The 282,867-nt window shown below is 45.4% G+C and overlaps 3 protein-coding genes across 9 annotated transcripts; 2 read left to right on the forward strand and 1 right to left on the reverse strand.

The window, feature by feature from the left end:
* Positions 1-591: 591 nt before the first annotated feature.
* FAM126B (family with sequence similarity 126 member B) lies at positions 592-112,928 on the reverse strand. Of its 4 annotated transcripts, XM_038748835.1 has the most exons (14): positions 112,887-112,928; positions 106,189-106,228; positions 75,341-75,443; positions 58,250-58,325; positions 57,527-57,628; positions 43,044-43,223; positions 37,295-37,375; positions 32,049-32,164; positions 29,526-29,621; positions 21,474-21,590; positions 20,082-20,169; positions 8,048-8,207; positions 6,429-6,590; positions 592-1,207 (listed from the first exon to the last, which is right to left on the reverse strand). In XM_038748835.1, exons 4-14 carry the CDS (start codon positions 58,298-58,300, stop codon positions 600-602), a joined length of 1,761 nt encoding a protein of 586 aa, XP_038604763.1. In that variant the 5' UTR covers positions 58,301-58,325; positions 75,341-75,443; positions 106,189-106,228; positions 112,887-112,928; the 3' UTR covers positions 592-599. The 4 variants fall into 4 exon arrangements, with proteins under 4 accessions (XP_038604763.1, XP_038604765.1, XP_038604766.1 ...); XM_038748837.1 differs by lacking the exon at positions 37,295-37,375; XM_038748838.1 differs by lacking the exon at positions 6,429-6,590.
* Positions 112,929-113,326: 398 nt separating this feature from the next.
* Positions 113,327-128,005, forward strand: NDUFB3 (NADH:ubiquinone oxidoreductase subunit B3). Its single transcript, XM_038748839.1, has 3 exons — positions 113,327-113,389; positions 123,947-124,087; positions 127,757-128,005. Exons 2-3 carry the CDS (start codon positions 123,954-123,956, stop codon positions 127,911-127,913), a joined length of 291 nt encoding a protein of 96 aa, XP_038604767.1. The 5' UTR covers positions 113,327-113,389; positions 123,947-123,953; the 3' UTR covers positions 127,914-128,005.
* Positions 128,006-163,190: 35,185 nt separating this feature from the next.
* Positions 163,191-255,627, forward strand: CFLAR (CASP8 and FADD like apoptosis regulator). 4 transcript variants are annotated; one of them, XM_038749145.1, is made up of 10 exons: positions 163,191-163,321; positions 193,957-194,357; positions 212,067-212,172; positions 216,419-216,554; positions 218,529-218,623; positions 226,513-226,549; positions 228,646-228,695; positions 231,605-231,686; positions 248,065-248,569; positions 255,176-255,627. In XM_038749145.1, the coding sequence occupies exons 2-10, from the start codon at positions 194,062-194,064 to the stop codon at positions 255,312-255,314; spliced, it is 1,446 nt and encodes a 481-aa protein (XP_038605073.1). In that variant the 5' UTR covers positions 163,191-163,321; positions 193,957-194,061; the 3' UTR covers positions 255,315-255,627. The 4 variants fall into 4 exon arrangements, with proteins under 4 accessions (XP_038605073.1, XP_038605075.1, XP_038605074.1 ...); XM_038749147.1 differs by having other exon boundaries at positions 228,649-228,695; XM_038749146.1 differs by lacking the exon at positions 163,191-163,321 and adding an exon at positions 177,982-178,241.
* Positions 255,628-282,867: the final 27,240 nt, after the last annotated feature.

Genomic DNA, 282,867 nt, shown 5'->3' on the forward strand with positions numbered 1-282,867 from the left:
TCGGGGCAAAGGCGCAGCTGACGGCAGGGAGCAAGTCTGACCCCTTTCTTCCCTCCCCTCTTGCCCAGATTTTTCACTAAATAATTGCACAAGCTCAGGGAAGTCCACCGTCGTGGCATCTCTGAGGCACTCCCGGTTCCGAGAGGACAACCGACAAAGGAAAGATTCTGATCCAGTAGTCTTCTTAGGACTGTAGACAGAGAGAACAAACCCGTTTCCGTTTCAAAACAAAGCCAGAGAATCATCGCATAGGGATCACATACACCATTTCCTCGAACGCCTCCGCAGTCTCACAGTGTTGAAATGGGACCGATCAGCCTACGATGGATTGCACGTCACCCAGGGAGAAAGGAAGGCATGGGAAAGGCATACATCTGATACTGCTTCACGACCATGACGATGGGGGGTGGGGGGTGGGTCGGGGGGCGGGGAGGAGGGAAAACCAAGTCTTATTGCTGTTTCCGTACAAAGTACCGACCCCATCGCCACGGGCCGGGTTTTTCACACGGCGGGATCGAGTTTCTTCTCGCACAAAATGAAATGTGTGCTTAAAAATGGAAGCGGCGGGGGTGGGTGGGGGGGGCGGGGGAGGGCAAGCGCTACACCTGCGAGATCAGCTGCATATTGAAACTTGGGGATCGCGACTGCTTGGTCAAAGGGGCTCCGGGACCGAGCAGCTCTTTCCCCTCCCCGGGCTGACCGAGCCGGTCTTCTTGCAGGCTGATGGTGGAAAACCGATTGGCGTGGCTGGCGGCCAGACTGGCTCCCCCCTCGGCGGCCCCGCCGGGGCCCGCTCGGCCGCCGTTCACGTAGTCGAAAGACTGACCGGAGGAAGCGCTGGCGGTCCGGATCAGAGTCAAGCTGCTGGCTTTTGGCACCGCCTGGCCGGCCGGGAGGCTCAGGTGCTTCTTGGCCGGCGTCAGCTCCGTGGGATCGCCGCTCGGGTCGGCGGGCGGATGGACGGGCTGCTTCCGGCCACCGGCCTCCCGGGGGCTCTCGCTGGGTTTGGCGGCAGCGGCCGTCTCCTTCTCCTTGGCGGGCCGCCCGCCCGCCGCTCTCCGTAAGCTGCTCCTCTGGGAGGACGACGACGACGACGACGACGGTTTGGTCCCGACGGGCTGGCCGCTGAGGGACGCCCCCGACGAGAACCCTTCGTCTGCGTCCATCGGGTTCGCCGGGTCCTCTCCGCCGTTCGCCCCCTCGGCCCCTAAAAGACCAATCGGACACGGTCAGCCACCCCGGCCCGGTTCACGGAAGCGACGGCCGTGACCGGGCGTCGCGACGCGGGCTTCGACCGTTGGGACGGGCCCCGTGCCATTCCTTTCAGCTTTCAAGTCTCCTGCTACACTGGCATCGCTTTAGTCCACCGAGACAATTCCAACATGCTATCATGCTGCGGTTTCTGGCTCTCTCCTTATCTGATGTCTGCAGAAATATCGGGCCGGGGGCCCGTTGAGCTTTCATCTCCACCGTATGTGGCGTCCTCCGTAAAGACCACGATAATTTAAACGCTCTGGAGGAAATGAAGCAACCTGTGGCCGTTCCTTCTAGTAAAGCTTTTTACCCACATTTACATATACATCTTCAATTTAAGACGGCTGTATTTACAGTACTAAGGAGATGGTCATTTGGACTTACATCCCGTCTTACGGACTTTAAAAAATTTTTTTTGGCATTGGGTTTTGGACTACAAGAGTCACCAACTGAAGTAGAAAATACTGGCGCTCCTTCATTACTCTGCCCTTGATGCAAAACACTCCAAGGCAGAGCACTCAAAATAACACAGGGTCACATAATCCTGTTTAGACGTTTTGTTTTGTTGTCTGTCTCCCCCTTCTACACTGTGAGCCCGTCGTTGGGTAGGGACCATCTCTATATGTTGCCGACTTGTACTTCCCAAGCGCTTAGTACAGTGCTCTGCACTCAGTAAGCGCTCAATACGACAATGAATGAATGAATAATCCGTCCTAAGCTTTCAGTTCAAGTGCGTTGTACACGGTAAGAGCTCAATAAATACGACCGAGTGACGTTAGGGAGCACGGAATTGCAATTATCCTTTCTCTGGTCTCTCAATCAGATCATCATCAATCGTATTTATTGAGCGCTTACTATGTGCAGAGCAATCAGATGGATACAAATGGAAGAAACTCCAATTTTTTTGTACCACTGGGAGATCTGAAACGAACTTTTAGACAGAGCTCATTTGGAGATGGAACCTTTTAAACAGAGTTAGCTACACAGGTTTTTCGTCCTAGAGGGAAACCCAATTCCCAGGTTCTCTCTAAGGAGCAGATGATTATCTCTAAAGGGGTTCCACTGTCAAAAATTATATTTACTCCCTCACGTCTCAACCCTGAAGAACTGAAGGAATGGACTATCCTACACCTGCACCCTCAGAACTTTCAAAGTTCAAATTTTGAAGAGGGAAGTTCATCGTTCTCCCTTAAAGCGGACTCTAATTCACCTAGGGAATACCCAGAGGGCTCGTACCCCTAAACCAGTTCTTTATTAGGGGGCCATTCACCATTTTAAATCGACTTCCACAAAGGGCAAAACATTTTAACCTGAGTTGGTACTTAAAGAGCCAAGTTAAGCCATTTGAAATTCGCTTTCTAAATTAACACTGCTATGGGAATCATACATTTTACTTGAATGGTCAAAAGCATCCGAATATAAATAGTGACTCTACTGACTCCAATCTTGGGAAAAATAAAAGCATTCTGCTTTGCTCCGAGTTCAGCAAACGTATTCCCACATACGTAAAACATAACTTCTCCCCCCTGAAATGTTTGCTTTTCACATGTGGGGAGGAGGGGGTGAAGGGGAAAAACGATAACTCGGCTACCGTTGGAACATAAACATCCATGTCATCGAATTTGGCAACATTACAACTCCTCTAACGTTATCATGCAAAGCAGGATGGAAAAGCATTTGAATTAGAAAGCAGCAGCTGACACCTCCTCTCTCAACCCCTCCTTCAAACGGAGAGAAGGCGATGGGCGTGGAAATGAGAACTTAAAAAGATTCGTAGGCGTACTGTTCCTCTTCTGATTTCTAGGCTCGTTTTGGGCAGGGAACGTGTCCCCCAGCTCTGTACCAAGCGCTTAGTACAGTGCTCTGCACCCAGGCGGCGCTCGGTAAATGCCATTTATGACGATGACGATGATGATTTGTCTGTACAGCCACCGGACACTCGCCAGCCAAAGCGCACTCGGGAAAAACGGCGATGGGAGCTAAATAGGTAAAACTCCTTAACGGGCTAATATCAAAACACGAGGGGAGCAGAAGGCGTCACTGGATGGATCTATTCAATTAGGAGAAGAGACTGAGAGGCTCAGTGCTAGCTTTTGGATCCTGCTACATGCAGATGCTGAAGCAGCTCAGCAGCACGAGGGCTAAAGAGTTAGAGAAAAAGGAAAGAGACACCATGCAGGAAAGATCTTTTATAGAGTCTCACCACCCTCGGTTATTAATGATAAAAAAAACCCACTGTGATTCTATTCGAGCCCAAACCTCTTGATCGATTTAATTCTGTTTCAAAACTCTGCCCTTGGAGAACTTGGCTTGGATCCCCAAAAAGGATGGGGGTGGCGGGATGGGGAGAGGATTTCCTCCTTACCCAATGAACGCAATTCAAAGGAGGATTTAGAACAATTCAGTGACACACGGTTAAGGTTATCAAAGCTCAGTACCTAAAGACTGATTGGCGATTGTAATAAGGTAATGACTGTGGTATTTGTTAAGTGCTTACTAAGTGCCAAGCACTGTTCAAAGTGCTGGCGTAGACACAAGGTGGTTGTCCCACGTGGAGCTCACAGCCTTAACCCCATTTTAGAGATGAGGACCGGAGAAGGGACGTGACTTGCTCAAGGTCACGCAGCGGAAACACGGCAGAGCCGGGATAAGAACCCACATCGACGGACCCCCAGGCCCGTGGTCCTTCCATTAGGCTACGCTGCTTCCCTTGCACGGAAGGGGTTTGGTGATATTATCTCTTAGAATCATCAAGGATTTCTCTAGGTAGTGGGACTGTCTCATCGTTTCCCGTTGGCCGCGAGTGCCAACTAAATTACGCTCAGACAACTGTATTTTTGGCTCCTTTCTCCTTTGCTTTTCCTGGCAATAAACGTATGCCTTAAACGGCTTACGAAACTGGAAGACGCGCTCTAAGGAACAGCGCCCACAACTAGATTTTGAAATCATCCTGGAACTGCCTTTTCTCAATCATGCATTCTTTATATTATTTTCTTCCAAAACCCCCCTAGCCGGGGGTCATCTCATTTCAGGACAGTGTAACATAAAGGAGGATTTTTGTTTCTCCACGTACAAGGGACTCTGACTTTCCACAGTCCTCCAACTTATTCCGTCAAACGTCAGACTGTACCTTAGTTTCTTTTTCTGGGTGTTTTTCTTTTTCCCCACTTACGAGGACCAGAAAGCAAAGCCTCCGTTAATATACCCAGACACGTTGGACGGTTCTCAGCTTTACACAAACACATACCAGATACGATAAAATCGGCAAGTCTGGTGCTGACGGGAAACTCAAATTGGTCGCTCCCACCCTCCTCTGAACCCGGGTTAAGAGGCGGTATCGATCGGACGGAGGTCGCGTCCGACCTCTGTCATTTTTCTTATCTTCACTTGTTTAGGCAGGGTAAAGGGAGGCCTTAAGGAGGATCGCATCAAAAGACGCAGAGACAGCGGACGGGCAACGCTGCACATTTCACAAACATCTATGAAGAACCTCTACAAAGCGGCACTGATTTCTACACAACCTTCGGGAACATGCGCATGCAACGTGGTGTTAAATGAAGTGAGGCCCGGACGGAGGGTTAGAAGTTGAGCTCAGACTCTTCCTGATCATGCTCAGATTTCGGGTGCCCCAAGGAACAGGACTCCTCTCGGAAATGTACCTCGAGGCTTCATTCAGATTTGGCCCAGACCAACTTTCGCTATGGACGAGACTCTCGAAAATCCGTCCTTTATGCTTTTTTTTTTTTTAACTCTGTTCTGTTTCTGGAGTGACATTAACTTGCGGAACACTTAACCGCTGGAAGAAAGGAAATGGAAAACCGAAGAGGCTGCAATAAAGGGTATTTGAAACACCCAGGAAACACTTTCCCTCTCAAGAGTAGTTATAGTCTTCTTAAGGGGAACAAACACCTACATTCCAGAACAGGCTCTCGGGATTCTCTAGTCCTCTCTAAGAGCATATTTTCAAACAGAAAATACGTCTCAGAGAAGGGCACTGCCATTTGTAACAGCAGTACAGTGCCCCAAGAGCTTTTAGTACGGTGCTCGGCACCCAGTAGGCGCTCAATAAACGCCACTGATTGATTCTGATAAGAGGGGCCTTGAATCCAATTCACGGGATCCCGAGGGGAATGCGTTTTCCTGACAGGATGGGGGGCGTCTGTTGGGATGTGGTGGGCGTGAAGAAACTCAATCCGCTGATCCGCTCAAGACGGGGGCAGACTACCAAGCCCAGAAAATCCGGAGAGACCGGCAGCGCCGGGCTCGGGGTCAAACTCAGGGGCCACTAAGGCACCTCCAATTTCCATCCCCTGCTGTGTGACCTTGGGCAAGTCACTTTTAACTTCTCTGGGCCTCCGTTCCCTCATCTGTAAAATGGGGATTAATCAATCAATCGTATTTACTGAGTGCTTACTGTGTGCACTGTACTAAACGTTTGGGAGAGGACAAGGCAACAATAAACGGTGACATTCCCTGCCTCGAGTGAGCTTACAATCTAGAGGGGGAGACAGACATTAATATAAATAACATGTAATGATTAAGACTGGGAGCCCCACGTGGGACAACCTGGTCACCTTGTATCCCCCCCAGCGCTTGGCACATAGAACAGTGCTTTGCACATAGTAAGCGCTTAACAAATGCCATTATTATTATTATAGAAAGCACGGCACAAACCGTGAGCTCCTGGTGGCAGGGAATGCGCCTGTTCTATCGTCCTCTCCCAAGCGCTCAGTACAGTGCTTTCCACACAGTAAGCGCTCAATAAATACGATCAAATGACTGACTGAACGCCCAAGGACCATAACGATTATTATTGTTCAGCGAGTAGGAATGCCGGGGAAACTCGGGGGCCCCCCGGAACGGCCGGTAATGGTGACGAGGTCTCCTGTTTTTTGGGCGCATTTCGGCCTCCTCCCGTCGCGCATGCCCAGCGGGAAAGAAGGTTGCAAGCGCCCACGCGACTCGAGTTGGGGGGAGAAATCCGGGCTCCGGTCCGGTCACCGGCCATGCGAAGCTGGTCTCCGGCCGCACGGGGATGCGGGCTCCGGGCCGGAGCGTGCGAGGACGGCTAGTACGCCCCGGGAGAGGGGCAACCCCCGCTAGAATGGAAAGCTGGGCGGGCTCCTTCTCCGGCCACTGCCTCACTGCCTTCTGCCTCCTCATCTCTGTCCTACCCTCTGCGTCGGCCGCTGCCGAGGTGGGCTCCGGCGAGCCGGGCTCGGGGGTCCTGCGCGCCTCCCCCTCTCGCGCACGTTTGGTCCCCACGTCTGTGGAGCGCCGCTGGAGCGGGGAGCCGGGGGCGCTCCCGTCGGCCTCGTTTGAGAAGTCGAAGCCATCTGGGATTCAACATAGAACATTTTAGTGCTCTGGAGCTGTTCTACTTCTTCCTGAGCGGCTCCAGCCCGGCGGAGGAGAGAGAAGGTTCGGAGAGAGACGGCGTATGGACGGAAGCCCTCTGAGCAGACACGCGCGCGCGCGAGAGCCGATGAACTAGCGGCCGAGTCGGCAGAATGAACGGGGCAAAACGAGACCGTGGACGCTTAAAAATGACAACGATAAGCTCGAGGCGGCTCGGCTCTCCCAAGCGCCGGATGTCCGTGGGATGCACACGCACCTGACGCAACAGAGAGAAACAGTAAAAGCAGGAGATAACAATGTTTGAAGGACAAGGGGAGGTCCGAGTCTTCTTTGGGGGGAGGCTTTTCTTATCACTTGGTCGGCTCGCCCCCCTCCCTACCTTACCTCGCCGGGTTTCCTTCTGCGACCCAGCCCGTCCATCTCACTTGTGTAACACCACCTTCCTCCCTGTATGTCCAGCTCGCCGACATCACCCCCACTTCCCTGCCTCCATCCTCCCTCCGTCTTTACCATCGCTCGCCCCACCTTCAAAGCCTCATCCAAATAACACCTCTTCCAAGAGGCCTTCCCTAAACCCTCATTTTCCCGCCCTCCCCCGGGCTGTGAAGCCCTCAATCGCTAAGCAGCGGGGCTCAGTGGAAAGAGCCCGGGTTTTGGAGTCAGAGGTCAGGGGTTCAAATCCCGACTCCGCCACTTGTCAGCTGTGTGACTCTGGGCAAGTCACTTCACTTCTTTGGGCCTCAGTTCCCTCACCTGGAAAATGGGGATTAAGACTGTGAGCCCCCCGTGGGACAACCCGATCATCTTGTAACCTCCCCGGCAGCCCATTTCCTCATATTCGCCATTTCCCCTATCTGTAATTTATTGTCACGTCTGCCTCTCTGTCTAGAATGAAGTTCCTTGCGGACAGGGACCCTGTCTGTCGACTCTACTAAATTGTCCTCTCCCAAGTGTTTAACACAGTGCTCTGCACACGGAGAGCGCTCAATAACTACCAATGATTGACACTGTTTGCTCAGCCAGGGATTTAGCCTTACAATGACACTGCTGACAGATGTGCAAACAGAAAACGCTCCTCTGTGACCAAGATGTGGCCTCCCCGCCTCCATCCTTTGTGGCTTGAAAGTTCAAGTCAGTTATGAGAGAAAACAATATTTTTATGCTCACTTAATAGCAGCATCTATCCCTCTGGAATCCTTGATGAAAGAAATTTTGATCCACAAGGAAAAGCTCCGCTAAAAGGAACTTGGTGCAATTTTTTTTTTCCGTTTTTATCTATCCCTAACAGCGGAGCAGCTGGAAACGGCCCGGCCCATTTTTAGAGCAGTCGTCGAGTACACAGTCACGGGTGAAGATAAGAGGACACAGAGACGGTAAGCTCGTGGAGCTGGTGAAATGGAGAGGGCCGCTTCCCGCGTTCGGGAACCCCGCTCACCTTCCCTCCTCCAGCGGTGACGGCGGATCGAAGCTGTGGTAATCGCCGTCCGAGAGATCCGCGGCACCGTGGGAGTCACCTCGACTTTAAGCACTTTCTGGCCCTCTTGGGACGAATCGGGAGCGTCGAACGGCAAGGAATTCTTCATGGCGTTCGCGACCTACGGAAGACGGGTAAAATTCTAGGCATATTCATCAGCTCGAATAGGCCAGACTTCCCAGCTGCAAAGAGTGACGAGTCGAGGAGGGGAAAGAGGAAAAAAAAAAAAAAAAAGACCGACGGAAATAAAGCCCAGGATCCGGGTTTCCTGACTACATTCAAGGGAGCTGATGAGAGAAAGCAGCTTCTCGTGCCCGAAATTCATTTACTCTTCAATTTGTTTTGCTCCAAGTTCACGGCACAAAAGCATAAACTGGCAGTCCCTGGAAACTAACCTGGTAATAAAAACTCAGAGGGAATAAATGGTAGAGGGCAACCAATAGGTGTGGGCAAACTGTCTGGCCCAAAGTCATTTCGGGGGACCCTGATCACTAAATGCCATCCTTAACTACCCTGGATTACCTCAAAATGGCAGATTAAATAGGTGCGGAGATCTGACTTTCTCCATTGAAGGTGTTCATATTTACTTCTTCTGAATGGCTTCTTCAACAGACCTTCTATAGAGAGAAGTTGCAAGTGGGGTGAGGATAAGTTAAGCCTTGTATCAGGACTATAAAAGTACGGCCATTAACCCTGCCCCTTCATTCACATGACGGTCAGAGCAAGTCACTTGTTGGCGTGTGGATCCGCTTTCCGACGATAAAACAGAAGTCATTCTGCCGGTATTTAAACAACGATAATGCAGCTTATTTAACAGTTAGGTACTAAGTGCTGCGGTAGATTTCAGATAATCGCTTAGTACAGTGCTCTGCAAACAGTAAGCGCTCAATAAATACGACTGAATGAATGAATAATCAGATCACACATGGGCTCCGTCCCACACGAGGCTCACAGTTTAAGATGGGGAGAGAGCAAGCAATTCACCCCCAATTTACAGATGAGGGAACTGAAGCGCAGAGGTTCAAGTGACTTGCCCAAGGTCACACAGCCGGTCGGTGACCTCGACCTCAGGTCTCCCGACGGCCGAGCCGACGGCCTTCCCGCTAGGCCTCGCTGCCTTCAGCCTCCCCCATCGATGAGGGTAATACGCTTGCCAAATGTCCTAAATAAAGCGGCGGATTACCTCAGAAGGAGGATTTGGGAAAAAAAGATCAAACCACGGTGGCCCTAAAACTATTTTCATCAATAAAGACTGCAACTAAAATTTTCCTGCCGGGTTTTGAGTTTGCCCAATAATTCCGCTTGGGAATGGCCAGAAGCACATCACAGGACTAACATTAGTAAAAAACAGATCACGCAATAGTAAAGTGACAGAACTGAACAGAGCAGTCGTGTTGAACGTGGCGGATTTCCCTTTCCAAATGGGCAATCCGTTCATCGGTCCTTCTCTTTGAAGCCTCAAAAAACAACCCGCTCTGAAATCCGTCCCGGAAATTCGCATAAAAGAGATGGATCGTGGCGGGGGCTTCCCACCTCGCCTGCTCCCATTTCTTATTCGGGGCCTCGGAGTAAGTCCCCGGGATCCAGAGTTCAGCACGTCTACCTGACTGACCGACGGATGGTGAGAATTCTCTGGGGGTCTTTAGCAAAGTCCCCAGATCCAGGCTGCTGGCCGAGTAGGGGGCGGGCGGATACCCCAAGACAACAGCTGACCAGCAATCTCCCAAGCCGATCAGAAAGTTCCCAGGATGACTCAGTTTACACAGCTAACCCCACTGTCCCCCACACCCCGCCAAAAACCTCCTACAGAGCTTTAAAAGGCATTCAGCAGATGCACGGAAATTACGACTAATACATCTTACTTGAAAAACACTAGACCGGGAGTTTGTTGTGGGCAGGGATTGTCCCTATTGCTGTATTGTACTTTCCCAAGTGTTTAGTACAGTGCTCTGCATAGAGTAAGTGCTCAATAAATAAGACAGTGATTGAATGAATGTCTTGGCTGCATTTACGATGGTCAAAACTGCTCTCTTTTAAGCAAAGTTCCTGGTTCAAATTTTCCTAGGAGACCAACAATGCCTACATCCCTGCTCCTGACACCTGAATCATAGGCCAAAAATGGAATTCCTCCTATTTTCTCCTCCTCCTCCTCCACCGTGGCCATCCATATGACCGTGCCTATCCCTGATGCTCAGAACCTTGATGTCGCCTCAGATTCCTTGCTGTATTTTTGCTCCCACGTTCGGTCTGTCTCCAAATCTTGCTGGCTTTCTGCTCCGATACTTCCCAGCTCCACCCCTTCCCTTCCTCCCTTAGAGCCACGAACTTGGTTCAAATCACTGACCTTTTTGCCCAGCTCAATCTTTTATGCCTGGAATTGTGCCCCTGCCTCACTAATCTAGAGCAAAGCCAGGCAGTTCACTAGTCATTGAAAAAATGAAAACGAAGCTATTTACTTCACCTAATTTGAAGTCCCTAAAAGGCGGCCCAGGCTGAGATATAGTGTTTTCAACAGCAATGTCCATGCATCAGCACCCCAATTTCACTGCCAATTTCCACTTCCATGTGGGAAGATGTGGCTATAAAAAGTAAAAGGCTAGGTCACTCCAGGAATGGTCAAGCTTTCTTTATTTTGTTCCAAAACCATTTAAGGAACACACCGCGGTGGATATTTTGACCAATAATATCCTTCTGATCTTTATTTTGGAGTCAGAATTTGAGACCCGTAAAGACAAGGCCTCTCTTTGAGCTCGATAAGGGCATGGAATGTGTCTACCCACTATTGTACTTAATCTTACCTCCTTCCCTCCTTCCTTCCCCACAGCACCTGTATGTATGTATGCATGTTTGTACGTATTTATTACTCTATTTATTTATTTATTTTACCTGTACATATCTATTTTATTTATTTTATTTTGTTAGTATGTTTGGTTTTGTTCTCTGTCTCCCCCTTTTAGACTGTGAGCCCACTGTTGGGTAGGGACTGTCTCTAGATGTTGCCAACTTGGACTTCCCAAGAGCTCAGTACAGTGCTCTGCACACAGTCAGCGCTCAATAAATACGATTGATTGATTGTACTGTACTCTCCCAAACGTTTAGTACAGTGCTCAGCACATTGTAAGTGCTCAATAAATCCCATGGATTGATTGACTGAGCAGGATGATGACAGATAATAATAATAATGATGGCATTTGTTAAGCGCTTACTATGTGCAAAGCGCTGTTCTAAGCGCTGGGGAGGATACAAGGTGATCAGGTTGTCCCACGGGGGGCTCACGGCCTTCATCCCCATTTTACAGATGAGGTAACTGAGGCCCAGAGAAGTTAAGCGACTTGCCCAAGGTCACACAGCTGACAATTGGCGGAGCCTGGATTTGAACCCATGACCTCTGACTCCCAAGCCCGGGCTCTTTCCATTGAGCCACGCTGCTTCTCTAAAATGCAATGGAGCCTCACGCGGGACAGGGACTGTGTCCAATCTTACTGGCTTCATCTCCTCCAGTGCTTAGAATAGTGGCATGTAATAAAAACACTTAGATAAAGTAATAATAATAATAATAATGATGGCATTTGTTAAGCACTTACTATGTGCAGAGCACTGTTCTAAGCGCTGGGGGGGATACAAGGTGATCAAGTTGTCCCACATGGGGCTCACAGTCTTAATCCCCATTTTACAGATGAGGTAACTGAGGCTCAGAGAAGTTAAGCGGCTTGCCCAAGGTCACACAGCAGACATGTGGTAGAGCCAGGATTCGAACGCATGACCTCTGACTCCAAAGCCCGGGCTCTTCTGCACTGAGCCACGCTGCTCCTCTAAGTAACAATAATAATAGTAATAATCTGTTCGTGATTTCCTAGTATACTTGCTTTCCCCACTTCCCCCATCTGAGTGGCCAGAAAAGAGTTTAGTCAATCTGAGCGCTTCACTGGGAAGTGGTAGTTGAAAGAGCCTGGGCTTCACACCTGTTGCAAAGACTTTTCATTTATTCATTCATTCAATCACATTAATTAATTAATGATGGTATTTAAGCGCTATGTGTCAAGCACTGCTCTAAGCGCTGGATTGAGTGCTTACTGTCACAGCACCTGCATATATGTATATACATTTGTACATATTTATTACTTTATTTATTTATTTTACTTGTACATATCTAGTCTATTTTATTTTGTTGTATGTTTGGTTTTGTTCTCTGTCTCCCCCTTCTAGACTGTGAGCCCACTGTTGGGTAGGGACCGTCTCTATATGTTGCCAACTTGGACTTCCCAAGCGCTTAGTACAGTGCTCTGCACACAGTAAGCGCTCAATAAATACGATTGATTGATTGATTGATTCGGAGTCAGAGGATGTGGGTTCTAATCCCAGCTCCTCCGCTTGACTGCTGGGTGACCCTGGGCAAGCCACTTCACTTCTCTGGGCCTCAGTTACCTCATCTGTCAAATGGGGATGAAGACTATGAGCCCCACCTGGGACAACCTGATTACCTTGTCTCTACCCCATTGCTCAGAACAGTGATAGGCACAGAGTAAGCGCTCAACAAATACCATTATGTATATATTTTTATGTATGTATGTATGCATGCATGCAAGTATGTATGTTCAGTCATTCATTCAATCATATTTATTGAGCGCTTACTGTGTGCAGAGCACACAGTATGTATTTCGAAATACCCAGGACACAAATGCTTATAATAATAATGGCATTTAGTAAGCACTTACTATGTGCAAAGCACTGTTCTAAGCGCTGGGGAGGTTATAAGGTGATCAGGTTGTCCCTCGGGGGGCTCACAGTCTTCATCCCCATTTTACAGATGAGGGAACTGAAGCACAGAGCAGTGAAGTGACTTGCCCAAAGTCTCCCAGCTGACAATTGGCCGAGCTGGGATTTGAACCCATGACCTCTGACTCCAAAGCCCGGGCTCCTTCATCATCATCATCATCAATTTTATTTATTGAGTGCTTACTGTGTGCAGAGCACTGTACTAAGCGCTTGGGAAGTACAAATTGGCAACATATAGAGACAGTCCCTACCCAACAGTGGGCTCACAGTCTAAAAGGGGGAGACAGAGAACAAAACCAAACATATTAACAAAATAAAATAAATAGGATAGATATGTATAAGTAAAATAAATAGAGTAATAAATCTGTACAAACATATATACATATATACAGGTGCTGTGGGGAAGGGAAGGAGGTAAGATGAGGGAGACGAGGGGGAGAGGAAGGAAGGGGCTCAGTCTGGGAAGGCCTCCTGGAGGAGGTGAGCTCTCAGTAGGGCCTTGAAGGGAGGAAGAGAGCTAGCTTGGCGGAGGGGCAGAGGGATTGGGGGCATTCCAGGCCCGGGGGATGACGTGGGCCGGGGGTCGATGGCGGGACAGGCGAGAACGAGAATGGCTCTTTCCATTGAGCCACGCTGCTTCACCACGTTATCTACGTTCTCAGGAAAACAAAATCCAATATATGGATTCTTCCTCGTAGAAGATGGCATTTATGAAGGTATTATGAGCCAGCTGACAGGGCTGCAGAGCAATCACTTGAATTGCTTAATGAAATCAGCCGAACTTCACAGGAGAAGCCGCTTCCTCAGACTGCCCTGGTTTCCAATGATATTTTGGGGAGCAGATTTCTACCCAAGGAACTAAGTGTGGAGAATTCAACTGGCCGAATGGGTAGCGTGAGACGGGCTAAAAGTGAGAGGCAGGAGTGAGGCCTACTGGAAAGAGCACAGGACCGGGAGTCGGAAGACCTCAGCTCCCGTCTCGCTTTGCCACTCGTCTGCTGCGTGACCTTCACTTCTCTGGGCTCAATCTCCTCATCTGCAAAATGGGGATTCAATACCTGTTCTCCCTCCTACTTAGAATGTGAGCCCTGATGATCTTGCATCTACCCCACTGCTTAATACAGTACTCGGGACACAGTAAGACCTTAACAAATATCACAATTGTTATAAAGTTAGTATGAGTGACGCAGAAACACCCCCCCGCCCCCCCATCCTAATTCTAAAGCAATAACTGGAAAAAAAAAATCAAGCCTTCATTTTTCCTAAAGTATCCTTGTGGCTAAAAGAAAAATGATGGGAAAGTTGCAAAGGACTGGGAATCGAGAGACCGGAGAAAGGCCTGTTCAGAAAAAAAAAGTCTGAAGTGAAAGTTTGGGGGAGCTGGTAGCAAAAAGGGACGAGAGGAATTTTACAAACATAAATTCACAAAATCTCTTGGAATGAAGAGAAAAAAATTGAAGAGATTTTCGTGGTTGAAACGGACATCAACTTTCTTTTGTGTTAACATTCAGTTTAAATCAGGACAGAAAGTCATTATACCATGGATTTCAACTTCGAAGCTGTCACGATCCATTCCATTTAGTATTGAAGGCTCTAGTGAACTGGCCCATTTTTCAAGTTCAATATTTAAGTTTCTAGTATAACAGTGCAATGAATCCCCTTGTTAAGGAAATCACATTTTCAAGAGTATATGGAACAAAAAGTGTGCTCAAGAGGATTCACTTTGAGCATTCAATGAGAGGTTTTGGCTGGTATTAAAGTGAAAACAGGCAATTTCCAAAACTACTCGAATTGAGTTCAGAGGGTGATTTTTTTCTCCCCCATTATTGTCAAGAAAAAATGTCCATAACTGTTAAACTTCCACACTAAATTGCAAAAGATCAATTAAATCCAAGGCAGGAAAGGAATCTGTAGCAAACCGTGAGGCTAGTCAAAAAACAAGAACAATAAGGTTTGCACGCCACGTTGGATTTTTAGGGTCCCAATTCCTACGATGTAACTGATATCAAAAATTTTTGTCAGATCAAAGTTAACAGCAACACAGCTCTCCAGAACTCCTTCCCTAAATTGCTTTTCTTGGATATCCTCAAATATCACTAACCCCACTCTCTATTCTCTAACCCCACTGGACCATTTTTTTTTTTTTAAGGAGAATGTATTGCCAGGTTGGAATCATATAATCAATCAATCAATCAATTGTATTTATTGAGCACTTACTGTGTGCACAGCACTGTACTAAGCGCTTGGGAAGTACAAGCTGGTAACATATAGAGACAGTCCCTACCCAACAGTGGGCTCACAGTCTAGAAGGGGGAGACAGAGAACAAAACCAAACGTACTAACAAAATAAAATAAATAGAATAGATGGGTACAAGTAAAATAAATAAATATATAGAGTAAAAAATATGTACAAACATATATACATATATACAGGTGCTGTGGGGAAGGGAAGGAGGTAAAATGAGGGGGACAGAGAGGGGGACAAGGGGGAGAGGAAGGAAGGGGAATAATAATGATGGTACTTGTTAAGCGCTTACTCTGTGCAAAGCACTGTTCTAAGCGCTGGAGGGGATACAAGGTGATCAGGTTGTCCCACGTGGGGCTCACAGTCTTAATCCCCATTTTACAGATGAGGGAACTGAGGCACAGAGAAGTGAAGTGACTTGCCCAAAGTCACCCACCCTCACAACCCTTCTGTCCTTCTCCAGCCCAGCCTGCACCCTCCACTCCTCTGCCACCACTCACCTCCTCCCCGTTAGGCCTCGTTCTCGCCCGTCCCGCCGTCGACCCCCGACCCACGTCCTTCCCCGGGCCTGGAATGCCCCCAATCCCTCTGCCCATCCGCCAAGCTCGCTCTCTTCCTCCCTTCAAGGCCCTGCTGAGAGCTCACCTCCTCCAGGAGGCCTTCCCACCCTCAGCCCCCTTTTCCCTCTCCTCCAACCCCTCCCCACAGCACTTGTATATATTAGTGCAGATTTATTACTCTATTTTACTTGTACATATTTACTATTCTATTAATTTTGTTGATGATGTGCACATATCTATAATTCTATTTGTTCTGATGATTTTGACACCTGTCTATGTGTTTTGTTTTCTCGTCCGTCTCCCCCTTCTAGACTGTGAGCCCGCTGTTGGGTAGGGACCGTCTCTCTATGTTGACGACTTGTACTTCCCAAGCGCTTAGTACAGTGCTCTGCACGCAGTAAGCGCTCAATACGACTGAATGAATGAATATTGTTGTAACGATCAACAGACAGATTCCCTGCCCACAACGAGCTTAGAGTGGGGGGCAGGCAGCACTGATATAAATAAATAAATGCAGATATTTACGTGAGCGTTGGGAGGTTGGGAGGGGGGAAAAAACCAAGGCTGCAAGTCAGGGCGATGCAGAAGGGAGTGTGGGAGAAGATTAAAAAGGGGCATTGAGTCAGGGAAGGCCTCCTGGAGGAGGTGTGCCCTCAATAAGGCCTTGAAGGCGGGGAGAGACATTGAACATTACAATTCAAACCAGAACTAGAGGTCTACAGAGCTGCAGTTCTGCCCAGTCTTCTCTGCTGTTGTGAGACCTGCATTTTACCTGTACATATTTTATTTTACTTGTACATATTTATTCTATGTATTTTACTTGGTTTCTATGTTTGGTTTTGTTGTCTGTCTCCCCCTTCTAGACTGTGAGCCCGCTGTTGGGTAGGGACCGTCTCTAGATGTTGCCGACTTGTGCTTCCCAAGCGCTTAGAACAGTGCTCTGCACGCAGTAAGCGCTCAATAAATATGACTGAATGAATGAATCTCCTCCGGCCACCCACCTCGGCCGGCTCCCTGAACAACCGGACCGCTGGCCCCCGGGGTCAACAACCTGGCAGGATCACAAATGGCCAAGTCTTGCAAGAAAGTCAGCTTTCTAGGTTGTGGGCCTCCTCATCTTCAACACAGCGTAGGTGGAGGGGACACGTGAGGGGAATAATTATAATAATGGTGTTTGCTAAGCGCTTAACCATGGGCCAGGCACTGTGCTGAGCGCTGTGGTTGATACAAGCAAATCGGGTTGGACACAGTCCCTGTCCCATGTGGGGCTCGCAGTTTCAATCCCCATTTTACAGACGAGGAAACGGAGGCCCAGAGAAGTGAAGTGACTTGCCCAAGGTCACACGGCAGACAAGTGGCTAAGGCAGGATTAGAACCCATGACCTTCTGACTCCCAGCCCCGGGCTGTAGCAACTACGTCGTGCAGCAATGTTGGGTAGGGACTGTCTCTATACGTTGCCAATTTGTACTTCCCAAGCGCTTAGTACAGTGCTCTGCACATAGTAAGCGCTCAATAAATACGATTGATGATGATGATGATGCTATGCGGTGAGCTGCATTTGGGTCATTCATTCATTCAATCAATCAATCAATTGTATTTATTGAGCGCTTACTGTGTGCAAGGCACTGTACTAAGTGCTTGGGAGAGGACAATAAACAGTGACATTCCCTGCCCCGAGTGAGCTTACAATCTAGAGGGGGAGACAGACATTAATATAAATAACATGTAATTAATGTAGTTCATTCATTCAATCGTATTTATTAAGCGCTTACTGTGTGCAAGGCACTGTACTAAGTGCTTGGGAGAGGACAATAAACAGTGACATTCCCTGCCCCGAGTGAGCTTACAATCTAGAGGGGGAGACAGACATTAATATAAATAACATGTAATTAATGTAGTTCATTCATTCAATCGTATTTATTAAGCGCTTACTGTGTGCTGAGCACTGTACTAAGCGCTTACATGAATTAATGTAATGTAATTACAGGACAGTGAAAACAAGGGGGAACAGAAGAAACGCTTTCGAGGATGAGGTAAGAGAAGCAGCGTGGCTCAGTGGAAAGAGCCCAGCCTTGAGAGCTAGAGGTCATGGGTTCAAATCCCGGCTTTGCCGCTTGTCAGCTGTGTGACTTTGGGCGAGCCACTTAACTTCTCTAGGCCTCAGTGACTTCATCTGTAAAATGGAGGATTAAGACCGTGGGCCCCACGTGGGACAACCTGATCACCTTGTATCCCCCGTCGAGTCCTTAGAACCGTGCTGTGCACATAGTAAGAGCTTAACCTGTATATATGTATATATCATTGTACATATTTATTACTCTATTCATTTATTTATTTATTTTACTTGTACCTATCTATTCTATTTATTTTATTTTGTTAGTATGTTTGGTTTTGTTCTCTGTCTCCCCCTTCTAGACTGTGAGCCCACTGATGGGTAGGGACCGTCTCTATATGTTGCCAGCTTGTACTTCCCAAGCTCTTAGTCCAGTGCTCTGCACACAGTAAGCGCTCAATAAATACGATTGATTGATTGATTAACAAATGCCATTATTATTATTATTAAAGCAAAGCCTCAAATGATTCCGCCTCTCAGCCGAAAAGCCAACCAAGGCAGGTTGTGTGCTCACTGTGGGCAGGGAATGTGATGGTTTATTGTTGCACTGTCCTCTCCCGAGCGCTTAGTATTGTGCTCTGCACACAGTTAGCGCTCAATAAATATGACTGACCGACTGACAGGCCAGCCTGGAGCTTTGCAACTGAGAAAGGAGCTCTCAGTGAGTCCACGGACCGAGGCAGAAGCCAAAGCAGCGTCAAGGGCTCCGACGACAAGCACGGCAACAAAACAAAGCCCAGTCCTTTTGGGGTCGGCACTGCGGGCCCGGCCTTGATCCCCCAGCAGCTCTTTATTCATTCATTTTGTCGTATTTATTGAGCACTTACTGTGTGTATTGCACTGGACTAAGCGCTTGGGAGACTACGATACGGCAATAAACAGTCACGTTCCCCGCCCTCGACGGGATTACAGTCTAGAGGAGGGGAGACAGGCATCGATACAAATAAATGACACATCTGGACGTAAGTGCTGCGGGGCTGGAGTGGGGTGGGAGACTACGATACGGCAATAAACAGTCACGTTCCCCGCCCTCGACGGGATTACAGTCTAGAGGAGGGGAGACAGGCATCGATACCAATAAATGACGGATCTGGACGTAAGTGTTGAGGGGCTGGAGTGGGGCGGGAGACTACGATACGGCAATAAACAGTCACGTACCCCACCCTCGACGGGATTACAGTCTAGAGGAGGGTAGACAGACACCGATACAAATAAATGACAGATCTGGACGTAAGTGTTGTGGGGCTGGAGTGGGGTGGGAGACTACGATACGGCAATAAACAGTCACGTTCCCCGCCCTTGACGGGATTACAGTCTAGAGGAGGTGAGACAGACATCGATACAAACGATACATCTGGACGTAAGTGCTGCGGGGCTGGAGTCAGGTGGGAGACTACGATACGGTAATAAACAGTCACGTTCCCCACCCACGACGGGATTACAGTATAGAGGAGGGGAGACAGACATCGATACAAATAAATGACAGATCTGGACGTAAGTGTTGCGGGGCTGGAGTGGGGTGGGAGACTACGATACATTAATAAACAGTCACGTTCCCCTCCCTCGACGGGATTACAGTCTAGAGGAGGGGAGACAGGCATCGATACAAATAAATGACAGATCTGGACGTAAATGCTGCGGGGCTGGAGTGGGGTGGGAGACTACAATACAACAATAAAGTCACGTTCCCCGCCCTCGACGGGATTACAGTCTAGAGGAGGGGAGACAGACATTGATACAAATAAATGACAGATCTGGATGTAAGTGTTGTGGGGCTGGAGTCGGGTGGGAGACTACGATACGGCAATAGTCACGTTCCCCGCCCTCGATGGGATTACAGTCTAGAGGAGGGGAGACACACATCGATACAAATAAATGACAGATCTGGATGTAAGTGTTGCGGGGCTGGAGTCGGGTGGGAGACTACGATACGGCAATAAACAGTCACGTTCCCCGCCCTCGACGGGATTACAGTCTAGAGGAGGGGAGACAGGCATCGATACAAATAAATGACACATCTGGACGCAAATGCTGCGGGGCTGGAGTGGGTGGAGGGTAAAGGGAGCGAATCGGGGCGACGCAGAAGGGGGTGGGAGATGAGGAAAAGTGAGGCTTAGACTGGGAAGGCCTCTCACAGTGGAATCTTCCTCGACCATGAGGGAAAACTGTACCTACTGAGAAAGCTGTACTACTGAATGAGATCGGAAGTGAAATGATTTAAAGAAACGTTTGGGGAAAACCCATTCGGAAGTCGATTTCTCGAATAACCAAATGAAGCGAAGCAACGGCTACTTCCTTACCAGTAGTGGCTGAGAAAAGAGTTCCAACTGCGCTCTGTATATTATGTCATCCAGGACTTCCTGGCCAAGGGCCCACTGGCCATTGTATCTACAAAAGGAAAGAAAGCAAGCCTCAGACCGCCGCACTTTTTCAACTCCATCCCATTTTGCTCCGTTTTGTTTCAGGGTATTCGTTAAGCGCTGACGGGCCCCAGGCACCGCGCTGGGGTAGATACTAGCTCACCAGATTGGACGCGGGCCCCGTCCCGCCTGGGGCTCCCAATCGTAATCCCCACTGTGCGGACGAGGCACAGAAAAGTGACTTACCCAAGGTCACGCAGCAGACGGGTGGCAGAGCCGGGATTGGAACCCAGGTCCTTCTGACTCCCAGCACTGTGCTCTGACCACTGGCCCATACTGGCTCTAGATAGTACAGTCATTTCTGCCATAAGGTAGGGGTGGTGTTCCTGAAAACCCCAGCGTTCACAAAAACTCATACTGCTGTATTTACTCTTCGACAATCATGTGCAAAACTGCCCTTTCTGACACCATACTGCACTAATAATAACAATAATGGCATTTATTAAGCACTTACTATGTGCCAAGCACTTTTTTTTTAGCGCTGGGGAGGTTACAAGGTGATCAGGTTGTCCCACAGGGGACTCAGTCTTAATCCCCATTTGACAGATGAGGTAACTGAGGCCCAGAGAAGTGAAGTGACTTCCCCAAAGTCACCCAGCTGACAATTGGCAGAGCCGGGATTAGAATCCATGACCTCTGACTCCCAAGCCCGGGCTCTTTCCACGGAGCCACGCTGCTTCTCTACCCCTAGACAGCGTGAGTTGTAGGAAGAATGCTCCCTAGTTCCGCAACAGCATTACAACCAAAACGTGTAATAAAAACTTAAAAACATTCATTACGGCAGAAAGGACCAACCTTCAAAAATAATAATAACAATAATATTTTGTACTTACACCCCATTATTCCAAAATCGTTCCAGAAACTCGGTACTCTTAACTGAGCCATTAGTTATGGTCACAATCCAAAAAAGCCATCAAGGTTTCAAAGCTCCCAGCACTCTGGGAGAACGATATTCCATTATGAAATGCACCAACTGGCCCGATATTTATCGGAGAGGCGAGCCAGAGCATTTGACTTCAAACACCCTTTAAACCTGCCGCTCATTACGGTGGTTCCTTTTGGAGGCAATTCCTTCTTTCAGATATCTCATTCCGGCAATCTGTTGAATGGCTTTTACTGTTAAATCTGAGAGTACCGCCAAAACGGAACCGGTTAAAGTAACGAGTCGGTGACGCCAAGAAAAACAGAGCGACTGTCCCATCACGGGATAGCGGAGGTTTACGTTCATTTATCTAATAATATATCTAATAATGCAAAGACCGCTCTACTTACATAGCATAGTAAACACCCGTGAGAAGCTGCACCATAAAGTCGGGATCCAATACTACTCGTCCGCATTTTTCTTTCCAGTGTTTCTCGTGTTGGCGGGGAAACCCACTGACGCAAACCCTAGAAAAACAAACACTTTCCCACGTTAGGTCCCACGGGCCAGGAGGTAAAATGGACGGACACCCGGCTCAAAAATTGGGCCCATAACCCGAAAAACAGTATTAAGCTTCCTAATAGCTTAGTACAGTGCTCTGCACATAGTAAGCGCTCAATACGATTGATGATAATAGCATCGCGGCTCCTAGGAGTACTGGGCATCGCTAAATGAAAACCGGGGAGCGGTTGCTGGGAAATGCTAGCTGTGATTCCCCCCGAGCCAATTCTCGGAATCTTTTTAGAGTTCAAGGTACTAATCGAACCCAGCGGACTTGAATCGAGGAATATAAAACTGGTCTGCATTTCTTATATTTTTGAAATATATTAATTTCAAATACCTTAAACGCCGGCAGCCCTCCCTAATCAATCAATCAATCGTATTTATTGAGCGCTCACTAATTGGGAGGTTGGTTAGAACGGGGTACCACTTGGAGAACTGGAGGAAATACTGCCGCTTCCACTGAGGTCGGTTTGAACTCTCTCCGTCTGGTGTCTCTGGGCAGACTACGAACAGGAGTATTTTTAGCATCTTTTAGACTGTGTATCTAGACTGTGTATTAGACTTAGTATCTTTTAGACTGTGAGCCCACTGTTGGGTAGGGACTGTCTCTATGTGTTGCCAATTTGTACTTCCCAAGCGCTTAGTACAGTGCTCTGCACATAGTAAGCGCTCAATAAATACGATTGATTGATTGATTTTAGCACCCGAGGCCTTTAAAAGAAGGCCTTGGGAGAGGAATGGCAGGAGGATCCCACCCCTGGATGACAGTTGTCTGCGACTGGCGCATCTGGTTCATTCATTCATTCAATCGTATTTATTGAGCGCTTACAGTGTGCAGAGCACCGTACTAAGCGCTTGGAAAGTACAATTCAGCAGTAAAGAGAGACGATCCCTGCCCACACCGGGCTTACAGTCCAGAAGGGGGGAGGCAGACGTCGAAACAAGTAAACAGGCATCGATATAAATAAGTAGGATTATGATGATGACATTTATTAAGCGCTTACTATGTGCAAAGCACCGTTCTAAGCGCTGGGGAGGTTGCAAGGTGATCAGGTTGTCCCATGGAGGGCTCACAGTCTTAATCCCCATTTTACAGGTGAGGTAACTGAGGCACAGAGAAGTTAAGTGATTTGCCCAAAGTCACCCAGCTGACAAGTGCTGGAGTTGGGATTTGAACCCATGACCTCTTGACTCCTAAACCCATGCTTTTTCCACTGAGCCACGCCGCTTCCCATTATAGATATATGTATATATACAGAAGTGCTGTGGGGTGGGGGGAGAGCAGAGGGAGGGAGTCGGAGCGACGCGGAGGGGAGGAGGAGCGACGGGAAAGTGGGGGTTCAGTCTGGGAAGGCGTCCTGGAGGAGGTGAGCTCTCAGTAGGGCTTTAAAGGGAGGAAGAGAGCTAGTTTGGTGGATGTGTTTTTGTTAAAGGCTTACTACGTGCCAGGCACTGCACTAAACACTGGGGTAGATAAAAGCTAATCAGATTGGACACGGTTGTACATATTTATTACTCTATTTATTTATTTATTTATTTATTTTACTTGTACATCTCTATCCTATTTATTTTATTTTGTTGGTATGTTTGGTTTTGTTCTCTGTCTCCCCCTTTTAGACTGTGAGCCCACTGTTGGGTAGGGACTGTCTCTGTGTGTTGCCAATTTGTACTTCCCAAGCGCTTAGTACAGTGCTCTGCACATAGTAAGCGCTCAATAAATACGATTGATTGATTGATTGATTGGTTGACACAGTCCATGTCCCCACATGGGGCCGCACGGTCTTAATCCCCATTTTACAGATGAGGAACCAAGGCTTTGGAGGGAGGGCGTTCCAGGCCAGGGGTAGGACGTTCCAAGATGAACTTGGCAGAAGTCGCTTGGCCATTTTGCGGTGCCAGAGACTCCATTGTCGGTGGGTACCCTCTCATACGGCAATTTGGGGAAGGAGTCTGATGAATCATTAAAGCACTCTGAGGTCAGAGGGGACGATGCCGCTTCTCGGAGAGCGAAGAGAATCCATTGATCAGCTGGCTCCCCAGGAGGGCCGTGGTTCCTGTTCTGTCAGATCAGTACATCTGCAAGAGGTGTGTTTGTTGGGGTGGAGAAAAGTCACCTACTGAAGCGGTACGGCCTAATGGATAGAGCACGGGCCTCGGAATCATCATCATCATCATCAGTCGTATTTATTGAGCGCTTACTGTGTGCAGAGCACTGTACTAAGCGCTTGGGAAGTACAAGTTAGCAACCCCATCTTACCTCCTTCCCTTCCCCAAAGCACCCGTATATATGTATATATGTTTGTACATATTTATTACTCTATTTATTTATTTATTTTACTTGTCCATGTCTGCTGTGTGACCTTGGGCAAGTCACTTAACTTCTCTGCGCCTCAGTCACCTCATCTGTAAAATGGGGATTAGGACTGTGAGCCCCACGTGGGACAACTTGATCACCTTGCATCCCCCAGCGCTTAGAACAGTGCTCTGCACATAGTAAGCGCTTAATAAATGCCATTATTATTATTATTATTCTATTTATTTTATTTTGTTAGTATGTTTGGTTTTGTTCTCTGTCTCCCCCTTCTAGACTGTGAGCCCACTGTTGGGTAGGGACCGTCTCTATATGTTGCCAACTTGGACTTCCCAAGAGCTTAGTACAGTGCTCTGCACATAGTAAGCGCTCAATAAATACGATTGATGATGATGATGATATAGAGACGGTCCCTACCCAACAGTGGGCTCACAGTCTAAAAGGGGGAGACAGAACAAAACCAAACATACTACGGAATCAGGACTTTGTTTTGTTTTGTTGTCTGTCTCCCCCTTCTAGACTGCAAGCCCACTGCTGGGCACGGATTGTCTCTATCTGTTGCCGAATTGGACTTTCCAAGCGCTTAGTACAGTGCTCTGCACAGAGTAAGCGCTCAACAAATACGTTTGATTGAATGAATGAATGAATGAATGAAAAAGACCTGGGGAAGCAGCGTGGCTCAGTGGAAAGAGCCCGGGCTTGGGAGTCAGAGGTCATGGGTTCAAATCCCAGCTCGGCCGCTTGTCAGCTGTGTGACTTTGGGCAAGTTCACTTAATAATAATGATGGCATTTGTTAAGCGCTTACTGTGTGCAAAGCACTGTTCTAAGAGCTCTGCGCCTCAGTTCCCTCATCTGTAAAATGGGGACTAAGACTGTGAGCCGCACATGGGACAACCTGATCACCTTGTATCCTTCCCAGTGCTTAGAACAGTGCTTGGCACACAGTAAGCGCTTAACAAATGCCATCATTATTAATCCCGGCTCCGCCCACCTCTCTGCTGTGCGACCGTGGCCAAGTCACTTCATTTCTCTGGGCCTTGGTTCCTCATCTGTAAAATGGGGATTAAGACCATGCAGCCCCATGTGGGGACATGGACTGTGTCCAATCTGATTAGCTTTCATCTACCCCAGTGTTTAGTGCAGTGCCTGGCACATAGTAAGCCTTTAACAAATACCCTTAAAAAAGAAAAAAGACTACAATGCTGACGTGGGGGTGTTCTATCCTGGGAACCTGACGATTTTTGACACCTGTCTACGTGTTTTGTTTTGCCGTCTGTCTCCCCCTTCTAGGCTGTGAGCCCGCTGTTGGGTATGGACCGTCTCTATCTGTTGCCGACTCGTTCTTCCCAAGTGCTTAGTCCATGCGGTAAGCGCTCAATAAATTCAACTAAATGAATGAACGTCCTCAGGCCCCAGTCTAGGTGGCCTGATTACATTTCTGGTATTATCCTGCTGACCTCAATAGGTAGTTCTGTTGTACCATACTCTCCCCAGTGCTTAGTACAGTGCTCTGATCTCCCTTCCTCCTGTCTCTCCCCACTTCAGTCTATACTTCACGCTGCTGCCCGGATCATCTTTGTGCAGAAACGCTGTGGGCATGTTACTCCCCTCCTCAAAATTCTCCAGGGGCTGCCTGTCAACCTATGCATCAAGCAAAAACTCCTCTCTCTCGGCTTCAAGGCCGTCCATCACCTAAAATCCCCTCCTCCCTCACCTCCCTTCTCCCCTTCTCCATCGCAGCCCGCACCCTCTGCTCCTCTGCCGCCGCTCACCTCCTCCCCGGGCCTCCTTCTCACCCGTCCCGCCGTCGACCCCCGGCCCACGGCCTCCCCCTGGCCCGGAATGCCCTCCCTCCACACATCCGCCGAACTAGCTTTCTTCCTCCCTTCAAAGCTCACCTCCTCCAAGAGGTCTTCCGAGACTGAGTCCCCCTTTTCCTCTCCTCCTCCCCTTCCCCCTCGCCCTACCTCCTTCCCCTCCCCACAGCACCTGTATATATGTTTGTACAGATCTACTACTCTATTTATTTTACTTGTACATATTTACTATTCTATTTATTTTGTTAATGATGTGCACTTCGCTTTAATTCTATTTGTTCTGATGACGTGACACCTGTCCATATGTTTTGTTGTCTGCCTCCCCCTTCTAGACTGTGAGCCCGTTGTTGGGTAGGGACCGTCTCTATATGTTGCCAACTTGTCCTTCCCAAGCGCTTAGTCCAGTGCTCTGCACACAGTAAGCGCTCAATAAATATGACTGAATGAATGAACAGTAACTGCTCGGTAAATACCACTGATTGATTCAATCGGTTGGCCCTGTTATCAACTGTAATCTGAGGCATAGGGAAATAAAAATAATAATGATGGCATTTATTAAGCGCTTACTATGTGCAGAGCACTGTTCATTCATTCATTCAATCGTATTTATTGAGCACTGTTCTAAGCGCTGGGGGGGATACAAGGTGATCGAGTTGTCCCACATGGGGCTCACAGTCTTAATCCCCATTTTACAGATGAGGCAACTGAGTCTCAGAGAAGTTAAGTGACTTGCCCACGATCACACAGCAGACATGTGGCGGTGGCGGGATTCGAACCCATGACCTCTGACTCCAACGCCCAGGCTCTTTCCACTGAGCCGCGCTGCTTCTCGGGGCGGGGCAGGGGAAACCTTTGCACTAGGTTATAAACTTCTGGAAGCTTCGATCCAGTCAACCCCATCAGGCCTCTCAGTGCAGCCCTCAGCATCCTACTGGCACTCAAAAAAGATTGGATTTTAATGATATGAGTTCCTAGCACGGGGCAGGCACTGTAAGTAGGCCAAAATAATTCTGCAAGCCTGTAATTTAAAAATTAGGCAGTTATTGATAACGGATCTATCGGGAAAGAACTGCGTGAGCTTCCTAAGGCGCAAGAACATGAAAGACAACTTGGCGGGGTCTGCCTAGCCCATTTTGGAGTTTGCTTTGGGGAAAAACATTTTACTTGGTACTGGAATCCACCCACTTCAATTTCCAAATGAACAAAAGCAACGATGGTGCCAGGCTAAAGAGAGCCACAATTGTGTAGCCATGAACTCTTCACCTGTTGTCCAGCACAGACGCCCTAACATAAGCAATCGGTGGTATTTGCTGGGCGCTTACTGTGCGCAGAACATTGCACAAAGATCTTGGGGGAGTACAAAATAATCGAGTTGGTAAACACGTTCCCTGCCTACAAGCAGCGGGCTTAGTGGATAGAGTACAGGCCTCTGAGTCAGAAAGTCAAGGGTTTTAATCCCGGCTCCACCACCTCTGCTGTGTGACCTCAGGCAAGTCATTTCACTTCTCTGGGCCTCACTTATCTCATCTGTAAAATGGGGACTAAGATGTTGAGCCTCATGTGGGGCGGGGACTGTGTCCAACCCCGATGGCCGGTATCTACCCCGCGCTTGGAATGCAGTAAGCACATAACAAGTACCATAATACTACTACTACTACTACTACTACTACTACTACTACTACTAATATTATACTTAATATACTTCAGTATAATTAATTAATATTATATTAATATATTATTATTATTATTATTATTATTATTATTATTATTATTATTATTATTAAGGGGCCTGCAGTCTAGAAGGGGAAGGACATTAACCGGATCGGCTGACAAACCCAGACTGTCCCACCAGTTCAGCTGATCTCATGGGCTTGGAGAGTCTGAGTCGAGGACTCAGGACTCTTATGTTGCCAACGTACTTCCCAAGCGCTTAGTACAGTGCTCTGCACACAGTAAGCACTCAATAAATACGATTGATGATGATAAGGAGGACCGTCAGCCAAGCCCCCACCTGAGTGGGTAAAGATGAGTTATGGCCCCGGGACGGGACCAGAGCCTGATAGGAACCCTCCGTTTAACAGGGTGAGGCCTAAAAAACTGAAGAGGAATGGTCAGAGAGGTAGGAAGAGGGCCAGGAGAGAATTCATCCACATAATCAATCAATCAATCAATCGTATTTATTGAGCGCTTACTATGTGCAGAGCACTGTACTAAGCGCTTGGGAAGTACAAATTGGCAACACATAGAGACAGTCCCTACCCAACAGTGGGCTCACAGTCTAAAAGGGGGAGACAGAGAACAGAACCAAACATACCAACAAAATAAAATAAATAGGATAGAAATGTACAAGTAAGAATAAATAACATAACCGAGGTCAGAGAGAGCGGTTAGGAGGAAGATGGGATGGTCTATTTGTTCCTAACTGCTTTATTCACCTGGGGTCTTTTACATCGATTCTCATTTCACTCTTAATTTTAAAGCACTCAATCACCTGGAGGTGGATGGGGTGGCCCATCTGTTCATATCTGATTTATTCACTTGGGTCTTTTATATCTATACTCATTTCACTCTTAACTTTAAAGCACTCAATTACTTTGCCCCCTCCTACCTTATCTTACCGCTCACCCACTATAATTCAGCTCACACACTTCACTCTTCATAATGCCAACCTCTTCACTGTAGCTCCATCTCGTCTATCTCGCCGCCGACCTCTCGCCCACATCGTAACCGGCAGATGATTACTCTCTCCCCGTCAAAACCTTATTGAAGAAACATCTACTCCAAGAAGCCTTCCCTGATTAAGCCCCCATTTCCTCCTCTCCCATTCCCTTCTGTGTCGCTCTTCCCTCTTGGTTTCGCTCCCTTTTTGCACCTCCTCCAGAGCCCCATAGCACTTACATACATATCCGTATTTATTTATATCAATGTCCGTCTCTTCCTCTAGACTCTAAGCTCGCTGGGGACAGGGAACATGTCTACCAATTCCATTGTATTGTCCTCTCCCAAGCGCTCAGTACAGTGTTCTGCACACGGTAAGCGCTCAATAAATTCAACTGACTGGCTGATATATTTGTCACTTGATGTCGATCAGCTCATCCGATACATGGCGTTGGGTATTCTGTCTTTTGTACGTTCCCCAATCATCCATGACAATGAACTGCACTCAAAAAAGCTCAACAAATGAGATCGATACTGCTACTTCAGGGAGAACAATAGCCAACAATTGGAAGGATTTTCTATAATGCCGAAATGCAATTAAAATGCTATGGAAATTCCCCTACTGTAAATGATTAATAAGCCGGACAACTTAAGGCCATTAAGTTACAGGCAGAGCCGTGAGACTGCTTTTCAGCCTGGCTAAAAGCTCGTCTTTGGCACAAACGGCCGTTCCTCTTATTAAAATTACAAAGTAAAACAAGTCGGAGACCGAGACGGGAGGCTTCTGAGTTTAGGGAAACTGAAAAAGTGGAAAAGATCAGGTTACCCAAGGCTCTGCCCACGTGCAGGACTTTTACCCCCAAATCCCGCGCACCTATCCGTGGAATAATTAGAAATGTCACTAAATGACTAACAGGTGGGATCAGGTTGTTGATTTCTCTGACTCTTAAGCCTGTGGCCAGCTCCGCGACTTGGCTTCTAATGCCGAGATGATAAAATGGAAGCGATCACGCGCTGAAACCTGAAAGGAATTAGAGGGGTCGGCGGTTCTACCGTCACTTTCGTATCGACTTTCATCGCGTCGGAGGAGAAGCAACGGTCCCCGTCTCACCTGGAGCCCATCCGGCAGAGTGACTGATATGAGGAGGCAGGCATGTAGACGATGGCGGAGTTGTAGCACAGCATCAGAAAACTCAGGACTTCAAATCTGGAAGGATCACAAGCACACCGAGGGAAAAGGAGTCAAGAGGGGAGCTTATTAATGGGTTTAATCGCGGGCCGGATTGTCGATAGGACTATAAACCCCAATGATGGGCCTCCTTTTCCTATCGTCCCTGCTCTCCCAAGTTAAAGTTCGTACATTTTTTTTTTTTTTGATGGCATTTATTAAGCGCTTACTATGTGCAAAGCACTGTTCTAAGCTCTGGGGTAGATACAAGGTAATCAAGTTGTCCCACGTGGGGCTCACAGACTTAATCCCCATTTTCCAGATGAGGTAACTGAGGCACAGAGAAGTGAAGTGACTTGCCCAAAGTCACACAGCTGACAAGTGGCGGAGCCGGGATTAGAACCCACGACCTCTGACTCCAAAACCCAGGCTCTTTCCACTGAGCCATGCTGCTTCTCTATTGGACATTTGGTCTTATGATTGTGTTAGGATAAACATTCTCATTCTCTTCAGCGTCCTTGGATCCTGGGATGCAAATGATTATTAGCACCAACATAAAATCAATCAATCAATCAATCGTATTTATTGAGCGCTTACTGTGTGCAGAGCACTGGACTAAGCGCTTGGAAAGTCCAAGTTGGCAACATATAGAGACAGTCCCTACCCAACAGTGGGCACACAGTCTAAAAGGGGGAGACAGAGAACAAAATCAAACATACTAACAAAATAAAATAAATAGAATAGATATGTACAAGTAAAATAAATAAATAGAGTAATAAATATGTACAAGCATATATACATATATATGACCACTATGCAAGTGAGGACAACCACGGTGCTGCATTTTTCAACTCACACATCAACAGCAATTTTCTCTTTGACGGTCAGACTTCAGGCCAGAATCACCAAACAAGAATGTAGCATTTATACGCCACCACTCTCATGTTTCTAGACTGTGAGCCCGCCGTTGGGTAAGGAACGTCTCTATACGTGGCCGACTTGTACTTCCCAAGCGCTTAGTCCAGTGCTCTGCACACAGTAAGCGCTCAATAAATACGATTGAATGAACGAATGCTCCGTTTTTTTTAGGTCCTCTTTCTGACCCATTTAAAGGTTTTCATCCTGGGAATCACAGGTCTAATAGTTTACAACTCCAATGGTGCTGACGAAGGCCTCCTTCCAGCCCACCACCCATCATGTACGTCGGAAGACGGCGTGACCCAGTGGAAAAGAGCACGGTGGGGTAGAGGAGGGTTCTGGGATTTAAAGGATCTGAGTTCTAATCCCAGCTCCGCCACCTGTTTGCTGTGCGTGCAACCTTGGGCAAGTCTCTTTGGCTTCTCAGTTACCTCATCTATAAAATGGGGATTAAGACTGTGAGTCCTATAATAATAATGATAATGATGGTATTTGTTAAGCGCTTACTATGTGCCAAGCACTGTTCTAAGCACTGGGGGGATACAAGGTGATCAGGTTGTCCCACGGAGGGCTCACAGTCTTCATCCCCATTTTACAGCTGAGGGAACTGAGGCCCAGAGAAGTTCAGTGACTTGCCCAAAGTCACACAGCTGATGGGATTTGAACCCATGACCTGACTCCAAAGCCCGGGCTCTTTCCACTGAGCCACGCTGCTATAATAATTAAGGTATTTGTTAAGCGCTTGCCACATGCCAGCTACTGATCGGGTCGGACAGCGCTTAGAGCTGTGCTTTGCACATAGTAAGCGCTTAATAAATGCCATCATTATGATGTCCCTGTTCCACATGGGGCTCACAGTCTTAATGAAGTGACTTGCCCAGGGTCATACAGCAAGACAAAGTGGCAGACTGGGACTGGAACCCATGACCTTTTGACTCTCAGGCCTGGGCTCAGCCACTACTCCATGACAGGGACTAGGGGTCCAACCTGATTATCTTGTATCGACCCCAGAGCTTAGTAAAGAGCCTAGCAGACAGTAAACACTTAACAAAGACCACTATTATTATTATTATTATTAGAGCCTCAATTCAGAGCCCTTGTGCTTGAGAACCTCCACAAAGGATTTGGTGCTGGTGGTTTGTGCAGTGCCCCGCACGTTCTCCCAGCCTTTTTTTTTTTTTTAATGGTATTTGTTAAGCATTTAGTATGCAGTCGGGCACTGTTCTAAGCACCGGGGTAGATCCAAGATAACAAGGTCGTCCCACGTCGGGCTCGCGGTCCTACTCCCCATTTTACAGATGAGGGAACTGAGGCGAAGAGAAGTGACTTGCCCGAAGTCCCACAGCAAACAAGTGGCAGAGCCGGGATTAGAACCCATGACCGTCTGACGCCCAGGGCCGTGCTCTACCCACTGAGCCATGATGCTCTTCACAGAAGCCAGGCCTCCGGTCTCCCAGGGCCACGGTCTTTCCCCGGGACCAACGGCGGAGTAAATTCCCCCCGTTGAGCGGTTAGAAATGTGCCACTCTCTGCAGCCTGCCCTGTCACCTGTTCTGGGCTGTGAAGGTTTCCCGCTGAGGATGAAGGTCACTATAAACTACCCTGATGAGATCGTGCTGACACAGTGCTCCTTCTGTCAAGGCCATCGACCCAATCGTGGAGGGCTAAAAAGAGACAGAAAAGATTCATTTAGAGATGAGAAACATTCAACGCGCTGCCACAAGACTAATAATCATCATCAAAATAACTGCGGTGTAATGATGATAATAATGATTTTTTTAAGCGCTTACTATCAATCAATCAATCACATTTATTGAGCGCTTACTGTGTGCAGAGCACTGGACTAAGCGCTTGGGAAGTCCAAGTTGGCAACATATAGAGACAGTCCCTACCCAACAGTGGGCTCACAGTCTAAGAGGGGGAGACGGAGAACAAAACCAAACATACTAACAAAATAAAATAAATAGAATAGATATGTACAAGTAAAATAAATAGAGTAATAAATACGTACAAACATATATGCAGGTGCTATGTGCCAAGCACTATTCTAAGCACTGGGGTAGAGAGAGGTCATCAGGTTGTCCCACGTGGGGCTCACAGTCTTCATCCCCATTTTCCAGCTGAGGTAACTGAGGCGCAGGGAAGTTAAGTGACTTGCCCAAGGTCACACAGCAGACAAGTGGTGGAGCGGGGATTAGAACCCACGACCCGACTCCCAAGCCTGGGCTTTTCCCACTAGGCCACGCTGCTTCTCATCTGTATTTGTTAAGCACTTACTATGTGCCAGGCACTGTACTACGTGCCAGGGTGGATATCAGCAAGTCAGGTTGGACACGGTCCCTGTCCCACGTGGGGCTCACAGTCTCAACCCCCTTTTTCCAGATGAGGTAAATGAGGCACAGAGGAGGGAGGTGACTTGCCCAGGGTCGCCCAGCAGGCACGTGGCGGAGTCGGGATTAGAACCCATGACCTTCTGACCCTAAGGCCCGGGCTCTAGCCACTATGTTACTCCATATCGGTCAGTGGTACTTATTGTGGTGTTTACTGAATGCACAGCCCTGGACTAAGTGCTGGGAAAAGTCCAATGCAACAGAGAGGGTAGACACAATCCTTGCTCACAAGGAGATCTCAGGCTACGGGGGAGACGGACATGAAAATACATTACAGATAAGTGGTTTAATAAAATAAACCCAAACCTCACACAATCCACTAGCTTTTTCATAATAATAATAATAATAACGATGGCATTTGTTAAGTGCTTACTATGTGCAGAGCACTGTTCTAAGCACTGGGGAGGATACAAGACGATCAGGTTGTCCCAAGGGGGGGCTCACAGTCTTAATCCCCATTTTACTGATGAGGGAACTGTGATGAGGGAACATAGATGCCCAAAACAGGACTCATCTTCCCACCCAAACCCTACCTCCCTGAGTTTCCTCTCACCGGAGCCAACACTACCATCCTCTCTGTCTCACAACCCTGTAACCCTGGCATTATTCACCTCAACTTGCACATTCAATCTGTCACAAAATCCTGCGGGGGCTACCTTTGAAACAGCTCTAGAATCCACCCTTTCCTCTCCATCCCAACTGCTACTATGCCAATCCAAGCACCTTTCTGCACTTTCGCCATCAACCCCCTTCCTCCTGGCTCTCCCCACTCCAGTTCATACTTCACTCTGCTGCCTGGATCATTCTGCAGAAAAACCATTCAGGCCACACCTCCCCACTCCTCAAGACCTTCCGGCGTCGCCCATCCACCTCCGCGTCGAAAAGAAACTCCTTACTGTTGGCTTTAAAGAATCCAACCGGCTCTCCCCCTCCTACCTTACCTGGCTGATTTCCCACCACCAGTCAGCCCGTATTCTTCGCTCCTCTAATGCCAATCATCATCATCATCATCATCAATCGTATTTATTGAGCGCTTACTATGTGCAGAGCACTGTACTAAGCGCTTGGGAAGTACAAATTGGCAACAGATACAGACAGTCCCTACCCAACAGTGGGCTCACAGTCTAAAAGGGGGAGACAGAGAACAAAACCAAACATACTAACAAAATAAAATAAATAGAATAGATATGTACAAATAAAATAAATAGAGTAAAAAATCTGTACAAACATATATACATATATACAGGTGCTGTGGGGAAGGGAAGGAGGTAAGATGGGGGGGATGGAGAGGGGGATGAGGGGGAGAGGAAGGAGGGGGCTGAGTGTGGGAAGGCCTCCTGGAGGAGGTGAGCTCTCAGCAGGGCCTTGAAGGGAGGAAGAGAGCCAGCTTGGCGGAGGGGCAGAGGGATTGGGGGCATTCCAGGCCCGGGGGAGGACGTGGGCCAGGGGTCGACGGCGGGACAGGCAAGAGCGAGGTACGGTGAGGAGATCAGCGGTGGAGGAGCGGAGGGTGCGGGCTGGGCTGGAGAAGGACAGAAGGGAGGTGAGGTAGGAGGGGGCGAGGGGATGAAGAGCCTTGAAGCCCAGGGTGAGGAGTTTCTGCCTGATGCGCAGATTGATTGGTAGCCACTGGAGATTTTTGAGGAGGGGAGTGATATGCCCAGAGCGTTTCTGGACAAAGATAATCCGGGCAGCAGCATGAACGTATTCACTGTACCCACTTCTCGTTTATCTCGCCCCTGATCCCTTGCCCACACTTTCCCTCAGGCCTGGAACTCTGTCCCTCTCATCTATATTTATTTTATTTATTTTACTTGTACATATCTATTCTATTTATTTTATTTTGTTAGTACGTTTGGTTTTGTTCTCTGTCTCCCCCTTTTAGACTGTGAGCCCACTGTTGGGTAGGGACTGTCTCTAGATGTTGCCAATTTGTACTTCCCCAGTGCTCTGCACATAGTAAGCGCTCAATAAATACGACTGATGATGATGATGATCTGACAGACGAACACTCTCCCCGCCTTCCAAGTTCTCCTAAAATCGCATCTCCTCAAAGATGTCCACCCTGATGAAGCCCTCGCCTTCCCTATTCCCCCTCAATCAATCAATCGTATTTATTGAGCGCTTACTATGTGCAGAGCACTGTACTAAGCGCTTATAATAATGGTATTTGTTAAGCGCGTACTATGTGCAAAGCACTGTTAAGCGCTGGGGAGGTTACAAGGTGATCCAGTTGTCCCACGGGGGGCTCACAGTTTTAATCCCCATTTTACAGATGAGGTAACTGAGGCCCAGAGAAGTGAAGTGACTTGCCCAAAGTCACACAGCTGACAATTGGCGGAGCCGGGATTTGAACCCATGACCTCTGACTCCAAAACCCGTGCTCTCTCCACTGAGCCACGCTGCTTTCTCTTTCTTTCCATCTTTCTTTTTTTCTTTCTCTTTCTCTTTCCCCTCCCTCTTGCACGGCCTATGCACTTGGATCTGTAGCCCATAAGTACTTGATATTCCCCCCAATCCTCTAACCACCTGAGAGTCACCCCACCTTCAGTACAACAGCCTTTACGTAAACTGCCATTTTCCCCATCTGTAATTTATTTTAATGTCTACTTCCCCGCTAGCCTACAAGCTCCTTGCGGGTAGGAATCTTGTCGACCCACCTGTCATATTGTCCTCTCTCAACCAAATACCACGGATCGCTTGGTTCCTGTAAATTCTACAATTGAATCCTCCGATTGGAAAAAAAAAAAAAAAATCAAACAGCCCCGTAAAGACCCCCAAATTTGGGAAGATGTAGGAAAAGGATTCACTCATTCAATCGTATTTGTTGAGCGCTTACTGTGTGCACAGCACTGTACTAAGCGCTTGGGAAGTACGAGGATTTGATCCTTATGGGAAAAAAGGGAAAACGAATGATTGAAGTTTGCTGGCTTGATTTTGCAATCTTTGAATTTGCAGGGACGGCTGCTTAAAACCCCCAAACACACAAAAAATGGCAAGTGAACTAAGCGCTTGGGAAGTACAAGGATTTGATCCTTATGAAAAAAAAAGGAAAACAAATGATTGAAGTTTGCTGGCTTGATTTTGCAATCTCTGAATCTGCAGGGACGGCTGCTTAAAACCCCAGAACACACAAAAACTGGCAAGTGTTTCGGGGATTGTGTAATACAAAAAAAACCAGCCACTAGAGGAAGACGAAGCCCACCAAATTACTTCCTACATTCATTCAAGGCAGAGTTAACTTCATTCCCTGGTGCGAAAGAACGGCGTATTAATTTCCCGGCTCAGTAGTAGCCTCTCTCTGGTTGAAATACTGACGCCTAATTCAAGAGGATCCATTACTCAGAAATTGAGCCCGTTGTTGGGTAGGGGCCGTCTCTGTATGTCGCCAACTTGTACTTCCCAAGCGCTTAGTCCAGTGCTCTGCACACAGTAAACGCTCAATAAATACGATTGACTGACTGACTGACTGAATGAAATAATTTACCCAGAAAGTGTTCTGGGTAAATAGGAGAGACCTCCACCTTCAGCCATAAACCAAAGTCGAAGGAAAATAGTAATTCAAGAAGTAATTAAGTAGGTGCCGAGAGCCATTTGGTACAATCTCCTTTAGCTATAATCCAATGGTTTTGTAAAACCCTCGTGTCACGACTGGCTCACACGGTCCCATGGAGAAATGGAATACAACTGAGGAATGGTTGGTTTTCAAAGGATGAGTCTCCTGTCCAACCATCAGCTTGATTCATAATGCAACAATCATCTTACTGCTCCGTCAAACAAAGGAAAGGAAGAAAAGCTGAGGAATAAAAATAGCCAGTTACGCACATCTTTTTAATAGTACGTCTTTTCTTATCAACCACCTAAAGGTAAAATGACAACTCAGCACCAGTCTCCTCGTTCCACTGATCTCTCCCAAGCGCTTAGTCTAATGTCCTGCACTCAGTAAGCACTTACTGGTTGGCTGAATTTTTACTTGAACAACGGCAGTTTCATGTTGCAAATTGTTTTTCTAAGTAGCTTGGTTTTCTTAGGACCATCTTAAAAGGTTCACGGCTTCCAAGTGCAACAATAAGATTATTGGAATGAATTGATTTGAAAAAGAAAAATAACCTACAAGTCATTATGCGTGCGAATCTGTGGGTGGGGAGAGGGGAGGGAGAATGGAAAGGGGTACACAACGGGAGCAGGGGTGAGAAGCCCCTAATTGGAGGAGTCGGAGAGAATGTAAAAAAACCAAAATAATGTGATTGAAAACTTCCACTCTCCAGTTTCGGAACTTCCACCTCCCACTCTATAGGTAATAAGTTAGAATTATAAATTATAAACCGCAACCTTGAAAAATTCAACTCCATGGTTCAGATGATGATTTCCTATCGCACCCGATTCATTTCCACTCTGACGTACCTCATGATATATCGAAGGCTTGGATAAGGAGGGGATAGTGAAAGATAAAACTTTGTTGTTTCCATCTTTATCAGCAATCTCCTATGGTTTAAAAACACTTCAATCATAAAACATAACCGAGAACACGAATGAAAAGAAATTCTAGTCACTCCTTTCTTCACGTGCGGGACTCCAGGTACATTCAGGGGCAGGATTAAAGAAACAAAATGATAAAAGTTTTCTGATATCAGTATATTTGTATAACCGATCAGTAGAACTATGCATGGCATATTTCAAGTAGACGTGTATTTACCCATTGGCGTGGTATTAAATACAAAACAGAATACAACCATTTACTAAAAAGGGATGATATATAAAGGCTATTGGGATAATCTGACAACTGGCCATTACTGCTTAATTCTAGATTGGATATAAAGTGATAAAGAGTAAACGGATGACAATTCCAGCCTCAGTTTGGCAAAGCCCAGAAAGAATGGGTCGAGAGATTTACGTTTGGAAAAACATATGCTATCACCCAGAGAGTCTCGATTCTTTTTAAGTGAACCTGTTAAAAATCACCCCAAAGCACAAAATATCCATCTACTGTACTTCATTTCAAATTTTTTTATACAGTGAGTCCTTATCACTACATGGAAAAAAAAATCGGTGCCTTCATATTAAGTCCTTTAGTGATACACGAAAGATTTATCCGTGTGCAGGGACTAAAATCGTTGGCATTTATACAGCCGACATCAGTCTATGACAGGCCCTTTTCTTACTTTAACAAAAGGCAGCCACAGATAAATGATCGCTAAGAAATAATAAATTCAGAAATTTTAAAATGGAGAACGCCATTATCTCCTTTGCGTTACTCCAGCCTTTTTTTGAATTCATTAATTGTACATCAACCTACAGAAAACCACACCTGCAATTTATTTGTTTATATTAAGGTCAGTCTCCCGGCCCCGAGACTGTAAGATCGTTGTGGACAGGGAAGTGTCTTGTTTATTATGGTACTGTACTTTCCCAAGTGCTTAGTACAGTGCTCTGCACATAGTAAGCACTCAACTGAATGAATATTCTTGGCCTCTGTCTATGCTGCTTCTTTTGCGGCTTAGATGCCAGCATATTTGAGCGGGGAGGGGCAGATTACCCTCAAGAGATGGCGAGAATAATAACGGATGAGATAAACTGCTCAGTGTAGCCAGTTAAGACAACTTCAAAAGCAACACTGTCATCAAAAGAAATCCCTCAAACGGATTCCCGAGCTCAAAACGTGCCATAATTTACCACGTGAATGGTTTTCCTTTGGGTCACATCTAGAAAATTAAGCTTTTAGAACCATTAAAATGGATTTTTAAAAATTCTGCCAAGGGATTAACTTGGTGACAACTTACTTTCTGGTCATTATGAGCCATTTCTCAAAGACACAAAGCTTTTATAACGGATATCACCCGCAAAAATACCCAATTGTAAGCCTGCAGGCGGCATTTTAAAAATGATCACTCATGTATTTTTGAGGGCCCCAGGGTATAGAGCACATATAATAATGGTATTTGTTCAGCGCTTACTATGTGTCAAGCATTGTTCTAAGTGCTGGGGTAGATAAAAGACAATCGGGTTTGACACAGTCCCTGTCCCACACAGAGCTCACAGTCTTAATCACAGATGAGGCAGAGAAGTGAAGTGACTCACCCAAGGTCACACAGCAGAGAAGTGGCGGAGCCGGGATTAGAACTCATGACCTTCTGACTGCCAGGCCGATCCTCTATTCACTAGGCCACCCTGCTTCAATTTATAAACATCTAATGGGCCCATTTCATAGGACTTAAGCACTAGCAGCGGTATTTATTGAGTGTCCACTGTATTACGCATTGGGAAGTACAGAATAATGAAGTGAAATGCCCCAAAAGAGCTTACACTCTCACAGGGGAGCCCAAAATAAAAACATATACGGCCAGAGAGGCCAAAAAGAAATGAAATGGACATATATAAGTGCTTAATACAGTGTGCTGCACATAGTAAGTGTTGAATAAATATAACAGATTGAGAGGCCTTGCGGAAAGCGTCGGGGTTTGGGAGTCAGAAGGGCCTGGGTTCTAATTTCGGCTCCGCCACGTACCTGCTGTGTGAGTTCCAATTGCCAGCTGTGTGCCTTTGGGCAAGTCACTTTACTTCTCTGTGCCTCAGTTACCTCATCTGTAAAACGGGGATTAAGACTGTGAGCCCCAGGTGGGACAACCTGATCACCCTGTAACCTCCCCAGCGCTTAGAACAGTGCTTCGCACACAGTAAGCGCTTAATAAATGCCATTATTATTATTATTATTACTTCTTTGGGCCTCAATTCCCTCGTCTGCAAAATGGGGATTTAATACCGTTCTCCCACCTACTTAGACTGTCAGCCCCACGTGGGACCTGAAAACCTGTATCTACCCTAGCGCTTAGGACATGCTTGGAACTTAGTAAGCACTTAAATACCACAATTATTATTATTTGGGATTTTCAGAGGGGTATTCTTTGGGATTTTCAGAGGGGTATTCTTTGGGATTTTCAGAGGGATATTCTTTGGGATTTTCAGAGGGATATGAATGTGGGGAGAGCTGCGGTCTGTCTGAAGTGGGGAGGGAGGGCATTCCAAGCCTGGGGAGGAGTGTCAGTGAGGGGACGGATGGAAAAAAGAGGAAAATGTTGCTTGGGAGGAACAAAGATGGCAAGCTGGAGAACAGCACGCGGGTGAGGAGAGCAGAGGGATAAGCTGGAACCGGATGGTGAAGCACCTTAATGTCAATTAGCCCCTAAGCTTGTTCATTCACTCATTCAATCGTATTTACTGAGCGCTTACTGTGTGCAGAGCACTGCACTAAGCGCTTGGGAAGTACAGGTTGGCAACATATAGAGACGGTCACTACCCAACAACGGGCTCACAGTTGTGGGCAGCAAACATGTCTGCTAATTCTGTAGCATTGTAGTAATACTGATAAAGGTACTTGTGAAGCGCTTACTACGTGCCAAGCACTATTTTAAGCGCTGGGGTAGATATAGGATAATGGGGTTGGACACAATCCCTGTCCCACATAGGGATCACAGTCTCCATCCTCATTTTACAGATGAGGTGACTAAGGTACAGAAGTGTAGTAGTAGTAATAATAATAATAATGCTGGTATTTGTTAAGCGCTTACTATGTGCCAAGCACTGTTCTAAGCGCTGGAGGAGACACAAGGTCATCAGGTTGTCCCACGTGGGGCTCACAGTCTTAATCCCCATTTTACAGGTGAGGCAAGCGAGGTACACAGAAGTGAAGCGACTTGCCCAAAGTCACACAGCAGACAAGTGGCGGAGGTGGGATTAGAACCCACGACCTCTGACTCCCAAGCCCGGGCTCTTTCCACTAAGCCACGCTTGATTCTCAGGATAATTCATTCATTCATTCATTCAGTCGTATTTATTGAGCGCTTACTGTGTGCAGAGCACTGGACTAAGCGCTTGGAAAGTACAAGTCGGCAGCATATAGAGACGGTCCCTACCCAACAGTGGGCTCACAGTCTAGAAGGGGGAGAATGGTGTTGGACAAAAATCCACGTGGGGCCCACAGTCTTCATCCCCATTTTACAGATGAGGCAACTGAGGCACAGAAGTGAAGCCTTCTTCAGGGACTGTGTCAAACCCAAATAAATATTACTCTATTTCTTTATTTATTTTACTTGTACATATCTATTCTATTTATTTTATTTTGTTAGTATGTTTGGTTTTGTTCTCTGTCTCCCCCTTTTAGACTGTGAGCCCACTGTTGGGTAGGGACTGTCTCTATATGTTGCCAACTTGGACTTCCCAAGCGCTTAGTCCAGTGCTGTGCACACAGTAAGCGCTCAATAAATACGACTGATTGATTGATTGATTTAGGCCCATTGGCCATCTTTTAGACTGTGAGCCCACTGTTGGGTAGGGACTGTCTCTATATGTTGCCAACTTGTACTTCCCAAGCGCTTAGTACAGTGCTCTGCACACAGTAAGTGCTCAATAAATACGATTGATGATGATGATGATGATGATGATGATGATGAAGCGACTTGCCCCACGTCACACAGCAGACCAGCGGCAGAGCCGGGACGAGAAGCCAGGTCCTCCTGATTCCCGGGCCCGGGCTCTTTCCACTAGGCCGTGCTTTGTACGGCGCTCTGCACGTACCAAGCACTCGATAAGTGCTCTGCACATAGTAAGCGCTCAATAAATACGATTGATGATGATAAATACTGTGGATCGACTGCCCGAGTCAGTGGAGCATTGCTTCTGGAAGACGATCTGTGCAACAGATCGTGTGACTCTGGGCAAGTCACTTCGCTTCTCTGTACCTCACTTGCATCACCTGTAAAATGGGGATTAAGACTGGGAGCCCCATGTGGGACAACCTGATCACCTTGTGTCTCCTCCAGCGCTTAGACCAGTGCTTGGCACATAGTAAGCGCTTAACAAATACCCTGCCCTACAACGGATTGGAAAGGAGAGCCCGGAGACGGGGAGGCCAACGTGAAGGTCAGTTCAGTGGCCTGGCCATGATGGCAAGGCCAGAGTTGGGTCCGCAGCGAGAGCGGTTTGGGTGGAGGGGAAGAGGCGGAACCCAGAAAAAGTGGTGGGATTTGGCAGAGGACAAAATGCGGGCGTTGCGTGGCAGGGAAGAGCTGAGGATGACGGTGAGGTGGCAGGCTGCTGGGGTGGGAAGGTGACAGGGGAAGGGAGAAGGAGATTGAGGGGAAAAAATGACGGGTTTGATATCCGATGGGGAAGGGGAAGCAGGACAGCCAGTGGAGGCTGAGGGAGATCACTTTGGGAGTCGTCCACATACAGGCGGTCGCCGAAGACCCGTGAGCGGCGAGCTTTCTTCATGGTCACCACCTTTTAGCCATCACGGTGAAGCCTGAGGGCACGGCTTTGTAGTAGAAGAATTCTAACATATAACAGCAGTAGGAGACATCATCCCTGCCCTCAAGGAGCTTACATCGAATGGAGGACTTCACGACCAAAAAACCCCCCTCCCCTCGAAGGCTTACTAACTAGAAGCTTTAAATAGATCACGCCTACAGCTGAGAATGCAGGGATGACTCGAGACTGTCCGGTGATATAGAACAGGGCAGAGGAAACCGCTAAACATCTTCACTCCTTAATGCCTATTGGCAAAATAGAATTCATTTGTCATTTTTAAAAGCCCCAAACCCCCATCCTCAAGGGGCTCATCGTCAACTACTACATACCATGAAGACAAATGTTATGACATCTATACGGCACTTTGAGTTCCTTGAAAGAAAATGGCTCGACAGCGCATACGCTATTACGGGACTGTCAGGAATCAAATTTAAAATTAAGCAGAAACATCTCTCCGTGAATTTGGAGGAGAATCAGGTTCTTTAGGAGAAGTGGCAGCCCGAGATTTGTAACTATAGCTTTCAGAACGTTTCCTGGGCAGAAGGATACTTCAACGTGAACTGTGCCCATAAAGTTACGATGCATTTTTGTTCTCTGACGCGGAGAATGCCGAATATGAATGGAAAACACACTTTCCAGCCATTTGAATTACTGTGGCTCAATAACCTTAACTGATTTTTACCATGAGCATAGAAAAATGAGTGAATTTTGGGTCTACCGCTCCAACAAGATTTTGCTGCCTTCATACGGCTTTTAAAAAGCCGTATGTTTTCTCTAGAATCTCTGTTTTACGTTTCTGCGGACTCGAAAATACAACGATCCCTGCCCAAACGCTCCTTCGTTTCCTTACCAAATTGTAGATCCCCAGCAGGAGGGCTTCGATGCAGCCATTACTCTGCCGGTCCCGGCTGACCGTGAGCCGTAAATAAACCCATATCAATTCCGGCAAGAACTGCAGCGTGAATCTCTTAAGACGAACTTCGGAGCTCCGGTAGAGCTCAAAGAGCTGATGGCAAACGGGCTCCAGGAGCTAAAGGAAAAACGAATACCCCAATTACCACCATTCCCAGTTTCGCGGGGTGTATGTGCAGAGACGGAACACGCACAAAGTTAGCCTAAGATTTTGATTCTGTTCGCAGAAAAAAAAGGGCAATATCAAACTCCCTACAACTTGATACCATCCTCGCAAAAATAACAAAGATGATACTGTCGATCAAGTCCTTAACCCTTACGCGAGGCCCCGCAAGAACGTATAAGCCGGCAGATTTTCTATCTTACTGGATTTGTAAACACAAGGTTGCAACCTCCAGGAGTCTACAACGCTTTTCTCTAGCATTACACGCCTTCCTTTTTCCTCACTTTCAAAAGCCTTTAATTAGAAAGAACAACCTCCTCTAGGAGATCATCAAACTGAAGCGGTTCTGCTCGTTTTTGCATTACATCCATTTATCAGGACCTAATTCAAATAATTATATTGTGAGCGAGGAATGTGCTTACCAACTCTGTTACACTGTACTCTCCTAAACGCTTAGTAATAATAATAATAATAATGTTGGTATTTGTTAAGCGCTTACTATGTGCCAAGCACTGTCCTAAGCGCTGGGGGAGATACGAGGTAATCAGGCTGTCCCGCGTGGGGCTCACAGTCTTCATCCCCATTTTACAGATGTGGTAACTGAGGCACGGAGAAGTGAAGTGACTTGCCCAAGATCAAACACAGACAAGTGGCAGAGTCGGAATTAGAACCCACAGCCTCTGGCTCCCAAGCCTGGGCTCTTTCCATTAAGCCACGCTGCTTAGTATAATGCTCTGTACACAGTAAGAGCTCAATAAACACCACCAGATGGATTGATTTCACCCTGACTCTTTAGGGAAACAAAGATGTTTTAAGGAATGAAGAGGGAAGTAATTGATTTTGTGAATTAAGACCGCAAATGAGATGGGAATACAGCAATTCCCATCCTTCCAGTACTTCCAGTACTTCAATTCCCATCCTTCCAGTACTTAGCTGGTCAGGTTTCACTAGTTGCCTGATTTGGAGATTATTCCAAGATTTCATGCACTTGAAAACAAAAGATGTGCAATGCTGGATAAGACCAGGATCAAACTAGTTTCTCACATTATGGGCTGGGAACGTTATCTGCTAATTCTGTTGTACTACACTCTCCTAAACGCTTAGTACGGTTCTCTACACATAGTAAGCGCTCAATAAATACGACTGAATGAATGCTGAATAAATACCACTGATTGACTGATTGTTTAACGCATTACTGAGGGGCGATGCTTTTCCTATTGTAACTGCTGACAGTACCAAACTGTATAATGCAAGACTAAATGATGACTAAATGATAGAGAAGCATCGTGGCTCAGTGGAAAGAGCCCGGGCTTTGGAGTCCAGAGGCCATGGGTTCAAATCCCACCTCTGCCAATTATCAGCTGTGTGGCTTTGGGCAAGCCCCCTCACTTCTCTGTGCCTCAGCTCCCTCACCTGTGAAATGAGGATGAAGACTGTGAGCCCTCCGTGGGACAACCTGATCACCTTGTAACCTCCCCAGCGCTTAGAACAGTGCTTTGCGCATAGTAAGTGCTTAAAAAATGCCATCATTATTATTCTTCTAGACTGTGAGCCCGCTGTTGGGTAGGGACTGTCTCTATGTGTTGCCGACTTGTACTTCCCAAGCGCTTAGTATAGTGCTCTGCACACAGTAAACGCTCAATAAATACGGTTGATTGATTGATTGATGACTACGAACGTAGCAGTACATTTCTCTTCACGCTAGAATTCAGATACAAGTCTCTAAAGAGCAAAGATCAAAAGGCAATCTCTACCAATTGAATCCCTTTATCCCTGGGGGTCCAAGCACCTTTCCGGCATTCTAACGATTTTTGGTAAATTTTCCACAGGGTAATCACCTCCAGGGTATATATTCTTCTGTTTTCTGAGTGATTCTGAGGTTGGATTTGAATTCAAAAGATGAGACTTCTACAGCTGAATGAAAATATTAACCTGACTATTTCCTGAAGAGCAACGTTGACAAGTGAAAATAAAATGCATTACAATATTCAATCGCATTTATTGAGCGCTTACTGTGTGCAGAGCACCGTACTAAGCGCTTGGGAAGTACAAGTTGGCAACACATAGAGACGGTCCCTACCCAATAGCGGGCTCACAGTCCAGAAGACTACAATATATCACCAAAGCAAAGAGACATATTTTAGGTAACACCTCTAGGGTTTCACTGAGAAAAGATACATGAAACGAACCTTCATTTCAATTTCCAAGAACATTATTGTTCTTAAGCTGCTAGAAGCTTTTATAGTTTTATCATGTACTAAATAGAACGTTAGCAACTCACTGCTGCATATGAATTGAACATGATAATAATAATAATGATGCTGGTATTTGTTAAGTGCTTACTATGTGCCAAGCACTGTCTGAAGCGCTGGGGGAGATACAAGGTAATTAGGTTGTCCCATGCCGGGCTCACGGTCTTAATCCCCATTTTAAAGGTGAGGTAAGTGAGGCACAGAGAAGTGAAGTGACTTGCCCAAAGTCACACAGCTGATAAGTAGCGAAGCCGGGATTAGAACCCACGATCTCTGACTCCCAATCCCGGGCTCTTTCCACTAAGCCACGCTCGATTCTCAGGATAATGGTGTTGGACACCATTCATTCATTCATTCAATCGTATTTATTGAGCGCTTACTGTGTGCGGAGCACTGTACTAAGTGCTTGATCTTGTCCCACATTAGTTAGGTAAGATACACAGTTTAGTCACACAGAAGAAACAATATAACTGGTCCGGGGCTCACAAATAGGAAAATTGAAAACAGCCAGATATCAATCAATCAATCAATCAATCGTATTTATTGAGCGCTTACTGTGTGTAGAGCACTGTACTAAGTGCTTGGGAAGTACAAGTTGGCAACATATAGAGACAGTCCCTACCCAACAGTGGCTATATCAATGACAAAAAAGGAGGGGAATTTTGAAGTACATTCACGCTGAGAAGCAGCATGACTTGGTGGAAAGAGCGCGGGCTTAGGCATCAGAGGACATGGGTTCTAAACCCGGATCCTCCACTTGTCTGCTGTGTGACCTTTGGCAAGCCACTTAACTTCTCTGTGCCTCAGTTCCCTCATCTGTAAAATTGGGATTAAGACTGTGAGCACCATGTGGGATAACCTGATTACCTTGTATTTAACTCAGCGCTTACAAAAGTGCTTGGCACAAGGCAAGCACTTAACAAATATTATTACTATTATTATTGTTATTATTACAGGAAAGGTTTAATTCCATTCATAATAAAGCCGCCTCTTTCAGCTCAGACTTTTTGTAACATTAGAAACCACCCAACTCTGGGATAAGAGTTTAGCTGTTTGAGCAGTGCCCAGCGCTTAGAACAGTTCTTGGCACATAGGAAGCACTTAACAAATACCAACATTATTATTATTATTATAAGAAATAATTTTTCATGACAGTTATACCTTGCACCCTTAAACGAGTCCATGTAATATTAGAAAAATAAATTACATGAAGGAAAAAAAAATGGTGTCGGGCAAACGCGAGCATTTTATTAGAACAGTTTGAGGGTATTTTGGGTTTTCACTAATTGAAGAAAATGGCAAGCACTTAACAAATATTATTATTATTATTATTACTACAGGAAAGCTTTAATTCCATTCATAATAAAGCCGCCTCTTTCAGCTCAGACTTTTTGTAACATTAGAAACCACCCAACTCTGGGATAAGAGTTTAGCTCTTTGAGCAGTGCCCAGCACTTAGAACAGTTCTTGGCACATAGTAAGCACTTAACAAATACCAACATTATTATTATTATTATAAGAAATAATTTTTCATGACAGTTATACCTTGCACCCTTAAACGAGTCCATGTAATATTAGAAAAATAAATTACATGAAGGAAAAACAAATGGTGTCGGGCGCACGCGAGCATTTTATTAGAACAGTTTGAGGGTCTTTTGTGTTTTCACTAATTGAAGACAATGGCTTCCCACACAGAGTTGGAAAGGAATGCAGCTCAGAAGAAAAAAAAATCAGAAAGCTTAGAGAATGACGTAAAACCAGAGATATAATGGAGGACGTGAGAATGTTATAAAAATGCAATGTGTACAACCTAAGCTCTGAATGAGAAGCGACAGAACCAGCCCTTTCAGCTATCCATCCCATCAGTTAACGCTAGGCGAAGATCAGGTCAGGTAAGAGCTTGTCAGTCAACAAATCTGATGAAATGCTACTGAAGGCCTCATTAGCTTTCCAAAATACGAAGAGTGAAATTTCAGAATACTTGGATTAACAAGTGAATGTGATGTTGCCGATTCCCTTTCCACTTCAGCAGCGAGCTAGTTTCCCAAGGACCTGCTTTCAAAGACTTCTGCTACTGATGGGTGCGACGTTAAGAAATTACTTGTACTAGCTGCTACATTTACCCTTTCGAAGAGGCGTGGTTACTAAAAACAGGATGCTTTGTGCACGTTCAACCCAAGGTAATAGTGACCTGGCTGGCATATTCCATAAATCCTGGAATGAGGGTGACACATGGACTCCTTCGTGCCCAAGGGCTGGGAGCTGCTGGAATCTGGGCAGCTTTCCGGGGGTTTGGTTACCTTGCTTCAAGCTTGCCAGGGGTCTGTTTTTGGTGCATTGGGAGAATCAGCACAAAGGTCTTAGTTCCGAGAGCTCTCTGCTCCCCTTGTCCTTCACAGAGTTTCCCTTGACCTACTCTTCTCTCTGCCTCTGTTTTCTTGAAAAGTGACAAAAAACCAACAAACAAAAAAAATACGTAGCCTGAAATCTGGGGAGCAATTCGAGACCTCGGAATCAGGCAACGCTTCAGAGTGAGTTATTACGAACTGCCTTGTTTCTGTACCAGAGGAGAAGCAGCGTGGCTCAATCAATCAATCAATCAATCAATCATATTTATTGAGCGCTTACTGTGTGCAGAGCACTGTACTAAGCGCTTGGGAAGTACAAGTTGGCAACATATAGAGACGGTCCCTACCCAACAGTGGGCTCACAGTCTAGAAGGGGGAGACAGAGAACAAAACCAAACATATTAACAAAATATGTTAGAGCCCGGGTTTTGGAGTCAGATGTCAGAGGTTCAAATCCCGGCTCCACCAATTGTCAGCTGCGTGACTTTAGGCAAGCACTTCACTTCTCTGTGCCTCAGTCACCTCATCTGTAAAATGGGGATAATAATAATAATAATAATAATGATAGCATTTATTAATGCTTAATAATGCTTATTTATTAAGCTCTTACTGTGTGCAAAGCACTGTTCTAAGCGCTGGGGAGGTTACGAGGTGATCAGGTTGTCCCACGGGGGGCTCCCAGTCTTCATCCCCATTTTACAGATGAGGGAACTGAGGCCCAGATGAAGACTGTGAGCCCCCCGTGGGACAACCTAATAATAATAATAATGATGATGGCATTTATTAAGCGCTTACTATGTGCAGAGCACTGTTCTAAGCGCTGGAGAGGTTACAAGGCAATCAGGTTGTCCCACGGGGGGCTCACAGTCTTAATCCCCATTTTACAGATGAGGAAACTGAGGCCCAGAGAAGTGAAGTGACTTGCCCAAAGTCACACAGCTGACCTCCCCAGCGCTTAGAACAGTGCTTTGCACATAGTAAGCGCTTAATAAATGCCACTATTAGTATTAAATGTTTCCACGTTTTCGCGGCAGGATTGTGTCTTTACAGAGGAAACTCCCCTTTCCTCCCCTTGTGTAAAAATGGATCAATATGTGCGCACACACACACAAACACATCTTTCCCTCCCAACTCCGACCCATTTATGAGGCAGAGAGAAGAGTAGGTCGAGGGAAACTCTGTGAAGAACAAGGGGAACAGAGAGCTCCCGGAACTAAGACCTTTGTGCTGATTCTCCCAATGCACCAAAAGCAGACCCCTGGCAAGCTTGAAGCAAGGTAACCAAACCCCCGGAAAGCTGCCCAGATTCCAGCAGCTCCCAGTCCTTGGGCACGATGGAGTCCATGTGTCACCCTCATTCCAGGATTTATGGAATATGCCAGCCAGGTCACTATTACCTTGGGTTGAACGTGCACAAAGCATCCTTTTTTTAATAATCACGCCCCATCAAAAGGGTAAATGAAGCAGCTAGTACAAGTTATTTCTTAACATTCCTGCAAAGGGAGACGGCTGGGCCTCGCCTGGCCTTTGGGGGGGTAAAAAAATAAAGGACAGGTCATGCCAAAATGAAATCATCCCGTCTCCTCCCCAAAAGTCAAGAGGGTGGGAACCTTTTCTGAGGAGAAAGAGACTGGATAGAGGTATACAGGGAAAACGGAGGAAAAAAATAAAAGAATTGGGAGAAGTGTGAAAAGGAGGGAGAGGGAAAATATTGGGAAGACGGGGCAATGCCACCTGAAACTCTGCCATCACTGTTCACAGCTCTGCTCTAGAGACATGAGGAATTACATAGTGGAATATGTGACTACTACAGATGCCCCCCCAAACGATTTACAATTTCCTGGGGACAATGGGACAAATAAATATACAGACATATCATTAGAGAAGCATGGGAAGCTGCTAAACCATTTACGGCCAAACACGTTAAAATCTTTCCAATTGGCATTTTGGGGAGGCAGGCATAACAATTACGCGTCCGTGAATTATATGAATTAGGCAGTCTTACATAAAGGCTGGGGCAGCCAGGACCGGTTGGCTTGACCAAAACCCTGTTTTGTTTAGGAAGGCAATAGGCTGGAGGATTTTAAGAAGCGTTTGAAGGAGTGATGGGTCAGGGATTGGTGTTACTCCCCTCCTCAAAAATCCCCAGGGGCTGCCAATCAATTTACGCATCAAGCAAAAACTCCTCACTCTGGGCTTCAAGGCTGTCCATCCTCTCGCCCCCTCCTCCCTCCTCCTCCTCCCAAGCGCTTGGTCCAGTGCTCTGCACACAGTAAGCGCTCAATAAATACGATTGAATGAATGAATGAAGGGGGTGTGGGACTATAAAAATAATAATAATGATCATCATCATCATCATCAATCGTATTTATTGAGCGCTTACTGTGTGCAGAGCATTGTACTAAGTGCTTGGGAAGTACAAATTGGCAACATATAGAGACAGTCCCTACCCAACAGTGGGCTCACAGACTAAAAGGGGGAGACAGAGAACAAAACCAAACATACTAACAAAATAAAATAAATAGAATAGATATGTACAAGTAAAATAAATAAATAGAGTAATAAATATGTACAAACATATATACATATATACAGGTGCTGTGGGGAAGGGAAGGAGGTAAGATGGCATTTATTAAGCACTTATTTTGTGCAAAGCACTTTTCTAAGCGCTGGACTAGGTAAGGGACAGTTGAAGCAGGGGAAAAAAATGGCAGAGGCAATGGCTTGGAGGTGAATACGCTGCGCACAGGGAAGAGTGTGCAGGTCTGCGGGGGCGCGGGGGAGAGAGGAGAAAGGAGGGGGAACAAGTATAGTGGAGGATAATTAGCTGTGGACGAACCAGTTGGGTGAGAGATTTGATCCCGAAGGTCAAGGCTTTTATCACTTGAATAGGAACATCATCATCATCAATCGTATTTATGGAGCGCTTACTATGTGCAGAGCACTGTACTAAGCGCTTGGGAAGTACAAGTTGGCAACATATAGAGACAGTCCCTAACCAACAGTGGGCTCACAGTCTAAAAGGGGGAGACAGAGAACAAAACCAAACATACTAACAAAATAAAATAAATAGAATAGATATGTACAAGTAAAATCAATAGAGTAATAAATCTGTACAAACATATATACATATATACAGGTGCTGTGGGGAAGGGAAGGAGGTAAGATGGGGGGGATAGAGAGGGGGGCAAGGGGGAGAGGAAGGAAGGGGCTCAGTCTGGGAAGGCCTCCTGGAGGAGGTGAGCTCTCAGCAGGGCCTTGAAGGGAGGAAGAAAGCGAGCTTGGCGGAGGGGCAGAGGGATTGGGGGCATTCCAGGCCCGGGGGAGGACGTGGGCCGGGGGTCAATGGCGGGACGGGCGAGAATGAGGTACGGGGAGGAGATTAGCGGCGGAGGAGCGGAGGGTGCGGGCTGGGCTGGACAAGGAGAGAAGGGAGTGTAGAAGGAGAGAAGGGAACAGCCACGATGAAGCCAATTTAGCTTTTGAGGAAGCGGTCAGAGAGGAGGTCGCCAACTGGAATTGGGGCTCCGGCCTCCAGGTTCTGCTTTAGCTTGTCACTTGACATCTTGGAATGTGTGAGAACTCATTCGCTCCCACGGCTTCAACTCTCATCCCTAAGCGGATGATTCCCAAGTCTCTGGCTCCAGCCCTGATCTTTCTTCCTACCTTTATGACATCTCTACAGGGATGTCCCGCCACCGCCTTAAACGTGTCAAAAACAGAATTCATCATTCATTCATTCATTCAATCATATTTATTGAGCGCTTACTGGGTGCAGAGCACTGTACTAAGCGCTTGATCTTCCCACTCAAACCTTAATTATGGTACTTGTTAAGCGCTTACTATGTACCGAGCACCGTTCTAAGCGCTGGGGTAGATACTAGGTAATCAGGTTGTCCCACGTGGGGGCATTTTACAGATGAGGTAACAGGCACAGAGAAGTTAAGCGACTTGCCGAAAGTCACACAGCTGACTAGTGTGACGAGCTTAACAAATACCACAATGATTATTATTACCCACACTATTTCAAGGTCAGAAATGTTGCCATTCAATGCAACCCAACCCCTTTCTTGGGGGCAGAGGGTAATCAGGCCCTACAATCCTTAATGGTCCATGGAGAAAGTGAAGCGAGGGCTGTTGGTCCTCTCCGCTCGGTCCCTGGATGCTTTTCCGCCAGGCAGGACAGTTTCTTTGGCTCTTCCATCATCATCATCATCATCAATCGTATTTATTGAGCGCTTACTGTGTGCAGAGCACTGTACTAAGCGCTTGGGAAGTACAAGTTGGCAACATGTAGAGACAGTCCCTACCCAACAGTGGGCTCACGGTCTAAAAGGGGGAGACAGAGAACAAAACCAAACTGGAGTCTCAACTATAACCACACCTGGAGCTGAAATTATACTGGACCCCTGTCTGAGCTTTACGTGACGTTAGCATTCTTTAAGTTGGACTTTTTCAGAATTTAATTCTCATCTAAAGAGTAAAAATAGTTCATGAGATGGCTTCTGAATAAAATGAAGAAAAAAAAAAAGGTGGGGAGTAGGGCCCATTAGATAATGCAACACAGGTCTCTCCCTAACAAACTTCCTTGAATTTGGGGCTCCTTCCGTGATTTTTTTTTAATGGCATTTGTTAAGTGCTTACTACGTGACAAGCACTGGGGTGACACAAGCTAATCATATTGGACACAGTCCATATAATAATAAATAATAATAGTAAATAATGGTGGTATATATACCTGTATATATGTATATATGTTTGTGCATATTTATTACTCTGTTTATTTATTTATTTATTTTACATGTACATATCTATTCTATTTATTTTATTTTGTTAGTATGTTTGGTTTTGTTCTCTGTCTCCCCCTTTTAGACTGGGAGCCCACTGTTGGGTAGGGACTGTCTCTATATTTTGCCAACTTGTGCTTCCCAAGCGCTTAGTACAGTGCTCTGCACACAGTAAGCACTAAATAAATACGATTGATTGATTGATTGGTATTTGTTAAGTGCTTACTATGTGCGAAGCACCCCACCCGGGGTTTACAGTCCTACTCTCCGTTTTACAAATTCATTCATTCAATCGTATTTATTGAGCACTTACTGTCTGCAGAGCACTGTACTAAGCGCTTGGGAAGTACAAGTTGGCAACATCTAGAAATGGTCCCTACCCAACAGCGGGCTCACATGAGGTAGCTGAGTTGCAGAGAAGTGACAAGCACTTAGTACAGTGCTCTGCCCACAGTACGCGCTCAATAAATACGACTGGCTTACCCAAGGTCACACAGCAGACAAGTGGCGGAACTGGGATTAAAACCCAGGTCCTCTGATGCCCAGAACTGGGCTCTTTCCAATAGAAAGAGCCTTATCTTCCCACCCAAGTCCTATTTTCCCTGTGTTTCCCATCACTGTAGACGGCACCACCATCCTTCCCGTCTCACAAGCCCGGAACCTTGGCATTATCCTAGATTCCTCTCTCTCACTCAACCCACATATTCAATCCGTCACTAAATCCTATCGGTCCCACCATCACAACATCGCTAAAATCTGCCCTTTCCTCTCCATCCAAACTAATACTTTTAGACTGTGAGCCCACTGTTGGGTAGGGACTGTTTCTATATGTTGCCAACTTGTACTTCCCAAGCGCTTAGTCCAGTGCTCTGCACACAGTAAGCGCTCAATAAATACGATTGATTGATTGATTGATTGATTGATTAATACGATCACTCTCCCTATCCTGCCTGGATTACTTCATCAGCCTCCTTGCTGACCACCCAGCCTCCTTTCATTCACTCATTCAATTGTATTCTATTTATTTTATTTTATCTTATTTTGTTAATATGTTTTGTTTTGTCATCTGTCTCCCCCTTCTAGACTGTGAGCCCGCTGTTGGGTAGGGACCGTCTCTATACGTTGCCAACTTGTACTTCCCAAGCGCTTAGTCCAGTGCTCTGCACACAGTAAGTGCTCAATAAATACGATTGAATGAATGAATGAATGTCAGTGTGCATTGAGAAGCAGTGTGGCTCAGTGGAAAAAAGCCTGGGCTTTGGAGTCAGAGGTCATGGGTTCAAATCCCGGCTCCGTCACTTGTCAGCTGTGAGACTTTGGACAAAGTCACTTCACTTCTCTGGGCCTAAGTTCCCTCATCTGTAAAATGGGGATTAAGACTGTGAGCCCCATGTGGGGCACCCTGATCACCTTGTAACCTCCCCAGCGCTTAGAACAGTGCTCTGCACACAGTAAGCGCTCAATAAATACGATTGATTGATTGATTGATTAGAAGGGGGAGACAGACAACAAAACATGTAGACAGGTGTCAAAATCGTCAGAACAAATAGAATTACAGCTAAATGCACATCATTAACAAAATAAATAGAATAGTGAATATGTACGAGTAAAATAAATAGAGTGATAAATCTGTCTCTCCCTCACTCCAGTCCACACTCCACTCCGCTGCCCGGATCATTGTTCTACAAAGACGTTCAGGATATGTCAGCCCGCTCCTCAGAAAACTCCAGTGGTTGCCCATCGACCTCCGCATGAAACAAAACGCCTCACCGTTGGCTTTAAAAGCTGCCCACAACCTTGCCCCCTCCTACGTCGCCTCACAACTCTCTTTCTACAACCCGGCCCACAGACTTCGCTCCTCAAGTGCTAACCTTCTCACTGGACCTCGATCTCACCGCCGACCCCTAGCCCAAGTCCTGCCTCTGGTCTGGAACGCCCTCCTTCCTCAAATCTGCCAGACAATTACTTTCCCCCGCTTCAAATCGTTACTGAAGGCACATCTCCTCCAAGCACTTAGTACATTGCTCTGCACACAGTAAGCGCTCAATAAATACGATTGAATGAAAAGAGGCCTTTGCAGACTAAACCCCCCGGCCTTCCCCACGTCCCACTCCCTTCTGAGTTGCCTTGACTTGCTCCCTTTGTTCTTCTCCCCTCCCAGCCCCACAACACTCACGTACATGTCTGTCATTTATTTCTCTGTATTGATGTTTGTCTCCCCACCTCCAGACTGTAAACTGGTTATGGATAGGGAATGTGTCATTTATTTATCTGTACTGATGTTTGTCTCCCCATCTCCAGACCGTAAACTCGTTATGGGTAGGGAATGTGTCCATTTACTGTAGCATTGTACTGTCCCAAGCGCTGAGTTCAGTGCTCTGAATTTCTCACTCTTGGCTTCAAGGCTCTCCATCCTTCCATCATTCATTCATTCATTCAATCGTATTTATTGAGCGCTTACTGTGTGCAGAGCACTGGACTAAGCGCTTGGGAACTCCAAGTTGGCAACATAGAGAGACGGTCCCTACCCGACAGCAGGCTCACAGTCTAGAAGGGGGAGACAGACAACAAAACAAAACATAATAAAATAAAATAAATGGAATAAATGTGTACAAGTAAAATAAATAGAGTAATAAATCTGTACAAACATATATACAGGTGCTGTGGAGAGGGGAAGGAGGTAAGGCGGGGGGATGGGGAGGGGGAGGAGGGGGCTAGGAAGGAGGGGGCTGAGTGTGGGAAGGCCTCCTAGAGGAGGTGAGCTCCCAGTAGGGCTTTGAAGGGAGGAAGAGAGCAAGGCTCTCCTTCAAGGCTCGCCCCCTTCTCCCTCCCTTCCCTTCTGTCCTTCTCCATCGCAGCCCGCACCCTCCACTCCTCTGTCACCGCTCATCTCCTCACTGGGCCTCCTTCGCACCGGTCCCGCCGTCAACCCCCAGTCCACGTCCTTCCTCTGGCCTGGAATGCCCCCAATCCCTCCACACATCCACCAAGCTAGCTCTCTTCCTCCCTTCAAAGCCCCACTGAGAGCTCACCTCCTCCAGGAGGCCTTCCCACACTGAGCCCCCTTTTTCCTCTTCTCCTCCCCACCCCCCCGGCCCTACCTCCTTGCCTTCCCCTCCCCACAGCACCCGTATATATGTTTGTACAGATTTATTACTCTATTTATTTTACTTGTACATATTTACTATTCTATTTATTTTGTTAATGATGTGCATCTAGCTTTAATTCTATTTGTTCTGATGATTTTGACACCCGTCTACATGTTTTGTTTTGTTGTCTGTCTCCCCCTTCTACACTCTGAGCCCGTTGTTGGGTAGGAACCATCTCTATGTTGCCAACTTGTACTTCCCAAGCGCTTAGTACAGTGCTCTGCACACAGTAAGCGCTCATTAAATACGACTGAATGAATGAATAAGCCACAATGCATCTGAGACTCCGGCACTACTTTTACCCCACACTTTCTACTCTGAAGTGATGTCTTCTTTTATGAAATACCACCCCCCTCCCCATTGGCTGTTTTTTAAATGTCCCTATTTCCCCATTTGGCTGTTTTACTGACTTCTCACCAGTTCAACCATTTTAAAAATAATTATATCACGTACGTTACTTTAGAATAGGAGAGTTATGAAGAATATATAAGCAACAGCTCCTGCCCTTCAAGGAGCGTCCAATCTAAGGGAGACCTTGACGAACAACCTTTTTACAACAAACAGGCTTTAAACATTAAAACAGGATGAACAGACCGAGAAATAGCCTTGCTCAAAATGTGGTCCCTTAGTAACCTTTTGAACCAGAGCAGTATAAGTTCACTTATACGGTAGCAACATATCCACCATCCGGAGGATAAAATGGAGAATTCCAGGGTTCAAAGCAAGAGAACTACAAGTGAATGAGTACTCCTGCATCTGCTGTTAAAAATTCATTAACAGTTGCAAGACCAGTCCCAAGCCCCCCCTGCAAGCCAAACGTAGGTGAGAGGGCGGAAAAGTGTCAATGAGCAAGCTTTTAGTTACACGAGGAAAATGAAGAAGCACTTTAAGCTGCCGGTTAGGAGGCAATTACCTGAACTTCTTCAAACCCAGGCCCATAAGCTGCAGAGGCACTCTTGGAGGCTGTATCTGGGAAGATAAGAAGCTACTTTCCTGTGTGTTCCTCTCATTTTTAGTTTCAAGTATACACAAAACGAGTGGTGATAAAGAGTTCGGATTTTTTTTTTATAGCATACTTTGTAGATTCGACTTGCGGTGAGGGTTTTGTTTAAAGCTGCCTTCAGTAAATTCTCTTTTTCCCCCTCTTGCAACCTTTTGGAGTGTAATAAAGTGAACTCTTGAGATGGAACGCTGTGTCCTTGTATTTTTGGAGTTTTGTGATGTCTATCAAGTCATGAATGTATTTTTACCACTGGTGATAGGGTTGATAATCTACTCGATTAATTACTGTAAACCCATGGAATTTCATTAACAAATCTTCGGGGAACGTCAATAAATCCCGGCGTCCGTATTTCTCCCTCAAATATGGTCAAAAATTGGCCTCCGTAAAAAGGAAAACTCACCCAGCAACATTCCAATTTTAAAAATTTACAGTGACAATGGCCACCAGAGCCAAGAGGCAAACTAAAGGGCAAACAGACAGCTCTCAAAACCAAGAAAAAGCTAATCAGAAACAGGTTTTTATTTTAAATGCGAAGGGGAAAGGCAAAAGCGACTATCAGAATGAAAAAAGGGGAAAGAAGGTTTTCCAGTCCCACAAGTAGAGGGTGGTCAATTAAAAAAAAAACCCCAAAACACAAACCTCAAGAAAACAGGTGTGTAGATACAGACACACGTGTTCCTGAAAAAACTCATTCTAATTCTTCTTTGGAATTCTCTTACCTCACTGTTCGAGTCCTGAATGACTCTGTACAGAGCTGGTACCAATGTTTTTTTCCGGTGCAGAGTTGCCGCATAGTTAGTGATCTGAGTTTCAGGTAATGCCTAAAGGTGAACATCAAAGAAGAAATATTCTGATTAATTCACGGGAAGAGCTTTCAGGGCCCCTCCGGTTTAGGGAGAATTCCCCCATCTTGTAAGTGAAATGGGAAATGTGAACGTGACGAATAATTTGTGAGGGAGGGTCACAGACAAAAAAACCTCGTGAAGAAATAACTCTTAAATCAATTTCCAAACGTTTGGTTCACAGTATCTGAAATCTACCTATTTTGCAGGGACTTATGACTGTGAGTCTTCAATAAACCTGTCCGAGGCTCGCCTGCTCTGACCCGAAAGCGCTTAGTACAGTGCTCTGCACATAGTAAGCGTTCAATAAATACGATTGATGATATCTTTGTTCTTTCAATTCTGAATTGAACCTTTAGAATTCAGAATTGAATTCTGAATTCAATTCAATTCTGCCATTTAAAACTCAGCAGGCTGGTTTCAAGATAGTACCGCTTGGTGCTCATCTTTCATCACAATCTAGAGCACGTGGCTATTTTTTTTATTTATCAATACGGGGAAATTTTATTTTCAACTCCGCGGTGGAACTACTGAGCGTGAAAATCCCAAGCGACCCAAACTCACTTGAATTTTCTATTCCTCTTCCCCACCCCAATTTACCTTGAATTCGGATAACCATTCTTCCACCACACCACGTTCAGATCCCAGCATCTTCTTCGACCTTCTCCTTTCTTACCTTCAGAACAAAAAAATACTTTTTTCAAAGATCAGATACAATTCTGGCTCTAGGTGCTATCGAGTCTAAGAGAGGATGGTCTCTTCGCTCAGCGGAAAAATTTTCAAAAGTAGGTTTAAAGTAGGAGGTTTAGTTTTAAAAACGGCGTACGAAGTCCTACTTTCTGGGTCCACTTTTTAAATCTGCCCTCTTGGTGCTTCTCGCCGTTCTTGTACTGAGAGGCAGAGAATACTCACTGCTTCAGGCCAAACAGTACATTATCTAAGACGAATGCACGATCCGTGCCCTGGGCTCTAACCAAATATAGTATGAAAAAAAAAGGACACTGGAAAAAACTAAACATCATGGAACAAACCATGTGACAGGTTATAAATGATCACTCTGGACGAGACACAAATAAAGAGTCATAAATCGCCACTGAACAGAACAGAGACGTGTATGTATATAAAATAACGTCTTCCCATCAGCAGGAAGAGAAGCCTATTTTTAGGAGGCGGTCCAATTCCGTTTCTTATGAAACGGTAGAGATTTCTATTTGAAAAACACCGTTGCCGTTTTGGTTTTTTTTTTCCCCCTTCACAAGAATGAGAAACACTTTTACTGCAGATCAAAAACCAACTTCAAAACCTCGAAGCGTTTTAAAAATTGCCTTTTATAGGAAAGTGGAAATCCGATTCCAAGAAGAAACTGATTTGGATGGATACTTTCGGTTCACTCGCGGTAAAAAGGTCGGATTAAATGACCTGGCGTGTTATCTTTGGAACACAGTCACTCACATAATAGAAAATTCTGAAAATATAACAGACCAGGTCTGGGGTCCGAAGGACACCGTGTCCTTTGGACGTGACAACTCCTTGCATGTTCCCAAATGGTGACCATGGCAGTTTGGCCAGATCCCCAGCAGACAACTGTCCCAAAGTAGGGGCGATAAATGGGGGTGAAAAGGAAAATCCAGTGTTTCTTGCCTCTGGGGGTACCTGGCTTTGGGGTGAAAAATTTCTGATTTTATTGAAGCAAATACTTCTACACTGTAAGCTGGTTGTGGGCAGGGAATGTGTCTGTTTATTGTTGGACTGTTCTCTCCCCAGCACTTAATACGGCGCTCCGCACATAGTAAAAGCCCAAGAAATATGATTGACTGCTTCTCTCTGCCTCGACTTCCAACGACAGAAAGAAGGAGGTAATTGCATTCGCAAATGAAGAATTTTCAGAGTTGCAGTCATAATAATAATGGCATTTATTGAGCGCTTACTATGTGCAAAGCACTTTATTTTAGAACATACCCTTAATGAGTGCCCAAATCTCCACATATTTTTCATTTTACAGGTGCTCTTCAGGGTGAATTCTTTTACGGTGAAATCAGAACACAAACATGTACATGCATATTTCAGCAAGAGCTGGCACAAATGCATCCTCAATGGTCTGTGCTTGTCGTGTTCCAAATCACTCTTCTCCTTCCTGACAGCACTTGAAAGACCAAGTATGAAGCCCTTTGGGAAAGCTATTAGCTCAGATCAAAGCGGGGGGTCCGAACAAATAAAAATACAATTGAGTGAATGAAATAAGTACAGGTTTACAGTCCTTAACGCAAGGATCCGATCTTACACTTGACTGGCATGTTTCCCAAGCGATTGGGACGATGCTTACCACTCAGCAGTTATTATTATTATTATTACTACTTCCAAATCACTCTTTACCTTCCTGACAACACTTGAAAGGCCAAGTATGAAGCTCTTTGGGAAAGCTATTAGCTCAGATCAAAGGGGGGGCGAACAAATAAAAATACAATTGAATGAATAAGTACAGGTTGTACAGTCCTTAGCGCAGGGATCCGATCTTACACTTGGCCGGCATGTCTCCCGAGTGATTGGGACGATGGTCACCACTCAGCAGTTATTATTATTACTACTACTACTAATAATAATAGTTCTTGTTAAGTGCTTACTATGTGCCAAGCACTGTTCTAAGCCCTGGGGTAGAGACAAGTTCATTCATTCATTCATTCAATCGTATTTATTGAGCGCTTGCTGTGTGCAGAGCACTGTACTAAGCGCTTGGCAACAGATAGAGACGGTCCCCACCCAACAGCTCCTATCCCGTCTCATCCTATCCCGTCTGGACTACTGCATCAGCCTCCTCTCTGATCTCCCATCCTCGCGTCTCTCTCCACTTCAATCCATACTTCATGCTGCTGCCCGGATTGTCTTTGTCCAGAAACGCTCTGGGCGTGTTACCCCCCTCCTCAAAAATCTCCAGTGGCTCCCAATCAATCTGCGCATCAGGCAGAAACTCCTCACCCTGGGCTTCAAGGCTGTCCATCCATCCCCTCGCCCCCTCCTACCTCACCTCCCTTCTCTCCTTCTACAGCCCAGTCCGCACCCTCCGCTCCTCCACCGCTAACCTCCTCACCGTACCTCGTTCTCGCCTGTCCCGCCATCAACCCCCGGCCCACGTCCTCCCCCGGGCCTGGAACGCCCTCCCTCCCTCTACCCATCCGCCAAGCTCGCTCTCTTCCTCCCTTCAAGGCCCTGCTGAGATCTCACCTCCTCCAGGAGGCCTTCCCAGACTGAGCCCCTTCCTTCCTCTCCCCCTCGTCCCCCTCTCCATCCCCCCCATCTTACCTCCTTCCCTTCCCCACAGCACCTGTATATATGGATATATGTTTGTACATATTTATTACTCTATTTATTTTATTTGTACATATCTATTCTATTTATTTTATTTTGTTAGTATGTTTGGTTTTGTCATCTGTCTCCCCCTTCTAGACTGTGAGCCCATCGCTGGGTAGGGACTGTCTCTATATGTTGCCAATTTGTACTTCCCAAGTGCTTAGTACAGTGCTCTGCACATAGTAAGCGCTCAATAAATACAATTGATGATGATGATGAACAGCGGGCTCACAGTCTAGAAGGGGGAGACAGACAACAAAACAAAGCATATTAACAAAATAAAATAAATGGAATAGTAAATATGCACAAGTAAAATAAATAAAGAGTAATAAATATTCATTCATTCATTCGATAGTATTTATTGAGCGCTTACTGTGTGCAGAGCACTGCACTAAGCGCTTGGGAAGTCCAAGTTGGCAACACATAGAGATGGTCCCTACCCAACAGTGGGCTCACAGTCTAGAAGGGGGAGACAGACAACAAAACAAAACATATTAACAAAGTAAAATAAATGGAATAGTAAATATGTACAAGTAAAATAAATAAAGAGTAATAAATATTCATTCATTCATTCAATCGCATTCACTGAGCACCTACACAGTCCCTGTCCCACATGGGGCTCACACTACCATCCCCATTTTACAGATGAGGGAACTGAGGCCCAGAGAAGTGAAGTGACTTGCCCACGGTCACACCACAGACATGCAGGGGAGCCAGGATTAGAATCCAGGGCTTTTCTGACCCCCAGGCACGGGCTCTATCCACTAAAGCTGCTCAGTAGTTGCTGTGAGCCCCACGTGGGACAACTTAATCACCTTGTATCCATTCCCAGCGCTTCGAACAGTGCTCTGCACATACTAAGCGCTTAACAAATGTCATTTTTATTATTATTAATGATGTTGTCGATGATGACACATAGTAAGTGCTTAATAAATGCTATCATTATTATTATGAGCTATATCGACGCATTCCATGTGGTCACGGGGCCGCAGATTTTAGGAATCAAGACACCCAAACTCAAAATCTCAAATACAGATTTGGTTACACCCGAGAGGAATAAGAGAAAATCATTCCAGCTACAAAATTTGGCATTACTGAAAGCAAAAGTCTTTTAAAAGCCCAAGAGGATGCGATTTTCTATATTGGGTGGACAAGTGTGACTGAAAGGCTGATTGAAGTGTGACTGGTAATCCCTTGCAAAGAACAGTCCCTGCAGCTCTGATATTTATTAGACTGTAAACTCCTTGAGAGCAGGGGGGTCACGTCTACTTATTTTATTTTATGCTCCCAAGTACTTCAAACTGCGTCGTTCGTATTTATTGGGCGCTTACTGTGTGCAAAGCACTGTACTGGCACTTGGGAGAGTACAATATAACAGACGCATTCAATGCCCACAATAAGCTTACAGTCCAGACAGGGGAGACACACATTCATATAAATAACTAAATGACAGATATGGAGATGTGATAATAATAATAATAATAATAATAATGGCATTTATTAAGTGCTTACTATGTGCAAAGCACTGTTCTAAGCACTGAGGAGGTTACAAGGTGATCAGGTTGTCCCACGGCGGGGCTCACAGTCTTCATCCCCATTTTACAGATGAGGTAACTGAGGCGCAGAGAAGTGAAGTGACTTGCCCAAAGTTACCCAGTTGACAGTTGGCGGAGCCGGGATTCGAACCCATGACCTCTGACTCCAAAGCCCGGGCTCTTTCCACTGAGCCACGCTGCTTTGTGAGCCTGAGAGGAGGAATGAATAAAGGGAGCGAGTCAGGGCGACGCAGGAGAGAGTGGGGGAAGAGGAAAGGAGGGCGCAGGCAGGGAAGGCCGCATGGCTCAGTGGAAAGAGCCCGGGCTTTAGAGTCAGAGGTCGTGGGTTCAAATCCCGACTCAGCCAGTTGTCAGCAGGGTGACTTTGGGCAAGTCACTTCACTTCTCTGTGCCTCAGTTACCTCATCTGTAAAATGGGGATTAAAACTGTGAGTCCCCCCTGGGACAGCCTGATCACCTTGTAACCTCCCCAGCGCTTAGAACAGTGCCTTGCACATAGTAAGTGCTTAATAAATGCTATTATTATTATTATAAGAGATGGGCCTTCGATAAGGCTTTGAAGTTGGGGGAGAGTAACTGTCCGTCAGGTACTGTCAGACTGTCTGTCAGTCAGACAGACAGATATAAAGTTACTACTACTACTAATAATAATAATGGCATTTATTAAGCGCTTACTATGTGCAAAGCACTGTTCTAAGCGTTGGGGAGGTTAGAAGGTGATCAGATTGTCCCACGGGGGGCTCACAGTCTTTATCCCCATTTTACAGATGAGGTAACTGAGGCCCAGAGAAGTGAAGTGACTTGCCCAAAGTCACACAGCTGACAATTGGCGGAGCCGGGATTTGAGCCCACGAACTCTGACTCCAAAGCCCGGGCTCTATCCACCGAACCATGCTGCTGATATGACAGTTATATGTTGCCAACTTGTACTTCCCAAGCGCTTCGTACAGTGATCTGCACACAGTAAGCGCTCAATAAATACGATTGATGATGATGATGCCTGTCAGATAGAAAGAAGGAGGGCGTTCCAGACCAAAGGCAGGACACGGACGAGATGCCAGCGGCGAGATAGGCGGGATCAAGGTACGGTGAGTTGTTTGGGGGAAAAAATGGGCAGGGGGGGTTGTGGTACGGGCCGGGTGAGGTAAGAGGGGCAAGGTGATTGAGGGCTTCTGCTTGATGCAAGGCAAGGAGCTTCTGTTTGATGAAGAGGAGGACGGGCAGCCACTGGAGCCCTTTCCCCACTTTCTTTCATTCAATCGTATTTATTGAGCGCTTACTGTGTGCGGAGCACTGTACTAAGCACTTGGGAAGTCCAAGTCGGCAACATACAGAGACGGTCCCTACCTGACAGCTGGCTCACAGTCTTGAAGGGGGAGACAGACAACAAAACAAATTAACAAAACAAAATGAACAGAATAAATATGTAAAAATAAAATAAGTAAATAGAGTAATAAATCCGTACAAACATACTGGGGAAGCAGCGCGGCTCTCTGGAAAGAGCACGGGCTTTGGAGTCAGAGGTCGTGAGGTCAAATCCCGGCTCTGCCTACTGTCAGCGGTGTGACTTTGGGCAAGTCACTTAACTTCTCTGGGCCTCAGTTACCTCATCTGTAAAATGGGGATTAAGACTGTGAGCCCTCTGTGGGACGACCTCATCACTTTGTAACCTCCCCAGTGCTTAGAACAGTGCTTTGCACGTAGTAAGTGCTTAATAAATGCCATTATTATTATATACATATTTACAGGTGCTGCAGGGAGGGGAAGGAGGAAAGGTGGGGGGGATGGGGAGGGGGACGAGGGGGAGAGGAAGGAGGGGGCTCAGTTTGGGAGGGCCTCCTGGGGGAGGTGAGCTCTCAGCAGGGCCTTGAAGGGAGGAAGAGAGCGAGCTTGGCGGATGGGCAGAGGGATTGGGGGCGTTCCAGGCCCGGGGGATGTCGTGGGCCGGGGGTCGATGGCGGGACAGGAGAGAACGAGGTACGGGGAGGAGATTAGCGGCGGAGGAGCGGAGGGTGCGGGCTGCGATGGAGGAGGACAGAAGGGAGGTGAGGTAGGAGGGGGCCAGGGGATGGATGGATGGATGGACAGCCTGGAAGCCCAGGGTGAGGAGTTTCTGCCTGATGCATAGGTTGATTGGTAGCCACTGGAGATTTTTGAGGAAGGGAGTAACATGCCCACAGCGTTTCTGCACAAAGACGATCCAGGCAGCGGCGTGAAGCAGGGATTGAAGTGGGGAGAGACAGGAGGATGGGAGATCGGAGAGGAGGCTGATGCAGTAATCCAGTAAATGTGGCCTGAACATTTGTGTAGAAAAATGATCCGGGCAGCAGAGTGACGTATGGACTGGAGTACTTAGAAGCTGCTGAGCTCTGGGGTAGATGTAAAATAAATAGATCAATCAGTCGATGGTATTTATTGGGTGTTTACCGTGTGCAGAGCACTATTCTAAGCGGTTGGGAGAGGGCAATTTAACAGTATACGTTCGGACCCGATCCGTGGCCTTCGCCAGGCTCCCGGTCTTTAAGAGGGGAGAACAGGTGTTTCATCTCCCTTTTCCCAGATGAGCAAACTGAGATTATGACCACGGTCACACCGGCAAGCAGTTAAGCCAGAAGTCGAACCCGGGTCTCCTGAGTCCCAGGCTCATGAGCTGCCTTCCAGTTAATTGTATTTTATTTCAAGTCAGCAGCTCCCACGGTAGTTACTTGGCTGCTAGGCTGCTTACTGTTAAAATTCACGTATCTTTGTGGTAAAAATTCACGTGTCTTTTTGGAAACCTGTCCCTGGAGACAAGCATGACAAAATTCGGTCTTAAGGCACATGAATGCCTTGGGGATTCACTCCAGGTGTTTTTTGTCTTTTTTTTCCCCCCGATTGTTGCTCTTACTTTCACGTTGCCTTGTTAAGTATGATTTATGTGGCATTATTATGTTTTGAAAGGGCTTTATAGGCATTGTCAGGGCTTGAAACTCGGGACTGCCAGGAGGCATCTGGTTCCCCCCGAGTTTTTCCCTGGAGCCCAAGTGTTGATGATGATGGCATTTATTAAGCACTTACTATGTGCAAAGCACTGTTCTAAGCACAGAGGAGGCTACAAGGTGATCAGGTTGTCCCACGGGGGGCTCACAGTCTTCAGCCCCATTTTACAGATGAGGTAACTGAGGCCCAGAGAAGTTAAGTGATTTGCCCAGAGTCACACAGCTGACAAGTGGCGGGGTCAGGATTTGAACACATGACCTCTGACTCCAAAGCCCGGGCTCTTTCCCCTGAGCCACGCTGCTTCTCATACTGTTGTACTGTACTTTCCCAAGCGCTTAGTACAGTGCTCTGAACACAGTAAGCACGTAATAAATACAACTGAATGAATGAGCCCCCTCCTTCCTCTCCCCCTCCTCATCCCCCTCCCCGCCTTACCTCCTTCCCCTCCCCACAGCACCTGTATATATGTATATATGTTTGTACGGATTTATCACTCTATTTATTTTATTTGTACATATTTATTCTAGTCATTCTATTTTGTTAATATGTTTTGTTTTGTTGTCTGTCTCCCCCTTCTAGACTGTGAGCCCGCTGTTGGGTAGGGACCGTCTCTATAATGTTGCCAACTTGGACTTCCCAAGCGCTTAGTACAGTGTTCTGCACACAGTAAGTGCTCAATAAATACGATTGAATGAATGAGTAGGGAGAGATGGGCGGCAGGGAGGTCCGCAAGGAGGCTGATACAGTAAACAAAGCAGGATAGAAGTGTCCAAGCACTTAGTACAGTGCTCTGCACACAGTAAGCGCTCAATAAATACGATTGATTGATTGGATTAACCTGGATGGAGAGGAAAGGGCGGATTTTAGCGATGTTGTGAAGGTCAAAACGACGGGAATTAGTGATGGACTGACTATATGGGTTGAACGGGAGAGAGGAGTCAAGGATCAACACGGACACGGGCTTGGAAGAGAGGACGGACAGTGGTGCCGTCTACAGTGATGGGAAAGTCAGGGGAAGGACAGGGTTTGAGTGGGAAGGTTAGGAGTTCTGTTTTAGCCACGTTACGTTTGAGGTGACGGCAGGACTTCCAAATAGAGATGTCTTGAAGGCAGGAGGAAATGCATTCATTCATTCAATCATATTTATTGAGCGCTTACTGTGTGCAGAGCACTGTACTAAGCGCTTGGGAAGTACAAGTTGGGATATGCAAGACCTCAGAGAGGTAGAGAGATCAGGGCTGGAGGTGGAGATTTGGGTATCAATCGCATAGAGTCGATAGATGAAGCCATGAGAGCGAATCATCAATCGTATTTATTGAGAGCTTACTGTGTGCAGAGCACTGTACTAAGCGCTTGGGAAGTACAAGTTGGCAACATATAGAGACAGTCCCTACCCAACAGTGGGCTCACAGTCTAAAAGTCTAAAAGCGAACGAGTTCTCCAAGGGAGTGGGCGGAGATGGAAAATCGAAGGGGACCCAGATCTGAACCTGGAGGGATCCCCACAGTTAAAGGGTGGGAGGCAGGAGAGGAGCCCACGAGAGGCCCAGAGAACAATAATAATAATAATGGCATTTACTAAGTGCTTACTATGTGCAAAGCACCATTCTCAGCACTGGGGAGGTTACAAGGTGATCAGGTTGTCCCCTGTGGGGGGCTCACAGTCTTCATCCCCATTTTCCAGATGGGGTAACTGAGGCACAGAGAATTTAACTGACTTGCCCAGAGTCACACAGCTGACAAGCGGCAGAGCCGGGATTTGAACCCATGACCTCTGACTCCAAAGCCCGGGCTCTTTCTACTGAGCCACGCTGACTGGCCGGCTACCACCTCTGTTCTATTTTACCCTCCCAAGTGCTTAGCACTGAGATGCAGCGTGGCTCAGTGGAAAGAGCCCAGGCTTAAAACTCAGAGGTCATGGGTTCTAATCCCGGGTCCGCCACTAGTCGCTTAACTTCTCTTTGCCTCAGTTCCCTCATCTGTAAAATGGGGATTAAGACTGTGAGCCCCACATGAGACAACCTGATGACCTCGTATCTACCCCAGGGCTTGGCACATAGTAAGCGCTTAAATTCTATCATTATATTATTCTACTCTGCACACAGGGAATGCTGAGTAAATACAACTGATTGCTTGCCAAATCCAACTGCCTCTACTCCATCCTAATCTTCCTCAACCTCAGCTGCCTCCGCCACTGTGGACCACCTTCTCGTCCCGAAAACATCATCTACCCTTTAATTTTGCATTGTCCCCTCGCGGTTCCCCCCCCCCCCATCTCCCTGGCCGCTCATTCCCGGCCTCTTTTCCGGGTCTTTCCTAACTGCGGGAGTCTCTCAGAGCTCAGTTCTGGGTCCCCTCTTATTCTTCCATGGAGGACTCATTCATCATCATCATCAATCGGATTTATTGAGCGGTTACTATGTGCAGAGCACTGTACTAAGCGCTTGGGAAGTACAAATTGGCAACATATAGAGACGGTCCCTACCCAACAGTGGGCTCACAGTCGAAAAGGGGGAGACAGAGAACAAAACCAAACATACTAACAAAATAAAATCAATAGAATAGATATGTACAAGTAAAATAAATAGAGTAATAAATATGTACAAACACGGACAACAAAACCAAACATATTGACAAAATAAAAGAAATAGAATAGATCAATCAATCAATCGTATTTATTGAGCGCTTACTATGTGCAGAGCACTGTACTAAGCGCTTGGGAAGTACAAATTGGCAACACATAGAGGCAGTCCCTACCCAACAGTGGGCTCACAGTCTAAAAGGGGGAGACAGAGAACAGAACCAAACATACCAACAAAATAAAATAAATAGGATAGAAATGTACAAGTAAAATAAATAAATAGAGTAATAAATATGTACAACCATATATCCATATATACAGGTGCTGTGGGGAAGGGAAGGAGGTAAGATGGGGGGATGGAGAGGGGGACGAGGGGGAGAGGAGGGAAGGGGCTCAGTCTGGGAAGGCCTCCTGGAGGAGGTGAGCTCTCAGCAGGGCCTTGAAGGGAGGAAGAGAGCGAGCTTGGCGGATGGGCAGAGGGATTGGGGGCGTTCCAGGCCAGGGGGATGACGTGGGCCGGGGGTCGACGGTGGGACAGGCGAGAACGAGGTACAGTGAGGAGGTGAGCGGTGGAGGAGTGGAGGGTGCGGGCTGGGCTGGAGAAGGACAGAAGGGAGGTGAGGTAGGAGGGGGCGAGGGGATGGATGGACAGCCTGGAAGCCCAGGGGGAGGAGTTTCTGCCTGATGCGCAGATTGATTGGTAGCCACTGGAGATTTTTGAGGAGGGGAGTAACATGCCCAGAGCGTTTCTGGACAAAGATAATCCGGGCAGCAGCATGAAGTATGGACTGAAGTGGAGAGAGACACGAGGATGGGAGATCAGAGAGAAGGCTGGTGCAGTAGTCCAGACGGGATAGGATGAGAGCTTGAATGAGCAGATATGTACAAGTAAAATAAATAGAGTAATAAATCTGTACAAACATATATACATATATACAGGTGCTGTGGGGAAGGGAAGGAGGTAAGATGGGGGGGACTCAATTGCTCCCAACGCTTCATCCACCATCTCTATGAGGACGATTCCCAAATCTCAGTCTCCAGCCCTGATCCTTCTCCTTCTCCGCAGGCTCCTATTTCCTCCTGCCTTCAGGATAGTTCTGCCTGGATGACCACATCCCATCATTCTTCCTCCAGACCTTTCGTCCAAACAGCCACAAACCCCGGCCCAGGGATTTCATCCATTCAATGGTATTTATTGAGCATTTACTGCGTGCAGAGCACTGTACTGATACGGCTTGACTGACGCACCAACATCTGGGCTGAACTCCTTTAGGGGAAGCAGCCGTGGCTCAGTAGAAAGAGCCCGGGCTTGGGAGTCAGAGGGCATGGGTTCAAATCCCGGCTCCGCCAATTGTCAGCTGTGTGACTCTGGGCAAGTCACTTCACTTCTCTGCGCCCCAGTTCCCTCATCTGTAAAATGGGGATTAAGACCGTGAGCCCCACGAGGGACAACCTGATTACCCTGTAACCTCCCCAGTGCTTAGAACAGTGCTTTGCACATAGTAAGCGCTTAATAAATGCTATTATTATTATTATTACATTATCTACTCTCTTCAGGCCACAGTTCACTCTGTTGCCCCGATCATTTAATAATAATAATGGCATTTATTAAGTGCTTACTATGTACAAGGCACTGTTCTAAGTGCTGGAGAAGTTACACGGTGATCAGGTTGTCCCACGGGGGGGCTCACAGTCTTAATCCCCATTTGACAGATGAGGTAACTGAGGCCCAGAGAAGTGAAGTGACTTGCCCACGGTCACACAGCTGACAATTGGAGGGGCCGGCATTTGAACCCATGACCTCTCTCCAAAGCCCGTGATCTTTTCACTGAGCCACGCTGCTTCTCTAAAATGTCATTCTGCACACATCTTCCCACTCCTCTAAACCCTGCAACGGCTGCCCATCTGTCTTCTTATCAAGCAAGCTCGCAACTGTTGGCTTTGAGGGAATGCCCCCAATCCCTCTGCCCCTCCGCCAAGCTAGCTCTCTTCCTCCCTTCAAGGCCCTACTGAGAGCTCACCTCCTCCAGGAGGCCTTCCCAGACTGAGCCCCTTCCTTCCTCTCCCCCTCGTCCCCCTCTCCATCCCCCCATCTTACCTCCTTCCCTTCCCCACAGCACCTGTATATATGGATATATGTTTGTACATATTTATTACTCTATTTATTTTAATTGTACATATCTATTCTATTTTATTTTGTTAGTATGTTTGGTTTTGTTCTCTGTCTTCCCCTTTTAGACTGCGAGCCCACTGTTGGGTAGGGACTGTCTCTATATGTTGCCAACTTGGACTTCCCAAGCGCTTAGTCCAGTGCTCTGCACACAGTAAGCGCTCAATAAATACGACTGATTGATTATTCAGTCAGCTTTCTCCCTCACGATCCGCTCTTCTCCCGCTAGCCACCGGCATAGATGCTTAGTTTCTCTCAAGCTAATCAATGGTGTTTCTTGAAAGCATAGTGTGTGCAGAGCACTGTACTAAGCGCATGGGAGAGAACGGGAAAGGACACATGATATAGTAGCTAACCAACTCGCTGTGCCTCATTTTTCCTCTCTCCCACTGAAGACCTCTGGCTCACACTTGGCCCAATTTCTTGAGGGGCCATCCTCCCTCCCATCCGGACAGACCACAGCTCTTCCCACCTTCAGACCCCTTCTAATATCACATCTCTTTTACTCCTCTCATTAGGAACCCCAGCAAAAGCAAGGTTGTTGTGGGGCGGGGGTTTCCCTAAATCGAATATAAGGCTGTTTTGCTGTAAACATTTATAAACTAGGATCAATCCCAGCCAGTCTGCATTTGTATGGATTGAGGAAAAACGTCCATGAACTTGGAAATTCCGCCCAGCACTCCGTTAGCAAAGTCACATTGGCCTTTGTGATTAAGGAGGATTTCGCCGCTCCCGCAAATAGGCTGGAGAGACAAACGGGATTCAATTCAGGACAGGCTGAGAAGGATGCCAGTGTGGAAATTCAAAGATTCAAAAATTCAAATCCACAAACCAAGAGTTTTGCCGGGAAAACTCCAAAGGAATCATCGTTCCCGCTTCTCTGGACTATCTTCCGTCCCACCGGCTTAATCATGGGGTGGTTTACCTCTGTGAAGCCAGCTCTCAAGAGGTTTCTGACATCTCTCAGTTACCTCATCTGTCAAATGGGGATTAAGACTGTAAGCCCCATGAGAGACAGCCTGATCACCTAGTATCCCCCCCCCCACCAGCGCTTTGAACAGTGCTTTGCACATAGTAAGCGCTTAACAAATGCCATCATCATCATGATGTGTGAGTGCCGCCCTACAAGCCTGGGGCATCTCTGAAAATAAACAGCTGGGCGATTCCAGTCATTCACTCGTTCATTCAATTGTATTTATTAAGCGCTTACTGTGTGCAGAACACTGTACTAAGCGCTTGGGAAAGTACAGTACAACACTCGGGCTCCAGGGAGAAACTCGGGGGGAGCCAGCTGCCTCCTGGCAATCCCGAGTTTCAAGCCCCGACAATGCCTATAAAGCCCTTTCAAAACATAATAATGCCATATAAATCATACTTAACATTCATTCAATCGTATTTATTGAGCGCTTACTGTGTGCAGAGCACTGTACTAAGCGCTGGGGAAGTACAAGTCGGCAACATACAGAGGCGGTCCCTACCCAACAGCGGGCTCACAGTCTAGAAGGGGGAGACAGACAACAAAACAAAACATGCAGACAGGTGTCAAAACCATTGGAATAAATAGAATTACACCTATATGCACATCATTAACAAATAGAGTAGTAAATATGTACAAGTAAAATAAATAGAGTAATAAATCTGTACAAATATATACAAGTGCTGTGGGTAGGGACCGTCTCTATATGCTTCCAACTTGTACTTCCCAAGCGCTTAGTACAGTGCTCTGCACACAGTAAGCGCTCAATAAATACGATTGAATGAATGAATGAATGAGGAGAAGGGGATAGGGTGGGGGTGGAGGAGAAGAAAAAGGGGGTTCAGTCTGGGAAGGCCTCCTGGAGGAGGTGAGCTCTCAGTATGGTACAGAGATGGTGTCCAATAAGCTTATACTGAATCTACCCCAGCTTTTAATGATAATAATGGCATTTGTTAAGTGCTTACTATGTGCGAAACACCGTTCTAAGCGCCGCGTGGGATACAAAGTAAAACATGAAAGTAAGAGCAACAATCAGAGAGGGAAAAAAAAGACTAAAAACACCTGGAGTGAATCCCCAAGGCATTAATGTGCCTTAAGACTGAATTTTGTCATGCTTTTGTCTCCAGGGACAGGTTTCCAAAAAGACACGTGAATTTTTACCACAAAGATACGTGAATTTTAACAGTAAGCAGCCTAGCAGCCAAGTATCTACCGTGGGAGCTGCTGACTTGAAATAAAATATAATTAACTGGAAGGCAGCGCATGAGCCTGGGACTCAGGAGACCTGGGTTCGACTTCTGGCTTAACTGCTTGCCGGTGTGACCGCGGTCATAATCTCAGTTTGCTCATCCGGGAAAAGGGAGATAAAACACCTGCTCTCCCCTCTTAAAAACCGGGAGCCCGGCGAAGGCCAGGGATCGGGTCCGATGGTATACTGTTACATTTCCCTCTCCCAACCGCTTAGGATAGTGCTCTGCACACTGTAAGCACTCAATAAATACCATCGGCTGATTGATCTATTTATTTTACATCTACCCCAGAGCTCAGCAGCTTCTAAGTACCTATTAGAGAAGCAGCGTGGCTCAGTGGAAAGAGCCCGGGCTTTGGAGTCAGAGGTCATGGGTTCAAATCCTGGCTCCGCCGATTGTCAGCTGGGTGACTTTGGGCAAGTCACTTCACTTCTCTGGGCCTCAGTTACCTCATCTGTAAAACGGGGATGAAGACTGTGAGCCCCCTGTGGGACAACCTGATCACCTTGTAACCTCCCCAGTGCTTAGAATAGGGCTTTGCACATAGTAAGCGCTTAATAAATGCCATTATTATTATTCCTAATAAGGAGTTAGAGAAACCACATGGCCTAGTGGAAAAAGCACGGGCCTGGGAGACAGAAGCACCCGAGTCCTAATCCTGGCTCCGCCGCTCACCCTCTGTGTGACCCTCGGCAAGTCACTTTGCTTTTCTGGGCCTCAGTTTCCTCATCTCTAAAATGGGGATTAAGACCGTGAGCCCCCTGTGGGACACCCTGATCACCTTGCAACCTCCCCAGCGCTTAGAACAGTGCTTTGAACATAGTAGTAGTAGTAATAATAATAATAATAATAACAATAATGGCATTTGTTAAGTGCTTACTATGTACAAAGCACTGTTCTAAGCGCTGGGGCGAATACAGGGTGATCAGGTTGTCCCATGTGGGGTTCACGGTCTTCATCCCCATTTTACAGATGAGGGAACTGAGGTGCAGAGAATAATAATAATGATGGCATTTATTAAGCGCTTACTATGTGCAAAGCACTGTTCTAAGCGCTGGGGGGGAATACAAGGTGATCAGGTTGTCCCATGTGGGGCTCACAGTCTTAATCCCCATTTTACAGATAAGGTAACTGAGGCTCAGAGAAGTGAAGTGACTTGCCCAAGGTCACAAAGAAGACATGTGCCGGAGCCAGGATTAGAACCCATGACCTCTGACTCCCAAGCCCGGGCTCTTTCCACTGAGCCACGCTGCTGCTGCTTCTCTAATAAGCACTTAATAAATGCCATCATTACTATTATTATTATGTGGGACAGGGACTGGGTCCAACTTGATTATCTTAGAGTTACCCCAGCGCTCAGTACACTGCCTGGCACAAAGTAAGCACTGAGCCCCTTCCTTCCTCTCCCCCTCGCTCCCCTCTCCATCCCCCCATCTTACCTCCTTCCCTTCCCCACAGCACCTGGATATATGTATATATGTTTGTACATATTTATTACTCTATTTATTTATTTTAATTGTACATATCTATTCTATTTATTTTATTTTGTTAGTATGTTTGGTTTGGTTCTCTGTCTCCCCCTTTTAGACTGTGAGCCCACTGTTGGGTAGGGACTGTCTCTATATGTTGCCAACTTGGACTTCCCAAGCGCTTAGTCCAGTGCTCTGCACACAGTAAGCGCTCAATAAATACGATTGATGATGACGATGATAAATACCATAAAAAAGTACTTGGCAATTAGCACCATTAAAAATACGGTGCCTTGACCTTAAAGTTGGGCAACAGAATGATTAATGAAATATAACCATTCAAAGACATGCAAGCTTCTCTGAGCTTCAGTTACCTCATCTGTAAAATGGGGCTTAAGAATGCGAGCTTTATATGGGCGGGGATTGTGTCCAATCTGATGAGCTTGTATCTACCCCAGCGCTTAGAACAGTGCCTGGCACATAGTAAGCGCTTAACAAATACCACACACAAAAAATATCATTTAATTAGTTGTTAATAATAATGGCATTTTTAAAGCACTTACTATTAAGTAATAATAATAGTAATGATGGCATTTACTAAGTGCTTATTAGAGAAGCAGCAGCAGCGTGGCTCAGTGGAAAGAGCCCGGGCTTGGGAGTCAGAGGTCACGGGTTCTAATCCTGCCTCCGGCACGTGTCTGCTTTGTGACCTCGGGCAACTCACTTCACTTCTCCGGGCCTCAGTTACCTTATCTGTAAAATGGGGATTAAGACTGTGAGCCCCACATGGGACAACCTGATCACCTTGTATCCCCCCCCCAGCGCTTAGAACAGTGCTTTGCACATAGTAAGCGCTTAATAAATGCCATCATCATTATTGTTATTCTCTGCGCCTCAGTTCCCTCATCTGTAAAATGGGGATGAAGACCGTGAGCCCCACGTGGGACAACCTGATCAGCCTGTATTCCCCCCAGCGCTTAGAACAGTGCTTGTATAATAACGGCCATATAATGGCACATTTGCTTTATGAACATCTGTGATTTCCAAGATTCCCGATTTTAATTAGCCTAATTGAAGAGAGCAGTTCCTTAAACTGATTAAGTTCCTTAACTGCTCTATAACTTGATTTTCCTTCAAGTGACTAATAGGTGACAGGAACCGGGCCTATTTCTTACCCATGTATTTTTCCCAGCACTTATTACAGTGCTTTGCCCACGATAAATAAATAAATGAATAAATAAATAAATACGATTGATGATAAATACTCTAGAAGTTTAACACCTATCAATGACTAACTCGGATTGATCTGCTTCTTCAAGTCGAAATACTGCTTCCTCTTCATCTGACCTCCGGAATGCAACTTTACCTCTGATTTAAGAAGTCAGTTCTTTAAAGGAGGCGGCGTCCAAGGAATACAGCAGGGTTCGAGTCTGGAATGCATTTGTTGAGCCTTAAAATAATCTCCAGGTCTGGGAAAACGAAAATGAGCAGAATCAATGCAAGCGGACATCGCCAGAGAAGTCACCCAGAAAAACTGCGATAAGGTTCTCTGCAATACTACCAAATTTAATTTCGAACCGTTTAAAAGGTTCAGAAGGACTGGTTTAGAAAGCAATTCCCAAATGAAGAGTATATGTGATAGATAATGAGGCGGTATATGACTGGGCAGTGACCACTAAAGTATGAACTCTATTATTATTATTATTATTATTATTATTATTATTATTATTATTATTATTATTATTATCTCTCTAAAGCACATTTGGGAGATTTTGAATACAGCCCATGTGGAAGTTTCGGTTCCAATCATTCGCATGGTCTACCAGTTTTACTCTTCCATATTATTAGACTCGGAGACTCTCCTTCTAGTGACTAATAGATAACAGGAACCGGGCCTATTTCTCATTCAGGTATTTTTCCCAGCACTTACTACAGTGCTTTGCACACGCTAAGTAATAATAACAATAATAATAATGATGGCATTTATTAAGCGCTTACTATGTGCAAAGCACTGTTCTAAGCGCTGGGGAGGTTACAAGGTGATCAGGTTGTCCCCCGTGGGGCTCACAGCCTTAATCCCCATTTTCCAGATGAGGTGACTGAGGCCCAGAGAAGTGAAGTGACTTGCCCAAAGTCACACAGCTGACAATTGGCGGAGCCGGGATTTGAACCCATGACCTCTGACTCCAAAGCTCGTCCTCTTTCCTACTGAGCCACGCTGCAAGAAGTTTCATTTCTCCGCTTCTCTGAGTCAAAATATTGCTGTTTCTTCATTTGGACGACTGAAGCCGAATTACGTGACGCCCCCATCACATTCCCGGCTTGGCAAGAATTAAGCAGCGTGGCTCAGTGGAAAGAGCCCGGGCTTTGGAGTCAGAGGTCATGGGTTCAAATCCCGGCTCTGCTAATTGTCAGCTGTGTGACTTTGGGCAAGTCACTGAACTTCTCTGGGCCTCAGTTCCCTCATCTAGAAAATGGGGATTAAGACTGTGAGCCCTCCGTGGGACAACCTGATCACCTTGTTAACTCCCCAGCGCTTAGACCAGTGCTTTGCACATAGTAAGCGCTTAATAAATGCCATTATTATTACTAGAAAGACCTTGGGCCTGAGAGTCAGGGGATCTGGTTTCTAATAATAATAATAATGGCACCTATTAAGCTATCTATCTATCTGTCTATCTATCTAGCTATTTATTTATTAAGGTTCTAATCCCAGCTTCGCCGACTGCCCGTCGGTGACCTTGGGCAAGTCACAACTCCTGTGTGCCTCAGTTTCCTCTTATTTAGCCTGTGAGCCCCATGTGATATCGGGACTGTGACCGCCCTGATTAACTCGGATCTCCTCCAGTGCTCAGAACGGTGCCTGACGCATACTAAGCCCTTAAACATCACAATCATTATTAATATTAAAAACCAAAGAGGGGGGATCCAGAACAGAACCTTGTAGGAGCCCCACACTAAAAGGATGCGGCAGAAGAAGTCATTTAACTTCTCTGTGCCTCAGTTTCCTCAACTGCAAAATGGGGTTTCTTTCATTCAGTTCATTCAATCGTATTTATTGAGCGCTTACTGTGGGCAGAGCACTGGACTAAGCGCTTGGGAGAGGACAATATAATAAACAAACACACTCACCTGTTCTCCCTCCTTCTTAACCCGCGAGCCCCATAATAAATAATAATAATAATGATGGTATTTGTTAAGCGCTTACTATGTGCCTGTGTGCTTAGAGAAGCGGCGTGGCTCAGTGGAAAGAGCCCGGGCTTGGGAGTCGGAGGTCATGGGTTCTAATCCCATTTCCGCCACTGGTCAGCTGTGTGGCTTTGGGCAAGTCACTTCACTTCTCTGGGCCTCAGTTCCCTCATCTGTAAAATGGGGATGAAGACTGCGAGCCCCACGGGGGACAACCCGATTACCTTGTATCTATCCCAGCGCTTAGAACAGTGCTTGGCACGTAGTAAGCACTTAAATGCCATCATTATTATTGTGTGCCGAGCACTGTTCTAAGCGCTGGGACAGATACAAGGTAATCAGGTTGTCCCCCATGGGGCTCACAGTCTTAATCCCTTAAGACTATTTAATTCTCTTAATTAAGAGAAGCAGCGTGGCTTAATGGCAAGAGGACCCGGGTTCTAATCCCAGCTCTGCCACTTGTCTGCTGTGTGGCCCGGGGCAAGCCACTTCACTTCTCTGTGCCTCAGTTACCTCATCTGGAAAATGGGGATTGAGACTGTGAGCCCCACGGGGGTCAACCTGTTTACCTTGTATCTACCCGGTGCTCAGAACAGTGCTTGGCACATAGTAAGCGCTTAACGAATACCATAACTATTATTAATTCCCATTCTTACAGATGAGGTAACTGAGGCACAGAGAAGTTAGGTAGCTTGCCCAGAGTCACACAGCTGGTAAGTGGCAGGGCCAGGATTAGAACACACGACCTCTGATTCCCAAACCTGGGCTCTTCCCACTAAGCCACGCTGTTTCTCTCATGTGGGACAGGGTCTGTATCCAACCTAATTAACAAGGAGTTTAGAACAGTGTCTGATACGTAGTAAGCGCTTAACAAATACCACAAAAAGAAAAAGCGCTTAGTACAGTGCTTAGTACAAAGCACTTAATACAGTGCTCTGCACATAGTAAGCGCTCAATAAATACCATTGATGAAAAAGAAGGGCGCGCTTAACAAATACCATAAAAAGAAAAAGAAGGACCAGCAAGTGAAATGAAAATAAGAACGGGTCAGACAGGTGGAAAGAGAGGATATGGGAGAAGTTAATAATAATAATAATAATAATAATAATAATAGCATTTGCTAAACACTTACTGTGTGCCAGGCAACAAACTAAGCACTGGGGCGGATCCAAGCAAGTTAGGTTTTTTTTTTGATAGCATTTATTAAGCATTTACTATGTGCAAAGCACTGTTCTAAGCGCCGGGGAGGTTACAAGGTGATCAGGTTGTCCCACGGGGTGGAGGGGGGCTCACAGTCTCAACCCCCATTTTACAGATGAGGGGTAACTGAGGCCCAGAGAAGTGAAGTGACTTACCCAAGGTCTCACAGCAGACAAGCGGCAGAGCCGGGAAATCTGCTGGCTCTCTTCCTCCCTTCAAGGCCTTACTGAGAGCTCACCTCCTCCAGGAGGCCTTCCCAGACTGCGCCCCTTCCTTCCTCTCCCCCTTGTCCCGCTCTCCACCCCCCGCATCTTACCTCCTTCCCTTCCCCACAGCACCTGTATATATGTTTGTACATATTTATCACTCTATTTATTTATTTTACTTGTAAATATCTATTCTATTTATTTGATTTGGTTAGTATGTTTGGTTTTGTTCTCTGTCTCCCCCTTCTAGACTGTGAGCCCACTGGTGGGTAGGGACTGTCTCTAGATGTTGCCAGCTTGTACTTCCCAAGCGCTTAGTCCAGTGCTCTGCACACGGTAAGCGCTCAATAAATACGATTGATTGATTGATTGGCTCACATGGGCAAAGGCCACGAGGTTTACCAATCAATCAATCAGTGGTGTTTACTGAGTGCTTACCATGTGCAGAGCACTGTTCTAAGGGGTTGGAAGAAGACAACAGGCAACTGGGCTGCCAGGCCGGTGCAGCACGGCACCGCACCGGCCCTACGCTCCAGTCGCTGGGGCTGCGAATGGATCCGGCAAATTGAAATCCTTGGCGTGTGCTTTGCCGTGGGCCACCCCGTCGCCCATTTGGCCACTGTTGCGCTCTCTGGGCTCCCAGGGGGACCGGGCCTGGAAAGGCCAAGACCGTCAGCTGGACCGTGAGCTCGCTGTGGGCAGGGACGGTCTCTCTTGACTGCTGTACTGTACTTCCCCAAGTGCTCAGTACAATAATAATAGTAATGATGACGGCATTTGTTAAGCGCTTACTATGTGCCAAGCATTGCTATTACTATGCATTTACTATGCATTATTACTATTATTACTATGCATTTATTACTATGCATTATAAGCATTGCTGTTACTATGCATATACTATGCATTACTACTATTATTATTATGCACTTATTACTATGCATTATAAGCATTGCTATTACTATGCATTTACTATGCATTATGGTCTCTCAATAGTAATAATGACGGCATTTGTTAAGCGCTTACTATGTGCCAAGCATTGCTATTACTATGCATTTACTATGCATTATTACTATTATTATGCATTTATTACTATGCACTATAAGCATTGCTGTTACTATGCATTTACTATGCATTATTACTATTATTATTATGCATTTATTACTATGCATTATAAGTATTGTTGTTACTATGCATTTACTATGCATTATGGTCTCTCTTAATAGTAATAATGACGGCATTTGTTAAGCACTTACTATAACCCAAGCATTGCTATTACTATGCATTATTACTATTATTATTATGCATTTATTACTACGCATTATAAGCATTGCTGTTACTATGCATTTACTATGCATTATTACTATTATTATTATGCACTTATTACTATGCATTATAAGCATTGCTATTACTATGCATTTACTATGCATTATGGTCTCTCTTAATAGTAATAATGACAGCATTTGTTAAGCGCTTACTATGTGCCAAGCATTGCTATTACTATGCATTTACTATGCATTATTACAATTATTATTATGCATTTATTACTATCAATCAATCATATTTATTGAGCGCTTACTGTGTGCAGAGCACTGTACTAAGTGCTTGGGAAGTACAAGTTGGCAATGTATAGAGGCAGTCAATCAATCAATCAATCGTATTTATTGAGCGCTTACTGTGTGCAGAGCACTGTACTAAGTGCTTGGGAAGTACAAGTTGGCAACATCTAGAGACAGTCATCATCATCATCATCAATCATATTTACTGAGCGCTTACTGTGTGCAGAGCACTGTACTAAGCGCTTGGGAAGTACAAGTTGGCAACATATAGAGACAGTCGCTACCCAACAGTGGGCTCACAGTCTAAAGGGGGGAGACAGAGAAAAAAACCAAACATACTAACAAAATAAAATCAATAGAATAGATATGTACAAGCAAAATAAATAAATAGAGTAATAAATCTGTACAAACATATATCCATATATCCAGGTGCTGTGGGGAAGGGAAGGAGGTAAGATGAGGGGGATGGAGAGGGGGACAAGGGGGAGAGGAAGGAAGGGGCTCAGTCTGGGAAGGCCTTCTGGAGGAGGTGAGCTCTCATGCATTACTATGTGCTTTGCACATAGTAAGCGCTTAATAAATGCCATTATTATTATTATTATTATTATTATTATTATTATTATTAAGCATTGTTCTGAGCGCTGGGGTAGATACGAGGTCATCAGGTTGTCCCACGTGGGGCTCCCAGTCTCAGTCCTCATTTGAGAGATGAGGTCACCGAGGCCCCGAGAAGTGACTTGCCCAGAGTCACACAGGTGATAAGCGGCGGAGCCAGGATTAGAACCCACGACCTCTGACTCCCAAGCTCGGGTTCTTTCAACTAAGCCATGCTAGTAGAGTGCTCTGCATACAGTAAGCGCTCAATAAATACAACTGAATGAAGGAATGACAGTGTGGGGAGTACCATGCAAGCCACTAGCACCGGAATCAATCACCCAATTGCTAGAATTTATGGAGCGCTTACTGGGGTGGTGTCAGTCAATCGTATTTATTAATAATAATAATAATGATAATGGGTTCAAATCCCGGCTCTGCCACTTGTCAGCTGTGTGACTTTGGGCAAGTCACTTCACTTCTCTGGGCCTCAGTTATCTCATCTGTAAAATGAGGATTAAGACTGTGAGCCCCCGTGGGACAATCTGATCACCTTGTAACCTCCCCAGCGCCTAGAACAGTGCTTTGCACATAGTAAGCGCTTAATAAATACCATTATTATTATTATTATTATTCTCTGGGCCTCAGTTATCTCATCTGTAAAATGGGGATTAAGACTGTGAGCTCCATATGGGACAACGTGATCACCTTGTAACCTCCCCAGTGCTCAGAACAGTGCTTTGAACATAGTAAGCGCTTAATAAATGCCATTATTATTATTATTATTTTCTGGGCCTCAGTTACCTCATCTGTAAAATGGGGATTAAGCTTGTGAGCCCCATGTGGGACAACCTGATCACCTTGTAACCTCCCCAGCGCTTAGAACAGTTCTTTGCACATAGTAACCGCTTAATAATCAATCAATCATATTTATTGAGCGCTTACTGTGTGCAGAGCACTGTACTAAGCGCTTGGGAAGTACAAGTTGGCAACATATAGAGACAGTCCCTACCCTACAGTGGGCTCACAGTCTATTATTATTATTATTATTATTCTCTGGGCCTCAATTACCTCATCTGTAAAATGGGGATTAAGACTGTGAGCCCCATGTGGGACAACCTGATCACCTTGTAACCTCCCCAGTGCTTAGAACAGTGTTTTGCACATAGTAAGCGCTTAATAAATACCATTATTATTATTTATTAAGCCCTTACTATGTGCAAAGCACTGTTCTTAGCGCTGGAGAGGTTACAAGGTGATCAGGTTCATTCACTCAATCGTATTTATTGAGCACTTACTGTGTGCAGAGCACTGTACTAAGCGCTTGGGTAGTACAAATTGGCAACATATAGAGACGGTCCCTACCCAACAGCGGGCTCACAGTCTTCATCCCCATTTGACAGATGAGGGAACTGAGGCCCAGAGAAGTGAAGTGACTTGTCCAAAGTCACATAGCTGACAAGTGGCGGAGCCGGGATTTGAACCCATGACCTCGGACTCCAAAGCCCGGGCTCTTCCCACTGAGCCACGCTGCTTCTGCTTGGGCGCTTACTGTGTGCAGAGGCCTCGGGAGAGTCCAACGGAACTATATAACAGACGTTCCCTGCCTACAATGAGCTTACAGTCTACGGCACTGTTCTAAGGGCTATGTTGCCAATTTGTACTTCCCAAGCGCTCAGTACAGTGCTCTGCACATAGTAAGCGCTCAATAAATAAGATTGATTGATTGATTAAGGGCTGGGGAAAATACAGTCCCTCCAAGGAAATTTCCAGTCTTAGAGCCTCAGGACTGAGGCTCACCCGTCATTCCCAACAGGAGACTCCTTATTAAGCAATCAATCAATTAATCACCGGCATTAATTGGGCACGTACTCTGTGCAAAGAGTACAGTGCTCTGCACACAGTAAGCGCTCAATAAATACGATTGATGACTGATGATGATGCAAACACTGTACCAAGTGCTTGGGAAGGCAACTGTAGTTATTATTACGGTCAACTGGAAATAAAGGCTGCATCGCAACAACGACATCTTAAAAATATAAATTGTAGCCGGGACTATAATTGGTATTCTTAAAGAACAAAGCAGGGGCGAGCTTCCTTTAGACAAGCGAGCCGCCTCTGAAATGGAAGCAAATGTCAGTCGGTTGACATTTCTACCAAAATGCTTTCTCCTGACAGCTTTCAAATGGTAATTTCCCCGAATTAAAACACTCTTTAAGACTTTTATACCAACGTCGTCTTCGCGCTACGTTCAGGAAGGCGTTAGTTCTGGCAAAACACTTAATCTGTCATTCCCGGTAAACGGAAAGCGGGGCTCCTTCTGAAAACCGCTGCATAAAATAGCAATATTTTAAGTAAAATGCCCGTGGAGCCTCTGAATCCTCACAACGCAGGCAGAAATGGCCGTTCAGATGGACAAGCCCATCAATCAATCAATCATATTTATTGAGCGCTTACTATGTGCAGAGCACTGTACTAAGCGCTTGGGAAGTACAAACTGGCAACATATAGAGACAGTCCCTACCCAACAGTGGGCTCACAGTCTAAAAGGGGGAGACAGAGGGAAAAAAAAACCAAACATACTAACAAAATAAAATAAATAGAATAGATATGTACAAGTAAAATAAATAAATAAATAGAGTAATAAACATGTACAAACATATATACATCTCATCTTGTTTCTCGAAGCGGCCACTGGTCTCTTCAACCTAACTCTGGAACTCATAACAACTCTGCGATGACCCTGCCTAAGGTTCGTGGACATCGCATAGCTCAGAGGAAAGAGCCCGGGCTTTGGAGTCAGAGGTCATGGGTTCGAATCCCGACTCCACCACGTCTGCTGTGTGATCTTGGGCAAGTCACTTAACTTCTCTGGGCCTCAGTTACCTCATCTGTAAAATGGGGATTAAGACTGTGAGCCCCCCATGGGACAACCTGATCACCCCGTATCCTCCCCAGCACTTAGAACAGTGCTTTGCACATAGTAAGCGCTTGACAAATGCCAATTATTATTATTATTATTATTATTATTATTATTATTATTATTATTATTATTACCCTGTCTGTAATGACTCTCCCAGTCTAGTCTGTAAGTTCCTTGTGGGCAGGAATCGGTGACTTTCAACTCTATTGTAGGGGACTCTCCCAAGCAATTAATACAGTGCTCTGCATAAAGTAAATGCTCAATAAACACCTTAGATTAACAACATTCATTGCTTTTCCTACTCCTCATGCTTGAACCCTTTGATTCCTCACATTTATTTCAATCAATCAATCAATCATATTTATTGAGCGCTTACTCTGTGCATCAATCAATCAATCAATCGCATTTATTGAGCGCTTACGGTATGCAGAGCACTGGACTAAGCGCTTGGGAAGTCCAAGTTGGCAACATATAGGGACGGTCCCTACCCAACAGTGGGCTCACAGTCTAGTGTTTGCATCTTTCAGACTGAGCCCCTTTCTTCCTCTCCCCCTCGTCCCCCTCCCCATCCCCCCCATCTTACCTCCTTCCCTTCCCCACAGCACCTGTATATATGGATATATGTTTGTACTTATTTATTACTCTATTTATTTATTTATTTATTTTACTTGTACATATCTATCCTATTTATTTTATTTTGTTAGTATGTTTGGTTTTGTTCTCTGTCTCCCCCTTTTAGACTGTGAGCCCACTGTATATATGTATATATGTTTGTACATATTTATTACTCTATTTATTTATTCATTTTATTTGTACATATCTATTCTATTTAATTTGGTTAGTATGTTTGGTTTTGTTCTCTGTCTCCCCCTCTTAGACTGTGAGCCCACTGTTGGGTAGGGACTGTCTCTATATGTTGCCAATTTGTACTTCCCAAGCGCTTAGTACAGTGCTCTGCACATAGTAAGCACTCAATAAATACGATTGATGATGATGATGTTGGGTAGGGACCGTCTCTATATGTTGCCAATTTGTACTTCCCAAGCGCTTAGTACAGTGCTCTGCACATAGTAAGCTCAATAAATACGATTGATGATGATCTTTCACCCTAAATCCTGCATTTATCCTTCCCCGGTATTTCCCGGATGCGCCCATTCTTCTCTCACGGTATTACCCCGGCACAGGCCGTCGACATCTTTTCCACGCTGACTAATGTAGCCGGTCTCTCCCGACTTTCAGTCCCTCCTACGCATTGTAGCGGGAATAAGTTTTCCAAGTCACCCTTCGGGGTCTCATCACTCCCCAGCTCAAATGTCTCTCCGATGCAGGCTACATCCCCCCGAGCTACTGGCCACACTTTCTGTTTTTTTAATGATATTTCTTAAGCGCTTACTATGTGCCAGGTACTGTACTAAACAGCTGGGGGTAGATACAAGTTAATCAGGTTGGAGACAGTTCCTGTGCCAAAGAGGGCTCACAGTCATCATCCCCACTGTAGAGATGAAGTCACTGAGGCACAGAGATGTTAAGTGACTTGCCCAAGGAACAGTGCCGGGCACATAGTAAGCGCTTAACAAACACCATCATTATTATAGCATCATCATCATCATTGATCGCATTTATTGAGTGCTTACTGTGTGCAGAGCACTGGACTAAGCGCTTGGGAAGTACAAATTGGCAACATCTAGAGACAGTCCCTACCCACCAGTGGGCTCACAGTCTAAAAGGGGGAGACAGAGAACAAAATCAAACATACTAACAAAATAAAATAAATAGAATAGATAGGTACAAGTAAAATAAATAGAGTAATAAATCTGTACAAACATATATCCATATATACAGGTGCTGTGGGGAAGGGAAGGAGGTAAGATGGGGGGATGGAGAGGGGGACGAGGGGGAGAGGAAGGAAGGGGCTCAGTCTGGGAAGGCCTCCTGGAGGAGGAGTGGCGAGGTTGGGTTTAGGGCCCAAGTCCTTCTGACTCCCAAGCTCTCCACCCACGGACCCGACTAAACAACCCTCAAATGAGAAGCAGCGTGGCTCGGTGGAAAAAGCCCCGGCTTTGGAGTCAGAGGTCATGGGTTCAAATCCCAGCTCCACCACTTGTCGGCTGTGGGACTGTGGGCAAGTCGCTTCACTTCTCTGGGCCTCAGTTCCCTCATCTGGAAAATGGGGATGAAGACTGTGAGCCCCACGTGGGACAACCTGATCACCTTGTAAAATTCCCCAGTGCTTAGAACAGTGCTCTGCACATAGTAGAAGCAGCGTGGCTCAGTGGAAAGAGCACGGGCTTTGGAGTCAGGGGTCATGGGTTCGAATCCCGGCTCCGCCACGTCTGCTGTGTGACCTTGAGTAAGTCACTTAACTTCTCTGAGCCTCAGTTACCTCATCTGTAAAATGGGGATTAAGACTGTGAGCCCCAAGTGGGACAACCTGATCACTTTGTATCCCCCCAAGCACTTAGAACAGTGCTTTGCACATAGTAAGCACTTAACAAATGCCAACATTATTATTATTATTATTATTATTATAGTAAGCGCTTAATATTAAATGACTCCTCTACCCCCCGACCACCCCAATTACTCAGCAGCATGGTTGAGTAGCAGCGTGGGTTACTGGAAAGAGCCGGGGCTTGGGAGTCAGAGGATGTGGGTTCTAATCCCGCCTCTGCCACTTGTCTGTGGTGTGACCTCGGGCAAGCCACTTGAACTTCTCTGTGCCTCAGTGACCTCCCCTGTAAAATGGGGATTAAGACTGTGAGCCCCACGCTGGACAACCTGCTTATCTTGTATCTACCCCGGTGCTTAGAACAGTGCTTGGCACATAGTAAGTGCTTCGCAAATACCATTATGATTATCATTGTTATTATTCACATCCTCCCCTCCCCTCCCACAAATCCCCATTCAAAACCCACTTAATTCACAGATTCTGCCCTGGTCTTACCAATCAATCAATCAATCGTATTTATTGAGCGCTTACTGTGTGCAGAGCACTGTACTAAGCGCTTGGGAAGTACAAGTTGGCAACTTATCTTCCATTCAGAGTTTCCTCATTCAACAGTAATGATAATACTCTCCATCTCCATCCCCCCATCCTACCTCCTTCCCTTCCCCACAGCAGCTGTATATATGTATATATTTTTGTACATATTTATTACTCTATTTATTTATTCATTTATTTTACTTGTACATATCTATTCTATTTATTTTATTTTGTTAGTATGTTTGTTTTGTTCTCTGTCTCCCCCTTTTAGACTGCGAGCCCACTGTTGGGTAGGGACTGTCTCTATTATGTTGCCAATTTGTACTTCCCAAGTGCTTAGTACAGTGCTCTGCACATAGTAAGCGCTCAATAAATATGATTGATGATGATGATGGTAATAATAACAATAATGATATATGTTAAGCACTTCTATATGCCAAACACTGGACTAAGCACTGGGGCAGATACACTATAAACACTATACATTATAAACAGACTGGACACAATTCAATCAATCAATGGTATTTACTGAGCAGGTATTTTGTGCAGAGCACTGTTCTAAGCGCTTGGGGTAGCTACATGAGAAGCAGCGTGGCTCAGTGGAAAGAGCACGGACTTTGGGGTCAGAGGTCAGGGGTTCGAATCCCAGCTCGACCAATTGTCAGCTGTGTTCATTCATTCATTCAACCGTATTTATTGAGCGCTTACTGAGTGCAGAGCACTGTACTAAGCGCTTGGGAAGTACAAGTCGGCAACATCTAGAGACGGTCCCTACCCAACAACGGGTTCACAGTCTTTGGGCAAGTCACTTCACTTCTCTGGGCCTCCGTTCCCTCATCTGTAAAATGGGGATTAAGACTATGAGCCCCCTGTGGGAAAACCTGATCGCCTTATAACCTCCCCAGTGCTTAGAACAGTGCTTTGCACATAGTAAGCGCTTTATAAATGCCATCATCATCATTATTTTTTCATTATTATACAAGCAAATCGGCTTTGACACAGTCCCCGGCCCACACGGGGCTCACGGTCTCAATCCCCATTTTACGGATGAGGAAACTGAAGCGCAGAGAAGTGAAGTGACTTACCCAAGGTCACACGGGAGGCAAGTGGTAGAGCCGAAGTTAGAAGCCTTGACCTTCTGACTCTCGGGCCTGTGCTTCATCCACTATTCCATGCTGTAGGTTTACAATTAGATTTTGGGTTGTATTAGCCACTCTCTCCCTCTAAATGCTCTATAGAGTCTAGTACAGTGCACTGCAAAGAGCACTGAGAACCTTCCAAGCGCCTAGTACAGTGCTCTGCACACAGTAAGCGCTCAATAAATATGACTGAATGAATGAATGAACTACAGCTAAGTTTCCAAAATTAGATGGAAGTTACCCAGGAGACCTGAATCTCATGATTCCTCAGAGAGATTCCGCAGAGAGTTTTGTTTCTTTTTTTTAAATGTGCTTCCAACACTCTGCTTACATACGGAGATCAGCCATAAGAAAAACAAGGAATTAAAAAAAGGGAAACAAGTGGAAATCGTCTTAGGTTTTACCTCCTCTAATTATTTTTGGATGTTCCCCAACATGAATGGAAATAAGAGGAAAAAATGAGTCGCCCACATCCCATCAGTTTATTTTTCTCCTAGCACTTTCCCCGGTCATAAATTAAGGCTGATGTTGCCGAAGTGTACTTTCTAACCGCTCAGAACAGTGCTCTGCACACAGTAAGTGCTCAATAAATATGATTGAATGAACGAATGAATGAATGACCGGCCTTAAGAGTCTCCATTCTTTGGGAACATATTTTACAACTCAATTTCCATAACATATTTTAAAATCTTCACTCTTCTAAAGATTAGAGAAGCAGCGTGGTCTAGTGGATGGAGCACTGGCAGAAGGATCTGTGTTCTAATTCCGGCTCTGCCACTTGTATGCTGTGTGACCGCGGGCAAGTCATTTAACTTCTCTGGGCCTCAGTCACCTCATCTGTAAAATGGGGATTACGACTGTGAGTTCCACGTGGGACAGGGACTGTGTCCAACCTCAGTAGCTTGTATCTTCCCAAGCACTTAGTAAAGTGTCTGGCATATAGTACATGCTTAAAACCATAAATCAATCAATAGTATTTACCGAGAGCTTAGTATTCGCAGAACACTGTACTAAGCACTTGGAAGAGGTCAGTACAACAAAACTAGCAGACATGTTCCCTGCCCATACCGAGTTTACAAAAAAAACCCAAATAACTCAGAGCAAAATAATAATAAATAATGTTGGCATTTGTTAAGCGCTTACTATGTGCCAAGCACTGTTCTAAGCGCCGGTGGGGGTGGGGTACAAAATAATCAAGGTTGTCCCACGTGGGGCTCCCAGTCTTAATCCCCATTTTACAGATGAGGGAACTGAGGCCCAGAGAAGTTAAGTGACTGGCCCAAAGTCACACATCAAGAAAGTGTAATTTGATAAAATTCCCGGTTCCATCAACAGTCAATCATTCACTTATTCATGACCATTTTTCTTGAGCTCTCTAATGATCAAAGGTTAAATAACCACATCAATTATTCAGAATAATCACACTATGGATTGTACAGATTCATCACCATGAATATGAATTAACCTCCCCCTCAACTGGTTCATTTAAACCAGCTCTTGAAAGAAAAAAAAGCACCCCAAGTTGTTGTTTTTTTAATAATAATAATGATGGTTTTTGTTAAGCATTTACTAGGTACCAAGCACTGTTCTAAGTGCTGGGGGGGAATACAAGGTAATCAGGTTGTCCCTCGTGGGGCTCACAGTCTTAATCCCCATTTTACAGATGAGGGAACAGAGGCGCAGAGAAGTGAAGTGACCTGCCCAAAATCACAGAGCTGACACCAAATAAAGGATAACAAGATAAAGGATAACAAATAAAGGATATGTCCCACCAAATAAAGGATAACAAGAACATGAGCAGTTGCAAGCAATCCCCTCAATTACTTTATGGGCTAAGTATCATTCATTCATTCCTTCATTCAATCGTATTTATTGAGCGCTTACTGTGTGCAGAGCACTGTACTAAGCGCTTGGGAAGTGCAAGTTGGCAACATATAGAGACAGTCCCTACCCAACAATGGGCTCACAGCCTAGAAATATCAAAAAAAGGGGAAATTTCAGTCCACACCCAATCACTTCTTTTCCTTCTGCTCTCTCTCTCTCCTGGTCATTTCATTTCTTTTAGTTTTTCCACCAGATCGATGGAGGCAAGGGAAAACGGGGGAAGTCAGCTATAAATAATAGCTCAGGGGAGGTTTGAGAGGAGAGGAGGCTGAAAGGCCTAAAACAGGATTAACGCACCCTAGAAATCTGAATTACTTTAGTTATTCCTATCAGTACTATAGACCCTATGGACAGTTGAGAACTGTCACAGTGGCACAGTGAGTTCAACCTCTACAAGTACCTGCTTTCCCGGGGATTATCAAACAAATATTACTCTATTTACTTATTATTACTCTATTTATTTATCTTATTTGTACATATTTATTCTATTTATTTTATTTTGTGAATATGTTTTGTTTTGTTCTCGGTCTCCCCCTTCTAGACTGTGAGCCCAGTGTCGGGTAGGGACCGTCTCTAGATGTTGCCAACTTGGATTTCCCAAGCGCTTAGTTCAGTGCTCTGCACACAGTAAGCGCTCAATAAATACGACTGAATGAATGAATGAATGGAAATAGGAATGTCGTTCTATTTCTTTGAAAGTTTAATTATTTCCTCTTCAACTGCAAGAGTTTAAAGCTGATTCAGGAAAAGCTTGTTAAATATGTGGGTATTACCATGGTCTGCAATTATTTTTAAGATCTCCAGGGAAGCAAAGACTGGTCGCACCATCTCCTTGATGAGAAAATAAGGCGGCCTATCCTTCCCGAGTCTTTTTCGGGAGAGCCCCGCGGGCTCACGTGAGAACGAAGTGAAGGACGGGGATTAAACGGTTCGAGTTTTCCCTGGTCAGAATTACTTTTAGCCCAGGCTCACTGCCAAATAGCTATTCACAAAGGAAATCTTTCAGGGCTCAGAAAACCTCCAGTTAGGATTCTCCAGTTAATTAAGCCGAAAGACTGCATCTCATCGGCTTCCGACGCTCACTAACGTATTCAAGCCAAATTCCTTAGTCCTATTAGGTCTACATCAATTGGCTTATTATTTACGAAGAGACGTTCCCTCCCATCTGGCTTCTGCCCCCTTCCTTCACTGAGCAGAGTGGCTCGGTGGCAAGAGCCCGGGCTTGGGAGTCAGAGGTCGTGGGTTCTAATCCCAGCTCCGCTACTTGTCAGCTGTGTGACTTTGGGCAAGTCACTTCACTCCTCTGGGCCTCAGTTCCCTCATCTGTAAAATGGGGATGAAGACTGTGAGCCCCCTGTGGGACAACCTGATCACCTTGTAACCTCTCCGGCGCTTAGAACAGTGCTTTGCACATAGTAAGCGCTTAATAAATGCCATCATCATTATTATTATTATTATTATTCCCTAGGAACCACCCTCTCAAGGTCACTAATGACCTTCTTCTGGCCCAATCCAACGGCCTCTACTCCATCCTAACCCTCCTCGCCCTCTCCGCTGTGGACCGCCCCCTCCTCTGGGAAACATTAGCCCACCTCGGCTTCACTGACGCTGTCCTCTCCTGGTTTTCTCTGGCTGCCCACTCTCCGTCTCTTTCGCGGGCTCCTTCTTCACTTCCCACCCTCTATCTTCGTGACATTTTAACTTCAGGATGCCTTCGGGACATCTCTATTTGGATGTTCCGCCGATATCTCGAACCAAACGGGTCCAAAGAAGAATTCATCTTCCGCTCCAAACCCCATCCTTCCTACCTTTCCCTTTGGTGCAGGCAACTCCATAATCCTCCCTGCCTCAAAAGCCCATAACCTCGGCAACTTCCTTGACTCACCTCTCATTCCACCCACATATTCAATCTGGCTTAGCGGTAAAAGAGCCGGGGTTTGGGAATCAAAGAACATGGGTTCTAATCCCGGCTCTGCCACTCGTCAGCTGTATGATCCTGGGCAAGCCACTTAACTTCTCCGTCCCTCAGTGACCTCAGCTGTAAAATGGGGATTAAGATTGTGAGCCCCACGTGGGACAACCTGATTACCTTGTATCTACCCCAGCATTTAGAATAGTGCATAGCACGTAGTAAGTGCTTAAAAATACTATAATTATCATTATTATTCAAATCCCATCTGGTTTACCTTTACAACATTGCTAAAAGTCACCTTTGCCTCTCCATTCAAACTGTTATTACTTTGGTCCAAGCCTCCTCGCTAGCTATAATTCTATTTATCCTAACAGCTTTGACACCTGTAACCATTTTTTTTTGTTTTGTTGTCTTTCTCCCCCTTCTCGACTGTGAGCCCGTTGTTGGGTAGGGACCGTCTCTATCAGAGCTTAGAACAGTGCTTTGCACATAATAAGTGCTCAATAAATGCCATTATTATCATTATTATTATGATTATCTGTTGCTGACTTGTTTTTCCCAAGCACTTAGACCAGTGCTCTGCACACAGTAAGCGCTCAATAAATACGATTGAACGAATGACCTCCTTGCCTCCTGTCTCTCCCCAACTCCTGTCCACAATTCAGGCTGCGGCTCGGAGCACTTTTCAAACAAACCATTGATTCATTCGAATGTATTTATCGCGCTTACTGTGTGCAGAGCACTGGACTAAGCGCTTGGGAAGTACAACTCAGCAACAGATAGAGACGGTCCCTACCCAAAAACAGGTTCATGGTGTAGAAAGGGGGAGGCAGATCAAAACACGTAAACAGGCATCAATACAAAGAAATAGAATTATAGATATATGCACATCAAAACAAGTAAAGATGCATTAATTATAAATAAATAGAATTATAGATATGTACATATATACCCAAGTGCTGTGGAGCGAGGAGGTGGGGTAGAGCAAAGGGAGCGAGTTGGGGCGATGGGGAGAGGAGGGGGAGCTGAGGAAAAAAGTGGGGTGAACCTTCAGTAGGGCTTTGAAGGGGAAAGTGTGACTGGTGGATTCAGTCCTTGTCTCATCATCATCAATCGTATTTATTGAGCGCTTACTGTGTGCAGAGCACTGGACTAAACGCTTGGGAAGTACAAGTTGGCAACATATAGAGACAGTCCCTACCCAACAGTGGGCTCACAGTCTAAAAGGGGGAGACAGAGAACAAAACCAAACATACAATGAAATAAAATAAATAGAATAGATATGTCTCCCCACTCCTCAAGAATAATAATAATAATAATGATGATGGCATTTGTTAAGCGCTTACTATGTGCAAAGCACTGTTCTAAGCACTGCGGGGGATACAAGGTGATCACGTTGTCCCATGTGGGGCTCACGGTCTTCATCCCCATTTTACAAGATGAGGTCACTGAGGCTCAGAGAAGTGAAGTGACTTGCCTAAGGTCATACAGCAGACGTGGGGGAGCCGGGATTAGAACCCATGACCTCTGACTCCCAAGCCCGGGCTCTTTCCACTGAGCCATGCTACTATGGGAACTCCTCACCCCTGGCTTTAAAGCACTCAATCAGCTCACCCCCTCCGACCTTATCTTGCTGATTTGGGACCGTCTCTATATGTTGCCAACTTGGACTTCCTAACCGCTTAGTACAGTGCTCTGCACACAGTAAGCGCTCAATAAATACGACTGACTGAATGAATGAATGAATTGACAACTGAAACCAAGTCCACACACGCCCTTTGGGAAGTGGCATGGCCTAGGGAGCCTAGGGATCATGGGCCTGGGAGCCAAAGGACCTGAGTTTTAATTCTGACTTGCCACTTGCCTGCTTTGTGACTACGGGCCAGTCATAATACGGAAGCAGCATGGCTTAGTGGAAAGATCTGGCCCAGGAGCCAGAAAGATCTGGGTTCTAATCCAGGCTCCTCCTCCTGTCTGCTTGTGACTTTGGACAAGTCACTTCACTTCTCTGTGCCTCAGTTCCCTCACCTATAAAATGGGGGCTAAAGACTCCTCACCCCTGGCTTTAAGGCACTCAATCAGCTCACCCCCTCCTACCTTACCTCGCTGATTTCCAACTAAAATGAAGCCCACACATGCCCTTTCTCAACAGCCCCCTTATGCGCTGTACCTCGATCGCGTCTATCGCATTACCAACTCCTCATCTCTTCCTCCCTTCAAAGCCCTACTGAGAGCTCACCTCCTCCAAGAGGCCTTCCCAGACCGAGCCCCCTCCTTCCTCTCCCCCTCCTCATCCCCCCCTGCCTTACCTCCTTCCCCTCCTCACAGCACCTGTATATATGTTTGTACAGATTTATTACTCTATTTTACTTGTACATAGTTACTATTCTATTTATTTTATTCTGTTAATATGTTTTGCCTTGTTGTCTGTCTCCCCCTTCTAGACTGTGAGCCCGCTGTTGGGTAGGGACCGTCTCTATATGTTGCCAACTTGGACTTCCCAAGTGCCTAGTACAGTGCTCTGCACACAGTAAGCGCTCAATACGATTGAACGAATGAACCTTCCCTCTCCCTTCGTCTGTGAAAGCTCACCACTCGCCCCGCGCTCAAAGACTTATTAAAAATCCCACCTCCTCCAAGAGGCCTTTCTCAACGAAGCTCCTGACCTCCTGCTTCGCCCTTGCTCATGGATCTGTTCCCTTTTAGACATGATATTCATGTCATCCTCAGCCTCATATCACTTATGTACCTATTTTAATATCTACCTCCACTTCAGACTGTAGTAATAATAATAATAATAATAATGATAGCATTTGTTAAGCACTTACTATGTGCAAAGCACTGTTCTAAGCGCTGGGGAGGTTACAAGGTGATCAGGTTGGGGGGCTCACAGTCTTCATCCCCATTTTACAGATGAGGGAACTGATTTTACTTATTTTACTTGTACATACCTATTCTATTTATTTTATTTTGTTAGTATGTTTGGTTTGGTTGTCTGTCTCCCCCTTTTAGACTGTGAGCCCACTGTTGGGTAGGGACTGTCTCTATATGTTGCCAACTTGTACTTCCCAAGCACTTAGTACAGTGCTCTGCACACAGTAAGCGCTCAATAAATACGATTGATTGATTGAGGCCCAGAGAAGTAAAGCGACTTGCCCAAAGTCATACAGCTGACAATTGGTGGAGCCGGGATTTGAATCCATGACCTCTGACTCCAAAGCCCGTGCTCTTGTCCACTGAGCCACGCTGCTTCTCTGTACTCTCTCAAGAGCTTAGGACAGGACTCTGCACGCAAGAAGTGTTCAATAAACACTACCGATTTTCATTCATTCATTCAATCATATTTATTGAGCGCTTACTGTGTGCAGAGCACTGTACTAAGCGCTTGGGAAGTACAAGTCGGCAACATATAGAGACGGTCCCTACCCAACACTGGGCTCACAGTCTAAAAGGGGAGACAGAGAACAAAACAAAACATTAACAGAATAAAATAAATAGAGTAATAAATACGTACAAACATATATACATATATACCAATTGATCGATCAATGTCAAGAAAGTTCTCGTGGGATATGTCATTTGAAAAAATCCAAAGATTTTGAATGGAATTGGAAAAAAAAAAGGCAGATGCCATCTGTCATTAACTTCAGACACAAGACTTCGTTCAATGGTGCATCTAATGAGAACGATTTCAGTGAGAGCTAGTGAATAAGACATGATGAATACTAAATGAAGACACAAAAGAGGGAGTTCAACTCCTTTTCTTCCTCATAAGTAAGGCACATTTTTGGACACTCTGGTCAATTCCTGTTTCTCAAACGGAAAACTGAAAGGTTGTCCTTGAGCACAGCAGGTTAGACACCCAAGCCAGCTGGCTAAAGGACACATCAAGGCTAATTACAGCCCTAGGAATCTGCCCTCAGGATAATAATAATAATGATGTCATTTATACATTCATTCAATCGCATTTATTGAGCGCTTACTGTGTGCAGAGCACTGTACTATTAAGCACTTACTACGTGCAAAGCACTGTTCTAAGCTCTGGGGAGGTTACAGGGTGATCAGGTCCCACGGGGGGCTCACGGTCTTAATCCCCATTTTACAGACGAGCGAACTGAGGCCCAGAGAAGTGAAGTGACTTGCCCCAAGTCACCCAGCTGACAAGTGGTGGAGCCGGGATTTGAACCCATGACCGCTGACTCCAAAGCCCGGGCTCTTTCCACTGAGCCACGCCGCCCGAAAGATAATGACACTTGTAATAAAGAAAGCTGTCACAACCTGGGGATCAATCTGCTTCTCATTCTTGTTTTGTCCTTGGCACTTTAAGGGCAGTTAGGGCAGTAAGAGAAGCAGTGTGGCTTAGAGGAAAGAGCCGGGACTTGGGAGTCAGAGGTCATGGGTTCTAATCCTGACTCCACCACTTGCAGCCGTGTGACTTTGGGCAAGTGTCCAATCCATCAATCAATCAATCAAGGGTACTGAGTGCTTATTATATGCAGAACACTGTACTAAGCCCTGGGGAGAGGACAATATATCACAATTAGGAGAAAGGTTCCCTGCCCATTACAAGCTTCCGATCTAGAGAGGAAGACAGACACTAATAAAAGTAGTTTATAATCCACCATTTAAAGATATTTATGATTAACTGCTGTGGGGTTGAGAGTGGGGCAAATCTCAAATGCCCAAAGGTTACGGATCCCAGCGCATAAGCTGTGCAGAAGGAAGAGGAAGCCAGGGAAAAAGCGGGTTTACTTAGGGAAGGCCTCTTGAAGGACACATGATCCTAATAATGCTATCAATCAATCAATCGTATTTATTGAGCACTTACTGTGTGCAGAGCACTGTACTAAGCGCTTGGGAAGTACAAGTTGGCAACATATAGAGACGGTCCCTACCCAACCCTCCCGCTCCTTTCTGCGTCATCCCAACTCGCTCTCTTCTTTCATTTCCCCGCCCAGCCCCACACCACTTACGTCCATATTTGCCATTGATTTATTTACATTAATGTCCGTCTTGCCCTTTAGACTGTAGGCTCGTTGTGGGCAGGGAATGCGTCTGTTATACTGTACTCTCCGAAGTGCTTAATACGGTGCTCTGCACAGAGAAATCGCTCAACAAATATGACTGACTGACTCAGAGTAACCCCAGTACTTAGAACTGTGCTTGGTACATAGTAAGTGCTTAATGAATAATAATAATAATGATGATGGGGGAGACAGAGATCAAAACAAAACATATTAACAAAATAAAATAAATAGAATTATTGGGAAGCAGCGTGGTTCAGCGGAAAGAGCACGGGCTTTGGAGTCAGAGGTCATGGGTTCGAATCCCAGCCCCGCCACATGTTTGCCGTGTGACCTTGGGCAAGTCTCAACTTCTCTGAGCCTCAGTTACCTCATCTGTAAAATGGGGATTAAGACTGTGAGCCCCACATGGGACAACTTGATCACACTGTATCCTCCCCAGCGCTTAGAACAGTGCTTTGAACATAGTAAGCGCTTAACAAATGCCATCATCATTATTATTATGATGATGAAGGTAGGGAGAGTCTGTGCTCTGCTGACCACTAATTTTTCAGGTTAGTTGATTGCCTCATATAATTATCCCATAGCCTTGTCTCTAATGCCAATCTTCTCACTGTACCTCAATCTCATCTATCTTGCCAACCATCCCTCGCCCACTTCCTTCCTCCGGCCCGGGTCGCCCTCCCTCCTCCTCTCAAGGCCTCAGCTCCCTAATCTGTAAAATGGGGATGAAGACTGTGAGGCACACGTGGAACAAGGGACTGTGTCCAACCTGATTAACTTCTATGTACCCCGGCGCTTAGAACAGTGCTTGGCACAAAGTGCTTAACAAGTACCATAATTATTATTATATTCTACAATTACTCTCCCCCACCTTCAAACTGTCTCCTCCAAGAGGCCTTCCCTGACTTAAGCCCTCTTCTCCCGCTCCTTTCTGCATCATCCCAACTCGCTCTCTTCTTTCATTTCCCCTCCCAGCCCCACACCACTTACATCCATATTTGCCATTGATTTATTTACATTAATGTCTGTCTTGCCCTTTAGACTGTAAGCTCGCTGTGGGCAGGGAAGGCGTCTGTTATACTGTACTCTCCAAAGTGCTTAATACGGTGCTCTGTACTCAGAAATCGCTCAACAAATATGACTGACTGACTCAGAGTAACCCCAGCACTTAGAACTGTGCTTGGTACATAATAAGCGCTTAATGAATACCACAATTATCACATTTTTTGAGTACCCCCAGACAGCTTGTATTGTGTTATGCCAAATCAAGGAATATGTAAATCGTGAAACTTCTATTAGCTATTTAAATAGCTTTGGTTCAGTGGCTCCTGTGCGTTTGTCTAGGCTTATTCTGCGATACTTGTCTCCAATCAATCAACCAATCAATCAATCAAGGGTATTGAGCGCTTGCTATATGCAGAACACTGTACTAAGCCCTGGGAAGAGGACAATATATCCCAATAAGGAGACCTGTTCCCTGCCCATTACAAGCTTCCAGTCTAGAGAGGGAGACAGACGCTAATAGAAATAAGTAGTCTCTATAGTAAAATAGTAGCATACCACCATAACCACCGTGTCCAAATACTCTGTACAGATAAATATTCCAATAATCGAAGCCAATAGGTTGAGGTCACTGATCAAAAAACACCACTGGTCAGCTGTGTGACTTCGGGCAAGTCACTTAACTTCTCTGGGCCTCCGTTACCTCATCTGTAAAATGGGGATTAAGACTGGGAGCCCCCCGTGGGACAACTTGATCACCTTGTAACTTCCCCAGCGTTCAGAACAGTGCTTTGCACATAGGAAGCGCTTAATAAATGCCATTATTATTATTATGGGTTCAAATTTTCCAGTTTTATTATTGGGAGGGTTCTGAGGCACGGGATATAGTGTAAAACTTTTCCCGACCACTTCAACATCAACAGAAGCAGCGTGGCCTAGTGGAGAGACCACGGGCCTCGGAGTCAGAGGACCTGGGTTCTAATCCTGGCCCTGCGACCTTGGTCAAGTCGCTTAACTTCTCTGTGTCTCAGTTTCCCCAACTGTCAAATGGGGATTCAATCCTACCCGCCCTTACACACAGTGTGTGCCTCTTGTGGGGCAGGGACTGTGAACAGCCTAAAAAAACTTGTATCTTCTCCAGCTCTTAGAACAGTGTTTGACACATAGTAATCACTTAACAAAGACCATAATACAACAGAATTAAAGCAGATAATAATAATAATAATAATAATGGCATTTATTAAGCGCTTACTATGTGCCAGATCCTACTGAAAGCCAGAAACTATGGTCTTTGACCTAGAAAAGTGTCCCTAATTCACATCAGCGCTTAATACATTGCTCTCCACACACAGTAAGGGTTTACTGAATAGTACTACCGCTCCTATCAGTATAATCCTAGAAGCAGAAAACTGCTGAATTAACACTGAGACGTTTATTGAGGATGAGGAAAAACAAAGTAGCAAAGGCCCACACCCTTAAAGAAGTTAGGTTATCATAAAATAAACCAGTTGGCAAGAGCCACTTCAGATGAATGCAATTAGAAGCCACACTTCTTCGCTCCTCTAGTGCTAACCTTCAAACTGAACCTTCATCTTGCCCATCTGGCCCACATCCCGCATCCGGCCTGGAATGCCCTCCCTCCTCGGATCCAACCGACAATTCTTCCCTGCCCCCCTTCAAAGCCCTATTATTGAAGGCCCATCTCCTCCCAGAGGCCTTCCCTGACTGCGCCCTCCTTTCCCCTTCTCCCACTCCTTTCTGCATCACCCTGACTTGTTCCCTTTATTCATCCCCTAAATGTGAGCCTGCTGTTGGTTAGGGACCGTCTCTATATGTTGCCAACTTGTACTTCCCAAGCGCTTAGTACAATGCTCTGCACACAGTAAGCGCTCAATAAATACGACTGAATGAATGAATGAATCCCCCCTCTCAGCCCCATAGCACTTATGTCCCTATCTGTCATTTATTTATATTAATATCTGTCTCCCTTCTCTAAACTGCAAGCAGAATATGCGTCTGTTCTATTGTTCTATTACCCTCTCCCAAGCGCTTAGTACAGTGCTCTGAACACTGTAAATGCCTCCATAAATACGGTTGACCGACGGACGAAAATTTGAGAAGCAGCGTGGCTCAGTGGAAAGAGCCCGGGCTCTGGAGTCAGAGGTCAGGGGTTCAAATCCCGGCTCCGCCAATTGTCAGCTGTGAGACTTTGGGCAAGTCACTGAACTTCTCTGGGCCTCAGTGACCTCATCTGCAAAATGGGGATTAAGACTGTGAGCCCCCCATGGGACAACCTGATCACCTTGTAACCTCCCCAGCAGTTAGAACAGTGCTTTGCACACAGAAAGCGCTTAATAAATGCCATTATTATTATTATTATTATGTTTGTACATACTTATTACTCTATTTATCTTACTTGTACATATCTATTCTATTTATTTTATTTTGTTAGTATGCTTGGTTTTGTTCTCTGTCTCCCCCTTTTAGACTGTGAGCCCACTGTTGGGTAGGGACTGTCTCTATATGTTGCCAACTTGGACTTCCCAAGCGCTTAGTACAGTGCTCTGCACACAGTAAGCGCTCAATAAATACGATTGATGATGATGATGATGACTATTATTATTGAGGGGCAGTTTTTTCCACCTGAAATTGACCAATCAATGGTATTTATCAAGCACTTACTGTGAGCAGAGCACTGTACTAAGCTCCTGGGGGAGTACAATGCAACAGAGATAACAGACACATTCCCTGCCCATGGTGACCTTAGAGTCGAAACGGGGAGACAAACGTTAATAGGAATACAAAATTTAGAGTACGGGAGTTGAAAAATTTCCTGGACCTCTAGAAGCCAGGAGTCCTCCTGGAGCTCCGTGATAATAATAATGGCATTTATTAAGCGCTTACTATGTGCAAAGCACTGTTTTAAGCGCTGGGGGGGGGATACAAGGTGATCAGGTTGTCCCACGTGGGGCTCACAGTTTTAATCCCCATTGTAACTGAGGCCCAGAGAAGTGAAGTGACTCGCCCAAAGTCACACAGCTGACAAGTGGCGGAGCCGGAATTAGAACCCATGACCTCTGGCTCCCAAGTCCGCGCTCTTTCCACTGAGCCACGCTGCTTGATGACTCTGACCTTACCATCCCCAGGGTGGGTCGGATGAACCAAGTAGCCGAATCTGGAACGGGGGTAAGCTGTGTTATTAGTCGCCAGCAGAGAAGATACTGTTTTAACGGGAAATGCTCTCAGCAGGCTGCTAAACCCAGCGGGTGACCCGCCACCTTCACAGAATGGTTAATGGCAGCCCCAAATCAAGACTATATTAGCAAAATCAAGTTCGCAGATAATAACAGTGGTGTTTGGGTAAACGCTTACTATGTGCTAAGCACCGTTCCAAGCGCTGGGGTAGATAAAGCGTAAGCAGGGTGTCCCACTTGGGGCTCACACTTTTAATCCCCATTTTACAGACGAGGCCACTGAGGCACAGAGAAGTTACGAGACTTGCCCAAGGTCACACAGCAGACAAGTGGCGGAGGAGGGATTGGAACCCATATCCTCTGACTCACTAGCCTGTGCTCTTTCCACTAAGCCACCTTGCTTCTCTTAATAATAGTATTTGTGAAGCGCTTACTATGTGCCAAGCACGGGGGTAGACACAAGGTAAGCAGGTTGTCCCAGGTGGGGCTCACAGTCTTCAACCCCATTTTACATATGAGGTAACTGAGGCCCGGAGAAGTTAAGCGACTTGCCCGAAGTCACACAACTGACAGGTGGCAGAGCAGGGATTCGAACCCACGACCTCTGACTCACAAGCTTGTTCCACTAAGTCACTAACTGAATCTAGAATCACTGAATCACTAACTGAATTCAGAGATGACAAATAATAATAATAATGATGGCATTTGTTAAACGCTTACTATGTGCAAAGCACTGTTCTAAGCGCTGGGGAGGTAACAAGGTGATCAGGTTGCCCTACAGGGGGCTCACAGTCTTAATTTCCATTTTACAGATGAGGTAACAGGCACAGAGAAGTGAAGTAACTTGTCCAAAGTCACACAGCTGACAATTGGCGGAGTGGGATTTGAACCCATGACCTCTGACTCCAAAGCCCGGGCTCTTTCCACTGGGCCACGCTGCTTCTCAATGCGCAGGCTACTGACTTGAAGCAAAGGATACAGGGCAGTAGCTGTCTGAATGGAGGAAAAGGGGATTTCTGGCCACGGGAGTACAAGATCTGGGGATCCGAAAACAATTAAAATCAGGGTATTTGAAACTCTTCCTCTCAACAGTTTCCTTAGAAGCCTTCTGCTAATCTTCTATCTTAAAAAGAAAATTAACCTATCCCTTTATTAAAAAGGATCAAACGGTGAACCGTAAAACCCAAGATAAATATTTGTAATAATTTAGTTAAGAACCAGAATTCACACACCAAAGTTTGGGATTAAATAAGAGGCAAACCGTTACGGCACTAAGATACTTTAGAGGGTTGTTTCACAGGGTATACTTTCCTGGATCGTTTCAAATTTCCTGTCAAGTTCGCCATTGCAGAAATATGCTACAAAATTCCCAACTCAATCAATCGGATTTATTGAGCGCTTACTGTTTTCAGAGCACTGTAGTAAGCGCTTGGGAAAAAATGCTGTAACAATAAATGGACACATTCCCTGCCCACAGTGAGTTTACAGTCTTGGGGGTGGGGGGAGACAGACATTAATAATAATAATAATGGCGCTTGTCATCTGTGTGACTTTGGGCAAGTCACTTAACTTCTCTGAGCCTCAGTTCCCTCATCTGTAAAATGGGGATTAAGAATGTGAGCCCCACGCGGGACAATCTGATCACCTTGAATTCAACCCAGCACTTAGAACAGTGGCTTGGCACATAGTAAGCGCCTAACAAATGCAGTATTATTATTACTTGCTTACTATCAATCACTCGTATTTATTGAGCGCTTATTGTGTGCAGAGCATTTTACTAAGCGTTTGGGAAGTCCAAGTTGGCAACATATAGAGACGGTCCCTACCCAACAGCGGCTCACAGTCTAGTTACTACTATGTGCCAAGCACTGTTCTAAGTGTGGAATTCATCTAAATAAAAAAAATTACAGATATGGACATAATGGCTGAGGGGCTGAGAGGGGAGATAAGTAAGTCTAAGTCTTTTAGACCGTGAGCCCACTGTTGGGTAGGGACTGTCTCTATATTAATCAATCAATCGTATTTATTGAGCGCCTACTGTGTGCAGAGCACTGTACTAAGCGCTTGGGAAGTCCAAGTTGGCAACGTATAGAGACGGTCCCTAAACAACAGCGGACTCACAGTCTAGTTATTACTATGTGCCAAGCACTGTTCTAAGCGTGGAATTCATCTAAATAAAAAAAATTACAGATATGGGCATCATAGCTGAGGGGCTGAGAGGGGAGATAAGTAAGTCTAAGTCTTTTAGACCGTGAGCCCACTGTTGGGTAGGGACTGTCTCTCTATGTTGCCAACTTGGACTTCCCAAGCGCTTAGTCCAGTGCTCTGCACACAGTAAGCGCTCAATAAATACGATTGATTGATTAAAAGGAGAAAGTCGGGGTGACACAGAAGGAAGTGGTAGAAAAGGAAAAGAAAGTTTAGTATCTTGGAGCTGTGCCTTCAGTAAGGCTTTGAAGGAGGGGAAGAGTCACTGTCTTTCTCACTCAGGCCGCCGAGACGGTTCTAGTGCGCAAACTAGACTTCTGTCGCTCTCTCCGATAGCTTATTCTTTAAGCAAATGAACGGGGAATGAGAAAAGAGGGAGTGAGGGTGGGGACGAGGGGAAAAAACGCTTCCCACAATGTTCAGGCTTTGGTCGCGGTGATGCCTGCTGGCCGTTTCCCAAAGCGTGCGGGTCTCCAAAATCGTCGGGCAGAGGCAAGTTATGTAACGAAAGCAAATACCATCTGTCCGGGCAAGGATAGATGGCACTCGGGAATCTCGGCATATTGTGATTATTACTCGATCCCCGTGAACTGACGCCGAGGCTACTCTCAAAGGCAGGGCCGAGGCGTTTCTATGGACTTGGGTGGTGTGACACTCTGAGGGATTCTTCTAGACTGGGAGCCCGCTGTTGGGTGGGGACCGTCTCCATATGTTGCCAACTTGGACTTCCCAAGCGCTTAGTACAGTGCTCCGCACACAGTAAGCGCTCAATAAATACGACTGAAGGAATGAGGGAGGCGGCCGAAAGCAGAGAGGAGAAATAATAATAATGATAGCATTTATTAAGGGCTTACTATGTGCCAAGCACTGTTCTAAGAACTGGGAACGTTACCAGGTGATGAGGTTGACTCACATAGAGCTCGCAGTCTTAATCCCCATTTTACAGACGAGGGAACTGGGGCCCAGAGAAGTGAAGTGACTTGCCCAAAGTCACACAGCTGACAAGTGGTGGAGCCAGGATTTGAACCCATGACCTCTGACTCCAAAGCCCGGGCTCTTTTCACTGAGGCACGCTGCTTCATATAATAATAATAATGGTCTTTGTTAAGCGCTTACTACGTGCCAAGCACTGCTCTAAACGCTGGGGGGATACAAGGTGATCAGGTTGTCCCACGTGGGGCTCACAATCTTCACCCCCATTTTCCAGATGAGGTCACCGAGGCCCAGAGAAGTGACGTGACTTGCCCAAAGTCACCCAGCCGATAAGTGGCGGAGCCGGGATTGGAACCCATGACCTCTGACTCCCAAGCCCGGGCTCTTTCACCATCATCATCAATCGTATTTATTGAGCGCTTACTGTGTGCAGAGCACTGTACTAAGCGCTTGGGAAGTACAAGTTGGCAACATATAGAGACAGTCCCTACCCAACAGTGGGCTCACAGTCTAAAAGGGGGAGACAGAAAACAAAACCAAACATACTAACAAAATAAAATAAATAGAATAGATATGTACAAGTAAAATAAATAAATAATTTCCACTGAGCCACGCTGCTTCTCTAATGGGGCTTGTTTTTTAATTACTGCAAAATTAGACGGGTGTGGCGTTTCTTCAAGATTCGATCTCTTAATATTATAACTGGCTCAAACGCGACCTCTGACTTCATTCATTCATTCAACCGTATTTATTGAGCGCTTACTGTGTGCAGAGCACTGTACTAAGCGACTTCCTGATCCCTTTTAAATTCCCACTCTCTGCAAGCTGCTCGAGTCGTCCCACCCGCCATCAAGTGCTCTCGCGTTCGGAGAAAGAAGGCAATTCAAACTCGGGTCACGGGCCTTATTGGAAAAACAAAAATCAAAAGCGGCAAAGCAGAATGACATTCTCTTATAATATTCAGCATTTATGAAGCGTTTACTAGGTGCTAAGCACTGGGGTAGATAGAATATAATGAGATCGGACAGCCTCCTGTTCTACAAAGGGTTTGCGATCTAAAGGGAAAGGGAGGACAGATATTTAGCCCCCGTTTCACAGATGGATAAACTGAGGCACAAAGAAGCCAAATCACTTGCCCAAGGTCACACAGCCAGCAAGCGGCAGAGGCAGGATTGGAACCCAGGTCTTCTGATAACCTCTCCCCCCTCTCCCCCTCCACCTTACCTCCTTCCCCTCCCCACAGCACCTGTATATTTGTATATATGTTTGTACGGATTTATTACTCTATTTATTTATTTCATTTGTACATATTTATTCTATTTATTTTATTTTGTTAATAAGTTTTGTTCTCTGTCTCCCCCTTCTAGACTGTGAGCCCACTGTTGGGTAGGGACCTATTCTATTTATTTTATTTTGTTAATAAGTTTCGTTCTCTGTCTCCCCCTTCTAGACTGCGAGCCCACTGTTGGGTAGGGACCGTCTCTATATGTTGCCAACTTGTACTTCCCAAGCGCTTAGTACAGTGCTCTGCACACAGTAAGCGCTCAATAAATACGACTGAATGAGTGAATGAATGAAGTCTGGGCTCTTCCCACTAGGTCCCGCTGCTTCTCAAACTTTGCGTGTCCTTATTTGACCACCTAAAATGAAATCAGGCCTTCAAACACCATAAATTTTAGCATTTCAAGTAAGGCTCTTCAAAACGATGGTCCTCCTGGGGGCTGTAAGGCCCGGTTTTTAGCCATTCAGAAGTTGGTGTTGGGCCATTAAAAAGAAAAAAAAAAATTCACGGGAGCTGAATTCTATCGATCAATCCATTAAAAAAAAAAATCGCAGGCGCTGCATTTGTCAGCATCCATTATTCATTTCAGATGTCAGGATTTGCAAATATTTGAGCACGGGAAGATACTAATTACCTAACTATTGTCTGCATAAAGTTTCCACAGAGAACTTAAAAGAAACTCAAAACCAGGAAGTTTACAGCAATATCGATCCATTATCCATCGGTCCGTCACGTACTGCATGATTTACTGCCAGGAATACCCCGAACTGCTTTTGACTGTGGTTGCTAAAAATCTAGCATCTCTGTATATGTCCAACTACGACGGGATGCTTCGGGTTTTTGTTTTGGTTTTTTTTTCCACTTAAGATTCTCCCTCCCCTCCACAAGTCCCAAAGTACAAAATCTCGGTAAATGCATGGGTTAGTTTGGTTTTTTGGCGTATTTTTTTTTTTCCACCTTGCTTAAGAGAGCAACTTTTACCTACCTCCTACTGCGGATTCCCGAAGCTTCGTGTCTCCACTTTCCTGAGGGGAACAAAAACATGTAACTTTCAGTTTGACGATAAGCCTTTATATCTATATCTTCATCATCATCAATCGTATTTATTGAGCGCTTACTGTGTGCAGAGCACTGTACTAAGCGCTTGGGAAGTACAAATTGGCAACATATAGAGACAGTCCCTACCCAACAGTGGGCTCACAGTCTTTATATCTTTGGAGAAGCAGTGTGGCTCAGTGGAAAGAGTACAGGGTTTGGAGTCCGAGTTCATGGGTTCAAATCCCGGCTCCGCCAACTGTCAGCTGTGTGACTCTGGGCAAGTCACTTAACTTCTCTGTGTCTCAGTTCCCTCATCTGTAAAATGGGGATGAAGACTGTGAGCCCCCCGTGGGACAACCTCATCACCTTGTAATCTCCCCAGGGCTTAGAACAGTGCCTGTATATATGTTTGTACATATTCATTACTCTATTTATTTATTCATTTATTCTACTTGTCCATATCTATTCTATTTTATTTTGTTAATATGTTTGGTTTTGTTCTCTGTCACCCCCTTCTAGACTGTGAGCCCACTGTTGGGTAGGGGCCGTCTCTATATGTTGCCAACTTGGACTTCCCAAGCGCTTAGTCCAGTGCTCTGCACACAGTAAGCGCTCAATAAATACGATTGATTGATTGATTGATTGCTTTGCACATGGTAAGCGCTTAATAAATGCCATCATTATTATTATTATTACCTAACAACCACCACTCTCAGAACTTCAGCTGAACGGGCCCAATTAAAAATCACCTCAAATCTCTTAACCTCTGGCCCGCCTTTGAGAGGCTTCTAGACTGTGAGCCCATTGTTGGGTAGGGAGGCAATCCAAAATAGAGAAATAGAATGATAGCTATAGACACATCATTAATAAAATAGAGTGGTAAATGTGTACAAATATAGAAACCAGTGCTATGGGGAAGGGAAAGGCGATCCAAAATAGAGAAACAGAATGACAGCTATAGACACAGCATTCATAAAATAAACAGAATAATAAATATGTACTAATCAGAGTAATAAATGTGTACATATATACACAAGTGCTGTGGGGAGGGGAAATAGGGAGGGCAGAGGGAAGGGGGGTGGGGGGGCGCGATCCAAAATAGAGAAATAGAATGACAGCTATAGCCACATCATTAATAAAATAGAGTGGTAAATGTGCACAAATAAAATGAATAAAGCAAAAAATGTGTACAGACATAGGCACCAGTGCTGTGGGGAGGGGAAGGGTGATCCAAAATAGAGAAACAGAATGATAGCTGTAGACACAGAATTCATAAAATTAACAGAATAATAAATATGTGCAAATCAAACAGAGTAATAAATGTGTACAAATAGCCAGAAGTGCTGTGGGGAGGGGAAGGGGGGAGGACAGAGGGGAGGGGCGATCCAAAATAGGGAAACAGAATGACAGCTATAGACACAGCATTCATAAAATAAACAGAATAATAAATATGTACAAATCAAACAGAGTAATAAATGTGTACAAATGGCCAGAAGTGCTGTGGGGAGGGGAAAGGGGGGAGGGCAGAGGGGAGGGGCGATCCAAAATAGAGAAATAGAATGATACCTATAGTCACAGTGTTCATAAAATAAACAGAATAATAAATATGTACAAATCAGAGTAATAAATGTGTACAAATATAGACACCAGTCCTGTGGTGAGGGGAAGGGCGATCCAAAATAGAGAAAATAGAATGACAGCTATAGACACAGCATTCATAAAATAAACAGAATAATATGTACAAATCAGAGTAATAAATGTGTACAAATAGCCAGAAGTGCTGTGGGGAGGGGAAAGGGGGGAGGGCAAAGGGGAGGGGCCATCCAAAATAGAGAAATAGAATGATAGCTATAGACACAGCATTCATAAAATAAACAGAATAATAAATATGTACAAATCAAACAGAGTAATACATGTGTACAAATAGCCAGAAGTGCTGTGGAGAGGGGAAAGGGGAGAGGGGCAATCCAAAATAGAGAAGTAGGATGATACCTATAGTCACAGCATTCATAAAATAAACAGAATAATAAATATGTACAAACACAGTAATAAATGTGTGCAAATAGACACAAGTGCTGTGGGGAGGGGAAAGGGGGGAGGGCAGAGGGGAGGGCCGATCCAAAATAGAGAAATAGAATGATACCTATAGTCACAGCATCCATAAAATAAACAGAATAATAAATATGTACAAATCAGAGTAATAAATGTGTACAAATAGACACCAGTGCTGTGGGGAGGGGAAAGGGGGGATCCAAAATAGAGAAATAGAATGATACCTATAGTCACAGCACTCATAAACAGAATAATGAATATGTACAAATCAAACAGAGTAATAAATGTGTGCAAATCCAGACACCAGTGCTGTGGGGAGGGGAAGGGCGATCCAAAATAGAGAAAACAGAATGATAGCTATAGACCCAGCGTTCATAAAATAAACAGAATAATAGATATGTACAAATCAAACAGAGTAATAAATGTGTATAAAAAGCCAGAAGTGCTGTGGGGAGGGGAAAGGGGGGAGAGGCGATCCAAAATAGAGAAACAGAATAATAGCTATAGACACAGCATTAACAAAATCTGTACGAGTAAAATAAATAGAGTAATAAATCTGTACAAACATATAGACAGGTGCTGTGGGGAGGGGAAGGAGGTAGGGCGGAGGGGATGGGGAGGAAGAGAGGAAAAAGGGGAAGGCTTCTTGGAGGAGGTGAGCTCTCAGGAGGGCTTTAATAATAATAATGATGATGGCATTTATTAAGTGCTTACTATGTGCAAAGCACTGTTCTAAGCGCTGGGCACTGTGGCTCTGAAGGGAGGAAGGGGTGCGGGAGGTCAGTCCGGCCCGGACCCAGGTACGCGGAGCATTATTATTATTATTATTATTAGAACAGTGCTTGGCACATAATAAAGGATTAACGAACGCCGTCACTATTATTATTATAATTATTATGTGCCAAGCCCTGTTGCAAGCGCTGGGTTCGAATCCTGCCCCTGCCAACCGTCAGCTGTGTGACTTTGGGCAAGTCACTTAACTTCTCTGGGTCTCAGTTCCCTCATCTGGAAAATTCATTCAATCGTATCTACTGAGCTCTTACTATGTGCAAAGCACTGTTCTAAGCGCTGGGGGGGATACAAGGGGATCAGGTGGTCTCACGTGGGGCTCGCGGTCTTAATCCCCATTTTCCAGATGAGGGAACTGAGGCCCAGAGAAGTGAAGTGACTTGCCCAAAGTCACAAGGCTGACAATTGGCAGACCCGGGATTCGAACCCATGACCTCGGACTCCAAAGCCCGGGCTCTTCCCACTGAGCCACGCCGCTTCTCTGAAAATGGGGACGAAGACTACGAGCCCCCTGTGGGACAACCTGATCACCTCCACATAGTAGACGCTTAATAAAAGCCATCATTATTATTATTATTCTTAGACCAGTGCTCGGCACATAGTAGGCGCTTAACAAATGCCATCACTATTATTATTAGAACAGTGCTTGGCACCTAGTAAGCGCTTAACAAATGCCATTATTATTATAATTATTACGATTATTATTAGAACAGTGCTTGGCACATAGTAAACGTTTAAAAATGCAATTATTATTATTATTATTAGAACAGTGCTTAGCACATAGTAAGCACTTAACAAATGCCATCATTATTGTTATTATTATTAGAACAGTGCTTGGCACATAGTAAGCACTTAACAAATGCCATCACTATTATTATTAGAACAGTGCTTGGCACACAGTAAGCGCTTAACAAATGCCATGATTATTATTATTATTATTATTAGAACAGTGCTCAGCACATAAAAGGTGCTTAACAACTGCCATCACTATTATTATTAGAACAGTGCTTGGCACATAGTGAGCGCTTAACAAATGCCATCACTATTCTTCTTCTTATTATTATTATTAGAACAGTGCTCGGCACATAAAAGGCGCTTAACAAATGCCATCACTATTATTATTAGAACAGTGCTTGGCACATAGTAAGCGCTTAACAAATATCAATATTATTATTATTATTATTATTATTATTAGAACAGTGCTCGGCACATAGTAGGCGCTTAAATGTCATCACTATTATTATTAGAACAGTACTTGGCACATAGTAAGCGCTTAACAAATGCCATTATTATTATTATTATCATTAGAACAGTGCTCGGCACATAAAAGGCGCTTAACAAATACCATCATCATCATTAGAACAGTGCTTGGCACATAGTAAGCGCTTAGCAAATGTCATTATTATTATTATTAGAACAGTGCTCGGCACATAGTAGGAGCTTAACAAATGCCATCACTACTATTATTAGAACAGTGCTTGGCACATAGTAAGCGCTTAGCAAATGCCATTATTATTATTATTAGAACAGTGCTCGGCACATAAAAGGCGCTTAACAAATGTCATCACTATTATTATTAGAACAGTGCTTGGCACATAGTGAGCGCTTAACAAATGTCATTATTATTATTATTATTAGAACAGTGCTCGGCACATAGTAGGCGCTTAACAAATGTCATCACTATTATTATTAGAACAGTGCCCGGCACATAGTAAGCGCTTAACAAATGTCATTATTATTATTATTATTATTATTATCATTAGAACAGTGCTCGGCACATAAAAGGCGCTTAACAAATGCCATCATCATTATTATTAGAACAGTGCTTGGCACATAGTAAGCGCTTAGCAAATGCCATCATTACTATTATTATTATTAGAACAGTGCTTGGCACATAGTAAGCGTTTAGCAAATGCCATCACTATTCATCTTCTTCTGATTATTATTAGAACAGTGCTCGGCACATAAAAGGCGCTTAACAAATGCCATCTACTATTATTATTAGAACAGTGCTTGGCACCTAGTAAGTGCTTAACAAATGCCATTATTATTATTATTATTAGAACAGTGCTGGGCACATAGTAGGCGCTTAACAAATGCCATCACTATTATTATTAGAACAGTGCTTGGCACATACTAGGCGCTTAACAAATGCCATTATTATTATTATTATTATTATTAGAACAGTGCTCGGCACATAGTAAGCACTTAACAAATATGCCATCATTATTACTATTATTATTATTAGAACAGTGCTTGACACATAGTAAGCGCTTAACAAATGCTATTATTATTATTATTATTATTATTATTAGAACAGTGCTCGGCACATAGTAAGCACTTAACAAATATGCCATCATTATTACTATTATTATTATTAGAACAGTGCTTGACACATAGTAAGCGCTTAACAAATGCTATTATCATTATTATTATTATTATTATTAGAACAGTGCTTGGCACGTAGTGAGTGCTTAGCAAATGCCATTATTATTATTATTATTATTAGAACAGTACTCGGCACATAGTAAGCGTTTAGCAAATGCCATCACTATTCTTCTTCTTATTATTATTATTAGAACAGTGCTCGGCACATAAAAGGCGCTTAACAAATGCCATCTACTATTATTATTAGAACAGTGCTTGGCACCTAGTAAGCGCTTAACAAATGCCATTATTATTATTATTATTATTATTAGAACAGTGCTGGGCACATAGTAGGCGCTTAACAAATGCCATCACTATTATTATTAGAACAGTGCTTGGCACATACTAGGCGCTTAACAAATGCCATTATTATTATTATTATTATTATTATTATTATTATTAGAACAGTGCTCGGCACATAGTAAGCGCTTAACAAATATGCCATCATTATTACTATTATTATTATTAGAACAGTGCTTGACACATAGTAAGCGCTTAACAAATGCTATTATTATTATTATTAGAACAGTGCTTGGCACGTAGTGAGTGCTTAGCAAATGCCATTATTATTATTATTAGAACAGTACTCGGCACATAGTAAGCGTTTAGCAAATGCCATCACTATTCTTCTTCTTATTATTATTATTAGAACAGTGCTCGGCACATAATAGGCGCTTAACAAATGCCATCTACTATTATTATTAGAACAGTGCTTGGCACCTAGTAAGCGCTTAACAAATGCCATTATTATTATTAATAATAATAATTAGCGTGGCTCAGTGGAAAAAGCCCGGGCTTTGGAGTCAGAGGTCATGGGTTCAAATCCCGGCTCCGCCACTTGTCAGCTGTGTGACTTTGGGCCAGTCACTTGACTTCTCTGGGCCTCAGTTCCCTCATCTGTAAAATGGGGATGAAGACTGGGAGCCCCACGTGGGACAACCTGATCACCTTGTAAATTCCCCAGCGCTTAGAACAGTGCTGTGCACATAGTAAGCGCTTAATAAATGCCATTATTATTATTATTATTATTAGAACAGTGCTGGGCACATAGTAGGCGCTTAACAAATGCCATCACTATTATTATTAGAACAGTGCTTGGCACATACTAGGCGCTTAGCAAATGCCATTATTATTATTATTATTATTATTACTATTATTAGAACAGTGCTCGGCACATAGCAGGCGCTTAGCAAATACCATTATTATTATTATTATTAGAACAGTGCTCGGCACATAAAAGGCGCTTAACAAATGCCATCATTATTATTATTATTATTATTGTTATTAGAACAATGCTTGGCACATAGTAAGCACTTAACAAATGCCATAATAATAATAATAATAATAATAATTAAAACGGCCACCTCGTCATCCTACCTGTCCTCCGCCTCCTCCTCCTCTGCCGTCTCCTCAGCCGCCCGCCTCCTCCTCCTCCTCCCGCCGGCCGCCCGCAGCCCAACAACGCGCTCGCCCATTGGCCGGCTCCACCCCCCAACACCGCGCGCCCCCATTGGCCGTCTCCACCCCCCAACAACGCGCCCCCCCATTGGCCGTCCCCCCAGCAACGCGCGCCCCCATTGGCCGCCCCGCTGTGCCACCCGCAAAACGCTCCGCCCCCGCCCGGTTTCCCCCTCAACCGTCCCTCCGGAGCCCGGACCCGCCGGCGCCAGGGAAGGTGCTGTCATCGCGATCCGTTATGGCCCCGTCGGGGGTCGCGGGGAGGAAGGGGAAGGGGGGAAGAGGGGGAGGGAAGGCAGACGCCCTCGGAACGGAAGTGAGCGGGCCGTGTTTCCAGCCGGACCGCGCGCGGGGGCGGGGAGGGGTTTCCGCTTCCGGTTGGGTGGAGAGGCCGGACGGAGGTCAGGCCGGACCGGCCTCAGGTAGGCTGAGGCCCTCCCTGGGCCTCAGAATAATAATAATAATAATAATAATGATCATAATCATAATAATCATAATCATAATAATGATGACGGCTGGCACATAATAATAATAATGATGATGATGACGGCATTTGTTAAGCCCTTACTATGTGCCAAGCACTGTTATAATAATGATAATGATGACACTTGTTAAGCGCCTACTATAATAATAATAATAATGGCATTTGTTAAGCGCCTACTATAATAATAACAATAATGATGGCATTTATTAAGCGCCTACTATGATAATAATAATAATAATAATGGCATTACTATGTGCAAAGCACTGTTCAAATAATAGTAATGGCATTTGTTAAGCGCCTACTATAGTAATAATAATAATGATGGCATTTATTAAGCGCCTACTATAATAATAATGGCATTACTGTGTGCAAAGCACTGTTCAAATAATAATGGCATTTGTTAAGCGCCTACTATAGTAATAATAATGGTGGCATTTATTAAGCGCCTACTATAATAATATGGCAATACTATGTGCAAAGCACTGTTCAAATAATAATGGCATTTGTTAAGTGGCTACTATAGTAATAATAATAACGATGGCATTTATTAAGCGCCTGCTATAATAATAGTGATGGCGTTACTATGTGCAAAGCACTGTTCAAATAATAATAATGGCATTTGATAAGCGCCTACTATAGTGATAGTAATAATGATGGCATTTATTAAGCACCTACTATAATAATAATAATGGCATTACTATGTGCAAAGCACTGTTCAAATAATAATAATGGCATTTGCTAAGCGCCTACTATAGTAATAATAATAATGATGGCATTTATTATTGTTATTAATAATAATAATAATAATAATGGCATTACTATGTGCAAAGCACTGTTCAAATAATAATGGCATTTGTTAAGCGCCTACTATAGTAATAGTAATAATGATGGCATTTATTAAGCGCCTACTATAATAATAATGGCATTACTATGTGCAAAGCACTGTTCAAATAATAATGGCATTTGTTAAGCGGCTACTATAGTAATAATAATAATGACGGCATTTATTAAGCGCCTCCTATAATAATAATAATGCGATACTATGTGCAAAGCACTGTTCAAATAATAGTAATGGCATTTGCTAAGCGCCTACTGTAGTAATGATAATGATGATGGCATTTATTAAGCGCCTACTATAGTAATAATAATAATAATGGCATTACTGTGTGCAAAGCACTGTTCAAATAATAATAATGGCATTTGTTAAGCGCCTACTATAGTAGTAATAATAATGATGGCATTTATTAAGCGCCTACTATAATAATAATAATAATGGCATTACTATGTGCAAAGCACTGTTCAAATAATAATGGTATTTGTTAAGTGCCTACTATAGTAATAATAATAATGATGGCATTTATTAAGCGCCTACTATAGTAATAATAATAATAATGGCATTACTATGTGCAAAGCACTGTTCTAATATTAATAATGGCATTTGTTAAGCGCCTACTATAGTAGTAATAATAATGATGGCATTTATTAAGCGCCTACTATAATAATAATAATAATAATGGCATTACTATGTGCAAAGCACTGTTCAAATAATAATAATGGCATTTGTTAAGCGCCTACTATAGTAATAATAATAATAATGATGGCATTTATTAAGCGCCTACTATAATAATAGTAATAATGGCATTACTATGTGCAAAGCACTGCTCAAATAATAATAATGGCATTTGTTAAGCGCCTACTATAGTAATAATAATAATAATGATGATGGCATTTATTAAGCGCCTACTATAATAATAATAATAATAATGGCATTACTATGTGCAAAGCACTGCTCAAATAATAATAATGGCATTTGTTAAGCGCCTACTATAGTAATAATAACAATGATGGCATTTATTAAGCTACTATAATAATAATAATGGCATTGTTATGTGCAAAGCACTGTTCAAATAATAGTAATGGCATTTGCTAAGCGCCTACTATAGTAATAATAATAATGATGGCATTTATTAAAAGCCTACTATAGTAATAATAATAATAATGGCATTACTTTGTGCAAAGCACTGTTCAAATAATGATAATGGCATTTGCTAAGCACCTACTATAATAATAATAATCATGGTACTTATTAAGCACCTACTATAATAATAATAATGATGGCATTTATTATTATGTGCAAAGCACTGTTCAAATAATGATAATGGCATTTCTTAAGCGCCTACTATAGTAATAATAATAATGATGTCATTTATTAAGCATCTACTATTACAATAATAATAATTATGGCATTTATTAGGCACCTACTATGTGCAAAGCACTGTTCTAATAATAATAGTAATGGTATTTGTTAAGCGTCTACAATGATAATGACGGCATTTATTAAGCACCTACAATAATAATAATTTATTACTATGTGCAAAGCACTCTTCTAATGATAATGGCATTTGTTATGCATCTACTGTAATAATGATAATAATAACAATGGCATTTATTAAGCACCTACTATGTGCCAAGCCCGTTCTAATAATAATGACATTTGTTAAGTGCCTACTATAATGATAATAATAATGATGGCATTTATTAAGTGCTTACTATGTGCAAAGCACTATAATAATAATAATAATAATAATGGCATATATTAAGTGCTTACTATGTGCCAAGCCCCGTTCTAATAATGATAGTCATTTGTTAAGCGCCTACTATAATAATAATAGTGGCATTTATTAAGGGCTTACTATGTGCAAAGCACTGTTCTAATAATAATAATAATGGCATTTGTTAAGCACCCACTATAATAGTAATAATAATGATGGCATTTATTATGCACCTACTATGTGGCAAGCCTTGTTCTAATAATAATAATAATGGCATTTGTTAAGTGCCTACTATAATAATAATAATGATGATGGCATTTATTAAGGGCCTACTATGTACCATGCCCCGTTCTAATAATAATAATAATAGTAATAATAATGGTATTTGTTAAGTGCTTACTATAATAATAATAATGATGATGATGGCATTTATTAAGCGCTTACTATGTGCAAAGCACTGCTTTAATAATAATAATAACATCTGTTAAGTGTCTACTATAATAATAATAGTTATGGTGGCATGTATTAAGCGCTTACTATGTTCCAAGCACTGTTCTAATAATAATAATAATGGTGGCATTTGTTCATTCATTCATTCAATCGTATTGAGCACTTACTGTGTGCAGAGCACTGTACTAAGCGCTTGGGAAGTCCAAGTCGGCAACATCTAGAGACGGTCCCGACCCAACAGCGGGCTCACAGTCTAGAAGGGGGAGACAGAGAACAAAACAAAACATATTAACAAAATAAATAGAATAAATGTGTACAAATAAAATAAATAGGGTAAAACATATATACATATATACAGGTGCTGTGGGGAGGGGAAGGAGGTAAGGCGGGGGGGTTGGGGAGGAGGGGGAGAATAATAATAATAATAATGGCATTTGCCAAGCACTGTTCTAAGCATTGGGGGGAAACAAGGTGATCAGGTTGTCCCACATGGGGCTCACAGTCTTCATCCCCATTTTACAGATGAGGTGACTGATTTATTCATTCACTCGTTCAGTCGTATTTATTGAGCGCTGACTGTGTGCAGAGCACTGCCCTAAGCGCTTGGGAAGTCCAAGTTGGCAACATCTAGAGACGGTCCCGACCCAACGGCGGGCTCACAGTCTAGAAGGGGGAGGCGGACAACAAAACAAAACATATTAACACAATAAAATAAATAGAATAAATATGGACTAATAAAACAAATAGAGTAATAAATCACGCGAACTTATTACTCTATTTATTTATTTTATTTGTCCATCCGTGCAAACATATATACAGGTGCTGTGGGGAGGGGAAGGAGGTAAGGCGGGAGGGATGGGGAGGGGAAGGAGGGGGCTGAGTGTGGGAAGGCCTCCTGGAGGAGGTGAGCTCTCAGTAGGGCTTTAAAGGGAGGAAGAGAGGTTTCTTAAATAGCCCGGCCTCAGTCCAAAAAAGCTACCCCATTGCCTCAATTGGATTGTTTTTCTTCACGTAAGCTCGCTGTGGGCAAGGAAAGTCTGCTTACTGTTATAGTGTGCTTTTTCAAATGCTTAGTACAGTGCTTTGCACACAGTAAGTGCTCAATAAATGCGATTGACTATTAAAATCGCACATAGAACTCTGATCTCTGAGCATTTTTACCTTAAATATCACAGTGCTTTGCACACAGTAAGCGCTCAATAAATACAATTGGATGAATAATTAAAATCACACGTAGAACGCAGGTCTCTGAGCATGTGCCTTTAATTCCACAGTGCTTTGCACACAGTAAGCGCTCAATAAATACGATCGGATGAATAATTCAAATCGCACGTAGAACTCAGTTCTCTGAGCATTTACCTTAAATTCCACAGTGCTTTGCACACAGTAAGCGCTCAATACGATTGGATGAATAATTAAAGTCACACGTAGCATTTACCTTAAATTCCACAGTGCTTTGCACACAGTAAGCGCTCAATAAGTACGATTGGATGAATAATTAAAATCACACGTAGCATTTACCTTAAATTCCACAGTGCTTTGCACACAGTAAGCGCTCAATAAATACAATTGGATGAATAATTCAAATCACACGTAGAACTCAGTTCTCTGAGCGTTTACCTTAAATTCCACAGTGCTTGGCACACAGTAAGCGCTCAATAAATACGATTGGATGAATAATTCAAATCACACGTAGAATTCAGTTCTCTGAGCATTTACCTTAAATTCCACAGTGCTCTGCACACAGTAAGCGCTCAATAAATACGATTGGATGAATAATTAAAATCGCACATAGAACTCAGTTCTCTGAGCATTTACCTTAAATTCCACACAGTAAGCGCTCAATAAATACGATTGGATGAATAATTCAAAACACATGTCGAACTCAGTTCTGTGAGCATTTACCTTAAATTCCACAGGGCTTTGCACACAGTAAGCCCTCAATAAATACGATTAGATGAATAATTCAAATCACAAGTAGAACTCAGTTCTCTGAGCATTTACCTTAAATTCCTCAGTGCTTTGCACACAGTAAGCGCTCAATAAATACGATTGGATGAATAATTCAAATCACAAGTAGAACTCAGTTCTCTGAGCATTTACCTTAAATTCCGCAGTGCTTTGCACACAGTAAGCGCTCAATAAATACGATTGGATGAATAATTCAAATCACACGTAGAATTCAGTTCTCTGAGCATTTACCTTAAATTCCTCAGTGCTTTGCACAGAGCAAGCGCTCAGTAAATACGATTGGATGAATAATTAAAGTCACACGAAGAACTCAGTTCTCTGAGCATTTGCCTTAAATTCCACAGTGCTTTGCACACAGTAAGCGCTCAATAAATACAATTGAATGAATAATTAAAATCACACGTAGAACTCAGTTCTCTGAGCATTTACCTTAAATTCCACAGTGCTTTGCACACAGTAAGCGCTCAATACGATTGGATGAATAATTAAAATCACACGTAGCATTTACCTTAAATTCCACTGTGCTTTGCACACAGTAAGCGCTCAATACGATTGGATGAATAATTAAAATCACACGTAGCATTTACCTTAAATTCCACAGTGCTTTGCACGCAGTAAGCGCTCAGTAAATACGATTGGATGAATAATTCAAATCACACGTAGAACTCAGTTCTCTGAGCATTTTTACCTTAAATTCCTCAGTGCTTTGCACACAGTAAGCGCTCAATTAATACAATTGGATGAGTAATTAAAATCACACGTAGAACTCAGTTCTCTGAGCATTTACCTTAAATTCCACAGTGCTTTGCACACAGTAAGCGCTCAATAAATACGATTGGATGAATAATTAAAATCACACGTAGCATTTACCTTAAATTCCACAGTGCTTTGCACACAGTAAGCGCTCAATAAATACGATTGGATGAATAATTAAAATCACACGTAGCATTTACCTTAAATTCCACAGTGCTTTGCACACAGTAAGCGCTCAATAAATACAATTGGATGAATAATTCAAATCACACGTAGAACTCAGTTCTGTGAGCATTTACCTTAAATTCCACAGTGCTTGGCACACAGTAAGCGCTCAATAAATACGATTGGATGAATAATTCAAATCACACGTAGAACTCAGTTCTCTGAGCATTTACCTTAAATTCCACAGTGCTCTGCACACAGTAAGCGCTCAATAAATACGATTGGATGAATAATTAAAATCGCACGTAGAACTCAGTTCTCTGAGCATTTACCTTAAATTCCACACAGTAAGCGCTCAATAAATGCGATTGGATGAATAATTAAAATTGCACGTAGAACTCAGTTCCCTGAGCATTTACCTTAAATGCCACAGTGGTTTGCACACAGCAAGTGCTCAATAAATACGATTGGATGAATAATTCAAATCACATGTAGCATTTACCTTCAATTCCACAGTGCTTTGCACACAGTAAGCGCTCAATAAATGCGATTGGATGAATAATTCAAATCACACATAGAACTCAGTTCTCTGAGCATTTACCTTAAATTCCACAGTGCTCTGCACACAGTAAGCGCTCAATAAATACGATTGGATGAATAATTCAAATCACAAGTAGAACTCAGTTCTCTGAGCATTTACCTTAAATTCCACAGTGCTTGGCACACAGTAAGCGCTCAATAAATACGATTGGATGAATAATTCAAATCACATGTAGAACTCAGTTCTCTGAGCATTTACCTTAAATTCCACAGTGCTTTGCACACAGTAAGCGCTCAGTAAATACGATTGGATGAATAATTAAAATCACACGTAGAACTCAGTTCTCTGAGCATTTACCTTAAATTCCACAGTGCTTCGCACACAGTAAGCGCTCAATAAATACGATTGGATGAATAATTAAAATCACACATAGAACTCAGTTCTCTGAGCATTTACCTTAAATTCCACAGTGCTTGGCACACAGTAAGCCCTCAATAAATACGATTGGATGAATAACTAAAATCACACGTAGAACTCAGTTCTCTGAGCATTTACCTTAAATTCCTCAGTGCTTGGCACACAGTAAGCGCTCAATAAATACGATTGGATGAATAATTAAAATCACACGTAGAACTCAGTTCTCTGAGCATTTACCTTAAATTCCACAGTGCTCTGCACACAGTAAGCGCTCAATAAATACAATTGGATGAATAATTCAAATCACACGTAGAATTCAGTTCTCTGAGTATTTACCTTAAATTCCACATTGCTTTGCACACAGTAAGCGCTCAATAAATACAATTGGATGAATAATTCAAATCACACATAGAACTCAGTTCTCTGAGCATTTACCTTAAATTCCACAGTGCTTTGCACACAGTAAGCGCTCAATACGATTGGATGAATAATTCAAATCACACGTAGCATTAACCTTAAATTCCACAGTGCTTTGCACACAGTAAGCGCTCAATAAGTACGATTGGATGAATAATTAAAGTCACACGTAGCATTTACCTTAAATTCCACAGTGCTTTGCACACAGTAAGCGCTCAATAAATACGATTGGATGAATAATTGAAATCACACGTAGAACTCAGTTCTCTGAGTATTTACCTTAAATTCCACAGTGCTTTTCACACAGTAAGCGCTCAATAAATACGATTGGATGAATAATTAAAATCACACGTAGAACTCAGTTCTCTGAGCATTTACCTTAAACTCCACCTTTGGATAATATCAACGCATGACCCAAAAGACTTGGGGAGAGGACGGTAGCCGCGTCTTGGAAAAAGAAAAAAAAAATCGCTTTCTGGAAAATTAAATGTTGTTTTGAAACGAACTGGCAGTTAACGTCCACAGACAAATAAAGGAAATGGTTTGGCAGCCTTAGAAGGGATTGCCGTCGCCTTTCGAAATGTGCCTAAGAAAGCCGCCCTTGCTGTTAAAACTCTTACTCGTAACCATTCAGACAGGATTAATATCAGTATGTATTTTGAGTTCTGGGTTTGGAGATAATAATAGTAATAATGATGGGATTTGTTAAGCGCTTACTATGTGCAGAGCACTGTTCTAAGCGCTGGGGAGGATACAAGGTGATGAGGTTGTCCCACGTGGTGCTCACGGTCTTCATCCCCATTTTACGGACGAGGGAACTGAGGCCCAGAGAAGTGACGTGACTTGCCCCAAGTCCCACAGCTGACAAGTGGCCGAGCCGGGATTTGAACCCATGACTAATTTGACTAGATGACTCATTTTAAGCTTGTCAACTGTGTGACCTAGGGCAAGTCATTTCACTTCTCTGGGCCTCAGTTCCCTCTTCTGGAAAATGGGGATGAAGACTGTGATACCCCTGTGGGACAACCTAATCACCCTGTAACCTCCCCAGCGCTTAGAACAGTGCTTGGCACATAGTAAGCGCTTAATACATGCCCTTATTATTATTATTATTATACTGGGGAAGCAGCATGGCTCGGTGGAAAGAGCCCAGGCTTTGGAGTCAGAGGTCAGGAGTTCAAATCCCGGCTCCCCCACAGGTCTGCTGTGTGACCTTGGGCAAGTCACTTAACTTCTCTGGGCCTCAGTTACCTCATCTGTAAATGGGGATGAAGACTGTGAGCCCCCCGTGGGGCAACCTGATCACCTGGTAACCTCCCCAGCGCTTAGAACAGTGCTTGGCACATAGTAAGCGCTTAACAAATGCCATTATTATTATTATTATTACGTCATAGAGTAGCAGCGTGGCTCAGTGGAAAGAGCCCGGGCTTTGGAGTCAGAGGTCATGGGTTCAAATCCCAGCTCCGCCACATGTCAGCTGTGTGACTTTGGACAAGTCACTTCGCTTCTCTGTGCCTCAGTTACCTCATCTGTAAAATGGGGATTAAGACTGTGAGCGAGCCCCCCGTGGGACAACCTGATTAGCTTGTAACCTCCCCAGCACTTAGAACAGTGCTTTGCACATAGTAAGCACTTAATAAATGCCATTATTATTATTATTATTATAATCTATAAAATGGGGATGAAGACTGTGAGCCCCCCGTGGGACAACCTGATCACCTGGTAACCTCCCCAGCTCTTAGAACAGTGTTTGGCACATAGTAAGTGCTTAACAAATGCGATTATTATTATTGCCTCATCTGTAAAATGGGGATGAAGACTGTGAGCCCCACGTGGGACAACCTGATTACCTTGTATCTACTCCGAGGCTTAGAACAGTGCTTGGCACATCCTACTGAGAGCTCACCTCCTCCAGGAGGCCTTCCCAGACTGAGCCCCCTTTTTCCTCTCCTCCTCCCCATCCCCCCCACCCTACCTCCTTCCCCTCCCCACAGCACCCGTATATATATTTCTACAGATTTATTACTCTATTATTACCTGTACGTATTTAGTATTTATTTTGTTAATGATGTGCCTATAGCTTTAATTCAATTTGTCCTGACGACTTTGACACCTGTCTACATGTTTGGTTTTGTTGTCTGTCTCCCCCTTCTAGACTGTGAACTTGTCGTTGAGTAGCGACCGTCTCTATATGTTACCAATTTGTACTTCCCAAGCGCTTAGTACGGTGCTCTGCACACTGTAAGCGCTCAATAAATACGATTGCATGAATGAATGAATAGTAAGCACTTAACATGCCATCATTATTATTATCATTATTATTTAAGATACTGACCTTCAGCTGCCTGAGTCTCATCCCTCCCAAGTGCTAGTGGAGAAGCAGCGTGGCTCAGTGGAAAGAGCCCGGGCTTTGGAGTCAGAGGTCATGGGTTCCAATCCCGGCTCCATCACTATTCTATTTATTTTATTTTGTTAATATGTTTGGTTTTGTTCTCCGTCTCCCCCTTCTAGACTGGGAGCCCACTGTTGGGTAGGGACCGTCTCTATACGTCACCAACTTGTACTTCCCAAGAGCTTAGTACAGTGCTCTTCACACAGTAAGCGCTCAATAAATACGATTGATTGATTAATTGTCAGCTGTGTGACTTTGGGCAAGTCACTTCACTTCTCTGGGCCTCAGTTCCCTCATCTGTCAAATGGGGATGAAGACTGGGAGCCCCCCATGGGGCAACCTGATCACCTTGTAACCTCCCTAGCGCTTAGAACAGTGCTTTGCCCATAGTAAGCACTTAATGAATGCTGTCATTCATTAGAGAAGCAGCGTGGCTCAGTGGAAAGAGCCCGGGCTTTGGAGTCAGAGCTCGTGGGTTCGAATCCTGGCCCCGCCACAGGTCTGCGGTGTGACCTTGGGCAAGTTACTTAACTTCTCTGAGCCTCAGTTCCCTCATCTGTCAAATGGGGATTAAGACTGTGAGCCCCACGTGGGACAACCTGATTACTTTGTATCCCCCCCCAGTGCTGAGAACAGTGCTTTGCACATAGTAAGCGCTTAACAAATGCCAACATTATTATTTATTATTAGTAGTACAACCCTCCACCCCCAGTAAGCACTCAGTAACCTTCAATTTGAGTATTGTGCTAAATGTTTTACTTCATCCTTTTTTTTTTCCTTCCTTGCCATTCCCTTAGTTCATCATGCAAATCCCACCCTTTTTTGGGTATATTTCAGGTAGAAAATGGGACACGGTCATGACCACGGCCCCGAGAAGCTGGAGCTTCCCGATTACAGACAGTGGAAAATAGAAGGAACACCGTTACAGGACATCCAAGACAAGCTGGCTAAGAAAGGCCTCAGGGACCCATGGGGCCGGTAAGAGGAGCGAAGCCTCTCGACGCGACCATCCTATTCATTCTTTCATTCATTGTCTTATTGAGCGCTTACTATGTGCAGAGCACTGTACTAAGCACTTGGGAAGTAAAAGTTCATTCATTCATTCATTCAATCGTATTTATTGAGCGCTTACTGTGTGCAGAGCACTGGACTACCTCCTTCCCTTCCCCACAGCACCTGTATATATGTATATATGTTTGTACATATTAATTAATTAATTAATTTTACTTGTACATATCTATTCTATTTATTTTATTTTGTTAGTATGTTTGCTTTTGTTCTCCGTCTCCCCCTTTTAGACTGTGAGCCCACTGTTGGGTAGGGACTGTCTCTAGATGTGGCCAACTTGGACGTCCCAAGCGCTTAGTATAGCGCTCTGCACACAGTAAGCACTCAATAAATACAATTGATTGATTGATTGATTGACTAAGCGCTTGGGAAGTCCAAGTTGGCAACAGATAGAGCCGGTCCCTACCCAACAGCGGGCTCCCAGTCTAGAAGGCGGGGGACGGACAGCAAAACAGAACATGTGGACAGGTGTCAGGTCATCAGAATAAATAGAAGTAAAGCTAGATGTGCGTCACCGACAAAAGAAATGGAATAGTAAATATGTACAAGTAAAACGGAGTAATAAATCTGTACAAACATATAGACAGGTGCTGTGGGGAGGGGAAGGAGGTAGGGCGGGGGGGATGGGGAGGGGGAGAGGAAAAAGGGGGCTCAGTCTGGGAGTCCTACAACTCCCCTGGACCCTCAGCGGCCCCCCAAAATTAGAAAAGACCCAACATCGGGTCTCTTTGGTAGGGTAGCAACTCTTCAAGGGAGAAATAGAGGCCGTGAGCAGGTGGGCTATGCCCTATTTTTATAGGCCACAGTTGGCTGCCTATAAAAGTTGCTCTGTGTAATAATAATAATAATAATAATGGCATTTATTAAGCGCTTACTATGCGCAAAGCACTGTTCTAAGCGCTGGGGAGGTTACAAGGAGATCAGGTTGTCCCACAGGGGGGCTCACAGTCTTCATCCCCATTTTGCAGATGAGGGAACTCAGGCCCAGAGAAGTGAAGTGACTTGCCCAAAGCCACACAGCTGACAAGTGGTGGAGCCGGGATTTGAACCCATGACCTCTGACTCCAAAGCCCGGGCTCTTTCCACTGAGCCACGCTACTTCTCTACTTATTCTATGCTACTTCTTCTCTGTGTGTGTCCAAGACCCTTTGGTCTCTGTTTCCCCCCCACCCTACCTCCTTCCCCTCCCCACAGCACCTGTATATATGTCTGTACAGATTTATTACTCTATTTATTTTACCTGTACCTATTAACTATTCTATTTATTGTATTAATGATGTGCCTATAGCTTTACTTCTATTTATTCTGATGACTTGACACCTGTCCACATGTTTTGTCTTGTTGTCTGTCTCCCCCTTATAGACTGGGAGCCCGTCGTTGGGTAGGGACCGTGTCTGTATGTTGCTGACTTGTACTTCCCAAGCGCTTATTCATTCATTCATTCATTCAGTCGTATTTACTGAGCGCTTACCGTGTGAGGAGCACTGTACTAAGCACTTGGGAAGTCCAAGTTGGCAACATCTAGAGACGGTCCCTACCCGACAGCGGGCTCACAGTCTAGAAGGGGGAGGCAGACAACAAAACAAAACATATTAACACAATAAAATAAATAGAATAAATATGTACAAGTAAAATAAATAAATAAATAGAGTAATAAATATGTACAAACATATATACAGGTGCTGTAACGGTTCTTTCTAACGGTTCTTCCGTTACGGTTGCCACGGTCTCTATCCATCTAGCTGCCGCTCTGCCTCTTCCACCTTTTTTCTGGATTTTTCCTAGCATTAGTGTCTTCTCCAGAGAGTCCTCCTGATGATGTGTCCAAAATATGCTCATCCAAGTCCAGTCATTAGGCCTTCCAAAGACTGTTTTGGCTTAATTCGCTCCAGAATCCATTTGTTTGGTCTTTGGGCAGTCCATGGTATTCGCAAAAGCCTTCTCAGTACCACATTTCAAAAGAATCGTTGTTCTTTCTATCCTGTATTTTCACTGTCCAGCTTTCAGATCTATACATTGTCACCATAAAATTGACAATTTTTGCCTGATTACCAGAATACAGACCGTGAGCTCCACTTGGGACAGGGACTGTGCCCAACCCGATTTGCTTGTATCCACCCGAGCACCTTAGTTCAGTGCCTGGCACGTAGTAAGCGCCCAAGTACCACAGATTATAATTATCATTATTATGGAGAGCAATGCCATTACTGGGAAGAGCAGTTCATCCGGCTCCTTAGACTGTCTTTCGTAGTCCTGTAGACGGTCAGCTCGTTGCAGGCGGAGAACATGTCTACCAATGAGAAGCAGCGTGGCTCAGTGGAAAGAGCCCGGGCTTTGGAGTCAAAGGTCATGGGTTCAAATCCCAGCTCCGCCAGTTCTCAGCTGTGTGACTTTGGGGCAAGTCACTTCACTTCTGTGTGCCTCAGTGACCTCATCTGTAAAATGGGGATGAAGACTGTGAGCCCCAAGTGGGACAACCTGATCACCTTGTAGTAATACTAATAATAATGATGGCATTTTATTAAGCGCTTACTATGTGCCAAGCACTGTTCTAAGCACTGGGGAGGTTAGAAGTTGGCAACATATAGAGACGGTCCCTACCCAGCAAGGGGCTCCTAGTCTAGAATCAATCAATCAATCAGTCGTATTTATTGAGTGCTTACTGTGTGCAGAGCACTGTACTAAGCGCTTGGGAAGTACAAGTTGGCAACATGTAGAGACAGTCCGTACCCAACAGTGGGCTAACAGTCTAAAAGGGGGAGACAGAGAACAAAACCAAACATACTAACAAAATAAAATAAATAGAATAGATATGCACAAATAAAATAAATAAATAAATAGAGTAATAAATATGTACAAAGATATATCCAGGTGCTGTGGGGAAGGGAAGGAGGTAAGATGGGGAGGATGGAGAGGGGGACGAGGAGGAGAGGAAGGACGGGGCTCAGTCTGGGAAGGCCTCCTGGAGGAGGTGAGCGCTCAGTAGGGCCTTGAAGGGAGGAAGAGAGCGAGCTTCGCGGATGGGCAGAGGGAAGCAAAGCGCTGGGGAGGTTACAAGGTGATTGGGTTGTCCCACGTGGGGCTCCCAGTCTTAATCCTCATTTTCCAGATGAGGGAACTGAGGCCCAGAGAAGTGAAGTGACTTGCCCAAACTCACACAGCTGATGTGGCGGAGCTGGGATTTGAACCCATGACCTCTGACTCCAAAGCCCCAGCTCTTGCCACTGAGCCACGCTGCTTCTCCCTTCACTTCACTTCTCTGGGCCTCAGTTCCCTCATCTGTAAATTGGGGATTAAGACTGTGAACCCCCCGTGGGACAACCTGATCACCTTGTAACCTCCCCAGCGCTTAGAACAGTACTTTGCTCATAGTAAATGCTTAATAAATGATATTATTATTATCATCATCATCAATCATATTTATTGAGCGCTTACTGTGTGCAGAGCACTGTACTAAGTGCTTGGGAAGTACAAGTTGGGAACATAATTATTGTTAATGGAAAAATGAAGATCTGTCATCCAGTTATAATCCCTGACTGTCTCTTGGGTTTTGTTTTGTCTTCCCCTATTTCTTTCCAGGAATGAAGCTTGGAGATACTCGGGTCAGTACGCAAAAAGCCCCACTTTCATAGGCGCCATAGCCAGAGGATTCAAATGGGGGTTCGCCGCCTTCGTGGTAGCTGCGGGAGTTGAATATTTCCTGGCCGCCGGCCAGGAAACCAAGGGACACCACTGACTGGAGAACGTCACCGGTCCACTCTCGACTGGACTCTGGTTGCTTGTCATTGTTCACCTTTAAAGATCGCTAGTAAAGTTTACCCGATAGTGTGCCTGCCTGATTTTATTATCTAAACCCTCCCCGCCCCCCCAAAATTTCCAAATTCATGTGAAATGGATAAAGCGGACCCGTCGGAGGGCCAAGCCCAAAATATACACTCTCAGATTTTTGTCTGGACGATCGTCTTGATTGGGCTCCTCTCTCTCAGCAAGACAGGATGTCTAATCAATCAATCAATTGTATTTATTGAGCACTTACTGTGTGCAGAGCACTGTACTAGGCGCTTGGGAAGTACAAGTTGGCAACACTACCCAACAGTGGGCTCACAGTCTAAAAGTCTTACGGGCTCTGAATTTTAAGAGCTCTCAAATTTTCAGTCACCCAAGTCAATCTCCCTTGGAACACATGTTGTACTCCCACGATTAGCCTTCATTTTCCTCTCCACAGTCGCCCGCTCTTCCAGAATTAGAGCTTTAGCTTTCCCTTTCGCGTTCCCGAAGGTTCCTTTTTCCTCCCACCTTTGTCTCCCTTTGACTGCAACAAACTGAGAAGGAAAAAAATCACGCTTGAGGCCATAAACAAAGTGGAGACTGAGATTTTTGAAAAATGGGTTTTCGTTTCCGCAAGCACAAATAGGACGGTAAGGTGAAGCTTCTGAGATGTATATCCGGAGAAGCAGCGTGGCTCAATGGAAAGAGCACGGGCTTGGGAGTCAGAGGTCCTGGGTTCAAATCCCGGCTCCGCCAGTTGTCAGCTGTGTGACTCTGGGCAAGTCACTTCACTTCTCTGGGCCTCAGTTCCCTCGTCTGTAAAATGGGGATTAAGACTGTGAGCCCCACGTGGGACAACCTGATCACCTTGTATCCTCCCCAGCGCTTAGAACAGTGCTTTGCACATAGTAAGCGCTTAACAAATGCCATTATTATTATTATATATATATCAAACATCGAATTTCTGAATCCTCCCTACGTTCTTAGGTAAAGAAAAACCAAGATAGGAAACGTACTTGGTTGAATAATACCAAACTTGAGTGGTATAATAATAATAATGGAATTTATTAAGCGCTTACTATGTGCAAACCACTGTTCTAAGCGCTGTGGAGGTTACAAGGTGATCAGGTTGTCCCATGTGCGGCTCACAGTCTTAATCCCCGTTTTACAGATGAGGTAACTGAGGCACAGAAAAGTCAAGTGGCTTGCCCAAAGTCACACAGCTGACAAGCGGCGGAGTCGGGATTTGAACCCATGACCTCTGACTCCAAAGCCCGGGTTCTTTCCACTGAGCCACGCTGGTATCTTTGCTTCTCCTCCATTAGAAAAGATAACTAATCTTTTCTGAAGTCACCTTTCCTTCAATCGTTAAGCTGAAAATCGTTGCTTGGATTCCCCCGGGAGCTGCAGGAAATATGATTTGCTGTCACTTTCGCTGTATTTTCTGCTTAGATCAAGATCAATTCAACTTATTTTTCTGTGGAAGCTTTTTTAAACGAGGCTGTTCTCCATGCTAGGGCATTTTCTGTGCCTGTCGTTTAGTAGTGAATGACAAAGGGAGAAGAGGAAATTGCTCAACTGATTCATTTCCAGCTTCCTTTTTAAACACTGAATCGTTAGGAATAGATAGCTCCTTTCTTATTTTTTTTAACAGAGATGAATAAAACATTTCATGCCAGTTGACAGTTTCTAAAAGTTCCCTCTGAAGTCCCCTTTACCAATTGTCAGCTGTGTGACTTTGTGCAAGTCACTTCACTTCTCTGGGCCTCAGTTACCTCATCTGTAAAATGGGGATTAAGACTGTGAGCCCCCCCCCAGGCAATCTGATCACCTTGTAATCTCCCCAGCGCTTAGAACAGTGCTTTGTACATAGTGAGCGCTTAATAAATGCCATTATTATTATTATAAAGCTACCTTTCTTACACCCCGTAAAATAAATGACATTTGAGGACTTAATCATGGGTCACTTTGGGAAAACGTTTAAAGCAATTTCAATCGTCTCCATAATTGCAAATAAAGATTGTAGGCTGAATTTGCACAGTTCACTGACGCCTCCATATCCTATATAAAAAGTCAGCAGGGATGATAATAATAATAATGCTGGTATTTGTTAAGCGCTTACTATGTGCCAAGCACTGTTCTAAGCGCTAGAACAGATACAAGGTAATCAGGTTGCCCCACATGGGGCTCACAGTCTTAATCCCCCTTTTGCAGATGAGGTAACTGAGGCCCAGAGAATAATAATGATAATAATGTTGGTATTTGTTAAGCGCTTACTATGTGCAAAGCACTGTTCTAAGCGCTGGGGTAGAGACAAGGTAATCAGGTTGTCCCACGTGGGGCTCACAGTCTTCATCCCCATTTTACAGATGAGGGAACTGAGGCCCAGAGAAGTGAAGTGACTTGCCCAAAGTCACACAGCTGACAAGTGGAGCTGGGATTAGAACCCCCAGCCTCTGACTCCCAACACCGGAGTTAATCGGTTGTCTTTATTAAGTGCTTCCTGTATGCAGAGCACTGTACTAAGCGCTTGGGAGAGTACAGTTAGAGAAGCAGCGTGGCTCAGTGGAAATCAATCAATCAATCGTATTTATTGAGCGCTTACTGTGTGCAGAGCACTGGACTAAGCGCTTGGGAAGTACAAGTTGGCAACATATAGAGACGGTCCCTACCCGACGGTGGGCTCACAGTCTAGAGGGGGGAGACAGAGAACAAAACTTTGGAGTCAGAGGTCATGGGTTCGAATCCCAGCTCCGCCGCACGTCTGCCGTGTGACCTTGGGCAAGTCACTTAACTTCTCTGAGCTTCAGTGACCTCATCTGTAAAATGGGGATTAAGCCTGGGAGCCCCCCGTGGGACAACCTGATCACCTTGTATCCCCCCCAGTGCTTAGAACAGTGCTTTGCATATAGTAAGCGCTTAACAAATGCCATTATTATTATTATTATTATTATGACAATATAATAGAATTGTTAGACAAGTTCCCTGCCCATAATGAGCTCACAGCATCCGTCCCTCAGCATCAGAAGGGATCAAGTATCAATCAGTAGTATTGACTGAGCGCTTAGCATGTGCGCAGCACTGTAGTAAGCGCTTAGGAGAGTTGGTAGGTGTGTTTCCTGCCACGTGGGGCTACTGATGCTGAGCACCTGAGCCCTTAGTTACTCTAGCTTCTCCGATAGCATCGACACCCATATCATACAGTAAGCGCTCAATAAATACGATTGAATGAATGAATGAATGAATGAAAGGGAGTCAGAGGACGTGGGTTCTAATCCCGGCTCCGCCACTTGGGCAAGTTACCGCTCTGTGCCTCAGTTCCCTCATCTGTAAAATGGGGATGAAGACTGTGAGCCCCAGGTGGGACAACCTGATCAGCTTGTATCTACCCCAGCGTTTAGAACAGTGCTTGGCACATAGTAAATGCTTAACAAATGCCATCATTATTAGTACCCTAGCCATAATTTATTTTAGTCTTTGTCTCCCCCACTAGACTGTGAGCTCTCTGAACATAGATATCGCATCTACTGACCTTGTATTCTTCCAAGTGCCCAGTACAGCGCTTTGTAATTCAGTAAATAAGATCGGGGGACTGATTAGACTGTAGACTATAAGCTCATTGTGGGCAGGGAATGTGTCAATTTTCTTTTATTTATTTTTTATGGCATTAATTAAGTGCTTAATAATCAATCATATTTATTGAGCGCTTACTGTGTGCAGAGCACTGTACTAAGCGCTTGGGAAGTACAAGTTGGCAACATATAGAGGCAGGCCCTACCCAACAGTTGGCTCACAGTCTAAAAGGGGGAGACAGAGAACAAAACCAAACATACTAACAAAATAAAATAAATAGAATAGATATGTACAAGTAAAATAAACAAATAAATAAATAGAGTAATAAATATGTACAAACATATACATATATACAGGTGCTGTGGGGAAGGGAAGGAGGTAAGATGGGGGAATGGAGAGGGGGATGAGGGGGAGAGGAAGGAAGGGGCTCAGTCTGGGAAGGCCTCCTGGAGGAGGTGAGCTCTCAGTAGGGCCTAAAAAAGAGAAATTAATATGTACAAAGCACTCTTCTAAGCGTTGGGGTAGATACAAGGTAATCAAGTTGTCCCACGTGGGACTCACAGACTTAATCCCTATTTTACAGATGAGGTAACTGAGGCCCAGAGAAGTGAAGTGACTTGCCCAAAGTCTCCCAGCTGACAGGTGGCAGAGCCGGGATTCGAACCCATGACCTCTGACTCCAAAGCCCGGGCTCTTTCCACTGAGCCACGCTGCTTCTCATGTTTTGTTTTGTCGTCCGTCTCCCCCTTCTAGACCGCGAGCCCATGTATTGTTATGTTGTACTCTCCCAAGTGCTCACAATTGACTGATTATTGAACTAGCTATAATAATAATTATGGTGTTTGTTAAGGGCTTACTATGTGCCAAGCACTGTTTTTTTATGGCATTTATTAAGCGCTTACTATGTGCAGAGCACTGTTCTAAGCGCTGTTCTAAACCCTGGGAACAGTGCTCTCTAACCCCCGCCTCTCTCAAATTCCCCAGGCTACGGACCCGTGTAGTTCTTCTTCGGCCTGTCTGCTCCAATCCTCATGATAATAATTGTGGTATTTGTTAAGCACTTACTATGTGCCAGGCACTGTACTAAGCACTGGAGTGGATACAAGTAGATTCCCCTCCAGACTGTAAGCTCATTGTGGGCAGCCAATGTGTCCGTTTATGGTTGTATTGTACTTTCCCAAGCGCTTCGTACAGTGCTCTGCACCCAGTTAGTCACTTTAAGTCCCTTCTAGACTGTGAGCCCGCTGTTGGGTAGGGACTGTCTCTATGTGTTGCCGACTTGTCATTCCCAAGCGCTTAGTGCAGTGCTCTGCACACAGTAAGCGCTCAATAAATACGATTGATTGATTGATTGATTGATTAAGGCTCTCCTCTAGACCGTAAGGTCGTTATGGGCAGGAAATGTGCCTGCTAATTCTGTTGGAGTACACTCTCCCAAGTGCTTAGTACAGTGCTCTGCACGGAGCAAGCGCCCAATAAATACCACTGATTGACATGGCTCATCGCACTGGTCTGGTTGGGGCCGTCAGTCAATCGTGTTTATTGGGCGCTTGCTGCGTGCAGAGCACTGTACTGAGCACTTGGGAGAGCACAATAGCTACAAGCTCGCTCTCTTCCTCCCTTCAAAGCCCTCCTGAGAGCTCACCTCCTCCAGGAGGCCTTCCCACCCTGACCCCCTTTTTCCCTCTCCTCCTCCCCATCCCCCCGGCCCTACCTCCTTCCCCTCTGCACAACACCTGTATATGTTTGTACAGATTTATTACTCTATTTATTTTACTGATACATATTTACTATTCTATTGATTTTGTTAATGATGTGCATCTAGCTTTAATTCTGTTTGTTCTGACGACACCTGTCCACAAATTTTGTTTTGTCGTCTGTCTCCCCCTTCTCGACTGGGAGCCCGCTGTTGGGTCGGGACCGTCTCTATATGTTGCCAACTTGGACTTCCCAAGCGCTTAGTACGGTGCTCTGCACACAGTAAGCGCTCAATAAATAGGATTGAATGAATGAATGAAAGTTAGTGCTCAATAAATACGATTGAGTGAATGAATGAATACAAGCAAATTGGGTTGGACACAGTCCCTGTCCCATGTGAGGCTCGCAGTCTCAATCTCCATTTTACAGATGAGGGAACAGACCCAGAGAAGGGAAGTGACTTGACCAAGGTCACCCAGCAGACAAGTGGTGGAGTCAGGATTAGAACCCGTGTCCTTCTGACTCCGAGGCCCTTATCCTATCTACTATACCATGCTGCTTCCCCTGGCTCCTGCTGCCAACACATTCCTACCCTCTCTTTCCTCCATCATAATAAAAAAAAATAATGATGGCATTTGTTAAGCGCTTACTCTGTGCTAAGCACTGGGGGGGGGGGATACAAGGTAATGAGATTGTCCCACATGAGGCCCACAGTCTTCATCCCCATTTTACAGATGAGGTCACTGAGGCCGAGAGAAATTAAGTAACTTGTCCAGAGTCACACGGCAGACAAGTGGCAGAGTCGGGATTAGAACCCATGACCTCTGACTCCCAAGCCCGGGCTCTTTCCATTTATTGGGCACTTAATGCGTGCAGAGCACTACTAAATGCTTGGGAGAGTACAATATAACAATCTAACGGACAGATTCCTGGTACAGTGCCCTGCACACAGTAAGTGCTCAATAAATATGATTGAATCAATCAATCAATCGTATTTATTGAGCGCTTACTGTGTGCAGAGCACTGTACTAAGCGCTTGGGAAGTACAAGTTGGCAACATATAGAGACAGTCCCTACCCAACAATGGGTTCACAGTCTAAAAATATGAATATGAATATTCCCTGCCCACAATGAGCTTACAGTCTAGAGGACAAGGTCATTCACTAGTTTCAGGGGAAATACAAACAAAAACACTGTATAGCAGTTTACTGATCTATTTACAGTCCATCAAGCAGTAGTACTATAATGAGCGCCTATTGGGCGCAGAGCACTGTACTAAGCACTTGGAAGAATCCGATAGAGGTAGAAGACAATCCCTGCTGTCAAATTTATAAGCTGATGGGGGAATAGAGTAAATAATTTGCAAGTAGATTTCAGGGGACCCTCGAATTAATGGGTTCATACCTTACTGTAATGACACAGTTTCTTATCATTTCATTCATTCATTCAATCGTATTTATTGAGCGCTTACCGTGTGCAGAGCACTGTACTAAGTACTTGGGAAGTACAAGTTATTTCACTGGCTAAGGCTGTATATATGTTTGTACATATTTATTACTCTATTTATTTTACTTGTACATATCTATTCTATTTATTTTATTTTGTTAGTATGTTTGGTTTTGTTCTCCGTCTCCCCGTTTTAGACTGTGAGCCCACTGTTGGGTAGGGACTGTCTCTATATTTTGCCAACTTAGACTTCCCAAGCGCTTAGTACAGTGCTCTGCACACAGTAAGCGCTCAATAAATACGATTGATTGATTGATTAAAAGCTCAAAATACTTAGCACTTGGGAAGTCCAAGTTATTTCACTGGCTAAGGCTATATTTAAAAGCTCAAAATCGAAGCGGACCAGTCGCTGCCAACGTTTATTGAACGCTCGTTGCTCTTCTTGAGGTCCTAAAGAGGCTCTGAACCACCTCTCCAGCTCCCCCAACTCTACCAGAAAAGGGAACTAGACATATCTTGTGATTCTGTTATATTTAGAATTTCAAAAGCAGAGGAATTCGTTTTTGTTTTGTTGTTTTTTTTTTCCAGAAAATGATGACACTACGCGATGGCGACATCCACGGCACGGTTTTCACAGAGAAATGAGAAGTGACTCTCTGGGAGGATTTGAAACCCAAAGGGAGGTGGAGGAGGCGGTTTAATTTCAGTAGTTTTTATTCCCACTTTTGTTATTCTTGTATGTAAGTGCTCACCCGAGCGCTGGGGTCTTATGCCGTCGAGTCGTCTTCGAAATGTAGCGACAGCATGGATAAAGGCCCCGCTCTCCATCTTGCTAAGAGAAGCAGCGTGGCTCAGTGGAAAAGAGCCCAGGCTTTGGAGTCAGAGGTCCTGAGTTCAAGTCCCGGCTCTGCCAACTTTCAGCTGTGTGACTTTGGGCAAGTCACTTCACTTCTCTGGGCCTCAGTGACCTCATCTGTCAAATGGGGATTAAGACTGAGCGAGCCCCCCGTGGGACAACCTGATCACCTTGTAACCTCCCCAGCGCTTAGAACAGTGCTTTGCACATAGTAAGCGCTTGGCTCAGTGGAAAGAGCATGGGCTTTGGTGTCAGAGGTCATGGGTTCTAATCCTGGCTCCGCCACTTGTCAGCTGTGTGACTTTGGGCAAGTCACTTCACTTTTCTGGGCCTCAGTTACCTCATCTACAAAATGGGGATTGACTGTGAGCCCCACGTGGGTCAACCTGATCACCTTGTAAACTCCCCAGCGCTTAGAACAGGGCTTTGCACATAGTAAGCGCTTGGCTCAGTGGAAAGAGCATGGGCTTTGGTGTCAGAGGTCATGGGTTCTAATCCCGGCTCCGCCACTTGTCAGCTGTGTGACTTTGGGCAAGTCACTTCACTTTTCTGGGCCTCAGTTACCTCATCTACAAAATGGGGATGAAGACTGTGAGCCCCACGTGGGTCAACCTCATCACCTTGTAAACTCCCCAGCGCTTAGTACAGTGCTTTGCACATAGTAAGTGCTTAATAAATGCCATTATTATTATTATTATTATTACTATTGTTATTATCTTGCCATCGTTCCGGTAGTGGATCCACAGAGTTTTCTTGGTAAAAATCCGGAAGCGGTTGACCATTTCCTCCTTACACGCAGGAAACTCGAGTCTCCACCCTCATCAATCGTATTTATCGAGCGCTTACTATGTGCAGAGCACTGTACTAAGCGCTCGAATCTCTCCCCTGCTGCTGTTGCCCAGCACACAGGTGAGTTTTGACCTGATGGCCTGCCCCTCGCTAGCCACTGGCCAAGCTAGGAATGAAATAATAATCATAATGACAACATTTATTAAGCGCTTACTATGTGCAAAGCACTGTTCTAAGCTCTGGGGGGGATACAAGGTCATGATGTTGTCCCACGTGGGGCTCACAGTCTTCATCCCCATTTTCCAGAGGAGGGAACTGAGGCCCGGAGAAGTGAAGTGACTTGCCCAAAGTCACACAGCTGACAAGTGGCGGAGTCAGGATTTGAATCCATGACCTCTGACTCCAAAGCCCGGGCTCTTTTCCACTCAGCCGCGCTGCTTCGGGTAGGCCTCTGCTTCATTCTCCCTCCCCCAGTCAAGACTGGGAGAGGACTGGAAATTTTTCAGGTGTGACCCTGACAGGGAAGCTCTGCACACAGTAAGCGCTCAATAAATACGATTGATTGATTGATTGATTGATTGGGGTAGTTACAAGGTAATTGGGTTGGACACAGTCCCTGTCCCTATTACTCTATTTATTTATTTATTTTACTTGTACCTATCTATTCTATTTATTTTATTTTGTTAGTATGTTTGGTTTTGTTCTCTGTCTCCCCCTTCTAGCCTGTGAGCCCGCTGTTGGGTAGGGACCGTCTCTATATGTTGCCAGCTTGTACTTCCCAAGCGCTTAGTCCAGTGCTCTGCACACAGTAAGCGCTCAATAAATACGATTGATTGATTGATTGTCCCAAGTGGGGCTCACAGTCTCAATCCCCGTTTTACAGAGGAGGGAACTGAGGCACAGAAGTGTCGCCTGGTATAGTTCGGTAAAGAAAAAGTCTCACCACATACGGTCAGGGCTCACTAAAGATGGCAAGCAAGTGAGGCAGTTGCCTCATTCATTCAATCGTATTTATTGAGCGCTTACTGTGTGCAGAGCACTGGACTAAGCGCTTGGGAAGTCCAAGTTGGCAACATCTAGAGACGGTCCCTACCCAACAGTGGGCTCACAGTCTAGAAGGGGGAGACAGACAACAAAACAAAACATATTAACAGAATAAAATAAATAGAATAAATATGTACAAGTAAAATAAATGAACAAATAGAGTAATAAATCCGTACAAACATATATACATATATACAGGTGCTGTGGGGAAGGGAAGGAGGTAAGGTGGGGTGGAGGGGATGGAGAGGGGGACGAGGGGGAGAGGAAGGAGGGGGCTCACTTCTCTGGACCTCAGTTCCCTCATCTGTAAAATGGAGATTAAGACTGTGAGCCCCCCGTGGGACAACATGATCACCTTGTAACCTCCCCAGCGCTCAGAACAGTGCTTTGCACATAGTAAGCGCTTAATAAATGCCATTATTATTAATTATTCACTTATTTCTCTGCCTCGGTTACCTCATCTGTAAAATGGGGATTAAAACTGTGAGCCCTACGTGGGACAACCTGATAGCCTTTTATCTACCCCAGTGCTTAGAACAGTGCTTGGCACATAGTAAACGCTTAACAAATACCATAATTTATAGAGAAGCAGCCTGGCTTAGTGGAAATAGCCTGGCCTTGGGAGTCAGAGGTCATGGGTTCTAATCCAGGCTCTGCCACTTGTTAGCTGTGTGACTTTGGGCAATTCACTTACCTTCTCTGTGCCTCAGTTCCCTCATCTGTAAAATGGGGATTAAGACTGTGAGCCCCACATGGGACAACCTGATTACCTCGTATCTCCCCCAGTGCTTAGAACAGTGCTTGGCACATAGTAAGCGCTTAACAAATGCCATCATTGTTATTATTATTATTAGAAGCAGTGTGGCTTAGTGGAAAGAGCCTGGGCTTGGGGGTCAGAGGTCATGGGTTCTAATCCCGGCTCTGCCACTTGTTAGCTGCATGACTTTGGACAAGTCACTTAGCTTCTCTGTGCCTCAGTTCCCTCATCTGTAAAATTGGGATGAAGACTGTGAGCCCCACGTGGGACAATCTGATTAATTTATATCTACCCCAGTGCTTAGAACGGTGCTAGGCACATATTAAGCGCTTAACAGATACCATCATCATCATCATCATCATCAGAAGCAACATGGCCTAGTGGATACAGCCCGAAAGTCAAAAGGACCTGGGTTCTAATTCCGGCTCCTCTACTTGCCTCTTGTGTGACCTGGGCAAGTCACTTCACTTCTGTGCCTCAGTTCCCTCATCTGTAAAATGTGGATAAAGACTGTGAGCCCCATGTGAGACACAGACTGTGCCCAACTTGATTAGGTTGTATCAGCGCTTAGAATGGCACTTGACACATAGTAAGCACTTAACAAATACCGTCATTATCATCGGTATTATTAGAACAGTGCTTTGCACAGAGTAAGCGCTTAACAAATGCCATCATTATTAGTATTATTATTATTATTATTAAGAAGTGCCGTCGAGTGGTTTCCGATTCACAGCGACTCCGCGGATATAATTTATCCAGAAGGTCCTGCCCTCTGCCATAATCCGCAATCTTTCTAACGGTTCTTCTGTTATCGTCGTTACGGTCGCGTCGTTATGGTCTCTATTCATCTAGCTGCCGCTCTGCCTCTGCCATGTTTTCATTGGATTTTTCCTAGCATTAGTGTCTTCTTCAGAGAATTCGTCTTTCCGACTAAATGTCCAAAATATGCTCGAGTCAAGTCATTTGGCCTTCCAAAGACCACTTTGGCTTAATTTGCTTTAAAATCCATTTGTTTGTTTTTCAGGCAGTCCACGATATTCGCAAAAGCCTTCTCCAACACCACATTTCAAAGGAATCGATGTTCTTTCTATCCCGTTTTTTCACTGTCCATCTTTCGGATCCATCCATTGTCACTGGAAACACCCTAGAGTTGACCATTTGTATTTCTGTGGCAATTGTTACATCAGCACGTTTCATGACTTTTTCCAGGCTCTTCAAAGCAAGTCTTCCTAACATTAATCTTCAGTGTATTTTCTTGGCTACTAGTTCCTTTATTATGGATTATCGATCCCAGGAGGGAAAAACGGTAGACATTCAGTATTGATTGACTGCAGGTTAAAAGGCTCCCTACCCCCTCGTGGATTGTTATAGCTTTGTTTTAAAATCAAATTTAGAGGCAAAAAAGGAAGTTTCCTTTTTAAAAATTTGGCCCAAATTTCCAAACTAATTGAAAAGCTTTTGATGATTTCAAGTGATTTGTTCTTCTGTAAAATGGGGATTAGGACTGTGAGCCTCACGTGGGACAACCTGATCACCTTGTAAATTCCCCAGCGCTTAGAACAGTGCTTTGCACATAGTGAGCGCTTAATAAATGCCATTATTATTATTATTATTATTATTACTATTCTGGCAACATGTAGCTAACAAAGGACATTCTGTGCTTTCAAGAGAAAGACAGGAGGAGGGACCCTATTCTGCAAAGTCTAATCTTCTTTCTTTTTGTTCATTTTCAGTATTCAAATTCAAGGAAGGATAAGGAATCTTGCACTGAACTCTCCAGGTTTCTCAAGCGAACAATAATTTAGGTCCAGAACTTTGCATTCCATTTATATCTACCTGACTTCCTTTAAATCATTAACAGAAATTCCAGGAGTGAAACATTGATTATCCCCTGCAAAGATTCCCCCTCACCAGCCCCTGAAGTTGATTTCATTCCTATTTTGGAGATGGTCACAGAATGCACGGATCCACATTTCTGCTGCTTAGTCCAAAGATGTTGGGGGCAGAAAGATGGTATTTTCTAAGGCCCATTTTTATGGTATTGGTACAGTTGCCAGAAATTTTAACCTGCTGTCGTGGTGGGGAAAATGGGATATTATTACTTGAAGAAGAAGAAGAAGAACTATGGTATTTGTTAAGTGCTTTTTATGTGCCGGGCCACTATTCTAAGCGCTGGCGTAATCAGGTGGGACACAGTCCCAAATGGGGCTCACTGTCTTAATCCCCATTTTACAGATGAGGTAATTGAGGCACAGAGAAGGTAAGGTCACACACTAGACAAGTGGCAGAGCCGGGATTAGAACCATGTCCTCTGACTCCCAAGCCCGTGATCTTTATATCATATGGATTGATTTCCAGATGATCAGGAAACAGCAGGGCCTAGTGGATAGAGCCCGGGCCTGGGAGTAGAAGGACCAGGGCTCTAATCCTAGCCCTTCACCTGTCTGCTGTGTGACCTTGGGCAAGTCATTTAACTTCTCATTTAACTTAAGCGCTTAGTACAGTGCTCTGCACACAGAAAGCGCTCAATAAATACGATTGATTGATTGATTCTCTGGGCCTCAGTTACTTCATCTATAAAATGAGAATTAGGATCGTGAGCCCCATGTGGGACAGGGACTTCATCCAACCTGATTAGCTTGTATCTACCTCAGTGCTTAGAATAGTGCTTGACATTCATTCAGTCACTCATTCAGTCGTATTTATTGAGCGTTTACTGTGTGCAGAGCACCGTACTAAGCACTTGACGCATAGTAAGTGCTTAACAAATGCCCTTATTATTATTATTACTGCACGGTAAATTCTTAAAATAGTTTTCATCCTCAAAAATGAACGCTTCTCTCCTCCTTCCCTCCAATCTGTAAATTACTTTAGGGTCCCTCTCCCCAACTAGAATGTAAGCTTCTTGAGGGCAAGAACTATGGCAAGAAGCAGCCGTGGCCTAGTGGCTAGAGCACAGGCCTGGGAATCAGAAGAACCTTCTCAACCACTTAAACCCTGGGTGGCCCTGGGCAAGTCTTTTCTCTGTGCCTCAGTTACCTCATCTCTAAAATGGGGATTAAGACTCTGAGTCCCACGTGGAACATGGACTGTGTCCAACCTGATTATCTTCTATCTACCTCAGGGCTTAGTATAATAATAATAATAATAATAATAATAATAATGATGGCATTCGTTAAGCGCTTACTATGTGCAAAGCACTGTTCTAAGCGCTGGAGAGGATACAAGGTGATCAGGTGGGGCTCACGGTCTTAATCCCCATTTTACAGATGAGGTAACTGAGGCACAGAGCAGTGACGTGACCTGCCCAAGGTCACACAGCTGACAATTGGCGGAGCCAGGATTTGAACCCATGACCTCTGAATCCCAAGCCCGTGTTCTTTCCAATGAGCCACGTTGCTTCTCTGTAACGAAGGTATTTGTTAAGCACTTACTATGTGCCAAGCACTGTCCTAAGCGCTGGGGTAGATACAAGGTAATCAGGTTGTCCCACGTGGAGCTCACAGACTTAATCCTCATTTTGCAGGTGAGGGAACTGAGGCACAGGGAGGTGAAGTGACTTGCCCAAAGTCTCACAGCTGACAAGTGGCAGAGCCGGGATTAGAACTCTCTTCCTCCCTTCAAGGCCCTGCTGAGAGCTCACCTCCTCCAGGAGGCCTTCCCAGACTGAGCCCCTTCCTTCCTCTCCCCCTCGTCCCCCTCTCCATCCCCCCATCTTCCCTCCTTCCCTTCCCCACAGCACCTGTATATATGGATATATGTTTGTACAGATTTTTTTACTCTATTTATTTATTTATTTATTTATTTTATTTGTACATATCTATTCTATTTATTTTATTTTGTTAGTATGTTTGGTTTTGTTCTCTGTCTCCCCCTTTTAGACTGTGAGCCCACTGTTGGGTAGGGACCGTCTCTATATGTTGCCAATTTGTACTTCCCAAGCGCTTAGTACAGTGCTCTGCACATAGTAAGCGCTCAATAAATACGATTGATGATGATGATTAGAACCCACGACCCCTGACTCCCAAGCCCGGGTTCTTTCCACTAAGCCATGCTGCTTCCCTGGAACATGTATAGTGCCTGGAGCATAGTAAGTGTTCAAAAAATACCATGAAAAGGTCTACAAGATATTGTACTCATTCAATCGCTTAGTACAGTCCTCTGCACAGACTAGGTGCTCAATAAATACTCTCAGTAAAGTCTCTCTAGTGCAATCAGCTAGCGCGTCCAACTGCTAACCGAAAGTCTGGTGGTCGAGCCCCCCCAGGGATAAATTGCTTTATATTGTATTTTGAAAGCACTGTGGCCTAGTGGAAAGAGCACAGGCCTGGGGGTCAGAGGACCTGGGTTCTAATCCCACCTCTTCCAAGTGTCAGCTGCGCAACTTCAGGCAAGTCACTGAATTTCTCTGGGCCTCAGTTAACTCGTCCGTAAAATGGGGATTAAAGCCTACACCCTCCTACTTAGGCTGTGAGCCCCATGTGGGGCAGTGTATCCAACCTGATGAATTTGTAATAATAATAATGATGATGATGATGATGGCATTGTCCCCCTCGTCCCCCTCTCCATCCCCCCATCTTACTTCCTTCCCTTCCCCACAGCACCTGTATATATGTATATACGTCTGTACATATTTATTACTCTATTTATTTTACTTGTACATATCTATTCTATTTATCTTATTTTGTTAATATGTTTGGTTTTGTTCTCTGTCTCCCCCTTTTAGACTGTGAGCCCACTGGTGGGTAGGGACTGTCTCTATATGTTGCCAACTTGTACTTCCCAAGCGCTTAGTACAGTGCTCTGCACACAGTAAGCGCTCAATAAATACGATTAATGATGATGACTGTCTCTATTTGTTGCAATCTTGTACTTCCCAAGCACTTCATACAGTGCTCTGCACAAAGTAAGCGCTCAATAAATACGATTGATTGATTGATTGGTTAAGCGCTTACTATGTGCCAGACACTGTACTAAGTGCTGGGATGGATACGAGCAAATCAGGTTGAACACAGTCCCTGTCCCGCATGGGGCTCACAAGTCTTAATCGCCATTTTACAGGTGAGGTCACCGAGGCAGCGAGAAGTGAAGTGACTTCCCCAAGGTCACACAGCAGACAAGTGGCAGAGCCGGGATTAGAACCCATGACCTTCTGATTCCCAGGTTCATGCTCTTATCCACTATGCCATCCTACCCCAGCGCTTATTACAGTGCTTGGTATATTTATTCATTTAATTATATTAAGCACTTACTGTGTGCAGAGCATTTTACTAAATGCTTGGGAAAGTACAATATAACACTAAACAGTGGCAATCCCAGTCCACAATGAGCTCACAATCTAGATGGGGGAAGACATCATCATCATCATCATCAATCGTATTTATTGAGCGCTTACTGTGTTCAGAGCACTGTACTAAGCGCTTGGGAAGTCCAAGTTGGCAACATAGAGAGACAGTCCCTACCCAACAGTGGGCTCACAGTCTAAAAGGGGGAGACAGAGAACAAAACCAAACAGACTAACAACATAAAATAAATAGAATAGATATGGACAAGTAAAATAAATAAATAAATACATCAATACTAATAAATACAATTATACAGGAGTGCTGTGGGGTTGCGGGGGGCGGGGGATGGAGAGCAAAGGGAGCAAGTTAGGGTGATGAAGAAGGGAGTGGGAGATGAGGAAAAGCAGGACAGTCTGGGAAGGCCTCTTGGAGGAGATCATCATCATCATCAATCGTATTTATTGAGCGCTTACTGTGTGCAGAGCACTGTACTAAGCGCTTGGGAAGTACAAATTGGCATCACATAGAGACAGTCCCTACCCAACAGTGGGCTCACAGTCTAAAAGGGGGAGACAGAGAACAAAACCAAACATACTAACAAAATAAAATAGAATAGATAGGTACAAGTAAAATAAATAAATAAATACATCAATACTAATAAATACAATTATACAGGAGTGCTGTGGGGTTGCGGGGGGCGGGGGATGGAGAGCAAAGGGAGCAAGTTAGGGTGATGAAGAAGGGAGTGGGAGATGAGGAAAAGCAGGACTTAGTCTGGGAAGGCCTCTTGGAGGAGATCATCATCATCATCAATCGTATTTATTGAGCGCTTACTGTGTGCAGAGCACTGTACTAAGCGCTTGGGAAGTCCAAGTTGGCAACATATAGGGACAGTCCCTACCCAACAGTAGGCTCACGGTCTAAAAGGGGGAGACAGAGAACAAAACCAAACAGACTAACAACATAAAATAAATAGAATAGATATGGACAAGTAAAATAAATAAAAAAATCATCAGAAGGAGATGGGCCTTCCATAAGGCTCTGAAGGGATGGAGAGTCATTGTCTGGCGGATTTAGGAGGGAGGGCATTCCAGGCCAGAGGTAGGACGTGGGCCGGAGGTCGACGGCGGGACGGGCGAGAGGGAGGCCCGGTGAGAAGGTGAGCGGCTGCAGAGGAGCGGGCTGCGCTGGAGAATCAATCAATCAATCGCATTTATTGAGCGCTTACTGTGTGCAGAGCACTGTACTAAGCGCTTGGGAAGTACACGTTGGCAACATATGGAGACAGTCCCTACCCAACAGTGGGAGAAGGACAGAAGGGACGTGATGTAGGAGGGGGCGAGGGGATGGACAGCTTTAAAGCCAACGATGAGGGGTTTTTTTGATGTGGAGGTAGATAGGCAACCGCTGGAGATCGTTGTAAGCGCTTAACCAGTACTACTATTATTATTATTATTATTACAGTTGTGCTTCTGTGTGCAGTTCAGGACGTAGTATGTGTTTGTTTCACATTTATTCATCTGTTTCTAATTTTATGTACCGTTTTAGACTGTGAGCCCACTGTTGGGTAGGGACTGTCTCTATATGTTGCCAACTTGGACTTCCCAAGTGCTTAGTACAGTGCTCTGCACACAGTAAGCGCTTAATAAATACGATTGATGATGATTGATGATGATGACTGTCTCTATATGTTGCCAACTTGGACTTCCCAAGCGCTTAGTACAGTGCTCTGCACACAGTAAGCGCTCAATAAATACGATTGATGATGAGTACTCCCTTTTGGAAGACGGGGTATCAAGGGCCCGTGCTACAGTGCATCATAACCACAGGAACGACTGATAAAAATCTACGAGGCAAGATCACACGGGATCACTTTATTGAGCAAGAATCAGGTTCCAGGCTGAGGGCAAAGATATCACCGGGCTTTAGGAAGCTCATGCGATGGGAAAATAATACAATAACATGAATTTTTGTTACAAAGTCCTGGTGTTTAGTAATTGTGATTTATTAAATGCTGACTACGCGCAGAGCAGTGCGCTCTACTAAGCGCTCAGCACTTCACTGCAGTCCTGGCTAGTGGATATAGCACGGGCCTGGGTGACAGAAGGTCACGGGTTCTAATCCCGGCTCCGCCACTTGTCCGTTGGGTGACCTCGGACAAGTCACCTCACTTCACCGTGCCTCAGTTCCCTCATCTGTAAAATGGAGATTAAGACCGTGAGCCCCACGTGGGACAGGAACTGCATCTAACTCGATTAGGACAGTGCCTGGCACACAGTAAGCGCTTAACAAATATTATTATTATTATTATTATTAAGCAGAAGCAAGGGACTTAAAAATAGACTTGGTGTTCAATCAATCAATCAATCAATCGTATTTATTGAGCACTTACTGTGTGCAAAGCACTGTACTAAGCGCTTGGGAAGTCCAAGTTGGCAACATATAGAGACAGTCTCTACCCAACAGTGGGCTCACAGTCTAAAAGCTCACAGTCTAAAAGTTCAATGCTCTGTTCCTTGGAAAATTCAGACAGAAAGCCGATTCCCACTCATTAGGAAAATGAGCTAAGACTACCATTTGATCTCCTCTGTTCTACATCTCCTGAGCCCCATAGCACATATGTTCATATCTGTGATTTATTTATATTTATGTCTGCCTCCCCCTGAGACTGCAAGCTCCCTGTGGGCAGGGAACGTGGATACTCACTCTGTTCTATCGTCCTCTCCCAAGCTCTTAGAATGCTGCTCTGTGCATAGGAAGCCCTCAATAAATAATAATAATGATGGTATTTGTTAAGCGCTTACTATGTGCAAAGCACTGTTCTAAGCGCCCGGGGGATACAAGGCGATCAGGTTGTCCCACATGGGGCTCACAGTTTTAATCCCCATTTTACAGATGAGGGAACTGAGGCACAGAGAAGTGAAGTGACTTGCCCAAAGTCACCCAGCTGACAACCGGTGGAGCCAGGATTTGAACCCGTGACCTCTGACTCCAAACCCCGGGCTCTTTCCACGGAGCCACGCTGCTTCCCACTGATTGATTGATTTCAAAGAATGTAATTTCACTCCCAATATTAATCCTTTCATTCATCTATTCTTACAGTGGTTTCCTGTTTGTGATTGGAGTACGTCAGCTGATTATAATTCTAGGATAACATTAGTCATATGGCATCTGGCATCATTGTTTCTCTAGTTTAGAGGATGTTTATGATTTCAATTTATTATTTACTATCGAAGGACAAAGTATCTTACTCATCAGATTGGGATTTTTGAATCTCAACATGCTGGATGCTATCACATTTTGTTGGTGGCTCCTTTTTACAATTAGTGTGATCATGAAACATTGGTAACAACCCACAATATATTTGCCGTATTTTGTGTCCCTTTCCTCAGGCTTCTTGCTGTGAGACTTTTAGACTGTGAGCCCACTGTTGGGTAGGGACTGTCTCTATATGTTGCCAATTTGTACTTCCCAAGCGCTTAGTACAGTGCTCTGCAAACAGTAAGCACTCAATAAATACGATTGATTGATTGATTGATTGATTGATTGCTGTGTCTTTTAAGCTCTGTCTTTACCGCTCCATTTTTATCTCTCTGTTTGCTTCTCTATCTGGCTATCCCAGTGAGGTTAAATCACATTTAATGAGGATTCATACCAATATGCATTTTCATTTTTATATTCTCTGAGGGGTTTCATCCTGATACATCTGCACTGCTTTATTTTTAATGATGGCATTTTGTTAAGTGCTTACTATGTGCAAAGCACTGTTCTAAGCGCTGGGGGGGTTACAGGGTGATCAGGTTGTCCCATGTGGGGCTCACAGTCTTATTCCCCATTTTATAGATAATAATAATAATAATCATAATGATGGTATTTGTTAAGCACTTACTATGTGCAAAGCACTGTTCTAAGCGCTGGGGGGGATACAAGGTGATCAGATTGTCCCACGTGGGGCTCACAGTCTTAATCCCCATTTTACAGATAATAATAATAATAATAATAATAATAATAATATTTGTTAAGCGCTTACTATGTGCAAAGCACTGTTCTAAGCACTGGGGGGATACAAGGTGATCAGGTTGTCCCACGTGGGGCTTACAGTCTTCATCCCCATTTTCCAGATGAGGGAACTGAGGCCCAGAGAAGTTAAGTGACTTGCCCAAAGTCACACAGCTGACAATTGGCAGAGCCACTGAGACTCAGAGAAGTGAAATGAATTGCCCAAGGTCACACAGCAGACATGTGGCAGAGCCGGAATTCGAACCCATGACCTCTGACTCCCAAGCCTGGGCTCTTTCCACTGAGCCACGCTGCTTCAATGTTATTTGTTATGTGCTTATTATGTGTCAGGCACTGTTCTAAGCGCTGGGGCAGATACAAATCATCATCATCATCATCAATCGTATTTATTGAGCGCTTACTGTGTGCAGAGCACTGTACTAAGTGCTTGGGAAGTACAAGCTGGCAACATATAGAGACGGTTCCTACCCAACAGTGGGCTCACAGTCTAAAAGGGGAGACAGAGAACAAAACCAAACATACTAACAAAATTAAATAAATAGAATAGATATGGACAAGTAAAATAAATAAATAAATGAATAAATAACAACAAATGAATCTTGTTGACACAGTCTATGTCCCACATGGGGTTTACAGTTTTAATCCTCAATTTACAGATGAGAGAACTGAGGCACAGAGAAGTTGAATGACCTGCCCACGATCACACAGCAGACAAGTGGCGGCGCCGGGATTAGAATCCAGGTCCTTCTGAATTCCAGTCTCTTTCCACTACTTCCCGTAATATTTTTGCTCTTCCTTCAGCTTTCACTGCTTATAAATAATTTTGGCCTTCCTGTCCACACCATTAATCAATCAATCAATCATATTTATTGAGCGCTTACTGTGTGCAGAGCACTGTACTAAGCGCTTGGGAAGTACAAGCTGGCAACATATAGAGACAGTCCTTACCCGACAGTGGGCTCACAGTCTAGTAGGTGGAGACAGAGAACAAAACCAAAAATACTAACAAAATAAAATAAATAGAATAGACACGTACAAGTAAAATAAATAAATAGATATGAGCTCCATTATCCAGCTTAATCACTGCCTCAGCTGGCTCAGATGCCCAGAAAAAAAAAAGATAACAAAAAAATGGAAAAAAATAATGGATTGAAACCACCCAAATCAGTAATATTGGTAATTTCAAATGGATTGAAGCCAAGTTTAGGTTCCACCCAAATCAGTAATATTTGGAGCTTAATTCTTTGGGAACACAATTTTGCTGGTATAGTTTATGGATTAATTTTAAAATTCAGTTCAACTCAATTGTATTTATTGAGCACTTACTGTGTGCAGAGCACTGTACTAAGCGCTTGGGAGAGTACAATAGAGCAGCAAATATTCCTCCTCACAACAAGCTCACAGTCTAGAAGGGGAGGAAGATATTAATATAAATGAATAAATGGGTAGATAAATAAATTACAGCTTTATATAGCTTTACACATATGTGCTGTGGGGATGGGAAGGAGGATGAATGAAGAAGCAAGAAAGAGTGATGCAGTATTCATTCAATCGTATTTGTTGAGTGCTTACTGTGTGCAGAGCACTGTACTAAGCGCTTATGCAAGCAAATATTCAGGTTGACCTTTTCTGCTCTGCCACTTTTCTGCTGGGTGGCCTTGAGCAAGTCACATAACTTCTGTGGGTTTCAGTTTCCTCATCTATAAAATGGGAATTCAAACCCTGTTCTCCCTCCTCCTTAGACTGAAAGCCCCATGTGGGGCAGGGACTGTGTCTGAGCAAGTTAAATTGTACCTATCTCGGTGCTTAGTATGGTGCTTATTCATTCATTCAATCAATCGTATTTATTGAGCTCTTACTGTCTGCAGAGCACTGTACTAAGCGCTTGGGAAGTACAAGTTGGCAACATATATAGACGGTCCTTACCCAACAGCGGGCTCACAGTCTAGAAGGGGGAGACAGACAACAAAACAAGTGGACAGGCATCATTCATTCATTCATTCAATCGTATTTATTGAGCGCTTAGTGTGTGCAGAGCACTGGACTAAGCGCTTGGGAAGTCCAAGTTGGCAACATATAGAGACGGTCCCTACCCAACAGCGGGCTCACAGTCTAGAAGGGGGAGACAAACAACAAAACAAAACATATTAACAAAATAAAATAAATAGAATAAATATGTATAAGTGAAATGCTTAATACAGTGCCCCTCTAGACTGTAAGCTCGATGTGGGCAGGGAAGGTGTCTGTTACATTGTTATATTATACTCTCCCAGGCGTTTAGCACAGTGCTCTGCACACAGTAAGCACTCAATAAATACGATTGACTGATTGAATGCTTGGCACATTGAGAAGCAGTGTGGCTAGAGAGAAGAAATGTGGCTTAATGGACATTCCCCTTCCTTCCTCTCTCCCTCGTCCCCCTCTCCATCCCCCCTGTCTTACCTCCTTCCCTTCCCCACAGCACCTGTATATATGGATATATGTTTGTACAGATTTATTACTCTATTTATTTATTTATTTTACTTGTCCATATCTATTCTATTTATTTTATTTTGTTAGTATGTTTGGTTTTGTTCTCTGTCTCCCCCTTCTAGACTGTGAGCCCACTGTTGGGTAGGGACTGTCTCTAGATGTTGCCAACTTGGACTTCCCAAGCACTTAGTCCAGTGCTCTGCACACAGTAAGCGCTCAATAAATACGATTGATGATGATGATGATGATGTCTCCCCCTTTTAGACTGTGAGCCCACCGTTGGGTAGGGACTGTCTCTATATGTTGCCAACTTGTACTTCCCAAGCACTTAGTACAGTGCTCTGCACACAGTAAGCGCTCAATAAATACAATTGATTGATTGATTGATTGATTGACAGGGACTCTGTCCAACCTGACTAACTTATATAATAGTAATAATAATAATGGCATTAGTTAAGCGCTTCCTACATGCAAAGCACTGTTCTAAGCGCTGGTGGGGGGGAGGGTTACAAGGTGATCAGGTTGTCCCACGTGGGGCTCACAGTCTTAATCCCCATTTTACAGATGAGGTAATTGAGGCGCAGAGAAGTGAAGTGACTTGCCCAAAGTCACACAGCTAAGTGGAGGAGGCAGGATTTGAACCCATGACCTCTGACTCACAAGCCTTTCCACTGAGCCACAGGCATGTTCTCCACCCCAGGGCTTAGAATAGGGCTTGGCACATAGCAAATTCGTAACTGAGAGCTCCCCTCCTCCAGGAGGCCTTCCCAGCCTGAGCCCCCTTTTTCCTCTCCTCCTCCCCATCCCCCCCCCCCACCTCCTTCCCCTCCCCGCAGCACCTGGATAGATGTTTGTGCAGATTTATTACTCTATTTTACTTGTACATATTTGCTATTCTATTTATTTTGTTAATGATGTGCATCTAGCTTTAATTCTATTTATTCTGACGACTTGACACCTGTCCACATGTTTTGTTTTGTCGTCTGTCTCCCCCTTCTCAATCAATCAATCAATCGTATTTATTGAGCACTTACTGTGTGCAGAGCACTGTACTAAGCGCTTGGGAAGTACAAGTTGGCAACAAGTTCTCGATTGTGAGCCCGCTACTGGGTAGGGACCGTCTCTATCTGTTGCCAACTTGTACTTCCCAAGCGCTTAGTACAGTGCTCTGCACACAGTGAGCGCTCAATAAATACGATTGAATGAATGTTGACGACTTGTACTTCCCAAGCGCTTAGTCCACCGCTCTGCACACAGTGAGCGCTCAATAAATACAATTGAATGAATGTTGCCGACTTGTACTTCCCAAACGCTTAGTCCAGTGCTCTGCACGCAGTGAGCGCTCAATAAATACGATTGAATGAATGTTGCCGACTTGTACTTCCCAAGCGCTTAGTCCACTGCTCTGCACACAGTGAGCGCTCAATAAATACGATTGAATGAATGTTGCCGACTTGTATTTCCCAGGCGCTTAGTCCACTGCTCTGCACACAGTGAGCGCTCAATAAATATGATTGAATGAATGTTGCCGACTTGTACTTCCCAAGTGCTTAGTCCAGTGCTCTGCACGCAGTGAGCGCTCAATAAACACGATTGAATGAATGTTGCCGACTTGTACTTCCCAAGCGCTTAGTCCACTGCTCTGCATACAGTGAGTGCTCAAGAAATACGATTGAATGAATGTTGCCGACTTGTACTTCCCAAGTGCTTAGTCCACTGCTCTGCACACAGTGAGCACTCAATAAATACAATTGAATGAATGTTGCCGACTTGTACTTCCCAGGCGCTTAGTCCAGTGCTCTGCACACAGAGAGCGCTCAATAAATACGATTGAATAAATGTTACTGACTTGTACTTCCCAAGCACTTAGTCCAATGCTCTGCACACAGTGAGCACTCAATAAATATGATTGAATGAATGTTGCCGACGTGTACTTCCCAAGCGCTTAGTCCAGTGCTCTGCACACAGTGAGCGCTCAATAAATATGATTGAATGAATGAACAGGTGCTGGTATTATTATTATTATAGTAAGTGCTTAACAAATTCCACCATTATTATTATTATTGTAAATAATTATTTTGATTTTGTTCCATACCCGTCCGGCATCCCAGGAAGTCAGTTGTCCGTCCCACGTGTCACTGCCGTAGAATCCTACTGGGATTTTTGGTGCCTAATCAATCATCATCATCATCATCAATCGTATTTATTGAGCGCTTACTGTGTGCAGAGCACTGTACTAAGCGCTTGGGAAGTACAAGTCGGCAACATCTAGAGACGGTCCCTACCCAACAGTGGGCTCACAGTCGAAAAGGGGGAGACAGAGAACAAAACCAAACATACTAACAAAATAAAATAAATAGAATAGATATGGACAAGTAAAATAAATAAATAAATAAATAGAGTAATAAATCTGTACAAACATATATACATATATACAGGTGCTGTGGGGAAGGGAAGGAGGTAAGATGGGGGGGATGGAGAGGGGGAGGAGGGGGAGAGGAAGGAAGGGGCTGAGTGTGGGAAGGCCTCCTGGAGGAGGTGAGCTCTCAGCAGGGCCTCGAAGGGAGGAAGAGAGCGAGCTTGGCGGATGGGCAGAGGGATTGGGGGCATTCCAGGCCAGGGGGATGACGTGGGCCGGGGGTCGATGGCGGGACAGGCGAGAACGAGGTACGGTGAGGAGATTAGCGGTAGAGGAATCAATCAATCGTATTTATTGAGTGCTTACTGAGTGCAGAGCACTGTACTAAGCGCTTGAATCACACCTCCCCCTCTCAGGGTGGCACCTGGAGAATTTCCAGGCCTCAAACAGTCTTGGTGATGGGAGGAAGAGTGAAGCAGAAGCCTACCCATTCCCGTCCTAGCTTGGCCAGTGGCTAGCGAGTGTCAGACCATCCGCTACACGTCAAAACTCCCCCGTGCTGAGCAACAGCAGCAAAGGGGAAAGAGTCGAGGGCGGAAACTCAAGTTTACCGTGTGGAGGGAAGCGATGGTAAACCAATTCCGGATTTTTTACTAAGAAAACTCTCTGGATCCACTGCCAGAACGATGGCAGATGGAAGTGGAAGTCTTTTAGACTGTGAGCCCACTGTTGGACAGGGACTGTCTCTATATGTTGCCAACTTGGACTTCCCAAGCACTTAGTACAGTGCTCTGCACACAGGAAGCGCTCAATAAATACGATTGATTGATTGATTGAAGTGGGGAGTTCCGGGAGAGATGTGTCCGTGGCGTCGCTATGGATCGGAGACGATCCGACGGCTTAAGACGAGGCAATCACACCTCAATCCCTTGGGTGAGTCATAGATGCGATGCTGGGAAGTGAGGGCAGGGCCAAATTGTGTGTAAGCAGCAGGAAACCTGGGAATTGTGATTTTTTTTAAGCGCTTACTATGTGCCAGGCACTGTTCTAAGCACTGGGGTAGATAATAGGGACTGTCTCTATATGTTGCCAACTTGTACTTCCCAAGCGCCTAGTACAGCGCTCTGCACACAGTAAGCGCTCAATAAATACGATTGATTGATTGATAATAATAATGATGGTATTTGATAAACGCTTACTATGTGCCAAGCACTATTCTAAGCACTTGGGTAGATACAAGGTAAGCAGGTTGTCCCACATGGGGCTCACAGACTTAATCCCCATGTTACAGATGAGGGAACTGAGGCCCATCATCATCATCATCATCAATCGTATTTATTGAGTGCTTACTATGTGCAGAGCACTGTACTAAGCGCCCAGAGAAGTGAAGTGACTTGCCCAAAGTCACACAGCTGACAAGTGGCGGAAGCAGGATTAGAACCCATGACCTTCTGATTCCCGGGCCCTGCCGACTACCCCTTGCAGCTTCAGTCAGTCGTATTAATTTTTTTAATGGCATATATTAAGTGCTTACTATGCGCCAAGCACTGTTCTAAGCACTGGGGAGGTTACAAGGTGATCAGGTTGTCCCACGGGGGGCTCACAGGCTTCACCCCCATTTTACAGATGAGGGAACTGAGGCACAGAGAAATGAAGTGACTTGCCTAAAGTCACACAGCTGACAATTGGTGGAGCCAGGATTTGAACCCACGACCTCTGACTCCAAACCCCGGGCTCTTTCCACTGAGCCACGCTGCTTCTCTATTTCTAGACTGTGAGCCTGCTGTTGGGTAGGGACCGTCTCTATATGTTGCCAACTTGTACTTCCCAAGCGCTTAGTTCAGTGCTCTGCACACAGTAAGCGCTCAATAAATACGATTGAATGAATGAATGAATGAAATTGAGTTCTTACTGTGTGAAGTGCTCTGTGTTAAGTGCTTGGGGGAGCACAGCATAACAGAGTTGGTAGAAACATTCTTTGCCCACAACAAGGGTAGAGTCGTGAGGTGGACACACATTAATTAATTCATTCATTCAATCGTATTTATTGAGCGCTTACTGTGTGCAGAGCACTGTACTAAGTGCTTGGGAAGTCCAAGTTGGCAACATCTAGAGACAGTCCCTACCCAACAGTGGGCTCACAGTCTAGAAGGGGGAGACAGAGACCAAAACAAAACGTGTGGACAGGTGTCAAGTCATCAGAATAAATAGGAATAAAGCCAGATGCACATCATTAACAAAATAAATAGAATAGTAAATATGTACAGGTAAAATAAATAGAGTAATAAATGTGTACAAACATACATACAGGTGCTGTGGTGGGGGGGGAAGGAGGTAGGGCAGGGGGGATGGGGAGGAGGAGAGGAAAAAGGGGCTCATTAATAGAAATGAATAAATGATGGATACGTACGTAATCAATCAATCAATCAATCGTATTTATTGAGCGCATACGGTGTGCAGAGCACTGTATTAAGCGCTTGGGAAGTACGTAAGTGCTGTGGGACTGAGGTGGGGGGGATAAAGGGGATAAATCCAAGTGTAATGATGCTTCTAGACTGTGAGCCCACTGTTGGGTAGAGACTGTATCTATATGTTGCCAACTTGTACTTCCCAAGCGCTTAGTCCAGTGCTCTGCACACAGTAAGCGCTCAATAAATACAATTGATTGATTTATTGACGCAGAAGGGAGAGGGAGAAGAGGAAATCAGGGAAGGCCTCTTGGAGGAGATGGGCCTTCACTAAAGCTCTGAAGAGGGGGGGAGAGTCATTATCTGTTGGCTATAATAATAATGATGTCATTTATTAAGCGCTTACTATGTGCAAAGCATTCTAAGCGCTGGGGAGGTTACAAGGTGATCAGGTTGTCCCACGTGGGGCTCCCAGTCTTAATAACAATAATAATGATGGCATTTATTAAGCACTTACTATGTGCAAAGCACTGTTCTAAGCGCTGGGGAGGTTACAAGGTGATTAGGTTGTCCCATGGGGGGCTCACAGTTTTAATCCCCATTTTCCAGATGAGGTAACTGAGGCCCAGAGAAGTGAAGTGACTTGCCCAAAGTCACCCAGCTGAAAACTGGTGGAGTCAGGATTCGAACCCCTGACCTCTGACTCCAAAGCTCGGGCTCTTTCCACTGAGCCACGCTGCTTCTCTAAGAGGCTATGAAGAGGGAGGGCATTCCAGGCCAGAGGCAGGACAAAGGTGAGCGGTCAGAGGTGAAATAGAAGCAGCACGGCTCAGTGGAAAGAGAAGTCAGAGGTCATGGGTTCAAATCCCAACTCCACCAATTGTCAGCTGTGCGACTTTGGGCAAGTCACTTCACTTCTCTGCACCTCAGTTACCTCATCTGTAAAATGGGGATTAAGACTGTGAGCCCCACGTGGGATGACTTTCATTCATTCATTCATTCATTCAATCGTATTTATTGAGCACTTACTGTGTGTAGAGCACTGTACTAAGTGCTTGGGAAGGACAAGTTAGCAACATATAGAGACAGTCCCTACCAGACTTGATTACCTCCCCCTCCCCATCCCCCCCCGCCTTACCTCCTTCCCCTCCCCACAGCACCTGTATATATGTATATATGTTTGTACGGATTTATTACTCTATTTATTTATTTATTTTATTTGTACATATTTATTCTACTTATTTTATTTTGTTAATGAGTTTTGTTTTGTTCTCTGTCTCCCCCTTCTAGACTGTGAGCCCACTGTCGGGTAGGGACCGTCTCCATATGTTGCCAACTTGGACTTCCCAAGCACTTAGGACAGTGCTCTGCACACAGTAAGCGCTCAATAAATACAATTGAATGAATGAATGAATGAATTACCTTGTATCTACCCCAGCGCTTAGAACAGTGCTTGGCACTTAGTAAGCGCTTAGCAAATACCATCATCATTATTATTATTATTACTAGTCTGTGAGTCCCATGCGGGTCAGGGACCTTGTCCCACGTTATTATCTTTTATCTACCCCAGATCTTAGTAAACGCTTAACAAATACCACAATAATAATAATAATAATGATGGCATTTGTTAAGCACTTACTATGTGCAAATCACTGTTCTAAGTGCTGGGGAGGATACACGGTGATCAGGTATGATTGTCTTGTCACAAGATTACCTCACCTGACCCTGGTTGAAAGAAATATGTTTCCAGGAGTTCTTTAGAAAGTCTTCACATCATCATCATCATCATCAATCGTATTTATTGAGCGCTTACAATGTGCAGAGCACTGTACTAAGCGCTTGGGAAGTACAAATTGGCAACATATAGAGACAGTCCCTACCCAACAGTGGGCTCACAGTCTAAAAGGGGGAGACAGAGAACAAAACCAAACATACTAACAAAATAAAATAAATAGAATAGATATGTACAAATAAAATAAATAAATAAATAGAGTAAAAAAATATGTACAAACATATATCCATATATACAGGTGCTGTGGGGAAGGGAAGGAGGTAAGATGGGGGGGATGGAGAGGGGGACGAGGGGTAGAGGAAGGAAGGGGCTCCGTCTGGGAAGGCCTCCTGGAGGAGGTGAGCTCTCAGCAGGGCCTTGAAGGGAGGAAGAGAGCGAGCTTGGCGGATGGGTAGAGGGATTGGGGGCATTCCAGGCCAGGGGGATGACGTGGGCCGGGGGTCGATGGCGGGACAGGCAAGAGCGAGGTACAGTGAGGAGGTGAGCGGTGGAGGAACGGAGGGTGCGGACTGGGTTGTAGAAGGAGAGAAGGGAGGTGAGGTAGGAGGGGGCCAGGGGATGGACAGCCTGGAAGCCCAGGGTGAGGAGTTTCTGCCTGATGCGCAGATTGATTGGTAGCCACTGGAGATTTTTGAGGAGGGGAGTAACATGCCCAGAGCGTTTCTGGACAAAGATAATCCCTTACTCTCGTATCCATAATTTATTTAATAATAATAATAATAATAATGGCATTTATTAAGTGCTTACTATGTGCAAAGCACTGTTCTAAGCGCTGGGGAGGTTACAAGGTGATCAGGTTGTCCCACAGGGGGCTCACAGTCTTAATCCCCATTTTCCAGATGAGGTAACTGAGGCCCAAAGAAGTGAAGTGACTTGCCCAACGTCACACAGCTGACAATTGGCGGAGCCAGGATTTGAACCCATGACCTCTGACTCCAAAGCCCAGGCTCTTTCCACTGAGCCACGCTGCTTCTCACAAGCATTTCTATAAATGCCTGTCTCCCCCTCTAGACTGTAAGCTCGTTGTGGGTAGAGGATGTGCCTAACAATTCTATTATACTCTCTCAAGTGCTTAGTACAGTGCTTAGAGAAGCAGCCTGGCTCGGTGGAAAGAACCCGGGCTTTGGAGTCAAAGGTCATGGGTTCAAATCCCAGCTCCGCCACTTGTCAGCTGTGTGACTTTGGGCAAGTCACTTAATCAATCAATCAATCAATCGTATTTATTTAGCACTTACTGTGTGCAGAGCACTGTACTAAGCGCTTGGGAAGTACAAGTTGGCAACATATAGAGACAGTCAATCAATCAATCAATCGTATTTATTGAGCGCTTACTGTGTGCAGAGCACTGTACTAAGCACTTGGGAAGTACAAGTTGGCAACATATAGAGACAGTCCCTACCCAACAGTGGGCTCACAGTCTAGAAGACTTCTTAACTTCTCTGTGCCTCGGTTACCTCATCTGTAAAATGGGGATGAAGACTGTGAGCCCTCCGTGGGACAACCTGATCACCTTGTAACCTCCCCAGTGCTTAGAACAGTGCTTTGCACATAGTAAGTGCTTAATAAATGCCATCATTATTATTACAGTGCTGGGCACACAGTAACTGTGATTGATTGATGGCAAAGCACTATGTGCTTTGAAGCAGGGAGGGGGGAGAGTCATATGTTGCCAACTTGGACTTCCCAAGCGCTTAGTACAGTGCTCTGCACACAGTAAGCACTCAATAAATACGTTTGAATGAATAAATTGTCTGTTGGATTTGAGGAGGGTGGGCATTTTAGTATAGTGCTTAGTATTTAGTAAGTGCTTAATCAAGACCACAAAAACGAAAAAAGAATAAGACAGAGGCCTCAGATGCAGTGTCTGGCACAGAGAAAAAGGCCTCAAATCCAGTGTCCGGCACATAGAAAAAGTCCTCTCAGATCCAGTGTTTGGCACAGTGTGTGGCACATAGAAAAGACCTCAGATCACTGGATGTCTGGCATAGAGAAAAAAGGCCTCTCAGATCCAGTGTTTGGCACATAGAAAAATTCCTCTCAGATCCAGTGGTATTTGGCACATAGAAAAATTCCTCTCAGATCCAGTGTGTGGTACAGAGAAAAAGGCCTCACGTCCAGTGTCTGGCATAGAGAAAAATTCCTCTCTGGCACATAGAAAAATCCCTCTCAGATCCAGTGTATGGCAGAGAGAAAAAGGTCTCAGATCCAGTATCCGGCACATAGAAAAATTCCTCTCAGGACCAGTGTTTGGCACATAGATAAATTCCTCTCAGATCCAGGGGTGTTTGACACATAGAGAAATTCCTCTCAGATCCAGTGTTTGGCACAGTGTGTGGCACATAGAAAAGGCCTCAGATCACTGGATGTCTGGCATAGAGAAAAAAAGCCTCTCAGATCCAGTGTTTGGCACATAGAAAAATTCCTCTCAGATCCAGTGGTATTTGGCACATAGAGAAATTCCTCTCAGATCCAGTGTGTGGCACAGAGAAAAAGGCCTCATGTCCTGTGTCTGGCATAGAGAAAAATTCCTCTCTGGCACACAGAAAAATCCCTCTCAGATCCAGTGTATGGCAGAGAGAAAAAGGCCTCAGATCCAGTGTCCGGCACATATAAAAATTCCTCTCAGGTCCAGTGTTTAGCACACAGAAAAATTCCTCTCAGATCCAGGGGTGTTTGACACATAGAAAAATTCCTCTCAGATCCAGTGTCTGGCACAAAGAAAAAGGCCTCAGATCCAGTGGTGTTTGGCACATAGAAAAAGTCCTCTCAGATCCATTCATTCAGTCATTCATTCATTCAATTGTGTGCTTACTGTGTGCAGAGCACTGTACTAAGCGCTTGGGAAGCACAAGTTGGCAACATATAGAAACGGTCCCTACCCAACAACGGGCTCACAGTCTAGAAGGGGGAGACAGACAACAAAGCAAAACATGCGGAGAGGTGTCAATTCATTAGAATAAATAGTAGTAAAGCTAGATGCACATCATTAACAAAATAAATAGAATAGTAAATATGTACAAGTAAAATAAATAGAGTAACAAATCTATTTATTAGATTTATAATAAATTTATAAATTCCTACAAAGTATATATTTATATTAAATATAATTATATAAATATAAATAAATATACAATTTAAATAAATTATATATTTATAAATAATAAATTTATGAATAATTAGTAGATTTATTAGATTTATAAATAAATAGATCCAGTGTCCGGCACAAAGAAAAATTCCTCACAGATCCAGTGTTTGGCACAAAGAAAAAGGCCTCTCGGATCCAGTGCCTGGCATAGAGAAAAAGGCCTCAGATCCAGTGTGTGGCACAGAGAAAAAGGCCTCAGATCTGTTGTCTGGCATAGAGAAAAAGGCATCTCAGATCCAGTGTTTGGGACATAGGAAAATTCCTCTCAGATCCAGTGTGCAGCACAGAGAAAAAGGCCTCTCAGATCCAGTGTCCGGCACATAGAAAAATTCCTCTCAGATCCAGTGTTTGGCACATAGAAAAATTCCTCTCAGATCCAGTGTGTGGCACAGAGAAAAAGGCCTCAGATCCAGTGTCTGGCATAGAGAAAAAGGCATCTCAGATCCAGTGTGTGGCACAGAGAAAAAGGCCTCAGATCCAGTGTCTGGCATAGGGAAAAAGGCATTTCAGATCCAGTGTTTGGGACATAGGAAAATTCCTCTCAGATCCAGTGTGTAGCACAGAGAAAAAGGCCTCAGATCCAGTGTCCGGCACATAGAAAAATTCCTCTGAGATCCAGTGTTTGGCACATAGAAAAATTCCTCTCAGGTCCAGTGGTGTTTGGCACAGAGAAAAATTCCGCTCAGCTCCAGTGTTTGGCACATAGAAAAATTCCTCTCAGGTCCAGTGGTGTTTGGCACAGAGAAAAATTCCGCTCAGCTCCAGTGTTTGGCACATGGAAAAAGTCCTCAGATCCAGTGTGTGGCAGAGAGAAAAAGGCCTCATAGATCCAGTGTCCGGCACGTAGAAAAATTCCTCTCAGATCCAGGGGTGTTTGGCACATAGAAAAATTCCTCTCAGATCCAGGGGTGTTTGGCACATAGAAAAATTCCTCTCAGATCCAGTGTTTTGGACAGAGAAAAAGGCCTCAAATCCAGCGTCGGGCACATAATAAGCACTTGACTAAGGTCTACTTTTCCTCATCTTGTGCTCCCTTCTGGGTGGCCCTGACTTGCTCCCTCTGCTCTTCCCCACTCCCCAACCCTACTGTGCTTTTATCTATCTATCTATCTATCTATCTATCTATCTATCTATCTATCTATCTATCTATCTATATCTATCTATCTATCTATCTATCTATCCATCCATTCACTCATTCAATTGTATTTATTGTGCACTTACTGTGTGCAGAGCACTGTACTAAGCGCTTGGGAAGTACAAGTTGGCAACATATTGAGACGGCCCCTACCCAACAACGGGCTCCCAGTCTAGAAGGGGGAGAGGGAAGACAGACAACAAAACAAAACATGCGGACAGCGGTCAAGTCGTCAGAATAAATAAAAATAAAGCTAGATGCACAGCATTAACAAAATAAATAGAATAGTAAATATCCATCCATCCATCCATCTATAAACAAATCTGTCATTTTATTTATTTGTGTCTTTGTGTGTCTCCCCCTCTCTAAACTGTGAGCTGGTTGTAGGCAGGCCTGGCTCCCATTCGGCGCTGTACTGTCATTCATTCATTCATTCAATCATATTTACTGAGCACTTACTGTGTGCAGAGCACTGTACTAAGCGCTTGGGAAGTACAAGTTGGCAACATATAGAGATGGCCCCTACCCAACAGCGGGCTCCCAGTCTAGAAGGGGGAGACAGACAACAAAACAAAACATGTGGACGGGTGTCAAGTCGTCAGAATAAATAGAAATAAAGCTAGATGCACATCATTAACAAAATAAATAGAATAGTAAATATCCATCCATCCATCCATCCATCCACCCATCCATCCATCCATCTATAAACAGATCTGTCATTTTATTTATTTCTGTCTTTGTGTGTCTCCCCCCGCCCTCTAAACTGTGAGCTGGTTGTGGGCAGGCCTGGTGCCCGTTCGGCGTTGCACTATCATTCTTTCAATCGTATTTATTGAGCGCTTACTGTGTGCAGAGGACTGTACTAAGCGCTTGGGAAGTACAAGTTGGCAACATCTAGAGACGGCCCCTACCCAACAGCGGGCTCACAGTCTAGAAGGGGGAGATGGACAACAAAACAAAACATATTAACAAAATAAAATAAAATATAGAAGAGTAAATATATACAAGTAAAATAAATCCTCTCTCAACTGCTTAGTACGGTGCTCTGCACATGCTGAACGCTCAAGAAATAGGCCTGACCGACCAAGCGGACACCCTGAATATCATCATCATTATTATACAGCCCTACTGAGAGCTCACCTCCTCCAGGAGGCCTTCCCACACTGAGCCCCTTGTTTCCTCTCCTCCTCCCCATCCCCCTGCCTTACCTCCTTCCCCTCCCCACAGCACCTGTATATATGTATTTATGTTTGTACAGATTTATTACTCTATTTATTTATCTATTTTACTTGTACATATTTATTCTATTCATTTTATTTTGTCAGTATGTTTTGTTTTGTTGTCTGTCTCCCCCTTCTAGACTGTAAGCCTGCACCTGTATATAGGTATATATGTTTGTATATATTTATTGCTCTATTTATTTATCTATTTTACTTGTACATACTTATTCTATTTATTTTATTTTGTCCATATGTTTTGTTTTGTCCTCTGTCTCCCTCTTCTAGACTGTGAGCCCACACCTGTATATAGGTATATATGTATATATGCTTGTACATATTTATTGCTCTATTTACTTATCTATTTTACTTGTACATATTTATTCTATTTATTTTATTCTGTCAATATGTTTTGTTTTGTCGTCTGTCTCTCCCTTCTAGACTGTGAGCCCGCACCTGTATATAGGTATATATGTTTGTACATATTTATTGCTCTATTTATTTTTCTTTTTTACTTGTACATATTTATTCTATTTATCTTATTTTGTTAATATGTTTTGTTTTGCTGTCTGTCTCCCCCTTCTAGACTGTGAGCCCGCACCTGTATATAGGCATATAATAATAATAATAATAATAATAATGGCATTTATTAAGCGCTTACTATGTGCAAAGCACTTTTCTAAGCGCTGGGGAGGTTACAAGGTGATCAGGTTGTCCCATGTGAGGCTCAGTCTTCATCCAACTTGTTGCCAACTTGTACTTCCCAAGCGCTTAGTACAGTGCTCTGCACACAGTAAGCGCTTAATAAATACGATTGATTGATTGATTCATCCCCATTTTCCAGATGAGGTAACTGAGGCTCAGAGAAGTGAAGTGACTTGCCCAAAGTCACACAGCTGACAATTGTATAGGCATATATGTTTGTACGTATTTATTGCTCTATTTATTTATCTATTTTACTTGTACATATTTATTCTATTTATTTTATTTTGTTAATATGTTTTGTTCGCTGTCTCCCCCTTCCAGACTGTGAGCCTGCTGTTGGGTAGGGACTGTCTCTCTATGTTGCCAACTTGGACTTCCCAAGCGCTTAGTACAGTGCCCTGCACACAGTAAGCGCTCAATAAGTACGATGGAATGAATGAATATAGGAGGAGGAGGAAGGAGGAGGGCGTTGGCGGCGGTGGCTTTGGTTTGACCAAATCGAAAGTGGCTGCGAAAGGGGCCGGGCAGGGCGGACAAAGGGAAGCGTAGTAGCCTCCTCCTCCCCGAGGACAGGCCGGCCTGGGGGGGAGGGTGTGGGCCCGGGGGCCCTGTCCGCCGGCGGAGCGTGTCGCAGAGGGGGAGTGTGCAGCGGGTGGACATGCAGGGCGCCGCCAGGTAATAATAATAATAATAGTTTTTGTTAAGCGCTTACTATGTGCCAAGCACTGTTCTAAGCGATGGGGTAGATAGTGTGTGTGTGTGTCTGTGTGTGTGTGTGTGTGTGTGTGTGTGTGTGTGTGTGTGTGGCCCCGGGGGCCACCCCCACTTTCCCAGACCGGGACTTTGGGGGGATTTTGGGGGGTTTGTTTTGGCCCTGGGCTGGGGAGGGGCGGGGGGCTGCCTGCCTGCCTGTCTGCTTGTCTGTCTGTCTGTCTGGGCCTGTGTCTGGGGAGGGGGCAGGGGGCTGCCTGTCTGTCTGTCTGTCTCTGTGTCTGGGGAGGGGGCGGGGGGCTGCCTGCCTGTCTGTCTGGGCCTGTGTCTGGGGAGGGGTCGGGGGGCTGCCTGCCTGCCTGCTTGTCTGTCTGTCTGTCTGGGCCTGTGTCTGGGGAGGGGGCAGGGGGCTGCCTGTCTGTCTGTCTGTCTCTGTGTTTGGGGAGGGGGCAGGGGGCTGCCTGTCTGTCTGTCTGGGCCTGTGTCTGGGGAGGGGGCGGGGGACTGCCTGCCTGTCTACTTGTCTGTCTGTCTGTCTGGGCCTGTGTCTGGGGAGGGGGCAGGGGGCTGCCTGCTTGTCTGCTTGTCTGTCTGGGCCTGTGTTTGGGGAGGGGGCAGGGGGCTGTCTGCCTGTCTGCTTGTCTGTCTGTCTGGGCCTGTGTTTGGGGCGGGGGCAGGGGACTGCCTGCCTGTCTGCTTGTCTGTCTGTCTGTCTGTCTGAGCCTGTGTCTGGGGAGGGGGCGGGGGGCTGTCTTCCTGTCTGCCTGTCTGTCTGTCTGAGCCTGTGTTTGGGGAGGGGGCAGGGGGCTGCCTGTCTGTCTGCTTGTCTGTCTGTCTGGGCCTGTGTTTGGAGAGGGGGCGGGGGGGCTGCCTGCCTGTCTGTCTGTCTGAGCCTATGTTTGGGGAGGGGGCAGGGGGCTGCCTGCCTGTCTGTCTGTCTTTCTGGGCCTGTGTTTGGGGAGGGGGGCTGTCTGTCTGTCTTTCTGGGTCTGTGCTTGGGGAGGGGGCAGGGAGCTGCCTGCCTGCCTGCCTCTCTGGGCCTGTGTTTGGGGAGGGGGCAAGGGGCTGCCCGTCTGCCTCTCTGTCTGTCTGGGCCGGTGTTTGGGGAGGGGGCGGGGGCCGGCCTGCCTGCCTGCCTGCCTGGCTGGCTGTCTGGGCCTGTGTTTGGGGAGTTGCGGGGGGGCTGCCTGCCTGTCTGCTTGTCCGTCTGTCTGTCTGAGCCTGTGTCTGGGGAGGGGGCAGGGGGCTGCCTGCCTGTCTGCTTGTCCGTCTGTCTGTCTGAGCCTGTGTCTGGGGAGGGGGCAGGGGGCTGCCTGCCTGTCTGCTTGTCTGTCTGAGCCTGTGTCTGGGGAGGGGGCAGGGGGCTGCCTGCTGTCTGTTTGTCTGTCTGTCTGGGCCTGTGTTTGGGGAGGGGGCAAGGGGCTACCTGCCTGCCTGTCTGGGCCTGTGTTTGGGGAGGGGGTGGGGGGCTGCCTGCCTGCCTGTCTGTCTGTCTTTTTGGGCCCGTGTTTGGGGAGGGGGTGGGGGACTGGGGGGCTGCCTGTCTTTCTGTCTTTTTGGGCCCGTGTTTGGGGAGGGGGTGGGGGACCTGGGGGGCTGCCTGTCTGTCTGTCTTTCTGGGTCTGTGCTTGGGGAGGGGGCGGGGAGCTGCCTGCCTGCCTGTCTGTCTGGGCCCGTGTTTGGGGAGGGGGTGTGGGGCTGCCTGCCTGCCTGTCTGTCTGCCTGTCTGTCTCTGTGTTTGGGGAGGGGTCAGGGGGCTGCCTGTCCGCCTCTCTGTCAGCCTGTCTGGGCCTGTGTTTGGGGAGGGGGCGGGGGGCTGTCTGTCTGTCTGTCTGTCTGTCTGGGTCTGTGCTTGGGGAGGCGAGGGGCTGCCTGCCTGTCTCTCTGTCTGGGCCTGCCGGTCTCAGCTGCGCAACATTACCAAGCTCCGCCCTTTCCTCTCCATCCAAACCGCTCCCCTGCTCGTTCAAGCTCTCACCCTATCCCGTCTGGACTACTGCATCAGCCTTCTCTCTGATCTCCCATCCTCTTGTCTCTCCCCACTTCAATCCATACTTCAGGCCACTGCCCGGATTGTCTTTGTCCAGAAACGCTCTGGGCATGCTACTCCCCTCCTCAAAAATCTCCAGTGGCTACCAATCAATCTGCGCATCAGGCAGAAACTCCTCACCCTGGGCTTCAAGGCTGTCCATCCGTCACCTCGCCCATCCGTCACCTCAGTCCCTCCTCCCTCACCTCCCTTCTGCCCTTGTCCAGCCCAGCCCGCACCCTCCGCTCCTCTGCCACCGCTGATCTCCTCCCCGTTAGGCCTCGTCCTCGCCTGTCCCGCCGTTGACCTCCGGCCCACGTCCTCCCCCTGTCCCGGAATGCCCCCATTCCCTATGCCCATCCTCCAAGCTCGCTCTCTTCCTCCCTCCAAGGCCCTGCTGAGAGCTCACCTCCTCCAGGAGGCCTTCCCACACTGAGCCCCTTCCTTCCTCTCCCCCTCCTCCCCCTCTCCATCCCCCCGCCTTACCTCCTTCCCTTCCCCACAGCACCTGTGTATATGTATATATGTTTGTACGGATTTATTACTCTATTTTACTTGTACATATTTTTCTACTTACTTTATTTTGTTAATATGTTTTGTTTTGTTCTCTGTCTCCCCCTTCTAGACTGTGAGCCCACTGTTCGGTAGGGACCGTCTCTATATGTTGCCAACTTGTACTTCCAAAGCGCTTAGTCCAGTGCTCTGCACACAGTAACTGCTCAATAAATACGATTGAATGAACAAATGAATGGGCCTGGGTTTGGGGAGGGGGCATGGGGCTGCCTGTCTGGCTGGGTCTGTGTTTGGGGAGGGGGCAGGGGGCTGCCAGCCTGTCTGTCTGTCTGCCTGTCTGTTTGGGCCTGTCTTTGGGGAGGGGGCGGGGGGCTGCCTGCCTGTCTCTGTCTGCCTGGGCCTGTGTGTGGGAAGGGGATGGCAGAAGTCAGCATCCTCGGGACCCCTCCTCCAGGGACCCTGCGACCCCAGACGGCCTCCCCAGGGTCCCTCCCTCCATTCATTCATTCATTCATATTTACTGAGCACTTACTGTGTGCAGAGCACTGGACTAAGCGCAACATATAGATACGGGGCCCTCCAACCAGGGCCCTGCAACTGAAGACTCCTCCCAGGACCCTCCCCCTACCCCCAGAATTGTCCCCCACCCAATAAGTACCAAGGGGAGACCCCCATCCTGGGCCAGTGGGCCAGAGGGCCCATCCCAGGGGACAGGCCTCCTCCCCGGCGGCCAGGGGCTGACCCCTTTGGACGCCCACCTGGGCTCCGGCCAGAGCTGGGCCGATGGCAGGGCGGTGGGTGGGGGGCTCAAGTCTCCCAGGGAGGGCACAGGCCACAAGAACGGGGCAGCGGGCAGCGGGCAGAGACCCCCGCCCGGCCTTCCTACATCCTCCACAATCTAAGCTCCGGGAGGGCAGGTCACCCACCCACTACCAACTCTGCTCTAGTGTATCCACCCCAGCCCTCAGTACAGTGCTTGGAACATAGTAAGCAATTAACAAATAGCACAGTTATTATGATCATTATTACTATTATTCATTCAGTCAGTCATTTATTGAGCACTTACTGTGTGCAGAGCACCGGACTGAGCGCTTCGGAAGTCCAAGTCGGCAACATATAGAGACGGTCCCTACCCAACAGTGGGCTCACAGTCTAGAAGGGGGAGACAGACAACAAAACATATTAACAGAAGAAAATAAATAGAATAAATATGTACAAATAAAATAAATAGAGTAATAATATTAGTGGACTCACCCAAGCCCTTTGAATGCGGAGGCCCTGTCTACCGACTCTGGTGTATTGGACTCTCCCAAGGTCCTTAAGGGCGGGTGTTGTACCTACCCTGGGAAGCAGCATGGCACAGTGGCTAGAGCCTGGGCCTGGGGGCCACAAGGTCACGGGTTCTAATCCCGGCTGCCCCCCTTGTCTGCTGTGTGACCTCGGGCAAGTCACTTCCTTTCCTCTGTGCCTCAGTGACCTCATCTGGAAAATGGGGATTGAGCCAGTGAGCCCCACGGGGGACAGGGACCGTATCCAACCGAATTTGCTTGCTTCCACCCCAGCGCTTAGTACGGTGCCTGGCACATAGTAAGCACTTAACAAATACCAGAGTTACTGTTATTATTATTATTACCAACTCTGGTAATAATATGTATATATTATTATATGTGTATAATATATACATGTATATATTATATATGTCCTGTATATATGTATATATGTCCTGTATATATGTATATATGTTTGTATGTATTTATTACTCTATTTTATTTGTACATATTCTATTTATTTTATTTTGTTAATATGTTTTGTTCTCTGTCTCCCCCTTCTAGACTGTGAGCCCACTGTTGGGTAGGGACCGTCTGTATATGTTGCCAACTTGTACTTCCCAAGCGCTTAGTCCAGTGCTCTGCACACAGTAAGCGCTCAATAAATACGATTGAATGAATGAATGAATGGTGTACTGGACTCTTCCAGGCTCCTTGTGGACAGGCATTGTGTTTTTCCAACCCTGTGTTTACCGAGCTCCTCCAGAGCAGGGACTGTGTCTACCGACTCTTTTGAATTGAGTTATCAGTCGATCATATTAATTTTGCGCTTCCTGTGTGAAGAGCACTGTACTAAGTGTGTCAGAGAGTACAGTCTTACAGAGTTGGTAGACATGTTTCCTTGCCTTCAACAAGTTTATGGTCTAGAGGGGAGGCGGACATTAATATAAATTGATGGATATTTGTTTTTTCCCCCTGTGATATTTCTTAAAAGCTTACCGCATGCCAGGCACTGTTCTAAGCGCTGGGATAGACTGTGAGCCCGCTGTTGGGTAGGGACCGTCTCTATATGTTACCAACTTGTACTTCCCAAGCGCTTAGTACAGTGCTCTGCACACAGTAAGCGCTCAATAAATACGATTGAATGAATGATAGAAACAAGCTAACCAGGTTGAGCACAGTCCCTGTCCCCCGTGGGGCTCCCAGTCTTCATCCCCATTTTCCAGATGAGGGAACCAAGGCCCAGAGGAGGGAAGTGACTTGCCCAAAGTCACGCAGCAGACAAGTGGCGGAGCAGGGATTAGAACCCATGTCCTTCTGATTCCCAGGCTCGTGCGCTAACCTTTAGGCCACGCTGCTTCTCTACTTGATTACTCTCCCAAGTTCCTGGAGAGCAGGGATTGTGCCTGGTGACCCTGTTGTATTGTACTGATTCATTCAATCGTATTTATTGAGCGCTCACTGTGTGCAGAGCACTGTACTAAGCGCTTGGGAAGTACAAGTTGGCAATATATAGAGACGGTCCCTTCCCAACAGCGGGCTCACAGTATAGAAGACTGCTAATGACCCCATAAACGGGTTTCTCCTCCCCTTCACCTAGTTTTCCCAAGAAACATGAGTGGTTCCCCAATGGAAACGATTTGATTTTTTCTCATGAAGATTGGCTTCCTGCAAGGATTTCCAGATGTTCTTCCCATGGGATTCATCCAGGGAAGAACGTAGGCTCCCAAAACCCATTTCAAATCCTAGATTCCCCAGATTCTCCCGCGTACTCCATACAGTGCTCTGTACAAAGCAGGCCTTCAAGAAATACCACTGATTTAACAACACATCCTTGCAGTCATTTCGGGCTAGGCCTTCAGCTCATCCTCTGAACCCTGCAGAGAGTTACAAGCCAGCCCACAAACTTCGCTCCTCGAGTACTAACCTCCTCGCCGCACCTCAGTCTCGTCTATCTCATCGCCGACCCCTCGCCCACGTCCTGCCTCTGGCTTGGAACGTCCTCCCTCCTCACATCTGACAGCTACTCTCCCTCCCCGCTCCACTTCAATCAATCAATCAATCAATCGTATTTATTGAGCGCTTACTGTGTGCACAGCACTGGACTAAGCGCTTGGGAAGTCCAAGTTGGCAACATATAGAGACAGTCCCTACCCAACAGTGGGCTCACAGTCTGGAAGGGGGAGACAGAGAACAAAACCAAACGTATTAACAAAAGAAAATAAATAGAATAGATATGTACAAGTAAAATAAATAAATAAATAGAGTAATAAATATGTACAATCAATCAATCAATCGTATTTATTGAGCGCTTACTGTGTGCAGAGCACTGTACTAAGCGCTTGGGAAGTACAAGTTGGCCACATATAGAGACAGTCCCTACCCAACAGTGGGCTCACAGTCTAGAAGGGGAGACAGAGAACAAAACCAAACATATTAACAAAATAAAATAAATAGAATAGATATGTACAAGTAAAATAAATAAAGAGTAATAAATATGTACAATCAATCAATCAATCGTATTTATTGAGCGCTTACTGTGTGCAGAGCACTGTACTAAGTGCTTGGGAAGTACAAGTTGGCCACATATAGAGACGGTCCCTACCCAACAGTGGGCTCACAGTCTAGAAGAGGGAGACAGAGAACAAAACCAAACATATTAACAAAATAAAATAAATAGAATAGATATGTACAAGTAAAATAAATAAATAGAGTAATAAATATGTACAATCATATACATATATACAGGTGCTGTGGGGAAGGGAAGGAGGCAAGACAGGGGGATGGAGAGGGGACGAGGGGGAGAGGAAGGAGGGGGCTCAGTCTGGGAAGGCCTCCTGGAGGAGGTGAGCTCTCAGTAGGGCCTTGAAGTCTTGCTCTGCACACAGTAAGAGCTCAATAAATACGATTGAATGAATGAACGTATAGAATGGTGTTCAAGAAGGGAGAGGGGGTCGATTTTTCATTTTGAGGGGGTGGGGTTTTGAGGTGCATATCTCTAGGGAGGCAGGGAGAAGAGAGACAGACAGACAGACCCCCCCAACTGCTGGTGTTCAGTAAGGGGGCCCCTATCTGTCCCACAGAGCCCACCAGGACCATCAGTCAATCAGTGGTATTGATTGATCAATCAATTAATCATATCTATTGAGCGCTTACTGTGTGCAGAGCACTTTACTAAGCGCTTGGGAAGTACAAGTTGGCAACCTATAGAGACAGTCCCTACCCAACAGCGGGCTCACAGTCCAGAAGGGGGAGACAGAGAACAAAACCAAACATATTAACAAAATAAAATAGATAGACTAGATAGGTACAAGTAAAATAAATAAATAAATAAATAGAGTAATAAATCTGTACAAACGTATACATATATACAGGTGCTGTGGGGAAGGGAAGGAGGTAAGACGGGGGATTGATCCTGGTTTGTTCCCAGAACTCCCTACCAGAAGCTAAAGGAATTCCCTTCCTATCCCCAAATCTTCCTGGGGTGAGAATCAATCAGTCAATCAATCAATCGTATTTATTGAGCACTTACTGTGTGCAGAGCACTTTACTAAGCGCTTGGGAAGTACAAGTTGGCAACACATAGAGACAGTCCCTACCCAATAGTGGGCTCACAGTCTAGAAGGGGGAGACAGAGAACAAAACCAAACATATTAACAAAATAAAATAAACAGAATAGATGTGTACAAGTAAAATAAATAAATAAATAAATAGAGTAATAAATGTGTACAAACATATATACATATATACAGGTGCTGTGGGGAAGGGATGGAGGTAAGATGAGGGATTGATCCTGGTTTGTTCCCAGAACTCCCTACCAGAAGCTAAAGGAATTCCCTTCCTATTCCCAAATCTTCCAGGGGTGAGAATCAATCAATCAATCAATCAATCATATTTATTGAGCATTTACTGTGTGCAGAGCACTGTACTAAGCACTTGGGAAGTACAAGTTGGCAGCACATAGAGACAGTCCCTACCAACAGTGGGCTCACAGTCTAGAAGGGGGACACAGAGAACAAAACCAAACATATTAACAAAATAAAATAGATAGAATAGATATGTACAAGTAAAATAAATAAATAAATAGTGTAATAATTCTGTACAAACATATATACATATATGCAGGTGCTGTGGGGAAGGGAAGGAGGTAAGACGGGGGATTGATCCTGGTTTGTTCCCAGAACTCCCTACCAGAAGCTAAAGGAATTCCCTTCCTATTCCCAAATCTTCCTGGGGTGAGAAGAGGCCCTGGCGTCAAAGCAGTCTCACACGCTCCTCTAGACTGTAAGCTCACTGTGGACGGGGAACGTGTGGATGGGGAACGTGTCTACCACCTCTGTTATAGTGTTCTCTCGCTTTTACAGTGCTCTGCACACAGTAAGCGCTTACTTACTGTGCTTACTATGTGCAAGGCACTGTTCTAATAATCATAATAATAATGGCATTTATTAAGCGCTTACTATGTGCAAAGCACTGTTCTAATAGTAATAATAATGATGCCATTTATTAAGCACTTACTATGTGCAAAGCACTGTTCTAAGCGCTGGGGAGAGAAGCAGCGTGGCTCAGTGGAAAGAGCCCGGGCTTGGGAGTCAGAGGTCGTGGGTCCTAATCCCTCCTCCGCCACTTGTCAGCTGTGTGACCGTGGACAAGTCACTTCACTTCTCGGTGCTTCAGTTACCTTTTCATTCATTCATTCATTCAATCGTATTTATTGAGCGCTTACTGTGTGCAGAGCACTGGACTAAGCGCTTGGGAAGTCCAAGTTGACAACATATAGAGACGGTCACTACCCAGCAGCGGGCTCACAGTCTAGAAGGGGGAGACAGACAACAAAACAAAACATATTAACAAAATAAAATAAATAGAATAAATATGTACAAGTAAAATAGAGTAATAAATGTGCACAAACATATATACAGGTGCTGTGGGGAGAGGAAGGAGGTAAGGCGGGGGGGATGAGGGGGGAAGAGGGAGAGAGGCATCTCTTAAATGTCTGATAAATTGTAACCCAATCAATCAATGGTATTTACTGAATGCTTACTAAAAGCAGAGCACTGGACTGAGCGTTTGGGAGAGTACAATAGAACACTGAACATTAAGCGCTTAGTACAGTGCTCTGCACACAGTAAGCGCTCAATAAATACGATTGATGATGAACAGACACATTCCCTGCCCAAACCTAAAACAACTTCAGGGATAATGATCAACCCAGGACTACCGTTTTCACAGATTAGATCCCGCTTCTGGGAAAACCAAAATGGAATACCGGATGCTCCAAGAATTTCAGGGACATTTTCAAACTCTTGGATTTTATTTGTTTTGGCAACCTAAGTGACTTTCCCTAATCGGGAACCAACAGAAATGTGCACATTGAAGTTACAGTTGGTTACAAGAAGGGTTTGTGGTGAGAAGCAGCAGGGCATAGTGGATAGAGCATGGGCCTGGGAATCAGAAGGTCATGGGTTCTAATCCCGGTTCCACCACTTGTGGGTTGTGACACCTTGGGCAAGCCACTTCACTTCTCCGTGTCTCAGTTACCTCATCTATAAAATGGGGACTGAGACTGTGAGCCCCATATGGGACAGGGACCGTGTCCAACCTGATTTGCTTATATCCACCCCAGTGCTTAGAACAGTACCTTGCACATAGTAAGCGCTTAACAAATACAATAACAATAATAATAGTAATTATAATTATTATTTTAGTGGAAGCTGACAGTTGCCTTGCAGTTCAGAATTCGATCATTCAATTCTCTGGGGGCCGATGGTAGGGTTACAGAATTTGTTATATAACAGCGAGGTGCGGAGGCAGTTTCACTGAGTTTAAATTGAAAAAAAAAACAAACTGGAGAAATTAATGGGTGAGATACTATTCCTCCTAAGCACCCTTGTGTGCCACCATAATTGGGCTGAATCTGTGTAAATAACTTATAGATGTATGTTTTTATGTATTTAATACTCTATTTTACTTGTACATATTCTATTTTATTTTGTTAATACGTTTTGTTTTGTTCTCTGTCTCCCCCTTCTAGACTGTGAGCCCACTGTTGGGTAGGGACCGTCTCTATATGGTGCCAACTTGTACTTCCCAAGCGGTAGGGACGGTCTCTATATGGTGCCAACTTGTACTTCCCAAGCGCTTAGTCCAGTGCTCTGCATACAGTAAGCGCTCAATAAATACGATTGAATGAATGAATGAAGGAAGGATTGGGTTCATTTTCAGTTTTTAGTCTTTAATTTTTCTCAGGCGTTTATTAGAATTTCCTACCCCAACCCAAACAAGGTAAAGAATGGGTGGAAAATGTGAGAGTGCAATTTTGGGGTAAATATGAGAATTTGGTTTTGGTCAGAAGTGGAGACAAGTGCCCCACTGTCACCAGCAACTCCAGCTTTGGAGCCGATCAAAAGTCACCCAGAGCAAATCTGGTTTTTCTTGGCAGAACCAAAGACTCCTGCGAATCCCCCTGAACCCTCTGCTTCCCTTCTGTTGGGTAGGGACCGTCTCTATATGTTGCCAACTTGTACTTCCCAAGCGCTTAGTCCAGTGCTCTGCACACAGTAAGCGCTCAATAAATACGATTGATTTGCCCAAAGTCACACAGCTGACAGTTGGTGGAGTCGGGATTTGAACCCATGACCTCTGACTCCAAAGCCCGGGCTCTTTCCACTGAGCCACGCTGCTTCTCTGCTGGGATGGAGAGGGTTAGGGTCGTGGCAAGGCCCCCTCCCCACCCCTTCCCACCGCGGAGCTGGCCTTCTTGTCCTTGAGGACAAATCCCAGAGCCTGGCTCCGTGGGACTGTTTCATTCCTCTCGGTAGCTTTCAGCGGTAATGTGGACTCCGACATCTTTGTGATCAACGAAATAAGAGTTCTTGAAGTAAAATAGTCTTCAGTCTAACCTGTTAGGCTCACCGGTATTTTCCAAACACAAGCCTGTACCTGAACGTTTCTATAACACATGACCTAAATGAGATGTCTAATTACAGTGTGGTATGCAGGCATCTCAGCTTCAAAAAATGCTTCAAAATGATGTTGAAAGGCAGAGGTAGATATTCCCATCATCATTAGTTTGGGTGGTAGCACTTTGTAGTTCAAACCTAGACTGTTCCAGGTAAAAATAGTTGTGGCATAAGAAAAGAGTAGGCCATGAGAAGGAGCATGGCCTTGTGGATAGAGCTTTATTGCTGAATTGTACTTTCCAAGCGCTTAGTAAAGTGCTCTACACACAGTAAGTGCTCAGTAAATACGATTAAATTGAATAGAGCCCGGGCCTGGCAGTCAGAAGGTCATGGGTTGTAGTCCCGGCTCCACCACTTGTCCTCTGTGGGACCTTGGGCAAGTCACTTTACTTCTCTGGACCTCAGTTTCCTCATCTGTAAAATGGGGATTAAGGCTGTTTGCTCCATGTGGGACAGGGACTGTGTCCAAAACGGATTATCTTGTATCTACCCCAGCACTTAGAACAGTGCCTGGAACATAGCATGAACATATGAACATGTGTATATATGTTTGTACATATTTATTACTCTATTTATTTATTTATCTTGTACATATCTATTCTATTTATTTTATTTTGTTAATATGTTTGGTTTTGTTCTCTGTCTCTCCCTTCTAGACTGTGAGCCCGCTGTTGGGTAGGGACTGTCTCTATGTGTTGCCGACTTGTACTTCCCAAGTGCTTAGTACAGTGCTCTGCACACAGTAAGCGCTCAATAAATACGACTGATGGATTGATTGATTGGAACATAGTAATAAATACTGTTATTATTATTATAAGAGAAAGGAATTTGTGACATTCTCCATAGTTCAGGATGTTCATCAGTCTTATTTATTTAGCGCTTACCTTGTGCGAGCACTGTTTTACGCACTTGGGAGCACTGTACTAAGTGCTTGGAATAGCGTTGTGAATTGTTCCCTGAAACTATAACTTTTCTGAACATTTTCTTTTTCACCTCCATCTTCTCTAAGATCAGAAAACCACATTCTCATTCTTTAGTAGTAGGGTGCAAACTTTTTAGGTTCTCACGCAATTTCTCCCCCAGCACCGTTTTCAAAAATTAATTAAATCCTCAAAACCCTCTTAAACTTCAATTTTTAAAAAACTTCAAGTTCTTCCTATGTTATTGTAGTTATTTGTGATGGTAGTTGTTCAGTGCTTACTATATGCCAAGCATTGTGCTAAGTGCCAGGGTAGATACAAAGGTGTGAAACTCAAAGTAGCTAACCTTTTTACTTCCCTTCATCTGCTTTGTCCAGCGTCTTCTTCCCCTACCTCTCTCTTAGTGTTTTCATGGCTTTAATAGACTTGTCACTTTACAAATCTATCTCAGTTCTCTCACAGTTAACTTTGGTTTAGTTCATTTGTATGATGAAATGGCAGTGTTTCTCTCCTCTGTCATCAAATAATCAACATGAATTTTGAAATGTGTTACTTGGAAAGTTTGGTCATTTCTGGGAAATTTCCCTTCCCTCCCACTCTTTTTTTTTGTGTGTGTGTGTGTGTGTGGTATTTGTTAAGCACTTACTATGTGGCAGGCCCTGTTCTAAGCCCTGGGGTAGGTACAAAGTAATCAGGTTGAACCAGATGGGGCTTACAACCATAATCCCCATTTTCCAGATGAAGGAACTGAGGCCTAGATAAGTGAAGTGAGTTGTCCAGGGTCACACAGCAGCAAGTGGCAGAGCTGGGATTAGAACCCAGGGCCTTCACTCATTCAATCGTATTTATTGAGCGCTTACTGTGTGCAGAGCGCTGTACTAAGCGCTTGGGAAGTACAAGTTGGTAACATGTAGAGACGGTCCCTACCCAACAGTGGGCTCACAGTCTGACTGCCAAGCCACTAGGCCATGCTGTTTCTTGGGTAACTTGGGTCTAAGGTCAGTTTTTGTTGCCCTGTCAAATGTTCTCAATCAATCAATCAATCGTATTTATTGAGCACTTACTATGTGCAGAGCACTGTACTAAGCGCTTGGGAAGTACAAATTGGCAACACATAGAGACAGTCCCTACCCAACAGTGGGCTCACAGTCTAAAAGGGGGAGACCTGATCACCTTGTAAGTGAGGCTGTTAACTGTTGCTAGCTGTGAAATTGAACTTCTGTGTAGTCATTTACATCATTTGCAAATGCCAGAAAGGAGTAAATATTGCCGGGCAGATGTTGGGTGTGAATCATAATGAAAGCTAAATGGAAACCACATTAAACTTGATTTTCCGCAAATTAAAAACACCTGATTACCCCAAATTATATATATTTTTAACCACCACCCCCGTCCCCTGGGAAATCCATAACCAACTTATAACTGTTTCATGGCTCTGAACTTGCCCCAGAGCCTAGCACAGTGCTTGCACTTGGTAAGTGCTTCATAAATACCCTCATTATCGTTATTATTAAGATAGTCTCAGCTCCATTTCCTTTGAACAACTGAGACCTTATTATTTCTATTTACCACTTGAAAGCAACGCCACCATTCACTGGAATAGAAAGAAACCTCTCAAGAATGTTGGCTTTTAAAACACAGACACTATTTGAATTATTTACTTTTCAACAATGATTAGTAATAATTCCCTTAAACTTCTACCAACAAAAGTGCGTGATGATTCCACCGTTTAAAGTTATAGCCTAATAAAAATATTAATACATTTGAAGGGTCAAAAGTCTGGCAGACATTTGTAGATCGTGAATACCACAAAGAGCCAGAGGACCTGGGTTCTAATCCTAGCTCCACCACTTATCTGCTGTGTGACCTTGGGCAAGTTTATTCACTTTTCTGTACCTCGGTTTCCTCACTTGTCCTCAGATCCGACAGACAATTACTCTCCCCACCTTCAAAGGCTTATTGAAGGTTTATCCAAGAGGCCTTCCCAGACTAAACCCCACTTTTCCTCATCTCCCACTCCCTTCTGCGTTACCCTGACTTGCTCCCTTTGCTATCCCCCGCCCCCAGCCAGCCCCACGGCATTTATGTAATTATCTGTCATTTTATTTATTTATATGGATGTCTGTCACCCCTCCCTGTAGACTGTGAGCTTGTTGTGGGCAGGGACTGTCCCTGTTTCTTGTTGTATTGTACTTTCCCAAGCACTTAGTACAGTGCTCTGCACACAGTAAGCGCTTAATAACTGCGATTAGATAACTACTAATAACTAGAGAAGCAGCGTGGCTCAGTGGAAAGAGCATGGGCTTTGGAGGCAGTGGTCATGGGTTCAAATCCCGGCTCCGCCAGTTGTCAGCTGGGTGACTTTGGGCAAGTCACTTAACTTCTCTGTGCCTCAGTTACCTCATCTGGAAAACGGGGATTGACTGTGAGCCCCCCGTGGGACAACCTGATCACCTTGTAGCCTCCCCAGCGCTTAGAACAGTGTTTTGCGCATATTAAGCGCTTAACAAATGCCATTACTATTATTATTATTATGATTGAATGAATGAATGGATACATGCATCTGTAAAATGGGGATAAAAATCCTGATCTCGCTCCTAATTGGACCCACGAGTGACAGGGACTGTGTCCGATCCTCTTAGATCGAATCAACCCCAAGGCTTGGCATAGAGTAAGTGCTTACCAGATTTTATGATTATTATTTATTGTCGTCAGGGAAACACCAGTTGAATTCTCAGGGTGAGATTTCCAGTTTGGGACATCAAACCAGGCGTATTGCTCTGCTTTCTTCCCTGCCCATTCTTCAGAATTCTCCTGAATCACGAGAACTTCCCCCAGACCGCCGAAGCCGAACAACTGCAGGGATTGTGAAACTTGAAGCAGCCAATCCCTTTGCTACGCTCCATTCCTGCTTTATTTAGCTTGGCCCCTTAACTTTTGCCTAGTTCCTTCTTCCCCAACTCTCCCCAGTGGGCCGAGAAGAAATGAAACCGGGGTCGTTGACTGACTCTTCCCTGTTAGTCTCCCATGATCCAAAACTCTTCTGAATGGCAGCAAGACTGGGAATGGTCTAAGCTTCCACGAATCAGATGTTGGAGGGTACGAGCGATGTTGATTTGGAGCGGTGAGCCAGGTGGTGGTGATGGTAGACGCACAGCGAAAGGGAATTCCGGAAAATTTGGGAGTTACCAGGTTTGGCCAGCTTCTTCTGGGTGGGGAAATAACTGTGGTAGTTACTCTGGTATCAATCGTATTTATTGTCAGACTTTCAGGTCGTCCTCTAGACTGTAAGCTCCCCGTGGGCAGGGAATACTACCATTCATTCATTCATTCAATCGTATTTATTGAGCACTTACTGTGTGCAGAGCACTGGACTAAGCGCTTGGGAAGTACAAGTCAGCAACATGTAGAGACGGTCCCCTGCCCAAAAACAGGCTCACAGTCTAGAAGGGGGAGACAGAGAACAAAACGAAACATGTGGGGGAGACAGACAACAAAACGAAACATGTGGACAGGTGTCAGGTCATCAGAATAAATAGAAATAAAGCTAAATGCACATCATTAACAAAATAAATAGAATAGTAAATATGTGCTCGTAAAATAAATAGAGTGATAAATCTGTACAAACATATATACGGGTGCTGTGGGGAGGGGAAGGAGGTAGGACGGGGCGATGGGGAGGAGGAGAGGAAAAAGGGGGCTCAGTCTGGGAAGGCCTCCTGGAGGAAGTGAGCTCTCAGTAGGGCTTTGAAGGGAGGAAGAGAGCTAGCTTGGTGGATGGGCAGAGGGAGGGCATTCTGGGCCAGGAGGAGGACGTGGGCCGGGGGTCGACGGCGGGATGGGCGAGAACGAGGCCCAATGAGGAGGTGAACGGCGGCAGAGGAGAGGAGGGTGCGGGCTGCGATGGAGAAGTAAAGAAGGGAGGGGAGGTAGGAGGGGGCAAGGTGATGGACAGCCTTGAAGCCGAGAGTGAGGAGTTTTTGGTCGATGCCTAGGTTGACTGGCAGCCACTGGAGATTTTTGAGGAGGGGAGTAACATGCCCACAGCGTTTCTGCACAAAGATGATCCAGGCAGCAGCGTGAAGTATAGACTGAAGTGGGGAGAGACAGGAGGATGGGAGATCAGAGAGGAGGCTGATACATTAGCCTACTACTACTACTACTACTACTACTAATGGTATTTGTTAAGTGCTTACTATGTGCTAGGCACTTACTATGTGCTAAGTGCTGGAGTGGGAACAAGAAAATTGGGGCAGATGCAGTCTCTACCCCCCGTGGGACTCACAGTCTTAATCCCTATTTTCCAGATGAGGTAACTGAGGTACAGAAAAGTAAAGTGACTTGCCCGGGGTCACACAGCAGACTTGTGACGGAGCCAGGATTAGAACTCACGTCCTCTGACTCCAAAGCCTGGGCTCTTTCCACTAGGCCATGCTGCTTCCCTGTTAATGTGTCTGTTTATTGTTATATTATACTCTCCCAAGTGCTTAGTACAGTGCTCTACACACAGTAAGCCATCAATAAATATGATTGGTTGAATGAATGAATGAAGCGCTGCTCTAAGTGCTGGGATTGAGGCAAGATATTCAGGCTGGACAGAAGCAGCGTGGCTCAGTGGAAAGAGCCCGGGCTTGGGAGTCAGAGGTCATGGGTTCAAATCCCAGCTCCGCCACTTGTCAGCTGTGTGACTTTGGGCAAGTCACTTAACTTCTCTGGGCCTCAGTTCCCTCATCTGGAAAATGGGGATTAAGACTGTGAGCCCCCCGTGGGACACCCTGATCACCTTGTAACCTCCCCAGCGCTTAGAACAGTGCTTTGCACATAGTAAGTGCTTAATAAATGCACTTTTTTAGACTGTGAGCCCACTTTTTAGACTGTGAGCCCACTGTTGGGTAGGGACTGTTTCTATATGTTGCCAATTTGTACTTCCCAAGTGCTTAGTACAGTGCTCTGCACATAGTAAGCGCTCAATAAATACGATTGATGATGATGATGATGATAAATGCCATCATCATCATCACTCGCTGCCCCAAATGGGGTTCAAGGTTTAAGTAAGAGGGAGAACAGGTAATAATTGGGGATTTTTCCTCATTTAACAGATGAGGAAACTGAGGCACAGAGAAGTTAAGCGAGGCGCGCAGTGTCACACAGCAGGTAAGGGATGGGGCTTGGACTTGAACCCAGGTCTTCCATCTTCCAGGCCCGTGTTCTTACCGCAAGGCCACGCCGCTTCTCGTGAGGCGAACGGCACCAGAGTTGGGGTGTGGGTCCTCACTGATGAGTTTTTATCTGTCACGAGGGGATTGGATAAGGTGGAATTTAATGGGAGAGAACTCTGGGGAGGGAAGAATCAGCCGTAGAGTCTAGGTTGGCAAGAGCTCAGCCAGTCAATCAATCAATCAATCAATCCATCAATGGTTTTTCTGCGTGCAGAATGTTGTACTAAGTGTGAGAGAGGGTTCAATACAATCGAGTTGGTAGAAATGATCCCTGCCCTTAAGGAGCTTGAAGTCTGTGGCGGAGTAAATAGAGCATGGGCCTGGATATCAGAAGGTCGTGGTTCATTCCTTCATTCATTCAGTCGTATTTTTTAGACTGTGAGCCCGTCGTTGTGTAGGGACCGTCTCTATATGTTGCCAACTTGTACTTCCCAGGCGCTTAGTACAGTGCTCTGCACACAGAAAGCGCTCAATAAATACGATTGATTGATTTACAGAGAAGCAGTGTGGCTCTGTGGAAAGAGCATGGGCTTGGGAGTCCGAGGTCATGAGTTCAAATCCCAGCTCCGCCAATTGTCAGCTGGGTGACTTTGGGCAAGTCACTTAACTTCTCTGGGCCTCAGTTCCCTCATCTGTAAGATGGGGAATAAGGCTGTGAGCCCCACGTGAGACAACCTGATCGCCTTGTATCCTCCCCAGTGCTTAGAACAGTGCATTGCACATAGTAAGCATTTAACAAATACCATCGTTATTATTAGGGAGAAGCAGCGTGGCTAGGGAGAAGCAGCGTGGCTCAGTGGAAAGAGCCTGGGCTTTGGAGTCAGAGGTTATGGGTTCAAATCCCAGCTCCGTCAACTGTCAGCTGTGTGACTTTGGGCAAGTCACTTCACTTCTCTGTGCCTCAGTTACTTCATCTGTAAAATGGGGATTAAGACTGTGAACCCCCCGTGGGACAACCTCATCACCTTGTAACTTCCCCAGCGCTTAGAACGGTGCTTTGCATATAGTAAACGCTTAATAAATGCAATTAAAAAAAAGTAAGCACTTAACAAATACCATCATTATTATTATTATTATTTACTAAGCATTTACTGTGGGCAGAGCACTGTGCAATACAACAATAAACAGTGACAATCCCATCCCACAACAAGCTCACAGTCTAGAGGGAGGGAGACGGATATCAATACAATTTAAGCAGACATCAATACAGATAAGTAAAACGACAGGTATATACATATGTGAGGCTGGGCTGGTTGGGAAGAGCCAAGGGAGCAAGTCAGGGTGATGTGGAAGGGACTGGGAAATGAGGAAAAATGGGGCTTTGTCTGGGAAGTTTTCCTGGAGGAGGTGGGCCTTCAATAAGGGTGTGAAGGAGGAGAGAGTCAACGTCTGATGGATTTGAGGAGGCCAGGCCAGGCCAGAGGTAGGACGTAGGCCATGGTGAGACAGGCGAGGTGGAGGCACAGTGCGAAAGTTAGCAACACCCAGAGGAGCGAAACCTGTGGGCTGGATTGTAGAAGGAGAGAAGCGAGGTGAGGTAGGAGGGGGCGAGGTGATGGACTGCTTTAAAGCCAATGGTGAGGAGTCTTTGTTCAATATGGAAGTCGATAGGCAACCATTGGAGATTTTTGAGGAGGGGATGTCACATGTCTTGAGCATTTCTGTAGAAAGGTGATCCGCGCGGTGAAGTGAGAACCGGAGTTAGGAGAGGCAGAAGGCTGAGAGGTCAGCAGGAAGGCTGATGCAGTAATCTAGGTGGGATAGCCTGAGCGATTGGATTAACGTGGTAGCAGTTTGGATGGAGAGGATTGAGCAGATTTTACTGATGCTGTGAAGGTGGGACCGACAGGATTTGGTAGGGGGTTAGAGCCAGAGTTCTAATCCTGGCTCTCCCACTTGTCTGCTCTGTGACCTTGAGCAACTCACTTCACTTCCCTGGGCCTCAGTTACCTCATCCATAAAATGGGGATTGAGACTGTGAGCCCCGTGTGGGACAGGGACTGTGTCCAACCTGATTTGCTTGTATCCAGCACTTAGAACTGTTCCTGGTACATAGTCAGCGCTTAACAAATACCTTTATTATTATTAGAAGAGTCTTGATTGGTGGATAGGTCACTGGGCTTTCATAATCCTAATATTGCATCCACTTGTTTCATAACACTGGAGTTCTCGTTCTTGCCGAGCCCCACGTTCAAGAAAACCCACACTGACGTACTCACCCTGCCTGAGGCCGTCGGCACACGGATTGTCTGACCCAACGTGATGCCCTGTGGCACGCGGACAGGCTTGGGTTTCCCGACGAATTCTCCCTGAGCGACGGGCAGCGGGATGGCAGGACTGAGGGGTCATTTGGGAAGTGGGCTTTCACCGGAGTCGGTATTCCTTTTCACCGTGATGACCTGCGGATATCCAATAATAACACTAATAATAATAGCAGTAATAATAATAATAACAGTGCTCTGCACACAGTAAGCGCTCAACAAATATGATTGAATGAGTAATAGTAATGATGAGGGTATTTGTTAAGCAGGATAGAAAGAACATCAATTCTTTTGAAAAGTGGTGTTGGAGAAGGCTTTTGAGAATACCATGAAAGACAAACAAATGGATTTTAGAGCAAGTTAAACCAAAGTGGTCTTTGGAAGGCCAAATGACTTAGATGAGCTTATTTTGGATACATCATCAGGAGGACTGATTCTCTGGAGAAAACACTAATGCTAGGAAAAGTCCCAGGAAAACGTGGAAGTGGCAGACGGGCAGCAAGATGGATAGAGACCATAACCACGATAACGGAAGAACAGTTAGAAAGGTTGCGGATTATGGCAGAGGACAGGACGTCCTGGAGAAAGTATACCCGTGGAGTAGCTGTGAATTGGAAATGCCTCGATGGCACTAAATAATAATTTGTTAAGCACTTCATTCATTCAATCGTATTTATTGAGCGCTTACTGTGTGCAGAGCACTGTACTAAGCGCTTGGAAAGTACAAGTTGGCAACATATAGAGACGGTCCCTACCCAACAGTGGGCTCACGGTCTAGAAGGGGGAGATAGAGAACAAAACAAAACATATTAACAAAATAAAATAAATAGAATAAATATGTACAAATTTATTCTATTTATTTTATTTATTCTATTTATTCTATCTATTTATATGTACAAATAAAACAGAGTAATAAATACATACAGACATATATACAGGACATATATACATATATACAGGACATATATAATATATACATGTATATATTATACACATATAATAACATATACATATTATTACCAGAGTTGGTAATAATAATAATAAAAGTAACTCTGGTATTGTCAAGCACTGTTCTAAGCGCTGGGGTAGATACAACCTAATGAAGTTGGACACAGTCCCTGTCCCACCTGGGGTCACAGTCTTAATCCCCATTTTACAGATGAGGTAACTGAGGCCTAGAGAAATGAAGTGACTTGCCCAGGGTCACGCAGCAAAAAAAAGTGGAGCGAGGATAAGAACCCAGGTCTTTTTGTCTCCCATTCATTCATTCAATCGTATTTATTGAGTGCTTATTGTGTGCAGAGCACTGTACTAAGCACTTGGGAAGTACAAGTTGGCAACATATAGAGACGGTCCCTACCCAACAATTCATTCATTCATTCAATCGTATTTATTGAGCGCTTACTGTGTGCAGAGCACTGTACTAAGCGCTTGGGAAGTACAAGTCGGCAACATATACAGTCCCTACCCAACAATTCATTCATTCATTCAATTGTATTTATTGAGTGCTTACTGTGTGCAGAGCACTGTACTAAGCGCTTGGGAAGTACAAGTCGGCAGCATATAGAGACGGTCCCTACCCAACAGTGGGCTTACAGTCTAGAAGAGGGAGACAGACAACAAAACATGTAGACAGGTGTCAAAATGGTCAGAATAAATAGAATTATAGCTATATACACATCAGTGACAAAATAAATAAGCCCGGGCTCTAGCCATTAGGCCGTGCTGCTTCCCATAGGCCGTGTCACTTCTGCCGAGTAGTAGCAGGGGAGGACTGTGCTGTTAAGATGCTACTGTGAGAAGCAGCGTGGCTCACTGGAAAAGAGCCCGGGCTTTGGAGTCAGAGGTCATGGGTTCAAACCCCGGCTCCGTCAATTGTCAGCTGTGTGAATTTGGGCAAGCCACTTCACTTCTCTGGGCCTCAGTTCCCTCATCTGGAAAATGGGGATTAAGACCGTGAGCCCACCGAGGGACATCCTGATCACCTTGTAACCTCCCCAGCACTTAGAACAGTGCTTTGCACATAGTAAGCGCTTAATAAATGCCATCATTATTATTATTATTACTGTGTTTGATCCATGTGTGCCTTGGCGTTTGGTTGCCAGAAAATGGCCCGGTGAGCTCACAGAGAAAAATTGTGGGAAGCCAAAACGATTCTGTTGATTCAATACGATTGAATAAATGAATGAGTTGGGATTTGAACCCTTGACCTCTGACTCCAAAGCCCTGTCTCTTTCCACTGAGCCACGCTGCTTCTCTAAGTGCTTACTATGTGCCAGACTCTGCTCTAAGCGCTGGGGATAATCAGGTTGGACGCAGTCCCTATCCCCCGTGGGGCTCACAGCCTTAATCCCCATTTTACAGATGAGTTAACTGAGGCTCAAAGAAGGGAAGTGACTTACCTAAGATCATACAGCGGACAAGTAGAGGAGCCGGGATTAGAACCCAGGAACTTCTGACTCCAGGCCTGTTCTCTAGCCGCTAGGCCATATGTTTGTACGTATTTATTACTCTATTTATTTATTTATTTTATTTGTACATATTTATTCTATTTATTTTATTTTGTTAATATGTTTTGTTTTGGTGTCTGTCTCCCGCTTCTAGTCTGTGAGCCTGCTGTTGGTTAGGGACTGCCTCTCTATGTTGCCAACTTGTACTTCCCAAGTGCTTAGTACAGTGCTCTGCACACAGTAAGCGCTCAATAAATACGATTGATTGATTGATTGATTGTTGGGTAGGGACCGCCTCTCTATGTTGCCAACTTGTACTTCCCAAGCGCTTAGTACAGTGCTCTGCACACAGTAAGCGCTCAATAAATATGATTAATTGAATGAATGAATGAATGAATGATAACTGGAGGGAGACATGCGGTCAAGGGAGGATTTTTTTAGAATAGGGGAGACGTGAGTATGTTTGAAAGCGATGGGGAAGAAACCATCAGAGAGCGAACAGTTGGCGATGGTGGTCATGGAGGGAAGAATCAATCAATCAATCGTATTTATTGAGCGCTTACTGTGTGCAGAGCACTGTACTAAGCGCTTGGCACTGTACTAAAGGGAAGGGGGCAAGTGTTTTAATAAGGTTTGAGGGGATGAGGTCAGAGGTGCAGGTGGAAGGGGTAGATTTTGACTGGAAGTGTGAGATGTCTTCTTGTGACTCTGACAACTTGTACTTCCCAAGCGCTTAGTACAGTGCTCTGCACACAGTAAGCGCTCAATAAATACGATTGAATGAATGAATGAATAAATGAATGATAACTGGAGGGAGCCATGGGGTCAAGGGAGGATTTTTTTAGGATAGGGGAGACTTGAGTATGTTTGAAAGCGATGGGGAAGAAACCATCGGAGAGCGAACAGTTGGCGATGGTGGTCAGGGAGGGAAGAATCAATCAATCAATCGTATTTATTGAGCGCTTACTGTGTGCAGAGCACTGTACTAAGCGCTTGGCACTGTACTAAAGGGAAGGGGGCAAGTGTTTTAATAAGGTTTGAGGGGATGAGGTCAGAGGTGCAGGTGGAAGGGGTAGATTTTGACTGGAAGTGTGAGATGTCTTCTTGTGACTCTGACAACTTGTACTTCCCAAGCGCTTAGTACAGTGCTCTGCACACAGCAAGCGCTCAATAAATACGATTGATTGATTGATTGATTGATTGATTGTGACTCTGCAGGGAGAGTCAAACTGGGTGGAGGAGGAGGAGGAGGAGGAGACTGGAGAGAAGCAGGAGAGTTTAGGGAGATCCCATACTAAGTAAACTCCGACCACTCTTCTTCACTCAGCTGTTAAAGAAAGAAAGCTTTCATCACATGTTCTCTGGTTTTCACGCAAAAAACCAAAAATAAATCTCAGCGTGGTTGGGGAAACTGGGAATTCCACATTCTGCCAGTATATGGTTATGTCAGGGCTGAAAATGGTAGTTATACTGAAACCTGGTAGTGAATTTATTAAAATGACATTGGTCATCTGGTGGAAATTTTCCTGTGACAAAGATCAGGCAATGTCTAAAAACATCAGTTTCCACCTCCACGGACCCTTTATTTTTTCCTTCTTCTTCTTTTCACTTCACTAAATCGTAATTCCAGAATTCTCGCCAAAGAGCTGGTGGTTTCAGTCCATATTTTAGTGGAGGTTTACAGGTAATGGGGACACTGAGAATCGTGCATGCATTGGCATTCATTCATTCATTCAATCGTATTCATTGAGCGCTTACTGTGTGCAGAGCACTGGACTAAGCGCTTGGGAAGTACAAGTTGGAAGACACAGTAGAAGTGCTAAAACTATCACTGGTATTATTTACGGAGCACCTATCTTGTGCAAAACCGTTATTACTAAGCGCTTGGGGAGTACAAGGCTCAGTGGAAAGAGCCCCGGTTTGGGAGTCAGAGGTTGTGGATTCTAATCCCGGCTCCAGCACTTGTCTTTTGGGGGACCTTGGGCAAGCCACTTCACTTCTCTGTGCCTCGGTTACCTCAACTGTTAAATGGGGATTAAGACTGTGAGCCCCACGTGGGACAAACACATTACCTTGTATCTACCCCAGCGCTTAGTGCTTGGCATATAGTAAGCGCTTAACAAATGTCATCAATATTATTGTTATTATTATTATCCCATCTTCAAGGGGCTTACAATTTAATGGGGGGCACAGGCACAGAACAACAAAATTTCAGTTAAGCTCTTTACTAGGACATTTAAGTGCTCGGCAGGGTGTTCTAAGGAAGGGACCTTTCACATCCAGCGCTTAGAACAGTGCTTTGCACATAGTAAGTGCTTAGCTTACCATCACCATTATTATTATAAAGCTGAATTCTCTCCTGAATCAACAGCATGTGACCTTGAATGGCAATAGAGGTAATACGCACCTCTCTCCCACCCGCCTCCTCTATTCCATCTTAAAATCAGGCTTGGGTTAACTTCCTGGGAGCTAGTGGCAAAAGTGCCGTTTCTCTGGTCGCTTCAAGCAGACTTACGGGAATCTGTCCTTGGGTCAATCAATCAATCAATCAATTGTATTATTGAGCGCTTACTGTGTGCAGAGCACTGTACTAAGCGCTTGGGAAGTCCAAGTCGGCAACACATAGAGACAGTCCCTACCCAACAGCGGGCTCACAGTCTAGTGTACGTGGGTCGTGTGTCTTGGGGCTTCTTTCATTGGAGGCAGAGGAGCCTAGTGGAAAGCGACTGGGACCCACTGTTGGGTAGGGACCGTCTCTATATGTTGCCAAATTGTACTTCCCAAGCGCTTAGTACAGTGCTCTGCACACAGTAAGCGCTCAATAAATACGATTGAATAAATGAATGAATGAATGAATGACTGGAAATCAGGAGACCCGAGTTCCAATCTCAGGAAAGTCTGACACTGGCCCGGGCCTGACCTTGGACAAATCACTTAACGTCTCTGGGCCTCGATTTCCTCCTCTGTAAAATGGGGATCATCATCATCATCATCATCAATCGTATTTATTGAGCGCTTACTGTGTGCAGAGCACTGTACTAAGCGCTTGGGAAGTCCAAGTTGGCAACATATAGAGCCCTACCCAACAGTGGGCTCACAGTCTAAAAGGGGGAGACAGAGAACAAAACCAAACTTACTAACAAAGTAAAATAAATAGAATAGATATGTACAAGTAAAATAAATAGAGTAATAAATATGTACAAACATATATACATATACACAGGTGCTGTGGGGAAGGGATCTCAGGCCTGGGAGTCAGTAGGTCATGGGTTCTAATCCCCACTCCACCATGTGTCTGCTGTTTGACCTTGGGGAAGTCACTTCACTTCTCTGGGCCTCAGTTACCTCATTTGTAAAATGGGAATTGAGACTGTGAGCCCCATGTGGGACAGGTACTGTGACAACCTGATTTGCTTGTATCCACCCTAGCGTTTAGTACAGTGTCTGGCACATAGTAAGCACTTAACAAATGCCGTAATAATAATAATTATTATTTTTAGGTTTGGGAGTCCCATGATGATGATCATATTGGCGAAGGTATTTGTTAGGTGCTTACTATGTGTCAAGCACTGTCCTAAGTGCTGGGGTAGTTGCAAGATAATCAGGTTGGATTGTAACATTCCCCACACACAATGAGCGTACAGTCTTGAGGGGCTCCCCCTTAGTATCGCTCCCACATCTTCAACTATCATCTCTACACTGATGACACCCAAATCTCCATCTCTGCCCCTGCTCTCTCTCCCTCCCTCCAGGCTCGCACCTCCTCCTGCCTTCAGAACATCTCCATCTGGATGTCTGCCCGCCACCTAAAACTCAACATGTCCAAGACTGAGCTCCTTGTCTTCCCTCCCAAACCCTGCCCTCTCCCTGACTCTCCCATCACTGTTGACGGCACGACCATCCTTCCCGTCTCACAAGCCCATGACCTTGGTGTCATCCTCGACTCCGCTCTCTCGTTCACCCCTCACATCCAAGCCATCACCAAAACCTGCCGGTCTCAGCTCCACAACATTGCCAAGATCTGCCCTTTCCTCTCCATCCAAACCGCTACGCTGCTCGTTCAAGCTCTCATCCTATCCCGTCTGGATTACTGTATCGGCCTCCTCTCCGATCTCACATCCTCCCATCTCTCCCCACTTCAATCCATACTTCGCGTCGCTGCCCGGATTGTCTTTGTCCAGAAACGCTCTGGGCATGCTACTCCCCTCCTCAGAAATCTCCAGTGGCTACCAATCAAGCTACGCATCAGGCAGAAACTCCTCACCCTCGGCTTCCAGGCTGTCCATCCATCCATCCCCTCGCCCCCTCCTACCTCCCCTCCCTCCTGTCCTTCTCCATCGCAGCCCGCACCCTCCGCTCCTCCGCCGCTAATCTCCTCCCCGTACCTCGTTCTCGCCTGTCCCGCCATCGACCCCCGGCCCACGTCATCCCCCTGGCCCGGAATGCCCCCAATCCCTCTGCCCATCCGCCAAGCTAGCTCTCTTCCTCCCTTCAAGGCCCTGCTGAGAGCTCACCTCCTCCAGGAGGCCTTCCCACACTGAGCCCCCTCCTTCCTCTCCCCCTCCTCTCCCTCCCCATCCCCCCCACCTTACCTCCTTCCCCTCCCCACAGCACCTGTATATATGTATATATGTTTGTATGGATTTATTACTCTATTTATTTATTTTCCTTGTACATATTTATTCCATTTATTTTATTCTGTTAATATGTTTTGTTTTGTTCTCTGTCTCCCCCTCCTAGATTGTGAGCCCGCTGTTGGGTCGGGACCGTCTCTATATTTTGCCAACTTGTACTTCCCAAGTGCTTAGTACAGTGCTCTGCACACAGTAAGCGCTCAATAAATATGATTGATTGAATGAATGAATGAATGAATGAATTGACACTTGCCCCACGTTCAAAGACTTATTAAAAATCCCACCCCGTCCAAAAAGGTTTCCTCAATTAAGCCCCTGATCTTCTGCTTCACCGTTGCCCTTGGATCTGTAAGACTTGATATTCATGCCATCCTCAGCCTCATATCACTTATGTACCTATTTTAGAATCTATCTCCACCCCAAGGAGCTTACAGTCTAGAGTATAAGCTCCTTGGCGTGGGGAACAAATCTACCGACTCTGTTGTACCGTACTCTCTCAAGAGCCTAGGACAGCGCTCTGTACACAGTAAGCGCTCAATAAATACCACTGATTGATAGAGCGATCAATGGCAAGAAAGTTCTGGTGGGAAATATTTTTTAAAACTCAAAGATTTTGTATGGACTTGGGAAAAAAAAGGCAGATTCCAGCTGTCATTATCATCAGATACAAGACTTTGTTAAATGATGCATCTAATGATTTCAGTAGAAAATTAGTGAATAAGACATGATGAATATTAATCGACGCTGCCCCAGCATTTGGCATATAGTAAGCATTGAATAAATGCCACAATATAATAATAATAATAATAATAATAATAATAATAATAATTCAGTATCCACTGGAAGTTGAGAGCTGCTGCTCACCTCAACCCAGTCCATGCCATAAAGACACCAAGTCCTTTTCCGTTTTGCTATTTAGCCAGGGGCATCAAGTCCAGTTGAAGGACAGGATATTCCCCGTGCAGTGGCTAGGAAAATAACTTCTCCCTCCCACCTCCCCCGGCATAGTAATAATAATGATGATGGTATTTGTTAAGCACCTACTATGTGCCAAGCACTGTTCTAAGCACTGGAGTAGATACAAGGTAATCAGGTTGTCCCACGTGGGGCTCCCAGTCTTCATCCCCATTTTACAGATGAGGTAACTGAGGCACAGAGAAATCAAGTGGCTAACCCAAGGTCACACAGCAGACAAGTGGCTGAGCGGGGATTAGAACCCACATCTTCTGACTCCGAAGCCCGGGCTCTTTCCACTAAGCCACGCTGCTTCTTCTTCCCATCCCCTTTCCACTAGGCTACTGTGTGATTTGCAGAGGAGAAAAGGGGATTACCAGGAACAAATAATTATGCTGTTTCTTTGTTGAGCACTTACTGTGTGTCAAGCACTGTTCTAAGCACTGGGGTAATAATAATAATGATAATAATGGCATTTATTAAGCGCTTACTATGTGCAAAGCACTGTTCTAAGCACTGGGGAGGTTGTCCCACACGGGGCTCACAGTCTTAATCCCCATTTTACAGATGAGGTAACTGAGGCACAGAGAAGTTAAGTGACTTGCCCAAAGTCACACAGCTGGCAATTGGTGGAGGCAGAATTTGAACCCATCATCTCTGACTCCAAAGCCCGGGCTGTTTCCACTGAGCCATGCTGCTTCTCGATAGATACAAATAGTAGATAGATACAAATCCAGTAGGTAGATACAAATCCATCAGATGGACATAATCCTTATCGCACATCGGGCTCACAAGTAGAAGGGAGATCAGGTGTTGAATCCCCATTTTACAGAAGAGGGAACTGAGGCACGGAACAGTGAAGTAAACACAAGGAAGGTCATGACCTTTGTGTTTATGGTAGCCTGATTTCTCCTCGAATGGGGTCAGGGAGAGAGAGATCTGAACTCAATGTAGTAATGATAATAAGAAGAAGCACTTCCTAAGTCTTAAGTGCCGGGGAAGATACTAGGTTATGAGATTGACGCAATACCTGTCCCACATCAGACTCGCCATTCAGTTTATCCCCATTCTACAGATGAGGAAAGTGAGGCCCGGAGAGGTTAAGTTCATTCATTCACTTGTATTTATTGAGCGCTTACTGTGTGCAGAGCACTGTACCGAGCGCTTGGAAAGTACAATTCGGTAACAAATGGAGACGATCCCTACCCAACAGTGGGCTCACAGTCTAGAAATGGGGAGACAGACAACTAAAGAAAACAAAACAAGTAGACGGGCATCAATAGCGTCAATATAAATAGAATTATAGATATATACCCATCATTAATAAAATAAATAGAATAATAAATATGTACATATTTACAGTGCTGTGGGGTAGGGAGGGGGGCAGAGCAGAAGAAGGGAGTCAGGGCAATGGAGAGGGGAGGAGGAGCAGAGGAAAAGGAGGGCTCAGTCTGGGAAAGCCTCCTGGTGGAGGTGAGCTTTCAGTAGGGACTTGCCCAAGGTCACACAGCAGGTCTGTGGCGGAGATGGAATTCAAACCTCTCTCTCCGTGACCCCATTCAAGGAGAAATCAGGGTCCCATAAACACAAGGGTCATGATCTTCCTTGGGTTTACTTCAATTCTCTGTGCCTCAGTTTCCTCTTCTCTGAAATGGGGAGGATTGTTTTCTCCCTCCTAGTCTCGTCCCCCTTCCACCAGGCTACTGTGGGGTTTGCAGAGGAGAAAAGGGGATTCCCAGGTACAAAGTGCCAAAAATTGCTGGCACCATTTGGCTCAATCAGTCAATCAGTGGTATTTATTGAGCGCTTACTATGTGCAGTGAGATACACCCTCTGCCTATAACACGCTTCCAGTCTCGAGGGAAACAAGAGAGAAGCTGGGAATGCTGGAAAAGTTTTGCTTCCAACAGTTCGGGCTTCAATCCCTCTGTGGGGTGACAGCAATCGGTGGCTTCTCAAGTTAACGTGGCAAGTCACGACCTGAGCTCTTGATTTCCCGACCAGCTGCTTGCGTCATTAGCAGCTTGTGTTCCCAGCTTATAATGTCTCATCTAAAAAAAGTCTCATCTTGTACTTCCCAAGCGCTTAGTACAGTGCTCTGCACACAGTAAGCGCTCAATAAATACGATTGATGATGATGATGATGATTAAAAAAAACCCCCAATCATGTCAAAGAAGATCATTAGCCCTCTCCGTCCCCCTAGATTGTAGGCTTCTTGGAGGCAGGAAACGTGCCTACCAACTCTGTTAGGTTGGACTGTCCCGGGTGCTCAGTAAGCTCGCAATAATAATGATGGTATTTGTTCATCATCATCATCAATCGTATTTATTGAGCGCTTACTGTGTGCAGAGCACTGTACTAAGCGCTTGGGAAGTCCAAGTTGGCAACATATAGAGACAGTCCCTACCCAACAGTGGGCTCACAGTCTAAAAGGGGGAGACAGAAAACGAAACCAAACATACTAACAAAATAAAATAAATAGAATAGATATGCACAAGTAAAATAAATAAATAAAAAGTAAAATAAATAAATAAAAAGTAAAATAAATAAATAAATAGTAAAATAAATAAATAAATAGTAAAATAAATACGTAAATAGTAAAATAAATAAATAAATAGTAAAATAAATACGTAAATAGTAAAATAAATAAATAAATAAGTAAAATAAATAAATAGTAAAATAAATAAATAAGTAAAATAAATAAATAAATAGTAAAACAAACAAATAAAATAAATAAATAAATAAGTGAAATAAATAAATAAATATTTGTTCAGTGCTTTACTACGTGTCAGGCACTGTACTAAGCGCTGGGGTGGAAACAAGCAAATTGGGTTGGACACAGCCCCTATCCCAAGAGGGGATCACAGTCACAAGCCCCACTTTACAGATGAGGGAACTGAGGCACAGAGAAACGAAGTGACTTGCCCAAGGTCCCACAGCAGACAAGCGGTGGAGCCGGGATTAGACCCCGAGACCTTCTGATGCCCAGCCCCGTGCTCTATCCAGTACACGAATATAATTGGTCGGCCCTTGTGATTTTGATCACGAGTTGAAGAGATTTGCCTCTGAAGCCTAATTAAATCTTACAAGCTATGAAGCATTTGTATCGTCGTGAAGGGTTGTTTTTTTTTCTCGGTGTCATCTGTGGTTTCACTTCCTAAAAATGACGACATTTTTCTGAATGACTATTAGGGTATTTCGCTTTACGTTCTGTGTTGTGGGCGGCTGGGTTGTCGCTTGGGTTTTACATCAAGCGTCCTTTAAGACGAGGTCTCGGCTCAAACGGAGCATGTAAAATGTGAGCCGGAGCAAGGCTTATACTGTAACCTATCCTCTCTCCCTTGCCAAGAGGTTTTTTTTTATCCTTTCCCGTGTCCTCTGCCCACAGGACGTCGGGTCTAAAAGGAGTAAGACAAGGCGTCCACGATGAACGTGGTCAACGTGGCTTCATCGTGAGCGGGCCAGAGTGTCTCTCCACCCCGAGAGCCTTGGCATGAGTGTGTCCAGGGTGGCGGCTGCGGTCATCCAGCAGGTCGAAGAGGAGCTGGATGAAGAGGAGAAGGAGACTCTCGTGTTCCTGTGCCGGGATCTGGCCCCCGACTTGCCCTCCGCGGACGTCAGGGAGCTCCTCAGAGCCTTGAATGACAGAGACCAGCTGACCCTGGCCACTCTGTCCGAGTTGCTCTACCGCGTGAAGAGGTTCGACCTGCTCAAAAGGATCCTGAAGACCGAGAGAGCCACCGTGGAGGCCAACCTCATCAGCAATCCCCGGCTCGTCTCCGATTATAGGTAACTTTTTGTTTTTTTACGGTGTTTGTTAAGCGCTTACTTTGTTCCAGGCACTGTACTAAGCGTTAAGCGCTTACTACGTGCCGGTCACTGTACTAAGTGCTGGGGTAGATACAAGTTAATCATCATCATCATCATCAATCGTATTTATTGAGCGCTTACTATGGGCAGAGCACTGTACTAAGCGCTTGGGAAGTACAGATTGGCAACATCTAGAGACAGTCCCTACCCAACAGTGGGCTCACAGTCTAAAAGGGGGAGACAGAGAACAAAACCAAACATACTAACAAAATAAAATAAATAGAATAGATATGTGCAAAGAAAATAAATAAATAAATAAATAGAGTAAAAAATGTGCACAAACATATATACATATATACAGTTAATCAAGTTGGACGCAGTCCCTGTCCCACATGGAGCTCACGCTCTTATCCCCGTTTTACAGAGAAGTAAAGTGACTCGCTCGGGTCAAACAGCGGACAAGAGGCGGAGCTGGGATTAGACCCCAGGTCCTTCTGACTCTCAGGGCTGTGCTCTAGACGCTAGGCCACACTGCTTCTCTCATCCCCATTTGACTCTTCAGGAGGCTGGGGCATCAGAGATGGCAGAGGGAGAGGTTCCTGTATGATGGCTCGCCCAGGGTATTGAGGCAGGAAGGAAAGATTTCCCTGCACCATCAGCGGTAGTGTCTATTGAACGCCTGAGGTAATAATCATAATAATAATGATGGTATGTGTTAAGCGCTTTCTATGTGCAAAACACTGTTCTAAGTGCTGGGGAGGTTACAAGGTGATCAGGTTGTCCCGCGGGGGACTCACAGTCTTCATCCCCATTTTCCAGATGAGGGAACTGAGGCCCAGAGAAGTGACTTGCCCAACGTCACACAGCTGACAATTGGCAGAGCTGGGATTTGAACCCATGACCTCTGACTCCAAAGCCTGGGCTCTTTCCACTGAGCCATGCTGCTTCTCTAGCAGAATAGCAATAGCACAGCACATAGCATAGCAATCTATCAATGATATTTATTGAGCACTTATTATGTGCTGAACACTGTATTCAGTGCTTGGGAGAGTACAATACCGCAGAATTTTGCCAGTGATCAACTTAGAGAGTTGATCTCCTGAAAGGTGGAGTGAAAGAAACTGTAATGAAAATGGAAGAAATCAATTCATTCATTTATTCAATCATATTTATTCATCAATCGTATTTATTGAGCGCTTACTATGTGCAGAGCACTGTACTAAGCTCTTGGGAAGTACAAATTGGCAACATATAGAGACAGTCCCTACCCAACAGTGGGCTCACAGTCTAAAAGGGGGAGACAGAGAACAAAACCAAACATACTAACAAAATAAAATAAATAGGATGGATATGTACAAGTAAAATAAATAAATAAATAAATAGAGTAATAAATATGTACAACCATATATACATACATACAGGTGCTGTGGGGAAGGGAAGGAGGTAAGACGAGGGGGATGGAGAGGGGGACGAGGGGGAGAGGAAGGAAGGGGCTCAGTCTGGGAAGGCCTCCTGGAGGAGGTGAGCTATCAATTCATTCATTTATTCAATCATATTTATTGAGCATTTACTGTGTGTAGAGCACTGTACTAAGCAGCACTGAAAAGCAGTGTGGCTTAGTGGAAAGAGCACGGGCTTGGGAGTCAAAGGAAGTGCGTTCTAATCTCAGCTCCTCCACTTGTTTGCCGTATGACCTTGGGTAAGTCACTTAACTTCTCTTGGCCTCAATTCCCTCATCTGTAAAATGGGGATTAAGAAGCAGCATGGCTCGGTGGAAAGAGCCTGGGCTTTGGAGTCAGAGGTCATGGGTTCAAATCCCAGCTCTGCCACTTGTCAGCTGTTGTGATTTTGGGCAAGGCACTTCACTCCTCTGGGCCTCAGTTCCCTCATCTGTCAAATGGGGATGAAGACTGTGAGGCCCCCGTGGGACAACCTGATCACCTTGTTACCTCCCCAGTGCTTAGAACAGTGCTTTGCACATAGTAAGCGCTTAATAAATGCCATCATTATTATTATTATTAAGACTGGGAGCCCCACGTGGGACAACCTGATTACCTCGTATCTACCCCAGCGCTTAGAACAGTGCTTGGCACAGAGTAAGGGCTTAACAAATACCATCATTGTTATTATTACAATTATTATTGTAAGGCACTTCACTTCTCTGTGCCTCAGTTATTATTATTACAATTCAGCAACAAAGAGAGACAATCCTTGCCCACAGTGAGCTCAAAGTCTAGAGTGGGGGCCAATGGTCTGGTCTCCATGGTTCAGGCAGAGAAGTGGGTGGGTGAGGGCTGGCAGCAACTCTCAGATTCAGACTGGCATCCAATGCCAGAGAAAAAACTGATCCATAAATAAGGTTTCCTCAGACACTCTAGAAGTGCAGCTTTGAAACCTCGGACTCTAGAGCCTTAGCCTGGTTCTCTGAATTCATTCCTTCCCACTTCCTAAAAACTGTTTTAAAACTAGTTGGGTTTTCCAGCTGTCTGACCCAACAAACCCTCGAATCGTCATTTTCCCCGCCATCGCTCATTCATTCATTCATTCAATCGTATTTATTGAGTGCTTACTGTGTGGAGAGCACTGGACTAAGCGCTTGGGAAGTACAAGTCGGCAGCATATAGAGATGGTCCCTACCCAACAACGGGCTCGCAGTCTAGAAGGGGGAGACAGACAACAAAACAAAACATGTGGACAGGTGTCAAGTCATTCATTCATTTCATTCAGTCAGTTGTATTTATTGAGCGCTTACTGTGTGCAGAGCGCTGTACTAAGCGCTTGGAAAGTACAAGTTGGCCATATAGAGACGGTCCCTACCCAACAGTGGGCTCAAAGTCTAGAAGACAAATAGAATTAAAGCTAAATGCACATCATTAACAAAATGAATAGAATAGTAAATATGTACAAGTAAAATAAATCGAGTAATAAATCTGTACAAACGTATATACAGGTGCTGTGGGGAAGGGAAGGAGGTTGGGCAGGAAGGATGGGGAGGAGGAGAGGAAAAAGGGGGCTCAGTGTGGGAAGGCTTCCTGGAGGAGGTGAGCTCTCAGTAGGGCTTTGAAGGGAGGAAGAGAGCTAGCTTGGCGGATGTGCGGAGGGAGGGCATTCCGGGACAGGGGGAGGACGTGGGCCGGGGGTCGAAGGCGGGACGGGCGAGAACGAGGCACGGTGAGGAGGTGAGCAGTGGCAGAGGAGCGGAGGGTGCGGGCTGCGATGGAGAAGGACAGAAGGGAGGTGAGGGAGGAGGGGGCGAGGGGATGGATGGAAAGCCTTGAAGCTGAGGGTGAGGAGTTTTTGCTTGATTCTCGGCCCCCTTGCGCTGAGGAGCGTGGCCGAGGGGATAGGCCCCTGGACGAGGAGACTGGAGACCTAAGTTCTAATCCTGCCTCCGTCACTTCCGTTAATCATTCAGCCCGTATTTAATGAGCACATGCTGCGTGCAGAGCACTGTGCTAAACTTTTGGGAGAGTTCAGTACAATTGTGTTGGAAGACATGATCCTCTAGATCTTCTAAGCTGTAAGCTCAATGAGGGCAGGGAACCTATTTCCCAACTGTTATATTGTACTCTCCCAAGCACGTAGTACAGCTCTCTGTACACTGTAAGTGCTCAATAAATACTATTGCTGTGGGTAGATATTTGCCTGCTGTGTTGCATTTGCCACTCTGTACCTCAGTTTCCTCATTTAATCAATCCTATTTACTGAGTCCTTACTGTGTGCAGAGCACTGTACTAAGCGCTTGGGAGAGTACACTATAACAGAGTTGGTAAGCTCAATCCCTGCCCACAAGGAGCTTCCTGAACTCTCTCCCAATTAAGTATTTAACAAATACCACAGTTATCATTATTAACCTCTAAAACTCCAAAGAGAATCTAGTCTAAGTGGGTAGGGACTGTCTCTATATGTTGCCAATTTGTACTTCCCAAGCGCTTAGTACAGTGCTCTGCACATAGTAAGCGCTCAATAAATACGATTGATGATGAAGTAAATGCAAGGACTTCTTCACAGCTTCATTTGCCTGACTGCTTTTCACTCATCTCGGCATTCCTGCCTCCGTGTATCAAAAACTCAAATACCCAGGCTTTCACGGTTCTGAGGATAATCTAGATAAGCAGTGTTTTTTTTAAAATCCAAATTCAGTTATGTTGTGTCACGAGTAACTAAGGTAACATACTAGATGAAAGATTTACTGATCTTTTCCTTTCCTGCTGTGACCTTCTCTGAGTACCTACTGGGTGTTTTTAATCACCATTTCCATTATCAAGTTGATCTGGTACGTTTCTCAGAGAAAGGACTGTCTCCTCTCGCTTCAGTATCTCGTGTTACAGTTTAGTCTCGTTTCCTTGCGTTTTGCTAATGGCGATGGTGGAAAATCATCCAGCAGCCTGTTCTAAGAGCCCGTCATGTGTTTAAAGTATGTCCTTATCGTAGTTCGTATAATAATATTAATAACGATGGTATTTGTTAAGCCCTTACTATGTGCCAAGCACTGTTCTAAGCACTGGGGGAGATACAAGGTAATCAGGTTGTCCCACGTAGGGCTCACAGTCTTAATCCCCATTTTACAGATGAGGTAACTGAGGCACAGAGAAGTGAAGTAACTTGCCCAAAGTCACACAGCTGATAAGTGGCGGAGCTAGGATTAGAACCCAAGACCTCTGACTCCCAAGCCCGGGCTCTTTCCACTAAGCCACACTGCTTCTCCACATCACATCACTCCCCATAGACTTTCCTTCTAGGTTGTGTTTTCTCAACCTTTAATCATCTCTGGGACTCTTACCTGTTGCGTGACCTTGGCCAAGTCACTTGACTTCTCTGGGCCTGACTTTGCTCAGCTGTATTATGACCTGTATTATGAGAAGCAGCGTGGCTCAGTGGAAAGAGCCCAGGCTTTGGAGTCAGAGGTCATGGGTTCAAATCCTGGCTCCGCCACTTGTCAGCTGTGTGACTTTGGGCAAGTCACTTCACTTCTCTGGGCCTCAGTTCCCTCATCTGTAAAATGGGGATGAAGACTGTGAGCCCCCCAGGGGACAACCTGATCACCTTGTAACCTCCCCAGTGCTTAGAACAGTGCTTTGCACATAGTAAGTGCTTAATAAATGCCATTATTATTATTTTATTATTATTATTATTGGGATGAGATTCCTGCTCTTCTCGCCCACCCCTGATTTTGAGTCACCTATGGGACTGTCTAATTTCCTGATTATCTATCCCAATTCTTAAAACAGTGCTTTAGCCGTGGGAAATGCTTAATAAATACAGCGAATGAATAGATGTACATACAATAAATGCCATTATTATTATTACATTATTATTATTGTTATTGGGATAAGATTCCTGCTCTTCTTGCCCACCCCTGATTTTGAGTCACCTATGGGACTGCGTCTAATTTCCTGATTATCTATCCCAATTCTTAAAACAGTGCTTTAGCCGTATGAAATGCTTAATAAACACAGCGAATGAATAGATGTACATACAATAAATGTCATTATTATTATTATATTATTATTATTATGGGGATAAGATTCCTGCTCTTCTCGCCCACCCCTGATTTTGAGTCACCTATGGGACTGCGTCTAATTTCCTGATTATCTATCCCAATTCTTAAAACAGTGCTTTAGCCGTAGGAAATGCTTAATAAACACAGCGAATGAATAGATGTACATACAATAAACGCCATTATTATTATTGTATTATTATTATTACTGGGATAAGATTCCTGCTCTTCTCGCCCACCCCTGATTTTGAGTCACCTATGGGACTGTGTCTAATTTCCTGATTATCTATCCCAATTCTTAAAACAGTGCTTTAGCCGTAGGAAATGCTTAATAAATACAGCGAATGAATAGATGTACCTACAGTTGTCCTTCCTTTCCATTTTGCAGTAGATGGTGTCTGTTGAGAGCTTACTGTGTGCAGAACTCTGTACTAAGCACCCGGGAGAGTACAGTAGAGTTGGTAGATACAGTCTCTGCGTACAAGGAGCTTTCCAGTCTAGTCGGGGACGCAGCCATTAAAGTAAATTTGGCGATTTGTGCCACGTGGCTAAGATTGGGGTTAATATAAGGGCTTCAAGGCTACAGATTCACATGCGAAGATGACGCAGAAGGGAGAGGGAGTAGGGGAAAATGAGGGCTTATTTGGGGAAGTCCTCTCGGAGGAGATGTGGTATTAGTAGATCTCTGAAGATCATGAGAGTGGGAGGGAGCTGCAGGCCAGAAGGAGGATGTGGGCAAGGGGTTGGCGGTGAGATAGATGAGATCGAGGTACGGTAAATTAGATTTAGAGGAGTGGAGTATGCGGACTGGGTCGTAATAGGAAATCAGGAGTAATAATAATAATAATAATGGCATTTGTTAAGTGCTTACTATGTGCAGAGCACTGTTCTAAGCGCTGGGGAGCATACAAGATGATCAGTTGTCGCACGTGGGACTCACAGTCTTAATCCCTATTTTGCAGTTGAGCTCACTGAGGCACTGAGAAGTCACGTGACTTGCCCAAAGTCACCCAGCTGACAATTGGTGGAGCCGGGATTTGAACCCGTGATCATAATAATGATGGTATTTGTCAAGCGCTGACTATGTGCCAAGCACTGTTCTAAGCGCTGGACGAGCAGGTGGGAGGGGGAGAGCTGGTGGTGAGGGAATTAAAGCTGATGGTAAGGGGTTTCTGTTTGATGCAGGGGTAGATGGGCAACGGCTGGAGGTTCTTGAAGAGTGGAGAGAAATGGACTGAATGGGTTTTTTTAGAAAAATAATCTGGGCAGCAGAGTGAATCATAGATTGGAGTGGGGAGAGACAGGAGGCAGGGAGATCAGTGAGGAGGTAAGAGGTGCCACCTGCGGACTGTCTCTATATGTTGCCAACCTGTACTTCCCAAGCGCCTAGTACAGTGCTCTGCACACAGTAAGCGCTCAATAAATACGATTGATTGATTTATATCCAACAGATGATCCCTCTCCCCGCCTTCAAAATCACATCTCCACCAAGAGGCCTTCTCCAACTCAGCCCTCATTTCCTCTTCTCCCACTCCGTTCTCTAATAACAATAATAATAATAATGATGGCATTTATTAAGTGCTTACTATGTGCAAAGTACTGTTCTAAGTGCTGGGGAGGTTACAAGGTGATCAGGTTGTCCCACGGGGGGCTCCTAGTCTTAATCCCCATTTGACAGATGAGGGAACTGAGGTCCAGAGAAGTGAAGTGACTTGTCCAAAGTCACACAGCTGACAATTGGTGGAGCCGGGATTTGAACCCATGACCTCTGACTCCAAAGCCCGGGCTGTTTCCACTGAGCCACACTGCTTCTCTTCTGCATCACCCTTGCACTTGGATTTGCTCCCATTATTCACCCCTCCCTCAGCCCCACAGCACTTATGTCCCATATCTTTTAGACTGTGAGCCCACTGTTGGGTAGGGACCATCTCTATATGTTGCCAACTTGTACTTCCCAAGCGCTTAGTACAGTGCTCTGCACACAGTAAGCGCTCAATAAATACGATTGATTGATTGATATCTGTAATGCATTTATTTATATTACTGTCAGTCTCCCCCTCTATCCTGAAACTCACTGTGAGCAGGGAACATGTCTCTATCAACTCTGTTCTGTTGTACTCTCCGAAGCACTTAGTAGTGCCCTGCACACATTAAGCGCTCCATAAATTCATTCATTCATTCAGTCGTATTTATTGAGTGCTTACTGTGTGCAGAGCACTGTACTTAGTCAAGGTGGGATATCGGTGCTTGGATCAGTATGGTAGCAGTTTGGATGGAGAGGAAAGGGTGGATTTTAGCAATGCTTGGAAGGTAGAACCAACGGGATTTGGTGACAGATGGAACACTTGGGTTGAGTGAGGGAGGATTTGAGAATGACACGGTTATGGGCTTATGAGACAGTGAGGATGGTGGTGGTGTCTTCAGTGATGGGAAAGATGGGAAGCGGGATTTGGTGAACAATTTTTCTGGGCTCACTCTATCTCGGTCCTTCAAGATGATGCTCACCCAAGATGACTCCTCACCCTGGGCTTCAAGGCTGGCCATCTCCTTGCCCCCTCCTACCTCACCTCCCTTCTCTCCTTCTCCAGCCCAGCCCGCACCCTCCGCTCCTCTGCCGCTAATCTCCTGAACGTACATCGTTCTCGCCTGTCCCACCATCGACCCCCGGCCCACGTCATCCCCCAGGCCTGGAATGCCCCCAATCCCTCTGCCCATCCGCCAAGCTCGCTCTCTTCCTCCCTTCAAGGCCCTACTGAGAGCTCACCTCCTCCAGGAGGCCTTCCCACACTGAGCCCCTTCCTTCCTCTCCCCCTCGTCCCCCTCTCCATCCCCCCCCATCTTACCTCCTTCCCTTCCCCACAGCACCTATATATATGTATATATGTTTGTACATATTTATTTCTCTATTTATTTATTTATTTTACTTGTACATATCTATTCTATTTATTTTATTTTCTTGGTATGTTTGGTTTTGCTCTCTGTCTCCCCCTTTTAGACTGTGAGCCCACTATTGGGTAGGGACTGTCTCTATATGTTGCCAACTTGTACTTCCCAAGCGCTTAGTACAGTGCTCTGCACACAGTAAGAGCTCAATAAATATGATTGATGATAATGATGATGATGATGATGATGATGCCATCTCCAATCCCATCCCCTTTTGGAGATCCTCCTTCAGAGAAGCAGCGAGGCCTAAGTGGACGGAACACAGTCCTGGGAATAGGGGACCATGGTTCTGATCCCTACTCTGCCCTGCAATGTTCTGTGACTTTCATCAAGTCACCTAGTGGATAGAGCCTGGGCCTGAGAGTTATTGTGTGCTGTGTTTCCTTGGGCAAGTCAGTTCACTTCTCTGTTGCCTCAGTGGCATCAACTGTAAAATGGGAACTAAAGCTGTGAGCCCCAGGTGGGACAGGGACTGTCTCCAACCTGATTAGCTTGTATCATATTTATTACTCTATTTCTTTCTTTATTTATTTTACTTGTACATATCTATTCTATTTATTTTATTTTGTTAGTATGTTTGATTTTGTTCTCTGTCTCCCCCTTTTAGACTGTGAGCCCACTGTTGGGTAGGGACTGTCTCTATATGTTGCCAACTTGGACTTCCCAAGCGCTTAGTACAGTGCTCTGCACACAGTAAGCGCTCAATAAATACGATTGATTGATTGATCTACCCCAGCACTTAGAATAATGCTTGACACATTGTCAGTGCGTAACAGATACCATCGTTCATTATTCATTCTTTCATTCAGTAGTATTTATTGAGCGCTTACTGTGTGCAGAGCACTGTCCTAAGCGCTTGGGAAGTACAAGTTGGCAACATAGAGACGGTCATTCATTCATTCAATTGTATTTATTGAGCGCTTACTGTGTGCAGAGCACTGTCCTAAGTGCTTGGGAAGTCCAAGTCGGCAACATATAGAGCCGGTCCCTACCCAACAGCGGGCTCACAGTCTAGAAGGGGGAGACAAACAAAACAAAACATATTAGCAAAATAAAATAAATAGAATAAATATGTACAAATAAAATAGAGTAATAAATGCATACAAACATACATACATCTATACAGGTGCTGTGGGGAGGGGAAGGAGGTGAGGCAGGGGGGATGGGGAGGGGGAGAGGAAGGAGGGGGCTCAGTCTGGGATTAATTATTAATTATTCATTAATTCTCCAGGCCTCAGTTTCCTTATCTGTGAAATAGGGATCGATTCCTACCTGTTCTCCCTTAGAGTGCAAGCCCTGTATGGGGCAGAGACTGTGTCTGTCCTGATTATCTCATGTCTTCCTCGATGCTGAAAGTACAGGGCTTGGAACGTAGTAGGTACTTAACAAATACCGCAATTATTATTACTCTTATGTTTATTAGACTGACCCGTCCTAATGCTTTCAGTTTATTCTCAAAGGAGAGCAGTTCCGTCCCCCTGACTCTCAGGGTTCCTTGAGGCTCGACGGGCTCCCACTGTTAGGGGGTGGGCGGCGGTAGAGGAGCCCGCCAAAGAAGGAGCAGACAAAGAGATATGAAGAGAATCAGGAGAAGGGAGCGTCAGTGAAATGGATAATGTTTCCAGGAGAAGGGGGTGGTCTGAAGTACCGAAGAAAAAGGTGAGAAGTCGAGGAGGATTAGGAGAGAAGCAGCGTGGCTCAGTGGATAGAGCCCGGGCTTTGGAGTCAGAGGTCATGGCTTCAAATCCCGGCTCCGCCACTTCTCAGCTGTGTGACTTTGGGCAAGTCACTTCACTTCTCTGGGCCTCAGTTCCCTCATCTGGAAAATGGGGATTAATCAATCAATCAATCGCATTTATTGAGCACTTATTGTGTGCAGAGCACTGTACTAAGCGCTTGGGAAGTCCGAGTTGGCAACATGTAGAGACAGTCCCTACCCAACAGTGGGCTCACAGTCTAAAAGGGGGAGACAGAGAACAAAACCAGACATACTAACAAAATAAAATAAATAGAATAGATATGTACAAGTAAAATAAATAAATAAATAGAGTAATAAATATGTACAAACATATATACATATATACAGGTGCTGTGGGGAAGGGAAGGAGGTAAGATGAGGGGGATGGAGAGGGGGACGAGGAGTAGACTCGTGACTCGTGACTTAAGACTGTGAGCTCCCCGTGGGACAACCTCATCACCCTGTAACCTCCCCAACGCTTAGAACAGTGCTTTGCACATAGTAAGCACTTAATAAATGCTATCATTATTATTATTAGGATGGAGTTCATTCTCACCTCCTATGGTAGCATCTAGAACTTCAAGCACAGGCATGCCTTTTTTTTTTCCTCCTCAGTCACTGCTGATGACATGTTAGGTCTCAGGTGTGTGTGTCTAAATCATCATCATCATCATCATCATCATCATCAATTGTATTTATTGAGCGCTTACTATGTGCCGAGCACTGTACTAAGCGCTTGGGAAGTACAAATTGGCAACATATAGATCATATTTGTGTTTCTGTCAAATGTGCTCTTCAATCTCTTTAGTGTGCTTTTATTCATTCATTCATTCAATCGTATTTATTGAGCACTTACTGTGTGCAGAGCACTGGACTAAGCGCTTGGGAAGTACAAGTTGACAACGTATAGAGACGGCCCCTACCCAACAGTGGGCTCACAGTCTAGAAGGGGGAGACAGAGAACAAAACAAAACATATTAACAAAATAAAATAAATAGAATAAATATGCACAAATAAAATAAATAGAATAATAAATTCGTACAAACATATATACATATATACAGGTGCTGTGGGGAGGGGAAGGAGGTAAGGCGGGGGGGATGGGGAGGGGCAGAAGGGGGAGAGGAAAGAGGGGACTCAGTGTGGGAAGGCCTCCTGGAGGAGGTGAGCTCTCAGTAGGGCCTTGAAGGGAGGAAGAGAGCTAGCTTGGCAGATGTGCAGAGGGATTGGGGGCATTCCAGGCCAGGATCACTGGTGTTTGATGTTTATGAGGTCCTTGTGTTTTATGCTCTGACTGTCCAAATGAGAAGCTACTCATGAACAGAAATTTATTATAATTCCTTGTACCGTGCTGGGCTCACAGTGGTCAGTGATGTCTGCTGTTGGCTGACCTGGTGACTCCCTGAGAACAGGGTATTATAGTTCTGTGACCTCACTGTCGACAACTTACCCACTTCCTCCCTCTGACCTGGAACTCCCCCTTTTTCCAAATAGGACAGACCACTCCCTCTTCCCAATTTCGAAGTCCTAAAATTACATCTCCTCCAAGAGGCCTTTCCCAACTAAGTTCTCATTTTCCCTATTCTGTGTCACCCTTGCACTTGGAACTCCGGCCTTTAAGTGATTGTTATTCAGCCCACTGTCAGTCCCACAGCACTTAAGTGCTATTATTGTGGTATCTATTAAGTGCTTACTATAATAATAATAATGGCATTTGTTAAGCGCTTACTATGTGCAAAGCACTGTTCTAAGCGCTGGGGGGGATACAAGGTGATCAGGTTGTTCCACATGGGGCTCACAGTCTTAATCCCCATTTTACAGATGAGGGAACTGAGCCTCAGAGAAGTTAAGTGACTTGCCCAAGATCAGACAGCAGAGATGTGGGGGAGCCGGGATTAGAACCCATGACTTCCCAAGCCCGTGCTCTTTCCACCGAGCCACGCTGCTTGTCTATGAAAAGCACTGTTCTAAGCGATAAGGTCGATATGATTCAATCAGGTTGGACACAGTCCAAGTCCCTCAAAGGACTCACAGGAGGTAGAATAGATATTTAATCTCCATTTTGCATTTGAGGAAACTGGGGCACAGAGACATTAAGTGACTTGCCCAAGGTCACACAGCAAGCAGTTGGCAGGGCCAGGATTAGAACACAGGTTCTCTGACTCTCAAGACTATGCTCTTGCCACTAGGCCACGATGCGTCTCCAGCGCTTAGAACAGTGCTTTGCACATAGTAAGCGCTTAATAAATGCCATTATTATTATTATTATTATTATTATTACGAATGAATCGATTTTTTTAAATTAATGCCCATCTCCCCCTCTATACTGTAAGCTCCTTGGGAGCAGGTAATGATAATAATAATAATAATAATGGTATTTATTAAGCGCTTACTATGTGCAAAGCACTGTTCTAAGCGCTGAGCACTGTTCTAAGCACTGAATGTGTCTATCACCTCTGTTATACTGTACTCTCTCAAGCACTTTGTACAGTGTTAATAATAATAATTGTGGTACTTGTCAAGCGCTTACTATGTGCCAGGCACTGTACTAAGCGCTGGGGTTAGACTGTGAGCCCACTGTTGGGTAGGGACCATCTCTATATGTTGCCAACTTGTACTTCCCAAGCGCTTAGTACAGTGATCTGCACACAGTAAGTGCTCAATAAACGCGATTGATTGATTGATTGATTGGGGTGGATACTAGCAAATCAGGGTGGACACAAATCCCTGTTTCATCTGGGGCTCACAGTCCCAATCCCCATTTTACAGACGAGGTAACTGAGGCCCAGAAAAGTGAAGTGACTTGCCCCAGGTCACATGGCAGACAAGCGGCGGAGCCGGGATTAGAACCACGACCTTCTGACTGTTAAGCCCAGCCTCTATCCACCATGCTTGAGAGAAGCAGCGTGGCTCAGTGGAAAGAGCACGGGCTTTGGAGTCAGAGGTCATGGGTTCGAATCCCGGCTCTGCCACTTGTCAGCTGTGGGGCCTTGGGCAAGCCACTTAACTTCTCTGTGCCTCAGTTACCTCATCTGTAAAATGGGATTGAGACCGTGAGCCCCACGTGGGACAACTGATCACCTTGTATCCCCCAGCGCTTAGAACAGTGCTTTGCACATAGTAAGTGCTTAATAAAAATGTCATTATTATTATTATGCCATGCTGCTTCTGCACACAGGAAGCGTTCAGTAAATACTGTCGATTGAAATACCAATGTGTGATTTTTCCATGCTCCTCTTAGAGAGTCCGGACCTACATCCAGGACTCTCTTTAACCCTTAAGTGAAATTGAATAACTACCTCCTACCTACCTGCAATTTTCCTACTTAAGCATCTCCTCTATCTAACTGGCTTTGTCTTACGTCTTATCCTCTTTTTACGGTATTTGTTAAGTGCTTTCTATGTTCCAGGCGCTGCGATAGATACAAGCTAATCAGGTCAGACACAGTCCTTGTCATTCATTCATTCATTTATTCAATCGCATTTATTGAGCCCTTACTGTGTACTAAGTATTAATCTCTTGGAAAGTGTGATTCAGCAACAAAGGGAGACAGTCCCTGCCCACAGTGGGCTTACAGTCTAGAAGGGGGGAGGCAGATATCAAAGCAAGTAAACAGGCATCGATAGCATCAATAGAAATAAATAGAATTATAGATATATATGGACATCAAAACAAGTAAAAAAGGCATTAATATAAATAAATAGAATTATAGATATGTACATATATACACAGGTGCCGTGAGGCGGGACATGTTGAGCTGGCCCCCGTGGGGCTTACAGTCTTAATTCCCATTTTACAGAAGGGGTAACTGAGAACCAGAGAAGTGAAGTGACCAGCCCGAGGTCACACAGCAGACAAGTGGCAGAGCAGGGATTAAAACATAGGTCCTTCTGATTCCCGGGCCTGGACTGGTATCTACTAGGCCACTCTTCTTTTGAGTTCCCAAAGGTATCACCTTGCACTGAATCCTTTTGAACCGCGTTCTGTTTCGCCTGATCATTTGTACTTAACTTCTCAAGGACCCTTTAAATGATTTTTGTCTTCCAGGTTGCTTTCAGTTTTGCTTCCTAATTTGGGGGAGAAGCAAGGGATTTTGTAGGGAATGCCCTTCACAGCTGTCTGTGGTCAAGAGAGATCAAACTGAGAGGGTCCTGGTTCCTGTTGAGGTGGGGAGGGAGGGAATGAGAGAGAAAGACTTCTAGACTGTGAGCCCACTGTTGGGTAGGGACTGGCTCTATATGTTGCCGACTTGGACTTCCCAAGCGCTTAGTACAGTGCTCTGCACACAGTAAGCACTCAATAAATACGATTGATTGATTGATTGAAAGAGACGGAGCTAGAGAGAAGATCATCATCATCATCAATCGTATTTATTGAGCACTTACTATGTGCAGAGCACTGTACTAAGCGCTTGGGAAGTACAAATTGGCAACATATAGAGACAGGCCCTACCCAGCAGTGGGCTCACAGTCTAAAAGGGGGAGACAGAGAACAAAACCAAACATACTAACAAAATAAAATAAATAGGATAGATATGTACAAGTAAAATAAATAAATAAATAAATAGAGTAATAAATATGTACAACCATATATACATATATACAGGTGCTGTGGGGAAGGGAAGGAGGTAAGACGGGGGGGATGGAGAGGGGGACGAGGGGGAGAGGAAGGAGATGGGAGAGTGAGAGAGAAAGGGATGGGGGAGAAAGAAATGAAAGGACGGGAGCGAGAGAAAGAAAGGGATGAGGGAGAGAGCCAGGGAGAAAAGGACAGGGGAGTGAGAGATAGAAAAGAATGGGGGAGTGAGAGAGAGAAAGGGATGAGGGAGTGAGAGGGAAAGGGACTGGGAAGAGAGAAAAGGACAAGGAAGTGAGAGAGAAAGGGATGGGGGAGCGCGCGGGAGGAAACTAGACTGCAAGCTTTTGAGGGGGAGGGAACGTGTCTCCCAACTCTGTATTGTACTGTCCCAAGTTCTTAATATTCATTCATTCATTCATTCAATTGTATTTATTGAGCACTTACTGTGTGCAGAGCACTGTACTAAGCACTTGGGAAGTACAAATCGGCGACAGAGACGGTCCCTACCCAACAACGGGCTCACAGTCTAGAAGGGGAAGACAGATGACAAGACAAGTAGACGGGTGTCAATACCATCAGAATAAGTAGGATTATAGGTATATACACATCATTAATAAAATAGAATAATAAGCACTTGGTACAGTACTCTGCACACAGTAAACACTTAATGCATTTGAACTGAATACATGTTATATGGCACTCTTAGAGAAGCAGCGTGGCTTGGTGGCAAAGAGCTCGGGTCACTTAGCTTCTCTGGGCTTCAGTGACCTCATCTGTAAAATGGGTAAGACTATGAGCCCCACGTGGGACAACCTGATCAATCAATCAATCAATCAATCGTATTTATTGAGCGCTTACTGTGTGCAGAGCACTGTACTAAGCGCTTGGGAAGTACAAGTTGGCAACATATAGAGACAGTCCCTACCCAACAGTGGGCTCACAGTCTAAAAGGGGGAGACAGAGAACAAAACCAAACGTACTAACAAAGTAAAATAAATAGAATAGATATGTACAAGTAAAATACATAAATAAATAGAGTAATAAATATGTACAAACATATATACATATATACAGGTATATACCTCGTATCTCCCCTAGTGCTTAGAACAGTGCTTGGCACATAGTAAGCACTTAACAAATACCATCATTATTATTACTCTAGCGCTTAGAACAGTGCGTGGCACGTAGTAAGTGCTTAAATACCATCATTATTAGTATTATTATTCTAGTGCTTAGAACAGTGCTTGGCACATGGTAAGCGTGGCTCAGTGGAAAGAGCCCGGGCTTTGGAGTCAGAGATCATGGGTTCGAATCCCGGCTCCGCCACATGTCTGCTGTGTGACCTTGGGCAAGTCACTTAACTTCTCTGAGCCTCAGTTACCTCATCTGTAAAATGGGGATTAAGACTGTGAGCCCCATGTGGGGCAACCTGATCACTTTGTATCCCCCCAAGCGCTTAGAACAGTGCTTTGCACATAGTAAGTGCTTAACAAATGCCAACATTATTATTATTATTATTATTACTATTACAGTGTTTTGCACCCAGTAAGCACTCGATAAATACAATTGAGTGAACGCAGTGGTGGTGTCAGAATTAGAACTCAGGTCCCACGCCTCTCTTAATACAGTACTTTGCATACAGTAAGCACTCAATAAATACCCAAGGGAGAGAGATGAGGGAGAGAAAGAAAGAGAAAGAGAATGAGACTTCCCAGTTTTCTTCTGGCTCCTGAGTCACTGATGGTATTTCTCATCATCCTGATCCCCACACTGTGGCTGGGCAAATTTTTTCCTGGGAAGGAATTCTAGCTGGATTGGGAGCAGGGCAGGGAAACATTCCTGACATGGAGGGGGTGGCGGTAGCAAGTAGCAGTAGTAATAGTATTTATTGAGCCCCACTGTACTCTGAAGCGCTTGAGAAGTACAAAACAGAGAAGTGACAAATTCCCTGCTGTCAAGGTTAATACTCTAATGGAGGAAATAGACAGAAGTAAACAGAAATCAATCAAAGTAAATTATTCATTGTGCAGTTGAATAAAATATGATGGCATTTGTTAAGCGCTTACTATGTGCAAAGCACTGTTCTAAGCGCTGGGGCGGTTACAAGGTGATCAGGTTGTCCCTGATCACAGTCTTAATCCCCATTTTACAGATGAGGTACCTGAGGCTCAGAGAAGTTAAGTGACTTGCTCAAAGTCACACAGCTGACAAGTGGCAGAGCCGGGATTAGAACCCGTGACCTCTGGTTCCCAAGCCCGGGCTCTTTCCACTGAGCCATGCTGCTACTATGTGCAAAGCACTGTTCTAAGCGCTGGGGAGGTTACAGGGTGATCAGGTTGTCCCATATAAGGCTAGAGTTGGCAAGTACTTTGGGTGACCTGGGTGTGGGAACCCATCATCATCAACAATGATATTTACTGAGCGCTTACGCTATGCAAGAACACTGTACTAAGCGGTTGGAAGAGAAGCAGTGTGGCCCAGTGGAAAGAGCCCGGGCTTTGGAGTCAGAGGTCATGGGTTCAAATCCCGGCTCTGCCAACCGTCAGCTGTGTGACTTTGGGCAAGTCACTTCACTTCTCTGGGCCTCAGTTACCTCATCTGGAAAATGGGGATGAAGATTGTGGGACAACCTGATCACCTTGTAACCTCCCCAGTGCTTAGAACAGTGCTTGGCACATAGTAAGCGCTTAATAAATGCTATCAGTATTATTAAGAGGGCAATACAACAGAGTTAGTAACCACATTCCCCGCCCAGTTCATTAGCGGGGGGCTTGTTGTGGGGAGGTGAGCTGGGCCCTATGGACTGGTCCCTTAGGCAGATAAGCGAGTGCTTAGTACAGTGCTCTGCACGTAGTAAGCGCTCAATAAATACGATTGATGATGAATAGGTGCCGAGGTGGCTGAAGGAAAGAGCGTCTCTGGTTTGCAGGGTGCTGATGGCGGAGCTTGGGGAGGATATGGATAAATCGGACGTGACCTCATTCAGTTTTCTCCTGACGGATTACATGGGACGAGGAAAGAAAGCTGTGGACAAGGTAACTCCTCTCCCCTTTGTTGCTTCGGTGCCAGCGGAGTGCTGGGGTGATAATTCATCAGTCCGTTGTGTTTGTGGAGCGCTTACTGTGGGCGGAGCACTATACCGAGCGCTCAAGAGAGCAATTATCAGACACATTCCCTGCCCACAAAGAGCTTGCGGTCTAGAGGGGGAGACGGTCATTAAGAGAAATACATACGTTACAGATGTGGACAGCTGTGGGGCTGGGTGGGGGGAGATGAAATAAAGGGAGAAGATCAGGGTGACGCAGAAGGGAGAGGAAGAAGAAGAAAGGAAGGCTTAGTCAGGGAAGGCCTCCTGGGGGAGATGGAAATAGGATTTTCTATCATGCCCACTCCTTTTCTCTTAACTCTGTTTTAGTTAGCCGACTTCCACCTACTCACCTTGTCCCGTTTCTTTCCTCCCATAGAACCCTCTCCCCACAGCTCCAGTTTCTAATCAATCATTCAATCAATCAATGCATTTATTGAGCGCTTACTGTGTGCAGAACACCGTACTAAGCACTAGGGAGAGTTCCCTGCCCAGAATGAGCTTACATTTTAGAGAGAGGAAGAAGAGGAACAAAGGAGTGAGAACTCCACGTTACCCACACGAGAAGCCGTGTGGCCAAACAATAATAATGATAATAATAATGGCATTTATTAAGCACTTACTATGTGCAACGCACTGTTCTAAGCGCTGGGGAGGTTAATGGAAAGAGCACGGGACTGGGGGTCTGAGGGCCTAGGTTCTAATTCCAGCTCCACCGCTAACCTGCTGTGGGACCGTGGGCAAGTCAGTTCACTTCTCTTGAGCCTCAGTTACCTCATCTGCAGAATGGGGATTCAATACCTGTGCTCCTTTCTACTTAGACTGTGAGCCCCATTTGAGCCTCCAATTATCTTTTATCTACCCAGCATTTAGTACAGTGCTTGGCACTTTGATAGCACGTAACAAATATTACTATTATTGTCCTCTGGACTCTAAGTTCCTTGTGTTATATTGTACTCTCCCATGCACTCTGTACGTTGCTCGGAATATACGCTTGTAAATACCACTGATAGAGCTGAAAAAGGGTGGGAAACAACAGCCAATCTTGAAGAATAAAATGGGGATTAAGACTTTGAGCCCATGTGGGACAGGGGACTATGTCCAACCTGATTATCTTGTATCAATCAATCAATCAATCAATCAATCAATCGTATTTATTGAGCGCTTACTGTGTGCAGAGCACTGTACTAAGCGCTTGGGAAGTACAAGTTGGCAACATATAGAGACAGTCCCTACCCAACAGTGGGCTCACAGTCACATTTATTATTATTATTATTATTATTAGGAAAGGGTGGAATAGCCATGATTAGGTAGAATCCCAGTTTAAGGATACCTCAGTAGGAGTCCAGTAATACTATCATTTGATTAATGGATGGATAGACCGCATTCCACTGGCAGCTGTGCTGAGACCCACAGAAGTTCCCATGTTTCCTTAGATTTACGGTTTCTCTCTCTGGAGGAAGGCATCATCATCATCAGTCAACCTTTGTTGCGTTGGCAACCCCTGGTTCACTCTTAAGTACCTGATGAAATGGCCGTACAAAATGCAAACTGGTTTTATTGCTGCCTGGGAAGTTCATCTAATAGATTCTGGAATAAGAGGAAACAAGCCGCTAATATAGCTCTGTATTGCGGAATCACTCAGTCATCATATTTATTCATTCAGTTGTATTTACTGAGGACTTACTGTGTGCAGAGCACTGTACTGAATGCTTGGAAAGTAAAATTCGGCAACGTATGGAGACAGTCCCTACCCAACAACGGGCTCACAGTCTAGAAGGTAAAACTTTATAGAACTTGATTCATCATTATTCATTCATTCAATCGCATTTATTGAGCGCTTACTGCGTGCAGAGCCCTGTATTAAACACTTGGGAAGCGTGCCTCTTTACGGGGTAGATCCTTGCTTTGTGAAACAGTGATTCCTAGGGTAAGTGGGGAATGCCAATGATGGAAATGCAGATTCTAGTTGAAAAAGCAGGTTATGTACCAGTGGCAATGATTGTACTTGGCTTAAATGGTTCCTCTCCATTTAGCCAATGAGGTGGCGAATTTAGGAGAGAACTGGTGGAGGTGGGATTAGAACCCACCACTTTCTCCTTCCCAGGCCAGTTCCTTAGCCACTGAGCTACATGGCACTTAGTCCAACAGAACAATATAACAGACACATTCCCTGCCCACAACAAGCTTAGAGTCTAGAGGGATGAGGTGAGAGTCTAGAAGGATGAATTTACAGTCTAGGGGATTCTAGTTCTGACTTTGACTGCAGGGGATGGACCAGATCAATCAGTCAATCGCATTTATTGAGCGCGCTGCGTGCAGAGCCCTGTACTAGCGCTTGGGAGAGTACACTATAACAGACGCATTCCCTTGTATCCACCGCAGAGCTTAGTACAGTGCCTGGCACACAATAAGCGCTAAACAAGTACCGTAATTATCATTATTCCCTGCCGGCAACAAGCTTGCAGTCTAGAAAAGGAGGCGGACATTAATGGCTATAGCCCCATTAAGGTACCAGGGGTCAGGAGGGTGGCATTTAATCAATCAATCAATCAATCCTATTTATTGAGCGCTTACTGTGTGCAGAGCACTGTACTAAGCGCTTGGGAAGTACAAGTTGGCAACATATAACATATTTAGCTGTGGGCCTTGTCTGTGGGGCCTGCTTCCCTGAAGGGAACTGGGGCTGCTGGGCCCGCTGTTGGGTAGGGACCATCTCTATATGTTGCAAACTTGTACTTCCCAAGCACTTAGTCCAGTGCTCTGCACACAGTAAGCGCTCAATAAATACAATTGAATGAATGAATGAATGAATGTATACCATCATATGTGGTAGACCACTACTCGCTCCCCGCCCACCCCCCAAATTCTTATTTAAAGCGTGTCTCCTGGCCTTCCCCAACTAAGCCCCCATTTCCTCTTCTCCCACTCCCTTCTGCGTCACCCTTGAACTTGGATTTACTCCCTTTATTCCCCCCTCCTTCAGCCCCATAGCACTTAGAGAAGCAGCGTGGCTCAGTGGAAAGAGCCCGGGCTTGGGAGTCAGAGGTCATGGGTTCTAATCCAGGCTCTGCCACTTCTCAACTCTGTGACTTTGGGCAAGTCATGTAACTCCTCTGTGCCTCAGTTACCTCATCTGTAAAATGGGGATGAAGACTGTGAGCCCCACGGGGGACAGCCCAATTACCTTGTATCACCCCTAGCACCTAGAACAGTGCTTTACACATAGTAAGCCCTTAACAAATGCCATCATTATTATGTCCATATCTGTAACTTATTTCTTCATATTAATGTCTGTTTTCCTCCCTGGACTGTAGGCTCTTTCTTGGGAGGGAACATATCTGCCAACTCTGATACATATATACATATATATATATATATACACACACACACACACACACACACACACACATACATGTGCATACATATATATATATACACATATACATATATATACATATACACACACACATATATATATATACACACACACACACACACACACACACATACATGTGCATACATATATATATATACACATATACATATATATACATATACACACACATATATATATACATATACATACATATATATACACATATACATATATATATACATATACATGTATCTATATCTATATATGTATCTATATCTATATTTGTATCTATATCTATATATGTATCTATATATGTATATAGATATACATATCTATATACATATATAGATATAGATACATATAAATATATATTTTTCATATATGTAAATACAGTTACATATCTATATAGATATAGATACATATAAATATATATATTTTTCATATATGTAAATACAGTTACATATGTAGAGACATATATAGATATAGATACATATAAATATAGATACAGATGCATATATATAGATATAGATACATATATATATACTGGTTGGGCTGGGAGGCAAATGCTTCTAACCCCCTGGCTCTGGAAAGAAATGCCTGTCACGTTTGACCTTGAGGAGTAAATAGTAACTGTGGTATTTGTTAAGCGTTCACTCTGTGCCAGGCACTGTACTAAGTGCTGGAGGGGATACAAGCAAATCAAGTTGGACACAGTCTTTGCCCCACATGGGGCTTGCAGCCCCAACCCGGTCACGGGGGAGTGGGGATGTATCGAACGCGGTCTTTAACAGCGCCTGTGCCTCCTTGGCTCTCCTAGAGCTTCTTGGCGGTGGTGATTGAATTGGAGAAGCTAAACCTGGTTGCCCCTGATCAGCTGGATTTACTAGAAAAGTGTCTGAAGAACATTCACAGGATAGACCTGAAGAAGAAAGTCCAGAAATACAGGCAGGCGGGTAAGCGGAGTCGGGGTGACGGTGGGGAGGTGCGGTACCCCTGGGCTGGAGCTTGGGTGGTCCCGGGAATTCTCCTCAGGACGGGCGGCCCATGCGGACATCCACCCGGGCCCCACGGGGAGAACAGTTGGGGTGGGGATCAATCAATCAATCAATCAATCGTATTTATTGAGCACTTACTGTGTGCAGAGCACTGCACTAAGCGCTTGGGAAGTACAAGTTGGCAACATATAGAGACAGTCCCTACCCAACAGTGGGCTCACAGTCTAGAAGGGGGAGACAGAGAACAAAACCAAACATACTAACAAAATAAATAGAACAGATATGCACAAGTAAAATAAAGACATAAATAAATAGAGTAATTTATTGACTCGGCGTGGTGATTTCTCAACCTGGGGAGGAGCGCTTGACCTCAGCGGAGACCCTGGTCACACCTCGGTCAGGACGCTCTGCAGGCTGTGGCCCGATACCCATCTGACAGGAGCTCGCCTTCCCCAACTAAGTCCTCTTTTCCTCTTCTCCCACTCCCTTCTCCATCATCCTTGCACTTTTGAATGCTGACCAGACAGGTTAGGGTGAGCCCAGGCCAAGTTTGCTCTTTTCCCTCACCATGTAGTGGCCGCCCCCTGCACCTTCCCTGAGGGCCCTCTCCCTCCTCCCCTGTGGCCCTCCACCTTTCTACACTGGCACATTCACTATCACCCCCAGCCCCTTGCCGAGGCTGTTGTCAGCCCCAGAAAAGGCCGAGCCTTAAATCAGGGCAGGTACAGGGGGAGAGGAGGTGCGCTGTTGGATTGGATCCCTTTTTCCTCTCCCTTCTCCCATCAGCCTCAACGGCTTCTCCGCTTCCGGGGAGCTGTAGTAGCCACTCTCGGTCCAGTTGCTGAAGACACTCAGTTGTCTTAGAAAGAGAAGCATTCTTGGATTTGTTTTGCCCTGAGGGCTGGTGGTCATCGCTGGATCATTTAACCTTATTACCTTCTATCTCCTCCAGTACTTAGTACAGTGTTTGGCACATAGTAAGTGCTTCCCAGTTAATAATAATAATAATAATAATGGCATTTATTAAGTGCTTACTATGTGCAAAGCACTGTTCTAAGCACTGGGGAGGTCACAAGATTATCAGGTTGTCCCTCGTGGAGCTCACAGTCTCAATCCCCATTTGTTATTATTATTATTATTCTGGTGTTTGTTAAGTGCTTCCTATGTGCCGGGCACTGTACTAAGCACTGAGGTAGATACAAACTAATCAGGTTGGACGCAGTCCATGTCCCACTTGGGCTCACATTCTTAATCCCCATTTTACAGGGGAGGGAACTGAAGCACAGTTAGACTGTGAGCCCACTGTTGGGTAGGGACTGTCTCTATATGTTGCCAATTTGTACTTCCCAAGCGCTTAGTACTGTGCTCTGCACACAGTAAGCGCTCAATAAATACGATTGATGAAGCACAGAGAAGTGAAGTGATTTGCCCAAGGTCACACAGCTGACAAGTGGCGGGGCCGGGATTAGAACCCATGTCCTTCAATTCCCAGGCCCATGCTCTATCCACTAGGTCACGCTGATTATTATGGTCTGTTAAGAGCCCGGGCTTTGGAGTCAGAGGTCATGGGTTCAAATCCTGGCTCCGGCAACTGTCAGCTGTGTGACTTTGGGCAAGTCACTTCACTTCTCTGGGCCTTAGTTACCTCATTTGTAAAATGGGGATTAAAACTGTGAGCCCCCCGTGGGACACCCTGATCACCTTATAACCTCCCCAGCGCTTAGAACAGTGCTTTGCACATAGTAAGCACTTAACAAATACCATCATTATTATTATTATTACTACTAAAAAAGGAGTTTCAAGGGAAGTTGCTTGAAGCCAGAGGTTCCTACATTGTTCTGGTTTCCCTTTGAAATCCCTCAGAGAGGGTCTTAGAGAGGGAAAGGTGGGCGGGAGGGTAAATGTGTCTGAGAATCTGTCTTCTGTTTGCAGTTTTGGGAGCTTCCAACTTCCAGCCCAACTACGTAAATGCAGTCCAGGCCTCTCTCCCTAACCTTAATCTTCTCGAGCCACTGAGCTGCCAAGAGGTAAGTCCGGAGTCGCTACTGGAATTCCAGGTCCAACAGCATCACAGGCTGTGGAGACGGAGTTTGATCCGGAGTTGTTAGGACACCTCGGGGGGCAGGTATTCAACCTCGACGGGCCCTGGCTTCAGAAACCAGTTCAGAAACCCCCTCCTCCTCCTCCCCATCCCCCCGACCTTACCTCCTTCCCCTCTCCACACCACCTGTATATATGTATGTATGTTTGTACGGATTTATTACTCTATTTATTTATTTATTTTATTTGTACATATTTACTATTCTATTTATTTTATTTTGTTAATATGTTTTGTTGTCTGTCTCCCCCTTCTAGACTGTGAGCCTGCTGTTGGGTAGGGACCGTCTCTAGATGTTGCCAACTTGTACTTCCCAAGTGCTTAGTAATAATAATAATAATGGCATTTATTAAGCGCTTACTATGTGCAAAGCACTGTTCTAAGCGCCGGGGAGGTTCCAAGGTGATCAGGTTGTCCCACGGGGGGCTCACAGTCTTAATCAGCATTTTACAGATGAGGTAACTGAGGCCCAGAGAAGTTAAGTGACTTGCCCAAAGTCACACAGCTGACAATTGGCGGAGCCAGGATTTGAACCCCTGACCTCTGACTCCAAAGCCCGTGCTCTTTCCACTGAGCCATGCTGCTTCTCTATAGTCATGCTGCTTCTCTATATAAATACGATTGAATGAATGAATGAATGAATGAATGGAAAACTCTCCATCCGGGATTCCCAGAATTCTGTGTGCCTTAATCAATCAATCGTATTTATTGAGCGCTTACTGTGTGCAGAGCACTGTACTAAGCGCTGATTACTAAGGAAAGCATACATTGAGTGCCCACCATGTCTGATGCCAAGCACGCGTGCACAAACTGACATTTTTTTAAAATGGTATTTGTTAAGTGCATACTATATGCCAGGCGCTGTACTATGTGCCAGGCACTGTACCGGAGAAGCAGCGTGACTCAGTGGAAAAAGCACGGGCTTTGGAGTCAGAGGTCATGGATTCAAGTCCCGGCTCCGCCAGTTGTCGGCTGTGTGACTTTGGGCAAGTCACTTAACTTCTCCGTGCCTCAGTTACCTCATCTGTAAAAATGGGGATTAAGACTGTGAGCCCCCCGTGGGACAACCTGATCACCTTGTAACCTCCCCAGCGCTTAGAACAGTGCTTTGCACATAGTAAGCGCTTAATAAATGCCATTATTATTATTATTATTATTATTACTAAGCACTTGGATAGATGCAAGGTAACCAGGTTGGACACAGTCCATGTCCCACACGGACTCACAGTCTTCACCCCCATTTCCCAGATGAGGTCACTGAGGTCCAGAGAAGTGAAGTGACTTGGCCAAGGTTACACAGCAGACAAGCGGCGGAGCCGGGATAGGACACGGGCCCTGGAAATCAGAAGGGCGTGGGTTCTAATCTCGGCTCTGCCACATGTCTGCTGTGTAAACCTGGGTGAGTCATTTCACTTCTCTGGGCCTCAGTGTCCTCATCTGTAAAATGGGGATTTAGACTGCGAGCCCCACGTGGGACATGGACTGTGTCCAACCTGATTAGCTTTATCTGTGCCAGCACTTAGTAGAGTGCCTGGCACATAGTAAGCGCTTAACAAAGACCATAAAAAAAAAAATAATGTGGTCTGTTAACCGAGCAGAATGAGGAAGTGGTTATACTAGACCAGAATGGAACTTTTCCGATGACTCGCTTTTCTAAAACCATCATTGTCTGGGGACATTCCTTCCCTGCCCGGTCAGAGATCAATCAGTCAGTGGTGTTTATTGAGCGCTTACTATGTGCAAAGCACTGTACTAAGCACTTGGGTCTTGGGTTGGCAGAGGGTGGGGGTCCCAGAGCAGAGCACGATGCATTTTCAGGGCTAAATGAAACTTCTGTGCAAGGAGATTTCCAAATCAATCAATCAATCAATCAATCGTATTTATTGAGCGCTTACTGTGTGCAGAGCACTGTACTAAGCGCTTGGGAAGTCCAAGTTGGCAACATATAGAGACAGTCCCTACCCAACAGTGGGCTCACAGTCTAAAAGGGGGAGACAGAGAACAGAACCAAACATACTAACAAAATAAAATAAACAGAATAGATATCATCATCATCATCATCAATCGTATTTATTGAGCGCTTACTATGTGCAGAGCACTGTACTAAGCACTTGGGAAGTACAAATTGGCAACATATAGAGACAGTCCCTACCCAACAGTGGGCTCACAGTCTAAAAGGGGGAGACAGAGAACAAAACCAAACATACTAACAAAATAAAATAAATAGAATAGATATGTACAAGTAAAATAAATAAATAGAGTAATAAATATGTACAAACATATATACATATATCCAGGTGCTGTGGGGAAGGGAAGGAGGTAAGATGGGGGGGATGGAGAGGGGGACGAGGGGGAGAGGAAGGAAGGGGCTCAGTCTGGGAAGGCCTCCTGGAGGAGGTGAGCTCTCAGTAGGGCCTTGAAAGGGTCCAGGGCCTCGGGCAAATAACATCAGAAAAAAATATGGAGCAAGAGGAGCTACACAGAGGACATGGGGTTATTTAATCGGGCACGACGGGCTTAAACCTTCTTTTTTGTGCCACTGTGGTGTCCGATGGGTAAGAGGGAGGGCATGGGCTGGGTCTGTGGAGGTTTCGCTGTTTGGTGTGCTGGTAGAGCGCCAAGTTTGTGGGGAAGTAGCAGTGTGGCCTAGTGGAAAGAACCCAGCCCGAGAGTCAGGACACCCAGTTTCTAATCCCAGCTCCACCACTTTCATCCATTCATTCATTCACTCGTATTTATTGAGCACTTACGGTGTGCAGAGCACTGTACTAAGCGCTTGGGAAGTACAAGTCGGCAACATCTAGAGACGGTCCCTACCCAACAGCGGGCTCACAGTCTAGAAGGGGGAGACAGAGAACAAAACAAAACATATTAATAAAATAAATAGAATAGTAATTCTATTTACTTGCCTGGTGTGGAACTTTGGGCAAGGAACTTCGCTTCTTGGTGCCTCAGTTATTTCCTGCGTAGAATGGGAATTAAATACCCGTTCTCCAATCCCCCACAGACTGTGAACTCCATGTGGGGCAGGGATGGAAAGAGCACGGGCTTTGGAGTTAGAGATCATGGGTTCAAATCCCGGTTCTGCCAGTTGTCAGCTGTGTGACTTTGGGCAAGTCACTTCACTTCTCTGTGCCTCAGTTACCTCATCGGTAAAATGGGGATTAAGACTGTGAGTCCCCCATGGGACCACCTGATCGCCTTGTAACCTCCCCAGCACTTAGAACAGTGCTTTGCGCATCTTATAGACTGTGAGCCCGCTGTTGGGTAGGGACCGTCTCTATATGTTGCCAACTTGTGCTTCCCAAGCGCTTGGTACAGGGCTCTGCACACAGTAAGCGCTCAATAAATATGATTGAATGAATGAATGAATAGTAAACACTTAATAAATGCCATTATTCGTATTATTATTATCTGATTGTCTTGCATCTACCCCAACACTTAGTACAGTGCTCGCCCAGAGTGAGCACCTAACAGATACCTAACAAATACAGATGTGATTATTCAGTGCCAAAAGGGGCAAAAGGAGCGATGGAAGCTGAGCTGCCATTAGAGGTTGATGAACCATGGCACAGTGGATAGAGCCCGGGCCTCGGAGTCAGAAAGTCATGGGTTCTAATCCTGGCTCCGCCACCTGTCTGCTGTGTGACCCTTGGGCAAGTCACCTCACTTCTCTGGGCCTCAGTTACCTCATCCGTAAAATGGGGATTGAGACTGTGAGCCCAACGTGGCCCAGGGACTGTGTCCACCCTGATCTGCTTGTGTCCACCCCGGCGCTTAGAACAACGTCTGGCACGTAGTAAATGCTTAACAGATACCATAATTATTATTATCATTGTTAAGCAGGAGAAGTGGAGGAAACTTGGCCTGTCGTTTGAGTTTTACTGAGCCCCAACATCAAAAGCAGTTCCCACCAGACCTTCCACCATTCCCCACAAAGATCAAAGACCTTATATGTCAGTGGACATTCCTAGGAAGTAGGTTAATGAGAGAGAAGACCTCATTTTCTCCATTTTTCAGATAAACCAGTGAGAAATAGAGGCTAGGGGACATGGCCAAAGTCATCCAGTGAGTATAGGATAGATGGGGTTCCAGTTTAGGACTCATTCCACGAGTCCTTTACTGGTACTGAAGTTTCTGGATTTGTCAGGGTGACTAGAGCGGGAAAAACCCCAGTGAGTTTTCAGTACTCCTCAGTCTAATTTTAGAATGAAGGGTTTTACTTAAACAGTGACTTCTAGGGGCATCCCACATAATGTCACTGGGAATTTCTCATTATTTGTGTTAATTCCTCTTTTGGAATGGTGACACTCAATCCGGCCTACTAGAATCCTGAACTGGCCGTTTGTTGTTGTTTATTATTATTATTATTGGTATTTTTAAAGCACTTATTATGTACCAGGCACTGTTCTAAGCATTGGGGTGGATACAAGCAAATCAGGTTGGACCCAGTTCCTGTCCCACGTGGGGTTCACAGCCTCAGTCCCCATTTTACAGATGAGGTAACTGAGGCACATTCATTCATTCAATCGTATTTATTGAGCACTCACTGTGTGCAGAGCACTGTACTAAGTGCTTGGGAAGTACAAGCTGGCAACATATAGAGATGGTCCCTACCCAACAACGGGCTCACAGTCTAGAAGCACTGTACTAAGAGCTTGGGAGAGTATAATGTAATGACAGACTGACGCTTTCCTGCCCACAACGCGCTCACGGCCTAGAAGAGGAGACAGATATTAATACTAAATAAATAAATTACAGGTATATACGGGTAGATACATATGTGCTGTTGGGATGGGAGGGAGCATGAACGAAGAAGCAAGAGTGGCACAGAAGGGAGTGGGAGAAGAGGAGAGGAGGGCTTAGGGAAGGCTTCTCGGCGGAGTTGTACCTTCAATAAGACTTTGAAGAGGGGGAAAGCAATTATCTCTCTGACAGGAGGAGGGAGGGCATTCCATCATCATCATCAATCGTATTTATTGAGCGCTTACTGTGTGCAGAGCACTGTACTAAACGCTTGGGAAGTCCAGGCCAGAGGTAGGATGTGAGCAAGAGTTTGGCGGCAAGATAGATGAGACAGTGAGAAGGTTGGCTTTAGAAGAACAGAGTGGGAGGGCTGGATTGTAGTAGAAGGGTAATGAGGTGAGGTAGGAAGGGGGGAGGCGCAGAGAAGTTAAGTGACTTGCCCAGGGTCACACAGCAGGCAAGTGGCAGAGCCAGATCTAGAACCCAGGCCCACGCTCTGTCCACTAGGCCAAGTCGCTCCTCTTGAATGGATGGGGGGCTTTAGGGGCAACAACTGGGCGGCCTGGAAGCCGGAGGATCTACGTTCTGATCTGTGGCTCAGTGGAAAGAGCCCGGGCTTTGGAGTCGGGGGTCAGGGGTTCAAATCCCGGCTCCGCCAATTGTCAGCTGTGTGACTTTGGGCGAGTCACTTCACTTCTCTGGGCCTCAGTTCCCTCATCTGGGAAATGTGAGCCCCCCCGGGTCAACCTGATCACCTTGTGGCATCCCCAGCGCTTGGAGCAGTGCTTCGCGCATGGTAAGCACTTAATAAATGCCATCATCATTATTATTATCCCAGCTCTGCCACTTGCCTGCCAGGTGACCTTGGGCAAGGCATTTGACTTTTTCAGCCCTCAGTTTCCTCATCTGTAAAATGGGGATGATACCTCTTTTTCCCCTCTTACTTCAAATGCAGGCCTCATGTGGATCGACAGGGACTGTCTGACCTGATCTATCTGGTCTGTACCCCAGCGCTTAGTACAGAGTTAGGCACACAGTAAACACGTCATTATCCATTCATTCTTCATTTGGTCATATCTTCTAGACTGTGAGCCCGCTGTTGGGTAGGGACCGTCTCTATATGTTGCCAACTTGTACTTCCCAAGTGCTTAGTACAGTGCTCTGCACACAGTAAGTGCTCAGTAAATACAATTGAATGAATGAATCTATTAGAGAAGTAGCGTGGCTCAGTGGAAAGAGTCCGGGCTTTGGAGTCAGAGGTCAGAGGTTCAAATCCCGGCTCTGCCAATGTCAGCTGTGTGACTTGGGGCAAGTCACTTCACTTCTCTGGGCCTCAGTTCCCTCATCTGAAAAATGGGGATGAAGATTGGGAGCCCCACGTGGGACAATCTGATCACCTTGTATCCTCCCCAGCGCTTAGAACAGTGCTTTACACATAGTAAGCGCTTAACAAATGCCATCATGTATGTATGTATGTATGGGCAACATACAATTCCTCCCTAAGGATTCCGGGTAAAAGAGGTGGAGGATGTTGGGCATTATTGTCTCCCCCTTCTAGACTGTGAGCCCACTGTTGGGTAGGGACTGTCTCTATATGTTGCCAACTTGTACTTCCCAAGCGCTTAGTACAGTGCTCTGCACACAGTAAGCACTCAATAACTACGATTGATTGATTGATTGATTATTGAAGTAGAAATTGAAATCTGAACTCCTCTTGCAAATCAAGAGAAATTCAAATGGTGCCGTAATAAGGATAATTGTTAGACACTTGCTATTTGCCAAATGTTGTGCTAGGTGCTGGGGAATTATACTGTTATTATGGCATTTATTAAATGCTTACTGTGTGTCAAGCACTGTTCTAAGCACTGGGGTAAATAGAAGCCAATCATATATTGGAGAAGCAGCGTGGCTCAGTGGAAAGAGCCCGGGCTTTGGAGTCAGATGTCATGGGTTCAAATCCTGGCTCCGCCAATTATCAGCTGGGTGACTTTGGGCAAGTCACTTCACTTCTCTGGGCCTCAGTTCCCTCATCTGGAAAATGGGGATTAAGACTGTGAGCCCCCCATGGGACAACCTTTCATTCATTCATTCAATTGTATTTATTGAGCACATACTGGGTGCAGAGCACTGTACTAAGTGCTTGGGAAGTACAAGTTGGCAACATAGAGATACGGTCCGTACCCAACAACGGGCTCACAGTCTAGAAGGGAGAGACAGACAACAAAACAAAACGTGTGGTCAGGTGTCAAGTCATCAGAATAAATAGAAGTAAAACTAGATGCACATCATTGACAAAATAAATAGAATAGTGTCACTTTGTAACTTCCCCAGTGCTTAGAACAGTGCTTTGCATATGGTAAATGCTTAATAAATGCCATTATTATTATTATTATTATTATTATTATATAAGACACAGTTCCTTTCCCACAGCGAGAGGCTGAGCTCTCAGTCTAACAGGAAGAAGGGGGAATGGTGAGTTTTGTCCTCATTTTACAGACGAGGAAAGTGAGGCACAGAGCAGTGAAGTGACTTGCCCAAATCACACGACAGGTCAGCAGCAGAGGTGGGATTAGAACCCAGCACCTCTGACTCCCAAGGAAACGGTATTTAAGTGCTTACTATTTGTCAGTGTTCAAAAAGTACTGTGGTAGATACCATTTAATCAGATTGGACACTGTCCCTGACCCACATGGGGATCACAGTGAAGGTAGGAGGGAGAACAGTTCTCAGATCCCCATTTTACAGATGAAGGAACTGAGGCGCAGAGAATTTAAGTGACTTGCCCAAATTCACACAGCAGGCAAGTGGCAGAGCTTAGATTAGAACCCAGGTCCTCGGACTCCCAGCCCCGGGCTCTTTCCACTAGGCTATGCTGCTCTCTGATCGTGGTTTCAGGAAACAATTCAAAAGCGTGGCCACACGGTAAACGTTAGGTAGTTGAAAGGCTAAAATTTAGCCTATTCTCTTTTCTGAACTAAAGTTCTTCTTAGGGGGTTTGATGACGGTACATCTCGGAAGAGGAAGGAATGAGGAATAACCCAGGTTTTTTTTATTTCTTTGTTTTATTTAAAGCACCAAGCTGGAAGAATTCTGCAGCATGGCCTTCAACGTAAGATCAACTTTCCTTTTTTCGCTTTTCCTCCCCTTTCATCTGTTCGGTGATGTAAAGATCTTAGGTATTTTCTGGCGGAATGAGTTTCTCTATGTAGTCATTCTTTCCAAAGCTCTAAATCTGTAAGCTCCTTGAGGGGAGGCAGCGAGTACAGTGCTCTGCACCAAGTAGTCAATAAATACCATCAATTGATCATATAAATACTATTCATTGATTGATCCCATGGAAGGGATTATTGCCACCCCTAATGATTAACAGTGTAGCAATTTTTAAAAGAGCTTTTAAACTGATCATTTCATTGTTAGCTCCTTAAGGGCTTGGATTGTGTGTCCTGATTCTATTGTACTCTCCTTAGCGCTTAGTACAATGTCCTGCCCACAGTAGGTACTCAGTACACACGACTGATTGATTAATTAAAAGCATTTTGTCGGGCAAACCTAATTAGTCTGTTGAATCCGCTTACCTAAGTTTAAATATCTCTTGCCCCTGCTGAGGACTAAATTCAGTAACAGCGTGATTTCTTTCAGCCTTTAGAATCAGGCATTCTTTGTGTGTGATATTTGTTCATTCATTCATTCAATTGTATTTATTGAGCGCTTACTGTGTGCAGAGCACTGTACTAAGCGCTTGGGAAGTAGAAGTTGGCAACATATAGAGACGGTCCCTACCCAACAACAGACTCACAGTCTAGAAGATAATGGTTTACAACTTACATTAGGTACTGTTTTCACTTTTCCTCCAGAATTCGGGATCAGACAACACAGACTGTTAAAAATTCGAGTCATCAAATTAAACTCTTTTTAGTCATGTCTCTTGGGACAAATGTATTTAATTTTAAAGCTGCAGTGTGGCAGAAAAGTATTCCCACAAGTCAGTAGTTTTTCTGCTTCCCCCCACTTTCATTAAGTTGGTTTTTAAGAAGTGATTTAGTATGTAAGAGTCAGGGCAGAGGGTGGGAAGATTAAATAGTTGGGCTTGTGGCCAAATAATCTAATTATGTTGCTGTCTTTTTTCAGCACAATTGACAGATTAATGTACATGTGTAAACAATTCCAGTTCAAGTGCATTTGTCACATGTAATGTCTAAATAGATAAAAATATGGAATGCTTCATGAATTTGTGTGTCATCCTTGCGCAGGATGTTAAGCACTTACTATGTGCCAGGCACTGTACTAAGCAGCATGGCTCAATGGAAAGAAGCAGCGTGGCTCAATGGAAAGAGCCCAGGCTTTGGAGTCAGAGGTCATGGGTTCTAATCCCAGCTTCACCAATTGTCAGCTGTGTGACCTTGGGCAAGTCACTTAACTTCTCTGTGCCTCTGTTCCCTCATCTGTAAAATGGGGATTAAGACTGTGAGCCCCCCGTGGGACAACCTGATGACCTTGTAACCTCCCCAGCACTTAGAACAGTGCTTTGCACATAATAAGCACTTAATAAATGCCATTATTATTATTATTATTATTATTATTATCATTATATCAGTGCTGTGGGGCTGGGAAGGGGGATGAATACATGAGGAAGTCAGGGTGACGCCAAAGGGAGTGGGAGAAGAGGAAAGGAGGGCTTAGTCAGGGAAGACCTCTTGGAGGAGACAGGCCTTCATTAAGGTTTTGAACAGAGGGGAGAGAAATTGTCAGATATGAGAAGGGAGGGCATTCCAGGCCAGAGGCGAGAGGTCAGCGGTGAGACAGATGAAATTGATGTACAGTGATACTAGAGGACCGAATTGCGCGGGCTGGGTTGTAGAAGGAGAGTGGTGAGGGGAGGTAGGAGGGAGTAAGGTGATTGAGGGCTTTAAAGGCAATGCTGAGGGGTGAGCTGACCGGGAACCATAGCGCTGAGCCCTTTCAGCACTTTCTCTGCTCAGCCTTGTTTTCCAGGAGTCTCTAGGAGAGCGATTCCTTCATCAGATAAAGTAGGCTTAAGATCCCAAAGGCTGAGCTCCAATGGGAGAGGGTTTGGAGAGCCTGGGATGAAGGAAGGCGACGACGTCCAGAAACAACAAGCAGGAAATGCCCGTGAGGGCCAGGAAGAAGCCGTGTCCGCCTGCGTCCCGTGGCCTGCAGTGAATTCATCTTTTGTTGTGTTTCCAGCAGAGCCAGTTAAGACTTCCATTCAGGAGTTGGGACCCACCTTAATTCAGGTACAGGAGCAACGATTCATCCACGTTCAATCTGTTCTCTTCTTATCGGGCCTTTCCCTCGGAGCCGTGGTTGTTTTCCAGTGGCAGGCGGATGAGGGGTTCTACTTTGGGCCCAGGGTGTGGACGCTGTTGTGACTGTGTGACACTCCCCTCCACTGTCCCCACAACTACCGCGGAGCCTCGCCCCCCGCTTCCCCTCCTCCCCTCAGTTGAGGCGGACCGGCTCTCCCAGTCCCACCCTGTGATGAAGGAGGGTCCTTCCTGTTATTGTGGTATTCATTAAGCACTTACTATACTAAGCGCTGGAATAGATACAAGATCATCGGGTTGGACACAGTCCATGTTCCACATGAGGCTCACAGTCTTAATCCCCATGAGGTAACTGAGGCACAGAGAGGTGAAGCGACTTACCCAAGGTCACACGGCAGACAAGTGGTGGAGCCGGGATTTGAACCCAAGACCTCTGACTCCAAAGCCCGGGCTCTTTCCACTGAGCCAAGGGTGGGCCTGGGCCCCAGAGAACCTGAGATCTAATCCTGGCTTCGCCACTTGTCTGCGGTGTGTCCTTGAGCAAGTCACTTCACTTCTCCGGGCCTCAGTTTCCTCAACTAGAAAATGGGGCTTCGATCCCTGTTCTCCCTCTTACATGACTGTGGGCCATGTGATTTATATCAATCAATCAATCATATTTATTGAGCGCTTACTGTGTGCAGAGCACTGTACTAAGCGCTTGGGAAGTACAAGTTGGCAACATATAGAGATGGTCCCTACCCAACAGTGGGCTCACAGTCTAGATACATTTATATGTATCTACCCTAGTGCTTAGAACAGTGCTTGACACATAGTAAGTGCTTTAACAAGTCCATTGTATTTATTGAGTGCTTACTGTGTGCAGGGCAGTGTATTAAGTGCTTAAGTTTATTAAGTGTAAGCACTTAGTACAGTGCTAAGCGCTTAGTACAGTGCTCTGCACACAGTAGCGTGGCTCATTGGAAAGAGCCCGGGCTTTGGAGTCAGAGGTCATGGGTTCAAATCCTGGCTCCGCCAGTTGTCAGCTGTGTGACTTTGGGCAAGTCACTTTTAACTTCTCTGGGCCTCAGTTCCCTCATCTGTAAAATGGGGATTAAGACTGTGAGCCCCAAGTGGGGCAACCTGATCACCTTGTATCCTCCCCAGCACTTAGAACAGTGCTTTGCACATTGTAAGCACTTAATAAATGCCATTATTATTAAGCACTCAATAAATACGATTGAATGAATGAATTAATTAAGTGCTTGGGAGACTACAATATAGCAGAGTTGGTAGACGTGTTCCCTGCCCAAAAAATTAAAAAAAAAAGCGAAACGAAAACAAAGGAATGAATTGGGCCAGCTTGGAAAGAGGACACCCAAGCCAGGGAACCCAACAGAGAAAGAGCCTGGAAGTCAGAAGGAACCGGGTTCTAATCCCGGCTCCGCCACTTGTCTGCTGTGTGACCTTGGGCAAGCCACTTAACTTCGCCGTGCCTCAGTTACCTCATCTGTAAAGTGGGGATTAAGACTGTGAGCCCCACGTGGGACAACCTGTTTACCTTGTATCGACCCCAGTGCTTGTTATATAGTAAGCGCTTAACAAATGCCATAATTATTGTTATTATTATTTTTGTTATCTACGTCAATGCTTAGAACAGTACCTGGCATATAGTAAGTGCTTAACAAATACCATAAAGAACACTGTTCATGACCTTGGGAGTCAAGAGGGGAATTATTGCCCATCAGGGTTCATTTTGGCCAAAGTTTGAAGGATCTTTAGCCAAGAATGAGCAGGGGGAACTTTGGGTCACTGGGAAATGACAGTATGCTATTGTGTCCTTTCCTAAGCAGAAGTGACACTGATTTCATTCTTCCTGCTCATGTCGGCAGCTGTAAGAAAATGTCTTTGTGAGATAAGATGTCACCACGAGGCTCAGGGGCAGCTCCAGCTTGGTGGAAAGTTTTGTTGGCGCTGAGGAAATCTTGTTTCTGTAAAGACTCAGCGAGACAGATCGACTCCTTTTCCGTCCAAGAGGTGTGGCCACATGAAAGAAATCGGCTGGCGGGCCTCAGCTCTTCTTCGCCTAAACGACTAAAAATTGAGTCCAAGATGAAGAGAAGACATGAGCAGGAAGAATGAAATCAGTGTCACTTCTGCTTAGGAAAGGACACAACAGCATACTGTCATTTCCCTGTGACCCAAAGTTCCCCCTGCTCATTCTTGGCTAAAGATCCTTCAAACTTTGGCCCAAATGAACCCTGATGGGCAATAATTCCCCTCATGACTCCCATGGCCATGAACAGGGCCTAGTGGCTAGAGCCAAAATGAAAAGAAGCAGCCTGTGGCCTAGTGGCTAGAGCCAAAATGAAGAGAAGCAGCCTGTGGCCTAGTGGCTAGAGCCCAGCCTTGGAGTCATAATGACCTGGGTTCTAATCCTGGCCCTGCCATTTGTCTGCTGCGTGATCTTGGGCAAATAACTTCACTTCCCTGGGCCTCAATTCCCTCATTTATAGAATGGGGATTAAGACCAGGAGCCCTCTGTGGGACAGGAACCGTGTCCAACCTGATTAACTTTCACGTCTACCCCGGCACTTTGTAAAGTACCTGGCACATAGTAAGCGCTGAAGAAATGCGATATAAAGAAACAACAACGAACCACCGCCTTCTAACATCCCCTAATGTAGCAATGATGAATTGGGCTGTTTTTACGGAAATCCCGGGAGCCTGAGAGGCTGGCAGTTCTGGCATTTCCTGCTGTTCTCGGTTCAGGTTGGGGGGAGAAGGTTGGCCAGGGGCCAGGGCAGAGGCTCTTTGAGGGAGGAGAGGGGGGTTGGAGGGGTCACGGTCTGGAGGATGGAAGGGAATGAGTCCATAACCGCCCCCTCTTTCCCTTCCAGCCGCCTCCCGACGAATATTACAGGATGCAGAGTCAGCCCCTAGGCATCTGCTTGATCATCGACTGCATTGGCAACGACACAGGTAGGCCTCTTTCCAAGACCCCCAGAGCCTTCCCTCTGCCCTCTCGCCCCCCGATCAGGCCCGGGAGGCGGTGACGTGACCGGCCAGAGCTCTGGCCAAGGAAGCCGGAAATCCCTTCTGCCCGGAGACAGCGGCTGGGAGGATTGTGCAAGGTTGGAACTTGTCGGAACCGGATGACTTGGCTGTGGTTGTTTCCCATTCATTCATTCAATCGTATTTATCGAGCGCTTACTGTGGGCAGAGCACTGGACTAAGCGCTTGGGAGAGTACAATGCAACAACAAACAGACACATTTCGCCCACTGTTGGGTAGGGACTGTCTCTATATGTTGCCAATTTGTACTTCCCAAGCGCTTAGTACAGTGCTCTGCACACAGTAAGCGCTCAATAAATGTGATTGATGATGATGATGATTTCCCGCCCACAGTGAGCTCACGGTCTAGAAGGGGAGACAGACATTAATATACATCAATAAATAAATGAATAAATAAATAAATACCCTCTGGGTACTGGAGAGTCTCATCCTGAAGAGAGCTCTTTCTCTCTCATCCTGCATTTTGGAGGTGCCGGTTTTAAGTAAGCGGGATGTGGGAAGCAGCGTGGCCTAGTGGAAAGAGCCCAGGAATCAGAAGGATCTGGGTTCTAATCCCAACTTCGCCACCTGTCTGCTGTATGACCTTGGGCAAGTTACTTCACTTCTCTAGGCCTCAGTTCCCTTATCTGTAAAATGGGTATTAATAATAATGATGATGGCATTTATTAAGCGCTTACTATGTGCAAAGCACTGTTCTAAGCGCTGGGAAGGTTACAAGGTGATCAGGTTGTCCCACGGGGGGCTCACAGTCTTAATGCCCATTTGACAGATGAGGTAATTGAGGCCCAGGGAAGTTAAGCGACTTGCCCAAAGTCACACAGCTGGCAATTGGCGGAGCGGGGATTTGAACCCATGACCTCTGACTCCAAAGCCCGTGTTCTTTTCCACTGAGCCACGCTGCTTCTCTTTAAGACTGTGAGCCCTATGTGGGGCAACCTGATTAGCTTCTATCTTTACCCCAGAGCTTAGTACAGTGCCTGGCACATAGTAAGTGCTTAACAAATAGCATATAAAAGATAGTACTATTGGCTTCTGCTTAACACATTTTTAGTGTTCCAACTTCAACTTGTATCTCCCGTGTGACCTTGGGCAAGTCACTTAACTTCTCTGGGCCTAGTTTCATTATCTGTAAAATGAGGACTCGCTACCTGTCTTCCTTTGTACTTGATGAGGATGATGATGGCATTTGTTAAGCACTTACTATGTGCCAGGCAGTATACTAAGCACTGGGGGGGATACAAGCAAATCAGGTTGGACACAGTCCCTGTCCCATGTGGGACTCACAGTCTCAATCCCCATTTTACAGATGAGGGAACTGAGGCCCAGAGAAGCATATTGACTTCCCCAAGGTCACACAACAGGCAAGTATATTGGACTCAGTTGCTTCTACTACTAATAATAAGATAATATGTGGTGACTTTTTTTCTTTGAGGCATAAGGATACTGCGCAAAGTTGGCATGGCATAGCAGAAGGAACCTAGGCCTGTGCATCAGAGGACCTGGGATCTAATCTTGGCCCGGTCCCCTGTCTGCTGGGTGACCTTGGGCAAGTTGCTCAACTTCTCTGCGTCTCTGCTATTTTATCTGTAAAATGAGATTAAGATTGTGAGCCCTGTGTGGGTCAGGGACTCTGTCTGAGCTGATTATCTTGTTTATCTTGTATCTACCTCAGGGCTTGGTTCAGTTTTTGGCACATAGTAAACCCTTAACGAACACCATAATTATTTTTGTTGTTATTATAGATTATAATTATTATTCCTTCATTCATTCTATCGTATTTATTGAGCTCTTACCGTTTGCAGAGCACTGTACTAAGCACTTGGGAAAGTACAATACAACAATAAACAGTGACATTCTGTGCCCAGAACGAGCTCAGAGTCTAGATTATAATATTATATAATTATGATGAACAACAAAATTGAAACTCCCTGACCTGTTTTTTTTTTTTTTCATTATCATCATATTTTGCTGTTGTTCTTTTTATAAAAAACAACAACTGAATTGAAAGCAGCAGCAGCCAAAGCAGGTGACAAAAGAAATCTGCTCCTTCGGGCCTCAAAACCTATGGCAAGAAGCAGTTACTCTTAGCGTAGCATAGTGAGAAGCAGCATGATGTAGTAGGGATAGAACACAGGCCCAAGAGTCAGAAGGTCATGGGTTCTAATTCTGCCTCCGCCACTTGTCTGCTTTGTGACCTTGGGCAAGTTACTTCACCTCTCTGAGCCTCAGTTACCTCATCAGTAAAAAGGGACTTGAGATTGTGAGCCCCAAGTGGGACAGGGACTGTGTCCAACCCAATTTGCTCGTATCCACCCCAGTTCTTAGTACAGTGCCTGGCATATAGTAGCGCTTAACAAATACCATAATTATCACCTGCCTTAGTACTGCTTCTCGCGGGGCCCTCAGTCTTTCTCTGATTTGTTCTTTCCAGGGCCTCAGCAATTTCAGCAGGAATGGTGGAGCACCTAAGCGCTTAGTATGCAATTTCAGCAGGAATGATGGAGCACCTAAGCTCTTAGTACAGTGCTTTGCACACAGTAAGCGCTCAATAAATATGATTGAATGATTACACTGGGCAGTACCCTGTACTGGGTGCCTGGAGAGAAGCAGCATGGCTCAGTGGAATGAGCATGGGCTTTGGAGTCAGAGGTTATGGGTTCAAACCTAGGCTCTGCCAATTGTCAGCTGTGTGACTTTGGGCAAGTCACTTCACTTCTCTATGCCTCAGTTACCTCATCGGTAAAATGGGGATTAAGACTGTGAGCCCCATGTGGGACAACCTGCTCACCTTGTAACAGTGCTGTGCACATAGTAAGCGCTTACTAAATGCCATTATTATTATTATTATTATTAAGAAGAGATGGGATCCCGGCCCTTGGCGAGCTTATAGTCTAATAGGAGATGCAGTTGACATAATTTAGGGATCATTTCATGGTTAATAGCAAGCAGCTGGATACAAATGAGACGGAAGCAGCTACATGGTTGAGGCGGTTATGACACAGGTGGGTAGGTTTCTTCAGAGGAAAAGCCATACGGTGGTTATTTTCAGGCAATAGTTTCTAACCCCAGTGCTTAGTACAGTGCCTGGCAACATTTTTAGATGCCATCCATTCATTTCCAGTTTGTAGCGACTTCATGGTTCTTTTTCCATAGAGTTTTGTTGGCCCCCAAAAATACAAAAATGGTTTGCCATTGCTTTCTTCTGCACAGTCAGAACTTTTAGGTCTCTGCCATTGTCTTTGATCGACATTTTGATCACTTGGTCACTTCATTTCTCTGTGCCTCAGATCCCTTATCTGTAACATGCGTAAGATAAAATAATTTATTTTATTTTATTTATTTTATTAATATGTTTTGTTTTGTTGTCTGTCTCCCCCTTCTAGACTGTGAGCCCGCTGTTGGGTAGGGACCGTCTCTATATGTTGCCAACTTGTGCTTTCCAAGCTCTTAGTACAGGGCTCTGCACACAGTAAGCGCTCAATAAATACGATTGAATGAATGAATGAATAAGAGTGTGAACCCCATTCATTCATTCAGTTGTATTTATTGAGCGCTTACTGTATGCAGAGCACTGTACTAAGCGCTTGGAAAGTACAAGTCGGCAACAGGGAGAGACAATCCCTACCCATAACGGACTCACAGTCTAGACGAGGGGGGAGACAGACATCAAAACAAGTAAACAGGCATCAGCGTGGCTCATTGGAAAGAGCCCGGGCTTTGGAGTCAGAGGTCATGGGTTCAAATCCCGGCTCCGCCACATGTCTGCTGTGTGAACTTGGGCAAGTCACTTAACTTCTCTGAGCCTCAGTTCCCTCATCTGTAAAATGGGGATTAAGACTGTGAGCCCCTTGAGACTGTCCTTGAGAGCTGTGGGGAAAGTTTGGCACAACTTCAGGAAGTTGGTTTCAGAGGAAACTACCCCCAAGTGGGGTCCAGAGTGTGTTTGCCAAATTCTGAGCGGGGCTTTTGTGATATCTGAACTTAGAGATAAGGCTGGCCGAGGAGGGAGAGGGGGGAGAGAAAGGGAGAGAGAGAATGTGTGTGAGAAAGAATGTGTTTGTGAGATCATTCATTCATTCATTCAATAGTATTTATTGAGCACTTACTGTGTGCACAGCACTGGACTAAGCGCTTGGGAAGTACAAGTTGGCAACATATAGAGACGGTCCCTACCCAGCAACGGGCTCACAGTCTAGAAGGGGGAGGCAGACAACAAAACAACACGTGTGGACAGGTGGCAAATCATCAGAATAAATAGAAGTAAAGCTAGATGCACATCATTAACAAAATAAATAGAATAGTAAATATGGACAAGTAAAATAAATAGAGTAATAAATCTGTACAAACATATATCCAGGTGCTGTAGGGAGGGGAAGGAGGTAGGGCAGGGGGATGGGGAGGGGGAGAGGAAAGAGGGGGCTCAGTCTGGGATGTGTGAATGTGAATGTGTGAGAGAGAGAAAATGTGTGTGAAATCAACCAATCAATCAGTCGTTTTTATTGAGCGCTTACTGTGTGCAGAGCACTGTACTAAGCGCTTGGGAAGTACAAGTTGGCAACATATAGAGACGGTCCCTACCCCACAGTGGGCTCACAGTCTAAAATGGGCTCACAGTCTAAAAAGAGAAAGAGAGTGTGTGTGAGAGAGACTGTATTAGAGTGTGTGTGAGAGAGAAATGATATGTGAAAGTGTGAAAATGTGTGTGTGTGTGTTAGAGACAGAGTGTGTATGAGTTAGGGAGAGATACTATGTCCTACAAAGCTGGCCCTTTGTGTAGCACTACATATCATCATCATCATCAATCGTATTTATTGAACGCTTACTATGTGCAGAGCACTGTACTAAGAGCTTGAGAAGTACAAATTGGCAACATATAGAGACAGTCCCTACCCAACAGTGGGCTCACATATCCTCCCAAGGATGGAGCTGTCAGAAAAAGATAAGGTTTGGTGGCTTTAGTGACTTCCAGCCACGCTCCTGAAATGGAGCAGAGAGCAGAGAGAATCAGAGAGCAGAGGGGCCGAGCCCACTGTTGGGTAGGGACTGTCTCTATATGTTGCCAACTTGTACTTCCCAAGCACTTAGTACAGTGCTCTGCACACGGTAAGCGCTCAATAAATACGATTGATTGATTGATTGATTGATTGATCTTCCTTCCCTCTGCCGGCAGAGACGTGGGCCGCTCGGACCTTATTCTCTGCAGAGGCCAGGGTTAGTCATGGGGCAGGCACTCCCAAGACATTTGGAATTTCTCAAGCAGCTCTGCCCTGTCATCCTACATGGAACTGAGCAAAACTGAACCCTCCCCAGTGGCCCCACTTGCTTCAAAGTCAATCAATCAATCGTATTTATTGAGCACTTACTGTGTGCAGAGCACTGTACTAAGCGCTTGGGAAGTACAAGTTGGCAACATATAGAGATGGTCCCAGGGGCTCCCACTAATAATAATGGCATTTATTAAGCACTTACTATGTGCAAAGCACTGTTCTAAGCGCTAGGCACGTTACAAAGTGATCAGGTTGTCCCACAGGGGGCTCACAGTCTTAATCCCCATTTTACAGATGCGGTAACTGAGGCCCAGAGAAGCCCAGAGCCCGGCAAACGTGAGCCCATGGGAGCCAGCCTGGCTCTGGGAAATGGGAGAAAAAATTTCAGAGGTTTTCGTACACATAAGTCAATGAGGCATAGGCTCATCGGTGTGAACGCAGGGTCAGTTTGATCATTAAAAGAAGATACAAAGGTCACAGGATGATTGAAGCAGCATGCCTAGTGGAAAGAGTCTGGGCCTGGGGGTCAGAGGACCCGAGTTCTAATCCCAGATCTGCCATTTGTCTGCTGCGTGACCCTGGGCAAGTCCCTTCACTTCTCTGGGCCTTAGTTTCCTCATCTGTAAAACGGGGATTCGATCCTTGTCTCCCTCCTGTTTAGACTGTGAACCTCAAGTGGGACAGGGGTTCTGTCCAACCTGATAAACTTGTATATACCCTAGCACTTAGAACAGAGTTTGGCACGTAGTAAATGTTGAACAAATATTATTTTAAAAAATATAATAATAACACAGGAGACAGTGCATGAGAAGATTGTGTAATCGCAGAGGTGGCTGGGTTTTGCTAAGGGTTGGGGAAAACTAGAAGGAGTTTCTAGAAGATATTTGAGCCTCTCCCTGAAGAGAGTGTCCTCTGTCTTCAGTAAAGCAGCCACGGCAGGAGCTGGGAGGGAAAGGACTGTTACTTCCACTCTCCTCGTCAAGCACTCAGTACAGTGCTTCTCACACAGTCAGCACTCAATAAATACCATCGATAAATGGGACGGGGAGAGTACGGAGCTTATGTATCTGTCGCCAGGACCCTCTACCTCTTTTTATTTTTAGTTTGTGAGCCTCCTGAGGGACTGGGACCGTTCCTAATTGCCACCTGTGTATTTCCCAGCGCTCAATACAGTGCTCTGCCCACAGAAAGTGCTTAATAAAAACTATTCCTACCAGTCCTTATTTTTTTATGGTATTTGTTTAGAGCTTACTATGTGTCAGGCACTGTCCTAAGTGCTGGGGTAGATAGCACTAATCAGGTTAGATACAGTCTATGTCCCACATGGGGCTTGCGCTCCTAATCCTCATTTTACAAATGAGATAACTGAGGCCAAAATAATAATCAATCAGTCAATCAATCAATCGTATTTATTGAGCGCTTACTGTGTGCAGAACACTGTACTAAGCGCTTGGGAAGTACAAGTTGGCAACATCATCATCATCATCATCAATCGTATTTATTGAGCGCTTACTGTGTGCAGAGCACTGTACTAAGCTCTTGGGAAGTACAAGTTGGCAACATATAGAGACAGTCCCTACCCAACAGTGGGCTCACAGTCTAGCACAGTCTATAATAATAATAATAATAATAATGTTGGTATTTGTTAAGCGCTTCCTAGGTACCAAGCACTGTTCTAAGCGCTGGGATAGATACAAGGTAATCAGATTGTCCCACGTGGGGCTCACAGTCTTCATCCCCATTTTACAGATGAGGTCACTGAGGTACGCAGAAGGGAAGTGGCTTAGCCAAGGTCACACAGTAGACAAGTGGCAGAGCCGGGATTAGAACCCGGGTCTCCCCACCTTCAAAACCTTCCCAAAAATTACATCCCCTCCAAGAGGCCTTCCCTGACTAAGCCCCCAGGCCTGTGCTCTTTCCGTTAGGCCACGCTGCTTCCTCATTCATTCATTCATTCAATCGTTTTTATTGAGCGCTTACTGTGTGCAGAGCACTGTAGTAAGCCCTGGGAAAGTACAATTCGGCAACAGATAGAGACAATCCCTACCCAACAACGGGCTCACAGTCTAGAAGGGGGAGACAGACAACAAAACAAAACAAGTAGACAGGCATCAATAACATCAAAATAAATAGAATTATAGATTCATTCATTCAATTGTTTTTATTGAGTGCTTACTGTAGATCTATACACATCATTAATAAAATAAATAGAATAGTAAATATGTACAAATATACACAAGTGCTGTGGGGAGGGGAAGGGGGTAGAGCAGAGGGAGGGAGTCGGGCTGATGGGGAGGGGAGGAGGAGCAGAGGAAAAGGGGGGGCTCACTCTGGGAAGGCCTTCTGGAGGAGGTGAGCTCTCAGTAGGGCTTTGAAGGGAGGAAGAGAGCTAGCTTGGCGGATGGGCAGAGGGAGGGCATTCCAGGCCCGGGGGAGGACGTGGGCCGGGGGTCGACGGCGGGATGGGCGAGAACGAGGCCCAGTGAGGAGGTGAGCGGCAGAGGAGCCGAGTGTGCGGGATGGGCTGTAGGAGAGAAAGGGAAGTTCTTCCTCAAGAACTATACTCCTAATATTCTTTCCAGAACATACCAGAAGAGTAGACATTAACCTCTTTTCACGCTGAGCGCTCCCTGTTAGTTTTGCACACCTGAACGGCTTAGGGAAACAACAATCCCATTTCATTCATGAGCACGAGGAATGTAGTGGAAAGAGCCCAGGTCTGGATGTTAGGAAACCTGGGGTCTAGTTCCCGGCTCTGCCACGGCCCTGCTGGTTGATCTCAGGCAAGTCACTTAACAATCAATCAATCAATCAATCATATTTATTGAGCGCTTACTGTGTGCAGAGCACTGTACTAAGCGCTTGGGAAGTACAAGTTGGCAACAACTTAACCTCTCTGGGCCTCAGCTTCCTCATCTATAAAATGGGCATAATAAAACCTACTTCTCCTGACCTTCTGAGGATGCAATCCTTAGGAGGAAAATGAGGTCAGTAATGTGGAAGTGTCTTAGGGCAATAATAATAATAATAATGGTACTCGTTAAGCACCTACTATGTGCCAAGCACTATTCTAAGCAGAGCAGCGTGGCTTAGTGAGGAGCAGCGTGGTTTAGTGGAAAGAGCACAGGCTTGGGAGTCAGAGGTCATGGGTTCCAATCCCAGCTCCGCCACTTGTTGGCTGTGTGACTTTGGGCAAGTCACTTCACTTCTCTGGGCCTCGGTTACCTCAACTGTAAAATGGGGATTGAGAATGTGAGCCGCACTTGGGACAACCTGATCAGCATGTATCTACCCCAGCGCTTAGAACAGTGTTCGGCACATAGTAAGCGCTTAACAAATACCGTCATCATCATCATCATCATCACAAGCAAATCAGGTTGGACACAGTGTCTGTCCCACACATAGGGCTCCCTGTCTTAATCCCCATTTTACAGATGAGGGAACTGAGGCACAGAGAAGTTAAGTGACTTGCCCAAGGTCACACAGCAGATGTGGTGGAGCCGGGATTAAAACCCAGGTCCTTCTGGCTCTGAGCCCGGGCTCTTTCCATTAATGCACTCTTCAGAGTCCAGGCATTCCAAGATGCTGGCAAGCTAGTCAGGCTGGAAGTGTCTCTGAGGAGCTCTCTGGTCCCCCCAGGACCACAAGAAAACAGTCAATCCATAAAACCCTAAGGTGGAGGAGGGAGGAGATGGAGGAAAGGGGATGATCCTCCAGCCCTGACCCCCGGGGGCCCAACGGCCGCTTCCCGTGGAGCCCCTGCGAGTATTTATTTTATTTTGTTAACATGTTTTGTTTTGTTGTCTGTCTCCCCTTTCTAGACGGTGAGCCCACCGTTGGGTCGGGACCGTCTCTATCTGTTGCCTACTTGTACTTCCCAAGCGCTTAGTCCAGTGCTCTGCACACAGTCAGCGCTCAATAAATACGATTGAATGAATGGTCCCCTTCTGTTCTCGATCTACACTCACTCCCTTGGTGACCTCATTCACTCCCACGGCTTCAACTATCATCTCTACGCTGATGACACCCAAATCTACATCTCTGCCCCTGCTCTCTCTCCCTCCCTCCAGGCTCGCATCTCCTCCTGCCTTCGGGACATCTCCGTCTGGATGTCTGCCCACCACCTAAAACTCAACATGTCCAAGACTGAACTCCTTGTCTTCCCTCCCAAACCCTGCCCTCCCCCTGACTTTCCCATCACTGTTGACGGCACTACCATCCTTCCCGTCTCACAAGCCCGCGACCTTGGTGTCATCCTCGACTCCACTCCCTCGTTCACCCCTCACATCCAAGCCATCACCAAAACCTGCCGGTCTCAGCTCCGCAACATTGCCAAGATCCGCCCTTTCCTCTCCATCCAAACCGCTACCCTGCTCGTTCAAGCTCTCATCCTATCCCATCTGGATTACTGTATTGGCCTCCTCTCCGATCTCCCATCCTCCCGTCTCTCCCCACTTCAATCCATACTTCACACCGCTGCCCGGATCGTCTTTGTCCAGAAACGCTCTGGGCATATCACTCCCCTCCTCAAAAATCTCCAGTGGCTACCAATCAACCTACACATCAGGCAGAAACTCCTCACCCTGGGCTTCAAGGCCGTCCATCCCCTCGCCCCCTCCTACCTCATCTCCCTTCTGTCCTTCTCCAGCCCAGCCCACACCCTCCACTCCTCTGCCACTAATCTCCTCACCGTGCCTCGTTCTCGGCCGTCCCGCCGCCCCCGGCCCACGTCATCCCCCTGGTCTGGAATGCCTTACCTCCGCACATCCACCAAGCTAGCTCTCTTCCCACCCTTCAAGGCCCTACTGAGAGCTCACCTCCTCCAGGAGGCCTTCCCACACTGAGCCCCCTCCTTCCTCTCCCCCTCGTCCCCCTCTCCATCCCCCCACCTTACCTGCTTCCCTTCCCCACAGCACCTGTATATATGTATATGTGTTTGTACGTATTTATTACTCTATTTATTTATTTATTTTACTTGTACATAATTATTCTATTTATTTTATTCTGTTAATATGTTTTGTTTTGTTCTCTGTCTCCCCCTTCTAGACTGTGAGCCCACTGTTGGGTAGTGACCGTCTCTATATGTTGCCAACTTGTACTTCCCAAGTGCTTAGTACAGTGCTCTGCACACAGTAAGCGCTCAGTAAATACAATTGAATGAATGAATGAATGACGGAGGTGAGGGAAGGTTAAGCAGAGTATTTATTTTATTTCGTTAATATGTTTTGTTTTGTTGTCTGTCTCCCCCTTCTGTGAGCCCGCTGTTGGGTAGGGACCATCTCCATCTGTTGCCAACTTGTACTTCCCAAGCTCTTAGTACAGTGCCCTGCACACAGTAAGTGCTCAATAAATAATAATAATAATAATAATAATGGCATTTATTAAGCGCTTACTATGTGCAAAGCACTGTTCTAAGCACTGGGGTAGATACAAGGTAATCCAGTTGTCCCACGTGGGATGCACAGACTTCATCCCCATTTTCCAGATGAGGGAACTGAGGCCCAGAGAAGTGAAGTGACTTGCCCAAAGTCACACAGCTGACAAGTGGCGGAGCCGGGATGCGAATCCATGACCTCTGACTCCAAAGCCCGGGCTCTTTCCACTGAGCCACGCTGCTTCTCTAAATCAATATGATCGAATGAATGAATGAACCAATCAATCAATCAATCAGTCAGTCTATTAGAGATATTTATTGAGCACTTATTGGCTGTAGAGCACTGTACTAAGCGCTTGGGGAAATACAACAGAGTTGGTAGATGCAGTCCCTCCCCCTACAGAGACAGACATTGAAATAGATTGGGGAAGGGGAAATAATAGATTACAAGAATATTTTATTTTATTTTATTTTATTTTGTTGGTATGTTTGATTCTGTTCTCTGTCTCCCCCTTTTAGACTGTGAGCCCACTGTTGGGTAGGGACTGTCTCTATGTGATGCCAATTTGTACTTCCCAAGCGCTTAGTACAGTGCTCTGCACATAGTAAGCGCTCAATAAATACGATTGAAAAAAAAAAGAATATTTACATAGATCTTGAGGGACTAGGGGTGTGTAGCAAAGGGCTAAAGGGGCCCACAGACAAGTTCATTGTCACCGGTGAGGGGACGGCGCTAGGGAAAATGACAGCTCAGTCAGGGAAAGCCTTTTGGAGGGTTTTGAAGGCAGGGTGGGTGGATGTGAAGCGAGAAAGAGTTCTGGTCTTGAGGGAGGTTGTAAGTGAGGCAGGACCGGGGTAGGCTAGACGCGATGGAGGTACAGAGAGTAGGTGAAACTTCCTCCCACTGGGTTTCCATCATGTATCTCAGAGGGCGGTGCCAACCACCAGAGCCCTCCTGCCTCCTCAGAGTGCCACAGTCTCTTCTAGACTGTGAGCCCACTGTTGGGTAGGGACCGTCTCTATATGTTGCCAACTTGTACTTCCCAAGCGCTTAATACAGTGCTCTGCACACAGTAAGCGCTCAATAAATACGATTGAATGAATGAAAAGAGGAAGGGGGTGAGTTTCTCCACGGTACAAAAGGCAGAAGGGGGAACACATCTAGTTCCGGAACCAAGGAGCCGAGGTAACTGGTTTGTATCGCCTGAATACCTCTGCTGTCTAGTGGACAAAAGAAATGCAGGTTGGTGCTTAGAAGGCATAATGCCAGGAGGCATTCAACAAAAGTAAAATAATAATAATAATAATTATTATTATTATTACAGTGCTCTGCACATAGTAAGCGCTCAATAAATATGATTGATTGATTAATTATTATTATTATTATTATGGTATTTGTTAAGCGCTCACTGTGTGTCAGGCACTGTACTAAGCACTGGGGTAGATATAAACCAATCAGGTTGAACACAGTCCTGTCCCACACGGGGCTCACATTCATTCATTCAATCATATTTATTGAGCACTTACTGTGCGCAGAGCACTGTACTAAGCGCTTGGGAAGTACAAGTTGGCAACATATAGAGACGGTCCCTACCCAACAACGGGCCCACAGTCTTGAAGGGGGAAACAGACAACAAAACAAAACATGTGAACAGGTGTCAAGTCGTCAGAACAAATAGAATTAAAGCTAGATGCACGTCATTAACAAAATAAATAGAATAGTAAATATGTACAAGTAAAATCCAGATGAGGTAACATGCCCAGAGAATAATAACAATAATAATGTTGGTATTTGTTAAGCATTTATTATGTGCCGAGCATTGCTCTAAGCGCTGGGATAGATACAAGCTTATTAGGTTGTCCCACTTGGGGCTGACAGTCTTGATCCCCATTTTACAGATGAGGTAACTGAGGCACAGAGAAGTTACGTGACTTGCCCAAAGTCACACAGCTGACAAGTGGCGGAGTCAGGATTAGAACCCATGACCTCTGACTCCCAAGCCCGGGTTCTTTCCACTAAGCCACGCTGCTTCTCAGCGTGAAGTGATTTGCCCAAGATCACCCAGCAGACAAGTGGCAGGGCCGGGATTAGAACCCATGACCTTTTTAGACTGTGAGCCCACTGTTGGGTAGGGACTGTCTCTATATGTTGCCAACTTGTACTTCCCAAGTGCTTAGTACAGTGCTCTGCACACAGTAAGCGCTCAATAAATACGATTGATTGATTGATTGATTGACTCCCAAGCCTGTTTTCTATCCACTACGCCATGCCGCTTCCCTGTCCTCGAGGAGCTTGCAATCTAAAGGAGGAAGGAAGTGGGAAAAAAATTACCCATTGCACAGACTGGGAATGGTTCAAAATATAATTAAGCAACTGAGTAAATGCTGTGCACGTGACTGCCATCACATGACCGGGATCAGGAGGACTGGGTAGATTTTAGGAAGCAGGAGGAAGGATGATGGGCCGAGATCGAGCCTCATTTCATCTTAATAAAATAATAATCGCGGTGTGTGTTAGGCACTTCCAGTGTGTCAAGCACTGTACTAGGAGGAGGCTCAGGTAGCTACAAATTAATCAGATTGGACACAGTTGCTATTCTATCCCCCCATCTATCCCCCTTCTAGACTGTAAACCCGCTGTTGGGTAGGGACCGTCTCTATATGTTGCCAACTTGTACTTCCCAAGTGCTTAGTACAGTGCTCTGCACACAGTAAGCGCTCAATAAATACGATTGAATGAATGAATGAATGAATTCTACATGGAACTCACAGTCTAAGCTGAAATGCGAACGGGTATTTAATCCCCATTTTACAGATGGTAAAACTGAGGCACAGAAACGTGCAGGGACGTACCCAAGGTCACATGGCAGGCAAATGGCCGAACCGGGATTAGAACCCAGGTTCCTCCGACTCCGGGCCCGTGCTTTTTCCGCCAGGTCCTGTAGCTTCTCAATGTAGAATTGCTAAATGGGGATAATAATGATGATGGTATTTGTTAAGCTCTTACTATGTGCCAAGCACTGTTCTAAGCGCTGGGGTAGATACAAGGTCATCAGGTTGTTCCACGTGGGGCTCACGGTCTTAATCCCCCTTTTACAGATGAGGGAATTGAGGCACAGAGCAGTTAAGTGACTCGCCCAAAGTCACCCAGCTGACAAGTGGCGGAGCCGGGATTAGAACCCACAACCTCTGACTCCCAAGCCTGTGTTCTTTCCATTAAGTCACGCTGCTTCTCATATAGACAGTTGGAGGCTGATTGTGCTACAGAACACCAAGTTCTCCAAATAATTATGGTATTTGTTAAGAATTTATAATGTGCCAAGGACTGTACTAAGCATTAGAGGGGTAGATGCAAGATATTTAGGTTGGACACAGTCTCTGCCCCATGTGGGGCTCACAGTTATTATTATAATAAGAATAACAATAATGGTATTTGTTAAGCGCTTACTATGTGCCGAGCACTGTTCTAATAATAACAATAATAATAATAATAATGATTGCCAAGCACTGTTCTAATAATAACAATGATAATGATGGTTTTTATTAAGCGTTTACTAAGTGCCAAGCACTGTTCTAAGCATTGGGTTGTTGGGTAGGGACCGTCTCTCTATGTTGCCAACTTGTACTTCCCAAGCGCTTAGTACAGTGCTCTGCACACAGTAAGCGCTCAATAAATACGATTGACTATGTTGCCAACTTGTACTTCCCAAGCGCTTAGTACAGTGCTCTGCACACAGTAAGCGCTCAATAAATACCATTGAATGAATGAAGGAATATGTTGCCAACTTGTACTTCCCAAGCGCTTAGTACAGTGCTCTGCACACAGTAAGCACTCAATAAATACAAATGAATGAATGAATGAATATGTTGCCAAGTTGTACTTCCCAAGTGCTTAGTACAGTGCTCTGCACACAGTAAGCACTCAATAAGTACGATTGAAAGAATATGTTGCCAACTTGTACTTCTCAAGTGCTTAGTACAGTGCTCTGCACACAGTAAGCGCTCAATAAATACAATTGAATGAATGAATGAATATGTTGCCAACTTGTACTTCCCAAGCGCTTATTACAGTGTTCTGCACACAGTAAGCGCTCAATAAATATTATTGAATGAATGAATGAATTGGGGTAGATACCTTCTAGACTGTGAGCCCACTGTTGGGTAGGGACTGTCTCTATATGTTGCCAACTTGGACTTCCCAAGCGCTTAGTACAGTGCCCTGCACACAGTAAGCGCTCAATAAATACGATTGAATGAATGAATGAATACAAGGTTATCAGGTTGTCCTGCGTGGGGCTCACAGTCCTAATCCCCATTTTACAGATGAGGGAACCGAGGCACAGAGAGGTGAATCAATCAATCAATCAATCAATCAATTGTATTTATTGAGCGCTTACTATGTGCAGAGCACTGTACTAAGCACTTGGGAAGTACAAATTGGCAACATCTAGAGACAGTCCCTACCCAACAGTGGGCTCACAGTCTAAAAGGGGGAGACAGAGAACAGAACCAAACATACCAACAGAATAAAATAAATAGGATAGAAATGTACAAGTAAATTAAATAAATAAATAAATAAATAGAGTAATAAACACAACTGACAAGTGGTAGAGTCAGGATTATTAAGCGCTTAGTACAGTGCTCTGCACACAGTAAGCGCTTAATAAATAAATAATATTAGAGAAATTGATAGATTTCTATTAGTCTAATAGACAGACTTTGGGCAAGTCACTTCACTTCTCTGTGCCTCAGTTGCCTCATCTGTAAAAGGGGGATTAAGACTGTGAGCCCCATGTGGGACAACCTGTTCACCTGTTCACCTTGTAACCTCCCCAGCACTTAGGACAGTGCTTTGCACATAGTAAGCGCTTAATAAATGCTATAAAAAAATAAATACAATTGAATGAACGATTAGAGCCCACGACCTCTGATTCCCAAGCCCGTGCTCTTTCCAGTTAGCCAGAGAGAGTAGAATTTAAGCAGTGTGGCTCAATGGAAAGAGCACGGGCTTGGGAGTCAGAGGTCATGGGTTCTAATCCCGGCTCCCCCACATGTCTGCTGTGTGACCTTGGGCAAGTCACTTAACTTCTCTGAGCCTCAGTTACCTCAGCTGTAAAATGGGGATTAAGACTGTGAGCCCCACGTGGGACATCGTGATCACAGTATCCGCCTTCCAGCGCTTAGAACAGTGCTTTGCACATAGTAAGCGCTTAACAAATGCCATCCTTATTATTATTATTAATCCCCATTTTACGGAAGAGGAAACAGGCCTAGAACTGAGGTGACTTGCCCAAGGTCACACAGCAGGCAAGCGGCAGAGCTGGGATTAGAAGTCAGGGCCTCTGACTCCCATTCATTCATTCATTCGATCGTATTTATCATCCCAGGCTGGGTTCGGTCGTCTAAGCCACGCAGCTTCGCGCCCCGCGACGTTCAGCCGTTCGGTCGTATTTATTGAGCGCTTACTGAGCACTTGGGAAGCACAATTCAGCAACTAATAGAGACAGTCCCTGCCCACAACGGGTTCATTCCCCCTTGCCAACCCCAAACCCACGTCGTCAGACAGCCATCCCCCCGGTCCGCGTCGAAGCCGGAGCCTTGGGCCTCCCGCTCACGGCTGCCCGCTTCCTCTCCTTTGGGGCAGAGGGGCTGAAAGAGACCTTCGAGGCGCTGGGATTCGAGGTGACGACCCGCCCCTACCCGGACGTCGAGGCCCTGGACCGCATCCTGCGCGACACGGCCCGGCTGCCCGGCCTCGGGGCCTGCGACAGCTTCGCCTGCGTCCTGGTCAGCCGCGGGGGCCCCGGCACCGTGCTGGGCGTTGGACCGGCCCCCCGTCCGTTCCCCCTCCACCGGCTGAGGACGTTCTTCACCGGGGACACCTGCCCTGCCCTCCTGGGCAAACCCAAGCTGTTCTTCGTCCAGAGCTACCTCGTCGCCGAGGGCCGAGACGACCCGGCCAGCCTGCTGGAGGTGGACGGGTGCCCGGGCTTCCGGACGCCCCCCGAGCCCGGAGCCGGGCTCCCCCGCGAAGCCGACATCTTCTGGAGCCAGTGCGAGGTGGACGTGTCCGTGCTGGAGAGGTCACCGGGCTCGGCCTCCTTCTACCTGCGGAGCCTGTCCGAGCTGCTACTCCAGCCTGCTTCAAGGTGAGCCACTAGGTCGTCAGTCAGTCGCATTTATCGAGCGCTTTCCGCGTGCGTGGCACTGTACTAAACGCCTGGGAGAGGACACGCTAGAGCCCTGCCTAAAATGAGCTTACGGTGTAGAAGACTGTGAGCCCACTGTTGGGTAGGGACCGTCTCTATATGTTACCAACTTGTACTTCCTAAGCGCTTAGTACAGTGCTCTGCACATAGTAAGTGCTCAATAAATAGGATTGATTGATTGTACTAAAAGCCTGGGAGAGGACGCTGGAACCGTAAACGGACAGGTTCCCTGCCTAAAATGAGCTTGCGGTGTAGAAGACTGTGAGCCCACTGTTGGGTAGGGACCATCTCTATATGTTACCAACTTGTACTTCCCAAGCGCTTAGTACAGCACTCTGCACATAGTAAGTGCTCAATAAATATGATTGATTGATTGATTGATTGTACTAAAAGCCTGGGAGAGGACGCTAGAACCGTGAACTGACAGGTTCCCTGCCTAAAACGAGCTTACGGTGTAGAAGACTGTGAGCCCACTGTTGGGTAGGGACCATCTCTATATGTTACCAACTTGTACTTCCCAAGCGCTTAATACAGCACTCTGCACATAGTAAGTGCTCAATAAATATGATGATTGATTTATTGATTGTACTAAAAGCCTGGGAGAGGACGCTAGAACCGTGAACTGACAGGTTCCCTGCCTAAAACGAGCTTACGGTGTAGAAGACTGTGAGCCCACTGTTGGGTAGGGACCGTCTCTCTATGTTGCCAACTCGTACTTCCCAAGCGCTTAGTCCAGTGCTTTGCACACAGTAAGTGCTCAATAAATACGATTGATTGATTGATTGATTGTACTAAAAGCCTGGGAGAGGACGCTAGAACCGTGAACTGACAGGTTCCCTGCCTAAAACGAGCTTACGGTGTAGAAGACTGTGAGCCCACTGTTGGGTAGGGACCGTCTCTCTATGTTGCCAACTTGTACTTCCCAAGCGCTTAGTACAGTGCTCTGCACACAGTAAGCGCTCAATAAATACGATTGATTGATTGATTGATTGATTGATTGTACTAAAAGCCCGGGTGAGGACGCTAGAACCGTGAACTGACAGGTTTCCTGCCTAAAATGAGCTTACGGTGTAGAAGACTGTGAGCCCACTGTTGGGTAGGGACCGTCTCTATATGTTACCAACTTGTACTTCCCAAGCACTTAGTACAGCGCTCTGCACACAGTAAGTGCTCAATAAATATGATTGATTAATTGATTGATTGATTGTACTAAAAGCCTGGGAGAGGATGCTAGAACCGTGAACTGACAGGTTCCCTGCCTAAAACGAGCTTACAGTGTAGAAGGGGAGACAGACATGAATCGAAATAAAGATATAATCATTCATTCATTCATTCATTCAATCGTATTTATTGAGCGCTTACTGCGTGCAGAGCACTGTACTAAGTGCTTGGGAAGTACAAGCTGGCAACATATAGAGGCGGTCCCTACCCAACAGTGGGCTCACAGTCTAAAGGGGGAGATGGAGAACAAAACAAAACGCATTAACAAAATAAAATAAATAGAATAAATATGGACAAATAAAATAAATAAATAAATAGAGTGATAAATCCGTACAAACATATATACATATATACAGGTGCTGTGGGGAGGGGAAGGAGGTAAGGCGGGGGGGGGGATGGGGAGGGGGAGGAGGGGGAGAATAATAATAATAATAATAATAATAATAATAATAATAACAATAATAATAATAATGGCATTTGCCAAGCACTGTTCTAAGCACTGGGGGGATACAAGGTGATCAGGTTGTCCCACATGGGGCTCACAGTCTTAATCCCCATTTTACAGATGAGGTGACTGTTTCATTCATTCACTCATTCAATCGTATTTATTGAGCGCTTACGGTGTGCAGAGCACTATGCTAAGCGCTTGGGAAGTACAAGTTGGCAACATATAGAGATGGTCCCTACCCAACAGTGGGCTCACAGTCTAGAAATGCCCAGAGAAGTGAAGTGACTTGCCCAAAGTCACACAGCTGACAAGTGGCGGAACTGGGATTAGAACCCATGACCTCCGACTCCTATGCCCGTGCTGTTTCCTCTGAGCCACGCTGCTTCTCTAAGGGAGAACACATCATCAATCTATCGTATTTATTGAGCGCTTACTATGTGCAGAGCACTGTACTAAGCGCTTGGGAAGTACAAGTTGGCAACATATAGAGACAGTCCCTACCCAACAGTGGGCTCACAGTCTAAAACATATTGAATCCCTACCTGACTGATAAGGAAAATGAAGTCCGGAGCAGTGAAGTGATGTGCCCAAGGTCACATAGCAGACAAATGGCAGAACTGGGATTAGAACTCAGGTCCTCTGATTCCCAGGCCCAAGCTTTTTATACTAGAGCTCTTTCCCCCTTCTAGACTGTGAGCCATTGTTGGGTGAGGATTGTCTCTTATCTGTTGCTTATATCTCTTATATCTTAAGAATATAGTTCTTAAGCTTGGAGAATATAAATAATAATAATAATGATGGCATTTGTGAAGCGCTTACTATGTGCAAAGCACTGTTCTAAGCGCTGGGTGGGGATACAGGGTGATCGGGTTGTCCCACGGGGGGCTCACAGTCTTAATCCCCCTTTTCCAGATGAGGTAACTGAGGCCCAGAGAAGTGAAGTGACTGGCCCAAAGTCACACAGCTGACAGTTGGCGGAGCCGGGACTCCGACTCCAAGGCCCGTGCTCTTTCCACTGAGCCACGCGGCTTACTTTCCAAGCGCTTAGTACAGTGCTCTGCACACAGTAAGCGCTCAATAAATGCGATTGAATGAATGAATGAATGGGGCTGGGATTGGGGGATGAAGAAAGGGAAGCAAATGAGGGTGACGCAGAAGGGAGCGGGAGAAGAGGAAGGGAGGGTGCAAGCAGGGAAGGCCTCTGGGAGGAGATGTGACTTCAATCAATCAATCAATCAATCGTATTTATTGAGCGCTTACTGTGTGCAGAGCACTGTACTAAGCGCTTATAATAATGGCATTTATTAAGCGCTTACTACGTGCAAAGCACCGTTCTAAGCGCTGGGGAGTTTACAAGGTGATCAGATTGTCCCACGCAGGACTCACAGTCTGAATCCCCATTTTACAGATGAGGTAACTGAGGCCTAGAGAAGTGAAGTGACTTGCCCAAAGTCACCCAGCTGGCAACTGGCGGAGCCGGGATTTGAACCCACGACCTCTGACTCCAAAGCCTGCGCTCTTTCCACTGAGCCACGCTGCTTCTCTAAGGTTCTAAGACGTCAGTAAGGTTTAGAAGGCAGGGAGAGTCACGGTCTGTGGGATGGGAGGAGGGAGGCCATTCCAGGCCAGAGGCAGGACATGGGCGAGAGATCGGCGGGGGCCGGGAACACAGCGTGCTTCTTTTGGAAAAACGAAGCAGCCTGGAAGACCTGGGTTCTAATCCTGGCTCCTCCACTTGTCTGCTCTGTGTTACCTTGAGCAAGTCACTTCACTGCTCTGGGCTTCAATTTCCACATCTCTCAGGTGGGGATTCAATGGCTGGTCTCCATCTTACTTAATCAATCAATCAATCAATCAATCGTATTTATTGAGCGCTTACTGTGTGCAGAGCACCATACTAAGCGCTTGGGAAGTACAAGTTGGCAACATATAGAGCCAGTCCCTACCCAACAGTGGGCTCACAGACACAGGGACCGTGTCTGACCTCATTATCATGTATCGGCCCCAGTGCTTAGTGCAGTGGCACGGAGTGTCACACTTAATAATTAATAATAATAACTATGGTATTTGTTAAAGCGCTTTACTATGTGCCAGGCACTCTATCATCATCAATCGTATTTATTGAGCGCTTACTGTGTGCAAAGCACTGTACTAAGCGCTTGGGAAGTGCAAATTGGCAACATATAGAGACGGTCCCTACCCAACAGTGGGCTCACAGTCTAAAAGGGGGAGACAAAACCAAACATACTAACAAAATAAAATAAATAGAATAGATATGTACAAGTAAAATAAATAAATAAATAAATAGAGTAATAAATATGTACAAACATATATACATATATACAGGTGCTGTGGGGAAGGGAAGGAGGTAAGATGGGGGGATGGAGAGGGGGACGAGGGGGAGAGGAAGGAAGGGGCTCAGTCTGGGAAGGCCTCCTGGAGGAGGTACTCTACTAGGCACCGGGGTGGATTCAAGCAAATTGTGTTGGACACAGTCCCTATCCGACGTGGGGCTCAAAGTCTCCATCCCCACTTTACAGATGAGGTAACCGAGGCCCAGAGAAGTGAAATGAGTAGTCCAGTCTCACAGCAGACAAGTGGCGCAGCCCGAATTAGAACTCATGACCTTCTGACTCATAGGCCCGTGCTCTGTCCACTAAGCCGTGCCACTTATCCGGGCATTGTGGCTTCCATTTAATAATAATAACAATAATAACAATAATAATAATGGTATTCGTTAGGTGCTTACTATGTGCCAAACACTGTTCTAAGCGCTGGGGTAGATTCAGCGCTTAGAACAGTGCTTTGCACATAGTAAGCGCTTAATAAATGCCATTATTGTTATTATTATTACAAGGTAATCAGGTTGTCCCATGTGGGGCTCATAGTCTTAATCCCCATTTTACAGTGGAGGCCACTGAAGTACAGAGAAGTGAAGTGACTGGCCCAAGGTCACCCAGAAGACAGGTGGCAGAGCCGGGATTAGAACCCATGACCTTCCGACTCTCAAGCCCAGGCTCTAGCCACTACACAGTGCTGCTTTTCCCCTTTTATCTATTCCGTGGGCCCTGACTCACCCGTATCGGTAGAGTAGGGGGAGATGGGGCCTCAGAAGATGCCCGGGTTCAGGTGGCTGCCCCTTAATACAAATAATAATAATAGTAATAATAATAACAATAATAATAATAATAATAATAATAATGGTGTCTGTTAAGCGCTTTACTATGTGCCAGACACTGTACTAAGTGCTGGGATGGATACAACCAAATTGGGTCTCAAGCCCCATTTTCCAGATGAGGTAACTGAGGCACAGAGATTCATTCATTCATTCAGCCGTATTTATTGAGCTCTTACTGCGTGCAGAGCACTGTATGAAGCGCTGGGGGTAGTTCCAGCGCTTAGAACAGTGCTTTGCACATAGTAAGCGCTTAATAAATGCCATCATTATTATTATTATTATACAAACAAGTCGGGTTGGACGCATTCCCTGTCCCACATGGAGCTTCCAGTCTTAATCCCCATTTTGTGAAGTGACTCGCCCAAGGTCACACAGCAGACAAGTGGCGGAGCCGGGAGTAGAACCTACGACCTTCCAACTCCCAGGCCAGTGCGCTATCCACTATAATAATAATAATTACGGTGTTTGTTAAGCGCTTACTATGTGCCAGGCACTGTTCTAAGCGCTGGGGTAGATACAAGGTAATCAGGTTGTCCCACGTGGGGCTCCCTGTCTTAATCCCCATTTTACAGATGAGGTAACTGAGGCCCGGAGAAGTGAAGTGACTTGCCCAAGGTCACACAGCAGACAAGCGTCGGAGCTGGGATTAGAATTTACAATCTTCCAACTCCCAGGCCGGTGCTCTATCCACTATAATAATAATAATTATGGTATTTGTTAAATAATAATAATGATGGTATTTGTTAAGCGCTTACTATGTGCCAGGTACTATTCTAAGCGCTGGGGGAGATACGAGGTAGGTTGTCCCACGTGGGGCTCCCAGTCTTCCTCCCCACTTTCCAGACGAGGTAGCTGAGTCCCAGGGAAGTGAAGTGACTTGCCCAAGGTCACAAAGCAGGGGAAGCAGTGTGGCTCAGTGGAAAGAGCCCGGGCTTTGGAGTCAGAGGTCATGGGTTCAAATCAATCAATCAATCAGTCATATTTATTGAGTGCTTACTGTGTGCAGAGCACTGTACTAAGCGCTTGGGAAGTACAAGTTGGCAACATAAAGAGACGGTCCCTACCCAACAGTGGGCTCACAGGCTAGAAGGGGGAGACAGAGAACAAAACCAAACATATTAACCAAATAAAATAAACAGAATAGATATGCACAAGTAAAATAAATAAATATGTACAAAAGTATATATACATATATACAGAGAAGTGAATTGACTTGGCCAAGGTCACACGAAATCCCGCCTCTGCCACTTAGCTGTGTAACTTTGGGCAGGTCACTTAACTTCTCTGGACCTCAGTTCCCTCATCTGTAAAATGGGGATTAAAACTGTGAGCCCCACATGGGACAACCTGATCACCTTGTAACCTCCCCAGCGCTTAGAACAGCGCTTTGCACATAGTAAGCGCTTAATAAATGCCATTATTATTATTATTATTATAAAGCTGACAAGCGGCGGAGCCGGGATTAGAACCCGTGACCTTCTGACTCCCAAGCCCGGGTTCTGCCCACTGGGCCGTGCCGCTTCTCCCTTCACCGTCCACCTGCTTGCCCCGCTCCTAAACTTGCCTCTCCGATAATAACGGTGCCTCAGTTACCTCATCTGGAAATCGATACAGTGCTCCGCACATAGTAAGCGCTCAATAAATACGATTGATGATGATTGATGATTTGAGCTTGGTATTTTTTTTGTCCCCCACTTAGGAGGCGGCCTTTGCTGGACGTCCACACGGACCTGACCCGCAAGGTGGACGAGCGGAACGTCTGGGCAGCTTCTGAGGAGAAGTACTCCCTGGTACTGAAGCACACGCTGAGGAAAAAACTCATCCTCTCCCGCAGTTGAGAAGCCCGCTGCGTGCCGAATCCTCTCCTACGGAGTTGTTTAGGCTCTTGGGAAGGGGGTTGGATGGAGGATGGGGAGGAGGGCTGGCTTCCTTTGGGATTGGGGCGAGCGGATGAGCGGATGAGCAGAGAAGAGGCCCGGCTCCCTCTCGTCACCAGGAATCAGTTTGGCCCCAGGGGCCTGAGGTGACTCTCTAGTAGCTAACCTCCTTTGGGGTTTGGGCAAGCGGGTGAGCGGAGGAAAGACCCCTCTTAGCACCAGGATTCCCCTTAGGGTCAGGAGCAGCAGCGTGGCTTAGTGGCTGGAACCCGGGCTTGGGAGTCAGAGGTCCTGGGTTCAAATCCCGGCTCCGCCAATTGTCAGCTGTGTGACAGTTCACTTCTCTGGGCCTCAGTGACCTCATCTGGAAAATGGGGGTGAAGACCGTGAGCCCCACGGGGGACCACCTGATCACCTTGTATCCTCCCCAGCACTCAGAGCAGTGCTTTGCACGTAGTAGGCGCTTAGCATCATTATTATTCTCAGGGCCTCGGTCACCGCAGCTGGAAAATGGGGATTAAGAGTGTGAGCCCTATGTGGGACAGGGACTGTGTCCAGCCTGATTAGAACAGTGGTTGGCACATAGTAAGCAATCAATCAATCAATCAATCATATTTATTGAGTGCTTACTATGTGCAGAGCACTGTACTAAGCGCTTGGGAAGTACAAATTGGCAACATATAGAGACAGTCCCTACCCAACATTGGGCTCACAGTCTAAAAGGGGGAGACAGAGAACAAAACCAAACATACTAACAAAATAAAATAAATAGAATAGATAGGTACAAGTAAAATAAATAAATAAACAAATAAATAGAGTAATAAATATGTACAAACATATGTACATATATACAGGTGCTGTGGGGAAGGGAAGGAGGTAAGATGGGGGGGATGGAGAGGGGGACGAGGGGGAGAGGAAGGAAGTAAGCGCTTAACAAGTACCATAATGATTACTATTATTATTATTAGGAATGTTCAACTTGAAGGCCTGAGGAGATACCAGAGTGGCTGGTTTCCTTTGGGGCTGGGGCAAGCGGGTGAGCAGAGAAGAGGCCCAGCTGAGCTCAGGGGGCAGAGTGTTTTGCACCCAGGGCCTGAGGTGATTCGTGAGTGGCTAGCTTCCTTTGGGGTTGGGGCAAGCGGGTGAGCGGAGAAGAGGCCCAGACTGGCTCATGGACTCCTCGGGAGGTGGGAGTGTTCGCCTCGGGGTGACTGAGGCGATTCCGGAGGACAGAGTTGGGAGGATGAACCCGTCCGGCCGTGCTGGCCTGCATTTCAATCCCGCTGAGGAGATTGAAAATATTGGGTGCAGGTTATAATAATAATAACGATGATGGTATTTTGTTAAGCGCTTACTATGTGCCAAGCACCGTTCTAAGCTCTGGGGTAGATACAAGGTAATCAGGTTGTCCCACGTGGGGCTCACAGTCTTCATCCCCATTTTACAGTTGAGGTTACTGAGGCCCAGAGAAGGTAAGTGACTTGCCCAAAGTCACACAGCTGATCCGTGGCGGAGTCGGGATTAGAACCCACAACCTCTGACTCCCAAGCCCAGACTCTTGACACTAAGCCATGCTTCTTTTCTAGTAAGGCGTTGAGTCATCCACTTTTGCACGGGACATCGATTTTTTAGCTGGCCTCTCCCTTTTACAGCACTGATCCGGAGCGGCACCTGGGAAAGGAAGCGGAGGTGCCCCTAAACTAGGGAGCAAGTTGGAGGGATTGGTTGAACTGGGGCAAAATGGTAGGCATGATGTTACCCCATGATGTGTGGGGAAACACATAGATGTCACATATGGGTGCCTCCTTATCTGGGGATTGTGAGGTTCGTCACGGCCTCCCTGGGGGCAGGAACCTCAGGGAAGGCCCGGAAAACTGGTTCGGAGGGGCCGGAGAGCCGTTCCCTCACTTCTATACTCTGGCGGGATTGGGGTTTCCTTGGGAAGTTGCAGTGTATGTGTCCCATGTGCCCTTGGGGGAAGTTTTGGGATCAACAAAGGCAGAGCATTTCCACCTCCCAAGGGATTGAGAGAGAAGGAGATCCCGAAGCCCTAGCAGGGGCGATAGTCCTAGTTGCTTTTACTCCGTACTCAATCGTCTTCCATTCTCTTGACTCTCCGCGCCCCGAATTCTGCCTTTGGCTCTGTTCCTTCCTGACCTTATTTTTGCAACAGCTGCTCACCCCTTTTTGATGTTTAGAATCCAGGTTTTTCTCCAAACCTTCAAAAGATAGCATGTCGCTTCCAAGACCCTGTGACGTTTGAGGAAATAGGTGCCTTTTTTTTTTTAGTCTAGAAAAGAACCACTTAATATACTGAAGTATATTTATCAGCCTGAAGTATATTTACCGTTTGTAACTGCATAATTGCTTCCCTTTTTTGGCAGAATTTTTGCCACCGCATGAGATGGGGGCAGTTTGTACAGGAAATTAAGAATAGCAATAAGGGGAGTAGAAGGAGAAAAGGATAGAAGGAAGAAAAGGATAAGAGGACATCTCTGACTTCTTTTTGCACTCGCTTTAAGGGCTGCAGTCAGTAGACACAGTCAGTTACGGTAACCCTCTCATTCATTCATTCATTCAATCGTATTTATTGAGCGCTTACTGTGTGCAGAGCACTGTACTAAGCGCTTGGGAAGTCCAAGTTGGCAACATATAGAGACGGTCCCTACCCAACAGCGGGCTCACAGTCTCTCCTCTCTCTCCTCTTCTTCCTGCTGGAGCCCTGTTCAGAGAGGACCAGAGAAGCAGTGTGGCCTAGTGGCTAGAGCCCGGGCCCGGGAGTCAGAGGACCTGGGTTCTAATCCTGGCGCCACTTGTCTGCTGTGTGACCTTGGACAAGTCAGTTAACTTCCCTGTGCCTCAGATGTTAACTTCATCTGTAAAATGAAGATGAAGACTGCAGACCTCACGTGGGACAGAGACTGTGTCCAACCTGATTTCTTGTACCTACCCCAGTGTTTAGTACGGTGTCTGGCACTTAACAAATAACTTAAAAAAAACCTCCCTGTATCCCCTGAGGTTTTTGAGTTCTGACCCCTCTCCACTTTCTAAATCTGCCCTTTCCTTTCCATCCAAACTGCTACCATGGTGATCTAAGCACTTATCATCTCCCTTCTTGATTTCTGGATTGAGCTCATCACTGACCTCCCTGCCTCCTGTCTCTTCCCTCTCCAGTTTATACACTTTGCTGCCCCGATCATTTTTCTGAAAATGTAATAATTAGTAGTAATTATGGTATTGGTTGAATGCTTACTGTGATCCAGGCACCGTACCAAGCGCTGGGGTGGATGCAAGAAGCAGCGTGGCTCGGTGGAAAGAGCCCGGGCTTGGGAGTCAGAGGTCGTGGGTTCAAATCCTGGCTCCGCCACTTGTCAGCAGTGTGACTTTGGGCAAGTCACTTAACTTCTCCGTGCCTCAGTACCTCATCTGTAAAATGGTGATTTCATTCAATCGTATTTATTGAGCGCTTACTGTGTGCAGAGCACTGTACTAAGCGCTTGGGAAGGACAAGTTGGGAACATATAGAGACGGTCCCTACCCAACAGTGGGATGAAGACTGTGAGCCCCCCATGGGACAACATGATCACCTTGTATCCTCCCCAGCATGTAGAACAGAGCTTTGCACATAGTAAGCACTTAATAAATGCCATTATTATTGTAAAATGGGGGTGAAGACTGTGAGCCCCCCATGGGACAACCTGATCACCTTGTATCCTCCCCAGCACGTAGAACAGTGCTTTGCACATAGTAAGCACTTAATAAATGCCATTATTATTATAAAATGGGGGTGAAGACTGTGAGCCCCCCATGGGACAACCTGATCACTTTGTATCCTCCCCAGCGTGTAGAACAGTGCTTTGCACGTAGTAAGCGCTTAACAAATACCCAAATTATTATTATTATGCAAGCAAATCGGGCTGGATACAGTCCCTGTCCCGCATAGGGCTCACAGTCTTCACCCCCATTTTACAGATGAGGGAACTCAGGCACAGAGAAGTGAAGTGACTTGCCCGAGGCCACACAGCAGAGAGGTGGCGGAGCCGGGATTAGAACCCATTACCCTCTGAGCTCCAGGCCCGTGCGCTACCCACCAAGCCATCCCATTCCTCCAAATCATCTAGTGGTTGCTCACCCAGCTCCGCCTCAAATTCCTAATCACTGGCTTTAAAGCACTCAGCCATCTCACCCCCTCCTACCTTACCTCGACAACCCATCCCACCCACGTCACGCCTTTAAAACCAACTTACCTCACTCTACCTCGACTCCATCTATCTCGCCTCCGACCCCTTTCCCACATCCTTCTTCTGGCCTGGAGCCCTCTCCCACTTCATCATCATTTGGTATTTCTAAGCACTTACTATGCGCAATGCACTGTTCTAAGTGCTGGGGGAGGCTCCAAGGTGATCAGGTTGTCCCATGTGGGGCTCACAACCTTAATCCCCATTTTACAGACGAGGTAACTTCATAGACGACGGATGATCACTCTTCCCCGTGTATAAGCCTTATTAAAATCCCATCTCCTCCAACTAATCCCTCTTTTCCCCTACTCCATCTCTTGTCCGTCTCCTCTACTCTTCGGTCCGTACTCTTTAATAAGCACTTGATATTAACCCTGCACTCAGTCCCGTAGCACATATGTACGTATCCTAATTTATTTATTTATATTCATTTCAGTCTCCACTTCGAGGCTGTAAGCAGGAATCATGCCAAACAACTTTGTTGTATCGTACTCTTTCCACAGTGCTCCACCCACAGTAAGCGCTCAATAAGTACCATTGATTCATTCAGTCAGTCGTATTTATTGAGCGCTTACTGTGGGCAGAGCTCTGTACTAAGTGCTTGGAAGTCCAAGTTGGCAACACATAGAGACGGTCCCTACCCAACAGTGGGCTCACAGTCTAGAAGGGGCCGGGGGAGATTGATTGATTACGTGACCTTACAGGTAGAGCACTGTACTAGGGGTTGTGTTGTGTAGGGGAGGGGGGCAAATATGTAAGGGTGTATGTTGTGTGGGGAGGGGAACATGTAAGTATGTATTTTGTGTGTGGAGGCGAGCACCTGAGTGTGTGTTGTGTGTGTTTGGGTGGTGAGAGGAAGGAGATGTACTGAAAATGTTCTGGTGGCCTTGCAAGCTGTAATTCATTCATTCATTCATTCAATCGTATTTATTGAGCGCTTACTGTGTGCGGAGCACTGGACTAAGCGCTTGGGAAGTTCAAGTCAGCAACATATAGAGACGGTCCCTACCCAACAATGGGCTCACAGTCTAGAAGGGGGAGACAGACAACAAAACAAAACATGTGGGCGGGTGTCGTCATCACAATAAATAGAAATAAAGCTAGATGCACATCATTAACAAAATAAATAGAGTAGTAAATATGTAATGGACGTGACTCCTCAGAAGAGCAGATGTCAGGTGAAACAGCCGTGTGTCTGCCGTGTGACCTTGGGCAAGTCGCTTAACTTCTCTGGGCCTCAGTTTCCTCATCTGTAAAATGGGGATTCAATACCACTTCTCCCTCTTGGACTGTGCACCAACCCCTTGTGGGACAGGGACTATGTCTGACCTGTTTATCTTGTATGGACCCCAGCACTTAGCACAGTGCTTGGCACAAAGTAGGCAGTTAACAAATACTGTTATTGTTGTTATCTTGATCTGAGACTACAGTCTGATTATGAAGTAGTTAATCATATTTATTGGGCACCCACTGGGAGCCGTATGATATAGAGGAAGCAGCGTGGCTCTGTGGAAAGAGCCTGGGCTTGGGAGTCGGAGGTCATGGGTTCTAATCCCGGCTCTGCCACATCTCAGCTGTGTGACTTTGGGCGAGTCGCTTCACTTCTCTGTGCCACAGTTACCTCTTCTGTAAAATGGGGATTAAGACTGTGAGCCCCATGTGGGACAACCTGATCACCTTGTACCCCCCGCCCCCAGCACTTAGTACAGTGCTTGGCACATAGTAAGCACTTAACAAATGCCATTATTATTGTTATTATTGTTGTTGTTGTTGTTATTATTATTACAAGGGCTTGATATATAGTAAGCACTTAACACCGCAGTTATTATTATTACTCTTTGGGGACTACCCAGATCATCTTTATCAATATTTACTGGACACCTTCTGAATGCAGGAACATACAATGGGAGTAGAAGATGTGGTCCCTCTACACCTTTTCGTGACTCAGTGGAAAGAACCCGGGCTTTGGAGTCAGAGGTCATGGGTTCAAATCCCTACTCCGCCAATGGTCAGCTGTGTGACTTTGGACAAGTCGCTTCACTTCTCTGGGCCTCAGTTACCTCATCTGTAATTTGGGGATTAAGACTATGAGCTCCGCGTGCGACAACCTGATCACTTTGTAACCTCCCCAGCACTTAGAATGGTGCTTTGCACATAGTAAGTACTTAATAAATGTCATTATTATTATTATTATTGCACCATAAGCTCACTGTGGACAGGGAACGAGTCTGCTAATTCTATTGCACTCTCACAAGCGCTTAGTACAGTCCTCTGCTCATAGTAAACGCTCAGTAGATACTATGGATTGATGCCTGATGTCAAGAAGGCTCACAGTCTGACAGGGTGATAAAGTGCAGAAGTACCTAGTGCAAAGTAGCTGGGCAACTCAGAACACAAACATCTCGGACTATAAATACAACAGATATTAAATAAATAAACCATAAATAAATGATTTTAAATGATAAATAAATATGATTGATTGATTGATTGATTGACAGTCAGTCGTATTTACTGAGCGCTTACTGTGTGCAGGGCACTGTACTAAGCGCTTGGGAGAGTACAGTAGAACGATATAACAGACGCAGAGTTGGGGGGCTGGGAACTGGAGGGTGACGGGATTCACTGTTGTACTCTCCCAAGCGCTTAGCCCAGTGCTCCGCACAAGTAAGGACTCAATAAATATGTTTGAAATACGATTGGATGAATTCCCTCTGCCCACCGAAAATTAGGACTGGAGTTCCCAAACCATGTTGCCAACTTGTACTTCCCAAGCGCTTAGTACAGTGCTCTGCACACAGTAAGCGCTCAATAAATACGATTGATGATGATGATGATGATGACCCCCGCCCCAGCCCAGCTTCCTTGTGTCCAGTTTTCTGGACATCCACCCCCCTGCCCCTCTCAGGAAGAAGGGAACCAGCCGGAAACTGTGGATGGGAAAGGGCAAGATGCCATCCTTCCAAGCCAAGGGCTTTGATGGTTTCCCTTGCCCCGTCCCTGACTCCGGTCCACCGCAGTCTCATTCATTCATTCAGTGTGGCCCATTTGAGGACAAATGGTCTTGCTTCTCTTATATTTTCCCAAATAACTAGGGCATGCCACTGACCTGCAGAGTCACCTAGTCACTTAACCTCTGTGGGCCTCCGTTTCCTCACCTGTTAAATGGGCAGGTAAGATATCATCATCAATCGTATTTATTGAGTGCTTACTGTGTGCAGAGCACTGTACTAAGCACGTGGGAAGTACAAGTTGGCAACATATAGAGACAGTCCCTACCCAACAGTGGGCTCACAGTCTAAAAGGGGGAGACAGAGAACAAAACCAAACATACTAACAAAATAAAATAAATAGAATAGATATGTACAAGTAAAATAAATAAATAAATAGAGTAAAAAATATGTACAAACATATATACATCTATACAGGTGCTGTGGGGAAGGGAAGGAGGTAGGATGGGGGGGATGGAAAGGGGGTCGAGGGGGAGAGGAAGGAAGGGGCTCAGTCTGGGAAGGCCTCCTGGAGGAGGTGAGCTCTCAGTAGGGCCTTGGAGGGAGGAAGAGAGCGAGCTTGGCGGATGGGCAGAGGGAGGCCATTCCAGGCCCAGGGGAGGACGTGGGCCGGGGGTCGATGGCGGGACAGGCGAGAACGAGGCCTAACGGGGAGGAGATTAGCGGTGGCAGAGGAGCGGAGGGGGCGGGTTGGGCTGGAGAAGGGCAGAAGGGAGGTGAGGGAGGAAGGGGCAAGGGGATGGATGGATGGACAGTCTTGAAGCCCAGGGTGAGGAGTTTCTGCCTGATGCGCAGATTGATTGGTAGCCACTGGAGATTTTTGAGGAGGGGAGTAACAGGCCCAGAGCTTTTCTGGACAAAGACAATCTGGGCAGCAGCGTGAAGTATGGATTGAAGTGGGGAGAGACAGGAGGATGGGAGATCAGAGAGAAGGCTGATGCAGTAGTCCAGACGGGATAGGATGAGAGCTTGAATGAGCAGGGTAGCGGTTGGGGTGGAGAGGAAAGGGCGGATCTTGGCCATGTTGCGGAGCTGAGACCGGCAGGTTTTGGTGACGGTTTGCCCCTCCCTCTCTTGTCAACGGAAAACCCTATGTGAGACAGGGACCGTGTCTCATCTGATCATCTTGAATCCTCTCTAGCCCCTAGCTCAGTGCTCGTATTCATTCATTCATTCAATCGTATTTATTGAGCGCTTACTGTGTGCAGAACACTGGACTAAGCGCTTGGGAAGTACAAGTTGGCAACATATAGAGACAGTCCCTACCCAACAGTGGGCTCACAGTCTAGAAGGGGGAGACAGAGAACAAAACAAAACATGTTAACAAAATAAAATAAATAGAATAAATATGTACAAATAAAATCAATCAATCAGTCAATCATATTTATTGAGCGCTTACTGTGTGCACAGCACTGTACTAAGCGCCTGGGAAGTACAAGTTGGCAACATATAGAGACAGTCCCTACCCAACAGTGGGCTCACAGTCTAGAATAAATAAGTAGAGTAATTAGTAACATAGTCATTAATTAATTTGTTGAGATGAACTATTTCCCCCCATTCTCTAAAGCACAAGCCTTTGTCCTTCCTATTTCCTTAACTTTCGACTTAGGGTTATTGTGTTCATTGCTCCCATGTAAACTTTTGAATACTAGCCTACCTTTTCAGCGGGGGATAAAGATAATTTCAAATTTTAAATACCCTTACCTCACTGACACATTGATGATTCAGTTCTTGAGAATCAAAACTTTGAAGCCAACAGTGCTCTGCACACAGTAAGCACTCAATAAATACAATTGAATGAATAGGAGATAAAGGATCTAACTCATAACGTCGACCTTCGTATGGTATGAATAAAAAAAGCATGTTTATAAACTCATCTCTGCTGTTTGTCTTCTTAACTGTAAAACTGAGACTATTTTTGAAAGAATCAATGCGCCTGCTGTATGACCTGGGGTAAGTCACTTCGCCTCTCTAGGCCTCAGTTTCCTCACCCGGAAAATGGGGATTCAATTCCTGCCTCCTTCCTACTTAAAGACTGTGAGCCCCGTGTGGGACAGAGACATTGTCCATCCTGATTAACTTTGATCTACCCCAGTGCTTAGTGCAGTGATTGACTGTGTGACTTTGGGCAAGTCACTTCATTTCTCTGGGCCTCAGTTCCCTCATCTGTAAAATGGGGATGAAGACTGTGAGCCCCCCGTGGGACAACCTGATCACCTTGTAATTTCCCCCGCGCTTAGAACAGTGCTTTGCACATAGTAAGCGCTTAATAAATGCCATCATTATTAGAGAAGCATCGTGGCTCAGTGGAAAAAAGCCCGGGCTTTGGAGTCAGAGGCCATGGGTTCAAATACCAGCACCACCAATTGCCAGCTGTGTGACTTCGAGTCAAGTCACTTCACTTCTCTGGGCCTCAGTTACCTCACCTGTAAATTGGGGGTTAAGACTGTGTCCCTATGGGACAACCTGATCACCTTGTAACCTTCCCAGCACTTAGAACAATGCTTCGCACATAGTAAGTGCTTAATAAATGCCATTATTATTATTATTATTCAAGTGGCAGAGCCAGGATTAGAACCCATGACCTTCTGACTCCCAGGCTGGGGCTCTATCCACTGGTCCGTGCTGCTGCCTCTCATTTCTTTCTTTATTGAATTTATTTCTGTTAATGTTTGTCCCTCCCTCTAGACTGTTAGCTCATTGTGGGCAGGAAAGGCACCTATTATATTGTTACATCGTCTACTCCTAAGTGCTTAGTACAGTGCTCTGCATACAGTAGGCGCTCAGAAAATGATGGCATTTATTAAGCGCTTACTATGTGCAAAGCACTGTTCTAAGCACTGGGGAGGTAAATAAGATTGACTGACTCTTGGGGCTAGGATACAGTGTAGCCCCCGCAGGGCGGCGCTCTGACCAGCAGGGGGAGCAGTCACACAGGAGGGCACCCGCAGGGCGGCACTATGACCAGCAGGGGGAGCAGTCACACAGGGAAGCCCCCGCAGTACTGTGCTCTGACCAGCAGGGGGAGCAGTCACACAGGAGAGCCCCCGCAGGGCGGCGCTCTGACCAGCAGGGGGAGCAGTCACACAGGAGGGCCCCCGCAGGGGGGCTCTCTGACCAGCAGGGGGAGCAGTCACCCAAGGGAGCCCCCGCAGGGCGGCGCTCTGACCAGCAGGGGGAGTAGTGAGGCGCTGCAGTTTGCAGTGGATAGAGCCTGAGAGTCAGAAAGTTTTTCTTTTTTTAATTGGTTTAATTGGTCCCTACCCAACAGTGAGCTCACAGTCTACAGTCTACTACTTGGATGTGCTGCTGACACTTCAAACTTAACATGTCTAAAAGGGAACTCCTCACCTTCCCACCCTAACCCTATCCTCCCCCTGACTTTCCCATCACTGTAGACGTCCCGGCCACGCTCCCTGTCTCACCAGGCCGAAACCTTGGTATGATCCTTGACTGATCTCTCTCATTCAACTCACTTATTCAATCTGTCCCCAAATTCTGTCGGTTCAACGTTCACGATATCGCTAAAATCCATCCTTTCCTCTCCGTCCAAACAGCTACCACATTAATCCAATCATTCACCCTATCCCACCTGGATTCCTGCATCAGCCTCCTTGCTGCCTCTCTGCCTCCTGTCTCTCCCCACATCCAGTCCATACTTCACTTGGCTACCTGGATCATTTTTTATTTTTATTTTTTATTTTCATTTTTATTCAATCTGTGTTTCCCCAACCCTCAAGAACCTCCCTTGGTTGCCCATCCACCTCCACATCAAACAAATACTCCTTACCATTGGCTTTAAAGCAGTCCACCCCCTTGTCCCGTCCTACCTCATCTTTTCATTCGTTCATTCATTCGATCGTATTTATTGAACACTTATTGTGTGCAGAGCACTGTAGTAAGTGCTTGGGAAGTACAAGTTGGCAACATATAGAGACGGTCCCTACCCAACAACGGGCTCACTGTCTGGAAGGGGGAGGCAGACAACAAAACAAAACATGGGGACAGGTGTCAAGTCATCAGAATAAATAGAAGTAAAGCTAGATGTACATCATTAGCAAAATAATAATAATAATAATAATAATGACATTTATTAAGCGCTTACTATGTGCAAAGCACTGTTCTATAGAATAGTAAATATGTACAAGTAAAATACAGTAATAAATCTGTACAAACATATATACAGGTGCTGTGGGGAGGGGAAGGAGGTAGGGCAGGGGGGATGGGGAGGAGGAGAGGAAAAAGGGGGCTCAGTCTGGGAAGGTCTCCTGGAGGAGGTGAGCTTTCATCTTGCTACTCCTTCTACAATCCAGCCTGCACACTTCACGCCCCTAATTAATTCATTCATTCATTCAATTGTATTTACTGAGCGCTTACTATGTACAAAGCACTGTACTAAGTGCTTGGAAAATACAATTCAGCAACAGAGAGAGACAACCCCAGCCCACAACAGGCTCACAGTCTAGAAGGGGGTGGACAGACATCAAAACAGGTAAACAGGCATCAATAACGTCAATATAAATGAATAGAATTATAGATATACACATCATCAATGAAATAAATGGAGTGATAAATATGTACAAATATACACAAGTGCTGTGGGGAGGGGAAGGGGGATGGCGGGGGGGTGATGGGGAGGGGAGGCGGAGGAGAGGAAAAGGGGGGGCTCAGTGTGGGAAGGCCTCCTGGAGGAGGTGAACTTTCAGTAGGGCTTTGAAGGGAGGAAGAGAGCGAGCTTGGCGGATGTGAGGAGGGAGGGCATTCCAGATGTGGGCCAGGGATCAATGGCGGAATGGGCGAGAACGAGGCACAGTGAGAAGGTTAACTAGAGAACCTAGTTAACTTGGTTAACTCCCCCTTTTAGACTGTGAGCCCACTGTTGGGTAGGGACTGTCTCTATATGTTGCCAACTTGTACTTCCCAAGCGCTTAGTACAGTGCTCTGCACACAGTAAGCGCTCAATAAACATGATTGATTGATTGATTGATAGAGAAGCAGCATGGCTAAGTGGCTAAGAAGCACGGGCTTTGAAGTCAGAGGTCATGGGTTCAAATCCCGGCTCTGCCAATTGTCAGCTGTGTGACTTTGGGCAAGTCACCTCACTTCTCTGTGCCTCAGTTACGGCATCTGTGAAATGGGGATTAAAACTGTGAGCGCCCCCCCCCCCCCCCCATGGGACAACTTGATCACCTTGTAACCTCCCCAGCACTTAGAACAGTGCTTTGCACATAGTAAGCGCTTAACAAATACCATCATTATTATTATTATTATTACTCACCGTACCTTGATCTCGCCTAATCTTGCCACTGACCTCTCGCCCACATCCTGCCTGAACTCAACTCGTTCGCTTCCCTATTCCTTCATCGATCTCACACCTCTAACCCCCAGTCCTGGATCACTTGTACGGTCCACCTCCTTGGCTCTTGTGCCACAGAGAGCTGCTGGTGGAAATCTAATAATCAGGCCGAATTTATCCATTTCAATTTTACCCATGCACGATTTAACTCTGCCCTCTCCTCTGCCCGGCAAAACTATTTCTCTTTCCTTATTGACACCCCTGGCCATCAACCTCGCCAGTTGTTCCAGACATTTAACTCCTTCCTCAGGCCCCCTGTCCCCCCACCTCCTCCAAGTGCTCTGCACACAGTAAGCGCTCAATAAATATGATTGAATCAATCCCTTGCCCCCAATGAGCTGGCCAGCTACTTCATCAAGAAAATTTACACCATCAGCTATGAGCTCCCTAAAATCTGCCCTGTCCCTCCTCAGTCCCTCCTCCTCCCGGCCCCCTCTTCAACTCTCCCATCCTTCCCTGCAGTATCTCTACTGTGCATATTTGTACATATTTATTACTCTATTTATTTTATTAATGATGTGTCTATATCTATCTAGTCTGTTTATTTTGATAGTATTGACACCTGTCTACTTGTTTTGTTTTGTTGTCTGTCTCCCCCTTCTAGACTGTGAGCCCGTTGTTGGGTAGGGACCGTCTCTATATGCTGCCAATTTGTACTTCCCAAGCACTTAGTACTCTGCACACAGTAAGCGTTCAATAAATACGATTGAGTGAATGAATAAATGAATATCTACCCCATCACTTAGTACAGTGCTTGGCACATAGTAAATGCTCAAGAGAAGCAGCGTGGCTCAGTGGAAAGAGCACGGGCTTTGGAGCCAGAAGTCATGGGTTCGAATCCTGGCTCTGCCAGTTGTCAGCTGTGTGACTGTGAGCAAGTCATTTAACTTCTCTGTGCCTCAGTTACCTCATCTGTAAAATGGGGATTAAGACTATGAGCCCCCTGTGGGACAACCTGATCACCTTGTAACCTCCCCAGCGCTTAGAATTGTGCTTTGCACATAGTAAGTGCTTAATAAATGCCATTATTATTATTAATAATAATAAATACCGTAATTATTATTACACTGGACTCCTTTTAGATTTTAACATTCTTATTTTATTATGGTAGCAGAGTCACTCTTTAATAGGTATGGATAATAGGCCTGGTGTGGGTAGCGACTGTCTCTCTTCATTGCTGAATTGTACTCTTCAAGCACTTAGTTCAGTGCTCTGCACACAGTAAGTGCTCAATAAATACGATTGAATGAGTAAACTACACCTATAACCCTCTTCCAAAACTTTGAGTATTGAAAGCAGGTTTTTTTTCTCTAGAACCCCTAGAAAATTAATGACCTAGGGCCTTGTATTTTTCACTTGAAAGTATTGATGGCTTTTTTTTTTCCATTTTTCACTTTAAATCATTTTTTTATTCATTCTCTAAAAACGACAATGAGTTTCCTTATGTTGATAGTTTGTGTGGGGATTATACACGTTGTCAGTATTTCTTTAGAGCTGCGATCAGTCAGAAACACCTAGTCAGTTGAGCGAAGCAGTTTCCCATCATTTGCATGTCTTCAGAGCGCAGGCCTCTAGAGGCCCATAATTTGCCTACCGTAATTCTGGATTGACTTTCTAGGACTTGGGTTGATAAGTAAAATTTATTCACTCATTCGGTGGTATTTATTGAGCGGTTACTGTGTGCAGAACACTGTACTAGGCATTTGGGAGAGTACAATAGAGCAATAAATAGACACATTCCCTGCCCATAACGAGCTTACAGTCTAGTGGGGGAGACAGACATTAATAAAAATAATTTACAGATTTGTACATTCGTATCTTGAGGCTGGGAGGGGGCGGGGTGAATAAAGGGAGGAAGTCAAGATGGGTGCCCACTCCATTGGGACCGTCTCTATATGTTGCCGACTTGTACTTCCCAAGCGCTTAGTACAGTGCTCTGCACACAGTAAGCACTCAATAAATATGAATGGAGTGGGTTTTAGATGCATTTTCAATCTATGTGTGTATCTATATATGTAAATATGTTTGTACGTATTTATTACGTACGTATTTGTTCTATTTATTTTATTTTTTACTCTATTTATTTATTTATTTTACTTGTACATATCTATTCTATTTATTTTATTTTGTTAGTATGTTTGGTTTTGTTCTCTGTCTCCCCCTTTTAGACTGTGAGCCCACTGTTGGGTAGGGACTGTCTCTATATGTTGCCAATTTGTACTTCCCAAGCGCTTAGTACAGTGCTCTGCACACAGTAAGCGCTCAATAAATACAATTGATGATGATGATGATTTTGTTAATATGTTTTGTTTTGTTCTCTGTCTCCCCCTTCTAGACTGTAAGCCCACTGTTGGGTAGGGACCGTCTCTATATGTTGCCGACTTGTACTTCCCAAGTGCTTAGTACAGTGCTCTGCACACAGTAAGCGCTCAATAAATACAATTGAATGGAGTGGGTTTTAGATGCATTTTCAATCTGAGAATGTGTGTATCTGACCTGATGCTCTTGTATCTCCCCCAGTGCTTAGTACAGTGCTTGGCACATAAGAAATGCTCAATAAATACCATAATTAATCTTACGTTGGACTCCTTTTAGTATTTTACCATTCTTACTTTATTATGGTAGCAGTTACCCTTTAGTAAGCATGGGTAACAAACGACATCTATAACCCTCTCCCAAAACTTTGACTACTGAAAGCAGATTTTTTTTCTTAGGACCCCTTGAAAATGAATGATCTAGGAACTTGTATTTTTCACTTGAATGTATTGATGAGGTCTTTTTTCATTTTTTACTTTACATCATTTTCTTCATTCTCTAAAAATGGCAATAAATTTCCTTATGTTTATAATTTGTGTGAGGATTATGCATGTTTATTAGTTTTTCTTTAGAACTGTGATTAGTCAGAAACACCTAGCCAGTTCAGTGACGCAGTTTCCCATCATTTGCACGTCTTCTGGGTGCAGGCTTCTAGAGGCCCATAATTTGCCTCTAGAATTCTAGAATAATTCTGAATAATTCTAAATAAAATAATTCTAGTCATAATTCTGGAATGACTTTCTAGGATTTGGGTTGACGAGTGAAGTTTATTCCCTCATTCAGTGGTATTTATTGAGCGCTTACTGTGTGCAGAGCACTGTACTAAGCGCTTAAAGAGAAGCAGCGTGGCTCAGTGGAAAGAGCGTGGCCTTGGGAGTCAGAGGTCATGGGTCCTAATCCCGGCTCTGCTGCTTGTCAGCTGTGTGACTTTGGGCAAGTCACTTCACTTCTCTGGGCCTCAGTTACCTCATCTGTAAAATGGGGATGAAGACTGTGAGCCCCACGTGGGGCAACCTGATCACCTTGTATCAACCCCAGCGCTTCATCATCATCAATCGTATTTATTGAGCGCTTACTATGTGCAGAGCACTGTACTAAGCGCTTGGCACTGTACTAAGCGCTTGGATCAGTGCTTCTCACATAATAAGCGCTTAACAAAAGCCATCATCATTATTATTATTATACAATACAACAGACCCATTCCCTGCCCACAGGAGCTTACGATCTAGACGAGGAGACAGACATGAATAGAAATAAATAAAGGACAACTATGGACATAAGTGATGTGGTGTTGGAAGGGGGGATGAAGAAAGGGAGCAAGTAAGGGGGAGGCAGAAGGAAGGGGGAGAAGAGGAAAGGAGGGGCTAAGCATATGGTCATGAATTTCTGCTTGATGCAGAGAGGGATGGGTGACCATTAGAGGATTTTGAGGATTGGGGAGACGTGAGCAGAGTGATGTTTTAGAAAAATGATCTGGGCAGCAGAGTGAAGTATTGCCCGGAGAGGAGAGAGGCTGAAGGCAGGGAGGTCTGTGAGGAGGCTGCACATGTTATTATTATTATTTGTTACATGCTTACTATGTGCCAAGCACTGTTCTAAGCACTGGAGCAGATACAAGTTAATCATTCTAAGGGTTCCCATTCTAGTTGAGTTAGAATTCATCCTTCCATTCACTTGATCGTATTTATTGAGCGCTTACCATGTGCAGAGCACTGCTTAGAACAGTGCTTTGCACTTAGTAAGCGCTTAATAAATGCCATCATTATTATTATTATTATTACTAAGAGCTTGGGAGAGGACGATACAACAATAAACAGACACATTCCCTACCCACAGTGAACTTCCAGGGTGTGTTTGGACCAGAATGGTGGCAGTTTAAGCGGGAGGGGTGGATTCGGGAGATGTTGTGAAGAAAACATTACCAGGATTTGGTTGGTGACTGAGTGACTGTGGATAATGGTGTTTTCAACAGTGATTTAATCATCTCTGCCTGTTTCCTCATTTCTAAAATGAGCTAATACCTGCCTTTCCCTATCACACAATGGTGTTACCAATCAATCAATCGTATGTATTGATCACTCACTGTGTGCTTGGGAGAGTACACTATAACAGAGTTGGTAGGCACAGTCCCTGCCCACAACGAGTTTATGGCTAGAGCGGGAGACAGACAATAATTGAGATAAATAAATAACGGATATGGACATATGTGCTGTAGGGCTGAGGGAGAGATGAATAAATTGTGCATATCCAAGCATTATCATCATCATCAATCGTATTTATTGAGCGCTTACTGTGTGCAGAGCACTGTACTAAGCGCTTGGGAAGTCCAAATTGGCAACATATAGAGACAGTCCCTACCCAACAGTGGGCTCACAGTCTAAAAGGGGGAGACAGAGAACAAAACCAAACATACTAACAAAATAAAAAAAATAGAATAGATATGTACAAGTAAAATAAATAAATAAATAGAGTAATAAATATGTACATTACGGTAACACAGAAGAGGGTGGGAGAAAAGGAAGTGAGGGCCTAGCTGGGGAAGGCCTCTTGGAGGAGATGTGCCTAAAATTAGGCTTTGAAGGTGGAGGAGAATGATAATCAGTTGAATTAGAAGGTGGGTGGAGGAGAATGATAATCGGTTGAATTAGAAGGTGGGGGGCATTCTAGGCCAGAGGCAAGATGTGGGCGAGAAGTCGGCAGCCAGAGAGGTGAAATCGAGGTACAGGGAGAAGCTTGGCATCAGAGAAGCGAAGTGCGTGGGCTGGGTTAAAGTAGCAGAGCAGCCAGGTGAGGTAGGAGCCGGCAAGGTGATTGAGGAGTGCTTTAAAGATGACGGTAAGGAGTTTCCGTTTGAGGTGGAGGTGGATGGGCAACCGCTGGAGAGTCTTGAGGAGTGGGGAAACACGGACTGATCGTTTTTGTAGAAAAATATAATCCGTACAGCAGAGTGAAGTCTGATCTGGAGTGTGGAGAGACGGGAGGCAGGGAGGTCAGCAAGGAGGCTGAGACAGTAATCAAGGCTGGATAGGAGAAGGGCTTGGATGGACGTGGCAGCAGTTCGGATGGAGAGGACAGGACGGATTTTAGCGATGTTGAGATGGTCGAACCGACAGGATTTAGCGATGGGTTGAATGAAAGAGAAGAGTCAAGGATAACACCACAGTATTGAGCCTCGGTATTGATGTCTGTCTCCCCACCTCTAGACTGTGAGCCCATTATGGGAACGGGTTGTCTCTCTTTATCGCTGTACTGTACTTTCCAAGCACGCAGTACAGTGCTCTGCATACAGTTACCGCTCAATAAATACGATTGAATGAATGAATGAAGGTAGCCCTGTCTGTAGTGATGGGAAAGTCGCGGGGCGGGGGCACAGGATTTGAAACCTATCTTCTGTTCTCTATGCTCACAAGTGCTACTTTATTTATTTATATTAATGTCCATCTTCCTCCACTAGACCGTAAGCTCATTATGGGCAGGGAACGTGTCTACCAACTCTGTTGTATTCTCCCAAGCGCTCAGTACAGTACCCTGCATACAGTAAGCGCTCAGTAAATACCACTGGTTGATTTGCAAAGCATAGGCGCTCAAAAGATAGTCCTGCTGATGGTGTAGAGAAAACTTTCCTTGCCACCTCAATAACTTGGGCTATTCATCTGTCATCCTCCTCTCCCTCTGCCATCCCCAAAATCCCAGCCTCCCAAAGTGTCCAATAGGGAGGAGGGAAGCAGTGTGGCCTAGTGACTAGAGCACGGGCCTACAAGTCAGAAGGACCTGGGTTCTAATCCCAGCCCCTCCACTTGTCTTCTGTGTGACCTCGGGCAAGTTACTTCACTTCTCTGGGCCTCAGTTTCCTCATCTGTAAAATAGGGACTAGAGTATGAACCCGATGTGGGACAGGGACTGTGCCCAACTGGACTAACTTGTCAGAAGGTCATGGGTTCTCATCCCAGCTCCACCACTTGTCTGCTGTGTGATCTTGGGCAAGTCACTTAACTTCTCTCAGTTGCCTCAGTTCCCTCATCTGAAAAATGGGGATTGAGACTGTGAGCCCCACGTTGGACAAGAACTGTGTCCAACATGATTTGCTTATATCTACTCCAGCACTTAGTACAGTGACGGGCACATAGTAAGCGCTTATCAAATACCATTATTATTGTTGTTGTTGTTGTTAATAATAACAAACACCATAAAAAACAAAAAGTTACCTATAATCGGAGACGAGCTGGGGATTCCTGAAGAGGTTGGCCTCCACGGTGGCTCTCTCGGTAGAGAAGCAGCGTGGCTCAGTGGAAAGAGCCCTGGGTTTGGAGTCAGAGGTCATGGGTTCAAATCCCCGCTCTGCCAATTGTCAGGTGGGTGACTTTGGGCAAGTCACTTAACTTCTCTGGGCCTCAGTTCCCTCATCTGGAAAATGGGGATGAAGACGGAGAGCCCCACGTGGGACAACCTGATCACCTTGTAACCTCCCCAGCGCTTAGAACAGTGCTTTGCACATAGTAAGCACTTAATCAATTAATCAATCAATCAATCGTATTTATTGAGCACTTACTATGTGCAGAGCACTGTACTAAGCGCTTGGGAAGCACAAATTGGCATCACATAGAGACAGTCCCTACCCAACAGTGGGCTCACAGTCTAACAAATACCATCATTATTATTATTATTCAGGATCAATCAATCAATCAATCGTATTTATTGAGCACTTACTGTGTGCAGAGCACTGTACTAAGCGCTTGGGAAGTCCAAGTTGTCAACATATAGAGACAGTCCCTACCCAACAGTGGGCTCACAGTCTAAAAGGGGGAGACAGAGAACAAAACCAAACATACTAACAAAATAAAATAAATAGAATAGATATGTACAAGTAAAATAAATAAATAGAGTAATAAATATGTACAAACATATATATATATATATATATATATATATACAGGTGCTGTGGGGAAGGGAAGGAGGTAAGATGGGGGGATGGAGAGGGGGACGAGGGGGAGAGGAAGGAAGAGATCCTCTTGAGCAGGTCGAACCTTTTCACTCGGTAGAGCAACTCGGACAGAGTGGCCAGGGTCAGCTGGTCTCTGTCATTCAAGGCTCTGAGGAGCTCCCTGACGTCCGTGGAGGGCAAGTCGGGGGCCAGATCCCAGCACAGGAACACTACCGTCTCCTTCTCCTCTTCATCCAGCTCCTCTCCGACCTGCTGGATGACCGCAGCCACCACCCTGGACACACTCATGCCAAGGCTCTCGGTGTGGAGAGACACTCTGGCCCGCTCACGATGAAACCACGCTGACCACGTTCATCGCGGATGCCTTGTATTATTAATAATAGTAATGATGGTGTTAAACACCTACTATGTGCAAAGCACTGTGCTAAGCGCTGGGGAGCTTACAAGGTGATCAGGTTGTCCCACGTGGGGCTCACAGTTTTTAATCCCCATTTTCCAGATGAGGCCACTGAGGCCCAGAGAAGTGAAGTGACTTGCCCAAAGTCACCCAGCTGACAAGTGGCGGAGCCAGGATTTGAACTCATGACCTCTGACTACAAAGCCCGGGCTCTTTCCACTGAGCCACGCTGCTTATTCCTTTTAGGCCCGACGTCTTGTGGGCAAGGGACACGGAAAAGAAAAAAAAACCTCTCGGCAAGGGAGAGAGGATAGGCTACATTTTGGGGCTTTTTCTTGCTTACACTTTACGTGCTCCGTTTGAGCTGAGACCTCGTTTTAAAGGACGCTCGATGCAAAACCCTAGCCACAACCCAGCCGCCCACAATAGAGAACGTAAAGTGGACTACCTCAATAATTATTCGGAGAATCGATGTTGTTTTTAGGAAGTGAAACCCTAGATGACACCAAGAGAGAAAAACAAACAACCCTTCACAAGAATGCACATGCTTCATAGCTTGTACAGTTTGATTTGGCTTCAGAGGCGAACTTCTTCAAGTCACAATCAAAATCACGGGGATCAGTCGGTCGTATTTATTGAGCACTGTACGAAGCGCTTGGGAGAGCACCAGATGACACCAAACCCTAGATGACACCAAGAGAAAAAAACAAACAACCCTTCACAAGAATGCACACGCTTCATAGCTTGTAAAGTTTGATTTGGCTTCAGAGGCTCAAAGGAGCAGCGTGGCTCAGTGGAAAGAGCCCGGGCTTTGGAGTCAGAGGTCAAGGGTTCAAATCCCGGCTCTGCCAATTGTCAGCTGTGTGACTTTGGGCAAGTCACTTAACTTCTCTGGGCCTCAGTTACCTCATCTGTAAAATGGGGATGAAGACTGTGAGCCCCTCGTGGGACAACCTGATCACCTTGTAACCTCCCCAGGGCTTAGAACAGTGCTTTGCACAAAGTAAGCACTTCACAAATGCCATTATTATTATTAGAGGCGAACTTCTTCAACTCACAGTCAAAATTCATTCATTCATTCAATCGTATTTATTGAGCGCTTACTGTGTGCAGAGCGCTGGACTAAGCGCTTGGGAAGTACAAGTTGGCAACATATAGAGACAGTCCCTACCCCACAGCGGGCTCACAGTCTAGAAGGGGGAGACAGACAACAAAACAAAACATATTAACAAAATAAAATAAATAGAATAAATATGTACAAGTAAAATAAATAGAGTAATAAATCTGTACAAATATATATATAAATATATATAGGTGCTGTGGGGAGGGGAAGGAGGTAAGGCAGGGGGGATGGGGAGGGGGAGGAGGGGCAGAGAGAGGAGGGGACTCAGTCTGGGAAGGCCTCCTATAATCACAGGGATCAGTAGGTCGTATTTATTGAGCACTGTACTAAGCGCTTGGGAAAACAGAATTCGTAGGCACGTTCCCTGTCCGCGAGGAGTTTACAGTCTAACGGGGTGGAGAGGAGAAAGCTAATGATTTTCTTTGTGCCATGATGATTTTTAGATGCGTCATAGGGCTGGGAACCCAGGTTGCCGACTGGGGAATCACAGCCTCAACTCGTGACTTGCCGAGTTAACTGCAGAAGCCACTGATGGATGGATTATCGTCAATCAATCAATCGTATTTATTGAGCGCTTACTGTGTGCAGAACACTGTACTAAGCACTGTACTAAGTCCCTCTCATTAGGGGCTGAGTGAGGCCCAAAGTAAGTATTGAAATCGAGACTTTTCCAGCATTACAGGACACTCCCTTGTCCCCTCTAGGCTCTAAGCTGGCTATGGGAAGGGAACGTATCTGCTAATCAATCAATCAATCAATCATATTTATTGAGCGCTTACTATGTGCAGAGCACTGTACTAAGCGCTTGGGAAGTACAAATTGGCAACACATAGAGACAGTCCCTACCCAACAGTGGGCTCACAGTCTAAAAGGGGGAGACAGAGAACAGAACCAAACATACCAACAAAATAAAATAAATAGGATAGAAATGTACAAGTAAAATAAATAAATAAATAGAGTAATAAATATGTACAACCATATATACATATATACAGGTGCTGTGGGGAAGGGAAGGAGGTAAGATGGGGGGGATGGAGAGGGGGACGAGGGGGAGAGCACTGTAACTGCTAATTCTGTTATACTCTTCCAACCGCTTAGGACAGTGCTTTGCACATAGTAAGAGCTCAATAAATACCACTGATGGATTGATTGTGCCACATGGTGACAACGGTTTTTGGCACTCAGTAACTAGGAATCCCCTTTTAATAATAATAGTAGTGATGAGGATAAGAATAATGATGAAGGTATTTGTTAAGCGCTTACTATGCGCCAAGCACTGTTCTAAGCCCTGGGGTAGATACAAGGTTATCAGGTTGTCCCACGTGGGGCTCACAGTCTTAATCCTCATTTTGCAGATGAGGGAACTGAGGCACGGAGATGTGAAGTGACTTGTCCAAAGTCACACAGCTGACAAGTAGCCGAGTCGGGATTAGAGCTCACGACCTCTGACTCCCAACCCCGGGCTCTTTTCGCTAATAATAATAATGGCATTTATTAAGCGCTTACTATGTGCAAAGCACTGTTCTAAGCACTGGGGGATACAAAGTAATCAGGTTGTCCCACAGGGGGGCTCTCAGGTTTCATCCCCATTTTACAGATGAGGGAACTGAGGCCCGGAGAAGTGAAGTGACGTGCCCAAAGTCACACAGCCTACAGTTGGCAGAGCTGGGATTTGAACCCATGACCTCTGACTCCAAAGCCCAGGCTCTTTCCCCTGAGCCACGCTGCTTCTCCGTGCTAAGCCACGTGCCTCAGTTACCTCATCTGTAAAATGGGGATTGAGACTGCGAGCCCTACATGGGAGGAGCAGCGTGGGTCAGTGGAAAGAGCCCGGGCTTTGGAGTCAGAGGTCATGGGTTCAAATCCCGGCTCCACCGTCAGCTTGTGTGACTTTGGGCAAGTCACTTCACTTCTCTGGGCCTCAGTTACCTCATCTGTAAAATGGGGATTAAGACTGTGAGCCCCCTGTGGGACAATATGATCTCCTTGTAACCTCCCCAGCGCTTAGAACAGTGCTTTGCCCATAGTATGTGCTTAATAAATGCCATCATCATCATTATTATTATTATTACATGGGACAGGGACCAGTATTCTACCCGATTTGCTTCTGTTCATCCTAGCGCTTAGTATAGTGCATGGAACATAGTAAGCACTTAACAAATACTACAATTATTATTATTCAGAGCTTAGAATAGTGCTCCAGCACTTAGAACAGTGCTTCGCACATAGTGAGCGCTTAACAAATACTATTATTATTAAATCCCTTTTCTCCTCAGCAAATCCCACAGTAGCCTGGTGGAAAGAGCGTGGGACTGGGAGACAGGAAACCTGAATTTGAATTCCATCTCAGCCACAGACCTGCTGTGTGACCTTGGGCGAGTCACTTAACCTCTCTGGTCCTCACTTTCCTCATCTGTAGAGCGGGGATAAAATAGATGGCCAGTCTGATGGGGGACAGGCACTGTGTCAATCTCATAACCTTCTATTTCCTCCAGCGCTTAGGGTTTAGGTGGCGCTTACTAAATATTGTTATCGCCATTATTATTTTAAAGTCACATTGAGGTCAGCTCTCAGAGAAGCAGCGTGGCTCAGTGGAAAGAGCATGGGCTTAGGAGTCAGAGGTCATGGGTTCAAATCCCAGCCTCGCCACTTGTCAGCTGTGTGACTTTGGGCAAGTCACTTAACTTCTCTGTGCCTCAGTTACCTCATTTGTAAAATGGGGATTAAGACTGTGAGCCCCATGTGGGACAACTTGATCACCTTGTATCCTCCCCAGTGCTTAGAACAGTGCTTTGCACATAGTAAGCACTTCACAAATGCCATTATTATTATTATTATTATTATTATTATTATTATTCTCTCTCTCTCCTCAACCTCATTAAAGAAGAAATCGGGCTACAGTAAACCCAAAGGTCATGACCTTCCTTGGGTTTACTTATCTTCTCTGTGCCACAGTTTCCTCATCTGTAAAATGTGGACTCAGTCCCCCAGCAAGATGGTGAGCTCGTTGTGGGCAGGGATTGTCTCTTTATTGCCGAATTGTACTTCCCAAGCGCTTAGTCCAGTGCTCTGCACACAGTAAGCGCTCAATAAATACGATTGAATGAATGAATGAATGGAGTTGTCTCACATGGGGCTCACAGTCATCGTCCCCAGTTTATAGATGAGGTCGTTGAGGCCCAGAGAAGTGAAGCGACCTGCTCAAGGTCAAACAGCAGACACGTGGCGGTCTCACCTCCACAACATCACCATTATCCGCCCTTTCCTCTCCATCCAAACCGCTACCTTGCTGGTTCAGTCTCTCATCCTATCCCGACTGGATTACTGCATCAGCCTCCTCTCTGATCTCCCATCCTCCTGCTTCTCCCCTGCTTCAGTCTATACTTCACGCTGCTGCCAGGATTATCTTTGTAAAGAAACGCTCTGGGCATGTCACTCCCTCTTCAAAAATCTCCAGTGGCTGCCTGTCAATCTACAAATCAAGCAGAAACTCCTCACTCTCAGCTTCAAGGCTCTCCATCCATCCCTTCGCCCCCTCCTCCCTCACCTCCCTTCTCTCCTTCTCCATCACAGCCCGCACCCTCCGCTCCTCTGCCACCGCTCACCTCCTCACTGGGCCTCGTTCTCGCCTGTCCCTCCATCGACCCCCTGCCCACGTCCTACCTCTGACCTGGAATGCCCTCTCCCCTCAAACTCATTCCTTCAGTCGTCTTTATTGAGCGCTTACTGTGTGCAGAGCACTGTACTAAGCGCTTGGGAAGTCCAAGTCAGCAACAGAGACGGTCCCTACCCAACAGTGGGCTCACAGTCTAGAAGGGGGAGACAGACAACAAAGCAAAACAAGTAGACAGTCATTCAATCATATTTACTGAACATAGACAGGTGTCAATGCCATCAGAATAAATACAAATTATAGCTATAGACACATCATTAATTCATTCATTCATTCAATCGCATTTATTGAGCGCTTACTGTGTGCAGAGCACTGTACTAAGCGCTTGGGAAGTACAAGTTGGTAACATATAGAGACGGTCCCTACCCAACAGTGGGCTCACAGTCCGGAAGGGAGAGGCAGACAACAAAACAAAACATATTAACAAAATAAAATAAATAGAATAAATATGTACAAGTTAAATAGAGTAATAAATACGTACAGACATATATACAGGTGCTGTGGGGAGGGGAAGGAGGTGAGGCGGGGGGATGGGGAGGAGAGGGAGAGGAAGGAGGGGGCTCAGTCTGGGACCCTCCATTAATAAAATAGAGTAGTAAATATGTACAGACACCAGTGTTGGGAGGAGGGGACAGGCAGGGCAGAGGGAGGGGGTAATCAAAAATAGATAAATAGAATTGTTGCTATAGACACATCATTAATAAAGTACATAGAGTAATAAATTTGTACAAATAAAATAGAGTAATAAGTATTCACAAATAGGCACCAGTGCTGTGGGGAGGGGAAGGGAGGAGGGCAGAGGGAGGGAAAGGGGTCGATCAAAAATAGAGAAATAGAATGGTAGCCACAGCCACAGCATTAATAAAATAGAATAATAAATATATACAAATGAGAGTCATTCATTCAATCGTATTTATCGAGCTCTTCCTGTGTGCAGAGCACTGTACTAAGCGCTTGGGAAGGACAAGTTGGTAACATATAGAGACAGTCCCTACCCAGCGACGGGCTCACAGTCTAGAAGGGGGAGACAGATGACAAAACAAAACATGTAGAAATGAGTAATAAATAAAATAAAGGAGTAATAAATGTGTGCATATATAGACAAGTGCTGTGGGGAGGGGAAGGGAGAGGCGGGGGCGGGGGGGAGATCCAAAATAGAGAAATAGAATTATAACAGTAGACACAGTATTAATAAAATAGAGTAATAAATATAGAGAAATAGAATTATAGCAGTAGACACAGTATTAATAAAATAGAGTAGTAAATATAGAGAAATAGAATTATAGCAGTAGATACAGTATTAATAAAATAGAGTAATAAATATATACAAATAAAATAGAGTAATAAATATATACAAATAAAATAGAGCAATAAATGTGTACAAATCGACAGCAGTGTTGGGGGGAGGAGAAGTGGGGGAGAGGGATGGAGGGGAGGTGATCCAAAATAGAGAAATAGAATGATAGCTATAGACACATGATTAATAAAATAAATGGAGTGGTAAATGTATACAAGTAAAATAAATAGAGTTATAAATATGTACAAAAATAGACAGCAGTGCTGTGGGGAGGGGAAGGGCGATCCAAAATAGAGAAATAGAACGATAGATATAGACACGTGATTAATAAAATAGAGTGGTAAATATGTACAAGTAAAATAGAGCAATAAATGTGTACTACTACTACTACTACTAATAATAATAATAATGGTATTTGTTAAGCGCTTACTATGTGCAAAGCACCATTCTAAGCGCTGGGGAGGTTACAAGGTGATCAGGTTGTCCTACGGGGGGCTCACAGTTTTAATCCCCATTTTACAGATGAGGGAACTGAGGCACAGAGAAGTTAAGTGACTTGTACAAACATATACAGGTATTGTGGGGAGGGGAAAGAGGTAGGGCGGGGGGGATGGGGAGGGGGAGAAGAAAAAGGGGGCTCAGTCTGGGAAGGCCTCTTGGAGGTGGTGAGCTGTCAGTAGGGCTTGGAATACTTAGAAATAAATATTCTATTTATTTTATTTTGTTAATATTGTTTTGTTTTGTTGTCTGTCTCCCCCTTCTAGACTGTGAGCCCGCTGTTGGGTAGGGACCGTCTCCTCTATATGTTCATTCATTCAGCATGGTTCAGTGGAAATCAATCAATCAATCGTATTTATTGAGCGCTTACTATGTGCAGAGCACTGTACTAAGCGCTTGGGAAGTACAAATTGGCATCACATGGAAAGAGCCCGGGCTTTGGAGTCAGAGGTCATGGGTTCAAATCCCGGCTCCACCAATTGTCAGCTGTGTGACTTTGGGCAAGTCACTTCATTTCTCTGTGCCTCAGTTACCTCATCTGTAAAATGGGGATGAAGACTGTGAGCCCCCCGTGGGACAACCTGATGCCCTTGTAACCGCCCCAGAGCTTAGAACAGTGCTTTGCACATAGTCAGCGCTTAATAAATGCCATTATTATTATTCATT

The sequence above is a fragment of the Tachyglossus aculeatus genome, chromosome 7 (genome assembly GCF_015852505.1).
Source record: "Tachyglossus aculeatus isolate mTacAcu1 chromosome 7, mTacAcu1.pri, whole genome shotgun sequence".
Taxonomy (NCBI): Eukaryota; Metazoa; Chordata; class Mammalia; order Monotremata; family Tachyglossidae; genus Tachyglossus; species Tachyglossus aculeatus.

Excerpts from the sequence above, each read along its gene's own strand:
- NDUFB3 (XM_038748839.1), top strand. The coding sequence starts at position 123,954 with ATGGGACACGGTCATGACCACGGCCCCGAGAAGCTGGAGCTTCCCGAT. Across the intron at positions 124,088-127,756 it reads CTCAGGGACCCATGGGGCCG|GAATGAAGCTTGGAGATACT; the intron begins GTAAGAGGAGCG and ends ATTTCTTTCCAG.
- FAM126B (XM_038748835.1), bottom strand. The coding sequence starts at position 58,300 with ATGCTGGGATCTGAACGTGGTGTGGTGGAAGAATGGTTATCCGAATTC. Across the intron at positions 29,622-32,048 it reads ACCTTCACAGCCCAGAACAG|ATTTGAAGTCCTGAGTTTTC; the intron begins GTGACAGGGCAG and ends TGATCCTTCCAG. Across the intron at positions 21,591-29,525 it reads CTCTGCCGGATGGGCTCCAG|GGTTTGCGTCAGTGGGTTTC; the intron begins GTGAGACGGGGA and ends TTGTTTTTCTAG.
- CFLAR (XM_038749145.1), top strand. The coding sequence starts at position 194,062 with ATGAGTGTGTCCAGGGTGGCGGCTGCGGTCATCCAGCAGGTCGAAGAG. Across the intron at positions 218,624-226,512 it reads AGCCACTGAGCTGCCAAGAG|CACCAAGCTGGAAGAATTCT; the intron begins GTAAGTCCGGAG and ends TTTTATTTAAAG. Across the intron at positions 228,696-231,604 it reads TGGGACCCACCTTAATTCAG|CCGCCTCCCGACGAATATTA; the intron begins GTACAGGAGCAA and ends TTTCCCTTCCAG.